The following is a 288,358-nucleotide window of genomic DNA, read 5'->3' on the forward strand; positions in this document are numbered from 1 at the left end:
GATAAGATATTTAATAATATCCAATTTTGGACTAAAGTTTGTAGAATAGTGATTCACCTCACCCTCTCAGTATTTCCTATTTCAAAAAATTGGTATCACAGTACAATGACTCAAAAGAGGCTTAATAACTTGAGTAAGATCCCTATGGATATGGAACAGTTACAAAAGAACCTAGAAGAATCTCTTGAGTAGATTGACATTCTCACTGAAGAAAGAGATAACTTGAAAGAAAGATATGAAGATGCAAAAGAATACATTGGGAAGTTAAAAGTCAAGATTGATGATCTCAAATCAAGAAAGGACTTTAAAGGTCAAATTAAGGAAAGTGATGAAGTTTCATGATTGAAGAAAGAAAATGAGATCCTAAAACATGAATTAAAGATCACTAAACTAAAATTGAGGTTAAAGAAAGACCTTGGTAAAATTAAGTTAGATATGAAAGTAGAGAATGCTGATCTAAGATCCCATCTTACAAAAGTTACATCTAAACTTGAATCCACCAAGTTAGATTATGCAAAACTTGAGAAGTACAACACTATTGTGAAAGGAGAGTTAACCCAGACTAAGCAACAATTACAAAAGCTATATTCCAATAGTGAGAAAATTGATGAGTAAATATATTTTCAAAGACCTTCTTATGATAAGATTGGTCTTAGATATTTTATTGGATAAAAATCAGCCAAGAAATATGAAGCTAGAAAGGAAAATAGTCCTAGAATTCATTGACCTATACAAGAGAAAGAAGATCTAAACAAAGTTGAGTCAAATGCACCTAAGGAGATTGAACAAGTTGATCCACCTAAAAAACTTGAGCAAACTGAATCATCCAAGGAAGTAAGGTGTGAATTCAAAGGTAGATGCTTTTCATGAAATAAAATTGGTCATATGAAAAGGGAATGCATAGGTAATCCATTTAAACATGTTACTTATTTTTATTGTTATAATTGGTATGGTTTTGGCCATAGAGTAGTTAATTGTAAGAAATCTAAATTTGATAATAATAGTAGCAATAGTAGAATGTTTAGAGGTACTAACCCTACAAGAGAAAGAAGGATATCTACTAAAGGAACTAATATATCAAGGAACAACATTGTGCATTACAAATGTAACAAATTTGGACAAAAAGCTAGAAATTGTAGAGCACCTGTAAACCAACTTAGACCCATATTTGGAAATAGTGCACCAATATGTCAGTTATGAAATACATTTGGTCATATAGAAATATTTTGAAGAAAAGACATGAGAAAAATCAACAAGAATCCAAATTTCAAAAGGAAAACAAGAAAAAATGTCTGAAGGAATGATAGCAACAATGACAGCACCTGTAAACCAACTTAGACCCATATTTGGAAATAGTGCACCAATATGTCAGTTATGCAATACATTTGGTCATATAGCAATATTTTGAAGAAAAGACATGAGAAACATCAACAAGAATCCAAATTTCAAAAGGAAAACAAGAAAAAATGTTTGAAGGAATGATAGCAACAATGACAGCCAAAAAGAGAGCTTAAAGGAACATATAGAGGAATTCAAAGAAGTATTTGTCAAATCCAAAGATCCATCCAGTTCACATGTAGAATTACAAGAACAACCATTTGATGCACCTAAAGGAAGATTAAAGTCAGTAATTGTATTTGATTCATCTTACTTGAATTAAGTACTTTAGGTAACAGATCGAGAACTAGAAAGGTAAAGGAAAGGATAGGGAGAAAGTTAAGTTTTGCATAGTTAGTATGAGTTACAACACAATGATGTGAAGTTATGGTTAAGAGTGCAAATAATTTAAAGATCGTATGTGAGTGCGAAAAAGAAATTAAGTTGTCTAATAACCAAAAACAACTTTTTGGTGATTGCGTACTTGCACAATTAAGGCAACAATAAATTGGAAGTGATTTAAGCATTGTGAATTTGATTTGTGTAGTATTTGATTGAATGAGAAGTTAAGGAGAATCTTAGAGAAAATTGAAGGTGAATTGAAAGATTTATTTCAAGTGTGAAGTGAAGAAAGCACTAGTCATGTGTAAACAAGGCATTTATTATCTGCGTAACTAAAATTCTAAGGTTTAATCTAAATAATGGTAGTAGCCACAGTCTTTTATGTTAATGAATGCCCTAGATACAAGTTTAAGAAAAATCCTTAGGTGTCTCTAGAAGATGTCCCATTAGGAACATTTTCCCAAGTTCCCATGAATGTATTACACATAGAAGACATTAGAGATTACATTCACTATAAATTTGAGAGCATTGGAGATAGTGGCATTCACAAGGATGTAGACCTAGTGTAAATTAATGACTTATCTCTTAAACAAGGGTTTGAACACCTTGGTGAGATGAACATTAAAAGGCACATGTTCTACACTAAATTTGACAATCTTGAGTGGACTAGAATAATTCTAAGTTGAATCCATGAAGATATGTTTTGGGTAGGAGATATTCCTAAAATGATTGACAATGACATGATTCACAAGCTTATTGGTCTAAGTAATGAAGGTTCTAAACCTGTCAATGAGAAGAATGTGAAGAAAATAGTGGAAACCACCCTAAAAACTAAATTAGATGGTAGAAATATGGGATTAGATCTTATCAAGGAAACTGATGTTAGATTGTTAAGTAAAATCATTGGTTACAAGATGAATTAGGATTCTAGATTGAACTCTATGCCTACTGGATTCATCCATGTAGCCTATTTGATGGAAGTAAAGAAAGAAAAGATAAATATGTGTGAAATTGTGAAATAATAGTTACTAGACAACATTGAAAATTTGAAGAAAAATAAGAATGTAATACTTAGATTTGAGGCCTTATTGACACATTTATTCTTTCAAGTCATGAGGAAGTTTCCTAGTATGCCTAAATATGAGTGGAATGTAAACAAATGTGCCATGAATCTAATAACCCACCATTATAGAAGATATTTAGAGGAGAGGATAACAGAAGATATCGCAAGGATGATGAGAAACTTTCAAACTAACATGAAACAAAGGTACAAAATTCCACCATCATTAGTTGAAAAATACAAAAATGATATTTTCTTCATTGTAGAAATAGATGTTACTTGTACAAATATTATTTGGGAATTTGATAGAAATGAGGGATGTCCTAGATGGAGGACATATCATGAGAAGATGAGGGAAGTCCAAAGGGAACTATATAGCAAAGACATCAAGAAGAAAGTGGACAAGAAGATTGAAACAATTCTAAAAGAAACTAATATGACTAAGGAAGAATTCAAAGAAGTAGTGGGAATTTCTAGGTAAATGGGGAAAAGTGTAAAATCATACATCTTTATTGCCACACCACTAGCAATAGGAGGAATAGCTGAAGGTGTGACAATTGTAGGACCATCTTCATAGATTCCTAGCACACCCTATGCTATAGTTTCCCAAGTACAACCTACTATTGTATGAACCATAAAAAAGAAGGATGATGAGGAAGATGTGAACATTGTAAAAGTGTGATTAGCCACTCCTGGCACCATAAATTCTATAAGACTTATAGAAGTTAAGAAGGAGAAAATAGATCCTTCTAAACAACAGAAGAGAGTCAAACAAATGACTAGTGGCCTGAAAAGAGAAGAAAGAATCCTACTCCCAAAAGGAAGACACAGATAGTTGAATCTCAATAAGAGTCATCAAGAGAAGAAATAGAGGTGAATGAAGTTGAAGAGAAGAAAATAGAGACTAAAACACCTACTGGAAGGAAGGCATGGAAGCCAAAAATTGAAATTCTCAATGATGCCATCATAAACAAAGGAAAGTTTGGACAACTAAATAAATTTTATGATTTGTATAACAGTTTTTAAATATGTGTTAGAAAATGTAGTAATAAGACATTTGATTCTCAATGATAAGATGTTTGTAGATATAAAAGGTCGTAGATAGAAACTAGAGAGTTTTGGAAGAAGATAAAAAGATAGGAAAAAATCACCTTAGAAAACTCTACAAAGTAACAAGTGAAGATCACTTGCAAATTCTATTGAGAAACCTTGCACCCTATCTAATAAAAAAGACAAAATCCATACTCATAATGGGAGGAAACTATGAAGAGGTGGGAAAGAAGATAGAAGTAGCTATTGTAAAAATAATGGCAGATTGAAAGAAATCTAGTTAGCAAGGAGAAGTAAAGGATACAAAAGCACCCACTACAGTTGATACAGTTATGAAAGAGGTATCTCTTACTCTGTAAATAACCATCTAAATAGATACAATTCATATTGATAGTACTAAAATAACTTTTGATGATAAAGAAGATACTTTTGAAGATTATGGTCCAAACATTATTGAAAATTTGGTCAACTATTATAGTTCTGATGATGAAAAGGAAGAAGAAAATAAGAAAAAGAAGGCAGAAAAAGATAAGAAGAAGAAAGAAATAGAAGAGAAGAAGAGTAAGAAAGAGGAAGAAATATTAAAAGTAGAAAAGAAAAAGAAACTTGAAGTAGATGAGAAGAACAAAAAGATTGAAGAGGATAGGAAGAAAAGGGAGGAAGAATGTGTTGACAATTGGCTAATGGAGATATGTAGTTGTTGTCATTTATAGAAACACATGATGCACATGCTTACAGGAATCCTTGGAAATAAAGATACTTAGCTTTTGGTATTCAAAAAATTGTCTAAGTATGGAATTTGATATACAACAAAATATTGTTTTCTTTACAACTAGTTGCTGACATCATATTATGACTAGAAAAGTTAGATGGAGATTGTATACATTTTATGATGACATGTATAACCTCAGAAGTTAGTATGGACTGTACAAAAAAATAGATAATCATGTTTTAGCAAAACAGGACAACAAAATTGAAGGAAAGAATTATTTTATTTACAAAATAATTACTTGTCCAATTAGGGCCAACATCTTAGATGTTTACTCTAAGTTGAAAATTTGTATTTTGGTCTTAGTCGACCTAGCAGCAATTTGTGTAAAGGCATGGTATTTATGGAAAGGACATCTTGTGGATTCAAGTGTAATTGTGTTATCTTGAAGAAGTTATGTTGATCAATTGTATGTGAAATTTTGTGAAAGTGATATATGTGAAGTTATTTCAAGATCTGAGATTGAACTAAGAAAGTTTCTATATTCTAGAAGTCTAATTACTTGTTTGGGCAGTGCGCTCTTCTTGTAATTAGAAGTGCATGTTTGGATAGTAGGCTCATCTTGCATTTACTATACTACAACTCTTAACAGGGTTGGAATCTCCTAATAGGGATTCAAAGTCTCCTAATAGGGACTCCTTATACTGAATTTTCTCATTGACTCCTAACAGGGTCCATCCTCTAACAAGGAACTTATATATTAGTATATTATCTAGTGGGTATCATCCCAACTAGGGTTTTCCCTTGGTCAGGGAGGGTTTCCCTAGTTGACAAAATATGGTGCTATGAGTTATCTTTGTACATGGTTATTATTACTATTCAGCATTACTTTATTACTTTGTTATGTATGGTTTAAAGTAAGGAATAATATCCAGTTGGTAACTAAAGTTTGTAGATTACTGATTCACACCCCCCCCCCCCCCCCCAATAGTAATCCCTATTTCTAACAGTTGGTATCAAAGCACAGTTACTTTGAAGAGGCTTAACAGCTTGAGTAAGATCCCTATGGATATGGAATAGTTGATGATGAATCTTGAAGAGGTACTTAAACAAATTGATCTCCTTACTGAAGAAAGAGATAAGTTGAAAGAAAAATATGAAGACTCCAAAGTGTACATTGGACAATTGAAGGAAAAGATTGAACATCTCAAATCCAAGCCTAAATCTACTAAATCTAGAAATAATGATGATGATTATTCAAAGCTAAAGATAGAGTACAAGATCTTGAAGCATGAATTAAAGATTACAAATCTAAAGTTGACTTTGAGAAATGGTCCTAGAAAAGCTGAGTTTGATTTGAAAACTAAAAATACAGATCTGAGAGAAAGTCTAGCAAAGAGGACATCTGAGTTTGAAACATTAAAAGAAGATCATGAAGAACCCCATAAGTACAATACTATCATGAAAGGTGAATTAACTCAGTGCAAGCAACAACTTGAGAATCTTTATTCTAGTAGAGAAAAGCTTGATGATTCAATGTCAATACAGAGACCTACCTATGATAAGACTGGTCTTGGCTATTAAATTAACATGTCTATGAAGAAACCTAAGATTAGATTAGATCTAAAAGAAAAAGGTAAAATTGATGATAAGATTGAATCTAGTCAATCTTCGAATAAACCTAAAGAAGTTGGACAAGACAAGGAAGTTGAAATTTTGGATTATCCAAAGAAAGTGAAATCTCCTAAGGAAACCAGGTATGAATTTAGAGGTAAGTCTTTTTCATTTGAATTTAGAGGTAAGTGTTTTTCATGTAATGAAATGGGTCATATGAAAATAGATTATACTAATAAGTCATTTAATCATGCTAAGTATTTTTATTGTCATAATTGTCATTGTATGGGTCATAAAGCAATTGATTCTAGGAAACCTAAGTATGATAATGATCGAAGGAATAGTAGAATATCTAGAAATACTAACCCTGCAGATAGAAGAAGATCTAATGAAAGGGCATCAAGAGAAGGAAGACCTTATGAAGAAAAAAGACAGATCATGTGTTATAAGTGTAACAACTTAGGACACATTGCTCAGAATTTCCATGCACCTAATCATCAATAGAATCCTAGAAGTAGATAACCAATATGTCAGTTATGCAACAACTTCAAACATACAACAAAGTATTGCAGAATGGATAGAAACTTCAAAGATAGAAGGAACAATGGAAGAAACAAAAGAAACAAAAGAAATGATAGAAATAACATTGGAAATAATAGAAGGAATCATGAAAGGGACTTCAGAACTAACAAAGACAATGAGGAAAAAAGAAATGTAATCAATGCACTTCGAAAAAAACTCAATGAGGCATTTGTAAAAGGATTAGACATCTCAAAAGAAAAGCTAGATGATGATGAGATAGGAAGATTGAAGTTAGTTGTTGAGTTTGGTTCAATTCAGTTGAATTAAGCTTGCTTACAACACTAGAATTTGAGAACCTCATTCAAAAATTGAATTAGAGGAAGTGAAGTTGGGAAAGGTGTATCAAGTTAAGTTTAGATGGTACTTAAGCTCGCTTGTAATTTGGAGCTTATCTAAACAGCTAGTTATGAAGTAATTCAAAGTTACTATTATTATAGAAAAAGTTAATTTTGTAAGCAGAAGATGAAAAACTATGTTTTTACAAAGAATTTATTGAAGCAAAGTTTAGTAGAGCTTTTTCGTGATGGAAAATAGCTATGACAAACCTCAGGTGGAATCTGAAGATTAAATAGATGATCTTGTGCATTCATTTGATTACAGAATGTAATTGACAATTTTTTTGTGTTTGTAAAGTACACAATTAATACAAGCTCAAGCTGATGGAATAAATGGAGTACATAATTAATTTTCACTTCATTATGAATACATCTAAAGAAAAAAGCACTCAAAAGCAACTTGTTAGAGTGATTTCAAAGAAAACCCTATTTTCGAAAAGAGGTATTTTATCAATTTTTTGCAAATTTATTTGGTAAAATTTCATATTTGATAGAATCATGGATATGTAAGTAGTGCACAATGTTGAGAAGGAGGATAGACTAAAGTTTAAGGTTGTTTCCATAAAACCTACTAAAGGAAACCCTAACTCAGTGTTATCCATCACTTTGAACAATGTAGTATATCTTGAAGATGTAGGAAGTTATCTTAATAGTAAATTTGAATCTATTGGGAGTGAATACATGAACAAGGATATGGAATTAATTTTCAATCACAACATGACCGTTACGCCTAGATTTGAACATTTAAAGGAACTAGACCTGTTCAGATATCATTTCTATTGTGAATTGGACATAGATGAATGGACACAAATCATATTGAGTGGGATACATAATGGGAAACTATGGATGCAAGATAATATGGTTGATATTTCTGCCAACCTTATTCATGAGCTAACTGGTCTTAGTAAACAAGGTAGTGTACCTACAGGTGAGAAAATGGTCAAGAAGAAAGTTGAGAGTTATACCAAAGTAGTGTGTAATGGAAAGGCCATGGTGATCAACACCATTAAGAAAGATGATGTAAGATTCCTAAGTAGAATCATTTCCTATTTTGTATGTGCAAGCTCAAAGATTAATGAACTATTAGCCAAACTCATCTATGCAACATATAAATATGTGTTGAGAAGGAACAAGTAAATCTTAGTGAAATTCTAAGGATGCAACTCCTAGAGAACCTAGAAAAAATCAAGAGGACTAAGAATAGTGTGTTTAGATTTCAACCATTGATCAATCACATATTCTTTCATGTACTTAAAAGATTTCCATATTTATCATTCATTGAGATAATAAGTAGTGATAGATGTACAATGGAGAAGATCATAGAAGTATGTAGAAGGCATCTTGCAGATAAGATATTGGATAGTGGGAACCTAATACTAAGGACATTTCAAAATGAAATGAGATAGATATTCAGAATTGCACCTACAATTGTAGATAGATTTAAAGGTGACATTTGTGTTATGGTTGATACATATTATACTCATATACAACTAGTAGAACCTTGGGAAACATTTCTTAATCCCTTGGGTTATGAATTAAATAATGATATAGTAGTTGGTTACATTTATTTATGATTAAAATTAGAGAAGGATAAAGTAGAATATAGATTTGGAACCTATGATGAGATTAACCAATCAACTCATTAGACATCCCTAGAGAACGCTTCTCACAAGAAGATAGAGTCTATTACGAAGAAAGCTTTGTCAAAGGTCTGTATGACTGAGAGTGAGTCTAAGGTAGTTAGGAAAACTATGAAGCAAGGTATACTGAATATACAACCCTTGTCAATATCTATTACAAAGACATCTTCAGAACATAGCATTTTGTATGCACCAGTGTCTGATGTACAACCTAGTGAACCAATGAAAAATTTTGAGAGATTGGTGGAAGTTGTGACCACAAAGACCAAAAGGGTCAAGTAACAAGCCACTGGACTAGAAAAAATGAAAAGGACATTATTGACAATTATAAAATCTAGTGGTGAAGAGGAAGAAGACCAAAAAGATAAGCAAGCAGAGAAGGTGACAACGTCAAAGCAATCAACAAGAAAAGCTCAGCAACCCTAGAAGTTGAAGATAGAAATGATTGATTTAGATATTGCTATTAAAGGTAACTTTGTTCAAATGAACAAATTTTATGATTTTTATAACAATTTTGAGAAAGATCAGATTGATATCTCTACTATGAGATACATTATAGAAAATAATCTAAAATTGAAGGATACTGAGGGCATAGAAAACTAGAAAGCCTATGATAGAATTATTCAGAAGAAGGCTCCGACAAGATAAGAAGATCTAGAACTTTGGAAGTCTATGCTAAGAATTATTTGCAAGACTGATGATGAAGAAGAGATTAAGAGATTACTCAATAATCTTGCACCTTACTTGAAAAATAAAGTAAGATCATTTTTGTTTATGGTGTGTGAGAAAGATAAGTTAAGAAGTGAGACTGTAGCAACAATAAGTCAGATGTTGATAGAATCTAAGGCAACATCTCCTCCAGCATCCAAAACCTTAGAAGTGTCAGTGAGCAATAACACTATACAAATAGATCAAACCAATGTTACCATTAACATTGATGATACTGATCCATTTGAAGGTTTTGAATAGAATGAACCTAATACCAAGGATATTGAAGACAAACTAAGACAAATTGAAAAGGAAAAAAGGTTACTTGAAGAAGAAAAGAAGAAAATAGAAGAGGCCAAGTAGAAATTTCTCTTAGGATGAGAAGAAAAGAAAGGAAGAGGAGGAAAAGGAAAGAATAGCAGAAGAAAAAATAAGAAAGAAAAAAAAGGAAGACAAAAAGAAGAGATTGGAAGAGGAAGAGAAGCGATAAAATGAAAGAAAAGAAAAAGAAAAGAAAGAAGAAGAAGAGAGAAAAATAAAAGAAGTAGCCAAGAAGCAAAGGGAGTATGATGTTAAAACCTCTAGTTCATCTACTCTATTTTCACTTGCCAGCTTAACAACTAATGATGATGATAAAACTCATTTGATCTCATTCTTATCAAAGCTTATTTAGAGGAATAGAATAGTAAAGAGCCTATAGAAAACCTTGATGGAGGTTACAGACAGATTACATAGTACTCTAGCAGTGCAGCACATAGAAGCAAATCTAGAACAAAGGGTACAAGTAGTGCTGAAGTCATTTGGTGAAGAATTTACTAACTTTTTGAATGTTGCAAAAGCAAAGGCACAAATCTCACATGATGCTAACTTGTTTAGCACCGTTTTCCAAAATATTAAGAATGATTTGATAAGTCTTGATACTTGTATTAAGGAACTTTAGAAGTGTTAATAGGATGGTAAGATATTGTACATTAAGTGTACTCTATCATACAAACTGACTAAGGACATTGATAGTTAGATTAGAGGAAAGATGAGTGAGCTAGAGGCTCTATCCAACCAGATACAACATCCATCTTGTAAAGTTGATGATTTTGAAGGACAATTGGCCAGTATTCACAATGAAATTAGGAAACTAGAACTTCAAAAGGAACATATTTTGAAGAGGATGTCAAATTTCAGAGAGTCTATTGCTCTAATAATGTCTTTTTGTTGAGAAACATTTGGAGGAATCTGTCAAGGACAAGGACACTTATTCTAAATTTTTGTATTCAGATCTTAATGCAGTTGAGATTGCATCATATGCTTGATGTGAAATTCTCACCTCAGCTAAATCCACCAAGGAAACATGGGCTAAAGGTATGGATAGTCTGAAAGTAAATTTTGATGACTGCATGAAGATCCTATCAACTTAAGGAAGGACAATATTTTTTATAGTTTTTGGACAGTTTTTTTTGACATTTTGACCTTTGTCATTGATGTCAAAGGGGAAGAAGTACACATGAGAATTGTTAAGGATAGAATTACATTTAAGGGTAGATAAATATTGTAAAGTATATTGTAAGGGGGAGCATATGTAAAGATGGACATGTAATAACCCCAATAGGTTATAACTTCTTCAAACACCAAAAACCTTTATACTTCAATTGTTTGACATTTCGTCAAACACTTTGCAAGCAAGCTCTGATACCACTGTAATGACCCTCCTCAAATATGCTCTCAAAAAAATGCTGATGAAAGCTCAAGGAATTTCATCAAACAATTCACATGCAAGGGACGTATGACTGATATAGTATTTCAGCTAGCTTTAAATGACTCTTTTTCAATTTGCATCAATGAGAATCTTGTGCTAGAAGACTCCAAATAGACTACACAATGACCTAACGTGAGTGTGCTACTAATTTTGACAATATTCAGTGTATATATATGATCTAAGCATGAGAAATGAACACCTACAGCCAACTGGCATTTTTACAAACAGATGGTATGCAAACTAACTAGCTGATAAATAATGATATTGAATTGCTTAAATGACACCAGCAACTATTATCTTCTTAATTTGCAGTGAAATTTCTAATACAATGCTCATGAAATATGGCCAAGACTTTTGGCATTTACATGGATTACAAAATGATAATCCTAGTATAATGCACACTTACAGCTGAAACTTATAACACCCTAAAAAACAATACTAACAAAGGAACCTGGTTGAAGATGGCTATAATAATTTCCTTCAATGCTACCCCTTCTACTTTGCTTTTCCGATTTGCTTTTTCGAACTGCTTTTTTGGACTACTTTTTTGGACTGCTTTTTCAATTTCGCTTTTTCGAACTGCTTTTTCGATTCCGCTTTTTCGAACTGCTTTTTCATATCTGCTTTTTCAGACTATTACCTTGTTGAATCTCAAGACCATATCTTTCAATGGCGTCAAGATTTCCAGCTTGAAGGGATTTCGTCCTTCAAACTATTGAGACATAATCTCCAAAAAATTTCCCAATTTCTTTGATATTCCCAACATGCTTAAAAGAAGCTCTTCTATTTCTTTTATAGTGTTCTCACAAGAGCTCCATCCTTCGTTTTCTCAATGTGGGATAAAACATAACTCCCTTTATGTAACTTATGTCTCCAATGTGTTATAAAATAAAGGGGACTCTTTTTAATTTAAATATTTTTCACAAACTATAGTCTATGCATTAATAAAGTTAAATATTTAAATTTGACTTTATAAAATAACTTTATCAATGCATAACAAATCTTATCAGTGATAAACAAGTCTTCTTGTCGATTTTAAACAATTACCATCGACATACCGCTGCCCCTGGATGTCCGACCATGTCCAAGATGACTTACTATAAATAGTAAGTATGCCCAAAGTTGCCTCAAAACCCCTCAAAAAGACCTGCAACTGAAACTATCTAGGCCAAATGGCCTCTAAGTCCCTTTAATGTCCTCTTTAGCCTATGAGATCATGGGGAAATAGGCTAATGACAACATCATACTATAAATTCTAAAAAGGGGACATTACAGTCCGCCCTTCCCAAAATTTCTTATCCCCAAGCAATGGTCGAACAACAACCCAATCAATCCACCTAGATCCCAAATGTAGTCATGAACTATACTGCTGTCAATCAACATAGGCTCCTACAACAACCTCTAAAAATTAACCAAGAGGAATCCATAATCAAATTGGTGAATACAACTCACCCAAACTCCAAAGTCAGGAACCCATGAGAAACAAGCTCTTGAAATATCAGAACCCAAGTAGAGTAGATAACCCAAACTACCAACATAGTAAATACCATCAACACATCCCACTAGCCTATGTGGAATGTACAATACAATTCTGCAACAACGATGAATACTCCCACATGAAACTGCACCAAATACAGAGAATCCACACACTGCACACCTACTGCAATTATCACAACTCTGCGGATCACCGGTCACTATCTCATAACCATAACACCCATGCATTGCTGATGGTGAATAGTCATTACATGGTAGATAGCAAAAATGAGAGCCTAGACCAAACATGTCTACCATCAACTCCTCAACACATGGATCAAAAGCAAACCGATGAACATATCCTACATTATAATGTCGGTTAAAAGAACCAATCCCAATCAAAGACTCATCCTGCAGATGTGATACAACCAACTGTGACTGATCATCAGCTAAGTCAGAGGATGATATAGCCAAGAGTGTAGAATCAACAACAACATCACTAGTCTTTGTTCCCTCCAAGTCAAACATACCACAATGCTCAGCTGCAGTGCCCAACTCAGCTGAACCTGCCTCTAGTGGAAACGGACCAAATATGCCAATACTAGCGTCATGGATAGATATATCCTCATCTCCACTACCTCTATCAACCTCAACCATGGACATCCTCGGATCACCAAACACCATGGTCAGTGACTGTACAGAATTGGTAAAGACTGAAGTTGTTCCAACTCCACGGTCACCTCATCTAAATGAAACTGTGACTCCTCGAAAGCAAACTATGTACTCTCAAGAAACTCAGAAGTCACCTCAAGTTGTTGAGTAAGCTTACTCACCTCATCTTCCTTGACCAATAATGCATCATATGCTATACTGCCCCACTCCATAAGATAATCTCTATCGGCTACCAACTGCATATAATTCTGTCTCAAAATCTGAATAGCCTCCCATAAAGAATGGTCTCTGTCAAGGAAAGATAACTGCCTCCCTGCTCATCACTAGCAGGAGAACCCCATCCATAAACTACTAACAACTGACGAGCAGCATCGAAATGCTCGCAAGCGATAGAAATGTCTCACTCGCAAACTCTCAACTGACTAGACACATGATTGTGCCGACTGGTCGCACTCCTATACTCTATCCCTCGTACACTGTCCAAAGGAGTAACCTTAGAATAGCTATCATCTATAATGCTCAGATCCTGGGACTCTTTTATAAACTCTGTCATATCTGAGAGATCATTAACCCATTCCAACAAGAATGGTCGACTGGATATATGAACAATGCCCAACACAGGTGTGTAAAAACTAAATCCAGCATCAAACAAGTTGTTGGCATGGATGAGAACTACACCTAGAAAGCTACTAATCAAGTCCATGATGGTGCAATAGATACTACTACCAAAGAATGATAAATATCTCTGGTCAAAACGATCCCAAGTCCTAAGATAAGGATCCCAACATCTAATCCATGAATGGAAACCAACTGGAAATTCAAGTAAACTTCTCACCTGAGTAATGTGAACAATACCAACTGACTTCATGCACCTGTCTACAGTCTCTGAATTCGGAGTGTGAATGCTAGACGTACTCATATCATCATCAATATGTGACCCGACTGTAAAAGGAAACTGAGTCCCTGCTATATGCGCTAACTCCCAAACTGAACTCACCTCAAGATAATGCCCGTCCACATGTCTTTCAAAATCCTGGAGAGCCAACTGAGTACACAACAAGGAATTATGAGTATCCTCCAGCTCATGAAAAAATTGATCAACCTCCTTCTCCTCCTTCTTCACTGCATCTAAATATATCCTTGCAAGATTAAGGATATGATTGCGATCTGAAAGTAGGTGTATGTAACTTAACTTCATTGCCTCCATGCCTTCCTTGATCTATTGTAAGTCGTCACAAGAAGAACCTATTGTGACTCCTTTTTGTCTCTCCTACAGTTGAATCATCCAAATGTGATTCTCAATCAATCCATGTATCCTATCATGATGAGATAAAGTCGTTTGTCCCTTGTCTTCAGCTGGCGTGCCAAACCAAGTAAAGAGCTACTAGCCTCTATCTCATGTGAAGAAGCATCCAACTGTGCCTAATACTCACTTTCTACAAAGTCTTGAATGCTCACTTTCGGATCAACTGTACTATCCTCAAACATGATAGTATTCTCAACTACTGTAACTTCATCCAGCCCAACTGTACTGGAATCACTATCTGTGTCAATCGCACAATCCGGTGTGCCTATGATATCACCTTCTGGCTCATCCGGCACAAATTCTGTAACCCCTTCTACTTGTGAAGATGATGCAAATAAACCATTACCTGAAGATGTGTTAATGTCTCCCTGTATCGAATCAACATGTCTGTTAAAATCCTCATACAAGTTTTTGCCTGTCATAGGGAAGGTATGATCCTTAGGCCTATCAAAACGTTCAATCAGTCTATCCTTAAACTCCACATATGAGGTAATGTGTGCATGACCCATAGTGACCATACCATGATGCCACCACTTGTGTGCTAACCCATCTAGGTGAATTGTTACATACTTAATAGCTTCTTCCTTGGGCATAGGGTTCATTTGAAAGTATGTGTCAAGCCTTTGAACCCAAGCTCTTGCTGTAGACTTCCCCGAGCCGTCATAATATGGTAACTGAAGTTTCCCTACTTTCTTCCGTAGCTCATAGCTCTGGTTCTTGTCATGTCCACGTGGCAAATGCTTCATCCACACATCTATATACTCCCTAAAGGTAATTGCAGCAGTAAAATCTAGACCTTCGGCTTCCCAATCTCTCCTCAGCTGGTCCTTTATATTAGTGATCTGGGGCTCTGGTACAGGCTACTCTGGAACTCTAGGAGGAAATGTGGGAATAATGGGCCTCGAACTCACTATCCTAGATTGCTGGGGTACATGACCGAAATTGTTCCCAACTTGTTCACCTCCATTATGTGTCCCATCCTGATTATTCCCATTCTGATTGTTACCATTCTGATTATTACCATTTTGATTATTTCCTCCATCTACATTAGCATTCAACCCTATTTGACGAGCCATCATCTACATCATAAGCTCCAATCTCTGACTCTATTCCTGTGCTCTCTGCTTTGCTGATCGCTGTCCCTATGCTAAGGTGTCTAATAACTATAAGAATCTTTCCTTTCCCTGATCTGGACTGGCATTCATTTTGTCAAACATTTTTCTCTCTATCTAGCTAATCCAAATTCCCAATAAGACCTCCACAGGATGGCAGGAAACCGCTCTGATACCACTGTAATAACCCCAATAGGTTATAACTTCTTCAAACACCAAAAATCTTTATACTTCAGTTGTTTGACATTTCATCAAACACTTTGCAAGCAATCTCTGATACCACTGTAATGACCCTCCTCAAATATGCTCTCAAAAAAATGCTGATGAAAGCTCGAGGAATTTCATCAAACAATTCACATGCAAAGGACGTATGACTGATATAGTATTTCAGCTAGCTTTAAATGACTCTTTTTCAATTTGCATCAATGAGAATCTTGTGCTAGAAGACTCCAAATGGACTACACAATGACCTAACGTGAGTGTGCTACTAATTTTCACAATATTCAATGTATATATATGATCTAAGCATGAGAAATGAACACCTACAGCCAACTGGCATTTTTACAAACAAATGGCAGCAAACTAACTTTTTTGGACTGCTTTTTCAATTCCGCTTTTTCGGACTGCTTTTTCGATTCCACTTTTTCGGACTGCTTTTTCATATTTGCTTTTTCAAACTATTACCCTGTTGAATCTCATGACCATATCTTTCAATGGCGTCAAGATTTCCAGCTTGAAGGGATTTTGTCCTTCAAACTATTGAGACATAATCTCTAGAAAATTTTCCAAATTTTTTGATATTTTCAAGCATGCTTAAAAAAAGCTCTTCTATTTCTTTTATAGTGTTCTCACAAGAGCTCCATCCTTCGTTTTCTCAATGTGGGATAAAACATAACTTCCTTTATGTAACTTATGTCTCCAATGTGTTATAAAATAAAGGGAACTCTTTTTAATTTAAATATTTCCCACAAACTATAGTCTATGCATTAATAAAGTTAAATATTTAAATTTAACTTTATAAAATAGCTTTATCAATGCATAACAAATCTTATCAGTGATAAACAAGTCTTCTTGTCAATTTTAAATAATTACCATCGACATACCGCTGCCCTTGGATGTCTGACCATGTCCAAGATGACTTACTATAAATAGTAAGTATGCCCAAAGTTGCCTCAAAACCCCTCAGAAAGACCTGCAACTGAAACTATCTAGGCCAAATGGCCTCTAAGTCCCTTTAATGTCCTGTTTAGCCTACGAGACCGTGGGGAAATAGGCTAATGACAACATCATGCTATGAATGCTAAAAATGAGACATTATAGGACAAATTGTAATAGTTGTAATATGAATGTATTCTTGTTAAAGTTTTTTTCACTTAGCTAATTTTCCCTATTTTAATACCATCAATGCCAAAGTGGGAGATTGTTAAAAATTAGCTAATGGAGATATGTAATTGTTGTCATTTATGGCAACACAAAATGTACATGCTTATAGGAATCCTCAGAAATAGAGATACTTATCTTTTGGTAATCAAAAAATTGTCTAAGTATGGAATTTGGTATACAGTAGTGTATTGTTTTATTTACAACTTGTTGCTATAATCATATTATGACTACCAAAGTTAGATGGATATTTTATACATGTTTATAATGATGTGTATAACCTTAGAAGTTAGTATAGATTGTATGGAAAAGAGATAATAATATTTTAGTGAAATAGGATAGTTGAATTCAAGGAAAGGATTATTTTGTTTACAAAATAATTACTTGTCCAATCAGGTCCAACATCCTAGATGTTTACTTTAATTTGGAAAAGTGTAATTTGGTCTTAGCTAACCTAGCAAAAATTTGTGTAAAGGCATGGTATTTATGAAAAGGACATCTTGCAGATTCAAGTGTAATTATGCTATCTTGAAGATGTTATGTTGAGCAATTGTATGCGAACTTTGGTGAAAGTGATATATGTGAAGTTTGTGAAGCTATTTCAAGATCTAAGATCAAATTGAGAAAGTTTCTATATTCCAAAATTCTAATTACTTGTTTGGGCAATGAGCTCTTCTTGTAATTAGAAGTGCATGTTTGGGCAGTGGGCTCATCTTGCATTTATTGTACTATAACTCCTAACAGGGTTGGAATCTCCTAATAGCAATTCAAAGTCTCCTAACAGGGACTCCTTTTACTAAATTTTCTCATGTACTCCTAATAGGGTCCATCCTCTAACAAGGAACTTATATATCAGTATATTATCTAGTGGGTATCATCCCCACCGGAGTTTTCCCTTGGCCAGGGTTTCCCTAGTTAACAAAATATGGTGTTATGAGTTATCTTTGTGCATTGTTACTATTATTATTCAACATTACTTTATTATGAATGGTTTAAAGTAAGGAATAATATCCAGTTGATGACTAAAATTTGTAGATTATTGCTTCACCCACCCCCCCCACCCCCCCCAACCCCCGCCCCAAGTAATCCCTATTTCTAATAGAACACAAGAGAATGGAGGAAGAGAAGAAGAAAATTGAGGAGGAAAGGAAGATATTAGAAGAGGAACAAAAGAAAAGGGAAGAGGAAGAGAAAAGGAAAGGAAAGAAGAAGATAAGAAAAGATATGAAGAGGTAGAGAGAAAAGAAGAAGAAGAAAAGAAAAATGAGGAAGAAGAGAAAAGAAAAGAAGAAGAAGAAAAGAAAAGGGAGGAAGAAGAGAAAAGGAAAGAAGAAGAAAGAGAAAGAAGAAGACGAAGTGAGAGGACAAGACAAAGTAATAGAAATTTCAAAAGATGATGATGACGATCAAAAAGGCCTCATATCATCATTAAGTAAGCTACTAGAGAAGAACAAGAAAGTGCAGAATTTGGAGAAGACTCTACCAGAAGTGCTTGAAAAGATGCAAAGCATAGTTATAGTCAAGGTGACAGAGAAAGATTTACAATTAAGAGCTAATGAATTAGTGAAATCCTTTGATGTGAGGTTCATCAAACTATCAAAAATAGCATCTACACAAGCTTGAACCCAACATGATGCATAAATTTTTGACACTATTTTTCAAAACATCAGAAATGACTTGGGAGCTCTTGATTCTTTCATAAAAGAGCTAAGAAAATGTGAACATGAAGGAAATGCATATACGTCAAATGAGTTGCACGCTATCTTCCAAGTTCACGAAAGACATTGATGAGGAATTGAGGAAGAAGCATGAAGAACTCCAAGATCTACTAAATCAACTTCAACATCCACATCAAAAGGTAGAAGATATAAAGGCAAAATTTGCAAAGACTTGTGATGAGATAAGTCTAATTGAGATAAATAAGGAAAGAATTGTGAAAATATTCTCACTTCTTAGAGAACACCTATCACTGAAGTTCAACACCCTCGAACAAAAAGTGGAAGAATGTCTACAAGTCAAGACATCCTTTGTAAATTTTGTCTATTTAGATTTGAATTTAGTAGAGATAGCATCTTATGGGCTATGTGCACTTCTTAGTATATCAGAAGGAGTCAGAGAGTCATGGGAGAAGAACTCTAAGAGTCTGAAGACAAGTTTTGATGACTAAATTGCATGTCTATCAACTTGATTCAGAGGCAAAGGACCAAATTTTGAAATGTACATAAATTTTGGCACCTTTGTCATTGATGTCAATGGTGGAGTAATACAAGAATATTGTATCATCTATATAGAAAGGGGGAGTAATAGTAATATAAATTATTATAATTGTATGATAGTATATATATGTATGAAAGATAAATTAGTCGAAGGGGGAGCAATATTGTAGAAGGAAATATAAGGAAAGATGGTATAAGAATATGATGATCCACAAGTTTTGAATTTTTGTAAATTTTTGGTAAGGCCAAGTTTTGTGAAGTTTTTAGTCAACATTTTGGGACTTAGTCAATTTTCCCATATGTTGACATCTATACCAAAGGGGGAGATTGCTAGAAATTTAGCTAGGTAGATAAGTTTTTGTTGTCATTTATGGAAACATATATCTTGTATGAAGAGGGCATAATGTAAAGTCAAATACACAACTATACTTAGAAAATTATCTAAGTATCAATTAGTTTATCTAGTAGAATAGATATAGTTTTGGTATGCACAATTGATAGAGATAGTATTGGCACATACATAGTTACGTAAAAAAAGGAAAAAGTATCAAAATGATGTATGCTAGAGTGCAAGTCAATACAGATAGTATGAAATAAGTTATGAGAAAATTATGAGTTATGATAGAGAAATTGCAGAACAGAACATGACAAGAAATATATAATTATGGATTAAGGAATGAAAATTCTAAAGTGTGATTAAAAGAATATGAATATTGTGATGAGCAGAAAATAAAATATTAGATATTAAAGATATTAGCAACATCAAAAGATATTATTATATCTATCTCTTTGTATCAAGAAAATACATTGTATATTGGATGTTTGGGCAGTGGGCTCTTCTTGCATACATTTTGTCTTTGTATAAAAAAAAATCCTAATGGTATTGAGGATTCTAACAAGGCATAAGTCCTCTAACAAGAACCAAGACACTAAGTAGATGTAATAGACTTCTAACGTGGTCAATATCTTTAACCAGATACTTTTGATTAATGGATCATTTTATGAATACCATCCCCACTAGGGTTTCCCCTTGGCTAGGGTTTCCCTAGTTAACAAAATATGGTGTTATGAGTTCTCTTATTGCATGGTTATGTTTATTATTTAGCATAACTAGTTTAATTTCATATACAAGTTATAAGGTAATTAATAATATCTAGTTTTTGGAAAAAGTTTCTAGAATACTTATTCACCCCCCCACCCCCCCCCCACCCCACCCCATCTTAGCCCCCATCTTAGTATTCCCTATTTCTAACAAATGTTAGATGGCTCATGCTTATGGTCTCACTTTTCTCTCAACAACATAAGTAGCCTATATGGAATATCTCATGTTTATGTGATGGATCACCATCTTTCGGGCTCTATGTAGACAACTGTCTATCTAAGGACAAATATGAATTATCATGTTTGTGACAAAATCACTCGTTGTCATCAAATTGCATCAAGTATATTGCTTCCATAGCAGCATAAACATGCTTCTCCTATGGGACAAAGTTCTTTGTGGATGGGATGGCTCCTCTATCTCAATTTTCTTAGTTAATGAAGATAAATAAATTATTTCTTCACTAGACCCCCCCACCCCCCCCCCCCGCCATAGGTCTAATTTTGTTTCTCCCCAAAACTCTTCTTCATTCCTCGAGTCTTGAAATCCTTCCTAGCCAAGAAATATCCACCTAGTGAGGGATGATCCTTTATTTTATCAGATATCTTCTATAGAGCTAGGATTTGACTTTCTAGTTCATGTATCCTCTAGGATATGAGTATTATTATCATCTCCTTCATGGCTAGTTCTTCCTAAAATCTCCCTTGTTGGGCTTTATTTCACTTTCATTGGATTACCCCCATGAACACCCATCAAACCCCAAAGGCCTACACAACCCTAAGGCACTCTAGCTCTTGAACCCCATCATTATGGAATAGAGTTTTCTCACACCATTGGGTGATGTTGAGACTAGTACAGGAGGTACAAAGGTGTGTGGGGTATATCTTTCCCATGGGCTATGGCCAAAATGGGGTTGAGGATAGAACTATGCAAAAGAGATTTTATAACATAGAGGAAACAAGACATACTTCCACAAGGGCGATTCAATAACAATGGCTTTGCAAAACTAGCAAGACTTCACCCAGCAATATTCAAGTTGCTTGAATTAGTTAGTGTATTATGAAGCATAGTGTTAGCTACCACCAAAGGTGCTAGAAGACAAAATTATTCATAGATAGATTTGACTCATTAGAGCAGAACAGATCTATGGGAAGAAGTGATGGTGGTGAGGACTTGATTGCATACCTGATGTAGGAATATCTTGGGTGTAACAACAATCTTGCATCACCCAAAAATATTTTCTTTTGTCTTTTCTATTTCAATAAGGACTAGTAGACAAGGTGGTTACTATTTATGGGAACTTGCTATTTTTAGTAAGTTTGTCATACAAGCTTGGAATATTCTCATTTTCTACATGAAGGTTCATTTTAGACTAATAATCCTACCATAAAAATCTCAGTACTCTAGCTTAAGTATTAGAGAAGTTATTACAAATTTTCAGAGGAAAAATTTGTAGAAAAATATTTAGGCTCACCGTTGGAGGCCTTAGAGTGCCTAGATGAGGTCCAAAAACTCGATGGAAGGACAATTACACAATTCTAAGCCTATAGTTCATGAGCTGGCATTTCCAAAAAGTGGTTATAATAGCCAATCGAAGCAACAGTTTGTGAGTTATGGTCTTTCAAAGTTGGGCTACCCAAAATATCTAAAATAATTGTCAAAGATGTATTTGGTCAACTCTATATGTATTGTTACTATCTATTGGCCCTAGGTATTAAGTTTGAGCATCTAGAACCTTCTTGGCCAACATAATATTGCCTATTCAAGAAAGGCCTAAAAATTATCTAAAATAGCTCTGGGTGGTAGTTCATAGCTTAGTCTTGTAGATTATTGTAATGAAGGCACCCATGTGGGTTAGCATATTGTACTTGTGAATTCTATAATTATGCATTTGCAACATAAATAAGAATTCCATATGTTATTCTTACATTTGATGTTGTTTCTTTGTTTATGTTATGAGTTTATGGTTTTAAGGGGAGCACCCCTCATCAAGTGGTATCAGATCTAGGTTTCTTGAGTGTGTGGATAGATCGCCAACTATGAGGCAGTTCACACCAAGACTTTGATTTTTCCTGAACTATAGAAAGATCGTCGATTGTGGGTTTTAGTGGAAGTGCAAAAATGCCTCCATGAAGAGAGCATGGCAGAAGAGTTGTAGGTGTTACACTTGAGGGATTTAGAGCCCTCCAAAGACAAATGTAAGCATTGGAAGAACAAATGCATAGAGGAATAAATCTCCCCATAAGAGATGAAAGTGAGGATGAGGACAGAGTAGAAGAAAATTTTGAACCAAAGAAATTTCTAAATCTAGAGGAAGAGAGGCCTTTTAGGGTCATCTCAAAGATTGGAAAAAGACTTAAGTTTGAAGTTCCCACATTTTTGGAAAATCTTAAACCAAAGGAATTGATCAATTGGATCAATGAATTGGAGTGCTTTGAGTATGAAGATATTGATGATTCTAATAGGGTCAAGTTTTTGAAGGCTAAACTAAAGGGATATGCAAAGATCTAATAGCAAGATGTTCAATTGGAGTGAAATAGAAAGAAAAAGGACAAAATCACCAAATGGGATCGAATGATAGCTAAACTCAAGCAATAACTCATTCCCATGGATTATGAGCTTGATCTCTTAAAGAAAATGCAACAATTGAAGCAAGTGAGAAAATCTATTCAAGAGTATGTTGAAGAGTTCTAATGAGTTCTCATTAGAACTAGCCATGCAAAAGCTGATAAGGAGAAAGTGGCATGTTATCTTAATGGGTTAAGGTTGAGTATTCAGGATGAGTTGAGTCTAGATTGAATGAACAATATTAAGGAAGCATACCAATTTTTCCTAAGAGTTTAGGAGAAATCGAGCAACAAGTTTGACAACAAGACTAGCAGAAGAGGTCACAGTGGAAGATCTAGTAGATGATATTATGGAGGCTGTAATGATGATCAAAAGAACAAGGATAAGGCTAGGAGTAGTAGTCATAACCATAGGGGAAAAAATTCTAATTATTTCCATGATCATAACCATAGAGATCAGAGAGGAAGAGGCAGAGGACAAGGATCTAGAAGAGGAGGCTACTATGGGAAATGTTCTTACTATGGAGAAGAAGGGCATAGAGCATTTGAATATTCCCAACACCAAGGAAGGATGGATCAAAGAACAAAAGGCTAGGCCAGAGTTGCACATGTTGATGAAGATATCAGATCCTCACATTTTAATGAAGATGTTGAAAGAGGAAAAGTCCTAGAGTCCTACTAAGTGGTGAGAATGAACCTGATCAAAGGAGCTTATTCCACACAAGGTGAAAATGTGAAGATAAGTGTTGCGATGTGATCATTGATGGTGGAAGTACTAAACAAACTAGTGTCGGAAATGATGGTCACAAAGTTGAAGCTGAAGAGACAAAAACAACTACATCCATACCATATTGCTTGGGTGCAAGATGACCACAAGGTCATGGTCAATGAGTAGTGCTTAGTGAATTTCAAGATTGGAAGCTACTAGGATGAGGTACTATGTGATATCATACCTATGGACATATGTCATATGTTGCTAGGCAAGCCATGGTAGTTTGACAGGCATGTTGTACACATTGGGTGAGCAAAATACCTATACTCTAACCAAGGATGGAGTGAAGCATAAGTTGAAGTTGTTGAAGGATAAAGAAGAAAAGGTATGTGGTGCTACTAGAATATTTTTTAATGATGGAAAAGAGTTCCTCAAAGGTATGAAGCATGATAATATGTGTTTTGCTATAATTCCAAAAGATGGTAAAGAAGAAGTAGAGGAGGTACTTACAGAAGTTACAAATATGTTGAGAGGGTTTTCTGCTATTGTATTAGATAATATACCTAATGGATTGCCCCCAATGAGGAAGATTGGTCACCAAATGTATTTGGTTCTAGGAGCTAGTTTTCCAAACAAGGCAATGCTCAAAATGACACTAGTAGAAAGTGAAGAGCTGAACAGACAAGTTCATGAGTTATTGTAGAAGGGGTTGATTTTAGAGATTCTAAGTCCATGTGTTGTACTAGCCGTATTAGCACCAAAGAAGAATGGAGATTGGAGGATGTGCATAGATTCTCATGCTATCAACAAGATCACAATCAAGTACAGATTTCCATTGCCAAGGATTGATAATATTATGGATTTCTTAAGTGGAGCTGAGTATTTCACAAAGATAGATCTGAAGAGTGTGTACCATGAAATTTGTATCAGAGAAGGTGATGACTGAAAGACTACTTTCAAGACAATGGAAGGACTATACGAGTGGTTAGTCATGCCTTTTGGGCTAACCAATATACCAAGCACTTTTATGAGGCACTAAAGGAGTTTCTGGATAAGTTTTTCATTGTTTACCTAAATGATATTTTGATCTTTAGTAAGACAATGGAGGAGCATTTGATCCATATTTGCAAGATGTTTGATAAGTTGAGGGGAGAAAAGTTGTTGATAAACCTGAAGAAGTGTAGTTTTTTAAAGAAGGATTTGGTGTACCTGAGATTTGTAGTCTCAACAGAAGGTCTAAAAATGGACCCAGAGAAAGTGATGGCTATCCTTGAATGGCCTATACCAAAGAGTGTGATAGAGGAAAGAACTTTTCATGGACTAGCTAGTTTTTACATAAAGTTCATAAGAGGTTTTAGCAATATTTGTGGACCCTTGACTGAAATAATGAGAGGGGATAGGAAAGAATTTAAGTGGACTATAGGAGCAAATAAGAGTTTTAATCTGTTCAAATAGAAAATTAATGAGCAACCTGTTTTAGCACTTCCTAATTTTAACAATGTGTTTCAAGTAGACTATTATGCTATTGGTCCTATAATAGGAGCTATTTTGAGCCAAGAAGGTAGACCTGTTGCTTAATTTAGTGAGAAGTGGAATGATGCAAAAAGAAAATATTTCATTTATGATCAGGAATTTTATGTTATAGTTCAAGCATTAAAAAAGTGGATACACTATCTTCTTCCTAAGGAGTTTGTTTTTTATACTGATCATCAAGCTTTGCAATATTTAAATGGTCAAAGAAAATTGAACCAAAGGAATTTGAAGTGGGTTGAGTTTTTGCAGAGTTATACATTTGTTTTGAAACATAGGAGTAGGAAGTCTAACAAATTTGTAGATGCTCTTAGTAGAAGACAAATTTTGTTGACGAAAATGTTGATTGAGGTGGTTAGGTTCAAGGAACTTAGTACTTTGTATCCAGATGATCTTGATTTAGGTGAAGCATTGAAGGTTTGTACAGAACTTGTTACACTTGATAGGACAAATTGGTTGGATTTCATGATATAGGATAATATGTTGTTCAAAGGAAGCTAGTTCTACATTCCTAGAAGTTCTATGCAGGAGAATCTCATCAAGGAGAAGTGTAGTGGAGGATTTGATGGACATTTTGGTAGAGATAAAACCATAGCTTTGGTTGCTAAGAATTATTACTGGTCATAGTTGCATCAAGATGTGAAGAATTTTTTATAGAGTTGCAAAGTATGTAAGATAGTGAAAGGAGCGAAGAAGAATATAGGGTTGTATTAACCATTACCTATACCAGAGAAGTCGTGGGAGGATGTTAGCATGGATTTTATTCTTGGATTATTGAGGAAACAATGTGGGCATGATTCTATTTTTGTGGTGGTTGACATGTTTTCAAATATGGCACATTATATTCCTTGCAAGAAGACTAGTGATGTTGTTCATGTGGCAGAGTTGTTTTTTAGAGAAGTGGTGAGACTACATGGTCTGCCAAAGAGTATAGTTTTAGATCGAGATACCAAATTTTTGGGGTATTTCTGGCATATACCATGGAAGAAGTTGAAGATGGAGTTAAATTTTAGTTCATCACATCATCCATAGACTGATAGATAGACATAAGTTGTGAATCAGAGTTTGGGAAATTCGATAAGATGTTTGGTTGGAGACAAGCCTAAAGGATGGGATCTGATTTTACCACAGGCAGAATTTGCATATAATAATTATGTCAATGAGAATACTAGTAAATCATCATTCTAGATTATGTATGGGAGTAGTCCCAGAAATTCTTTTGAATTAAGGTAGTTGAATAAAGGAGAGATAAGTAGTGCTGAAGTAGAAGATTTTGTTGAACATTTGAAGAACATCCATGAGGAGGTGAGGAAGCACATCATAAAGATGAATACACAGTATAAGGCTAAGGAAGATGTGAAAAAGAGGTATAACGAATTTCATATTAGGATGAATTCATGGTTTATTTGATGAAGGAGCATTTTCCAGTGGGTACATATAATATAAGCTAAAGATGAAGAAGTTTGGACCATGCAAGATAGTGAAAAGGCATGATTCTAGAAATGCTTATGAAGTGGAGATGTTTGCTGAGTGGAATATTTCACCAATATTTAAAATTTTATATTTGATAGAGTATTATAAAGGAGGGGGTGCAGATGAAGTTACAGTTCGTGTAGTGGAGTATTCCAGTAGCTAGTTCAACTACAAAGGAGATTGAGAAGATACTAGATAGTCATGTTGGCAAAAGTACAAGGACTAGAATTTATGAGGAATATCTGGTCAAATGGAAAGGGAGGCTAGTAGAGGATTCATCATGGATAGCAAGGGAGGAGGTTAACCATCTTGGTTTTCCTCTGAGCACCTTAGACATGATGGAGTCATTTCTCAAATTACCCCCGGTGTCTGATGTAGGAGCATCCTAGGTGTAACAACAATCTTGCATCACCCAAAATATTTCCTTTTTGGTCTTTTCTATTTCAATAAGTACTAGTAGACAGGGTGGTTACTATTTATGGAAACTTGCAATTTTTGGTAAGCTTGTCATACGAGCTCAGAATGTTCACATTTTCTATATGAAGGTTCATTTTAGACTTGTAAGCCTAGCATAAAATTTCATTGCTCCAGCCTAAGTATTAGAGAAGTTATTATGGATTTTCAGCAGAAAAATTTGCAAAAGTATCTTCAGGCTCACCATTGAAGGCCTTAGAGTGCTCGGATGAGGTCTAAAAACTCAATGGAAGGGGCTCTTACGCAATTTTTGAATCTATAGTTTAGGAGCTGGCATTTCCAAAAAGTGGTTATAATAGCCAATCAGAGCAACAGTTTGTGAGTTATGGTCTTTCAAAGTTGGGCTACCCAAAATATCTAAAATAATTGTCAAAGATGTAATTGGCCAACTCTATATGTATTTTTAGGATTTTTTAGCCCTTTGTATCTAGAATCTTCCAAGCAGCATAAACTTGCTTATTTAAGAAATGCATAAACATTTTCTAGAACAACTTTGGGTGGTAGTTTGTAACTTAGTCTTGTAGATTATTGTAATGAAGGCACCCATGTGGGTTACCATATTGTACTTGTGAATTCTATAATTCCACATTTGCGTCACAAATAAGAATTCCATATTTTGCTCTCACATTTGTTGTTGTTTCTTTGTTTCTATTATGAGTTTATGGTTTTAAGGGGAGCACCCGTCATCAATACCACTTTGTAACCTCCAAGATTTTAGAAGATGACTCTTCATGCTTAGGGTAGTGAAAAGAATGAAAAAGATGAAATCACAAGAGTTGATACACTTAAATTAGAGACACTCCAAAAAATTGAAGCACACGTGATTCTAGAGTGGAAATCATTAGGTTTATGCAAATAAACCATCTTGAATACCAATATGCTTACAAATAACCAATATTACTCTTGGAATTATTTAGAATAACTGAGTGGGGGGGTGAATCAATTACCTAAGGTCCAAATGTACAAATAAAAAATTTCAAAGCTTAGTAGACCCATATCCATAAAACCTTATCATGCATGCATACATTAGATCATAAAATACTTAAACTTTGTAGGTTACTATCCTAGGTCAAAAAAACTTTGCAGAAATGTAAACATGAAACAACATAAGAACATTCATAGTATTTGACACAAGGATTTTATGTAGAAAACCAATTTGAGAAAAACCACCAGTAACATGCTACTAATTCTCACTCTTTTGAAGTGATACCCTGCGAAAGGCCAACCCTGTTGAAGGTTACAATACACATTGTTAAATATAAACTGATTAAAGGATTTATAAAGAACTATTAGGTCAACCTTAATCCAAAGGATTTACCCTAGTTGATATAATGATAAGAAAGTACTAGTAAGGTTTGATCTGTTAACAAATTACAACTCACTTGCAAATTATAGATCTTTGTTTCAGTCGTCCATCCTGCTTGGCATTCACACACTTTAGCTCTAATAGCTTGTTCACCCTTCAAGAATTCATACTCTTAAGCCTTCTCTCTTTGCATGCCAACTATAGTCACTTCTATTTGGCCACTGAATGAAGCAATACCTTGGACTCCTTGTCTTCCTTAGGTTCTTGCACATGACAACCTTTTCTTCTGACCATCTATCTCTATAAATAGAGAATTCATATATTTTGTCACTTAACCACAATCATCCATTTTAGGGTTAGGTAGGACTAGGTAGGATACAATGAATCTACCCACTTTTCCATTTGATTTATCTAGAAACTTCTTCTACAATCTTATTTGAATTTGGCTCAAAATGATTTACCTTGAATTTTGTGCCACTAGCTCATCATAGTTATCTTCCACATGCTCCACACAATTCAAGAAAACAAAATAGTCAGCTCAGATTTGTCAAATCCTCAATTTAACACTGTTTGTTGTCACTCAAAATCTATATTGTTATGTTACTCATCCTGATGGGACTCAAAATTGCATTTCATTTTGAGTACCATTCTATGATTTGAGCCCCTATAAAAGCTTTTTGTGCATATGTACCCGGTTGTTGTTTTGAGGCCTATGAGGTGTTTTATTGTTCTAACACCTTTCTTTTAGCATTTCCATGCATCCTATGATGATAAATTTCCATTCTAAGTCATTCTGTGAAATTTCATTTTAAGCATTGTTCAGATCTGCATTTTTACTCAAATGTTAAACAACGACAGGAACCTTAGTTTGCAATTGAATATCTTGCACCCAGTGATGTTTCATGACTCACCATTATGGGATTATTTAGTATGCATATCAAAGAACCTATGTTTCAGTTTTCATGTCATTTCAATGTGTGTAGACGAGGTTCTAAATCCCTAAAAGTTGGTTGTTTACTATTGTCATGCTAATGCATATTTCTCAAAATTCTAGGAAGCTCTATTAGACCAGTTATAACTTTGACCCAATTGACCGAAATTAGAAAATCCCTTTTGCATTGTATTCTAGAGGTTGAGCACTTTCTATGTTTTAGATTTGAGACTATGATGAATCTGTTTGACTAGTTTTAAATTGTGATTCCAAATACAATGTGTAAAGTTTCACTAGTGTCTAAAAGTGCAGATTGATTAGTACCCCTATTCAAGATGTTGTAACTTTGAACCTGTGATAGATGAGGCCAAATGGATTGTACCACTATGTTCCTCTCTAATAAATCTTTAAGTGTGCCAATTTTTTAGTCTTGATCAATCCATTTGCACACTTTCTGAGGTCCATTCCGTTTGTGAAAAACATTATTTTACCATTGTTTCTAGTCCTGTAATTCTGAGTACCCCACTTTGACCACTAGCAAAATGTGCCCAGTTATTCGTCATGCACCCAAATCAAAGATTTATAATCTCCTCCTGACATTGAACTAGTGCCACAATTTTCAAGTCCTCAAGTGTTTGTTTGACCTATTTTTGAAGCCAAAACCAAATGCATTTTATGGTTTTCTAACATGTTTGTTTGTAGGCAGTTTAAAGAAGGCAACTTTGATGGTCAATATCTTTTGACCTAGGTTTCATCATGGCACAAAATCTGACAGGGTATAAGAATATGGAACAGAGAATTAGTATGTCAAATATCAAAGCTCGGTTCTCGATTTTGGTTAGTTCTTAAAGTCATCCTATAAGCCTCCCTGTCATAAAATTTCAGTTTGTAGATAAGTGGTAAGATGAGTTTTAAATGATGATTCAGTGGTTGAATTCAATTTTAGCCAGTACCAAATGATCAACTATTCAGTTTAAAGGGTTAGATGTTTCAGTTCATTTTTTTTAAAGCCTGACCCACTTTGGGGCCCGACTAGTACCATCAAATTGTTGAAATATTGATTGGGAAAAATAGAGGATGTTTGGGTAATAATAAGCTATTTTAATTGCCACATTATCTTAGTATGAAATCCAAGTATTTTAGATCAAATGAATCGTGTAGAACCTTAATAGGCAATGATTGTTCAAGGAAGGGACTAAACATATTACACCTTAAAGACCTTAGTTGTGTGATTTTTGCCAGAGTGAGAGAGCTTCTATTTTTATTGATCTTACCCAATCTTCTCATGCAAATAGACATTGTTTGCATTGATCTTTTGACCAAATTGTGGCTGAGGAAATTCTTATGAGTACTCTGCCCTTATTTTTCTATGGGTTTGATTATGAACTAATCATTATAATAAGAATCATTGTATGGGGCAAACAATTTCTTTCTTTGTCCTTAATCATTTCTAAATAGCTTCCCAATGCAAGGGTATCAATTGTTAGGCCTAGGGAAAACTAAACGAGTTGGAATGATTATAATTATGGAATGCCCTTTTATTCTACTAAAAATGCTATGTTACACCAAGAAGAGGGAAGTACAAATCAGTGAGATATTAGTTCATCTCTTTCCACTCATTGACTGTAGTTAAAGGCTAAAGCATTGACCCATTGTGGGAATTGGTTTAAAAGCCTATGATTAGAGATGAGCATACAAATGTGTGACCTTGCTAGACTTGATCTACGAAAGAGGGGAGATGATGTACTATTCGGTTGCACAAGTGTTGAAAGAGTCAACAAACCCAAGTGGTGTGGAAAGGAAGTTGAATGTCCTTGCATGACTAAGGAAAGAATGGAAGGGCAACCCCCCTCTCCACATCTATGTTGAGTTGTGTAACCCGTATGCCCAACACTCACATTGATATTACAACATGTATGTAGTGCATAATGTATGATTGAGTGCACGATCCAAAATCAAGCAAATGCATCTGCCTTGCATTAGAGAAGGGAATGAGATATGTTTCACAAGGAGAAGACTATGGTCTATGTATAAAATAATGGTATAGGTTGGAGCACCTATGGCCGGTTTAGGAAGTTAGAGGCATTCAAGGCACCACCAGGTGGCCCCTATGATTGTATTTATTTCCTCTCTCACTTTTTTTTATGCACACTAGAGAAGAACATCATATGACATGAAGACCTATTAGGAGTCCCCTCATACTGATGTTTTCATCATTCAATTTCCAAATAGAGTAGCAGCTTTAGCTTACTATTGAAGATCATCAGCAATGGGACCATAGCATATTATAAAAGCCATGATGAGAGATGAAAACTCAGGAAGAAGGGTAGCCTTATGTGTGGGCATGGCATTCCTGAACCAACATCCATCTATATCTTGGAATCGTGGGGTACAAGATACTACCTTCATTTGGGAAAAGGCTAACATTCGAATGAATTGAACCTACATGAAATGCTAACCAGGTTATAATAATATAAAGAATTCATGTCTTGAATTAGGCGATTTGTCTACCCATTCCATGGTGATTTCTTCTCTCTCCGCGAATGAAAATGCTAATGACTCCAGTGCAAGGGAGACATGGCAGTTAATGTGAAAACACACCCAAGAGCTTAGTCCCATATTCATTGTGGGAGGCAAAACAAATAAATTTTTATATTTGATCATGTTATAGATAGTTTTCTTAAGAAAGAACCATATAGAAAAATGTGAAGCTCACGTGAGGAGCCCAGATAGTGACAACACATGATACAATTTTGAGTGCTCAAGTAAAGAAAGAGATTGTGTGGCGCATATAAAGGCCAATTTTAAGCTTGTAAAGGTAAGGATTTGAGTTTAAGATGATATGACAAAGTGTATGATCAAAAGTTGAAGTTTGAAGAGCTACGAACTTACAATGGTGTATGATCAGAGATGAAGAAAGGGGAGTTAAGATGATACGACATGGCGTGTGATCAAGAGAAGGTAATTTTCAAGTTAAGATGCTACGAATTTGTCATGAGATCGGGAATAGCTAAACATTGAGTTATGATGTTACAAGTTTTTGGGTGGTTAGGAGGTTGAGAACATAAAGTTATGATCTCATGAAGCGTATAGTCGAAAGTGTAAAGGTGAGAGGGTTATGATCTCATGGGAATTATAGGTTCAGAGAAGAGAAATACAAGTGTTAAGATGTTACAATTGTGAGATGGTAAGGCTTGAAATAGGAGTTAAGAAGGTATGCCTAGTGCATAAGATCAGAGGATCATATGGTCGGGTGGCCAAAAGACTCCAAGGTTTTGAACATATGCTTGAGAAGATGTGGGTCCCACTCGGGTAGAATTTGACCAATGGAAAGTTGACATGTGGCTTAAGAAATTGGAGAAATAAGGTAAAATGATAAAATCAAATACTAAAATCAAATGATTCCATGGATGAGCACTCACATTCATATTTGAAAATTTTAAATAAAGTTGATTATATAGATTTTAAAATTTTCAATTTAGATGTCTAGTTCATGGTCTAGGGTTTGATTTTTCAAATGCACACTAAGGGCACTATTTCTATCCAAAATATGGAGTATAATATACTATCAGAACTAGCAGAAGTTGAGTTTTCCATTTTCATAGTCAGATTCTGCACAGGTCTTCATTAGTAGAAGTTATAGGCAATTTTGTAAATCTGGGGCATTCTCAGCAATAATGAGGATTTGATTTTTTAGATAGAATAAAATTAGAATTAGATGAAATCAGATTCACTGATGGCCATCAAGAATAAAATGAATGTTTTGAAAGTAGTTGGAAGTGATAAGGCTCTATTTTCAAGAGGTAGTTGAAGATTTCCACAACTGAGGGCAGTAGAAGACAAACAGAGTTAAATTGAAAAATCCTACACATTTTGGATGTGCATCTAATATTGCATTAGAGGAGGGTTTTTCTCATTATTTTAAGGGGATATTTTGGCAAGTCTATTGTCTGTTAGTGATGAGATTTGATTTTCAATTGAGGAGAAAAGAGATGTGTTCTACAACAGCAGGATGAAGAGTTTCATGTGGACACTTGGCAGTATCAAATCAGATCTGGGATGTTTCTTCTTGTCTATACATTTCTCTTATTTTCTCATTGTAAGGATTTCAATTTTTGTTGAAAATGGTTTTAACTGTTGTGATACCACATGTCAGTTCTAATCTTTTACCATGATATCACAAGGATGATTCCAATTTTAGTACCATGATACCACCCTCAACATTTTCTCTTTTATTAACAACATTTGTGATTTTGTTTTGAGAATTTAGTTACTACAGTCGTTTGTTGTGTATTTTTTGATTTTGTTGCATACATTTGATGTATTGGTTTTAAGGAAATGAATACAAAGCTTTATTGAAAGTTCCAATATGAACCTTATCTCTTATTTGTGGGTTTGCGTTTTCTATGATATATGTACAAGGTGCATATTGTCCAATTATAGCTTGACTTTGAAGTTGTATGTCATTGTGTGTCTTGTTGTTGGGTCAAAGACTTGAGTAATTTCTTGATATGCATTGATAGAATTGCAAGGATCATGGGAGGATTTGATAAGTATGAGTTTCATTTTGAAGATAGACGTATGTTTGCAAGGTAAATAGATAGATCTTATATCTAGGTGTATGAGTATGTCTTAGATATTCTTGTGTATGTTCTGATTATTTAATGCCCAATGGATAAGGGACTGATCAACTTGGATATTGCATGTTTATTGTTATTGCATATGTGGGATTATGTTGATTCAAATCTTTAATCAAATATCATTCCCCTTTATGTCTAGGAGTTGTAAAGAGTTTTCCTCACTTAGCTTATCAAATTCATGAGTTATGTTATTAGCCATTTCATATTCATGATTTTTTGCATAAGCATGGAAGATTCAAGGGTTTTTATCTATTATGTATAGATTCAGTTGTATGCTTTGAATCTAGTACCATATAAAAGAATATGAGGTTCACCCACCTAGGTCTTGCAGAGCCTAAAGAAGAAGGGCTATAGCCTTATAATTGGCCCCAGTGTCTAAATAGGTGCATTGAACATGGGAATCAACTTCCCCTAGGTATATGTGTTCCTATCATTGGGTTATTCAAAAACTATTAATTCAGGAGCCAACATGACCAACACTAGTTTACTCAGCAAACACTAAAGTTTACTGATGCTTAGCACCAACTAAACTTTACTCAGCATATACTAACAATCACTCTGATTGCACTATTTTTCATCTATTCTTGGCACCTCTTGATTTTCACTTCGCTTCCACTAATTTTTGCTAGGCTTGCACTGACTACTTGGCAAGGCTTGGCAGACACTTTTTTTAATTGATCTTCTTCCAATCTTAACTTGATTAATCTTTCATCTCAAAATTTAAGTAGATAAAATATTACACTATAGTATCAATGTATTACTTGGTCTTAGTGCTTCTTTTACATACCAAATAAATTAGCCTTTCTCTATGTGCTATTGTTATCTCCTCTTTTCAAATCCTCTTCATCAATCAACTAAATAATAGCTTTTAGACAAAAAAGAAATTGTCTCACTAGCATGTAGTAGGTTTGACATCATTGATGAAATAATGATTGTTCCAATATAGGTTCTTCACTTCAAAATAATTTTATATCAACAACCTCCCTCTTTGGCAGTGATGGCAAACCACTACCAACAACAATACCAAAAAGAAAATAAATCTTTGAAATTTCTCCCTCTATCAGTGTAGTATATGTCCTTCCTCTATGTAGGGTAATGTGAGCTTTGTCAAGTTCCTTTACTGCTCCCTCTTTCTTATATCTCCCTCTTTAGAGTGGCTCTTCCTCTTTTTGATATTCAAGTATCTATCTCTACTTATATCTCCCTTATATCTCCCTATTTAGAGTAGCTCTTCTTCTTTCTGATATTCAAGTATCTATCTCTACTTATATCTCCCTTATATCTCCCTATACTTATTTTCTCCCTTAGTACCTATATCTCCCTCTTTGACAATAATGCCAAAGACTTATCATCTTTGTATGTAGATATAATGAATTCATATTCTCCCTCTGCCACCTTGCATGTGACTGTAAATCTTCTAATTTAGCTCCTTCATTACTTTAGGCAAATCCTAAAGTAATATCCACTACATCAAGTTGTAGGATACATCATTCATTTCAATTGATGCAGGGCACTACTTGTTCTTTTTAAGTAGCTTTGGAAAGGGGTATCATCCCTAGTTTACCTCTTAGATACTCATGAATATCCTTAGGTAAAAATTTTCTGAATATATCAGCTATCTATTCTTTTGTATTCATATGTTCCATCCTTACTTCTTTGTCTTGAACTAACTCTCTCAAGCAATGACACTTGATTGCAATGTGCTTAATCTTTGTGTGCATCACAAGGTTCTTTGATATGTTTATAGCACTTGTATTATCATAATAAAGTATCGCATGTTCAATGATTTCCTCCTTCATACCTTTATGTATCTATTTGACCATACCACATTTGTACAATTTACTACAACAACCACATATTCAGCTTTAGTAGTAGATTGAGATATGCAATTTTGTTTCTTGCTGGTCCAGGTGACCAATCTCTTTCCTAAGAAAAATGCTCCACCACTTGTGCTTTTTCTATCATCAATTTTTCCAGCCCAATCAGCATCTATATAGGCTCTCACCTCAAATTTTTCATTTTTCTTGTAGTATAGACCATTATCTTCTGTTCCTTTCAAATATCTCATAATTCTCTTAATATCCATCAAATAATTCTCCTTAGGATTTGTATAGAATCTTGCAACAATCCCAACAAATAATGTAATGTAAAGTCTACTATGTACTACATATTGCAATTTTCCAATCATAGGCTTGTATAATGTTTGATTCACATCAGCAGAATCATCATTCTTTGATAGTTTGTGTCCTGTCACAACAGGTGTGCTAACTAGTTTTGAATCCTCTAAACAAAATTTTTGCAGTATTTCCATCACATACTTAGACTAAGTGATGTATATACCATACTTCATCTAATATACTTGCAAAAAAACAAAGAACTTGATCTCTCCAAATATAGGCATCTCAAATTCTTTCTTCATTTCATTTGAAAATGCCTTACATAATGTATCTTGATCTCCAAATATGATATCATCAACAAAATTTTCAGCTAGTAAAATACCTTTACCTCCTTTTTTCTTAAAGTATAGATTGTTGTTATCATCAGTCTTCTCAAAACCAATCTTCACAAGATAATTGTGAAGCCTTTCATACCATGCTCTTGGGGATTGCTTAAAACCATATAAAGCTTTGTGTATTCTATATACCATGTTCTTGTTGTTATCATCAACAAATCCTTCTGGATGTTCTATGTAAACCTCTTCTTCTATTATGCCATTCAAAAATGCTAACTTCACATCCATTTGATAAACTTTGAAACCTTTGTATGCAGAGTAAGCAAGCAGAGTTCTTACTCCTTCCAATATTGTAACAGGGGAAAATGTTTCTCCATAGTTCATTCCTTTTTCTTGTGCATACCCATTGAAAAATAATCTTTCTTTATTCCTTGTGACTTCACCATTTTCATCTAATTTGTTTTTATACACCTACTTTGTTCCAATCACATTCTTGTCCTCTAGTCTAGGAACTAGAGTCCATGTCTTGTTCTTCTCAAACTATTCAATCTCTTCTCTCATGGCTTTACTCCAATCCTCATTTTCTAAGGCATCTTTCATTTTCTTAGGCTCATGCATGCTTAAGAAATATGTATCACTTCTCATCTTGTTCCTTGTCATTGGTCTAGCTTCTTTATCCCCAATAATTTGTTTAGCAATGTGATGCCTTTTGACATACTTTGGCAATCTTGGTTATGCTCTTTTTTCCTCATTGGGTCTCTCAACTTTAGAATCACTGTGTAATTCTCTATCAGGTAACTTAGCATCTCTTTCATGTACACTTATCTCAAAATCAGAATGTGCCTCAGCTTCTGTCTGCAACTCAGCTCTTGACTGCAACTCAATTCCTAAATATAACTTAGCATTCATTATACGTGACTCAACAGTCATAGAAACATTCTATTGATTTACAACATCTTCATCAGCAAGCATACCTTTATAAAAGTATACAAATCATTTGTACTCTTTAGGTTCCTTCATAGGTTCTGCTTCATTTACCTTTGTATATTTGTCAAACTTCACGTTTTCACTTTCCACAACTTTGTTAGTGTTAGTATTTAAACACTTATTAGCTTTACTTCTTGTGGAATAGCCAAGGAATATACCTTCTTCACTTATAGCATCTAATTTACCATTCTTGAAATCCTTAAGAATGTAGCACTTGCTTCCAAATACCTTAAAATATTTTGCATTAAGTGAGTATCCATACCATAGTTTAAAAAGCATTGAATGAGTACCTTTCTTGACTTGTACATGGTTCAAGGTATAGACTATTGTACTTACAACTTCTCTCCAGTATTTCAAAGAAACATTCTTCTCCATCATGAGTGTCCTAGCATAGTCCATTACAAATCTATTCCTCCCTTCAACATTACATTTCGTGGAGGGATTCTAGATGCAAAAGTCTATCTTTTGATTCCTCTATCATTACAGAACATCTCAAACTCATTTCATATAAGTTCACCTCTGTCACATCTCATACATTTCAAGCTTTTACCTATCTCCTTTTCAACTCTAGCTAAGTACCACTTAAACATTTGGAAAGCATCATATTTCTGTTTCAAAAACATAACTGTGATCATCCTAGAATAATCATCAACAAATAGGATAATGTACTTGTCACCTTTGTAGCTTTTCACATGAATTGGTCCACACAAATTAGTACGAACAATTTCTAGAATTTCTTTATAGGTGCGAGTCTTACTTTTAAAAGTAGATTTTGTCATCTTTCCTAACTGACATTGTTTGCATATCATATTGTTAGGTTTCTTTAGTTTAGGCAAACCTCTGACTCTTTTCATGTTATTGATATTCACTAAGTTATCAAAGTTAACATGACGTAACCTCTTGTGCCATAACCACACATCATAAAATTCTACAAGACAAGTAGAATCATTCATATCAAGATAAAAAAGATTACCTCTAGTCTAATCACCTTTCCCAATTAGTTTCCCATCAGTGTCATAGATCTTTGTTATCTTGTTCTCAAAATCAACTTTGGAACCTAGATTATTGAGTTGTGACACACAACAAGTCATAGTTAAGCCCTTCTACATAATAAGCATTGTCACACATGATCTTTTCTATGAGTTTGATTGATACTTTTCCTTTTATCAGATAGGGTGCATCATTACCAAACCTTACACTATTTCCATAATAATAATCAAGGATAAAGAACTTACTTTTATCTCTAGTCATGTGATGTGAACACCCACTATCAATGATTCATCTATCACTCTTGCTCACATAAGACACTAGTGCAGTTGCTTCATCAGAATTAGAATCATCCTTCATTACAACATAAATCGCTTCATCATCATGGTCGTCAGATCCATCTTTGGTTTCCTCTTCTGCAATGTAGCAAGATTTCTTGTCTTTATGTTTGTAATCTTTATCATCCTCATCTCTTTTACTTCTATATTTGTCTCCACTTTTTTTGTTCTTCTTCTCTGAACATCTAGCAGCAATATGACCAGCCTCATTATAATTAAAGCATATGATAGGTAGCTTACCTTTGAATTTGTATTTACCTCTCTGAAATCTCCTTGCCAACAATGTCCAAGCTATTCTACATACTCCTCATCTATATCACTATCACTAGAGACACATTTTACCTTTTTCTTTTTCTCTTTAGGTTCCTTAAATGACATTTTAGCTTTGAAAGAAGATTCAACATTCTCAAATTTGAAATTATCAAAATTAGAGAGTTCAAAGGCAATGAGCCTACCTAGAAAACCTTCAAGAGATAGATTAGTACCAGGTATACATCTTAGTTCTTGTATGGCAAAGACTCTAATAGCATAGATGGGCAGTAGTGTCCTCAATACTTTGCTCAAAATAGTATCATAATTAATGATACCATTAGCTTCTCTAATAAAATTAACAACATCTTTTATTCTAGAGCAATATTGAACAATGTTCTCACCTTCTTGCATCCTCATGTCATTGAACTTACCTCTAAGACTTTTAATTTTGGCTCTCAAAACATTTTTATCTCCTTCGTTAATGGTGTGAGGAGCATCCCACATCTTCTTTGCACTATCAAAATCCTTTATGTCATCAAATTTAGAGTAACATAGGATAGACACAATCTCCAATATTGCCTAGTTGTGTTCTTTCTTCTTTGGGGCTCCAACAGGGTCAACATGCTCAGTGGTGATGGTAGATTGTACATGGTCTCCAAGACCTCCTAGGTGAAGTTTCATCAAACTTTTCCATGCAAGGAAATTATCCTTGTTAAGCTTGGGCTCCTCTCTTGTGGACATCTTGATATTTTCCTCCTAGTACCTTCAAACGAGTCCTCTCAAGCACTATGGCTCTAATACTAATTGTTGGAATTCTTTAGAATAACTGAGAGGAGGGTGAATCAATTATCCAAGGTCTAGAAGTACAAATAAAACTTTTCAATTCTTAGTAGACCCATATCCATAAAACTTTATCATACATGCATCCATTAGATCATACAATACTTAAACTTTGTATGTTATTGTCCGAGGTCATAACAACTTTGCAGAAATGTAAACATGAAATAGCATAAGAACATTCACACAATTTGACACAAAGATTTTATGTGGAAACCCAATTTGGGAAAAAATACCAGTAACATGCTACTAATTCTCACTCTTCTGAAGTGATGCCCTGTGAAAGGCCAACCCTGCTAAAGGTTACAATACACACTGTTAAATGTGACCTGGTTAAAGGATTTAAATCACCCTATTATGAGTGAGCCTTGTTAAAGGACTGTAGACCATTCCATCACCCAGTTAAAGGATTTACAAATGACTATTAAGTCAACTTTAATCCAAAGAATTTACCCTAGATCAATACAATGATAAGAAAGCAATAGTAAGGCTTGACCTGACAATGCATTGCAACTCACTTGAATATTAAAAATCTCTATTGTAGTCCTCCATTTCACTTGGCATTCACACACTTTAGCTCTAATAGCTTGTTCACCCTTCAAGCATTCATACTCTTAAGTCTTCTTGCTTTGCATGCCAACTACAGTCACTTCTATCTAGCCACTGAATAAAGTAATACCATAGACTCCTTGTCCTCATTAGGTTCTCACACATAAAAACCTTTGCTTCTAACCAACTATCTCTATAAATAGAGAATTTGGATCTTTTTCCACTTAACCCCAATCGTCCATTTTAGGGTTGGGTAGGATTAGGTAGGTTACAATGAATCTACCCACTTTTCCATTTGGTTCCTCTAGAAACTTCTTCTACAATCTTCCTTGTATTTGCCTCAAAATGGTTTACCTTGAATTCTATGCCAGTAGCTCATCATAGTTATCTTTCACATGCTTCACATAATTCAAGAAAACAAAATAGTCAGCTCAGATTGATCAAATCTTCGATTTAACATTGTTTGTTGTCACTCGACATCTATACTATTATGTCACTCAGCCAACACTAGTTTACTCAACAAATACTAAAGTTTATTGATGCTCGACACCAACTACACTTTGCTTGACACATACTACCAATCACTTGGCTTGTAGTATTTTTCATCTTTGCTTGATACCTCTTGATTTCTGCTCAACTTCCACTGCTTTTTGCTTGGCTTGGACTAACTACTCAACAAGGCTTGGCAAACACTTTTCTTACTTGATCTTGTTCCAATCTTAACTTGAATAATCTTTCATTTCAAACTTTAAGTATATAAACAATACACTATAGTATCAATATCTTACTTGGTCTTAGTGCTTCTTTTGCATACCAAATAACTCAATCTTTCTCTCGGTGCTATTGTTATCTCCTCTTTTCAAATCCTCTTCATCAATCAACTAAATGATAGCTTTTAGACCGAAAATCAATTGTCTCACCAGCATGTAGTAGGTTTGACATCATTGACAAAATAATGATTGTTCCAATATAGGTTCTTTACTTCAAAACAATCCTATATCAACAATTACAATATAAAGTAAACCATGGAATGATGACTTTGAGAATGGAGAAGCAAATATGGCATAATCCATCAAGAAATAGGCATTCCAAAAGCTAGACTAAAGTTTCACTAGTGCATAAACTATAAAAAGTGAAATGAACCATAGAATAAATCAAAGGGTCAAGTTCATAGTAAATTATATTCATGATTTTGGGACATAGTTATAGCATAAGGTGCAATAATAGTCTTCATGATTACAAGTATACACAAATGATTGCATTAACTTGTAACTCTAGGAAAGAATTTCTATGGGAGAAGAAGTCTTGATCCTTTGATGATACATCTTATAGATATTCAACCTTCTTGCATTGTTTACAAAAAACATATATAGCCTAGAGGGGAGAAACATTTGTGGACTTGAAAATGACCCTTGCTCATCAAAACAGTGTCGCCATTTTGGCAAGAATGAGAATTCAATTTCTTTTGTTAACTCATAAGGGGAGGATGCATACATCATTATGTCTTGCACTAAGGGGTCAGACTCCATTTCTATATTTGGCGACTGTGGTTTCCAAATGAACATGATCTCTACCTGAAGAAACATTATGCTTTGTCATTGATGCATCATGAACATCGATGATATGAGAATATACCCTAAAAGTGGTTGTTTCTTGGAGACATGCATAAAACAAGGATATGTGTTGGATTTGAAAATAGGTTGTGTTTATGATGGTGCAATCCTTTTAGGCCTAGGTGGGAAGAGTTCATGTTGCAAGAAGATGGACACATTGTGAGAAAATAAATGAGATGTGAAGGACCACTTTCCTTCCCCAGGAACCTTTTGTGAGATTAACACACGACTAGGTCGACTAAGATTGTGTTTTGTCAACGAGATCTGGAAATAAACGAGAACACATAGTGACTCGACAAAGAAGGTTGAGAAGAAAGGAAAGGGTGTGTGAAAAAAATCTATCATATGATATCTTTTGTTAACAAAGGTCCTACAAAGAAAGTTAGAGAGAAAAGCGGATACCTTCACGAAGGTGTAAATTAATGCTTACAAGCACTATGTACATTTGGTGGCTAGCAAGGAATAAACAAAGGATCATTTTAAAATAATTGTGTATCTCAACATATTTGTAATGTAATTTAGCCAATATTTTGGAGCTAACAACGTAATGATAATGAAGTGATGGAAAAATATGGAAGCTTGTAACATATTTACAATAATTGTAGATATATGTCAGGTATAACATGGATAAGTGCTAAACATTTTATACATGCAAAACACACCTTTAGAGAATGCATCCTTGGAAGCAATAAATAAATAAAACAAATATCAAACTTCCACTTCTACTTAATCTTCTTTTTTTTTTATCATTTGTCAAGGTGCTTCCTACCAAGTACTAAAATGATTCATTGAGATAAGTTTGATTGTCTTACATCCTTTAGGGGAAGCTATAGCCATTGATAATTTTAAAAAACATGTTTTAGGCATAATTTTTGCAACTTTCATAACATTATTATGCGAAGGATCTGATGAGAACAAATCCATAGATCCAGTAGAACACATGCATGCAAGAACTTATCACAAAGAATAAAAAGACAAGTGAAGGTAAGGGTCTGGCTCTAAAAATATGCAATAATATATTATTAGACTAAAAGAATGAATGAAAATACAATAGATCAATCCTAATAAAGGAGATCATAAAACCCTAAAAGGGAAACCCTCAGAGGTAAATGACATTTAATAATTAATTATTAATTATTAAATGGAAACACATGTGCATAAAGTGAAATATTAAGTAGGGAGTAAAGGTAACTTAATAAATAAAATAAAATTAATCCTTTACTTTAACACCCTCCTTAAGATGAGCAAGAATGCAGCTACAAAAAATAAATGAGAAGGAAAGGAAACTACAATGCTGAAAGAATAAATGGGTCCCAAGAACATGGCCTGATGAGGTACCTAGCACAATCAAATCTTTGAAAAATGGAGGAATAGGAAAAACCATGCGGGAAAAACCCTAATCCAAAAAGAGATAGAAGAAGCTAAAAAACAAAAAAGAAGAAAGGAAGGACTCATCACTGAGACCCTCCAAGGACAGATTCCTTCACCCCAAGCATAGAACACAGTTGAAGATATTGCTAGGATGCAAAAGGTTTATTGAAGATGTCTACAACCTTCTCAACAATGGGAATGTACTCCAAGCTAAGAGAGACATCCTAAATCAAATGTCTGATGAAGTGCATATGAAGTTCAATGTGCTTGGTCCTCTGATGCTCAACTAGGTTTCTCGAAATGTGTATAGTACTATGATTGTCACACCAAGGAAAGGTGGAACTATCAAAAGGAAATCAAAACTCTGTCATTAACTGTCGAAGCCATAAAACTACTTGACTAGCTAGCACAACTGTCTTATATTCTAAGTCTGCAGATGATAATGTGTGATCATGCTACTTCTTGCAAGACCATGTGATAGGACTAGAACTAGGACATAAAACAAAGCTAGAAGTAAACTGTTGATCATCAATATAACTAGCCCAATCTGAGTCTATATAACCACCAATGTGAGGATCCACTGATGTGTAGCAAATGTTATAACATGTAGAACCCTATATGTACCACAAGTTACATTTGGAATCTTTCTACGGACAAGTCCAACTGCAAAGGATATATTAGGATGTGTGTGTGTTAGGTACAAAAAACTACCCACAAGTTTTCTTTATAAAATGGAATCCACTATAGGAGCAACACAAGTGGTAGATAAAACAACACCCGACTGAAAAAGGTGTGGGAGCAATCTTGCAATCAAGCATGTTGAATCTCTAAAACATATCAAGAGCATACTTTTTTTGGAGTATGGCTATCCCATTCGAAGACTGAATAACCTATAGGAACTACTGTCTCAAAGTTTGTTGAGCGACGAGCTACCTATAATAATGAGATCATCAACATATAGTAAAAGTATCAATAAATCATCCCCATGATGTTGAATGTACACTATAAGATCATAATGACAATGAGTCAATTGTGAAGCAAGAAAGCAGGAGTCCATCTTCTCATACCAAGCCTGAGGGGCTTGTTTGAGACCATATAAAGACCTCAGAAGTCTATGTACCATGGAAGAGTCCTGCACAAAACCATGAGGCTATTCCATATAGATCTCCTCATGTAGGTCTCCATGCAAAAAGGCACTATTCACATCCATTTGAAATACTCTCCATCCCTAAGAAGTTGCAAGAGAGAGTACAAAGCGAATAGAATTCATCTTGGTGATAGGAGTAAAGGTCTTAGAGTAATCAATACCCTTGACCTGTGAAAATACCTTCACAACAAGATGCACCTTGTACCTATCAATAGAACCATTTGCAACATACTTGGTATGATACACCCACTGGTACCAAACCAACTTTCTTCCTTTCGGAAGAGGACAATGATCCCAAGTGTGATTTTTCATCAAAGAAGAGTACTCCTTGTCCATAGCTCTATCCCACTCTAAGTGTCCTATCGCTTGTGAAAAACTATGTGGATCATCTGAAATGGCATGACTCCATAGTCCAGTACCAAATTTTTGAGCACAAGTGCACAAGAATTGGAAGGATCTCTTGCCATAGGCCCGATTGCATCAACAGTATCACGAGCCCATTTGGGAACTCTCTAAAAATTTGGAGGAGGTGGTGAAGGGGGATCAACATCAAGATCTTCCTCAGAGGATACATAATCCTATAGAGGAGAAGAAGAAGTACTAGGTAGTGAGGGAGTAGCTAGTGATCGAGGCTCCATCTGAGGATAACACTTATCAAACTAGACATCTCGCTGAAATAAGACCTCTCTGGAATCAGGATCAAACAACATGTATGCCTTTACATCCTCACAGTAGCTAGCAAAGATGAATGGTCATCTCTTCCTCTCCACGGATTTCCTCTGAGCATCTAGAATAAATGCCTAAGCCTCACTAGAAAAATTGCAAAATGTAGAAACATTAGGCTTGACATGAGTCCTTGAGAGGCATCCAATTCTGAATAGTTGGCACAATTGATAGCCTCAACCCAAAATGAAGAACTTGTAACTCAAGATTGTATCATACAATTGACTATCTCTCGTAATGTCTTGTTCTTTCTCTTAGCAACCCCATTTTGCTAAGGGGTATGGGGAACTATGAACTAATGTTGTAAACCATGCTCATTTCAAAGAACTCTAAAAGAGTGATTCACATATTCCTTGACATTGTCAATGCATATAGGCCTAACAGAAAGACCAGACTGCTTCTCCATAAATGTCTTAAAGATTTGAAATGAATTAAAGACATCAAACTTGTACTTCAAAAAGTACACCCATGTACATCTAGAGAAATCATCTATGAAGGTAAGCACATATCGAGCATCTAAACAAGATGGAGTGGTGAATGGCATAAGCTCATTGTGTATCAACTCCAATGGTGCCTTAGCATGTGTGGATCTACCTATTAGAAATGGATCTTTGGGATGTTTTCCAAGTGCACAACCTTGACAAACATTGTCAATACAAGAGATCTGAGGTAGCCCAATCACTAGCTCCTATGTACTCATTTGTTGTAAATATCAGTAGTTGACATTGCCAAAATGCTCATGCCAAAGCTTGCTCATTGTGTTTGCATGAGAAATCAGAGAAATACCTATAGAATCAGAGCTCTTAAAGCCATCAAACCGATATAAGTGAGATAATAAATCAACACTCCCAGTAGAAACAACCAAGCTAGGATCATGGAGATCTCAAAGAACCACATCATGTGGTGAGAACTCAGATATCTTACCAAAGCCAAAATGACAAATCTGAAAGATAGACAAGAGGCTCGTAGAAATGGCCAGAACCAAGAGAAAATCCTGTAGGGAACCACCCTCTAAAGAGATAGTTCTTAAACTTGAAATTGAAAGTTGTGTGGAGTGATCAACTATAATCTACGTAGTAACACTCTGAGAAAGTGAGGTAACCAAATCAGTTGATTGTGTTATATGGTGGGAAGCACTTGAATCAATAATCCAAGTAGCTAATGAAGACAATACTCATACAAAAAGAGCATGTCCTTTCCCTAAAGGAGGAGATGGTGGCTTCAAAGAAGCAATACTATGTTGTTACATGGCCTCCTCTAAAGCCTCAAGACGTTTCCAACACCTAGAAACTAGATGCCCTTCCTTGCCACAAAAATTGCAAGGATCACTTGTAAACTTTTTAGTCGTGGAGGAAGACTCACCAAACTTCAAAGCTTTTCCCGTTAGAGTGGATTCCTAAGAATCTAATCTAGGAGATGGCTTGGAGGAACTCTCACTTGGAAGTCTCGGTGCTTCACCCTTGTGAGCATCACCTAGATCCAATGAGTGCTAAGTGTTTCATTTATTCTTATGAGAGATGGATTCATGTTGAATCACTACTCATGAAACATGGGTCAATGAGTTTGACTCAAAATCACATAGTTAAATCCTGATAGCAATATCACAATTTGACTTATTATGGAAATTATCTCCTACTTATCAACTAAATCTATTTTAGGCTTTGATTTCTACTTTAGATTCCTTGTAGATGTCTGAGCAATCAATGTTTGGTTCTTTGATCTTGTTAGAGAGTCCAACTATGTAAGTTTGGCCTTCTCTCTAGTCAAACGATCATAGAATACCTCAAATATGGGCATAGTAAATTTGGGTCCCAAAGCATCCATAGTGGAACGAAAGGTAGAAGAGAAAATCTAAAAGTTTCCTCAAAGCTTTGACAAAATCATATCAATGTACTCCTTATCAATCTTTACTTTCCCACAACCATGAAACAAAGTTCTATGCTATTTAAATTTCATTAGAAATTCCTCAATTGAGAGAAAAGTATCAGGTAGAAGTGACGTAAGCTCTACCTTAATCTAAAGTTCCCTGAACTCATTCATTGTACCAAATAAGCCCTCTAACTTAGTCCACATATCTGAAGGAGTAGTGCACCCATCAAGATGAAACTGCAAACTGTCAAATACTTGCAAAACAATCATCTACATGGCCCCATCCATCTTATTCCTATCCCACATGACCTCAAAGGCCCTTTGTAAAACTAGTTGCACATCATCTAAACAAGACTACAATCCTTTTGAATGAAGAAGTTGTGTCATCAGGGTTTTTCATGTGTGATAGTTATGAGGGGTTAGAAGTGCTAGACAAGAAGAGATCTCAATTGTTTGTTTAGAAGGTGTGTATTTTGATATAGTTATGGTTTACTGAAGTAAATAACTGAAACAAGCATATTAAACACCCCCCACAATGCAAAAAATGAAACCCAACAACTAGTAGGAAAGCTTATAAAAGTAAAGAGCAAAAAAGATTCAATTTGAGAATCACATGTACCTTTGAAAAATACTAATGAAATAATAGAGAATCTAGAAAGTGGTCGAGAAGAGCTCTCCAATGCTTATTTTGAATAGAAAAGTGGAGCTAAAATGAGAAAGTTATGTCCACCAAAATGCAAAAAGGATCATTAGACTTTGATAAAACAAACAGGTACCAAACTGGGATTTTTTTTTTAAATACCTTCACCATCACGTCTGTCTTGGAATCAACTTTTTGATGATATCTTGTTTTCCCAAAAATGCCTACGTATGCTCAAGTTATCACAAAAAAATGATAGGTGCCCTGTTATGCCAAAAACAATTGCAAATGCCCCTTAGGACCCAAAAATTAGCCCCCATGGGCATTGATATGACCGCGGGCTAGGCAGTGGGGGCTAAAGGGGTTGTGAGTGACACTGTTGGTGGCGGCGGAGTGCAGGTTAGTGGCAGTGGAGCGGCAGTGGCTATGGGGCAGAGGGCTGGCGACAGACGGGTGAAGCGCGATCGGAGCGCGACTCAGTAGTGGCTCTATTGTGGCGCTGTTATGGCGTGGCTGCTCCACGATGGAGCACGTAGTAAAATATAATTATTTATTTATTTATTTAATAAAATAATCGCATTAGAATACATGTCAAGGGTCGTATGACCGTGGTAGGAAAATTTTGTTTGCCTCAAAATGCAATGTGGACCAAAATAGGTGTGTTTTATATGAAAATAAAAAGTTTTAACGTCCTCTGAATCTAACAGTGAGGTTTGTTTGGCCTAAAAGTGCTCCAAATTTTAGAGACCCCCTATTTCCACAAAAATAGTTGAAAAAAGCTAGATCTGTTTTGTCAAACCCTCATTCCTCTTGTTCTCCAAATAAGAACAAGCTACAACAAATCTAACTTTGATACCATGAAGAATTTGATGAGAACAAATCCCTAGATCCAGTAAAACATCTGTGTGCAAGAGCTTGTCATAGAGAAGGAAAAGACAAGAGAAGGCAAGGGTTTGGCTCTGAAAATATGCAAGAATATATTATCAAATGAAAAGAATGAATGAAAATACAATAGATCAATCCTAATAAAGGAGATCGTAAAACTCTAAAAGGGAAACCCTAAGAAGTAAATAAAATTTAATAATTAATATTTAATTATTAAATAGAAATGCATGTGCATAAAGTGAAATCTTAAGTAGGGAGTAAGGGTAATTTAATAAATGAAATGAAATTAATCCTTTACTCTAACATTATGCATACCTTCTTGTAATAGCCACATGAGTTTATTTCCTTAATGCTTCAAATCAAACTACACGATCTATCATCATGACGAAGGGGAAAGGAAGATGATTCATGATACATCGCCATGCTCTCTTCTTCCAAATAATGAATTGTGTAGTTTGATTCAAATACCACCTTGCTCTCTTCTTCCCAATGATAGATTATGCAATTTGATCTAAAATGTCAAAGAAGTATACTCACAATTCTTTTGAGAAAATATTCGCAATAAAAATAAGTTGTTTTTTCTCATTTAAGGAATCCTTCGAACATAAATAGTTAAAACTATTGAAAAAGAAATGCATTAGTAGAAGAGATCTCCTTTATAATCTCTATATATACGAATTGAGTTAAAAATAATATCTCGCCGATAAATAAAATGTCTTTTAAAATTTATATTGAACGTCATATATCCCTAGGATACAGAAATATATTCTTAATAACAAGCAATTACAACCGATAGAAAAGAAAATGTATGAACAATAAGATGATATTATTAAAAAGACAAATACTTATACATAGAATTTGTCCTCGTCATCTTTGTTTCAAACTCTTATCTTGTTTAAATATTAACAATATATCTTTTCACCACCCACCCTATTTTTTTTAAAAACTATTATATACTATTACTTTCAAAGTTAATCAAAGATTATATCAGTTTTTAAAAAAATATTGAATTCCCTAGAAGAGAGCGTCAAAAGCTTTGCTACCGTTAATCACTAGGAAAAAGCCTTATAAAAGGGATGCCCAAAATGCATATCAATTCAATCACCAAGTCCAGTAGTTTCTTGTACCTTCTTCGAGTTTGTCCGTGTTCCTCCCTCCTGACAAGGAATATGAGGTCACTAGAGCAATGGCACCCACATTGTGTGTCGCTTTATTGAATCTTCAACGTAAGCCTAAATTATTGAAGATAAAATGCATGAAAACCAAGCCCAAATAACTGGGAGTAATTACGGTAATTGGCTTGCCTTTGTGTGGCGGAGGAGTTTGTTAAACATTGCTATTGGTACTTTATCCCCAGACCCCGATCTGTGGCTCACAAAGTTCCTGACCATCCATTGCATTATCGTGTAAAATTCAGAAAATAGAAAAAAGAAAGGAAAATGAAGACAGGGATTGGTGGCTTAGATTCATGGGCTTGGAGATTGGGCTCTTGCTTATAAAGAGACTGAAATTCCATCCTTATACATCTCGTGGATGGTCTTCAGTGCTTCGGAGATTGCATTTATCTGCATATAATTCGTAGGTCTGCGCCTCCTGTAAAGGGGAAAACAGGAAAGAGCACACCATGGCTACTTCTGTAGCTGTTGTTGGTTCCATCAATATGACACAGGTTAAGTCCACTACATTTTCTTCTTATATTTGCAGCAAACCAGTATGTATACATGCATTTTGAAGGTTTCCGAGAAGATTTGCTGTAATTGAATTTTTTATTTATTTTTGTTTTTGCCTATAGATTCCTGTTCCATCGACCCAATTCGCTATAATATATCCTTTATAAGCACTTCTTTAGGGATTCTACAGCAACCCAATATGTTTAGATGTGTATTTTTAAGCAATTCAAATTGGTCCTGTTTTAGTGGACCCATGTAACGCGCCAATCTAGTTCTTGCATTTTGAAGCAACCCACTTTACCCTAAATTTTTGAGTAACCTAGTCGATTAAGATATTTCATTTTATATGGCATAATGTACAGGACCCAATTCCTCCCTACTACATGTAGCAAGAACAATTTTAGGTAGGGATCATAATTGTAAAAATATATCTGTAAATCATGTAGCCATATTTCATACTTGAAGCTTAATTATCTTCAATCTGTTTAACCCCCTGTGCAATCACTGTTTCTATATGAAATAAATCCCTGTTCTGTACCAACCTAATTCATCATAGTCTTGGTTAAATAACTATGGAACATCTAGAGATATAGGTGGAAGGAACTTGCTGTGATGCATGTTTTACAGTTCATCACCCAAGCATACAAGGGCGTGCGTGGTCATGAACATTATAGACTAGGCTAGATTCTAACTTATGACAATGGGTGTGCTTGAATTGTAATCTCCCACAGACCCATTCCTATCCTCAGATTTAATTTACTCAATCCCATTAGAGTTCAATTAGTGTGTTGGACTGTAAATTACTTATATGAACCACGAAATTATGAACCTCATCACTTTAAAATGAATTTATTTTGACAATTTTTGTTTCATGGCGCTCTTCACAGACTATGGCATTGTCAAGCAGTGGCCAGGCATCGTACCCAAAGACTCTGGGTTCAAGTTACACCTCGTTCTTTGGTTCTAGTATTAGAAAGTCCTCTTCAAATCCAATGAGACATGGAAAACCGAACAACAACTTTAAAGTTTGTGCTGAGATAGACGAGAAAAAGCAAACTGATAAGGACAAGTGGAAGGGGCTCGCCTATGATACTTCAGACGACCAACAGGATATCACTCGAGGAAAGGGATTGGTTGACACTCTCTTTCAGGCTCCCCAGGGAGATGGTACCCACCATGCTGTTTTGAGCTCCTATGAATATCTCAGCACTGCCCAACGCACGTAAGTTTCCACATGTAAAATCAATTATTTGTGCTTGCATATCAGCTCTGTCACAAAATGTCATGGGGTCAATTTCTTGGTTGGTACATCCTATAATAGTGACTAGGTTAAATTCATAATCTTATAGAGAGTTGGATAGTAATGCTGGATGAATGGACACTAGAACACTGGGAATGTACCCATTCCCATATTTCAGACCCATATTTAGAGGTACTTATTTTGTTATAATCTGAACCGCGAGTTTAATCCTATAAACAGGCTTTTATGGGACAACACCAAAGATGGGTATTACATTGCTCCTGCTTTCATGGATAAGTTGGTCGTTCATATTGCCAAGAACTTTATGAATTTGCCCAGCATAAAGGTAATAGAGATATGAATCATCTTCTTAGAATCCAGAACCATGATTAAATTTTTTTGACAGTCTATTTTATTATTACTGATGATTTATCTCTCTTGTTCATTTCAGATTCCTCTCATTTTGGGTATATGGGGAGGCAAAGGTCAAGGAAAATCGTTCCAATGTGAGCTTGTTTTTGCAAAGCTAGGGATTAAGTGAGTTATCTTTTTCTTCCCCTTGAATCCTTCTGTTTGCACATGCCTTTGTTCATAGTCGTTCTTTATGTGTGGGTTGCATAGAGCCACTTCAATGGAAATTAGCCTTGTGTTGTACTGTTGAGGTTGCTTCTAGGTTTATAATGGATTTTTGCATCTAAAACGGGGATCTTTTCTAGATTTTTCAATTTGAGAGAAAAATTGGGTATTACACACTAGGTATGTAAATCATAAGTTCTGTCCCTGTAAAGGGTAATTTGAGTTTAAATGTGGTATTCTTTTTATGATGTGTATACAGTCCAATCATGATGAGTGCGGGAGAGCTTGAAAGTGGAAATGCAGGAGAGCCTGCAAAGCTAATCAGGCAAAGATACCGTGAAGCAGCGGATATAATTAAGAAAGGGAAGATGTGCGTTCTCTTCATCAATGATCTCGATGCAGGGGCGGGAAGAATGGGAGGCACAACTCAGTATACAGTGAACAATCAAATGGTGAATGCCACACTCATGAACATTGCGGATAATCCCACCAGTGTTCAGCTTCCTGGTATGTACAACAAGGAAGACAATCCCCGTGTTCCCATTGTTGTGACAGGAAATGACTTCTCAACTCTGTATGCCCCATTGATTCGTGATGGTCGTATGGAGAAGTTCTATTGGGCTCCAACCAGGGATGACAGAATTGGAGTCTGCAAGGGAATTTTCCGCACAGACAACATTTCTGATGCTGCCATTGTCAAGATTGTGGATTCTTTCCCTGGCCAGTCAATTGGTAAGTTATAACAATAGTGAGTAGATTTTCATTATCTATCAGATAATTTGAATGCTGCTTATAGATTCGATTGCATGTTTACATCAACACTTCAGATCATATTCTACGATCCATCATTAGAATGACAGAAAGCAGGATTTCTCTATCATCCTGATAATGGATCATGGAGTGCAATCCAAAATGTTGATGAAAAAACACCCACACAATCAAATCCAGAAACAGCATACAAATAATGTTACTCTCTCAAAATCTACAAGCAAACTTTTTCCCCTTTAATGTCTAGTATTGCAAGAAGGACAAATTGACCAAAAATCTTTTCCATGTGTACGTACCCTAGCTCAACCTTATTCTTACTTAAATCCAATGGTAGTTACAGTTATACCGAATATCTGTACAGTGTAGATTTATATGGAAGCGTGAACATGTACTAAGCTTTGAACTGACTGTTGCAGATTTCTTTGGTGCCCTAAGGGCGAGGGTATATGACGATGAGGTGAGAAAGTGGATAGGTGAAGTCGGGGTAGAGGGCATTGGGAAGAAGCTGGTCAACTCAAGGGACGGTCCTCCAACTTTTGAGAAGCCCGCAATGACAGTGGAGAAACTTCTTGAGTATGGAAACATGTTAGTTAAAGAGCAAGAGAATGTCAAACGTGTGCAATTGGCTGATAAGTACATGTCCGAAGCTGCTCTTGGGGAAGCTAATGATGATTCCATTAAAAGTGGTGCCTTTTATGGTCAGTAATTTCATTTTCCGTTTTCCAAGGTTCTGTGATCCAAACATGAATCATTGCTTGTACTAATAGAAGCAACAATTTCAATAAAAAAAGTTGCTCTTTATTGATAAGCTTCAATGACTAAGTTGTTCATGAGATATGGATAGGTTCTATGAATCTATAATAGATTATTCAATCTTTGGAGTATATAATCTATTGTACTTTGATCTTACGGTGAACCCTTGAGAATGTGCCTATGATGCTTTTTTACAATTGCAACAGATGACATCCCTTTACTTCTAGGCTTGTAGGCCAACATCACTTACAACAATATTTTTCTTAAAAGAATTTGCATAGACCTAAAACTTCAGGAGTTGTACAAACGGAGAGTCAGAAACAGATGAACGTTGCTTTTGTTGTGGTAATTGCAGGTAAGGCTGCACAGCAAGTGAACTTACCCGTCCCTGAAGGTTGCACCGACCCAAATGCAGAAAATTTCGACCCAACAGCAAGAAGTGACAATGGAACCTGTGTGTACAACTTCTAGGAGTAACACGAACATGCTTTAGCATTAAGGAGATTGAGAAGTGCCGATGAAGCGACTTATCTACTTGGCATAGATATACCTAATTGTAAAGCATTAGATGCCACTAGCTACCCAAATGATGTCCTCATATCAGATAGTATGTCTAGAAAAGGAGATGTATGTTTGAACTCTTATTTGTTTCCAGCTCTTTTTACAATTTGAGGTTATGAATTCAATGTTTGGGAAGTATCTTCGTAATATTTAATGTTAAAGGTCTAGTTTCTTCTATTGCCAAGTCTGGATGTTATGCTTGACGAATACTTTCATGTATCTTTATGACTTCTGAGAAGTACTTCCATTCTTCTTTTGTTTCGCTCTAGTGCTTCTCTTGAAGGCGATTCCTTCTCCCAAACAATTAATTGAATAAGCGTTTTTCTCAAGCAGAAATATACACGATAAATGACAATTATAGAACGAAAGAGTGGAGCTGAACACTATTAGCAATATAGAGTTCTGGTCAAGCCCAAGTATGTCTTAATACAGTTCTATATTGACAAATAGGACAATCTTTTGTACCTTGTTGTCAAGCCCAAGTATGTCTTAATACAGTTCTATATTGACAAATAGGACAATCTTGTGTACCTTGTTCTTCATCCTTAGCACGTATATATATGCGTGGGTGAAATAAGACTTCCACGAGAGGGTAAGCTCTAGCTTAATGTTTGTAATGCTGAAATCTACACGCCCATGCCAATTCTCACTTATTCTCACTTAGTTTTGGGTAGATTTGATGGCATGTTTATTAGAAAAATAGAACAGTAGAAATAAAGAACAAAAAATAAAGAAATATTATGCTATTCCAACTTGTTATTCTTGAATAATAGATGCAATTTTATACAATAGCTTGACCCACCAACATTTTTAAATGTTTGTTGATTAGATTGACAATAAACTACTTCATGGTTGATAACACACACATAAACTTGACAACTAACTGGAAAGTATGGACACCTAACTCAACCACATCTACAACCAGTTATTGATTCAAATTAAAACTCTATGACTCACACTTGAACTGAACATATGTTGCCAACAACTCAAATAAGTTTTGCCACATGTACAATACTCATTTATTTACTTTTGTTGGAATATTAACTCCAATAACCCCCCACTTAATGTGATAACTAAAGAAAACATTATGTAGAAATTATATTTTGAAAATAGTTCATAGATCAGTAAGACTTCCTCAACTTGCTCCCAACTGCTAGTATAGTCATGCAACTATCATCCAATTTCAAAACACCATTAGACACACAATTTTCGCATGAAATGCCTCATAACCCTTGTAAAGGTATGATGCCAAACTTCAAGATTTTCAGATCTCCTTGAACTATTGGACACCAATCCACATGTGTGTTTCTCTGATCCTATAACACCTTAGACTATTGAACATCTATCTAGCCTCTACTACATCCTTTTCTATTTTCAAAGCATTGACCTTCTTCAAAATAGAATAAAATATTCATCTTCAACGAAATCATCATCGCCACCCAGATCTGGTGGTTCTTCGCTAGGCCTCATCTCCTTGATTGCTTCTTCTCTAACACACAATTTAATCATCTACTTGATTGTTTCTTCTCTAACAAACAATTTAACAAGAAGACGACTTTGATACCATATTAGAAAAAATGAATAGTAGAAATGAAGAAGATAGAACAAATACATAATCTGTTATTCTAGCTTATTATCCTTGAATAATTGATGTAATTTTATACAATTTAGTTTGACCCACCAACATTCCTAAATGATTGCTAGTTAGATTGACAACAAACTACTTCATAATTGACAACACACACATAAACATGTCAACTAACTGGAGCTTATGGACACCTAACTCAAACACATCTACAACTAGTTATTGATTCAAAACAAAAACTCTTAGCTCTATGACTTACACCAAAACTGATCATATGTTGCAAACAACTCAAATAAGGTTTGCCACATGTGTAACGCCCATTTATTTACTATTATTGGAACATTGACTCCAACAATGTCTAGGTACAATCACATATTGATAAATAGTTTTTGAATGCCTTGATAATTACTTATTGACAAAATCACCCTTTTTTTTTGGTAAAGGTGATTTCATTTCCTAATTTCACCCATTCTTCACCTTTATTCTACTTGTCTCTAATGTTACATGTATACATATTTTACTCATTATTGTAAGTATTAGTATAGAATGTTCTATACCATGTAAGATTGGTTGAAGATTATAACCAATCAAGATTAAGGCACTGTATGAGAGCACTTGAAAGGTAAGCAAGGAATGAATACCAACATTCTCTTAAATATGTGAATGATAGATTGATGAAACACAAATAACATGATATGAAAAAGGGTAATTCTTTGGTTGGATAGGCCAAGGTGAGAATAAGATTGCATTACATTATGATGTGTCCTTGTCTTATGACTTAAGCAGCTAACATGATAAATATCACATAACCTAGAAAAAGAGAATTATATGTGATAAAGTAGGATCACATGACAAGTAAGACTTATAGAAGACTCTTGGTTGTACCTTAGGGCCCATTTGGTTCATGGATTTCAACAGGGATTGACATTTGTAATTCCTAAAAAAATTAATCTATTGTTTGGGTGTTCAAAATCACAATTGGAATTGGAAAAAAAAAAAACTAGAATTTGATATCCCTATTTACCCTAAAATCCAGGATTTGGTCTTCTGTCTAAATAGGTGGAATTGCTTAAATTCTCATTCTAATTCTAATTTGACAAAAGTGAGCATTGGGGATAAAATGAAATCAAAATATTTTCAAGTCTGCTTGACATGTTTCCAGACGGAATTGCGGGGGATGCAAACAATGTTTGCAATGATGGCAATGAATTCAAAAGCATAGAAATTGTGGAATCAAAGACAATGCACCCATATTATTTCATAGACCACTGAAGAGGAATAACTCTCATTGAACACCATGATTGCAGAGTTGCGCGATGAGGCACTATTATAAATGATTGTATAGTCACACAATGGTTAGTGGTTGAAACGGTAGAACCATCCCTCATTTGACTCTTGTAGCTTCCAAATCTGACTCCTTGTTGCCTTTTATAGTAGTCGATGAGATATTCATTCTTTTTATCTACATTTCAACTACATAACCAAACAATCATAAACATATGGATCATGTAGTAACCTACTTAAAATCTAATTGTTTAAGTATGAGGAATATCTAAAATAGAGTGTTTCAAAAGCTCTCTCTTACAAGTATTGCTTCCATTCGCTGATGACAACGACCGTGGAAGAGACCAATTTATTGACCTTGACACATTTAGAACATGTTCTTCACCATTAACTTGGTCTCGCATTTCATTACGAGCTTCCTTGGGAATAACAACTCAATGTTTGCCAAGAGCTACAACCAAAATAATCCCATATTATTTCATATAATAAAAATGGATAAAGGAGAAATCAATCCAAAGAGGAAAAAAATGCACATGTATTTAGTATTGACATAACTCACGATTTAGATATGCAAGAGCAAAAGTGCAAAGCACATTATTGAGTATTGTAAACCCCAATAGTGCAACAACGCCAAGCCAATAATCCTACTAGATAGATGCTACGACTCTCCATCACCGCTTGACCTAAAAAAATTTGTATTTTTTGCATTCTGAAAGAGAATATCATTTCTAGAAACTAGTCATTTTTGTGCAAGTTAAATTTCCCTCCAAGCAAATTGGTAACATTTTTTCAACCTTGTCAATTGTAGCTCAATAGCTCCATTCAAACATAATTGATTTTATCCAACAATAGCGAGTTAATTTATTAAAAAGATGGAAGACTTACAATTTTCCATCTAGGAGCGAGCATCTCAGATTTGGAGTCTTTAAAATTTAAAATATGCTTATTTCAATGATATTCCAATTGATGTAAAAAAGGGTATATTTAAGTAAAAAAGACTCCAACTTAAACACAAACATGCCCTACTTAGAGTTACACACAGAAGCAATACATAATATCATAGGAAACAATGGAAGCAAGATTTATATTAGACTAGGCAACTTGCAACCACACTAATGTAATAATTAAAATATATCTGTCAACATGCTTGGCTATGAGACCTTCTAGGTTTTGACCATATCCAAAGGAAATTGTGAAATTAGAGTCCAAGCTCACATCCTATCTTCTTCTTCAATATTTATACCACCCTCCTTTCACCTTCTACATCTTAGTCAAACCTCATATAGTTAGCTAAGCCACAAGTTGATGAGTCAAGCATTTAATGACATTATAGGTCTAACCTAGGAGAGTAAACCCAAAATCATCACCAAAGGAAATTGTGAAATTAGAGTCCAAGCTTGCATCCTATCTTCTTCTTCAATATTTATACCACCCTCCTCTCGCCTTCTACATCTTAATCAAACCTCATATATAGCCAACTAAGCCACAAGTCGGCTAGTCAAGTATTTAATGACATTATTGGTCTAACCTAGGAGAGTAAACCCAAAATCATCACCAAATGAAACATAAGTAAATGCACACTCAAAGGCGGATCCACACATATTCGAAGAGTCGGCTCCTAACTTCGCAACACACTACGTTAACATCAAAAACCATGCCAAATGTATAGCATGCCTTGCAGGAAGAGAAACATAGGAAATAAGGACCACAAAGATTGATTCACAACTTGAGAAATACATACGATCAAGTTTTGCGCAGTTAGGAGGATCAAGGATATTTCCTTATCATCATGTTAATCACGCATAATAGGAAACTGACAACAACAACGACTACCTTGCGAACAATAGATGGGTAAATAAATAAGAGATATTTTTGGTTGACACAATAATCCTCCAAAACCCAATATGTTCTCGCATCAGACACCTTGTGTTAATAAAGAACTAATGTTCACATTAGGCATTGCTCATATTCTGGCCCGAATCATAAAGATCCAACTCAACTTGTGTAATCCATGAACTATCTTCAACTAGTTTGTCCGTCCACTGAACTGGGTATTCCATGTAATCTTATCCTCTTGTACTCATGCTTATTCTACTATTCAAGATTTTCTCAATGTTGTATTTCTTCTTTTTAGGATAATCCAATTTATCTTCCATCTCTTCATCCGACTCAAAGTACTTAAAGTTATCTACAATATTGAATATAGGTGAAATATCCATGTCTTCTGGTAGTTCCACTTCATAAGCATTTCCACTGTCAAATTTCTTCAGAATTTTACAAGGTCCAAACTTCTTCATTTTCAGCTTACTATAGGTACCAACTGGAAGTCTATTCTTCTTCAAATGAATCATAACCTCATCTCCAACCTTAAAATATTTATGTCTCTTTCTCTTAATTGTTTGTTGTTTATATTTTAGATTACTATCTTCCAAATTCCTTTTGACTTCATCATTCAATGTTCTCATGAAAATTGCAAAATCCTCAGCTTCAACACTTCTTATTGTCTCAGTAGGAAAACCTCTCAACTTTGTGGTTCCCTTAGGGTGAAATTCAATAACAATCTCAAATGGTGTCTTCTTATTACTTCCATTCATAGAATTATTATTCACAAACTCTTCTTGTGCCAAAACTAAATCCCAAATTAGCAAGCTTATACCCAACCAAACACCTCAGTAAGTTACCCAAACTTCTATTCACAACTTCAGTTTGTCCATCTGTTTGAGGGTGAAATGTAGAACTAAACTTTAAATCTGTATTCAAATTCTTCCAGAGTGTTTTCCAAAAGTAACCAATAAGTTAGTATCTCCTTAGGCAAACCATATAATCTTACCACTTTCTTGAGAAATAATTCAACTAAATGTAATGCATCATATGTTTCCTTGCAAGGTACGAAATGAGCCATCTTTGAAAATCTATCAACCAGTACCAAAATAGAATCATTACTTCTCTGAATTCTAGGCAACCCAAGAAAAAAGTCCATACTCACATCTTCCCAAGGCTTATCAGGTACAGGAAAATGTGAATATAATCCCAAATTCTAACTAATTCCTTTTGTTGTTTGACAAATTCTACAACCTCTAGCCATTCTTTCTACATCCTTATAAATCTATGGCAAAAGTATCTATCTGAAATTAGTATTACGGTTTTATCAATCCCAAAATGTCCAACAAGTCCACCACTATGTTTCTCCTTCATTATGTTCTCTCTCATAGATCCTTTAGGTATGCATAACTAAATTCCCTTAAACAACATATCTACTTGAATGAAATAATCAGTCCACTTATCACTCACTATTTGTTTCTTACAAGCTTTCCAAGGTTCAACAAAATTAGAACTAGTTTTGTTTAAACACTTTAAGTCATCAAAACCAAGTACCTCAACTCTCATCTTTGTTGGCAAATTTCTTCTTCATCTCAATGCATCAATAGCTTTATTTAGCTGTCCACTTTTATGCTTCAATGAAAAAAAAATTATGTAAGAACTCAACCCACTTCATATGTCTCTAATTCAACTTATTCTGACTTCCCAAATACTGCAAAGCTATATGGTCAATAAACAACACAAAATCCTTAGGCAACAAATAATGTCTCTATTTTTTCAAGGCTTGAACAATGGCAAAAAATTCTTGATCATAAACTGAATATTTTCTCTTAGTATCATTCAATTTATCACTAAAGAAAGCTACAAATCTTTCTTCTTGGTTCAAAACAACTCCAATTGCACTTCCACTAGCATCACATTCAACTTGAAAAACTTTACTAAAATCAGGTAAGGCAAGCGTAGGCAATTCTGCAATCTTTTTTTTCAATGTTTCAAAACTCCTTTGTGCTCCATGTATCCATTTGAAATCCCTTTTATCTCATCTCATAGTTTCATTCATGGCATTTCGAATAGAACTGAAATTTTTGATAAACTTCCTATAAAAACTTGCCAATCCATGAAATGGTCTTACCTCTCCAACATTCTCTAGTGTAGGCTAATCAAGAATAACTCTTACAGCCAAAATCACAAAAACAAGGTACACAATTTCTTGTTTCATGATTGAACATTTACTCAAATTAATCAACAAATGTTCTTCCTTTAATCTCTGCAATACTTGTCTGATATGTTCAAGGTGTTCTTCCTTACTCTTACTGAATATTAAAATGTCATCAATGTATACAATCACAAATTTAGTCAAGAAATTCTTCAAAACTTCATTCATCAACCTCATGAAAGTACTGGTGCATTAGTTAGACCAAAGGGCATAACCAATCATTCGTACAAACCTTCATTAGTCTTAAAAGCAGTTTTCCATTCACCTCATTCTCTGATTCTAATATGGTGATATCAACTTTTCAAATCAATCTTTTTAAAATATTTTGCTCCACTCAAAATATTTATTATGTCATCCATCCTAGGCAAAGGAAATATGTACTTCACTAATATCTTGTTTATAGTTCTAGAATCAATGCACATTCTCCATTTTTCATTCTTCTTAGGTGCTAACACAATAGGTACTACACAAGGACTCACATTTTCTCTAATCAAACCCTTCTTAAGAAATTCTTGTACTTGTCTATTCAGCTCAATCTTTTCATCAGGTGTTAACCCATGTGGTGCTTTATTAGACAAACTAGCTCTAGGTATCAAATTAATACAATGACTTATACTTTTCATAGCAGGCAAACCATTAGGTACATTATCAGAAATGATGTCATGAAATTTTGTCAGCAAAGGTTCAATCTCAAGAACATGCTCTAACTCATCTTGTTTCTCAATCTTTCTAGGAATTAAAGCACAACAAATATTATGTTCTTTCATTTCTCTCGCAAACTTATTACCCTTAACCAAGCATACTTTGACTGTAGTATAGTGACTTTCATTAAAATTTCCACCAAGACAACAATATTTGTTTCTTTCTATTTACCCAAATAGTATATTGATTCAATCTACCATTATGCAAAGCTTGTCTATCATACTACCAAGGTTTACCCAAAAGAATATGAGAACAATCTATAGGCATAATATCACGCAAGATTTCATCATGATAATTCTCAATTTTGAACTTGACAAGGCATTGTTCACTTACAAGTAGTTTGTGCTCCTTTTGGATCCAAGCAACATGGTAAGGCTTAGATTGTATCAATATTTGTAGCTGCAATTTTTTAACCAGCTCTTCAAGTGCCAAATTATCTAAACTTCCACTATCAATGATTACTTCGAAACATTTTTCAGCGATCTCATATCTAGTCTTGAACAAACTATTCCTCAAAATAGGTTCTTCATCAGCTTCCTCATTCCACAAGATCCTTCTTAACACTATATTCTCACCATTCTCAGGTTCATTAGGTGTTTTATCAATTTGTTCACAAACCAAAGTATTTCTACTATTACCTCCAATCTTCTTTCTAGAGTTAGTACATTCAAAAGCTCCATGTCCTTCTCCACATTAGTAGTAAGTTCCTTTGGACCAAGATTTTTTTTCCCTCTTTCCACCCTTATTTTTCTAAGAGTAACCAATATAACTACCTCTAGAGTAATTACCTCTTTTACCTATAGGTTCATTTTTCCATTCTTTATCTTGTACTACATTTTTAGATCTGCTACTTTCTCCATAGGTTCTGCCTCTACTTCTTTAAAATCTGCCACCTCTTCCTCCTTGTCTTTGTTCGTGTCTTTTTGTTAATCATTCTTCAGCCTTCAAAGAAAATTTATATGCTTCTTCCACACTATCCATATTAACATAGTTGATCTCATCTTGAATTGATGTTCTCAGGCCATTCAAGTATCTAGCCACTTTCTCAACCTCATCATCTACATGTCTAGATTTGATATCTAACTTGTAAAATTTCTCAATATATTCTTTCATAGTCATATCCTTCTGTCTCAAATTTGGCATCTTTCTCAACAAACTAACCCGGTAGTCTGTTGGGAGAAGCTTCTTATTCATCTTTCCTAGCATCTTTTTTCCATGTCTTGATCTTTTCCTTTCCTCTCTTCAGTCTCTTTGTTTGCAAATGATTCCACGAAAGAGATGAATGACACTTCAACTTCATGATTTCTATCATAACCTTCTTGTTATCAAGAGTACCTTCATACTCAAAATATTTATCTATCTCAAAGATCCTATCCAATACCACATCAGTCTCAAGTCTTCCATCATAGAAAACAAATTCAATAATGGTTCTAGAGTTAGCCCTAGACAAAACTCTCAAAAATCTTTTCTCATCTTGTTCAATTTTAGGTTCAAGATTTGGATTAGGTACTACCTCTTCCTCATCACAAACATCTTCAAGATGTACACCTCTTCTCTAGGTTGTTTCTTCATCTTCAAGCCTAGTAGCAATCGTCCTCAACATACCAGTTATAACATTATCAACATATCCTCCACCACGAACCATCTTGACAATAGTTCTTGCAGGATCATAAACTTTTGCAAGCTATAGGTCAAAATTTCTGATCTGCCACCCTACCACCAATCCAGTAAGGTTCTCCACGATCCAATCCACAAGAAAGAAATTTGTTTTGAACCACCTAATGTAGGGAAAGGGTATATTTAGGAAGAAAAGGCTCCAAATTAAACATACAAGCATTCCCTAGTTAGAGTTACACATGGAAGCAATATATAATATCACAAGAAACAATGCAAGCAAGATTTACACAAAACTAGACAAATGGCAATGACACTGATGTAATAATTAAAAGAAATCTATCAACATGCCCGCCTATGAGGCCTTCTTGGTTTTGGCCATATACAAAGGAAATTATGAAATTAGAGTCCAATCTCACATCTTATCTTCTTCTTCAATATTTCACATCACCCTCCTCTCACCTTCTACATCTTAATCAAACCTCGTATATAACCAGCTAGTCAAGCATTTAATTACATTATAGGTCCAACCTAGGAGAGTAAACCCAAAATCATCACCAAATGAAACATAAATAAATACGCACTCAAAGGTAGATCCACATATTTTTGAGGAATTGGCTACTTCACAACATGCTATGTTAATATTAGAAATTGTGCCAAAAGAAACAACACGCCTCGCAGGAAGAGAAACATAGGAAACATGGATTGCAAAGAATGGTTCACAACTCAAGAAATACAAATAGTCAAGGTTTGTACACTTAGGAGGAGGATCAAGGATAGGTCCTCATCATCATGTTAATTGTGCATAATACGAAACCAGTAACAACAACAACTATCTCATGAACAATAGATTGATACATAAACAAGAGATATTTTTGGTTGATGCAAGATTGCTCCAAGACCCAAGATGCTCCTACATCACCAATTCTAGATATGTGCAACCAAATGGAGGAAAATTCTTTTGGAATTATCAATCCTTGATGAACCAAATGGTCCCAATTCAAATTATCAAAATTTTAATCTAGATTTCAAGTTCCAGAATCCCAAATCCAAGATTCTGAATGCCAATTTTCAAATCATATTTGAGCAACCAAATGGGCCCTTAAGTAAACTTAAAATGTGTGATTAGGACCTAGGTGGTGAACTAGCATAGCTCTTTCCCACCATAAATTACATTTATCATTGCCTTTTTATCTAGGCATTCATTTCTTGCTTTAAGATTTAGATTTCTATGTTTTGGGTTGATTTTGCAACATATGACCTCATCTTGAAGTATATAGAATTTGACCCAACATTCAAATTTTACAAATATAGAACTAGCTCTCACCTATTTACTAGCCATTATGAGTTGACTTGGTGCATGTTTTACATAAGTAATTATTATGTCTTGGTGTTTGAAGGCATTCATTGTGTATTAATTCTTAATTTATAATTGTTTGAAAAGTCAAACTCATTGAAGAGAAGAATCATTATTAGAACTATTAATTTGGAATATTGAAAAATACACAACTTTTCATCACATTGAGCATAGGACATCACCATACTTCATTTTTATCTCTCAACATTTGCTTAATACTATAAAGAAACTAAAATAAGGGGTTAATTGAGAAGGAATGTAAACTCCTATTATTCAATAATTTCCCCAAGTCAATTATAAATACCATTATTCCTTAATTTATGGTAGAAATTATATTGGAGCATAAATGCATGGTTCTCTATGTTAGATCCATTGGTTACATAGTAAACTTATGTTGTACAAAATTGATTCAAAGCCAAAAATCCAACACAAAGTATTTAATGATAATTCTAGTATCAAGACACTTTCCAAACAAAGGGCATCAACTTCCAATACTAATGCAATTGATTTTAGTATTCCATCAAACTTATTTCTACATTCTAGTTCCTACAAATAAGTGCTCTATCCATTCATGTTTAATTTCAAAAAAGAAATATGTACTACCAAATTATCAATCCCTAGTTGTCACCATTAATATACATTAATTTGTACCTTTTTTTCTCTCGCACCATTCAAGGGACAACTATACTCATACCATTTTTAGGATTTTATATTTGTAATTTGTAATCTCTAACTACAATACCATTTTCTAAATATACTAAGGCTTTATGCCCATCCTTAATGTCAGTTCATTTATCTATCTTTTTTGGGGGGTCTAAAACTTATGTTTAAACTTGATATGACAAATGTTTACCTACCATTATTAGGATATAGGTTTTTAGATTATGTTATGAAGGAAAAGAGATCTAAGACTAATGAATGCATCAATGTAGATAAATCCAAGTTCTCTAATATTATATTGAAGGAAAGTGAATTACTTTAGATATTATCCTTAAGGAAGAGCCAAGTTGTTTAGATTTACACTTAATTGTGTATTATATGTTACTAAGGATTATTGAGTGTGTGAAATTAATTATGCAAATGATGTCTAAATTAAAAAATTTAGTAAATAGATCTAATATAGAATAGAAATACAAAATCAGAAGATAGATTAGTATGTGGAACAAGATGGTAGATAACAAAGTGGACACTAACCTAAAAAATTAAAAAGTAAAAGTAATACATCTAGGTTATTTGAAAATTTAAATTATTTGAATGTGTTGTGAGTCAAAAATCCAAGCCTTAATGTTTTCAAGTTTTCACAAATAAAACTTATTGTGTTAAAATAATAAAAAATGTGATCATTGTTAAATAATAATTAATTGTTCATATTTTTATGATTATACATTTCTTTAAAGATGCTTCACTAGGTACTTCTAACACATGACCAACACCAAAGAAATAATGAAGATTACAAAAAACCAAAGGAAACCCAATTATATTGGTGTTGCTATCAACCACATCAAGATGCCACAATATTGAAGAGGAAATCACACCAGTTTTCACAAACTAATTGCAAAAAAATTTAGGCCTTACAAATTTTCTTGATCTGTTCTAGGGCAACAAGAACATTCATGAAAATAGGGAAGTCCCAATTAACATTATGAACATAAGTCATCCCAACACAACTGCATAAATTGATAAGATAGTTGAACACAATGGAATTAATTTCCTTGGTGATATGACTATATATAATTGCCTAGACAATAAACTTGGAAATCATTGAGTTATGTAGCATTGAATATTATAAGAATTATTACAAGTATAATATATATATATATATATATATATATATATATATATATATATATATATATATATATATATATATATATATATATATTAAAAAAGATGATAGGTATCAACATAAGCCATAATGTGCAATTTGAATCCACAGAAAAAATATTTTATCCCTTATCCACAATAAACATATGCATACCCTCTTCATCAAATTCCTCCATTCGTTCCCCACTAATAGAGAATGTGCTAATATCATGTAATCATACAATATATTTTCTCAACTACATTTGTAGATGAATTATATTTCATCATTCTATCAACTAAGTTTCCTTGTGATTAGTTTCCCCATTCCTTTCCCACTAGTCAAATCTCACTTTCCATTTGTTGGAGCATCAACTTAATTTTGGTTTCTTTTTTAGGGAATCACTATGACAATGTTTGAAAAAGGAGGATTCAAAATCTCTAACCAATACTACTCATCATATTTCTAAGAATTGGTTTGTACAATTAAAATCATTGGAAGAACAGTGTTGGGAAACTATGAAAAAAGAAAAATAGAATGGAAAACATATATATAGATGGGGTTGTGGCTGTGTGTGTGTGTGTGTGTGTGTGTGTGTGTGTGTGTGTGTGTGTGTGTGTGTGTGTGTGTGTGTGTGAGAGAGAGAGAGAGAGAGAGAGAGAGAGAGAGAGAGAGAGAGAGAGAGAGATCTTTGACATTTTTTTGAATCAAAGAGGACCAAATTGGAGTGAGGAGAAAGAGACAACATAAAAGTGTCCCTTCATTTCATTGATGAGTCATGTTGGAGAAGACAAAAGATCAAAAACACAATTTAGGGAATGTCATCAATCTTATTCAAGTCATGAAGTTAGACAACTATAGTCAATCTTATAGATATATATGAATGAATATGTGCATATGAATATGTATGTACATATATGCATACATACATATACATGTTATATATGTATGTACGTACATACATATATAACATGTATATGTATGTATGCATATATGTACATACATATACATATGCACATATTCATTCATATATATCTATAAGATTGACTATAGTTGTCTAACTTCATGACTTGAATAAGATTGATGACATTCCCTAAATTGTGTTTTCGATCTTTTGTCTTCTCCAACATGACTCATCAATGAAATGATATATGTATGTACATACATACATACATACATACATACATACATATACATATATATATATATATATATATATATATATATATATATATATATATATATATATATATATATATATATATATATATATATGTATGTATGTACCTACATATATATATGTACATACTTACGTACGTACGTATGTACCTACATACTTATGTATATATGTATATATATATATATATATATATATATATATATTTATTTATTTATTTATTTATTTATATGTTGAAAATTTTTTCAATGCTCCCCTCGAGATTTGTGACAAGGGATTAACCAACTCCTATGTACTATAAGTTGAGTGGTTGTATCTGGCATTGACACATCAGCTTTTTGGTGCAATAACAACCCCACTCTAACAAGTGGTATCAAATCTTGGTTGCAAGTTTGAATCCTTCGACCCTTGGGTAACACTGAGGGGGAAATTTTTGGAAATTTGTTCAATGCTGCCCTTAAAATTTGTGACAAGGACTTAATCGCATCTTGTGTACTATAAATTGAGTGGTTGTATCGAGTATTGACAAATCAGTCTTTTGGTGCAATGACAAACCCACTCTAACAATATTTATATGTGCATATATATACATATATATGTATATGTATATGTTCCCATATATGTATGTATATACATATACATATACATGTTTATAGGTATGTATATGTATATGTATATGTATATATATTTATGTGTATATATATGATGATGATGATGCCACTTTATCTACACGAAAGAAGGAAACATTAGTAATTTGATGTCAGAAAACCCTAATGGACTCAACCATTACTCGAATTGAGCAAAAACTAGTCAAAACTAACAAAAAGTGAGTAGCCCCCCTTGAAAGTATGTTTTGCACACTAGCGCTCCTAGACATGTATGCTAGTGTGTAGTTGCGCACTTGCACAAGGTTTGCATGTGCACAATTGTGCTTGTGTTATGCCTTGAGGGGGGGAAACTTAGTGTTTATTTTCTTTTCATAAGTGTAGAGGTATGCATCTCTTGAGGGTGCGCACATGACCATGTGCACACCTCCAAGAGGGGTGTTTGTCTTTACCTTGGCAGATGCAAAGTGCAGGAGGTACGAACTGATAGAATTTCACAATTGTAAAGGTGGTGAAGGTGTGAGGTTGTGATAAAGAGAGGAAGGAAGAGATAAGTGAGGAATGGAGGGGATGTTAGGGTCTTTTATAGACCTTGACATAAGTGCAGACCTTGAGAGGGAGTGCAAGTGCACACCTCCAAGGGTGCGCAACTGCGCTCCTCTGAGGGTGCACAAGTGTGCACCTTTGAGGGGTGTGCAACTGTGCTTTTAGCACTTGTGTGAGAACCCCCCCCCCCCCCGCCCCCAAATTAATTAATTAATTAATTAATTAATTAAAAATGATATTTTTACCTCTCTAATCTTCTCAATACTACAGGATTAGAGATCGAGTAATGACCTAGACCCAAGGGAGGGCCTTGAATGACCGAGGCTTTGGATTAGATGCCTCATAGAGAAAATTGAAACCAGTGGGTCCCCATTTTGTGACTCAAATGGGGTGTGCATTGTGGGACCACAATAATACTCACAGAGGTGGAGATTCCTAGAAGGATGACAGAGTCATGTGATCATGTTATACTACTATGATTAGGTACTGAGATAGTTAGAGTTGGAGCCATATGATGATCTATAGTAGTTGGTGTCATCTATAGTGACTTAGAGGAGGGAGAGGATGTTCCAAAGACAATAGAATTATATGTAGGTTGTATGAGGGAATAAATCTGCTACTAGTTTAGACATGGAGTAAGGTCCATCTTTCCACTAGACTATCCCACAAGAAACCCTGGCCACTTCTACAAATTTCAGAGAGTGGTTGGAAGAGAGGAGGACAAGGCCATGGGAGAGAGCGAGGAAATAGAGGACAAGGATTATATCGCACTAGAGATGAGACATGAGGATATCCTTGATCCAGAGGAGAGACAAAAACCTCTAGTAGAGGAGGATATTGTAGAGGAGATGCCCCTACTAGATCACGTGATGGGTGAGGAGCCAAATTTTATTGTGCATGTTATACGATTGTGATCACAATACCTATGGTCCTAAATTGGCACTCCACTCTCACAACCTAGACATCGAGAGCATGGAGGGAGAAATTGCTCCAAATCTGTTGAAATTATTCAATCTACAAAATCTTGCTATATGACCCACAATTTTGCAAATTTGACATGCCATAGCTACACTGAGATCACAAAACATGAGAACACCTAATCCTAGAAGAAACACGAACGACAATGCAAGAAGGAATGAAAATGTAAAAGGAAAGCAAGTAGAAAATATTTGTTAGAGAAGGAACACCTATAAATACTAAAGTGTGGGTTGAAAAGACAAAAGATAATCTAACCATAAGACGAGAATTGTACCAACTATTGAACCCCTTGTATCAACATGAACAATCAATTTTCCAAAAATATTGCACTTATAATACGTTACTCCATTTGTGATAATATTGGTTGCTCCCAAAGGTTTAATATATGTAGGGTTAGTCCTTTCATGCATACTATTATCAAATCTAAGTTCCCTACATTTGTTAAATGTATGACCATAAATAAAGCAAATATAAGAATAATCATAAAAGGGTTTAGAATAATTACTTGTGTAGTCCTTCTTCACGTCTCCAATATAATTACAAGCAAAACATCTTCCATTGAATTGTCTCCTTGTATCATTAGGTTGTTTAGGTCTATTAGACACTTCTTTTCTAAGATCTGCTTGATCAGTAGGTTGTTTGTTCACAAGATTTTGTCCTTCAGTAACTTCAAATCTTTTAGATGATTCTCCTTCAACATATCTAGTCCCTATCACATCTCTACAATTCTTTGTGACATAATTTAATCATCAAGCATTTTAGTGCTTGAATATAACTTCTAAAGATGTTGCTTGGTATTTGTAAGTTATTCTTTAACAATAATGTTGTATTTCTCAAGTTCTACAAACTATAACTTTGTAGTCTCAAGTTCAAATGTCACCTTAGTAAGATCTTAAATATAATTGACTTTTCTTCTCATCTTCCACCGTGGTCATCTTCAAATTTGAAATTTCAAGCTCATGTTTTAGAATTTCATTCCCTTCTCAAGGGTTGAAGTTGATTCACAATCCTTGATTTGATCATGTAACTCCTTTTTTATTCTAGCACTCTTAATTTCTTCTTTCAATTTCATAATAAAATTGTGTGCATTCTTGTGTTACCTCACACTTTACCAAATCTACAAATTAGGTTCTGCTACATGTGGGTTAACATATAGGATGTCATCCTAACCTTGTTAAATAATTATTTTTCATGACAAAATAATTCCTTAACCAAAATACCAATACTATGATGTTTACCTTGTTATGTCCTATCAAGTCTATTTCTGATAAAAAACCCATAACTTATCCAAAACTTAACATTTATTTTTGTGGGCTTACATATGTGCATTATGATGTTTGTGCTGCCATCATCTAAGCTGACAAAACTTCATGTACTTCCAGTGAAGCTTGCAAAATAAAATAAGTTACCTATATCCTATATTCCTACTTTATACTTAGTTAATTTTCTAAGTATACTTTCATAAACTTAACCATAAGTTCTACCATATCAAAATGAGTGATATGTTTCCATAAATGACAACCTTATCAACTATCCTTAGCCAAATTGCCAACAATCTCCCCATCCTCTAGGGAAGAACTTTGTGCTAGAATGATTTAGAATAACCGAGATGGGGGTTGAATCAGTTATACCTAGGTCCAGATGTACCAATTAAACTTTTAATCACTTCAAATAGTCTAGATCTAATCATTAAGTAGCTCGGTCTCTATAGAAAATAATCAGTAACATAAAACTTGCAATCCACTGTCCAAATAGTGACAAACTTGCAGAATGTAAAATATTAATAGTAAAACATCTCAAATGACATCCACACAAGTATGACACCAAGATTTAATGTGGAAAACTAATTTGGGAAAAACCACCACTAACATGCTAAATAAAACTTACTTTACAAATATATATCATCCTAAAGTGAGCTCTTTGAGGAGCCAATCATGTTAAAGGTTACAATACACACTATTAGGTGTGATCCTGGTAAAGGATTTAATCATCTTATTAGGAGTGTCTTGGTTAGAGGGATTTAGAACATTCCATTAGAATGTCACCTTGATTAAAGGTCTTACAAATGACTATTAGGTTAACTTTGATTACAAGATTTTACATTGATACAATAGTTAGAAACTAATAATAGGTTGATATGATAAATACAACTCTCTTTGCAAATCCATATCACAATGTAGCTCATACGTTGATCCACTGACTAAACTCCATTATCATCTTTGTCTCTGATCTACTTGGAAATCCTTCAAGCTATCACACTTCACCTTTTCACAACTCTTTTCAGCCTCCTACTTAAGTTCGCCAGTCAATAGCATCAACAAAATATCTCATCCCACTATGTTAACCTCTTTAGATTAGCCCTTATGCCTCCTTAAATAGGAATCATTAATCTTTCTCCACTTAAACATCACTATAGATCTTAGGGTTTAGTTAAATTCACCATATCCTTCTGCCATTTTGTTCTCCTTCTCCCCTTCTAGATACTTCTTAACTATTCTCTTTGAATATGCCTAGGATTGCACACATACAATTTATCATGCATTAAATACTTCAGATCATCCATCCTTATCTTTAACACATTTTACATATTCCAAGAATGCAACTATGTTAGCTAAAAATTAACACTTCCTCACAAATTGTCAAATGTTGACACTTAGTCATCACTAAATTATGACACTCAATCATCACTAAATCACTCGGTCAGTACTAATTTTCTGTTTGACACACTTTTTGATACTCGATTGATACTGATGCTTGGTCAACACTATATTATGCTTGTCTTGTACTATCACTCAATCAACAATAGCATCACTCAACATATACTTCTAGTTCCTTAATCTTTTTCTCTTTTGCTCATTCAAGCCTGTGCATTTGGTCTTCCTTTGATCATTCCTTCTAGGCTTCAAAACAACTATCTTCTCGGCTTAGTGTTATGATTAAACAATTACATTATCTTGTCAATGTCTAACTAATCAAGTACCCATTGTAGTTTCACATAACTCAACCTTTCATCTAGGTCCTTTCGTTATCTCTTCTTCTCAAATCCTCTTCATCAATCATCTGGATATGGCACTCTACTTAGATAGCAACTGTCTCACCAATAAGGTTTGGTATCAATGATAACATAATAATTGTTCCAATTGTAGTTCCAAGACTTTGGAGGGTTAATAGATTTTTGCGAGTAGTATTTTGGGCTTTAGAGTCAAGGGTTTTCATAAGTTGAGGATTCCATTCAAGAATGGGTACTCTTCATACCCAAAGTCATTATGATTTGCAGAATCAACGAGGTGCTCCTTTCTCGACAGGAGGCCTTCCCAACCAATACCAATCTCTTGGTCCTTGTTTTGAGAATAAATTCTCTCCTTCTTTAGTTCCTTAGAAGGAGAGGCCTTACAATCATAAATCACATGTCCATACTTAGCTCAGTGTTGACAATATAGACAAACATTCTTATATATAATAGCTTGAGCCCACTTCTCCAACTTGGATTTAAGGGAAATAATATTAGGGAGATACTTGTTAACAACCACATTTACATAGAGCCAAACATATACTAACTTGGATTTGGTAACAATTGCGTTTGCATAGAGATAGCGACCAAATGCATTTCCAATCCATTTGAAAATATGGTCATCCTAGAGCTCCAATAGGAGACTTGGTAAACAAATACAAACTAGAGCCAAACAATTAAGATCCATATTGGGGTTAAGGTTTCCATTTAGATAGTTCCATAAAGTGTTTACCATAAGTGTAGGTGCTAGAGATGGCAAAAGTGAGGTCTTCTTTAATAGAAAACTTGAACAAGAATCGTCAACTAGGCATAGTCAAAAAGCTAACACTCCCCTTAACCTTCCACCTCACATTCGCCCAATGAAAAACTATATCAATGGTTAGCCTAAAAGCAAGGAACCTCCTGACCAAAGCTAACTTAAGGAGAAATCAATCTTATCCATAACTACATTTGGTAAGTTTATTATTGGGCCATCCTCTGCTTGTAAAACCTAATGGGAGATGAACTCTAGAATATTAGTAGGTTGGCCTACTCACTATTCTTAGCCTTAGTACCCTTGTTCTCCAAACTAGCATTAGGGATTCTATCATGGGAGGTCGAAAGATTTGATACCCACCCCTGAGCAACACTATTTTGCAAAGTGACAATTTGTCTCTTTGTAGAGTTAGAAGCAACTTTATGACAAACTGTATCATTGTTTTGAGTCTTATTAATCTCCACTACAGGAGTGACAATTGAATCTAAGAAGGGGAATACACAATTGACCCCAAACCTGTCCACCAAGTCTGGACAAATAGGTTCCTACACAACAAGTGGGGGATTAAAGTCAAGGAGGATTGAACCCTAAAAAACCCTATCCATTTGAGGTTGAATCAATAGAAATTTTTAAAAAAACTTTAAATAGAAGAAAGGGAGTTGCACAAAGCTTGTAAAAAATTAACGTAACATTTAGTGAATTGTTGCTACATTATAAATTCATAAGATCACTATTTTAAAATATAATAAATATTGCAAATCCTATAATTTTTTTTTAACAATAAATATTTGTAATAGAAACTAACCATACTAAACATAAAAAATTCAACACAATTTATTTTAGAAAATATTTTATTTAAATATATCAACCATCATAACTTACTCTCAAAATTATATTAAATCATTCATAATATATATAACTCAAACAAATTATTAAATTGTAAAAATGTTTAACCCAAAAATTTGATTTCATTAAATTTCTTTGTTAAAACACAAGTTTTACGAAATCTTTCTCCACATGATAAACCCATGTTTATGGCACCAAAACAACAAATTCCTAAGGAACTCTAAGTAATTCTATTCATCTAAATATTCAAATTCAAAGTGTGTCTACTCCCTTCAACCCTTGGCAGACACTAGAAACTACGTGCAACACTCTTGATTCCCAATTCTATGTAACGTTCAGTTGATTTTGCTTCTTCTTTTTTACATTCCAACAATTGAATCTTTCTATGTTCTTTATCAACTTTTAATGAACATTCCAACGACTCTTTCTCTGTTCTTTATGGTTTTGATTTTTGTGGTCTTGGTTTTTAAGTCTAATGTTCCTGGTTGCACACCACAATTAATTTTTATCATTAAAGGTAGAGAACTTATAAAGTTCAAAAAAAACTTTATTTTTAAATTAATTTTTTATCAGAAAGTCCAATTATTTGATTGGTTACCAACAACTTTGGTAGGGATAAATTTGATTTTTTGACTTAGAAAATTAGCAAAAATAATCTCTAGAATCCTAGTCCACGGGCCCCAGCCGATGCAACATCTGTTTGCTGGAGTGTAGACAAAAATCTCGAGATCTTTCTTTCTATTTTACCTTCTCCCAAAAAGTTGCACAAGAATTTTAGAGTTGCAAGTTTGTTTTGTCGCTGCATTTAACTAAGCCTTTTTTTCCTCCTCCTGACAATCTTAGTTGCATGTGCTGGAAGATAGCAATTTTTTGGAGCAACTTTAATAAACGTAACCACTCCAAAAAGAACATCACAAGAAGGAAAACAGATTTGAGAATAAATAAAATAATAAAATACTTTTCAATTAAAATGAATTAAAGCCATTGTTACAAGGGACATGAGTGAATATATTATAAGGGGTGTCAACATCTTTATTATTTTCTATGCACTCTTTATATCAAATATTAAAACTATCTTCATATTGTGTTTTATTTTGATTATTTTTAATCAATCTTCCAGCAAGATTATAAAGAACAAAAGTTACAAGTAGTTAAAATAGAATTATTTTGTAGATTTGAAATATTTCATGATTGACCACAACTTTTATTTTTATTTTTAAAATTATATTTATATTACAAATTATTAATATTCATAATCTTCTTTAAAAATGAGTGTCCAATATTTGTTCTCTCCTCTAGCTACTTAATCTTAAGATTTATTCCCTCTAATGACATCGTAATTGTCAAACTCATATATAGGCAGGGAACTAATGTTCCCGGTTGCACATCATAGTTAATTTTTATGATTAAAGGTAGAGAACTTATAAAGTTTTAAAAGCACTTTATTTTTTAATTATTTTTTTATCAGCAAGTCCAATTTTTTGATTGGTTACCAACAATTTTGGTAGGGATAAATTTGATTTTTTAACTAAGAAAATTAGCAAAAATAATCTCTAGAATCCTCCACGGGCCCTAGCCGATGCAACATTTGTTTGCTAGAGTGTAGACAAAAATCTTAAGATCTTTCTTTCTATTTTACCTTGTCCCAAAAAACTACACAAGAATTTTAGAGTTGCAGGTCTGTTTTGTCACTACATTTAACTAAGCCTTTTTTCCTCCTCTTGACAAACTCAGTTGCGTGTGCTAGAAGATAGCAGTTTTTTGGAGTAACTTTAGATTTCAATGTGACAACTTTATCTAACTCTTCACTTAGCATTTTTTTTTAGCAACTTTAATAAATGTAAGCACTCTAGAAAGAACATCACAATAAGGAAAAAAGATTTGAGAATAAATAAAATAATAAAATACTTTTCAATTAAAACAAATGAAAGCCATTGTTACAAGGAACGTGAGTGAATATATTATAAGGGGTGTCATCATCTTTATTATTTTCTATGCACTCTTTATATCAAATATTACAACTATCTTCTTATTGTGTTTTATTTTGATTATTTTTAATCAATATTCAAGGAAGATTATAAAGAACAAAAGTTACAAGTAGTTAAAATAGAATTATTTTGTAGATTTGAAATATTTCATGACTAACCACAACTTTTATTTTTATTTTTAAAATTATATTTATATCACAAATTATTCATATTTATAATCTTCTTTAAAAATGAGTGTCCAATATTTGTTCTCTCCTCTAGCTACTTAATCTTAAAATTTATTCCCTCTAATGACATTGTAATAAATAACAAGATACTATTATTGAAAATAATAATAATATATCAAGTCAAACTCATTGATCTATATTTAATTCTTATATATTTATAAACAAAATATTCAAACTAGAAATACTTGCAAACTATATATAATAATAATAATATTATTATTTTATAAATTATCATCCACCACTACACCTTCGAAATCTTATTGTCAAAATTGATATATTGAAAAAAAAATTCATTGTTTATCACTAGAAAGTTGTAGTTATTGCCCACAAATCAATCATTAGTAATTACGTCAAGAGGCGTTCTATACCATGGCAGCACAAATGCCCAGCACAAGAATATGCCAAGATTCCTTGTCAATAAAAAAGAAAAGGGAGCAGTTACAAACTTCTAAATTAAATATTAAATTATTAAATTATAAAATAAAAAAGCATTCCTGAAATAATAGCTGACCGAAATAATAAGAAGCCAAATGGAGGCTGAAATAATAGGCTCGAAAAAGTAGGACCCAAAAAATGTGCCCCTAAAAAAAAGGGCCCAAAAAATAGGGCCAAAATAATTTCAATATGATTTTTTTTTAGCTAAATATAATTTTGCATGCACATTCATGCTTATTTTTTGTGGGGAGTGGGGGAATTTGAAACAAATCCATAGAATGTGAAGAGACGTCCATTGGGAGATATGAGAAGCCTCTCACAAGTTATAAAACAAATGCTCCTTATTTCGTTTTCATTTTAAGTTTTTGTAGGAAGGAAGAGGTGGAGATTATTGGAGGATTAGATTGGAGTTTTTGAACAAGAGTAGATTGAAGTTTTGGAGTAATTTTTTTGCAAGTGAGATTTCTATTTTTTATTTAGATTTTCATTTAGACTTAGAATTATATTCATAACTATTTAGGCTTGCATTTAATAGTTTAGTCTTGTATGTTTGATTTAGATTTAGATTTGTATTCAAAATCTATTTGATTTATATATTTTATAATACTTTTCATTTACATATTTTAAAAGTGCATGTTTCAAATTAGTTTTATATTTGTATGTTTCATATTAGTTTTAGATTTGCATATTTCAAAATAGTTTTGGTTTGCATGTTTTAGATTTGAATATTTCATAATAGTTTTACATTTGCATCTTTCAAAGTATTTATATTTTCATATTTTAAAGTATAATTTTATCATTAATCTGGATGAGAATGTCACCATATCAATACAATTTGTATTTTATTAAAGTTAATGATTTATTTAAAGTAAATGAATCATATATTTTATCATTATTGAATTATAAAATAAAAACCATTCTCGAAATAATTGCTGGCCAAGATAATATTAAGCCAAATGGATGCTAAAATAATAGGGCCCGAAAAAATAAGGCCAAAAAAATAGAGTTGAAATAATTTTATTATTTTTAAATATAAAACATTTTCTTTTTGTTAAATATATTTTTGCATGCACATTCATACTTATTTTTTGTGGGGAGTGGGGGTATTTGAAACAAATTCGTGGAATGTCAAAAGACATCTATTGGGGGATATGAGGAGTCTCTCATAGGTTATAAAACAAATGCTCCTCATTTCATTTTCATTTTGTGTTTTTACAGAAAAGAAGAGGTGGAGATTATTGGAGTAGGTTAGAGTTTTTGAAGAGCAGTAGATTAAAGTTTTGGAGTAATTTTTTGCATGTGAGATTTTTATTTTTATTTTTTACTTTTATTTTAGTTTTGTATTTAGATTAAGATTTAGCTATGTATTTAGATTTAAATGTAGATTTAATTTCAAAATTAGTTATAATATTCTCCTTTGATTTAGATTTCAATTTCAATAAGTTTCATATAGTTTAACCTTGTATGGTTGATTTAGAATTAAAATTCAAATTGATTCAAAATCTATTTGATAATACATTTCATTTGTAGATTTTTTATGTGCATGTTCAATTTAGTTTTACATTTCCATGTTTTATATTAATTTTAGATTTGCATATTTTAAAATACTTTTGGTTTGAATATTTTAGATTTGTATGTTTCATAATAGTTTTATATTTACATGTTCCAAAATATTTATATTTTTAATGTTTCATAGTTAAACTTAATCATTAATGTAGACAACGAGGTCGCCTTCAATAAAATTTGTATTTTATTAAAGTTAATGATTAATTTAAAATAAACGAATCATATATAGTTTATATTTTGTCATTATTTATTTAGATTATGTGTGTTTTATTTAAACATTTTTCATAGTATATATAGATTTTTATTAATATTTATGTTTGTAATGTTTGAAAAGTGGAAGGCAATGCCACCATATTTCAAACATTACAATCTAACTATTTCATTTGAAATAGTTTTGATTTTTATTTATGTTATTTTGAACATTATTCATTTGAAAGAATTTATGTTAACTATTAATACTTTTTTATTATGATTATTTCTATATGTTGATGTTTGTTTATAAGTTTGTAGGTTACTATTTGAGTTATGGATACCTCGAACAAAGAATCAAACATTATTTGATACTAGCCTGATTGCTTCAATGACCTCATATGATTTCTTTGAGATCAAGTTTGAAAAATGCCTACAAATAATTAAAGAGACGTGCACAACTATAATTAAAATTGTGGAAAACACAATATTTCCAATTGACTATGTTGAGGAAATGGAAGTAATGCATACGGAAGATGCATAAAAAATTATGTGTGACACATCTACAAAAGTGGATGGGTTTCCCTCAATGATGAAAGAAGTATTTCACAATCATTGTTCAAATAAATGTCGCAAAAGAATCCTAATCATTGAAGAATGTGACATGTATTTACACCATTACAAACATATTTTTTTGTATATAGTTTATTCTTGTCTCTGATTTCAAAACTTTACTTCTAATTAGTTGTATTAGCAGTTTTGTTTCCCCTTTGTTCTATGTAACTTTCATAAAGAAGAGAACAAGACGAAATAAATTTATTGTTGTACAAAGAATTTCTTCAATGGACATGGCTACTAAATATGTTAATTAAGAAAGAAAATCATAAGTCTAAATAGATTCCTTAATGATAGGCATATTTATTTATTACAATTCTTAATCATTGCAATAAAAATTGCACCAGCATTATTAAAAATTCAACAATATATAATGTTCTCACATCATCATGGAGAAATAATTTCCATAAAATTGATTCTTATATATTCTTTCACACTTTTTACATTATCTAAATTGTTGTGTTGGGACTTATAATTTCCCTTTCACGAATTAAAATTTTTCCACTATTCGAGTCATTTGTATAATATATATCCCAAATTTGACCATAGTTGTACTCTAAATATTCCAACACTATACCTAAATCTCATACTTCCCTCAACCATGTCCCTTATTTTAGTGTAACATTTAACCACTTATTAACCCTAACCATAACATTGAGTGTCATACAAATGAAGTTGTAAACCTTGGATCCTAACTCTAACTCTTACTGTATATATGACTGTACTAATCATTTAGTAAATTATATACCTTGACCTAACCCTATATATACTAGTAACTAGAAATAATATTATATTTTTTTATAAATGAGAATATATACATACAGAGAGAGAGAGAGAGAGAGAGAGAGAGAGAGAGAGAGAGAGAGAGAGAGAGAGAGGTTAGGGGTGTATGTAGAGAGCATAGAGGGAGAGAGAGATTAGGAGTATTTAGAGAGTAGGGTGAGAGAGATAAGTGGATGTATTTAGAGATTAGAGAGAGGGATTAGGGGGCATATCTAGAGACTAGAGAGAGAGAGAGAGAGAGAGAGAGAGAGAGAGAGAGAGAGAGAGAGAGAGAGAGAGAGGGGAAGGGATTACATTATTAAAAAGATTAATAACTTGTATCACAATAGCACTAATCATGGGCACTATAATAGAACTAACCCACGTTAAAATTTAACCTGTCAGTTATCCTAACACCAAGGTAAAGTATAATAATAGCACTAACATCAGCTATAATATGATTAGTGACCTAAAAATAACCTTGACCGCAATAATAACACAGACCTTAAATCTAACTCTAACTCTAACTCTAATTATAACCCTAATCCTAATTCTAATTCTAACCCTAACCCTAACCCTAACCCTAACCATAACCATAAGCCTAACTCTAACTCTAACTCTAACTCTAACTCTAACTTTAATTCTCCCCTAACTCAAACCTTAACCCTTTATAACCCTAACTCTAATGCCAATTCTAACCCTAACCCTAATTCTAGCCCTAACCCTAAGCCTTACTATAACTCTAATTCTAACTCTAAAGCTAATTCTAATCGTAAATCTAACCCTAATTTTAACCCATATTCTAACTCTTACCCTAACTATAATTATAACTCTAACCCTAACACTAACCCTAATGCTAACCCTACCCCTAATCCTAATCCTAACACTATATATAACACTAATCCCAACCCTAACACTATATGTAACTCTAACTCTAACCCTAACCCTGACCCTAATTCTAATCCTAACTATACTTCTAACTACAACCCTAATTCTAACCCTAACTCTAACTCTAACCCTAAATCTAACCCTAACTCCAACCTTAACCCTAAATCTAACCCTAACCCCAACTCTACCTCCAACTTTAACTCTAATTCTAACTTGATCCCTAACTCTAACTCTAATTCAAACCCTAACCCTAACCCTAGCCTCAATTCTAGCCCTAACACTAACACTAATTATAACACTAACTCTAACCCTAACTCTAACTGTAACCCTAACCCTAACCCTAATTCTAACCCTAACTCTAACTCTAACTATTATTCTAACTCTAATCCTAAGTCTAACTCTAGCTCAAATCCTAACCCTAATTCTAACCCTAACTATATTTGTAACCCTAATTCTAGCACTAACCCTAATTCTTACCCTTACCCTAACCTTAACTCTAACTCAATATATAACCCTAATTATATTTGTAACCCTAATTCTAACACTAACACTAATCCTAACTCTAACTCTAATTGTATCTCTAATTCTACCCTTAATCTTAACCCTAACCTATATAACCCTAACTCTAACCCTAATTCTAACCCTAACCCCAATTCTAGCTCTAGCCCTAACCTAATTCTAACCCTAACTATAACTCTAATCCTAACTCTAACCCTAACTATAACTCTTAACTTTAAGTCTCACCCTAACCCTAACCCTGACACTAATGCTAACCCTAACTCTAAATCTAATGCTAATTCTAATCCTAACCTTAATTCTTACCCTAAGTCTAAGTCTAAGTCTAGCTCTATCCCTAACTTTAGCTTCATCTCTAATTCTAACCCTAGCCCTAATTCTAACCCTAACTCTAACTCTAACTCTAATTGTAACCCTAACCCTAACATTAACCCTAACCCTAGCTCTGACTATAAACCTACCCCTAATCTTAACCCTAACACTATATATAACTCTAACTCTAACCCTAACCCTAATTCTAATCCTAATCCCAACCTTAACTCTTCCCCTAAATCTAATCAGGTAACTTTAACCCTAACCCTAAATCTAACCCTAACACCAACTCTATCCCTAACTTTAACTCTAACTTTAACTTGAACCCTAACTCTAACTCTAATTCTAATGCTAACACTAACACAAATTCTACCCCTAGTTGTAACCTTAACTCTAACTCTAATTCTAACTCTAACTCTTATACTAACACTAACACTAACACTAACATTAACACTACACTATCTCTAATTTTAACTCTAACTCTAATTGTAACTCTAACCCTAATGCTAACCCTAACCCTAACCCTAACATTAACCATAACCCTAACTCTAACCCTAATTCTAATCCTAACTTTAATTCTAACCCTAAATATAACTCTAACTCTAACTCTAACTCTAACCCTTATTCTAACTCAAATTCTAACTCTAACTCTTATTCTAACCCTAACCCTAACTGTATTTGTAACTCTAATTCTAACCCTCACCTTAATTCTTACTCTTACTCTAACCCTAACTCTAACTCTAATCCTAACTATATTTGTAACCCTAATTCTAACCCTAACCCTAATCCTAACTCTAACTCCAATTCTAAACCTAACTCGAACCCTAACTATAACTCTAACCTTGACCCTTACTCTAGCTCTAATTGTAAACCTAACCCTAACAATAACCCTAACTCTAATTCAAACCCTATCCCTCACCCTAATTTTCATCCTAATGCTAACCCTAACTCTAACTCTAACCCTAACCCTAACCCTAACCTTAACACTAACCCTAACCCTAATTCTAACCTGAACCCTGACCTTAACTCCAACACTAACCCTAACCTTAACACTAATCTTAACCATAAACATAAATCTACCCCTAACTTTAACCCTAAATCTAACTCTACCATAATTGGACTCTAACCATAACCCTAACTCTAACTTTAATTTTGGCTCAAAACCTGACCCTAACTGTAACTCCAACCTTAACTCTTACTCAAACCCTAACCCTCACCCTAACCCTAACCTTAGCCCTACTATAACCCTAACCCTAACCATAACCATAATCATAACCATAATTGTAACCTTACCTTAACCTTAACCATGAGCATAATTCTGACCCTAACCTTAACCATAAACATAACTCTATCCCTAACTCTAACCCTAAATCTAACTCTACCATAATTAGACTCTAACCCTAACCCTAACCCTAACTTTAACCCTGACTCAAACCCTAACGCTAATCCTAGCTCTAACCTTAACCTTGACTCAAACCTTAATCCTATCCCTAACCCTAGTCCTACAATAACCCTAACCATAACTCTAACTCTAATCCTAACTATGAGCATAACTCTTATCCTAACCTTAACCATAAACATAACTCTACCCTTAACTCTAACCGTAAATCTAACTCTACCATAATTGGACTCTAAGCCTAAGCCTAACCCTAACTTTAATCCTGACTCAAACCTTAACCCTAACTCTAACCTTAACTCTAACTCAAACCCTAACTCTACCTTACTATAACCCTAACCCTAACCATGACCATAACTCTAACCCTAACCTTAACCATAAACATTAACTCTAATCCAAACCTTAACCATAATCGTAACAATAACCAAAAACATAACTCTAACCCTAACCTTAACCACAACTCAAACCCTAACCCTATCTCTAACCTTAATCCTAATATTAACCCTAACCCTTATTCTATCCCTAAAGTTAACATTAATTGTAATGGTAACTTTGTCCCTAACCATATATCTATGTTTGACTATAACATTTCACATTACAATATCCAACAAATAAAACTACTTTTTTTAATCTAAATTAAACTCCATATATTAAATTTAAATAAATGTTTTGAAGCATAATTTTATAGTAACTTTATACAACTCTAATTAAAATTTAATTAACCATTTTATAATAATCTTATCAAAATATAAATAAAAAGTAAATGTTTTTCCTATTGCGTTGCAACTGCCACTGGCTTATATATACTCTTATATATATTACACTGAGAGTAATCGTTCTCGAGACACCTATTTTTATTTTTATTTTTATAAATCTCAACTGTGATTAAAATAACCTTGAGATTAAATAAAAATATGTGCCTCGAAAACGATTACTCTCAGTGTATAATTAATATATATATATATATATATATATATATATATATATATATATATATATATATATATATATATATAAGCTAGTTATTTAATTTCTTCCTACTTATCAGAATAGGCATAGGCAGGGATTCCAGCGCACCAAGAGCCCTTGTCTGACATATTTTTTGTTTTAAGGTCGAGGGAGGTTTCGGCGGTGTAAAAATTTAAATTAGTTCAATGGCAGCCTACAGAAAATTAGTTCGCTACAGCACAGTAGGTGCAGGCGCAGCTGCCCTTACGTTTGCCTTCTCGCAAACCAACTACACACAAGATATTTTGGGCAATTCCAATGTGGGTCGGATTTTAAATGCCCCACTCGAGGCTTCCCACGCTGCTTGGCAAGGAATTGTTCGCTCGTCTCGTGCAATATATACAGTGAGTATATCCATTCTCCAACACATATGTATGCATCTTGTGTCAGAATTGCCCAATATTAGTTCCATTTGTTTGAAGAGGAAGAGTTGTCAGGTTTGATGCTGATTCAGTGGCTCAGGATTATGATAGTGGATTATGTACTGTATACAGTGGGTAGACTTTTTTGTTTTCAATGCATATGCATTATAAATAATTGTTTGAATTTAGGTGTTTTCTCAAAGAGCACGTTTTATGGATTTTGTAATTTGATACAGTATTATACTGTGTATTGAGTTATGATATTGGATCTTTAACTTTACAAAGTGAAAATGCCTTACCTCTAACATGTATACATTAGATTGTTGTAGTTAAGTTAATTCTATGAAGTCATGATAGTGGACTTCATTCTATACATGGTGAGCATGCCATCATTCAGACATGTGCCTAATGTGTGTATGATTGTCTTAATTCAATTATATCTAGTTAGTTTAGTATAAGCTTCTGGATTTGATTGTGTGCCAATTTTGAACAGTAGCATTTCCAATCACCCTCTGTGATCTATCATCAGGATGCAATAAAGTGCAAGAATAAGGATGATATATGTAGTTATTTTTTTTCCTCCTTGTTTTCCTTCGATGATTGAGAGAATTAGCTAGACCTTGACTACCATGGTGTGTGGATTCAATTCAAAAAGCACTTCTAGAAAACCTTTTTGATAATCCTTGGTTGACGATCTGCCCCTCGTCGGTGGAGTGGCTGTGGTGCAGAAGCACCCAAATAAAGAATGTACATATGTCAATCAGTCACTACTGAGCGTCAGTTCTGCGTGAGCCGACTGGAGGAGTTTATCTTGGGATTTGTACAGGTCCTTGTGGGGTCAGTTTACCCTATTCTATATTGTTTTGGAACAATTTATAAGCCGTTTTGGCAAGAGAAGGATCTAGATCTTTCTGTAAGCCGTTTTGGTCTCGTAGGGTCAGTTTTCCAATGTAATAATCTAGAATGTTCCCTAGACCGTTTTAGCTTGTATAAATGGAGGCTTCGGGTTTAGAGTTGGATAGGTTTTTTTGAGTGAAGTTGCTTTGGATAAAGTTTTTGGATACGAAGGAGAAGAAATCTGTAGGAGAACAAGTGTATATACTATTCATTTGATGAATGAATTATTATTATCTATCTCTTTTTGGTGTTGGTTCCTTTTGTTTTTTGCTTCTGTTGAGTTTATCTCTGCATCATTTTTGGTATCAGAGCTTGGGGAAAGCTTCTAAGGTGCTTGGGAAAAGCTTTCAGCTTCTAAGGCGAATTGGATTTTGTGACAGGTTGAGGAAAGAACCTGTAAGTGTGGCCAAAAGACTAGGTTGAGTGGAGAGAACCTAAATAGGAGACAATGGTCACAAGAGGAGATTTGTCTCATGATCAGAAGATACTATTTGATGCATGGGTTTCATATTGGGATTTTCAAAACAAGAAGAAGGAAGAAGCAAGGAAAAGAGCGGAAGAGAAAAGGAAGAAAAGAGAAGAGGAAGCCAGAATAGATCAAGAGATAAAAGAACGAATGGAATGCCTAACGCAGGAATTGAGAAAGCACGAAGAAAATTCAATGCGACCAAAAGAGGAATTGCAGAAAAATATGGAAAAAGAAAATACAGATCTGGAGCATCAACCAATTCAGATTACAGAAGCCTGTACTGAGACATTGGAAGAGAAGAGTTGTCCATTGAAAGAACAACCTGATCACATTAATGCTGATATACCAGATGAACAGATCAATGCTGACATACCAAATGAACACAGTGATGCAGATATATAGGGTGAGCAACAACATGTTTTTGATGAAACTTATGATACAAAAGTTCTTCAAGATAGAAAAGAGGTTGAAATGGTTGATGAGCATTGTGATGAAACGGTTCATAAACAACTGGATGTGATGGTCCTTAATACAACCAAGAAATGGCATTTGAAGTTAAGAAAGAAGGTCGTCTGGCCTATCAAAAGGATACTAGCAGCAAGGAAGAAGATTTGTGATGAAGCTAAGAGGATAGAGGAGGCTTCAATAGTGATGAATTTGTCTCCAAGCATGGAGATATTGTAGCATAAAGACATAACAAAGGATGCAGCAGTTCCTACAGTAACCCAAATTGGTGAAGTCATATTTAAAGAGGTTCCATCTAATCCATTCATGGTAGGTTTGTAGGAGTTCCATTTGGATGTGGCAAAAGTTTATGCACATATGACAATTGATTTCGACACTGGTCAAGAGTACAAACAGCAAATACCAAAGAATTGGAAGGCACGAAAGAAAAAGGCCAATCCAAGGGACTTGGATTCTATTGTCCTTGGGAGTATGGTGCAAAAGCACCCAAATAAAGAATGTACATATGTCAATCAGTCACTACTGAGCATTAGTTCTGTGCGAGCTGATTGGAGGAGTTTATCTTGGGATTTGTATAGGTCCTTGTGTAGTCGGTTTACCCTATGCTATATTGTTTTGGAACAATCTATAAGCCGTTTTGGCAAGAGATAAGGATCTAGATCTTTCAGTAAGCTGTTTTGGTCTCGTAGGGTCAGTTTTCCTATGTAATAATCTAGAATGTTCCCTAGACCGTTTGAGCTTGTATAAATGGAGTCTTCAGGTTTAGAGTTGGACAGGTTTTTTTGAGTGAAGTTGCTTTGGATAAAGTTTTTGGATATAAAGGAGAAGAAATCTGTAGGAGAACAAGTGTATATATTGTTCATTTGATGAATGAATTAGAAGAATATTATTATCTATCTCTTTCTGGTGCTGGTTCCTTTTTTTTTTGCTTCCGTTGAGTTTATCTCTGCATCAGGCTGGGGTTTGAACACTTACCAATGTCTGTTGTCCAGCAACATTACTTCTGGGCATTTTTAGGGTTTCTATTGACATAGTGTTTTAGGTACTAGATTTGGCAGTATATAATGCGAGCATGCAAAGTGAGTATTGCGTGTATAACGTATAATTTAAGTCTATTCTTGAGGACAAGAAGTTATTACATTTGCTTTCAATTCACTGTTTTTGAACTCAGGATATTGAGATTTGCAACAGTTTCTGCGAGGCTAACAGCATCCAAGCACCGTGTATATAACATCAAAATTTATGTCTATTTAAAGAAGACAATTTATTATATCTGCTTTTATTTTATAACATACAAACTGAAGTCTATTCTTATAGACACGAAGTTATTAGATGTGCTTTTGAGCCATTGTTTTTGAGATCAGGATATTGGGTTTTGTTGTATATTCCGTAAGTGTAATATTATCCAAGCATGTGTGCATTGTGCAAATAACACCCAAATTTAGGTTTAGTAAAAGAGGACAACTTATTATATATTTTAAATATATCTATTATCCTTAGAATTATGATATTGTGAAATAGACAGTGAATATAACACCATAAACATATATAAATTTTTTAATAATTTATAGATCAAGTCTATTTTCAAAGAAAGCAAGTGATTAGATTGGCTGCTGATTATAATATCTTTGGAATTTTGATGTTGGAGATGCAGTTCACTATAAATAGTCTTGACTACAAGTATTCGTTGCGAGGTTATGACCATAAATCAGAAGAGTACTATCAAGTCCAATCTCAGGTAAGATCTACTTATTTTTTATTTTCTTGCATTTTATGGCATTGGGTATTTAATATCTACTATTTATGTGTAAAGATCCCTTCCAATATGAACCAAATTTCCCTGCTCACAAGCTGATTTCTAACTGTCCATGCAAGTTGTTTGCTAATTGTTTGTTCCCGAATCTATTGCTGTTGGTGTAATAATTTGAAGAGATCTTGCATACTTAAAAAATGCATAGAAAACAGAGACATCTCAGATAATTGTACGGTTTTTTTTCTTCTGATAACTGTCCATGCAAGTTGTTTGCTAATTTTTTGTTCCCGATCCTATTGCTTTTGGTGTAATAATTTGAAGAGATATTGCATACTTAAAAAATGCATAGAAAACAGAGATATCTCAGATAACAGGAATGTAGAAAGAGAAACTTTGGATCTGGCTTTTTTTTCCGGGTGAAATTCAAATAGCAGATTTATATTAATAATCAAAGGTCGTACAGGAAATCTTCAGCACTAGTATTGGAAAGTGCTAGTGCAAGTAATTCAGAAAAAAAGAGAGTACAATTTAGCTTCTTGTCTTCGACTAGCAAAGATGTTCCACACCATTTCCATGCAGTATAGAGAGTATACAGACAGAGCTGGAAATCTGCGTCAAGGTGTACAATGTGCCGATGATAACTCTACATGCCCAATCCAATAATCAGCAGTCGACCATCTTTAAAGCAGTCTGCTGGTTCATAAATTCACACCATGTCTTGTTATGGTGATCCATGCCAAGAATGAAACCATATCCTAAATATATAATCCCATATGAGTTGGTTGCACAGGAATCTAAAGTGACGCCTGACACTACACTTCAGTGCCCAGAGATAATCCATGTTATGGTAGGGAGTAGGAAGTCAATATAGTCAACCCTCTTTACATTGTTAACCAGAAATTCATGCCTTTATTAAAGCATTCTACATGCTCAGAGATTAGTTTAGTGCTTTGAAACCAAGATTCATGCACACCAATAAACCCAGAGAGTTTTCACATCCCCTGAAGTCTTGACTCATGCCTATGAGCCCATGGATTATTTATATCAAATGGATGCCAAAATAAGATTTGCCTTTCTGTGAGGAAATAAATACAATAGACAATTTCTTAAAGTTCACCAAGGGCATTCATATAAAAATACCTCATTTCATCCTGATATAATCATTGACCATAATTGTTGGTTCAACCAGGCAACCAATCCACACTCTTTAACTGTTGACTTAACTAGGCAACCAAGCTGCATTCCTTAATCATCAACTCAACCAGGTAAACAAGCTACTCTCACACTATCAAAATAGCAGTACACTCCAATCTCTGCAAAGTTGTCTCAGAACGAGATTTTACAAAATCAGTCCTAATGTGGTTTTTGCCCCAAGTCTACCTCAAGAGTCGATTTGGGTCTCTGTCCAATCGAACAAAACACCAAAGATTCTCATTTTCGCAATTGTGAAGACAAGCTTCCTCTCACAATCCAGTATTTGGCATGCCCTTTTTTCTCGAATTATTCCATTTTGTAGAAATTAAATTGATCTTCTAGAATTTGTCATTTGCAACCAAAATTAACTATTGACTTAACTAGGCAACCAAGCTGCATTCCTTAATCATCAACTCAACCAGGGAACCAAGCTACTCTCATCTATCAAACTAGCAATACACTCCAATCTCTGCAAAGTTGTCTCAGAATGAGACTTCACAAAATTTGCCTTAATGTGATTTTTGCCCCAAGTCCACCTCAAGAGTCGATTTGTGTTTCTGTCCAATTGACCAAGACACCACATATTTTCGTTGCACAATAGTGAAGACAAGCTTCCTCTCACAATCCAGCATTTGGCATGTTCCTTTCTCTCAAAGTATACCATTTTGTAGAAATTTAATGAATCTACTAGAATTTGTCATTTGCAACCAAATTTGGAATATTCTAGAAAATACATTATATATATATATATATATATATTTTTATGTGATAAGTTTCACTCAAATCACTTTTGAATTAATTAACAATTATTAAATATTAGTTGCAAATTGAACTTTAGACAACATAATAGAATAAAAATATTTAATCTTCTCAAGCTTATCAAAAATGGGACATCACATCATTGTCTAGAAAATATTGACATGCACCATTTAGATCTCTGTCAATAATAAAGATCAGGGACCTGGGATATGAATACTGGTAATGAATTATGAACCATAAATGTAGGTGGGGTTCAGACTAATGGCTTTGGGTGGAAAAGAAATTGATTATACATGTACTTTTTACCCATGTGATTAGCTAATTGTTTAGAATCATAGAGGCCAGATTATTTTTGCTACCTATTTAACATAGCAGAGTTTGGTAGCCCGTCTCAGGAGCTAAATTTTGGATCCTTTTTGAATGATTCAGTGGTTCACAAGCTTCTGTGGCATCAAAAACCCTTATAGTTGAGAAGTTGCGATTCAAAAGTGTTTGGATAATTTCAAAGATGAAATGCATTGTGGGTTAGTGACTAAGCAGAGTCAGATAAAGAAGAGATGAAACCTAGTAAGGAAAAACTGTAGATACAGTCTTGATTTAAGCTGAACTCATTCAACATATCTGTCCACATACAAACTCATCATGATGGAAAATCAGCACACTTGACTGTCTTGGATGTCAATGAGTTTTTGCCATTCAAAACAAAAGACTTATTTGGGGATTTTACATGGAAGATGCTCCTTTGTCTATTGTTAGCTCATATATTTGTCCTCTAGCATAAATATACCCTTTTTGGTTGATCTAAGACACCTATTGGAGATCTTTGGAAAAAATTGAGTTCTTTAACAAGATATACTTTGGTGATAGTACATATAAAAGTTCACTTGAAAATGCAATGCAGTAATGCTAGTCTTTGGGTTATTGGCAGTTGAAGGTAAGAAGTCCATTGCTCTTTTTGAGATTGTGTGATTGTATGAATTTACTAAGTGAAAGTGGTGTTCTTAGTGACCTTTGTGAGGAGAGCAGCTTATAAGGCTAATTTTGATAGTGGATTCTCGCTCGAATTTTCACTCAAGTGGATTTTTCCATAGTAAGTCTCTTTCTTTTTTAAGCCTATGTCGATTTTACGCTAGCACAAGCTTGTTTTTATTAGTGTATTTCTAGAGTAAAAAGATGTGAGTATGTTCTATTTTCCAATAAATAGTGTGATGTTTTGGAAATCACTCATATAAGTATAATAACATCATAATTCACATCCTTTTATGCTGTGCAATAGAGAGTTGACAACAAGACTATAAATGAAATGTTTCTATTGGTGAATCAATGCAATGGCCTATCTGTGCTGTTTTATGGATCAGTAGCAACAGCAAAAGTATCCGATAAAATTAGAAGACTTCTATGAAGTACCATTCTGTATGTTTGCATCCCCTTCTATTTTCAACTTTATATTATGTTCATCGATATTTTTTTAAATCAAACATGTCAAATAGAATAGAATAGAATTGTATCGATTAAGGATCTCATAGTTGAGATCATAGTTGGCATAATCACTGAAATATCAGTGAGTTTCTACTAATTGCTGAGTTTTTGGGACCGACGAGTTTTTCCCAGATTTAATTGTGTCTTGGGTAGAGAAAAAATCGCAGAGTTTTTGTGAAAAAATCACCAATTAGTTGTTGAGTTTTTGCAAAAAATGGGCGAGTTTTTCAGAAAAACTTAAAATTTTATTTATTTATTTATTTATTATTATTATTTTTGTTAAAAACAAAAGGCAAAAAACCTATATAAATTATATAAAGCAGATAATTACAGTATGCTAGTAGAGTTGGGAAGAGGAAGATGTGATTGTAATGATGTATTTACTTCTAGTTTGACACAAACTATTTACTATTATGCTTCCCGCCATCAGCATTCCGCATGAGAATGCGATTTTGTACCCACTATGTGATTTTTTTTATATATATATATATCTAAACTTTGCTTGTTTCTTTTATGTTCTCTTTAATTAACTCATTACATGCATCTTCTCATTGATTTTTTGCAAAAACAATGTATTTTTAATTAAATTTAAGTGATTTTTTATGTTCCTGAGTTTTTTTTGAAAAACTGGCCGATTTTTTCGAATAAACTTTTTGGGGCTTGGTGAGTTGCTGCCGAGTGAGTTTTCCCACTATGGAACTTGAGATCATCTCATTATGCCATCAATCGTATTTGGGTGCATGTTAATAATTGAAAATAAAGATCAAATTAATGAATCTGTATGCATGGCTTAATTTTCCCCCAACCACCAGGTGTTGGATGCCAATTTTGGCACCCAAGGTTAGTTTTCAACAGTATGACGAGTAAGAACATCAGATTGCTTGGAAAATCTAGAAAAGGACCATTATACAACTGTAAGTGCAATATTTTGCACATGAATCATAGGCTCTAGTAGACTTACAAGAAAAATTACACTCCCTATCAATTCAATGGGATAGCAAAGGTAGATTATTACCCTCTAGGTGGAGGACACTACTTCTGAGTTGGTTTCTATTTGCAGTTCCATGGTCAATGCAAAGTTGCAAACACATTTCTGCAATCCAGTTAGGTGCAAAAACTAATATCCTCCGATGTGGTTACTCTTTCAAAACTGCTAGCCATGAATTCAGGAAAATCGTCTTTTACTAGGCTTAATACAAATAGCCATATGCTACTTATCCTTCACATGCATGTCTCTTGCACTGTTAACAATCTGTAAACTCTACAAAACCAAATTATTCCTTTTGTTCTCTCATTGATCTTGGTCTCGTTCTCCTTTGAATGCAACCCTACCCATGACTTTGGCCAATCTAGTGAGAAGAGTCCTTGCCACAAACACTTGCTAACTTTCCTCACTAAAATCTAGTGTTTTTTCTTCAAAAAAAAAAGCAAGGGCCCATATAGGAAATATGAATGATTTTCCTCGAGGTATATTGAATTTGATAGAAGCCAAGAAATGAAAATTGCTCCTTTCAACAATTGATCTCCCTTCTCTTTGGGTACAGCTAAGAGCAAAAGTTCTATGTTACATCAAGTTTTAAGAAAGCGAAGGATGAGGGGACACATTTTTGGTATAATTTTCCTACAACTTCCTACAACTGTCTGACAATTGTAATTACATTGCCACAACAACCCAAAACATAAAGTATAATCAACGACTAAACTATAGCTAACAGTGATTATTTTTTGGGGTGGTAGGAGATGACTTTTAAAAGTAGAGGAAATTAAAAAATATTAGAAATTACAAACATTTATATGATAACATGGATAAGCATTCACCATATATAAGAAAAGACCATTATGAATTTGTAGAGATATTATGCCTTGTTACTGTGTGGTGGTGGAATAGGGAGTGTAAGGACCCAGTAGGCTGAAGTAGGAATCAAGCCTATTCACATGCAACCACATTGAAGGATAAAAACAATTGGCTCAATATTAAATCTACTGAAAAGAGCTGGGCAAACATTGGGTGGGAGTTATCCTTCTTTTGTGTGGATTGAAATGAATTGATTGATACAACAAGAGCTTGGTAAAAGGTGTGAAATTGCACTCTCATCAACATAAGCAGAGAGCTACAGGTCTGATTAATCAGTACTGGATATGGAAAGTAAGATCAGAGAGAAACCTGTCAGTAAAATTCAGGCTCAAAATGGTAGGATTAGCGCAGTAGGTGACACAGTCGTAGTGAAGTCTAAAGATGATATGCTCTTACGGATCTTGAATCAGGAAGTTGCTTTAATGCTTCCTTTGAAAAATCTCAAAAAAAATGTTGGACTGATTGACTAACTGGAGACTATGTCAATAATTGACAGTGTCCCAGTCACTTTTTCAACATTTGAATCTTGTCTTAGTCTGCACTTCACTCTTGGATCTGGATCTACAGCACTTCACTCTTGTATCCGAGAAACTGTACACAGGAGGGACAAAATTGGCGTTTGTGTTTTATAGGGGATTGCCTAAGTCAAGCACTGGGGATTCAACCTTCCCTACAACATGATGATTAGGAGATAAGCTTAATCTGGAGTACAATGCTGAATATCACAAGATTATACCTCAAGCTCGATGATGTTGATGAATTTTAATGCTCTTCGAGTAAGATCTTTAAATGTTGATGCAACAACATGACACCTTCAAACAAGATCAACCATAAAATCTCCTTGACGTGTTGCTTAGTGCGACTTGCTGCTCATGACTGCTCAGATCTGAAGAAATCTGCTAACGACGCTTGCTCTAGCAAGTGCTTAGAATGCTTGAGGATGTACACGAAATCGAATGAGGAAAGGATTCTATTATATAGGGTTCCCAAGGTATTTCTCAAATTAGGCCAACCTCCAATGGTCATATTCAAATAGTGAGATTAACTATGAATTGACAAGAACCAACATATTATCATATTCAAGTTGTGGCCGAATTTGGAGGGAGCACCATAGTGTACCCAGAAAGGGCTGGATGAGTGGCAAATGGAACATTCATGGCTGAGGACATAGGATTTATCTCCTTACTAGCATACAACAGTTTGGCAGGTAAGGGGCTAGAAATAGGCTTGGAAAGAGCAATGAGGAGACACACTAAGGCAAGGGCACAAAGGGTTCAACTTACAGCTATTTGACAGAGAGAGAGAGAGAGAGAGAGAGAGATAACCATGTGGGCCAACCTTCACTTCAGATGCTATAATGGAAATGTATCTATTCTGTTAAAATCGTTCAGTTCAGATGCTATAATCAAAATGTATCTAGTCTGTTAAAATCGTTCACCTACTTCACACCCAGACCTCGATGCAGTTTACCACTTAAAAGAACATTCAAAGTGATGAGGAGATGACCAGTTGACTTAATTCAGACTAGTCGTATATGTTTTATCAATTGTCTATTTTGGCTTACTATTTCTGAGAGAGAGAGAGAGAGAGAGAGAGAGAGAGAGAGATGGTCCCCTTTTCTAACCATGCGGTCCAACCTTCAGTTCAGATGCTATAATGAAAATGTATCTATTCTGTTAAAATTGTTGACCTACTTCCCAGAGCTGGATGCAGTTTACCACTTAAAGAGCAATCAAAGTGATGAGGAGACGAGCAGTTCACTTAATTCAGACTAGTCGTATATGTTTTATCAATTGTTTATTTTTGCTTAGTATCAATTCTGAAGATTTATTTCCTTGTTTTAAGATGATCAAATATCTGTTTAAATGGAAGAACCTCTATGCTGCACATATTGATATTGTCAGATTGAAGTACCTTCCTTCCTGGCATATACTAGAGCTGATATTTGTTTCCAGGTTCATCTTCGTGCAGCTAAGAGACTTTTAAAGCTTTGTGAGGCAAATAAAGGTTTCTACCTCAAAGCTGGCCAGTTTGTTGCATCCATGCAACATGTGCCCAAAGAATATACTTCAACACTTTCAACATTACAGGACCAGGTATCAGGGCTAAGTTTCTGCATATTTCTCTATCTCTTCTTATATTTTATTCTTTCGTGGTTCATGCTTGAGATAAAAGTAAATATATCGCATTATATGCTGTCATCTAATTGCAATTTTTGTTCCATAGGCAATACCCTGTCAAATAGAAGCCATAAAGCATGTATTTGTTGATAATTTTGGCAAAGATCTCTCTGAAATGTAAGCTCCTCTTTTTTAGCTATTTTTGACTTATGAATTCCTTGGTAAGAAAGAGACATACTTGTATTGCCTGTTGTATAATTTCCATGTTGTATAGAGTGTTTCTTGGTGAAAGAAATGAGGAAAGGTAAATAGAAATTGCAGATTTATTTTCAGATAACAAAAAGTAAATTTAGTTTTCAGTGGCAACCTTGGAAATATTTTGCATTTTGCTCTTTTCTAGATAATTCTTTATTTCAGGCACTTTCACAATGATATTAACTATGTTTATAAACATAAGAAGATTCCAATACATTACAAATTGTTTGAAATTTATGTTCAACAGTTCCAACTTTTTAAATGAATGATGTAGGAGCATCCTTAAGAGACCAAAATCATCCTTCAGATTGACGTGCAGACAGAAGGATGGTTTTTTATAGTATAGATTAGATTGAATAAATGCATAATATGCAACTGTCCTTTCGTAGTTTATGGTTTTGCTATATGAGCAGGTTCATGCAAAATCATTATGTATTAACCCTCTTCAAATCTGCCCTCAAAAATGCTGATGAAAGCTCAAGGAATTTCATCAAACAATTCACATGCAAGGGACGTATGACTGATATAGTATTTCAGCTAGCTTCAAATGACCTTTTTACAATTTGCATCAATGAAAATTTTGTGCTAGAAGATTACAATGGACTACACAAATGACCTAATATGAGTGTGCTACTAAATTTGACAATATTCAGTGCATATATATGATCTAAGCATGAGAAATGAACACCTACAACCAACTGACATTTTTACAAACAGTTGGTATGCAGACTAACTAGCTGATAAATAATGATATTAAATTGCTTAAATGACACCAACAACTATTATCTTCTTAATTGCAATGAAAATTACAATGCTCATGAAATATGGCCAAGACTTTGGCATTTACATGGATTACAAAATGATAATGTTGGTATAATGCACACTTACAGCTGAAAGCTTATAACACCCTAAAAACAATACTAACAAAAGAACCTGGTTGTAGATGGTTGAAAATAATTTCCTTCTATGCTGCCCCTTCTGCTTTGCTTTTTTCGAACTGCTTTTTTGGCCTGCTTTTTCGTACTTGCTTTTTCAGCCTGCTTTTTCGGTTCTGCTTTTTGAACTGCTTTTACGGATTGCTTTTTCCGCCTACTTTTTCGGTTCTGCTTTTTTTGGGCTGCTTTTTCGTATCTGCTTTTTTCAGACTGCTACCATGTTGAATCTCAAGACCATATCTTTCAATGGCGTCAAGATTTCCAGCTTGAAGGGATTTTGTCTTTCAAACTATTGAGATATAATCTCCAGAAAATTCTCCAATTTCTTTGATATTTCCAAGTCTGAATAAATGAGAGCTATCCTCTTCCTTTTAATCCCTTCCTCACTTGCTCCACGCTTCCGTCTTGCCAATGTGGGATAATACATGACTTTTAATATTACTTCTTTTTTTCTTTTTACAAAGTCCATGTATGTACTCAAAAGGGGGACTCTTGATTTTTATAAAGTGACTTTATGAAACATTATAATATTTAATTTAAATAGTCACTTTACCGTTGTAACTTCAAACATTAAAATAATATACCAAATAAACTCGAAATCCCACATATAATAGCTCATTAGAAAGAGCCCAACAAAACGCATCTCATCCTGTCACTGAAAATTGAAGGCACTGCATCCCCCTATTGGCTTACTAAAAATAGTAAGTCTTCCTGACAACCCAATAAATGAACTCCGTTTGGCCTGTAATTAAATTTGACTAGGCCAAATAACCTCAGGATCCCTTTTGAAGTCTTGGTTAGCCCTCGGGACCATACAAGAATGGGCTAACGACAACATACCTCCAAACTGGCTAAGTGGGGGACATTACACATTAGGCATGAGAGTAATGGAACTTGAGGGACTTCTGGTTCAAGAGATTGAATAATAAGGTTAGCCCATATGCCAATGAGAATAAAGGAAGTATGTATTTACAAATACCTTTGGAACTTAGACCAATAAGCTAGCTGAGGTGTTTTATATTTGAAATACATGTGTGAGGTGGTCTGCACTAGTCGAAAGCATGAGAATCATAGGACAATTGGGGAAGATAAACAAAGTATTTGGAAAGGAATTTTTGTGCGCCTTTCTGCTTTATGCTGACTTTTGCATTCAACTTGCTGTTCTCCATTGTTATGACATGCTGTGGCTGACAGGAAAGCACAGATATATTAGATTGGTGAGTGAGGATGAATTAAGGACAAAGTAGAAGAACAATTGAATTATATAGGAAGATCAAAAAAATGAACAGAAGGCAGAAAGGCCCAGCATTTGACAAACAGGATTGAGAGGTTTGCTAATTTGCTGAATCTTGAATGCAGTGCCTTTAGTTCCAGGCGGCCTGAGATCTAAAACCCTTCTTGCAGCTAATTTAGGATGAAGGCAATCTGGTGGAAAGTCCCAACAAAAACTATACAGTACAACTACCTGGTGTTTACAAAGCCTCCTTCTTGCATTCGCAAAATAAAACACCTTTTCTTTATAAGGAAGATTAATTCTTTGATTTTTCTATAGCATCTTCTTTTATTTTTCCTATCTTTCTTTACTTTAATTTCCCTTGTGTCTTTTATAATTCTTTCCAACATTAGCTTTTAGACCAATCAATTTTTTCTTTTTCTTTTTCCATTTCTTTTCTTCTTCATTTCAATCCTTTTGACTTTTAATTTTTTAAATTCCCTGATTTTTTATTTTTCAAAATGGCATAACTTTCAGCTTTTCTTTTTCTTGTGGCCCCTTGCATCCTTGTTCCACCGTTGTATATTTCCCTTTAAATTTTTCATTTCTCCGCATATCTTTTTTCTTAATTTTTATAGCCTGTCTTCTTTCTTCCCTTCTCCAACTTTTTGCTTCTTCCAAGATTCTTCATTTTATCCCTTTTTCTTCATTGCTGCCGACCTTGACTTTAGATGCATACTGCCATATGCAGGCTCTTGGAGGCATCTTGTAACACTTGTTTTTGCAGCATTCAAGGTCGAATATTATGTCGATTAAGAGTGCTCATCCCATACCCTTATAACTGCTGTCCACATATCAGTCACTATACTTTTGGCACCATACCACTTTGTCTCCATTCACCAATGGGGGGCTGGCTGGATTTGGTATTACTTTCCATAGTGCATTGGAGGTGGGACGGTACACGGCTTCTCTCTCTTTGACAGCACACTTTTGGAGGATGTGATCAATTTGTCCATCCCCTTCTGTGATGCATAGGTCATCTGTTTTTATAACTGTATTTAGGTGTGGTCCGAGATTGGCACCTTATTTTTCAAGGTCAATTTCCTCCTTCAGATCTCCCTCTCGAACTTCTCCCTTTTCTGCTTGTTCCATCTTGCATTTTTCTTTGTCCTCCTTATCAATATCATAGGTCACATATCCTTCTCCTCTTCCCTTGTAGGGTGTCGTCCACTTCCAGTAGCCATTTATTCTCACCCATAATGCTAGTGGGCCAAATAGGGCATTTGTGAGATGTTTATGTACGCAGGGGATGACAACACCTTTGATATGTTTCCTCGCTAGTTACTCCTTGGGTACCATCATGGGTTTGGCCTAGTTTAGGTTTGGTTTGTATGGCTTCTCTGTGATAATTGGATCTTCTTCAATCTCTTCATTGCATCCAATTGTCCAATCTCCTTTGGTTGCATACCCCAGTATATTAATTGTTGTTTTTGGCCTCTCTTTCTCTCTCTCTCTCTATATATATATAGTTTGAGTTTTGAGTTGTTCAATGGATCTTTGATAGGATTGTCATCCAATGTTCATAGCTCAACTGCACCATTCAATCCCACTTCCCTGACTTTATATGGTCCCTACTAACAAACTCGAGACTTCCTAGGTTGAAGTTTGTTACAACTGTTGTACTTGAGTACTATCTTGGTCAAAAGTTCATCTACTGAAGATGCTCCTCGGGTACCATCGTCGGTTTAGGACTGTTCTGTATGAATCCTTTGTGATAATTGGATCTTCTTCAATATCTTCATTGTGTCCAATTGTCTTGTCTCCATTGCATACCCCAGTATATTAATTTCTATTTCTGGCATTTCTCTCTCTTTCTTTCTTTATATATTTTGAGTTTTGAGTTGTTCACTGGATCTCTGATAGGATTTTCATCCAATCTTAATAGTTTAACTGACATCTACTGAAGATGCTCCTTGGGTACCATCATCGGTTTAGGACTGGTCTGTATGGATCCTTTGTGATAGTTGGATCTTCTTCAATATCTTCATTGTGTCCAATTGTCCTGTCTCCGTTGCATACCCCAGTATATTAATTTCTATTTCTCGCCTTTCTGTCTCTTTCTCTCTTTATATATTTTGAGTTTCGAGTTGTTCACTGAATCGCTGATAGGATTATCATCCAATGTCAATAGTTTAACTGAACCATTCATTCTCATTTCCCTGACTTTATATGGTCCCTGCTAACAAACTCAGAACTTCTAGGTCAAAGTTCATGATGGCTGTTGTAGTATACTAATTGTCTTGATGAAAAGTTCATTTGTTGGAGATGCTTGTTGTGCCAAAGCTTCCTTCTCTGCTGGGCCATCTCCATTGCATTGTGCCATCATACACTTTTCAACTGACTTCATGAGAGTAAACAAACGCTCCTTTAAGCTCTTAACGTCCTCGAGCTGGTTTTCTATTGCGATTCTCAGGCTTGGTATTGTTAAACAGGCTGAATAACTAGAAGGGGGAGGGGGTGAATCAGTTATTCACAAACACTTTCTTAAATTTTTTCTTAACAGGTAAATACTTAGTGCAATTAGAAACATATAACAGATATAAACATGAAAGCACAAAATCATCAACACAATGAACACTAGAGTTTATGTGGAAACCCAACTAGAAAAAGCCATAGAGAAGCTAAGTCTCATGAAATGAAAGGTGACATTAGTTAGGGTGATTTTTTACAAGAGCTTCTGTTGGTTTTGCTCACAACAGGTTGGCTCACTGTCAATTGGACTAACTACCCTTAGACAAAAGATGTATTACAAAATGTTTCACTGACAAATTGTGAAGTGATAGAATTGTATCTGACTATGCATGAAACAATTCCAGCTGATAGCACATTGATCACCAACAACAGGGAGCTGATACAAACCTGTCAACATATACCAAAACTCTTCAAAACAGTATATTAGACCTTTTCTCTGAACCACAACAATTTGTTGTTTCACTTTATTCTGCTTACACATTGCTGCCAGATATACCAAAACAAACTCGAACCACATCACATACAATTTGCTGTTTCTAGTGTGCACATACATTCGCGTGCTTCATGAAATCATACATCAGACACACAAAGGAACTCTTTGTTTATATCTACATTTGATAAGGTAGCTACCCATGCTGGCCAAGCCATAGTATATGTCGGCCACACAACAAAAGATATTACAATTATATTTAACACACTACCAACGAACCTAAATCTGGGACCTACTTGAGAGTTCTTTACAACATGCTACTACAAAACTTAAATATAGGCCACACTTGAGATACATATGCTTCATGTCGCATTTGCCCAAATATAAGGGAATTGTCGGAACACCGCAACCAAGTCCATGACTTGATTAACAAAATATCTGAATCAACTAATAGATAAAACTCTATGTTGCCGGATTTGTCCCCTGCTGCCCGGATTCGGCTCCAGGTCCGCACGGGTCCGGATTCATCCCTGGGTTCGCTGCAGGTCCAGGCAGGGTCCTTAGTTTTGACTGTGGATTCGTCCGGGTCCTTGCTGGAGCGAACCCAGACGAACCCACAGCGAACCTGGGGCTAAAACAACTTTAAAGAGTGTTTTTTTAATTGTTTTCTTATGTAACTCTCAAAGGAACTTAATAAAAAACATTTCACTTATCTAATCCCTTATGTCAAGGAGGAGGATGATGATATAGCAGCATATGGGACTAGTGGAACCAGTTTGCGTTCCAATGATGAAGAGCTAGATATAGTTTCAGTTGGGGATGAAGCCATTGATCCCTCATTTTATGATGATCCATTTGACCCTTGAAGGGCATTCGATACTATGATTATTGATAAACTACTAAACATTTGTCGTCTATCATTATGTTTCAAACTTTATTATTTGATGAGCTAGTCTTTGTTTTGCAATTTAGTAATTCAATGTATTATTTGATGAACTAGTCTATGTTTTGCAATTTAGTAATTCAATGTATAATTTTCTTTACAATCATGAAGAAAGATTAATGAGTGAGTATTTAATGTTTTTAGATTCAGGTAAAAATAGGTTTTGAAGGGACCTGAAACCCTTTGGCATTTGGCATTGATCAATGATCAAGCAACAATTGATCATATTGTGAAATGACTTTGTTTTGCAACTATGCATGTTTCTCTTCTATATATATATATATATATATATATATATATATATATATATATATACACACTCACGAACCCACCCACGAACCCAAATGGGGAAATTTTTTTTTGCCCGAACCCAAACCCAAACCTGTCTCCGAACCCGAATCAGCAACTTAGATAAAACTAGATGAGTTTGGAACAAGATATAACCTCTTTACCAAAACTTGTGATAAACTACTAGAATGTCTAGTTAGTAGGAATGCCTAGACGAACTTTGTGAGCACAAGATTCAATAGGTACCAACAAAAATTGCACTCACCAAAACATGCAAATGTGCTAGAAGATGTATTCCATTTGTAGAAGCAAGTACATCTGACACCATACATCAAAACTGCATGTCCAAAATCTATTCTATGAACAAAACCGAAATCTTGATGTCATACTGACAATTTGCAATCCTTCAGCAAATACCACCAACAATCGACCGATGTCCCCTGTAATGTGCCGTGCTAGCAATACACGATGAGCAAATTGTTTGGTACTAATAGCAGTTTGTGTTCTTGAATGGGGTCCATACGGTACGGAGTGAAGGCCGTATAATGGCAGGATGAGGGATGTCGTATGGTGAGGTTATGATAGTGGGGTGTGAAGGTACAGTGGCAACAATTTGGAGGCCGTACAATGTCCATGGGGAGGCCCTACGGTGTGAATAGGGAGGGCCATATGGTGGCTTAAAGAGGGCCGTACGGTGGTCTATGATGGCGTATGGTGGTGAGGGAGGTTTGGTGTATGAGTATGGTAAGCCGTACAACAGACAGATGAAGGATGGGAGGGGAAGTACAGTGGTGTGGGTAGATGGTAAGAATGACGGTCATACAAGCAATGAGGAATCTGTACGGAAATGTCGGGAAGCCACATGATTAAGTATCTGCGCCACACGGTGAATGCAATTTTGTTCCTACATAAATAGATCTAGACACAATAATAGAAAACTTGAATACAAATAATCCTTCAATTGATATAAGCCAAAAGATGATGTTTTAGTTTGCTAGATCCAGTGAAGTATTACAGGCAACAGAATAGGGTGAGGGTTGAATCCCACTGAAATCGTAAATAACCAAGTAGGGAAGTTCTTCCACTTTTGAAATGGTGAACAACAAAGAATCCCAACAGGAATTCACAGTACAAAGAAATAATCCGAATTGCATGCCTAAGGACTACCTACAAGCCATACTTAAATACCTGTCGGGAAAACTTTCGGAGGGTGTACAAAGATTGTCGACAACGACACAAATTACGGAAATAAAATAAAATTGGGTCCGATATATATTAAATCAATCGGCCCATTAACAATAGTTTGATAAATGATTTATTTTATAATGGGAACGTTACATCGCCAACAACCAATTGATACTACTAATTAACCAATATGGAAGTTTTGAAATCAATGACAATAATGCCAGCATCTCAATATGTCTAACAAGTACCGTGTACTCTGTTTGTACCATGATCTCTTGCCTGTGCATTAGCTAGAAGGGTGTGTACCCTATTGCCACCTTGTATATGGTATGGTATGCCCATTGCACCATAGAGGGCCTCTCTTCCCAATCGACACTAGTGCTTTGTTTGTTGACTCAGCTTGCTAACTCGCCCTCTGGTAGTATGGTCTTGATATGCTGTGGAATATCCCAAACTCTGTTGTCATTATTTGGATTACTAGGTTCACAAAATGTACCTCTTAGTTGCTTGTGATTTGAATTGGATGACAATTTGTTCGTACAAGGATCTCACTACATTGAGTGCAGTGTTGTCTAGCAGTAGCCTTGCCTCTGCCCATTTCATGAGGTACTCCATGACCACCATTATGTACCAGTAGTGGTGCATGTTGCTTACCTTTGGTGGCACCACAAAATCAAGACTCTCCATCTCTTGAATGATTCATGTAGTTGTGAGGGGATCAAAGGCATGTAATCCTATTTTAATGGTTTGCCAATTCTCTACCCAATATCCACTCTTAGGCATTCATTTGCAAGCTCAGCCACTATAGTCTTGCCAATAGTACCTTGTGTGTTGTGGCATCCAACTCCATGTGGTGTTCGACTAATCCTTCGTGCAACTTTAGCACCCTAGTTGTTTCTTCCTAGATTACACATCTTCAAAGGACTTGGTCGGCATCTTAACAACAATCAATTGATGAGTTGAAAGGTCTAGCTTTTTAGGGTTAATTTCCTCCTTTCACTTGGTGACATTTCTTGAGGGAATGTGGAAGTGGATTGGTATTGGTCGATGTTTTTTGTACCAGGAAGTTAGAGCTGCAACTTGGGATAGGTGGGCATCTGAGAAGTGCTCATTTACTCTTGGTGACTCACTTGATGTGATACTCGGGAGTTTGTCTGTGATAACATGGCTCTTCCCTGGCCATGCCACAATATTGAAGGTGGGCTCTTGGAGTAAAAATAGCCACCTAGTCACCCTTCCCTGCACTATTGGTTTGCTTACTAGGTACATCAATGCTTGATGGTCCATATAAAATGTGAGGGTGTGGTGAGTGGGTAATGCCAAAACTTTTGTATGCAGTATACCACGCCAAGTGCTTCACTCTCTATTGTGCTATAATTTCTCTTGGCCCTCAAAAGCAACTAGCTGGCAAAGAATATGGGATGATCAATTTGCCTTGCATTAACTTGTGCTAGTGTGGCGCCAACGACATAGTTCGAAGTGACCACGTATGGATAGAGTCCTAGTCTGGACCTTAGATCCTCTTGTTTTGCTCCCTACATGAATAGTTTGCCCTTCCTTGTCAGCCTGCCTAATGAAATTGATATTTGGGCAAACCCTTTGATGAGCTGTCGACAATAGTCCACATGTCCAAGGAGGGATTTTGCCCCAATCACATCCTCGAGACTTTCATTCTGGTTGATGACCCCTATCTTGTCTTGGTCAGTCTTCAATCCCTCCTTGCATACTATATGACCCAACAACTTACTGTGTACTACCATAAACCAACACTTTCCTGGGTCGAGTGCTAACCATGCCCTTTGACATCCTTCAATACTCTCCTTTAGTGTCGTGAGATGAATCTCCTTCCCACTGTATGTGGACCAATCCTCGAGGAAGTCTTTGAAGTTCCCAACTGACATTTTGTCAAATATATGCAGTATTATTCTTTGAAATGTGGCAGGGGCATTGCATGGCTTGAAGGGCATCTTGTTGTACATGTACACTCCATCTTCAACCACAAACGTGGTTTTTTAATTTTTCCTCAATACTGATTTGATTGTAGCCCAAGAACCCATTCATGAATGGGTACATCTCATGTCCTACCAACTCCTCCAATATGCTGTAAGTGAAGGGAATGGGAAAAGGGTCCTTAATGATAGTTCCTCATTATGACATCGAAAATCCACACAAATTCCAAATTTGATTTGCTTCTTTCTTTAGGGAAATGACAATAGATGACACCCATTGACTTGTTTTTACCTTAAAATGATGGTTGCCTTTAACATCTTTTCTAATTCCTCCTGTACATTGATGCCATAGTTTTTGTTCATATGGTAGGACCTCTTTTATACATTTAGTTGTATGCACACATGACATCTTCAACCACAAATGTCATCGTCATCTAATCTTATTTGGCGATTTTTTTTTGGTAACATGATAATCTATCCTTTATTTTTTGGCCAACCACTTCTACAAGGATAGAGTTTGTGAATGGGTCTTTAGTGGTTATTGAATTCAAGCTTTGAATGCCCACAATTTTTTTATTTAGGTTTTGACTATTTTCAATCCAATCACAATTGGTGAAAGCCACTGTCTTGTTTATACTTTAAAAATTATGCATGTGTCCAACTTTCTCAATTTATTCATGTACATTGGCATAATTCTTATTCATCCTATAAGGTCTTTTTTTTATAGGGTTTGAACTACGCACTTGAGGGATTTTGTGTATGTAGATATCTAGTGTTATACCGGTAAGGTTTGTCTCTATCTAGGAAAATGTCTTTATACTCCATGAATATCTTGAATGCAATAGCCATTACTATGGGGTCCCAAACATCATTGACTAAGATGACCTTTAGGTTGTTTACGTCACCTAGAATTAGCTTCTTCATACTTAGCTCCTTGTATTTAATATCTTGTCTCTTTTAAAGTGATAAGTCAATAGATCTTCTACTTATTCCACTCCCTCTTTGTACTCTTTGTGCTAAAGAAGAAATGCATTTCCCACTGTACCTTGGTCACCTTCTTCGATTTCCCCAATCTATAGCGTGTTGCATTTATGGTGGAAGACTTTATAGCCTTCCATTTCCCTATGGAACAATCCATTCAAGGAACTCGTCTCATCTTTAGAACAATTTTATTAGATTGAGCACCCTTTCATTGTTTGGTTCCATGCATTTCTTTTCTTTGTCCATTCTTGACTTTCTTTCTTCAAACTCTGATTAGGAGGATGCTAGTTCTTTGTGTAGCACCTAATTTCTTAGGTCGATGGCATACTTACTTTATCTTGATTACTACTTCCAATTCCACTTGGGAAGCAATCAACCATCCCCTCTCGAGTAGTGCACATATGTCTTCTTCTGCAATTGGATGTCTCAACTCCCAATCACTACTTTCTACATCATTAATCTTCCTAGTGACTTGATATTGTGGTGGTCACAACCGATCAAATGAAATGTCGATGGTCTTTTGAGGGATATCCGAGTTTCTTTTTTGTTGTACATTAACTCCCAGGCTTCCATTGGTGACAGTGGCTCTCAAGTTCTTCCTCCTAATTTCCATCTCAACAACAATCATCTTTCTTTTGATGCTTATCATGAAGAACATGGTTTTAGTAGTCTTGTTAAATTCATTCGATATTTTCATTGCCTTTTTTTCTTGTGGCTTGTATTGATTATGGGCAATTGTGTTGTCATTGACTATATTAGTAGGTGGTACTTTTGGTTGTGGCATGGTTTGCATAACTTTTGTACCTTTCCAGGCATTGTTGTTTGTATTGATGTTAGTTTTGCGAGTTTGCAAATGTTCTATTACCTTATCCTGGTATAGTTGCCCAATGTCTAGTTAAAAATACTAAGTATTCAATCCTCTCTTGAACAAGGAGTCCCCAAATGCTAAACACCATAATGATTGTATGATCAAGTGAAATGACCCCTAGGTGTACAATGCTTACTTGCAACTTTTTGTTACCTTTCTTGGTATTGTCACCCAACATCTAGGATAAAATGCTAATTATTCAATCAGCTCTTGAACAACGAAGCCCAAATGTTAAACAGCATAATAATTGTGTGATCAATTGAAATGACCCCAAGGTTTACAATGCTTACTTGAGACTTTCTATTGGACAAAACTCAATTTTATGACGTGATTTGTTGCTAATTACAAAGGGGGACTTCCACTATTCATTCTTGGACATCAATTGAATTTTCAAATAATGAATGATTTGGCAATTTGAATCATGGACATCAATCGACTTCTCAAATGATGAATGATTTGGCAATCTGAACTCAACTACATGTAATGAGAATTTTGAAATAGAATGCAAAACGGATATGGGTTCAAAAATCTAAGCCAACTCTCTCTAACTCTACTGTGATGTTCCCAATTTTTTTCATGTAATAACTTAATTAAATTAAATAATTAATTAGTCACATACTTTAAATATTATAATATATGGACCTTTAATTAATAAATGTGGGGGCCCAAATTGATAAAATAAAGATATTTGTATTTGGGGTTGCGATTGATTTATGTATATATCGGGCCCAACTTTTACTTTTGCCATAGGTGTTTGTTGTTGTGTTGGCACTTGTTGTGCACCTCTAGAGTTTCCCTCTGATGGGGTATTTATGACCATTGTGGAGGATGTTGTTGGTATGCGACTTGAATCATTTTATTATACTGCACATTCTAGTTGGAGTTTTGCTTTGTTTTCCATTTCAAAAGGGAAAGATCTTCCCTATTTGGCTATGTACTTTCGGTGGGATTCATCCCTCACCTTATTCTGCTTTGCTTGTTTGACTTTAGATCTGGCAAATCTGAGGCGATATATTTGTATGCAACAGATAAATATGATTTTGGCACTAATACAATTGGTGGCATGAAGCATCAAAGCTTGAAGGTTGTGAATGCTCATCAATCTGTACGCTTCCCCTATTTCTCGCCATACACCCCACTGTATGTGGTCATCCTACTGCCGTACAACTACCAACTACCTCCTACACCTTCCCACCTTTCGTCTTGCCTTTGTCTGGACTTAGTACGTCCGTACTGTACTACTCTACATCTAGGATGCCTTTACCTTGTAGATTCTCACTGTACAAACTTGTTTAGTTCTTGCACTATATGGGCTAACTCTATTGTATGACATCCACTCATACCACCAGATGTACAACATAGACCCCCATACAGACACATTTGGACTATTTGAGACACTGTACTAGAAAGTGGTGTACTACAAACTTTTCTCACTGTATGGACAATCAGATGATGCCGTATGGACTATAGAGGTCTCATTAGGTTTATGGTAAACATTCATGGACACACCTCCTTTGCATATACAACTGTGAAGCATTGTTGCTAATCATCATTACAGAGGTATAAGTCAATGACTCCCTTGAGACATTACCATCGTATTAGAGCTAGAGATCTTGCCATCCTATTGGGATGATTGAGAGATTTTGTGATATGGATCACACTATGGCACCTAATAACAATGGACAGTGGTGGTTAAATGTGCTACACAAGATTGGCAAAGAGCTCAACAATGGTGTTGATCTTCCATTGGATATATTGGAGCATGTTTGTGTAAGGTGGATCAATCACCTTCAAGATTTATATAAACAATCCTTTCTCCCATTAAGGATGTCTTAAATCAACTCAAGTTATTGAGACACCATGACAAGGAAATTAAGTTGGAATCTACAACATGTCTAAGAGCTCAACGATGGTGTTGATCTGCCATTAGATATATTGGAGCATGTTTGTGTAAGGTGGATCAATCACCTTCAAATTATACAAACAATCCTTTCTCCCGTTAAGGATGTCTTAAGTCAACTCGAGTTATTGAGACACCATGACAAGGAAATCAAGTTGGAATCTACAACATGTCTAAATGAGAACTTGAGGATTTTGGCTTCTAGAGCGCCGTTTGATGATAAAGATATGATAGACATATTGCATTTGATCATTGACAACTTTTAGAGCCTTGATGACATCAGTGGTGATCCTTTTGGAAGGAGATCTACAATATTGGAGAATTGTGCAAATGTCAAAGTAAGTAACCTCTTCTTAGATCTAGAGTTGTAAGATTTGATCCATGATATATTTCTTTATTTCTTGGTCACAATTGAGTGTCATGATAGTAACGTTTTGGTTGCTATGGAGAGCCTTATGATTTCACGCATTGTAGAGATGGATGAAATATCCCAACCTATCATATCTATGCTATGGGTTGTTCTCAATCTAAATGTGTTCCTTCTATTGCTGCTTGTAGATTGGTCAATACCTTTTTCAAGCATTGTGAAGAGAAGAGAAACTAATGTCTCATTTGCACAAGTGGGAGAAGGTAGGTGAAGGCAATAAGAATGATGTACCACATGTGGGAGATGAAGGCACAATCACAGGATCATTCCAGTCGCATGAGGATTTACTAGATTTTGCTACTGCACAAACACGTGGAGTATGATGGAGCCCAATTTTTGGCAAAAATCAAAGCCTCCATTATGCTATTGAAGACATAAAATTGCTAATTCAGTCAAGAGGTGATCTAAATTGTGTAGATGTTGATGGCAGAAGACCTGCAGATGTGGTGGTTGTTTCTGAGAAACTAACTCATGTCAAGATCGACTTGGAAGAAATGCTGAACTCAGCTGGTATGTTTTCAAGTTCACTAATATTGGTGCCGAATTGGAATATAAACTCCATCATCAGGATCACCACAATTAGCAACATCTTCACTAAAGTATTTGGAGGCAATGAAGATGTTTGTTGATGGTAATAAGAAAAAAGAGTATTCAGTGGATCCATCGATACCAGACAAAGATAGTGACTATGCCTTATACAACTAATAGCCGAGTTCAGTAATATCTAATAATCAATTCTGGAAATGAAGGAGGTAGTTACATGAAGCCTATTCATTCTGAACACAATTGTTTTTGAGATATCTTTGATGGTTTCGAAAAATTTGTTTGAAGATCTTTCATTCATGACTTTGGTCAAGTCAAGAAATGATTCTGAGCAGCAACGTAGTCATATTGAAATTTAGCCGAAAAGTAATGGTGAACTGAGTGTACATGCAGAGATGACTTATGGGACACATGAAAAGTTTTGTTAATGTATAGATTAGTTGAAGATTTATTTATAAATCTTCTGTTGATATTTATGTTATTCTATATGTTTAAGATATTTAAATATACTCATATATATACTACAAAACATATATGAATAAACTAATTTAGTTATCGACTGCCTTACTAATCATATTGCTCCTGTTGGTATATTGAAAGGATTATCGATATTTGACAAGGTTGATATGTGGGAAGTGACTAATGAGTCACGCCCGATAGACGTGACCCAAGTATGAGTCACGGCTATCAGTCATGACTTATAGTCAAACCGCCCACATATTAATATATCCTCTTCGCTGATTGTATTGCATATAGAACACATAAAATATACAGTCTTCCAGCATATATATATCAGCGCATATAACATTATTGTTATTCTATTTTTCTTGATCGTCTTACAGTCTTATATTAAATTCTTATCTTGGAAAACAATCAAAATAATGTTACACATTCAATCTGGTACACTAACATGGTATCAGAGCAGGTTTGAAGAAGCGATCAAATATCATACTTTAGTCATATATTATTCTAAAATGGTGAACGGCATGAGGCTAGAAGACAGATTAGAAGGTGATTCAGATTTTGCAGGCTGGAAACTACGACTAAAACTCATACTGAAAGAACATGGCCTAAATAAGTTCATTGAAAATTCTGACCCACCACCCAAAGGAAATGATGAACTGGAAAAATGGGAGAATGACAACAATAAAGCCATGAAGTTTATTGTGGATGGTGTTAAAAGCCATCTACTTCCTGTAATCTCAGAACTAGACACTGCACATGAGATGTACAATGCTCTTGGAAATATGTTTGAGATAAATAATGCTGTTCGGATTATCACATTAAAGGACAGAATGTCAAATATTAAAATGAATAAGGGAGAGAAAATTTCCTTATACTTTGTGAGAATAATTGAACTTCGAAATCAACTCTCTTCAATAGGACACATCTATGATGAAAAGAAGTTAACAATAATGGCTCTAAAAGGCCTTCCATCATCATGGGATACCTTTAGACAAGGGGTATGCTCTCATTCTAAACTTCCCAAATTTGAAAAACTTAAAGCTGACTGTATACGAGGAGAGTGTATGCAAGTAGCCCGAGGCTAAAATGTCTCCTCCTCTAAAGGAGATTTACAAGTTCTCTCTACTCAAGTAAATAAGAAGAAAAGAAAATTCAAAAGAAAGAGAAAGCAACCTGACTTCTCCAAAATGTGATATTTTAGATATGATAAAATTGGACATCCGACATCTAGATGTCCTGATAGAATTAAGCAACAAGCTTCATTTGCAACCACTCAAAACTCAAATGGAAATTTTGAACATAATGCTTTCTATTCAGCTCTCTCCAGTGAAGCATCAACCAGATCAAGTACTTGGGTAATTGATAGCGGAGCCTCTTGACATATTACAGGTTTTAAAGAACAATAGGACTCTATCAAGGAAGACTATGTCGATGAAGTAACCATTGGAGATGATACAAGCTATCCCATAATGGGAATAGGAACATGTACTATTCCTCTGAAATCAGGAAAAACAATTGAACTTACTAAGGTACTATATGTACTTGGTATAAAAAGAAACTTGCTTTCCATCTCTGCTCTTGAAGATGAAGGATTTTGAATTACATTTATGGAAGGAAAGGTCTTAGCTTGGCCTAAGAATTCTAACATAAAAAATGCATACAAGATTGGCTCCAAACGTGGATGTCTTTATCAAATTAACTCTCAAAATCATTCAGCTCTACTTCATGATTCTTTCAAAGAAAATGAAATTTGGCACAGGAGACTAGGTCATCTTCATTTTCGAGGATTACCTTCTCTAGGAAAAATGGTAGCGAGTCTACCTAAACTTCATCCATACCATGAAGGAACTTGTAAAGGTTGTGCTCTGGGGAAGAATATTAAAACTACATTGCAAAAGAGTCAAAGCAAATCCAAAGAAATTCTAGAACTTATTCACTTAGATTTATGTGGTCCTATGTTAGTTCCTTCACGAGGAGGTTTTCTATACTATATCATATTTGTGGATGATTTCTCTATGAAGACTTTGATATATTTAAATAGTTTAAAGCCCTTATAGAAAATCACTCTGGAAAGAAAATAAAAGTTTTGAGAACAAACAATGGTAAAGAATACATTTTTGAGATCTTTATAAATTATTGTAAAACTGTTGGGATCAAGAGGGAGTGTTTTGTTCCCTATAATCTTCAACAGAACGGAATAGCTGAGAGAAAGAATAAAACCATAGTTGAAGCTGCTAAAGCAATGCTTCATGATCAAAATTTTGAAACTTTTCTTTGGGGAGAAGCCTCAAATATTGCTGTTTTCCTTCAAAATAGATGTCTACACTCTCATCTTGAATAAGACCCCTGAAGTGGCATTTTCTGGAAAGAAATGTGATCTTAAATATCTAAATTTTTTTGGTTGCCCTGTCTATATGCACATCCCTAAGGAGAAGAGAACTAAATTAGAACCCTTAGGAAAGAAGGGAATCTTTGTAGGATACAGTGAAACTTCGAAAGCTTATTGTATCTATATCCCTGGACAAAGAAATATTGAACTAAGTAGAGATGTAATATTTGATGAAGACTTGGCTTTCAAAAGATCTAAAGATGAAAATGCATCAAATTTAGAAGAAACTCTAGAAGAACATAACTTTGATAATGAGAGGGAATTTCTAATGGAGGAAAATAACTCAATTGAACGTATTGATATTACTCACATTTTTGAGGAAAAGAAAAGACCACTATGGGCCAGAAAGCTAATTGAAGAGAACAATTCCATTCCCTCAGATTTCATTAGGGAAAGAAAACGTCCTAACATATACTCTAGTTACATTGCATTAATGAGTGAAATCTCCAAATTTGAACCATTTGATGTAAAAGAAGCAATAAAACATCAAAATTGGAAAGATGCCATGACAGAAGAATATAATTCCTTACTTAAAAATGATGTTTGGGATATGGTTCCTACACCCAAAAATAAATCAGTTGTCTCCTCAAAATGGCTATTTTAAATTAAACATGCTGTAGATGGAAGTATTGATAAGTAGAAAGCAAGGTTTGTAGCAAGAGGATTTTCACAAAAAGAAGGAATAGACTATGAGGAAACTTTTGCTCCAGTAGCCAAATATACCTCTGTCAGAACCGTTTTAGCCATTGCTGCATCCAAGGGATGGAAAATTCATCAAATGGCTGTAAAGATTGCATTTTTAAATGGTGTTATAGAAGAGGAAGTTTATCTTGAACAACTTGAAGGATTTGAAGTACACAATAAACAATCTCATGTATGCAAATTAAGAAAGGCTTTATATGGATTGAAACAAGCTTCCGAGCTTGGTATGAATGGATAGATCTTCACCTAACTAAACTTGGTTTCTCTAAAAACATTGCAGATCCTAATCTATATTACAAGGTCATACAGGGGGATATGTTGATTATGGTTTTATATGTTGATGATCTTTTCATTACGGGAGAAGATCATCTTATTAACAAATGTAAACAAGATCTTATATCTGAATTTGAAATGAAGAACTTAGGAATACTGCACTATTTCTTGGGACTAGAAGTATGGCAGCATTCAAATGGAATCTTTTTAAATCAAGGGAAGTATACTCTGGATTTACTCAAAAGATTTGGCATGTTGAACAGCAAGGCAATGAAGACTCCTATGAAAACAAACCTCAAGAAACTAAAAGAAGCAACAAAAGATTTTGAAAATGTTGATCCTACTCTATATCGAGAGAAAATTGGTTCTTTAATGTATTTGGTAAACACAAAACCTGACATCTGTTATGCTGTAAATGTTCTTAGTCAGTTCATGTGTGAACCTAAACAAACTCATTTAGTAGCAGCAAAACACATTCTTAGGTATCTCGGTATATGGTCTCAAATGCACTAATACTGAACTAAATTTAAGCGGATTTACAGATTCTGACTGGGCATGAAATTTAGAGAATCATAAGAGCACTTCAGGGTGTTTTACCTTGGGTTCAACAACGATATCTTGGTTTAATTGGAAGAAGTCTTTAGTAGCACAAAGTTCTATAGAAGCCGAGTACATAGCTACATCTATGGGAGCAAGAGAAGCTGTATGGTTGAGAAAGCTTCTGTTTGGATTATTTGGGAAGCCACTTCCACCTACTACTATTTATTGTGATAACCAGAGCTGCATTAAGCTATCTCTTAATCTAGTGTTTCATAGCAGATCAAAACACATCGAGATACCATACCACTATGTTCAAGATATGGTTGAGAAGGATGTAATCAGGTTGAAATATATTAGTATAGAGGATCAAATTGCAGACACTCATATCAAACCACTTGCTAAGACAAAGGTGGAAAATTTGAGGAAATGTCTTAGAGAAATTGATTATTTTACATTATATATGGCATTAGAAGGATTGGTTGGTTCTGTTTTGGATAAATCATTCATATTTGTTGTATAACTAGAGAATCTTTTAGGTCTTTTGCTTTCTCTGATTGTTCCAAAAGGTGCAACAAAGTCTTGAGCTGCCCAACTGTTTTAATGTCCCAAAGTGGTATTTTCTTTGAATTTTGAGTTTCTTCAAGATTTATATTTTGAATTTCATCTTCAATTTCTTCTAAGTTCTCCCATTGGGACCTAGATTCACTATTTCTTTCAGAACTAGGTAAAGGAGAAGGTTTTTTAGAACTTAGGGCTCTTTTGAATGTTAGATTTTCTTCAAAAATTACATCCTTACTAAGTTCAATACTTTTTTGTCTAGGTATAAAAATCCTATATGCCTTAGATGTTTCACTATACCCTACAAAAATACCTTTCTTCCCAGAGGGTTCTAGTTTAGTTCTCTTTTCTTTTAGAACATGGATATATATGGGACACCCAAAAATCCTAAGATGACTTATATTAGGTTTGACTTTAGTAAATACTTCTTCAGGGGTTTTATCTCTAAGGTAAGAATGCGGGCTTCTATTTTGGATATAGACAGTGGTACAAGAGGCTTCTGCCCAAAGATAATATTCTAGATTTTGATCAAAAATCATAGCGCTAGTAACTTCTATAATTGTTCTATTCTTTCTTTTTGCTACCCTATTTTGTTTTGGATTATAAGAAACAATGTACTCCCTCTTAATCTTTGATTCTTCACAAAATTTTTTAAACAAATATGAGGTGTATTCCCCCCTGTTATCAGTTTTAAGGGTTTTAATTTCATGTCCTGATAAGTTTTCAGTTAATGTTTTGAATTCTTCAAAGCTCTTTAGGATTTCTTCTGATTCTTTACATTTTAAGAAATAAATCCATGTTTTCTTAGAGAAGTCATCTATGAACAAAATATAAATACCAGAATCCTCCAAGAAAAGGAACATACATAGGTCCACATAGATCTGAATGAATTAATTCCAAAACGTTATTTGTTTTTCTAGTGCTATCATGAAATGGACTTTTGGTGTTCTTACCCAGAACGCATCCTTTGCATATGCTTGAGTGGTGTTTATTTAGTTTAGGTAACCTAGTAACCATCTTCTCCATAGTTGATAAGGTTTTGAAATTTAGATGCTCTAATCTTTTCTTCATTTTTCATTTATGTTTGTAGCTTCATGAATTAAGGCTTGAATAGGTTGACTAGATTCTGTATTCAATTCATACAAATATCCTTTTTTCTGACCAATCAACTTTGCTTTCTTGATTGAGGAATTCTTTGCCCTAGTTATTACTTTGCCGTCCATGAATGCAACATTATGCCCATCATCTTCTAGTGCTGTAATTGAGATTAGATTTCTTTTAATTCCTGATACGTAGAGTATGCCTTTGAGAAGAAGAGAATTTTTAGATTTTAGCTTCAAGGTGCAATTTCCGATTCCTTTGACAGAATGTGCTGAATTATCACCAATGGTAACTTCGCCATTAACCTTTTCTGATAAAGAGTCTAGTGCTTCTTTGTATCCCGTTATATGTCTAGAAGATCCACTATCAATTACCCATGCTTTATTTGAGATTTCATTTGATAGTGATGAATACAATACACGATTCTCAGGATGATAGGTATCTTCTTCCCTAGTAACATTTGTACAGTTTGCTTGTTGTTTAGCAATCTCAGGACAACTAGATCTGCAGTGTCCAAACTTTTCACATCTGAAACATTTTATCTTTGATAGATCTTTCTTGGGTTTCCCATTCTTTTGATTTCCCTTTTTCTTCTTGAAATGCTTCTTCTTGCCCTTATAGGAGTTTGTATTAAAGACACATAGTTCTTCATCTTTTGTTTTCAGTTTCTCTCATTTCTTTAGTTTTTTGGATTCTTCTTGAAGACAATCGTTCTTAAGTCTGTTGAAGTCAAGAAGATTATCTCTGGCACTTATTCCTTGTGCAAAAGTCTCCCATGAATCTGGTAATCCATCTACAACCAATTAGTGTTAATTCCGTGTCACTAATAATGGTTCCTATACTTGGCTGTTCATCTCTAATGTCGACAACCCTTAGGAAGTAAGAATTCATTGATTCTCCTTTCTTTATCTGAATGTGATTTAGTTGCCTTTTTAGTGCGAGAACCCTGGTTGCATTGTTGACCTCATATGCATTTCGTAATGCTTTCATCATATCAAATGCTGTTTGATGTTTTGTAAGCATGGGTACGATATCATTTTTTACTCCATCTAATATGATTTGAATGGCTTTTCTATTTCCTCTGCTCTAGATAGATTCATTAGGTTCAACTGGAGGTTGTTTGGATGCTCTATCAACAAATTGTTTTACATCATTCTCTTCAAGAATCATCATGATTCTGAATTTCCAAGCATCAAAGTGTTTTTTCCCATCAAACCTGTCCTCGGGTCTAATTGTGTATGCCATTTGAAGATAGGAGATAGTTGCTAGATATATATGAAGTCTGATTACTGAATTTTGTGGAGCCTAGTGTAGAGAGCAATTACTACTAGAAGTTACAAAATATCATACAATTATTACTGTCAGACTCACCAATATACCATACCATAATATTGTCCTAATGGAGGTGAGGAACAGTTTTATTTTATTAATATTACCAAAAACATGAATGTACAATGTCCAAGTATCAATCTGCTTATAAAGGGGTCGGTTGGTTAGAAACCAACCGACACACTCTCTGCTTCCTAGCTACCCACTAACACAAGTATTAAATACTTAAATCACTGAATGCCGACTACAAACCAATTGTTGACTATATATACCCCCCCCAAAAAAAAGAGTCGTCTTCCAGACGATGACTAAAACAACTGAGAAATGTTTCAAGAAGAAGGATTGGAGGACATCCCTAGACTCGGAGTGGCTCGCAAGCATTGCAGCTCCCGCTCTGCCATTTTTTGTTTATTATGAACGCCTTGAAGTACCTGCAAAGTATCCATCTTTTTAGCTTCAGCCGTTGCCAACTTGCCTTCCAACTCAGCTCGCCTCAACTGCCAACTTGCTAGCAGAGCAACCTTTTCTGCCTACACTTGCTTATGAAGATGTTTGTCCTGCTAGGCTTCCAAAAAAGCACCCCGGAAAGCAGTCTCCATAGCAGCCAAAGAGGCCATGAGAGGAGAGGAAGCAACCTGGGTCTGAGAAATGATAGAATGACTGGTCCAAGTAGTGGCAATATCTTCTTGACTGTATTTACTCTGTTCTAAGAGACCCCAGTCTGTGTAGCAGTTAGCTCGCATGAATTTGGCTAATGCTGCAGCCGCGGTGAGTACACCCTCCAAGTTATAAGATTGCGCATGCCGAAGGAGTTCCCAGGTAGAATGCTCCATAACTCGTAACTCCGTAAGAAATCCTTCAGCTTGAGCTGCAAAAGAAGCTGGAACCAAAGGTTCCTCATGCCCACTCTATATCTCAACTAGTTCCTCAAGCCGCGAGGGCACAGGGGACGACATCAACCCCTCTTCTTTCAGCAACTTGTCAGCCTCTTCTAAAACAGTATTTGCTTCTGCCATTGTCACCTGAGTACTGGGAGAAAAAGGGTCCTTCGATTGCTCTCCCACAACCGACTTAATGAGAGCCACAGGTTGGAGCACCTCTGGCCCGAGAGGTGTCTGTAGTGGTACCTTGTGTCCATAGTGAACTTGTCCTTTTAAATCAATCACCTTGGTGCAAGTATGCTAGTCTGGTGAGAGAAGGAGCTTGATTCCTAGAATAGATAGCTTAGAAGCCCTCCATGTTGGAAAGTGTCCTGAGCCACTTGCTGCTTTTAAGCTGGCATCTTCGGTAGAAGAAACTGGTGGTACCACAACATTACTAGGTGGAGAAGCCGACTGAGGAACCTCAGTGACCCCCGTAGGAGGGGGCCTTGTTGTAGGTGGTAGAAACACTACTTCACTTGGGGTGCCCTGTAAGTGACTTAGGCAAATCTCGGCTGCTTGGGAATCAGAAGAGGAATCTGTATCACCCACTGTGTCCTCAGAACTAACTTGGTCCTCATCCTCTTCCACTACTACGGCTTGTTGTGCTTTCTTTTTGGTGGGTTCACCACAACCCTAGGAGCCCACACCCAAGGTGTCTAGATGTAGCCAATAAGTCATCGCTAGTCGGTATGGTTCCACTCTACTTGCTGGTGCTAATGCCCCACGATGTTCACTACCAACTTGAAGCCGAACTGCCTCCAAGAACAAAGCCACTGTATGATGGGGCATGTAGAAAGCCTTATGCTGCAACTCCAAAAATTCCCGCAGTCTACCGGAAAGGAGTTGAGCCCATTTGTAAATTTGTCCTTGGGATAGGCCATCCACCACTGGCAACAACCAAAGAGCAATATCAAAGGTGTGATTGCTAATTGTGAGCTTACTTTTTACCAAATCTACCATGCAACACCATTCCTCATTCGCAATGAAAACCTTTTTCAACCCTTGACTATTCTTTAGAATACCTTCCCATTCCTCATTGGTAAGATCCTGGCAGCACAAGAGTTTTAGCCATTTCCGCTTGTCTTCTCTTGTCATAGGGGCTTTGCTCAACTCCTGTCCTCGATTAGGGATTCCAAAAACCCCACTAAGTACTTTGAAAGAATAAGAAACTACCACCTGGTGCTGGTCATACTGTAGGACAGATTGATGACCTGCTCCATCATACCTCGTAATCAAATCTCGAAGGATAGGTTCAAATTCGTGTAAATCAAAGATCGGCATAAAGATAATCTTGTCCACCTCTGCTGCGACCAACGCCTTCCAGAGAGGATGATCTGCATCTAATTTTTACCACCATGCCCTACACTCACTGCCGAGCACACTTTCAAAACTGATGTTGGAAGTAGTGATCTTCTGTGATAGTTTAGTTTTGCCCTGTGCCATGATTGACTTTTGAGTTTTTGCCTGTAAGGCAGCAGCTTTAGTACCTTTGGAATCAACAATGTGGTCTTGGTTGGGATTTCCCATACTTAACTTCACCATGTCAGAGGAATATGTCCAATCTACAATCTGCTAGCATGTGTTAAGATATCTCCAATGACCACCCCAAAGAACTGGTGGCCACGTGCTAAAACAATAACCATATAATTCAAGTAGAATGGTAATTTGTAAAGAATATGTTTGATCGGACCATACATTGATATGTTGTCATACGACAGCCGTACACAGCTTAATCTTCTGCAGGTTCGTACGGAAATCTCCCGTATGACCAATGCTCTGTACATTGCCCCTCGTACGGCCAATCCTTCCTAGATGCCAATCCTCCGTACACTGGGTTCCGTACGGTACACCAAGTCCACCAAGTCTGCCCAACGTACGCTACCAAAACCTTGTCCTCCGTACGTTGGATTCCATACGGGTATATTAGAAATTTGTCCGTACGAGGATAAGCTGAGTGAGGATTCCATATGCTGCCCTCCGTACGACTGATCCCACGTACGGTTGTAACCCTGCCCCCTTTGTACAGTTTGATAGGCCGTACGTTGCCTTGCTCCAATGTCCAGACATGTCGTACGTCCACAATCCCTTGCACTGTACTTGCACTCACCTTCCTCTGCTCGCTTGGTCAAGAAGAAATGACTTTGGTTAAAGTCTTGGGGGTTTATAAAGTAGGCAGGAACTTTTCGCTCTTTATATATTTTCAATTTGGACCCATTCACGAGATCTTTAATTGGTTGATTATCAAGAGTAGCTAACTTTATCGCTCCATTTGCTTTTAGTTCCATTATTTTGTAAGGCCCCAACCAACGAATTTTAAACTTACCTAGCTTAATTTGATTCTTCCCGTTGTACCGAAGTACAAGTTGCCCTGGGTGAAAATCCATTATTTTCAGATGTTTATCGTGCCAAAATTTTCATCGCTTCTGAGCCACCTCTATACACCATTGGGCAAATATTTTTTTTTCTTCCAATTGGAGTAAGTGATATAGGCACTCCTTGAGACTTTCCTTGTCACTTAATCTGCTCTGAATGGCTATCCTTAAGCTCGGAACCACATACTCTATTGGCATCACTGCTTCCTGCCCATACATGAGCTGAAATGGGGTATGTCCCGTAGTACCTTTATAAGTTGTCCTATAGGTCCAGACTCCATACTATTGCTGGAATTTGCTCTTCCTAGTCCTGCCCTTCAACACCACAAGTTTTGTAGAGAATAGCAACCAATATTTTGTTCGTGGCTTCTGCCTGACCATTCGCCCTTGGATAGTAGGGACTAGAAAAAAAAATGAAATATTTTATATTTAATGGTCATCATTCGGATAATGTAATTCACGAGATGCACTCCTCGATCACTAGTGAGCTGCAGAGGGATCCTGAATCGGGTGACTATCTGTTCATAGAGGAATCTGGTAGTACTAAGGGCTGTATTGTCTGGCAATTCACATACCTCTATCCATTTAGTCAGGTATTCCGTGGCCACCACTATGTATTTGCATTGATGAGTTTTACTGGTTAGTAGAGGACCCACAATGTCCAGTCCCCACCTTTCAAATAATTCCTGTGGTTGAGATGGAAACAATGGCATGAAGTCCCTTTTGAGCGGCTTGCCTACTCGTTGGCATGTGTCACAACTCACTACCCATTTCTTGGCATCACCATACAATGTGGGCCACCATAGTCCTGCCAAGAGCACTTTTCGTGCAGTGGTGTCTGGTCCCATATGGCCTCCTGCCACTCCTTCATGGGATTCTTTGAGAATCCCTGGGATCTCTTCCTCCATTACACATTGTCTGAGGATTACATCTGGTCCAAGTTTGTACAACCCTTCAATTAATTGAAATGTACAGCTTTTTAAGGCAATTTTTCTTTGTTCGGCTGGGGGCATGTCGTGAGAAAATATAGCTGTGGACAAGTACTGGCCAATTTGTTCGTACCATGCAAGTAACATTGCAATCTGAAAAAGGTGAGTATCCGGAAAATCCTCATTTATCCCACCACCAAAGGCTTCTCCTGACTTGATGCGAGACAATTGAACCACAATTACATGATTTTTTTTCGGTTTTACTATAATTTTGAATGTAAATTCTTGTAACAAAATTAGCCACCGACTTACTCTCCCTTGAATCACTGGCTTGTTCACTAAATACATTAATGCTTGGTGGTCAACAAAAAATGTAAAAGGTGTAGCAAGTAGATAGTTCCTGAATTTTTGAACTGCATAGAACATACCAAGTGCTTCCCTCTCCGTGGTGCTGTAGTTCCGTTCCGCTTTTTACAAAAGCGTGCTAACGAAATATACAGGGTGATCCAACCCTTCCTTCCTTGTTTGGGCCAAGGTAACACCTATAGCATAGTTGGATGCATCTACATGAACTCAAAATTCCTTGTCCCAATCAGGATAGATAAGGATAGGTGCTTCCACAAGTTTTTTTTAAAGTTCTTGAAAGGTGTCTTCTTGTTCCTCCTTCCATTCAAACCGTTCCCCTTTCTTAGTTAACTTTTCAAGCGGAAGTGATACTTCAGCCAATCCTTTGATGAATCGTCGATAATACCCAACATGCCCTAGAAAAGATTTAATACCTGTCACATTATCGGGAGCCTCCATTCCCAAAATTACCTTTATTTTGTGTGGATTTGTCTTTAAGCCCTCTTTACATACTATATGTCCTAGAAGTCTGCCGTGTGGGACCATGAATCGACATTTCTTAGGATTGAGTGCCAATCTCGCTCTCCGACATTTCTCGAGGCATTCTCCAATAATTTTAAGGTGGTGTTCCTTTCTATTGTAAACCTACTAATCATCAAGGAATGCTTTAAAATTTCCTACTGACATACCATGAAAAATGTGTAGTATAATCCGCTAGAAGGTCGCTAGTGCATTGCATAGTCTGAAGGGCATCCTATTATAAGCATATACCCCATCTTCTACTACAAATGTAGTTTTCAGCTTATCCTCCTTTGCAATACTAATCTGGTTATACCGAGAAAATCCGTCCATGAAAGAGTATATCTCATGGCCAGCTACTTCTTCCAAAATGCTGTTTGTAAATGGAATGGGAAATGGGTCTTTTATGGTCACCACATTTAAACTTCTGAAATCTACACATCCGAATTTGAGTACCATCCTTCTTGAGTGATATTACAATAGGAGAAACCCATTCGCTTGTCTGAACTTTAAATATTATCCCTGCATCCAACATCTTTGTGATTTCCTCTCCTACTTGCTCCACATAGTTTCTATTCATTCTATAAGGCTGTTTTTGCACTGGTCTTGCTCCAGGTATGAGTGGAATCTGATGGACACACACCTCAGGTGGTACTCTTTTTAAGTCCTTGTACGTCCATGCAAAAACGTCTTTGTATTTCATAAAGATTCTGAGGGTTGTCACTTTCAGCACTAGATCCCAATCATCACCTATAAAAATTTATTTGGTTTTCCCTACTTCTCCTAGGTTTAGGGCCTGGAGACTAGCCTCTTTGTATTCCACTTTTTGGTCAAAAATGTGGGTAGGTGTTGTGTTTAGGGCAATTACACCTTTGTACTTTGTATACCCTTCCGGGTATCGTTCCTCCGATTCTTGTATTTGTAACATGTTGCAATCTGCTTAGAGGACTTCATAATCTCCCATCTGCCAGTGGAATAAACCCTTAAAGGAGTTTGTGTCATTTTCCAAGTATTCTCCTAACTTGAGTACTCCCTCCTCATCAGGTTCCATCCCTTCATATTCTTCTTCTTTAGAGTCAGATGCCAAGTCCTGACTTATTGATTGGTTTTTGAGATCTATAGTGTACTTCCTACCCTTCAATTCAATAGAGAGGGTGTTTCGTTTCCAGTGGTGATTGGCCTTTGCTACTACTAGCCATCCCCTCCCTAATAAAGCATCATATCCTTTCTTCACCAAGGTAATAACCACAAGATCTAAAACAAATTGTTGGGTTCCTATTATTACCTTTTGCCCTATCAAGGTGCCAATCGGTTTGATGCCATGCTGATCTGCCCCTACGAGTTGAAATTTGGGCGGCCACAAGGTAGGTTTCCCGATCGCCTTCTAAGTATCTTCCGCTAGAACATTCACCCCGGAGCCTCCATCAATTATCGTGTTTGAGAGTTTGTACCCCATGATTTCCATCTCTACCACTACTGGCGCTCTCCCTAGACCTGTTGTAAATAAGGTATTTTCTTCCTTTTCCATTGAAGTTTCTTCTTTTTTTACCCAGTCTACTGCTTCTGGTTCCACTTGTTCTACTGTTTCTAGTTCCCCTTGGGGATCCTGCTTAGTTGGCCGCATTCCTTGTGTTAATGCGACTTGTAATTGTGGTAGCGTATCCAGTAATTCCCCAATGGAGACCGGAATGGTAGTTTCTAATACTTTCCTTATGATGTTAGGTACCCCCTTGCCCCTAGGGGTCTTGGCTAGCTTAGCTGTTGTTTTCCCTCTCAACTCATTTTGGATGTTCTGCTTTGCCTCCTCAAATCTTGCTTTTTCCACAGTCACCTCCGAGTATATGGCTTTCTTGGCTTGCATCCTTGTTATTGCAAGTACCTCCTTTTCTGATCCTTCAACATCCAACATGTTCACACCTTTTTGCCTTGGGCAATTGGCGTCCTCATGGTTGCCTGGCCTACACCATTTGTAGAGCATTCCTCCATTCTATCCCCCTTCGTTTTGACATTCTTGAGCAAAATGGCCCCATTCGTTGCATGTTCGGCATTGGATCATGGGCCATCCTCGAGAATCATATTGGATTGCCTGTCAAGGTGTGTTCGTGTTGCTATTGTTGTTACTACTATTGGCATTGCCTCTTCGGTTATTTCTGTACCCCCTTGGTGAAGCTTCTGTATTATTGTTCTTTGGGGGAGTTGCTGGTGGTGTACACTGTTCTCTAGTAAACAGTATTTGGGCGTTCCTTGTTTTTAGGTTATAAGGGTAGTCTTTGATTGCATGACCCCCTATCTGGCAAATCTCGCAAAACATCTTTCTCGGGCATGCTCCTTTGGTATGACCCTCTTTTTTGCAGTCTGTACACCATAGTCTTTACCTTCTTCTCATCCTTAGTTCCGGCTACTTCTTTCATTAGCCGTTTGAGGTCCTTCCTCAAGGCTTGGATCGTTTTTGACTCTTCCTCACTCTCCTCCGAACTCTCACTAGAGCTTCGATGGCGTCTCCTCTTCGAGGTTTTATTTTCACTTTCAATGTCCATGGCACGCGTACAAGCATCTCCAAAAGTAGATGGTGGGACCATCTTCATTTTTTTCTTAAGGACGGGGTGAGTCCTTCAATAAACCATCTTTTCTTTAACTCGTCCGTAGGCTTATTGTCCAATTTGCTGATGGGTTCCTTTAGTCACTTGGTATAAGCCTTCATCGATTCCTTCTTGTCTTGCTTGGTGTTATAGATATTTGTGACAATTTCATTATCATTTCTTAACAATTTGAATTCCTCCTCAAATGCTCCATGCAGGTTATCCCAAGTGTTCTTCTTGCCAGCATCCAAGTTTGCATACCAATCTATGGCGATCCCTCTTAATGTGGCAGGAAATGCCTTCAACCATTCATTACTATCATTCTCCCTGTTCGCTTGCCATATAATTATATACAGGTTTTGCAATAGCGAGCAGGGTCCTCTGATCTATCCCTTGGCAATTTTTATTTATTGACTGCCGTTTTCTTTCCTTGTTGCCGCCTTCCCAATGGAACCCCTCCCGATGGAATAAACTCCACTTCCAGATGGAACACCACTTTCAGATGGAACACCCCTGCCGGATGGAACCCTACTTCCCGTTGGAACACCCCTTCCAGATGGAACACCACTTCCCAATGGAACTCCACTTCTTGATGGAAGTTTACCTCCCGATGGAACACCGCTTCTTGATGGGCTAGACTCCTGACTCCTTATCTCCTCTTGACGGAGTTCTTGCCATTTAGGGGTTTTTGGTTTCTGGCACCCGAACTGCCTTTCCGGTGTTTCCGAAACAACCAAATTGGCTAGTTCCTCAATAGTATGTTCAATCCACCCTTCCTGACTTTGATGGGAATTCTCTTGTGTTCTCCAGTTATGCGGTCTTTCTTCTTGCTGCTGGAGATGTAAGGTTCTTAGGGCAACTTCCTTCTTAGTTTTGTCCTCTGGTGCTTTCCTCCGATATTTATTTGGAATTAGGGGCATGAAGTAGTTCAGTGCTTATCTCTTTATCTTGGCTTATTGGTTTCCTCTCCTTTGGGATTCTGCACCCTCTTAGTAAACCGTTGAGGAACTTGTTGCCTTCTTGTTTCCCTCTTGATTTGTGCTCTTTCGTCCTCAATATGTATAAGGTTCCTTGCCAAAAGCCGAAGAATTTGTCCTAGGAGATAATGCACCATCGGTGGCGCGAAGAGTTCGTCGCTTACCGTGCTCTTAGGAACTGTCCTCTCACGGGCTTTCCTTTGCACGTATTGCTCGACCACAACTTCTTACGCTATGACCAGGTTAGGTGTCAATTGATCCTCCCTAGTTATTTCCTCCTCCTCTCCGTCGCTATTAGTAATTTGGATGCAAGGTATAAATGGTCTTCCTATTAGTCCATCCTGTCTAGCACAATACCTCCAGATCCGAACTTAGGCAACGATGCCAAAAATGTAGAGAGCAAATACTACCAGAAGTTACAGAATATCATACAATTATTACTGTCAGACTCACCAATATACCATACCACAATGTTGTCCTAATGGAGGCGAGGAATAGTTTTATTTTATTAATATTACCAAAAACATGAATGTATAATGTCCAAGTATCAATTTGCTTATAAAGGGGTCGCTTGGTTAGAAACCAACCGACACACTCCCCGCTTCCTAACTACCCACTAACATAAGTATTAAATACTTAAATCATCGAATGCCGACTACACCTAGGTTCGACAACCTGGCTTTGATACCATGAAAAGTTTCTGCAAATTCTGTGCCTTTGATCAGACTTGTAAATCTATCCTTTATTGTTGAAGAATGAACTTCTTAAATTTTGAAGTATGAAGTAGTTGTCAATCTTTATTCTGATCTGAAAGTAGTTTTATCTCTGCAATAAATTGATTGGATATTGTTACTTGAGGGAGCAGACTTAAATGTATTTGTGTGTCCTCAAAACTACAACAATAACCTTCCTAAATATCATGACTAAAGGGCATGTCCTTCAAAGGGACATGTCCCTTTCTAAGTCGGCATATATAATGTCTCCCAGAAATTGGCGATCTGCAAGATAATTAAACATTAATCACTAACACAATGTGTTAGATTAGTATTGAATATCAAACAACCCTTTAAGAAGTCGCCGCCTCACAAGAGGAGTATAGGAGTATACTTAATGCCATACATATGATATTTAAGATGAGAAGATCAAGTGCGGTCTGCACATTCAGACCTGTAGATTATTTCATTACAAACTTAACATCATGGGCTATTATAGCCGCCTCAATTGTTTCTCGACTAGGAACAAAATCCCCTTGTTCTATCGATATAATTTTTGGAATAATCAGCTTAAGTTGCAAATAAATAGCCTTTGTGATAATCTTATACATAGTGTTGCATAAAGAAATAGGACGGAAATCAGCAAAAGAATAGGGATCATTAACCTTTGGGATGAGAGAAATATTGGTGGTATTAAAGTTCTTCAAAATGGAAACATTTTTCCTGGATTCTTCAAGAACCTCAAGCAATTCAAAACAAATGACATCCCAACATTTTTGAAAAAATAATGTAGTGAATCCATCAGGTCTTGGTGCCTTATCAGCAGGCATAGAAAAGACTACACCATGAATCTCAGAAAGAGTAAATGGGGCCATAAGAATCAGATTGTCTTGTTGTGTAATCAAAGAAGGAATGGAATTCAAGATCTCATCCACAAGGTGAGAAGAGGGGGGATCCTGCGGTGGAGGGGAAAGTAGATTAGAGAACAACCGTACACTCTCAGTTTGAATGCCCTTAGTGTTAGAAATCAAATTTCCTAGATGGTCATGAATTGTAAAGATTGTGTTATTAGCCTTATTTTGTTTGGTAGATGCGTGAAAAAACTTAGTATTCTGGTCCCCTTGTTGAAGCCACATTTCTCTAGACTTTTGTCTCCAATACTTTTCTTCTTGCTTACATAATTCAGATCACTCCTCTTGCAAATTCTTCTCTCTTGAATGCATATCGGCATTTAAACCATGAAATAAAATATGTTCATTAATCTAAGCTAGTTTTTCTTCTACCACCTTTTTCTCCTAAAAGATATTTTTAAAAACATGTTTAGTCCAAATCTTGATAAGCCCTTTGACATACTGCATTTTCTTGTGAAACTGAAACATTTTGGTTCCTAGCTCTAGTGGAGCATCCTTCCACCATTGTTTTAAGAGGCCATCAAAGTGGGGATGACGATACCATACACTTTCAAACTTAAAAGATGGTCTAGATAAACTAGTAAGAAGAGAATCTGATGGAAGGATGGACAATTGAATAGGGAAATGGTCAGATTCTGAATATGGTAGCATATCCGATTGGATAGTATAATTCGCCAATTTCCAACATTGTGAACACAAAAATCTATCCAATCTAACTGCAATCCGGTGGAACCCAACTCTTCTATTAGTCCAAGTGAAAGATCTAGCTTGTGGGGGAACATCAAATACAACGTTATTGTTAACAAAGTCATTAAAGTCCTGGGTAGCTCTAGGAGGGGAAATAATACCTCCATACTTATCCTTGGGATGCAGAATGGCATTACAGTCACTGGCAATAATAAATTTGGCACCTACTGATTGCTGGATAAAACTTGTGAGAGTAAGCCATAAACTTTGTTTATCTGACATAGGGGTAGGGCCAGAAACATTAATCAAATAGAATGAAAGTTCATAGTGTTGAATGGATAACATTTGTCAATTAGTTCCTTGATGAAGATGTTGAGCCTTGATAGTCTTAGGATTCCATAATACAGCAAGGCCCCTAGAAGCACCTAAGCTAGGAACATGTGAGGAATTCCATGTTGACCAACATCCAATAGATTTTTGAAAGTTACTTGTTGATAGCTTAGTCTCTTGAAGCAAGACTAGATCACATTGGATAGAATCAAGACATTGCTTGATCCTATTACGTTTGTGATGTAATAGATGGTGGTGGGAAGAAGGTCCAAACAGCAAGAGTAAGGAATACACAAGATTCACAATGTTCCAATGTAATGTAATGACTTACAAGCCTCCAATACCTAAGATGATGAACCAAGACCTATGCCCTTTTCCAAGGTGATTGAATGGTCTTAAAACATCAAACGTAAGATGATTAAACTGGTTTTACCTTTCCCCAAACTTGCTTTGGTCACAAACTGAACAATGCATATTCTAGGCCTAGTAGCCCTGCTGATTAGGTCTCCAGCAGCCTTCAAAATTGAATAACTCTTCAAACTTCCAAAACACCAAGGAAACAAATTACATTTTTAGATACCATTTATTGAGTACTTCAACCTACTAAAAGGGCAGGTACGGTTCCTTTGAAGAATATTCCTTATTCCAATGTTTGATCAGCAATTTATGCTTGCAAAAAGGTGTTTTTCCAAAGCAACTTTGTCTTAAACTTACTCCCAGGCTCCAGGACTCTCAACAGTCTCACAAAATGGATCCAATTAGAAGAATCTACAACCAATTTCAATGTATAGTCTCAGCAAACACAAAAACCGCAAATCATGCCCTCAAACCCTCAAAATCTAGGGCTTTGTCAATCTCTGCTCTCCCAACGCCTTCTTCAAGAAGTAAAGGTTGTAACACCTTGTCTTTGACATGTATGGATGAAATCCAACACAAAAACAGCCCCTCCTTAAGGCCAAACTCCTGCTGCAGCATACCAAGAAAATTCAATGCAAAATGCTTCCAAACAGCATGGTGATCACCAAGAATCTATCTCCTTCCTCCACAACAGCATGTTAATGGGCTAATCAGATATGATACAGATAAAATTAGTGTCATTCCATGAGAACCAGGCATACATTCATGGAACGACCATTTCTTTAAGAGTTTTGTCTAGACTTCTTGAGGAAAATCTGAAAATGGTGTTACAATTGGCACTAAAGAATGCAAGAACACTGGAGAGCCTTCAAATCAAGTGTGAGATGGAGTGTGGAAACATAAAACAAGGTCCTTGAATCATCCAAGGCCAATGGACCTTCAAACAATACACAAAGCAAAGAATGAATTTATGAAAATGGAGATTTTTCTTATCAAATCTGTGTGCAATCCGTATGACCACTTCCCTGTCCGTACAAGTGACTTCTCCACAATATATAATATTCCATATAACCTTCCTAACCACCTTTGGTCAGTATAGGAATGATTAAGAGCCTAAAACATAAAGAAAACAATTTTCCCTCCTAAATCCAGCTAACCGTTGTAATTCAAAAATTTGAATTTACAACATTATAAATTTTGGATTTTGAAAGCATTTAAACTATCTAACCTTGCCAAATGACTTAGATAGTCTTATTAAGCATTCCTAAATACTAACCTATCCCATTATGATCCCTTTTACATCCTTTGACCATTTAGTCTCTTTCTGAGCCTTCAGGACCTAGGATTTACATATTTTGCAATTTTATGCCATGATAGGCTTTAAAACTTCCCAATTGATTCCACCATGATATAAGTGGTTTGTCTTCATGCTTGGAGCCCTCTGGTTGGCCTTGTTTCCTTGGAGTGCCTCTGAACCAATTTTTTAGGGGCATTAATGCCCTTGACACTCCATGAGAGGATCTTCATAATTGACAAGTAGCACTCTTGGCACTCCTTGTTGATCGTTTAGAGGTAGGAAAATTACCGTCCAAAGTTGATTGGATCCCTGCATCAACTTTTTTTTTAGCTTTTGATGCTTTTGATGGCCTACCCCTAGGCTTAGAAGATTTCTTAGTTATAGGAGATGATGAGAGGGGGGTTTGCAGCATAGACAATTTTTGGGAGAAATCAAAATTAACATTAGTAAGAGGTGGATCAACAAAATGGGACCTAGTTTGACTAGAACTATCTGTTTGAGCAGTAAACTTTTTGATTGCTAAGCCAAGATCTAAAACATTCATAAAGCCCTCCATACTAGGTGAAGGGGGATCCAATTTACAGTGTACATTGTGCTCAGGTAGGTCATGGAGCATGTTATCTTCATCAAAGAATTTGGGAGGAATTGGTACACTACACTCTACTGCTAAAATTTGGGCATATTCAGAAGACAATGAATGTCCTTGGGAAATTGATGCAGCTTCTAATCTAGACAAGAAAGAAAGAGTTTGATCATTAAAAATGAGCTCATTAACAACAACATCCATCTGAGAGGGATAAATAACATCTTCTTCATTGGTAGCCGGATATGTAATTGCAAGTGTAGAAGATGTCGATGATGTAAAAAGAGACTGATCTAGACTTATATACTTATCTCGATGAGTATCCCATTTAGAGAGAAGATGGGTCAAAAACAACATAAAGTTTTTAGCAAAATCAGAGGAAAAAGACCCTGAATTGGGAAAAGCCATAAGAGAAAAAGAATTCCCCGAAACGAACACTGGGAGTTATTAGGACCTGAACAATCTTTGTGGGATTGATCTTTTTGTGTTTAACAATGATCCTTTGGCAACTGGATTTACAAATGAGAAATGATATGGGTCACTTGACAGTTTAGCTTGAGATACACAATCATTAGGGTTAGAAGGAACGGATTGCATCCTAAAAGTGCACTTCAGCGGGTTAGAGTTATGGTTACTACAAACTATTAGATTAGAGCAACTTGGTTCTTGACATTGATTAGTAAAATGACCCAACCAACTTGCCATCTTAACCATAGTCTGTGCGTCCTGAATAATAATTGTTTGGTTCCAATGTCCATATTTAGATGACATAATTAAGGAAGAAGGTAATGGTTTATTCAGATTTAGCAAGGCACAAAACCTTATAGAAAGAGATGGTTCATCAAAAGGCACTAGATCATGTCGGATGAATACCCTAATTTTATTTGCTATTAATTCAATCATTTGTAGATTTATATATTCTATTGGTAAAGCAGGAAGCTCAATCCAAAATGGCATAAAATCATAGGCTGTATGACTAGGTTTAAAGTTTGGAGACCAAGTGTTTGTATATATTCCCAACCCTTTACAAGACCAACTCTTAATTCAATGAACATTATTTGGAGCAAGCTTAGAATCAAATATAGCAATAAAAAAGAAAGACACATGAACAATGTAGAATAAATCAGTAACACCATACTAGTAATGCTTCGCCCAAGAAAGAAGATCTGCAGCCTAGAGGAAGGACCAAATCTTACCGATGATTGCTGTATCAAGCATGTAAGAGATTTGTGGTTTGAGAAGTCCATCTTCAATCACAAGAAGCTGGGCATCATCATCTATGAGTGTGGCATTTGAACTATCCAGATTATTATTGGGACCAGTTGATCTTACGGAAGATGTAGACCCCAATTTTTCCTTCCAAACTTTGACAGGCTGATTTCCCATAGATTTTTTACCTCCAAGTGAAATATTATTGGGATAAGACAAATTTTTTGGATTGGTAATGGAGACGTTATTTGGCCATGACACATAAGGAGGGAGTTGGTATTTGAAATGTTCAATCTCCTCACCAGTTTTAGAAAAAATAGGTGTGGGCTGCTGAAGTGGCCCATGACAAATGTCAAAAATCGGTAAGATTTGGGGTTTGGTAGCCTTGAGACCATGCTTTTTCTTCTTTGCACCATGTCCACCATGGCTAGAGCCATATGATATGTTGAAATCCCTTACATCTATTTTTGCACCATGATGACAAAGAAGAGGAAGATGAGCTTGGTTTGAAGACCTCCCATGCACATCAAGAGCTCTAGTCCTTCTACCTCACTCATGCTCAATAGAAAACTCAACCAATTCCCCTTTTGCTAGAGATCTAAATTCATTATAGTGAATCGATGTCTTGTGAACGAAAATATCTTTGCTGCCATCATCAGGGGTAATGAATCCATAACCCTTTTGCGAATCGAACCACTTGACCTTTCCGGTCCTTTTCCCATTTTGCGCCATATTTGTGTTTCAATAATCCTATTACAAACCTTAGTAAATGTATACAAAATCATAGATCTGGATTTGCTGAAGGTCATAGGTCCTGATTTCCTCTCATGTAAATATAGTAGCAAATTAATGATTGACGGAAGTCACAATTCGGTATCCTAGGCTGCAAATCTGATTCTAACTTTCCTTGATCCAACTTGACTTTCTGATGCGACTTTTCAAAAGTTGATATCCAATGCAAGAAATGGTTTGATCTAGTTGTAATTTTATCCAATTGAAATCAATGTTTATTTTGCACCTCTGACTCCGCTTCCTAATCTTGAACTGTGAAAAGCTGTTGAATCCTTTCTGAAACCTGCTTCTGAATCATGTGTTGCTGAAAATGGAGGTCATCGCGAATTGGAAATGAATTGGAGGCATTTTGTTGAAAAATTGTTGTTGTTGCTGGAGTTCGTTGCCGCTGCTAGAGTTCGCTGTTGTGGAGGAGGAATGGGTACTCTGTTATATCTTTGTCAAACCCTCCAGAAACTTTGTCAAATTCTCAATATCTTCTTTGGTTCTCTGAATCGTGCACCAAAACCAACGAATCGAAGGAGATTGCGTAGATCGTATTCCTCAATCTGAGTTCTGTACTCCAACTGTTGCGAAAATAAAACAAACAAATCTGCCGCGCTTCTTGTCGCCGTCTAGATTCGAACCCTTTAAGAGATCTCTGAACAAACGCAAAACCCTTTGAAAGAAATATTGTTCTTCACATTGCTGCAAAGGAAGGGCATTTATGGATTCTTCAAAATGTGAAATGCCTCTATGGAGCTCGCAATGCTGATCTGAATGTGCCATTGCATTCTCTTCTGATGTTTTTTCCGACTTAATAAATAATTATCTAGCCCTTGGCAGAGACAGCTCTACTCCTGATTTGTTTCTGTTGTTTCGAATCGCCAAATCAATAAATTAATAAAGTTTAGCCCTTGGCAGAGACGACTTTGCTCCCGAAAATACCAACAAGCTAGCTCGACTTTGCCCTGAGAATGCCTCTGACTAACAACCAGATTCACTCCTGTTGGATATCGATTCCACCCTCACCTTTGCATGTACCGTGCATCGATCAAACCTTGAAATCGGACCAGGACTGTGATGGTTAATTGACCAATGAGCTCAACTCATAGGTTCACCTCTTTGCTAGTGCTTGAAACTAGCTTTCAAACCTATGTGGTATAAATGTTGCAAGATCATTTTTTGAAATTTCAAAAAGGAATATATTTGTACAAAACTATTAGCTCGATGCCATAAGGTGGTGGTAATAAGGTTGATCGAGCAAAATTAAATAAATACCATGCTCACGCCAAAGGAAAGATTATAAAAGCAAGGTGCAAAAGTTATATGTAAACATATCTTGGTATAAGAATATTACCTTCCATATATTCATGCTTGCCTGAGTCCTATGATATATATATGCATACATCCATATATATGTTTACACTAATGATTATTTCGCACATACACACAACGATATATATTATATATATGTGTGTGTGTGTGTACATACGTCCTTATTTCATACCCACACATGTATGAGTATAGACGAGATATTTTTATACCAAGGTATGTTGGCTTGCACAGAGCAAGGAAATGATAAAGGTATTATTCTTACCTAAGTTACCTTTAATGCTTCTTTTTAATTGTTTTAACCCAATAGCTCATGGTCATCCTTTGTTCTTCTTGCTTGTCTAGTCGTTTCGTCCTTGGTCATGGTAGTTTAGGATTCCCACCTATTTGCTCAATGGTAGGTGATGCCCCCCATACCCAACTCCTTTTTGACAATGCTTCCCCCCCTTCGATGTGCTCCTGTAGGAAAAAACTTCTCCATGAAAATGTCATATTCCTCAATATAACCATAATTACCATAATAGTTATTATGCGCAAACCATCATAACGACTAACCACCATTTCACTTTCCATGAATTCATGATGAATAACCAACTTTCCAAGAAAACATTAAATGATCATAATAATGGTTAACTAACATGCCAACTTCATATGAAATTATAATGATTAACCATCTTACCATTTCACATGATCGTAATTAGTTTTACTTGTCTACTAACTTCACATGAAACCTCAATTGGCTATATGAACATTTTTAAATTGAGCCAAAATTTGGGATGTGACAGTTATCATACACATGCTTGGTTACGAGCAAGATGAAGAAAGGTGGCTTCAAAATGAGTGATGTTCAAGAGCCATTAAGAGAGCCGATAATACATGTGACTATTTCAACAATATCAAACAAGCTGTTGGAAGTTATAAGGGCCTGATGAAGAATATTAAAAAAATATGGCCGTTGGAAATATAGAGGGCCGATGAATCAAAATAATAATATTAAAACATTGCTGAAAGGTGGAATTATTAATTTTCTTTTCAATGTGTTAATGTAAAGACACCATCTTGTATCTACCTTACTTTTATATGCATGTACACATAAACGTATATATACGTAATATTCTAATATATGTATCTTGTGTATACTTCATATTTTAAGTAGGAATTTATGCATAATGTATATATGTATATACATGTACAAGTACATATAGGTACCATGATATCATTATATTAAGACGTGTTCGTTATAATGGGAAGCTCTAAGATCATCCCAATATATAAAGGTAATAATTTGTTCTAGTTTAATTATTATATTATCTTATTAAGTGTGTTGACCTAATCAGCTCATGGTGATCACTTGGTATACCCTTGCTTGCCTAGTCCATTTTTCCCTTGACCAAGGTGGTTTAGGACCCATACCTATTAGTTCAATGGTAGGTGGTGCCATCATGCCCTTTCTTTTTCTGGCAATGCTTCCACCCTTTGTCGTGTTCTTGCAAAAGAAGTTTATTAAGGTAATAACAAATATCCAAATTGTTTAATTAAAAAAAATCAAATAATCATATTAGCTAAACCACTTGACATTCATATAACATTCAATTCCTCATGAAACATAACGATTAACCAACTCTTTAATTTCACATGTAACCATAATGAATAGCTAACACTTCTTCTTCCCATGTAATCAGAACTAATAACAATTTAACCAACCAACTCAATTTTGTTTGAAGTTTCGATGGCTATAATAACATTTTAATTTAAGCAAAATTTTGGGATGTAACATAGAGGCCCAACTAAGATCGATTAAAAATTCTTGGGTTCAAACAAGTGTATCTATTGTTTCTAGTGGATGGAGAGATTGCAAAATCCGTTCATTGTTTAATGTTATTGCAATTTTCTCGAAGGGGGCAATATTTCTGAGGGCGAATAAATGTGGAGGGGAAGTGAAAGATGCAAAGTTCATTTCCAGATTCTCAGAGACTCCATAGAGAGGGTGGGCCATGGTAATGCTGTCCAAGTAATTAGGGACAATGCAAAAGATTTCAGGGATGCAGTTGTTTTGGTATAGGCTAGATATGAGCACATCTTTTGGACACCATGTATCATACACTCACTCAATTTGGTGATGCAAGCAATCGACACCCAAATAAAGTGTGTGGAAGAAATATACCAAGAGGTTGAGGGGATCCAAATGTTTGTGACAAACCACCAAATGTCGTTGGCAATTTTCAGAAGTTTTTCAAAATTGGAATTATTGAAGGCGAATCTTAATTTATTTAGTTTCATTTATGTCACGTTTTACACAATTGAAACTTACTATTAGCACGTTCTTAGGATGTTGAGACCCGATTTGTATCCCACACAATTGTTTTGAGACGTGTCAAGGTGAAAGAGGCATTGGGTCAGAGGGTTATTAGCAACCAGTGGGGTATTCGGAAGTAATTAAATGTAGAGAGGTCCAAAAGGTAAAGGCATTGATCTTGGATGATGATTGGTGGGTTTTTGTAGAATATGTATTAGAATTCACCGAACCTATCATCTCCATGCTTTAGTTTGTTGATACGATACCATGAACACAATGTTAGAGAAAATGAAACTTGTAATACAAAGGAGAGAGAATGATCCTGAAGACACCTTTTACAAAAGGGGTGGATGCCATTATTCTACTTCATTGGAACATGATGACCACATTGTTGCACCTCCTTACATATGCTCTGTCTCCTCGGTACTATAGCTCACAAGTACTTGCTATCCTAGGCAGAGTTCCACTATATAGAGACTTTGAAGTTGCTATTCGGTACAAGAGGGCATTTAGTAGATTCTTTAGTGATCTAGAGGTTGAGTCAAGTGTTAGGAAAGAATTTGGATTGTTTGTCTCAGGAGAAAACCTTTCCCCTTATGCTGTCAATGACCAATGCAAAATGGATGCTATTACATGACAGTACCTCTACAATCAATATTATATGTACTTCCAACCAATTGCAATCAAGATCCTCTCACAAGCAAGTTATTTTGTGGCCATTTGTATAGTAGAATTTAACACTTTAGATTATTGAATTTATCTTGCAATTCTTATTTTTAATTTTTTTGGTTTTCTCTCTAGGTTGAATGCTCTTATGTCGTTGAAAGAAATTGGAGTACATACTCCTTTATCCACTCTATGAAGCATGATCGGTTGACTGCAAAAAAAAAAGAGCTTAAGACTTAATGTATATTCATACCAATTTGTGCCTTTTGCCACATAACAATTCCCAATACACAAAGGTGGTGAGGAAGCCTTGGAATGTAGCACCGGAGTTTGCCGACTTCGATGCAACTATTTAGGATCTTGCTAGAGCCACTATGGTTGATGTGAATGATGATGATGATGACATACCACATGGTGCATCTAGTGCTACTCTAACCATTTTGGGTTTTAATGATGATCATGACCTACTTGCAGCTGCTGAAAATTGCATAGATGATAATTTTTTCGACAATCCTTGTGATGATTAATGAATTATCAATCATGTTTCGTGAACTACATGTTCATTTTGTAATTCGATAGTTCAATGTATTCATTTTCATTAGAATCGTGAACATAGATCAATGATCGAGTATTTAAAATTTTAATGTTTATCTTTGGCATTTAGCGTTTATCAGTGATCAAGCATCATATTATTAAATGATATAGATTTTCAACTTTGTATATTACTCTTATTTTTCTGTATATATAATGTGTGTGTATATATACATACATACATACATACATACATACATACATACACACACACACACACACACACACATGTATGCATGTGTATATATATGTATAGATAGACAGATAATAGATAGATATATATCGACACATATGTATCCAAACCTCAAATAATTTTCACGTACCCCTGTATTGGGTTCTCATAGCCGCACCCGTCCCCGAACCGAAATTGGTATCTTCGATTTTTGTTGGTATCAATAATGGATTCCACAACCATCTTCCTCAGAGGAGTTGTTTGGTTTCCACCTTTGAGTAGAAATCCTTTTACAGACTAGTAAATTTTTCACAAGTGCATAAAAATGGTGGGAATATGTTGAACTGATATAGGAGCATGAGGTTACTTATATGCTCGGTTGGCACCAACTTGTTTGGGTTGATATAGAGATGCTCATTCAATTCAATCAATCAAGGATAATACTAACTCATAGAGGTTCACTATATATGGATTCAACTTGCGTGCTCCATGTTTTTGCTCTTCCTTGAGTCTATATCTTGGTTGTTGTCTTAGTTATGAGGGTTTTCTCTGAAGGGACTGACAATTAATGTCGTAAGGCTCATGGAGGTACTGACAAGGAATCAAAGGCTTTGTTGCAAGTGTTAAAGTAGCTGGGGAAAAACTTCTTTGGTTCAATACTGTTGTATCCAAATTTGCCTAGCATGCAGAATATAATGGAGTATATGATTAACAAAACATGGATGAAAGCTTTCATGATGCATTGTTGTATAGGAAACCAGTGTAAGAATTGACTTTTGTGTTATGCTGTTTTAATATTGTAATTGCACATCAATCTATTTCAGTATTTATGTTCATACTCACAGTAATCAGGCATTCCTTATGTCTTATATTGTTTTGGTCGCTTGAGTGACATGATATGTTTTCTAGATTCTGTCCTAGAAAGAACCAAAGTTTCAGTAATTGGCCACTTTTTACTGTGGTATTCAGATTTGTGACATTTGATGAACAACCAATAGCTGCAGCCTCAATTGCTCAAGTGCATCGTGCAACATTGGCTGATGGTCAGGAAGTGGCTGTTAAGGTTAGAACTTATCTTGAGCAAATTGCAGTTTTTAAATCCACGGATCATTTTTCTTTGTGGTTTCCAGCCTTATTCATCTTTCCTAATAATTTGGTGAATAGCACTGTTTAGGTAAGTATAATTTTCTGATTTCGGTTGGATCATAACTTTCTTAAGCAACCAGCCAGAACTCCACTGACGTTTGCAGGCATGTGTCAAGAACTGCATGGTAAAATGGGAGAAGAACATGCTTTATCTTTGATTTTCTCTATATGACTGCATGAGCTGATACATTTTGTTGTGTTATTTGTGTGAGAGTAAACCCACTACATACAGACATATATGCATCTGTGAGTATTTGTATGACATGTACAAAAAAAAATTCTTCTGTAAGTCTTGCAATTTTTATGTATATATGCAATTTATACAGAACTGGTTGGAGCATTGTCTTCGGGAGGTTAAACTGTAATGCTTGTGATATCTGGTTTAAGACTAATACTTGAATACTTATTATTTACCAGACTAACTTTGTCTAATAATTTTTAACATCACCCTTCGAATTCATCACAGTTAATACATAATTGTATGTCAACAGAAGCATACCCATAGTTCGACAAACTTACAAATAATAGTGAGAACGGCCTCACTACAGTTCTTTCATGGGAATTCCCTCACTGATTTAACACACATGGACTGGGCCAAATCTAAATTCTAGTCTATAGTATATATACTCTCCTCTGTTAAAAAAAATACAACTGTCCACAACACAATCAATTGTATGAACAGGGAAACATATTTGTAAGACATACAAGGTGGGACCAGATGGTCAAGTTGCTCCTCAGATGGGATTGTCCTCACCTGAATAGTGAATAGCATTATTAATGTTTTGCAGCAGAATCTTGATCTTCAACATCATACTGGTGGTCACCTTCTTTGTATATGTAGTCTTTGGGCTCTTTTGGAGGTTAAACTGTAGTGCCTGTTATATCTGGTTTAAGATGAATATTTTAATGTTTATTTACCAAACTAACTTTGTGTGATTCCTTTTATACACGAGCCTCCATAATGCACCAGAGTTCATACATATTTGTATGTGAACAGAAGCATACCCATAGTCTGACAAACTTAACAAATAATAGTGAGAATGGCCTCTCTAGAGTTCTTTCATGGGAATGTCCTTTATAAATAAATTCCAATCCATAGTTAAATTTATTTTAATTTTATAACTAATATCCCGATTTGGAGACATTACAATTCGTTTGTGAGAAACCTTGTCAAAGTTGATGACTCTTGTTAATGAACTTGGCTCAGTGACTTTATTTTAACCACATTTGATTGCTCACAATATGATTGGGCAGTACTTTCAGAGTGTAGGGTTTTTCCCTCAAAACAGTTTTCCCCACATACAACTTTGTTATGGTTTGTTGTTGTTTTGTATGACTATTTACATTACCTGAATGCGCATCTAATAATTGTAACTAATAAGGGTTTAAAGGAAATTTGGCATTCCCTCCACGTCGATTGGGGTGAAGCAACTGTTTCCGATATAAAAATGTTTTATTATTTTTTTGAAGTCATGGATAACAAAGGCTGCAAATATGAATTTATTTATTTACATTACCTGAATATGCATCTAATAATTGTAACTAATAAGGGTTTAAAGGAAATTTGGCATCTCCTCCACATCGATTGGGGTGAAGCAGCTGTTTCCAATATAAAAATGTTTTATTATTTTTTCGAAGTCATGGATAACAAAGGCTGCAAATATGAATTTATTTATGGCTTTTATATGTTTTTATGTAAAGATGGACCCAAAAGAAAGGCAGCTCTGTATCTTTTTGGCATACTGGCATGCCTGATCCCCAGCACCTGTACTTGAAGCTGGATCCAAACCAGTAACTTAGTAAAAGAGTATTCATGCTTGAAGTGATTCCAAAACGTGTTGATTTAGATTGTTTTTTTCCTCCCTTTCAATCATTTTTTTTCCTGCTCAGTAAATTGCTGAAGCAGGGAATTTGTATTAATCGAAAAAAAGATGATTACATTGCCTTGACATCTTATCCAGCAGGTGAAAACTATCACCAGAACTAGCATTTTCCCTTTCATTCTTATTGTATAAGTACTACCAACATTCCTACAATTTGCATGGTTTTGTAAGTATTGAATAACATATCATGATATAACTTATGTCATTAGCTTTTTTTGTTGTAGTCAATGTGGTTTTGATAGTATTGAATAGCATATCATGACATAAGTCATGTAACTAGCTTTCTTTTTGTTTTAGTCAATGTGGTTTTGATAGGATCAAATATTGAGCAGACTGTGTGGGGAAAAGGAAATATCTTTTTCCAAGACAGTCGTATTTGTTCTCTTTTCTAAAGAGTATCAGTGAGTAAGTATTGTGTGAAGTTCATATATGTTCACCCAGTATCTATAGACTATATCCATATTTTAGGTTGTGTAGTGGTGCAGCACCAAGTATCGATACACACTAATACATGATTAAGGATGAAAGTAGATGAAAGACACATAAGAAATATACAGATTTTTCAAACTCACCGACTTTCCATTCATCAACCCTCCCTTTTTTGGCAGATTTTTGACAACTTTCAAAATTTGCCATTATTGGTAACCTTCCAAAACAACTTCGAGAAAGCTGAAAATTAAACTCTACTTTTCTTAAACTATGTCAAGTAAAATTGCTAACTAATCTTCTAATTTGGAAACACCCATTCAAAGTTATTACAAGAATCAAAACTGATAAAAACAGAAAAAATACGGAAAGCTAATTTTAGGGGTTCAAACGGATTTTCTGGCTCTTGAAAATAATTTTTTCTGGTCACCAATAGAAAATATTTTTTCCTGGCCACTAATAGAGCAGAGTTGAATTGGAAAACCACCTAAGTCTTTCTAACAAAACCACCCTACAAATTCCAGAAAAACCCCACATCTGAGTCAAAAGTTATGACCTCCAGAAGTCCTTGCATCATTCTCCCCTTGTTGAAAGAAACACAGCTCTTGCAAGTGATTGTTTGTGAATTGATACAACTTTGTTGGGTCCAACTGCATCACTGCCCACTCAGATAACCATGTTCTCTTTGTTTCTCGTAACCTGTCCTACTATATCAAATATCCGTTGCACTGACCATGCCTTGTGGATGTAGTCTGTTTGTCTAGAATTCTGACAATCTTTTCCTTCTTATTGGAAAGGTGATGTTGCCAATCCACTGCTTGTCCATCGTTTGTCTCATGAACATGTGCATGGAATGCATACAAATCGACAACATCAAACATAGGAGAGATGTCTAGATTGTCTAGTAAGCTAACCTCATAAGCATTATCATTAATCTTCTTGATGATTTTGCAAGGGCCAACCTTTTTGTACTTCAACTTATGATATGTCCTAGTAGGGAACCTCTCACGTCTCAAGTAAACCATCACCAAGTTACCTTCAGTAAAGATTTGCTGTCTTCTACTAGCATCTGTAGCAATCTTGTAGTTCTTGTTACTCTCCTGTAACTTCTGTCTTATAGCTTGTTGGAGTTGAAGGTGTTTAGCAAAAGCTACCCCATCATCTCTAATTTTGTCTTCCAATGGTAGTGGCATGAGATCTAAAACACCTTGAGGGTTCCTATCATAGACAAGCTGAAAAGGAGATTTTCCTATTGATCTATTAACAAAACTATTATAAGCAAATTCTGCTTGGGGCAGTACCAAGTACCGTTGTTTGGGCCACTCGCCAACAATGCATTGTAACAAATTTCCCAAACTTCAATTGACTACCTCTGATTTCCCATTTGTTTGAGGATGATAGGCACTACTAAATTGTATCCCTAATTTCCTCCACAAAGTCGTCCAGAAATGACTCAAGAACTTAGTGTAACAACCAGTTTTCCCGGGTCTTAATTAACAACTAACATACTCAAAGAAATACAGCTATTACTTCATTTTTATAGGAAGACAGTTAAATCAGTTTCGTTCATATGAATGAGATTTACGGTTAAAATCAGGTAAACGAAATTTCTTAACTAAGAATTTAAAACACTATCAATGAATTTATTATAGAAATTAAAATCCACATACCATAGAATTTGAGATCGAAATCAAACTAGGGACGCTTTTGCAACCACCCAAGTTAGTTCACAAATACCATTATAATAATATCAAATGACGACTACCATTCAATACTGCTATATCAAAATCAAATGACGATTACCATTAAATACCACTATCTCAATTAGGGCATCACAAACCACTATATCAATTAGCGCTTCGATTACCATTGGATCAATTAGGGCTTCAGATACCACTATATCAATTAGGGCTTCAGATACTACTGTATCATTCCTATCCTTCCGATTGCTTAACTGTGGCAATAACATAAGATTAGAAGATATGCTCATATTCAATATTCATATGAAAGATTGAAATAACAATCCATCAGATAGTCTATCTCTCGCCACTAAGTGTAAAATAACTTCAATGATGATATAACTGAATTAATCTTACCTTCTTCTTGCATATACTTCATAAAAGTAAAAATATCAGTTTCCAACAATTAATTGAATGTATAGCTTATCTTTGTTTGTTGTACGTTCGACAACTTTGGGAGAGTTGAAACATTGTCAGGGGCTTAACCACCCAACCTTGGACCAAAACTTATCCCCACACAATTTCTAATGAGAAAGACCCTCCCTACCCGGAATAGATAGGGAACATCTTATCATCCACTGAGCATCTTGGTGTCTAATCACACCACTCAATTTGATAGCAGGGAAATACAATAAACATGACCATGCATGAGGTATTAATGTTTCCTTCAAAATAATAAACATTGTTATATCACATCTGATTTTTTGTTTTCTTGTTATTGCAAATCTCTTTCTCTCACCTCTTCACCCTTTCCTTCACTATATAGCCGGGTGAGTCCTAGGTGTTTGAATTCTCAGAACAACCGATTCTTTCTGTTGATTCTCAATTGTTTCATAATTAACATTTATTCCAGTTTATCTCAATCTGTGATTTGAGAGATTATATTCTTTAAAGACTTTAGAATTGATTGTTTAATTCTAATATCCAATGGCATAATGATTTATGAATCCATAATTTGGTTACTTGGTTATCACTTGCCATGAACAAGGCTAAATTAAAGAAGTTCAATCTATAAATTCAAACAAGATATCAAACAAGATATCATCATGATAAATACTGAAACTTGCTGCAATCTGCTCTAGGCATAGATTTGTTACTTAGTATGCTTATCACAATTGTGACCAGAAAGATTATGTTCTCAAGACTACTTGGAAAATATCATTGGATAGTATATTTCATTCCAAACTTCAATCCATTTGGAAAAATGCTTCCATAAAGATTGTATCTAATTTATTATGAAAGTTTAAAGAAGAGGAATGATAACAAAGGACATGGAGTATGCAGCAAAACTCATATCGTAACTTGAAATAAATCTGGGAGAAAAAGAGTTTTATGAGCCTAACTGGCTGTTTTGGAAAACAATAAAATAATACTGAAATGTCGTAACATGACCTGATGTACGCACAGTATATATTTGAATCCTTACAATCCGAATTGGGATCTACTCTCCTTTTGGCATTGCAGACGTATCAGTGCAGAATACTTCAATGCTTGAGTTCATATGACAGAGTCACTATTTGAAATGGATGCTTAGACTGGAAGTAGATATGGGACTTTGGCTCACGGGATCATATGGATTTGGGTGTTGGAGATAACAAAGGAACAAAGAACGTAGTAAAAAATGAAAGGTTAGTAGTATGCGGATGCTAATATTGAATGTCCTTTCACGGCAAGGCAGACAAGCATATATAAAAGGTGCCAGACTTCATACACGGCTTCAGTTTAAAAGGAAAGCCGTGCTTTCTTGGCTTCCATCGGTTCAAAGATTATATGCAAACTTATATTGCCAAGTGTTAAATTGATTTTTAAAGAAAAGGGAAAAGGAAAAGGTTGGAAGAAAGAGTTGGAAAGATTTATAATTTCAACTATTATTATAATATATACTTGCATATGTTCATGTAAGTATATCAATGGGATGAAATCATTATATTAAGTTATTATAATATAATGGTGCCATTTCATTTTTATATTTGTATGCATGTATATTAATATATATTATAATAATATGATGAAAGATTAATTAAAATCCCTTGAGGTATGTTTTATAATTCAATTAAATTATTTTACATTTTAAATTATTTATTTAATAGCTCATGCAGTTTCATCGATTGTATCCTAATATTCAAGTCACTAGGTCCTCTTGATGTTCAAGTCGTTAGGTACTCAACCTTTTTGCTCGGTAATGGTGATGCTTCTATGCCTAATTCTTTTCTAACAATACTTCCACCCCTTCGACGTGCTTCCACAAAGAAATTCTCTACAGTTAAATCATATTATCATAATAAGTTATTTAATCATAAATAATCATAACGGCTAACCACCTATTCAATTCCATGAATTCGTGATAAATAATTATAACGACTGACCATCTTACCATTTCGCAGGATTATAACAATTTTAACTGTCAATTGACTTCATGTGAACCACAACCACTATATTTTAATTTAGGTCAAAAATTTGGATGTAACACTTAGTATCTCTATTAGATGTAATTGTTTTTGGAAAACCATGTAAATGAACAAACTTTTGAGAAGAATAGTCCTGCTATCCTAGTTGCATCATTGGTTTTTTATACAGGCAATAAAATGAACCATCTTGGGAAACCGATCAACAACTACAAAAATAGAATCATTACCTCGCTGAGTGTGTGGAAGATCCAACACAAAATCCATACTCAAATCTATCATGTCCCCATTTTAAAATATAATTTTAATAATAATTAAACAAATAATGATAAGAAAATCATATTCAAGTATAGAATAAGAAATAAAAATTACATTTATAATATATTATCAATAAAATGATATTTAGAATAATTAATCTGTTCTGCAAAATGGCGAACATTGCGAATTGCCCAAAGAAACCCTCATCCAAACAAATTCAGAAGAATAATATCGCTTCTTTCCACCAGGCAAATCGGTATCAAAAAAAGGAAAGCAGCCTATTACAAACAAGGAACCAATTTGAAGCCCTCTTATCTACTCAGCAAAATCTCCGAACTTGCAAAGTCAAAACTAACAACTTCGATAAGCTTGTCCAGCAACATGCGGAACAAAATGCAGTCATCCAAGAGAACCAGCAAAGCAAAATTGAGGATGGATGACAAATTGTCCAAAAAAAGAAAAGGCAAAAACGGCGATCATTACCACAAAGCAAAAAAGATGACATTGAACTAAGATTGCGGATTCAAAGAAATTTCTTTACCCAAATGAAATACTCAATTTCGAAGGATCAAATCCCTAGCTTGGAGAAGATCATCCGCAAACAACAACCGGATCGGCCTAAAGCAATTTCAGAGCCCAACAATATTCCTATAGGCCCTCCTCTGAATAGTATTTGGGCATGAACCAAAGTGTATGACTCTCAAGCAATTAAGCTCAAAAACAGCATAGGGAAGGAACCAATCCATCCAATAAAGGGGAAATACATCCCACCGCATCGGAAGAAAAATCAAGAAGAAATTAACCTAAGCAAGGGAGGAAGCCCTAATCTAGGACATTCACCCGAAATCAAGAACAGCGGCACTATAATCATCAGCAATGCACACAACGAAGCTAGATGGATGGAATGTGCTGAGAAAGACATTTATGCGCACTAGAATGGGCCAACAAAATTCAGAAGTAAGTTGCAATGCAATCTAGCCAAGAAATGGGGCAAAAAGGTAAGTAAAATAACCCCTTATTTTGACAAACATTGGTTTATACAATGCCTGAACATAGAAATTAAATAGGAAATTTTAAGTTTGTCAAATTGCTTTTGTAAGGGGCATCACATTAATTTCATAGAATGGCAACCTAACTTCAATGAAAACCTCAATAAAAGTAAACAATCAATTAAATGGATGGAATGTATAGACATACCATCGGAGTTAATGGAGAATAATATCACTAGTATAGGCGAATCTCTAGGTTCTCTCATAGGAATTGAAGCCAGTAAAATAAAAACCAACAAAATTAGAGTCCTGGTGAAAACAAACCTAAACAATGCAATAAACGGGACAATTATAACCAACAGATTGATCTACAATTTAACCTTCAGAGAATATTTAGGAGAAATAGGAAAAATCAAGGATCCAAACTTCACCAATATGCATATCAAGAATAGTTTTAAAGAAAGTCCAAAGATAAGGCATGAAACAAACAAGGAAAAGGGGAAAATTATATCAGAAAAATCAATAGAAGAGGATATCAAAGACAACCAAAGAGTAGCAGAAAAGACTGCAAATCAAAGTATGGGAATTATAGAGACAGTAGAGGAGCACCAACATGGGAACTCGAAAAGAGAAGGCAAGGAGGAAAATGAATGGATGACAAACACGAACTACCAATACTCGCTAGACAAATTCAAAAAATGCAAGGACTGCCAGATGGAAAAAGAGGTAATAGAAGAAATGGAACTCAACATCAAAAAGATGAATATGCTATCACATGAGATACTATTACTATGGAACGATCTTAGATCAAAGCGTAATAGCAGAAGCCGTCCACTCAAAGCACAAAGGCAAAAGGATATTATCACCAAAAATAGAGGAGATACCAAAAAGCAGTAATAGCCAGACAAAAGGTCTAGAAGAAGGGACATCAGAAGACCAAACTGAAAAACTAGGTATTAAACAAATGGAACAAGAGAACTCTAAAGAAAAGGAATCAGAACAAGACAGGAATCTAGAAGAAGTCCATAAATCGGTGATTCCAGAACAAGAACTTAACTATCCCACTGGCAGATTCAGCTCAATGGAGCAACATCACTATCACGAAAAAAGCAAAAAAGAAGAGCTACAAATTTTGGCAGACTCCCAACAACGGAAAGGATATGTTCGACCCAAACAGAGAAGGAAAAGAAGCAGAAGCAGAAGCAAGGAAAACAACCCTAGAGATAGAGCGAATAAATTTGCAAAATGAAGAGCAAGGAATATGGAATGAGTTAGGAGTTTCAGGGGACATCCCTAGCAAAGGAAAGGATATTAAAGATTCAGGATTAGAAGAAAAAGAGCAAAATTTTGAAGCAGAAGATTATCAAGTAAATAAAATGCTACTCAAAGAAATACTATCAAAACACACTCAGGCAAGAGAAGTTTTAGATATAGCTGAAAAAGTGTTAAAGGAACAAAACTTGGAAAAGATAGGTCTTTCAATATATTAGGAAGGTCTAAGGACACCTAATTGCAGAAAACCCAAGCAGAAGCAAGGAAGAAAATTACTAAAAGAATTGAGGGAAGCAGCAGGACAGGTAAAGGAACAAACTAAGATCTCTGAAATTCTACAAGGTGGGAAGGGGAAGAGCCTTCTCAAGGATCAATGAAAATTACCACTTCGAATGCTAGGGGCCTTAATACTTCCAACAAGAAACACTTATTAAAGCGTAATATCACACTGTTTGACTCAGATATTATATTAATTCAAGTCAGAAATTGGGAAAATGGAAATCAGAGTTTAAACAATCACAGTGTGCTTCTGGTGGACTAGGAATCATATGGAATAATTAGAAAGTCAATATAGAAGATATATCTACCCACACCAACTAGATGAGAAGTAGAGTCATAAGCACAAAATCAAACATAAAGACGACTGTAATAAATGTCTACGGGCCCACTCCATCGACAGAGAAACTAGTAGTTTGGAACGAAATCAGTTCATTCATTATATACAAAACCAAATGAGGTCATCATTATAGGAGGAGACTTTGATGTTATATTAAAAAAAAAAGAAAAATATGGTGGGATTAGAACAATAACTAGAGCGATGGAAGATTTTAGGGAATGGATTGGAAGAACACTCTTATAGACATCCCTACCAAAAATGGCTTATATACTTGGAACAATAGAAGGATAGGCTTTTGTTATATTGTAGAAAGACTAGACAGATTTTTCCTAAAATGAGAGCTTAGTACCCTGGATAAAGAGATCAATGCAGAAATACTACCAATGGCAGGCTCAGATCATTTCCCCATGATAATGGAAATCAAAGAGCAGATCAAACCAAGCAGGAACCCGTTTAAATGTGAAAAGATGTGGTTTATGGACAAAACATTCATTGAACAAATAAAAGGATGGTCGCAGGTAGAACATTTCCAATGTTTAGAAATGTTTTGTTTTGTTTCAAAGTTAAAATGCATAAAAGAAAAGATTCTAAAATGGAACAAAGCACATTTTAAAAACATCTTTGAAGAAAAACTAGATATTGAAGAAAAATTAGATAAATTAAATACGAAAATTATTATAAAGGGAATGAATAATGAAACTTATCTATTAGAAAAAGAATACCTCTTAAAACAAGAAGAGATACTAGCAAAAGAGGAGATATATTGGAAGCAAAAATCCAGAGAGAAGTGGCTATCAGAAGGAGATCGCAATACAAAATTCTTCCATAGCAACACTCTTCACAACAGGTCACATAATAATATAATAAAAATTAAAAATCTGCAAGACGAGCAAACAGAAAATCCAGAAAAAATAACAGAGATCTTTGTTGACTACTTCAAAGAAATCCTCAATAATTACGACAAATCAAACAGAATAGAACAAGAGGAAATGCTTAAATGTATTCCTAAGTTGATTATAGAAGAAGACAATAGAACTTTAAATAAGCCCTTCTCTCTCCAAGAAGTCAAAGAGGCTCTTTTTAATATGAACCTAGATAAATCCCTTGGACCTGACGGATTTCAAGCATTCTTCTTCCAAAAATATTGGGACATCTTAGGCGAAGACTTATGGAAAGCCTTGGAAGCTTCCAGGAATGGAGGATCCCTCTTATCAGAAGTCAACCATACCTTCCTAGCGCTAACCCCCAAAAAAAGCATGAGTATAGAACCAAGAGATTTCATACCCATTGCTCTATGTAATACTATTTATAAAGTATTCTCAAAAGTTTTAACTAATCGTCTTAAAAGATTTCTACCTAAACTCATATTAGAAGAACAAACAGGGTTTTTTCTAAGGAGATCCATCCTTGATGGTATCTCTATCATCCAAGAAACAATCTATTCAGCAAACAAAAATAACGAAGCATGTATGCTATTAAAACTAGACATCCAAAAAGCCTATGATAAGGTAGACTAGAGATTTCTTTGCAAAACTCTGGAAGCTTTTGGGTTTTCAAATCAATGGATTAACATCATCTTTCAATGCATATCCACCCCAAAAATTTCCCTCCTCATCAATGGTACAACGGAAGGCTTCTTCAATATTTCTAGGGGGATCCGACAAGGAGATACTATCTCCCCGTTTCTCTTTATCATTATGGCAGAATCATTTGGAAGAGCAATCAAATCGGCGCAACTCCACAACAGAATTAAAGGAATAAGAGTAACCAATAATGGGGAAAACACGACGCATTAGTAGTTTGCTGATGACACAATCTTAGCAGGAATTAGCACCATAGATGAGGCTGAACACATGCAAAATATTCTAGAAACATATACGAAAGCCTCGGGTCAAAGAATTAATGCAGGAAAATTAGAGATCTTCTTCTTAAATACACCTAGGGAAAGAGAAGATCAAATATGCAACAAATTAGGGTTTAAAAAGAGTACCCTACCTTTTAAATACCTAGGAATATTCTTAGACAAAGGTAGCAAGACCAACCCAGAATGGGATCACATCCTTAGGAAAATTGATAACCAGACTGAGACATGGAAAGGAAGATGGTTGACCAAAGCTAGGAGAGCAACAAAATTTAAAGCCGTTTTATCAGCCATTCCCACCTATCAGCTCTCATGCTCACAAATACCTAAGTACATAAACCAAAAAATTGAAAAGAAATTATAAGATTTCTTTTGGAATGGATTAGAGCATAAAAAGAAGGTAGCACTAATCAGCTGGGATAAAATATGCAAATCGAAAGAGGCAGGTAGTCTAGGAATTAAAAATCTAGAATGGAAAAATGAAGCGTTAGGAGCTAAACAAGTCTGGAAAATGTATCAAGAGTGAGACAGCAAGTGGGCCAGAAGCCTATATAACAAATACCTCAATGCATCAGACAATACCTATTTATTTAGAACCAGAAAGCCCCCGAAGGGCTCTGTAGCTTGGAACTTCCTAGTAAATTGGCGGCATCTGATAACCAAATACCTAACATGGGACATTGGCACAGGTGAAGAAGCAATGTTTTGGGAAGATTCATGGAATGGGCATCCCCCTAAAGATCTCTCAGGAGTCACTCAAGACGCTAAAACTCACCTTAAGTCAATTTGGGGTGCAAAAGTGAAAGACTATATACAAATAACTTACTCTGAGTCAAAAATGTGTTGGAAATGGAAACCTCTTGATAACTGTGGGCTAAACCAAGCAGATCAACAGATTTTAGAAAACATCCTTAAAAATTGTCCAATTTCAGTTAAAAACAGAGAGGATAGACTGATTTGGGCAGCCCCAAAGGATGGGATATACAAAGTCAAAGAAGGGTATAGACTAATTACTAATTTTCAAAGATGGGCAGCTAGCACTCTCTCAATGAATCTATGCTGGGACTCAGCTAGGCTCCCTAAAGCAGGCATATTTCTATGGGCTGCCATCCAAAAGAGAATCCTAACAGCAGACAGGATCCAAAAAATGGGAATCGAAGGACCTTCAAGATGCACTCTCTGTAAAGAAAGTGCAGAAACCGTAGAACATCTATACCTTTGTAAATACACACAGGAATGCTAGAGGTGGCTCAAAAGCAAACTCAACTGGACAGCCCCCCTAGTAGGTAATTGGCAAGATCAATTAATTGGTTGGCCAAAAGACCCAACCAATAAAGTATATGGGAAACTTTGGAATATCACCCCAGCCATCTTAACCTAGGAAATTTGGAAAGAAAGAAATAGACACATTTTTCAAGATCAAGAACTTAACCCCCAAGCTATTTGCACGAAAATCAAAGTCGCTATTACGGAAGTCATGAATAGTGACTTAAGGAAAAGATCGACAGAAGAAGGATCATTCATAGAATGGGATGCAAAGATTAAAAAACTATGGCCTCACCTTATTAACCCTCCCCTTACATACAAGAAGAAAAATTATATAGCCAGGAAAGAATGTAAATGGAAACCCCCACCGAGTGGATGGAAAAAACTGAACTTCGACAGAGCCTCTAGAGGCAACCCAGGTAAGGTAGGAATAGGATGTATAATTAGGGAAGAAACAGGAAACTGGCTAGCAAAAAAGGCTAAGCCACTGGACATAACAACTAATAACATGGCAGAACTAGAAGCAGTAGAAGAAGATCTAAAAATTTGTAGTAACCTTAGCATTAAAATGATTATAATCGAAGGAGACTCACAGATTATATTAAACGCTCTTAGGAAAGGGGAAACTCCAAACTGGATCATAAACTCCAGACTAGAAGCAACCTTAAAATTATTAGAAAAATTCAAAGAGGTAAGATTCTTGCATATATAAAGAGAAGGTAACTTTGAAGCAGACAGCCTAGCAAACCTAGGAACAAATGGAGAAAATCAGTTATTATATAATCAAAGCAAGCTAGGATAACTTTATCAGGCCCCCTTTTAATTTTCACCCCTAACTATACTATGTATTCATGTTTTTCCTAATCATCATTAAATCGGGCCTGGTACCAGAATTTGATGTGTATCTTTCTCTCGTGCCTTAAGTGTCCGCTTAATCATGAGATCAAGTGATTTAATCTAACCCTTGTGGGTGACAGTGTCATCATTTCGGGTTCTAGATCCTTCCCCCTGAGTCTATATTAAGTGGTTTTTTGATCTACAATTCATACCTTCCACTGTAGATCTCAAGTTTGTCACATTGTACAATGGTTTTCTGCGGTTTGGTAAAACAAGAAAGATGGAATAAGATTTTCAGGCCGATAGATGATATGAGTCGTATTGTTGTTAGTAGAGCATTAGGAGAGGGGTCTTTAATTATGATTATTTGTGGAGAACTAATAGTGATATCTTGGGGCTATGGGTAGGCTGCCTTGCTAGGGCAGGGGTTGAGAATGGGGACATCGTTAGGCTTAGCTACAACCTGTTCGATCCTTGCTGGCTAGTAGGGCTAGAGATAGCTGTAGCCAACATTGATGAAAGGATGAGAATCCCCCTGCCCGAAGCTTATATGGAACATAAATTGGGAAGCCCAGAGTTAGCAAGTAGCCCTAGGCGTCTGTGTTTAGTTATCAGAGACAATATTCTCTTTTTTAGAGAGTGGCCGAGAATGGAAGCAAGTATCCAGTTCTTACTGAGGTGGAGGGGAATCATTGAGGACCCCGACAAAGACTGGTTGATGAATTACTTGTGGGCTTTTGATGCATACATCCACTCGGATGCGGACCTCTCAAATTTGGAAGAAGTGGAATTTTGCCTTCCAAACTATGACAAATCTAGCAGAGGAAGGATTGCCTACGAATTTCCGTTGGGCTTGAAGGCCAAAAACCTCCATGAAGTTTCAGTAGTCATCATGGTGTTTAAAAAATAGAATTATTAATAACAGTAGAGGTATAGGGTCAATTTTGATGTATAGTAATGACCCAGTTTCGTATCGGGTTTACACTCTGTATTTGATCAAGCTTACTTAATTTAGCCGGGCTGCTTTTTCCCTTAAGCAGTAGTATTAAATACATTAAATGTATATTGTAAGGCTGCATTTTATAAGCAGTCCTTTAGCGGTTAGTATAAACTCCTTTTCAATACTAGAGATCATTGATGTAAAAATCGCCTGAGGAGATTAATCGCCTAGGCCTGAAAAAGTTTAATCGGGAAAAATCGGGGAAAAAATCGGGAACTAAAAAACCACTAAATTTTAATAAAAAAATGCGTTTTTTTTACAGAATTCAATGTTTTTTTGCATCTAATGACTTAATTACTAACAATACATAAGAAACAATCATGTTTAGATATATATCAATGCAAAAAGAGTTATTAATTGCTAAATTACTAACAAGTAAGTAGTGACAAGTTGTAAATTACTAACAACTAACAAGTTCACAACACATGAGAAGTATTCTCATAAATAAAGTGTCAAATGTAAAGAGTTCAAATAAGCACATCAACATGACTACAAATAAGTACAAATGTCAAATACAGGACTACATCTTCCTCTTCCCAGTCACTTTACTAGTGAGTGCGGGAGAGGGTAAAGCTCTAGAACTAGAACCCCGCAGGGTTTGTGCCTGTGTCTGTGTCTGTGCCAATGCAGGAGATGGTGTAGCTATAGAACTAGATGTCGGTATCTCCACATTCGCTGCGCGCAAGATGTCAAGGTCCTCTGCAGTAAGCTCAATGTCATCATCCTCATCATCACCCTCCTCGATGTCATCCAAATCGATGTCATATCCAGTTCCACCCCCTTCCTCCTCTGCAGCCTCCTCCGCGGCCTCCCTCTCCAAATTGGAGATGTCCTCCTGTGTAAATAAGGGAGCCTGCTCCTGTGCCGTCCAATCATAATAAGGATCTATCTCATCCAAATCGATTGGCCCAGGAGGATCTTGTTGCGCCTTTTTCATGCGCAATTTAAGATTATATTGCACATAGACCATGTCATTCATCCTCTTTTGGGACAACCTGTTTCTCTTTTTTGTGTGGATGGCCTCAAACAAACTCCAGTTGCGCTCACAATGTGATGCGCTACAAGGCTGTGATAGGACTCTGAGAGCAAATTTTGCAAGATTTGGAGTGCTTGCACCCCAAGTGGTCCACCAAGCCACTGCATCACAAAAATTGTACAAGTTAGAAAATACTAATAGACAACAAAAAATGAAACATAAATATTAATTTAGCATTTGAGATTCAGAAGTTTGCAAATGTATTACCTGGGGTTTGTGTAAGCCTTGCTCTCTTGCAGAGAGAAGTGGAGAACACCTTGCCTCCTGCTGAAGTGAAGAGCTCCTGCTCAGCGATGATTTTATCTCTTGTTTCCTCGCTGGTTACCATCTTTTTGACGCACTTACTTAGGCCTCTGATGACCTCTCCATCAGGATCTGCATATGTACCATCAGCCCTAAAACCAAAAACCAAAAACAAATAAGTCTTCCAATTTTAGTACACACCCAACACCCTACGAAAGAAAAATGAACTCAAGTCTTCGTTAACTTAAATTTGAGTAAGAATGAGCTTACAGTATACCTAAAACGTGGGTTGAGGAAATATCCTGCTGCATGAATGGGTTGGTGAAGCTGATTATTCCACCTATCAATGATCTGCCAAATGGGTTCATATTTGATGCTTTCCCCCTTGTAGTAATTTTTGACAGATTCTTTGGCCTTGTCCATGGCCTCATATAGTTCACCCATTGGCGTTTGGTCTCCATCAACCAAACGCAAAACTCCGACTAAAGGCTCAGACACTTGCAATATAAATTTGAAATTAGTTGACAAGTTACAAAATTATTATTTACTTGAGTTACAAACTTAGTATGTTATAAAGTTGTAAAGTGTAAACTAAAACTTAAAGTACCTTTACTATTTCATCAGCCTTATCTTCAAAATATTTATCAAACACAATCCGCACAACATTCTCTCCTTCACTCTTCTTTGAAAATGTGGAAGCAAGCCATTTTTTGGAAACAAACATTTACTTCAAAGAAGCCAAATTATCGAGAATGCTTTGCAATGTCAAAAAAATCGATGCAAACCTTGTGACGGCAGGCCTGACAATTTCTTTGCCATCAGTGTGCTCTCTCATCAGGCTAAGGACCCATGGGTGATTGTATATGTATTTTGTCACCCGCCTTGCATCCTCCACAATTGGAGTGACCCACTCAAGTTTGCCCATGTCCTCCAAAAGAAGGTCAAGGACATGTGCTACACACGGGGTCCAAGAGAGAGTGGGGTGCCTCTGCTGTAGGAGTTTTCTTGCCAATTGTAAAAGCAAATACTAATTAGTTTCCAACTTTTCAAATATATCAAACTATTAAAAATTCTTGTTGTGAAATTCACAATGCACATGCAACATAAAATTACGGTTTACCTGCTGATACATATGCAGCAACATTGTCTGTGATGATTTGCACCACATTTTCAATGCCAATCTCTAAGACCATGTTCTCCAACATCAATGCTAATGTCTGAGCATTTTTTACCTTGTTGGAGGCATCGATTGATTTCAGGAACACCACATTATCATTACAGCAGGCCAAAAAATTAATTATGGTCCTGCTCTTCCCATCCGTCCACTCGTCAGAAAGAATGGTGCAACCAAATTTTGTCCATTCTTGTTTCTGTTCCTCAACAAATGCTTTGGCCCTCTCAATAGCATTTCCAATAAGCCTACAAAAACAAAATTTAGTTGTCTTAGATTCTTAGTAATTTAAAATTGATTTAGACTTTAGTAATCAACATTCTAATTTTTAGATAAATTAATTAAAATTTACAACTAAGTAAAAAGTTAAAAATTAAAAGGAAATCGACTGTAATAAAATTATTCGCTTACCTGCCACCCAACACAAAACGAGAAGGGGACTTGTACCCCTTTCCTGCAACTGTCAACCCTGTGGCCAAAGCCTCCCAATAGGGACTGTCAACAACACTAATAGGAAGGTTGTTGAAAACCCAGAAATCTGCTAGTGCATTGTCCAATTGGTCATGGACCTCCTTATTCCATCTAGTGGCCTCTAATGAAGGCTGTGCACCAAGTGTGTGCCTCGGCACAAAATAGCTCCCTATCCCAGAAGCACCTGCTGATCCTGATGGTGCGGAAGTGCTAGGAGGTGTAGGAGTGGGAGTGGGAGTGGAACTCGTGAAAGAAAAAACACCCTGTTTGTGGACACGCGGCCCACGATAAGAGCCAGCCATGCTCTCAATGGCTGCCTCCTCCTCTTGAACATCAACAAAACTGCCCTGGGTCTCTGCTATGGCTGCCCTGACATGCAATTTATTCCACTCTCTTTGCAATTTTGTTTGCTCTCCAGCTGCGAGCAAGGCATTTGCAAACCTTTTTATTTCTTCTGTTGTATTCTCACAAGGATTCGTATCATGTTTTGAGATCCCTGTGATGTGATATTTGAACCGGTAAATGCCCCCAGATATTACTTTTTCACATCGAATGCAAATCACTTTGGTTGGTTCATCGGGTGCTTCATAGGCATATTTCCATCCTTGATCTCTTGCATTCTTTGGCCTGGTGCCAATGTAGCCTGAGGGGCATGGAGTCAATGGCCATTTGTCTGCCATTTAAAACTGCTGCGGGCTGCCTACACATACAAATTTTAAAAAAAAACTATAAATAAATTATAACAAGATCAAAGTTAACAGTTAAACAAAGAATTCAAGCAACATTCCAATAACAGCACCAATAAATTGAAATCCAAATAACATTCAAACAAACTAGCTGCTAGGGTTTCAATTTTTTTTTAAAAGAGCAAATTTTTAGCATAAATTCGATCTAGAATGGAAAAAAATGCAAATGAATGCATTTAATCTTGCTTACATTCATCAAATGCATTCCTAACTAATTAGGAATGTATTTTTATCCATTTACATGCAAGAAAAAAAAAATACAATCTCTTGCAAAAACAAAAAACAAAGATTCAAATCACTTACCTAGTAACGAAGAAATCGAATCAAAAGGCCTCCAAATGCACTTGATTCTGCCTATTTCTTGCCAAGAACTCCTTCTCTATCCTCTCCTCTCCAAAACACCCTAAGCTATGTAAAAACATAATGAAAAAAACGTGTTTTTTCGTCACTTTATGTGACTGCCGGGCGCGGGCGAGTTTTTTACAAAAAATCGCGATTTTTAGGCAATTTTTTAGGCGATTAATCTTGCCATTTTTTGGAAAAAATCTGCAAAAAAAAATCGCGATTTTTGGGGCGACTAAATCGCCGGCCCCAAAAAATCGCGATTTTATCTCGTATCGCCGATTAATCGGCGATACTCACATCTATGCTACAGATTATCAACTTGCTTTGTAGAAATCGCTATATGGAATATATACTCTTTCTCCCTTGTTAATTTGTTTCTTTATCACTTGCGGGATTAGCTTTGTTGGTCTCTGTGAACTTGATCTGCGACTCCGTTGCTAGCTTTTCCTTTGGGTTTGGCCTTGTTTTATGAGTATCCCTTGTTCTTTTTTCAAAGCAATATTTGGTACGCGCAGGCTCTTAATATCTAGTTGTTAGATCTTGAAGTCAGATTGTAATAAGGACATTATAATAAATTTTTTTTTTCACACTTAGATCTATCATTGGTTTTCTCCCACTAAAGTAATTGACATTCATCACCTTAACGTGGCATACTTTCTAAATTTATCTTTAGAATATAATTATCAGAGTGATCCGCTTCCTCCTTTGTTTGATTGTTCTTTACTAAGTATCATTGTTTGCTCCTTTCGGGTTTTAATGATCTAACCCTTTATGTATAAATGTGAAGGATTTGATTTACTCTAACCTCTAATGCTTTTGGTGGCAAGTGTGTGATGTTCTATAGTAACCAGGTTGATAATTAATCTAAAATTGCATTAATGGGAGCTCTGGTGGATTATAAAGATCAATGTTAAAGAGCATAACAATTTGTAGACAATCATGTAATTTTTTGATTAATTCCTACTTGGGTATGCCCCTTTTATTTATGTATAAGAATAGGACTTCGATCTCGATCTAGACTGGAGGTTTTCTTACTCCATTCTTTCCTACTAGTGCTCGTTAGAATGGAAAAATTCTTGTAATCATTTCAAATTTATCAATATAATAGAAGGCTTCGGCCATTTACTGATAAAAAATAATAATTTAAAATAATTAAATAATAATAAATTTAATATGAATAAATAAATAAATAAAATTAAATAGAAAAGAATATTGTAGAAAGTATGTTATCTTTCTAAATACGATTTAATAATAAATGGTAAAAAATACAAAAAAGATAAGTAAGAAATAATATAATATAAATTAACTAAGTCTAATAAAAAGTCAAGAGATGTGATAAAAAGATGCAACTTTTTAAAATTAAGGTATAACTGGGAGGAGAGTTCATTTTAAAGAGTAAGGAAGAAGAGAAGAATAGAAAAATTAAAGAAGGATTATTAGAAGAGGAATGAGAAGAAAACAAGTGACTTTTCTTTCAAATATTTTCAATGATGAAAGGATGTGACTCTTTGAAAGGGTTGTAATTATGAATGGTTGTGACTCTTTAAAAATATTTTAAGTATGAAAAGTTGTGAATTTTCAAAATGATTATGATTATGAAAGGTTTCGACTTTTTGATAGTATTGTGATTATGAAGTGATGTAACTCTTTTGTAGTACTATGATTATGAAGTGTTGTGTCTTTTCAAGGGATTTTGATTATGAAGTGTCATGACCTAAGTTGCCGATTCGGGTTCGGGGACGGGTTTGGTTTCGGGGTTCGGTTCGTGGATTCGGACAATTTTTTATTTCCCCATTTGGGTTCGTGAGTATATATATATATATATATATATATACACACACACACACACACACACACACACAAGAGAAACATGCATAGTTGTAAAACAAATTCATTTCACAATATGAACAATTGTTGCTTGATCATTGATCAATGCCAAATGCCAAAGGTTTTCGGGTCCTTTCAAAACCTGTTTTTACCTGAATCTAAAAGCATTAAATACTCGCTCATTAATCTATCTTCATGATTGTAAAGAAAATTATACATTGAATTACTAAATTGCAAAACATAGACTAGTTCATCAAATAATACATTGAATTACTAAATTGCAAAAGAAAGACTAGTTCATCAAGTAATAAAGATTGAAACATGATGATAGATGACAAGTTTTTAGTAGTTTATCAATAATCATAGTATCAAATGCCCTTCAAGGGTCAAATGGATCATCACAAAATGAGGATTCAATGGCTTCATCCCCAACTGCAACTATATCTAGATCTTCATCATTGGAACCCAAACTGGTTCCACTAGTCCCATATGCTGCTATATCATCGTCGTCCTCCTTAACATAAGGGATTAGATGATTGAAATGTTTTTTATTAAGTTCCTTTGAGAGTTGCATAAGAAAACAATTAAAAAAAACACTCTTTAATGTTGTTTTAGCCTTGGGTTCGTTGTGGGTTCATCTGGGTTCGCTTCAGCAAGGACAGTCAAAACTAAGGACCCTGCCCGGACCCGAACCGAACCCAGGGACGAATCCGGACCTGTACGGACCCGAACCTGAATCCGGGCAGCAGGGGATGAATCCGGCAACATAGGTCATGATGGTTTCAAAGGATTGTGATTATGAAGTGTTGTGACTTTTCAAAAGGATTGTGATTATAAAGGTTTGCAACTCTTTGAGAAGGACACATATGATAAATAAAATATGGGAGGATTAAAAAACAATTATACCTAAGAGAGTTGAGCTACAAAACAATCAAAGTAGAGAAAGTAAAGAAACTTAGCTAATATATATTGTGTTAGTAAACAAATTTGTCCTTTGAAAAGAATTGCAAAATATGACTCAAAATGCCCAAATGGAAGAACAAAAAAGCTACTAACAGTTGCACGAGTTATTATTGATTGATAACTCTCATCTGAATTAAGTGGTACAACTCCCTCATGAAAATATATTCAATGAATTAAATATGTTGATTATGCCTTTAACTTGAATACATGAAGGTTTACTAACATCCACCCATGAACGAGGAATGAATGCGATTACGAGGTTTAAGAATAAAGAGAGAAAGGATAGAAAATAGCCATACGACCAATCATTCAATTCTTTTTACATCATAGAGAAATGGAGAAAAACATTATTTTATTATGCAACTATAAATAACCACAAGACTGGATTCAAAACATGAAAGAAGTGACTATACGATCAACAACGATCCAAGAATATCATCTTCAGACCTCAAGATCTGATAAACATAACCTATCTCTATTATGAACATACAACAAAAAACCATACGATAACTTGTCCCTGCAATTACAAACAGAGTACAGAAAATAAAGCAGAACTCCCCCTTCCCTGTTACAATCAAAACTTAAAATATTTCCTCTCAGGTAGTCTCAGGACTGCTGAAAAGAAGAACCCTGTTACCATTTCTCTGTTACAGCTTTAACACTTGCCACTTCCCATAAGATTTCAGTTACCCACATAACTGATTCTTGAAAAGATCTTTACTTGCCTTCCTCAATATTTTTTTCTCTTCTCGATCACATTTTACGTCATGTCTTTTCAACATAAGGTTATTTGCAAGTGTTAAACTATAGTATTGTAAATGTAGCATTATAATAAAATAGTTCTGGTGGTAATTGATAAATTCAAATAGCTTTCTGGGTCTTGATTTCAAAACTCTTTACAAAATGAATTTTCATATTTAATCTTTTCCTCAGAAATTTCTGGATAGACCTATAATCAGATATCAGTAACTTTTCAACCTGATCTTATTTAGCAATCGCTCCGGTGAAATTGTGCGCAACTTTCCTCACAACAACGTATCAAAAATTGAGCAAAATCCAATGGTGGAATAATTAATTATGGCCCCTGCCCTGAGACCCATTTTTCTGCTTTCTAAAAAATCATTTTTACAGGTTGCATTAGAAACTATAAACAATATACCTGCAAATATCCACACCTGGATCACCATGTTGAGCTTCTCTTAGCACCATGAGGGAATTCAAATTATAAGAATATTAGTATTCTCAATTACCATATATGGAATAACATGCTTTTGGATTACAACAATAGAGACACTCATGCCACTAACAAGATCAACAGTACACCAAATATTTTCCTCTGAATTATCCAACTTCTCTGCTATGCAATCTACTGGATTTGATTTATGATTGTTGTGATTTTTTATTTAACATGCACTTTAGATGGGCTGAAAAATGCTGATGTGATGCATCCATAAAATATTTTGTAGTGAGCAAAACTGATGAAACCATGAATGATACTTAAGGAATATATGCATTTTTATCGACATAGTGTCAAGTTTCTATTTACTAATAGAACATGACATAATACCCCCAATAGCTAAAGTGAAAGAGCCAAGGTAGAGCCTTTTGGATCTTGAATCAATCCTTTGAATGGTTCCTTTGAACTTTGCACTTTGAGAATTTGAAACTGCCCTTTTGAGCCCATGAGCTTGAACTGCTGAACTCGAACTTTGAATTTGAACCTAAACCTTGAATCATGCATCTGAACCTTTGAACCTTGAACTTAACTTTGAATCTCGACTCTTTGAATTTGCAAACCTTGAACTTTGAACTTGCACCTCTGAACTTCAAGGTTCATAGTTCAAGTTCAATATTACCTCAGAACACTGCCTTCTTCAAAAATCATAGTCTACAGAATCATCATTAGTAATAACAACCAACCAAAGTACTAGGACAATGTTAATTTGTTTAGTTTTTAACTTGGGTACCAAAAGTGGGTTTATATATTGAATGTTGGCAATTGAAGTAATATATATTCTATGAAGGATCATAAAATGAAAAACTAAAGGGAACTAGAGGTGTGTTCATTTGATATGTTCATTTCATAAATAAATAAGAATCATTTGGTAGATAAAATTATCAAAATCAAGGATTGAGATGAGAACTTTATAGTTCTCAAAGAGATCAAGTGAGAAGTTGGCAGAGGTCATTCATTAGAATGTTGAGTTTCTTTAAAGAAAACTCAAAGATTAGAGGGCATTCTTGATTGAATGTCGGAATTCCGATTTGGAACCCAAAGAGAGATTTGTAGAGAATCTCTTTGAGACAATATATATTGTAGTGGTTAACCATATGCATATGTTAGAGACAAGAGGCTTGGTTAGAGGTGGAATCTCTACCAAGTATGTAATGTTAATGAGTTCACTTATTAATAGAGATCCCAAAGGCCTTAGAAGGTGCTCTTAACATGATGGTTTCCTAACTAAGAGTTATTCTCATTAGAGGGTTAGGTAAATCTGAGTAGAGCCTCCTTCAAAGGATTATGTGGGTTTAGTATGGAATTAGTATTTAGACGACTTAATAATATTCATCTTGTTAATTTCTAATAATTTTTTTATACTGGTATATGTTTATGTTGTCTTTTCTATCCACTAACATTTTTTTATTGATTTTAAGCATCAAATACTCAAGATAGGAGAGGAGACATTACAGTGGTATTAGAACACGATTTTGCCATCTTGTAGGGTAAAAGAGGAGGAAAATAATTCATATGAAAGACTAATATAGAAAGCCAATGAAAATTGGAATAATGTCAATCATGTCAATGAAGACAACCTAAAAGGCATACATCTTTCAAATCAATAGAAAAAACTATGTAATTGCTTGAGGACAAGCAATTTGAGGAAGGGTGGACCGTCACGTCCCTATTTTTAAATATAACTTTAATAATAATTAAATAAATAATGATAAGAAAATCATATTCAAGTATGAAGTAAGAAATAAAAATTTCATATATTATATATTATCAATAAAATAATACTTATTATAATATTTAAAATAATTAAATAATAATAAATTTAATATGAAAAAATAAATAAATAAAATAAAAATAAAAAAGAATATTGTAGAAAGTATGTTATCTTTCTAAATAAGATTTAATAATAAATGATAATAAATTCAAAATAGATAAATAAGAAATAATATAGTATAAATTAACTAAATCTAATAAAAAGTCAAGAGATGTAATAAAAAGATACGACTCTTTAAAATTAAGGTATAAAAGGGAGGAGAGTTCATTTTAAAGAGTAAGGAAGAAGAGAAGAAGATAATATTTAGAGAAGGATTATTAGAAGAGGAATGAGAAGAAAACAAGTGACTTTTTTTTTCAAATATTCTCAATGATGAAAGGATGTGACTCTTTGAAAGGGTTGTAATTATGAATGGTTGTGACTCTTCAAAAATATTTTAACTATGAAAAGTTTTGAGTTTTCGAAATGATTCTGACTATGAAAGGTTGTGACTTTTTTATAGTATTGTGATTATGAAGTATTTTAACTTTTTTGTTGTAATGTGATTATGAAGTGTTGTGACTTTTCAAGGGATTTTGATTATGAAGTGTTATGACTTTTTCAAAGGATTGTGATTATGAAGGGTTGTGACTTTGCAAAAGGATTGTGATTATGAAAGTTTGCAACTCTTTGAAAAGGACACAAATGATAAATACAATATGGGAGGATTAAAAAATAATTATACCTAAGAGAGTTGAACTACAAAACCATCGGAGTAGAAAAAGTAAAGAAACTTAACTAATATATATTTAATGTTGGGAATTGAAGTAATATATATTCTATGAAGGATTTTAAAATGAAAAACTGAAGGGAACTAGAGGTGTGTTCATTTGATATGTTTATTTCATAAATAATATGAATCATTTGGTAGATAACATTATCAAGATCAAGGATTGAGATGAGAACTTTATAGTTCTCAAAGAGCTCAAGTAAGAACCCGGTAGAGGGCATTCATTAGAATGTCAAGTTTCTTATAAGAGAACTCAAAGATTAAAGGACATTCTTGATTGAATTTTGGGATTTTGAATTGAAACCTAGAGAGAGATTGGTAGAGAATCTCTTAGAGACAATATATATTGTAGTGGTTAATCATATGCATATGTTATAGACAAGAGGCTTGGTTAGAGGTGGGATCTCTACCAAGTATGTATGGTTAATGAGTTCGCTCATTATTTATATACCAGAGGCCTTAGAAGGTGCTCTTAACATGATGGTTTTTTAACTTCGAGTTATTCTCATTAGAGGGTTAGGTAAATCTGAGTAGAGCCTCCTTCAAAGGATTAGGTGGGTTTAGTATGGGAATTAGTACTTAGATGATTTAATAATATTCATCTTGTTAATTTTTAATAATTCTTTTATACTCATATATGTTTATGTTTTCTTTTCCATCTACTAACATTTTTTTACAGATTTTAAGCATCAAATACTCAAGATAGGAGAAGGGATATTACAAAATCAATCCATGGTTCAGTAGGTACTATTAAGGGCATGTACAAGCCTGTATTCAGTGAATGTCCTTTAGCCGCTTGAAAAATTCTACACCTTGCCACATTTTTAGTGATGTCCTTCTTCATATTTGACCAATAATACTTATTTGAAACTATGTTTATTGTCTTGTCCTTTCGAAAGTGCCCTGTCAATGCACCATTGTGAAATTCCCTAATAATATTTTCCCACATAGGGCTAACTAGTATCACAGTTGTTTCCCTTTAAAAAGATAACCATCTTGAATAAAATAGTCACCTTTCACATGATCTTGTATACTAAAAGATGAAGCCATTAGCTGTTCTACAATTTCCCAAAATTCATCATCATTCTCATATAAAGTCTTAATAGCATCATAATTAATGACTTCAGTTTTGTGGTTAATAGTGTAGCACATCTGCTCAAAGCATCAACAACCTGGTTTTATTTTCCAGACTTACGCTTCAGAACAAATGTATATCTCTATAAGAAAGAGACATACTTGGCATGCCTACTATTCAACTTCTTTTGTGTGTTGAGGTATTTTAGAGAAATATGATCGGTAAATAATAATAACTCTTGTGGGACCAGATAGTGTCTCTAGTGCCTTAATGCTTAAACAATTGCATAGGATTCGAGATCATAGGTAGAATAGTCCTTCCATACTTCATTCAAATTTTACTAAAGAAAGCTAAAGCTTTACTTGTCTGACTAAGAACAACACTGTTGATGTCAGTTTTGTACAACTACATAACATACAACAATCGAACACTTGATATGGAATATCAAATCCTCAATTCCTCTCTTGAAAAGTTAATACTCATGAAGACATAAGAAAAACTCCAATGTTCCTTACACCTGTGGATACTAACTCAGTATATCAATGTGATTTGCTGGTAATCACGTAGGCGGCTTTACGCTATTTGTTTGAGGACAACTTGGACTTTTGGTGGGATGATGGTGGTGATGGTTTTGTATGAGTTTCAGATCATGTTGATGGAGATGGTGATGGTGATGGAGGGTGAATGTTCTTATGACTTACGCCTTCCTAACTTTCTTCTTCAAAACTACAACTACTAAACTACTTGCTATTCTACTCCTACTCCTATGAATGGAAAGATTAGCCAATGGATGGGGATCGAATCTAATGAAAGCTAACTAGTAGCTCCACTTCCATAGATGCAATGATTCAAGGGAAAGGAACTAGTTTACCATGCAAGGCTTCCCAACAAGCTATTAGGATGCTAGTGGCCTAGTTATAAATCCCTATCAAACATCCACTAATACTACCATGCAACTATCCATCTACTTCTCTCTCTACTTAACAACCTTCTTGAAATGAAATCTACTTTAGCAACTTCAAAGAAAATCTTATTCTAACTAGTGGAAGTAGAAACCATGCAACAATACCAAAAGTTCTTAATCACCACGCAAGTCACAACAATGAGAAAGAAAAGCAATTTTGGCATTATCTTAGCAACAATTTTCTCCGACCCTTTACAAATGAGAGCAAATGGTCTTATATAGAGGCCAAAATTTACAACCGATGGTAGAGATGAAGAGGCAAAACCAACGATCTAGATTGGATCCTAGAAACCCTAATTATGGTTGCCACCCCATTGGCCAATGAGAAGACGACACCTCATCAATGGACCAATGAAAAAAAAGAAGTGGCAACCAATGAGAAGGCACCAAAATGGTAGGCAATTAGAATTAGACACTTGTCCTATCCAAGAAGAAAGAGAAATTGCTACTTGGGCTTACATCAAATGATCTTCTAATATAGTTTTACCCTTTTCTTTCATCCTTTTAGCCAAAGTAATGAACTTGGCTAGCTTGTCGTCAACTTCTTTCATGGGAGGACAAGGTGTGCGTTTCATCTTGAGCTTAGCTGAATTCATCATGCTACTTGCTGCTTGCAGTGTCTTCTCATGGTCCTTCTCATACTCTTTTGCATATCCGATAAAGGCAATAAGGGAGGCAAGGGTGCCCAAGTGTTTCTTCTTGATGACAACCTTCCCCAACTTATCCAATCTCGATTTGAAATTTGTCTCGTTGATGTTCTCCTCTTTGATATCTTTAAAATCAAGCGCAGCCCCAACGTCGCTCATCATGGTTGAAATGGAAGTGAATGCCTGGGCTGTGCTGTGCAATCTCGCTCTGTATCTCTTCAAGTATTCTCAATCTGATAGTCAAGGCAACAAACCAAGACTCTACCGTACTCAATCCTCCTTCATCAATCAACTTGGCCCTTTCCAAATATTTCTTTGGTAGCTCAATGAATGCCTGTAGTCTGGGAATAGCTAAATCCGTGACTGGAAGGAAATCCTTCCATTCACCTTCAAATGTTCTGAATTTATCTCTAATAGCCACTAATGCCTGAATGTCAAGACAAAGGAAGGCAAGAAATTTCGCTCATCTTGGATTGTATCATGGATCCAATCCTTGACTTCACGTAGCCGAGCCGATATCTCTTTTGTGTTGCTCCAGCTGTCTTGGAAGGGCTGCCTGATGCAACTATTGGATAGGTTGGCAATTTCTCCAATACTTGTTCTTGGCCTCCAACTTAATGATCTTTTCATTTACCTTACTCAACCTTTCTCTGATTGAAACTATGCCTTCTTGGATCTCCTCACATTCCATGTCATCTGTGTTTCTTCCTAAGTTATGCTCTACTATCTCGTATTCTTGAGTTGCAATCTCATCCAATGCCTTGTTAACCATTGGTATCGCAATCTAAACTTTTACGTGACCATCATTGTCGCTCTTGGTTACCTTTGCCATCGTTTCTCCAATTTGTTTTTGGTTTTTCGCTATCACCCTTTTCTACTAAACCTTAGATGTCTTCAACTGTTTGGACAGTCACTACCTCGCCTCTTGGCATAAGCATTTGCCTTAACCATAGTGGTGCGGTGCATCTCCCCAAATCTGGATTTGGTTCAATTAGCCGATCATCACCAATGACCATGGGCGCTTGGCTTACTTCCTTTATATCAATTGGCCCATCTTCTTCTCCACTAGTAATTGCCATGTCATCTCCACGTTGATTCTCTAAAAGAGGAGAGTACTCGGTGCTATTGCTGTAACCACTTGATTTTGAATCAGAGCTCACCTCTACCATGGCCCCTTGTCCAATTGTATTACCTTCTTGGCTCTTAGCCTCAATTATGCTCTCTCTTGATGGCGTTGTATTTTGTCTCTTTGCCGAAGGTTCCTGATGTTCTTTACCCTTTTCAACCCCCAAACCTCTCTTCTTGCTTCTAACTGTTCCTTGCTACTGGCTACTTCCTTTGCAGCTCTGTTCGACTGACTCCGCTGGACCTTCCTTTGGCTTCATCTTCTCATAAGTAAGGTGTATTCTTTGGCTTTGTAATTTCCTTAGCTTTCCATTGTACCATGACTCGGTGTGCAGATCAACTGCCCTTGTAACTGCCTCCAAGGAAGGATCCAGATGACTGTTCCAATCCACTTGATTCAACTCTGTTCTTTCTCTCCACTGTATTATAATCTTCTCTCAACACATTTTCATCATCCTCTAGTTGATTGGGAATATCGAGGCCTCTCCATTTGATTGTCCTTATCATGTTCACTGACAATCTTGAGAAAGCTAGCTTTCTCATGTGGAAGTCATCTCGTGCATTGGCGTAGAAATCCTCTATAGTAGGAACATGTTTAAATATACCTCAGTGAGATGCCTTGATAAGACCATTACGATCAAATCCTTGCCTTTCTCTATACCATGCTAGATGATACCATTCCAATTCTTCTCCGCAACTGCAAAGGCGACAGAATTGGGACAACTATCATTGCCAATTCCAAATGAGAAGGTAATGCCTATCTCACCTTTGAGTTTCATCATTCTGTCATAATGCTCAAGTTGCCTAGCCAATTCCACCAAAACTATCTTGTTGGGTGGGTGACTTGGAAGTCTCTTGGGACAAACCGTACTTCTTGCTATTCTAATATATGTGAATTACGGAAATTGGATGAACCAACTCCCATACTTCTTAACTTTTGCTTCTGCTTCCACTGAGAGTCTCTTAGTAGGTGTCCTTTGCAATATCCTTACCGTTTTCATGGCAAAGGCATCATAAAACATCTTATAGTCTTTGTTGTTGTGCAAATGAAGCTGTGGATAGCATTGATGCAACAAACATTGCCCGGCCCATTGTTAATTACTCTTAAGGCCTTAAGTCTAGGATTTTCATACAATCTTGAGCTAGGCCCATGATCTGGCTGAGAAGCAAGACGAGGTCACCATACTCAGATTTGAAGTCTGACATGGTGAGCCTTGATGATCTGGTAACTCCTTTCTTGCCTTCATGTAGCCAATCTTGCTTTAGATGAATGAAATAAGCCTTTTGGTTATCCTGAAATGACTTGGCCGCCTGATCCATCATTGCTATTGTCATGCTTTTGTACTGAGGGATGTTAAATGCTTCTTCGATCACTTGTTCGCCGATGTTGGCCAACACTCTCTTCCCTTTATCAAAAATGATGGATTTACTAACCAAATCAAACTTGGTTGCACATTCCATGACCAATTCTGGACAAGGCAAGGTAGGAGCGAAGGCTGCCACGTGTACAATTCTAGTTTTTTAAATCTTCTTTGCCATGGGGGATTGTCCTTCCTTCAGTTTGTCCTTTAGCTATATCATGTTCATTGTACCGATATTGGTATCGGTTATTCGCCTCACTTTCGAGAAAAAGATGGTCTTAGGCATCATGTCTTCCTTGTCTTTTTTAGTATTCGTTCCCTTAGGGTTCTTGCTTGCACTAACATCTACCATCCTAAACACTTATTTTTGCCCCCTCGTTCTAAGTGATATGACCTACCCTTATCGATCTCCAACCTTCTTCCTATCGATGGAATCTAGCTTATTTTTGCCTCACCAAGTCCTATCACTACACTTATCAATCTCCAATCTTCAACCTAGGGGTGGGACTACCACTTATTTCTGCCTCTTCATTACCTTAGGATGGATTGCACATATCTCCCTACTTCAACTTAGGATGGTCTAGCTTATTTCTGCTTTGCCAAATGTCTTATCATGGAATCCACACTTATTTCTCCAAACTTCAACCTATAGATGGGATGATGAAGTGGTGGATGATGAATGCAAGAAGAACATAAGGGAAACAAAACTGAGCAAGAACAAGGAGTGGAATCCACCTTTAAACCAACCTTCAGCTCTAAAATGAATTGAATTTTACCTTTACCAATAGTCGGGCTTTCTTTGAATTCGGATCAGACCTTAGGAAATCAAGCCTCTTGCAAAAAACTCAGAATTTTAATCTCTTTGAAACAGCCCACCCAAAAATCAGACTTTTGATCACATATCCTCCGCCAAATAAAATTACCCAGATATGGTGCAAAATTTGTAGCCCTTATAGAGAAAATCAAGCCTCCACAAAATCGCCCAAGCAAGAAAAAAATCTGAATTTGCTCCATAAAATTGCCCAGGGCAGAAAATATTCAGATTTGCTCTCTTTTGGAAAATCGCCAAACACTTGAAATTTTTCCAAAAAATCGCTAAGCACCAAAATTTGCCCTTGCAAAATCACCAAAGCATAGAAAATCTGCTCCTTTAAGATAAAATTGCCAAGCACTTGAAATCTGCTCCAAGGGAAAAAATTGCCAAAGAGAAGAAGGTTGTGATGGAATGGAGAAATGGGAGAGGGAGGAGCCCTCTTATACCACATTTCATTCACTCCTCCAAGTTGGCCGACTAGCACCTATAAGAGACAAAGATTAAATTAGCATTTCATTAATGGTCCCAAACTAAATGCCAAGCCAAAATTAATATTGTCTATAGTGAAATTTGCACATTTAATTGCCGATCAGGACCAAAATTGCAAAATAAAATTAAGAAAGCCTTGGAGATGTTAAAAAAAAAAAATTCATTTAATAATGTTTTAGTAATTAAAATATCATTTAAAATCGGGTTTAGCAAGCTAAAATTGATTTTTCAATTTTAATTTACCAATCATTTTTAATATTTTAAAAAAATCTTCAAGGTAATTTTTCTAATTTAATGCAAAATTTTGCAATTTAATCCATTTTCGATTTTGCAATGCAATTTTAATTTTATTTTCAAAATAAACTATTTTTCTGGCATTAAAAATCGATTTTTCAAGTTTAATTTCACTATCACAAAATTTTCTTTTTCACCAAAAATTTCAAGATTTTCCAAAACAATTAAATCTAAAAAATTTCATTTTGAAAATGCTCAAGATTATATAATTACATCCAATTTTCAAAATAAAATCGTCTAAGTCCAAAATTAAAATTGTAAATTTTATCCCACCAAGTATGGTTCTAACCATAAAAAAAAATCGTCTTTTAAATTTGTTCGGCCTAAGGATAAAATTACAAGATCCGGAAAATCAAGTTAAGACCGGGTGAAAAAACAAATCTAATCGCATCTCTGTTAGCCCGAAGGTGTCCAAGGCGTAAAATGTTTGGACAACTTCAACAAAAAAATTTGCCAAGGCGATCAAAAAAAGGGGGTCCTCAAAATTTTTGGGGCGATGATGTGAAAACTTCACAACAAACACCTATTGAAGCATCGCATTCTACTTCAAATACTTTGTCAAAATTTGGAAGTGCAAATATAGGAGCCTAAGTTACCTTCTTCAAAAGCTTGAAACTTTCCTCAGCATTTTCTGTCCATGCAAATTCCCTTCCTTTGGTGCAGTTTGTTAAGGGTGCTACAATGTTACTAAAATTTCTAATTAACTTTGGATAGAAAGTTATGTTGGTGGGACTAGGCCGTTCTAGAATTGCCTTTACCTTCTTTGGGTCTATTTGAACACCATCTTCAAAAATCACAAAGCCTAAAAAGGTCAAACTATTATGCATGAATCTACAGTTCTTTAAATTTGCATAGAGCTTCTCTGTTCTTAGCACAGCCAAGATAACCCTTAGGCGCTCTAGGTGTTCTTTGTTTTTGCTGAAAACCAAGATGTCATCAAAATAAACAATCACAAACTTACCAATGTAAGGTCACAACACAGTATTTGTTAAGAATATTAACTAGATAACCTATAGGTTTGATAGTATAGACCGTACTTCCTCTTCTTATTATAATATATCTCTAAACTGGCATTATATTATATATCACTCTTCCTATAGGAGCCGTCAACTTCTTATGAAAGAACAGTATAATGCTTAACTAAACTAACACATAGTTAGTTAGGTGTTATTAAATTTATCTTCCCAGATCGCCGACTTAGAGGGAGTTTAGTTAGTGCTAGTTTAGGAAGGGTTATGTCCCTTTGAGGGTCATATCCTTTAGGAAGGATATATAGGGAGGTTATCGATGCAAATTGAGGACACACAGTTACAACAAAGTCTGCTCCTCTAAGCATCTATATCCTGTGAATTATATCAGAGATACTTCCGCACAATCGAAGGTCGATTATTCATTATTGGATCTACATCAAGATAGGTGTTAACTTCATTAATATTCAAAATTCTTAGAAGACCATTCTCAACATTTAAAGACTGAATTAAAAGTCTGATTTAGAAATAAGAGATTAGAAGAAACTTTACATGGTACCAGAGCTTTGGTAATCAAACCTAGGCTCTGCAAAATTTCAGTAATTAGACTTTGTATGCATCAAGCAACAATCTCCTATCTTCTATGGCATACACAACCAGACCCGAGGATAGGTTTGATGGGAAGGAACATTTTGATGCCTGAAAATTCAGAATCATGATGATTCTTGAAGAGAACGATGTAAAACAATTTGTTGATGGAGCATCCAAACAACCTCCAGTTGAACCTCACAAATCTATCTAGAGCAGAGGAAATAGATTATTCAAATCATCTTGGATAGAGTAAAAAATGATATCGTACCTATGTTTACAAAACATCAAATTGCCTTTGATATGATGAATGCATTACGAAATGCATATGAAGTAAACAATGCAACTAGGGTTCTCATACTAAAAAGGCAACTAAATCACATTCAGATAAAGAAAGGAGAATTGATAAATTCTGACTTCCTAAAAGTTGCCGGCATTAGAGATGAACTATCAAGCATAAGAACCACCATTAGTGACGCAAAATTAACGCTTATGGCTATAGATGGATTGCCAGATTCATGGGAGACATTTGCACAAGGAGTAAGTGCCAAAGATAATCTTCTCGACTTTAACAGACTTGAACGATTGTCTTCCAAAGGAATCCAAAAAACTAAAGAAAGGAGGGAAACCAAAAGAAAAAGATGAAGAACTTCATGTTCTTCATACAAACTCCTATAAGGGAAAGAAGAAGCATTTTAAGAAGAAAAAGGGAAATCAAAAGAATGGAAAACTCAAGAAAGATCTATCTAAAATAAAGTGTTTTAAATGTGAAAAATTTGGACATTATAGATCTAATTGTCTTGAATATTCCAAACAACAAGCAAATTGTACAAATGTTATTAGAGAAGATACTTATGATCCTAAGAACCATGTTTTGTATTCCTCTCTATCAAATGAAATTTCAAATAAAGCATGCGTAATTGATAGTGGATCTTCTTGACATATAACGAGATACAAATAAACTCTAGATTCTTTATCAGAGAAGGTTAACGGTGAAGTTACCATTAGTGATAATTCATCACACTCCGTTGAAGGAATTGGAAATTGTACTTTAAAACTAAAATCAGGAAATACTCTTCTTCTTAAAGGTGTACTCTATATACTAGGAATTAAAAGAAACCTAATCTCAATTACAACACTTGAAGATGATGGGCACAATGTTGCATTCGTGGATGGCTAAGTATTAACTTGGGCTAAGAACTCCTCTATCAAGAAAGCAAAGTTAATTGGTCAAAGAAAAGGATATTTGTATGAATTGAATACAAAACCTAGTTGATCTAATCAAGCCCTAGTTAATGAAGCTGTAGATACAAATAAAATATGGCATAGAAGATTAAGGCATCTAAATTTCAAAACTTTATCTACTATGGAGAAGATGGTTACTGCATTACCTAAACTAAATAAAGACCACCCAAGTATTTGCAAAGGGTGTGCTCTGGGTAAGAACACCCGAAGTACCTTTCATGATAGTACTAGGAAAACAAATAATGTACTAGAATGAATTCATTCAGATTTATGTGGACCCATGTCTGTTCCTTCTCTTGGAGGATTCTGGTATTATATCTTGTTCATAGATGACTTCTCTTGGAAAACATGGATTTTTTTAAAAAAATGCAAGGAATCAAAAGAAATCTTACAAAGGTTTAAAGAATTCAAAACATTAATTGAAAACTTTTCAAGGCATAAAATTAAAACCCTTAGCACTAATAATGGAGGAGAATATACCTCAGATTTATTTAAAAGGTTTTGTAAAGAATCAGGGATTAAGAGGGAGTACACTCTTCCTTATAATTCGAATCAAAACGGGGTAGCAGAAAGAAAGAATAGGACAAATATAGAAGTTGCTAGAGCTATGATTTTTAATCAAAATCTAGAATATTATCTTTGAGCAAAAGCCTCTTGTACTACTGTATATATTCAAAATTGAAGCCCTCACTTCTATCTTAAAGATAAAACCCCTGAAGAAGTATTTACTAAAGTAAAACCCAATATAAGTCATCTTAGAATTTTTAGATGTCCATTATATATCCATGTTCCAAAAGAAAAGAGAACCAAGTGAGAACCCTCTGGGAGGAAAGGTATTTTTGTAGGGTATAGTGAAACATCTAAGGCATATAGGATTTTCATACTTGGATAGAAAAATATTGAACTTAGCAAAGATGTAATCTTTGAAGAGGATTTTGCTTTCAAAAGAGCCATAAGTTTTGATGAACCTTCTCCTTTATCTAGTTCTGAAAGAAATAGTGAATCTCGGTCCTGGAGGGAGAACTTGGAAGAAATTGAAGATGAAATTCAAAATATGAACTTTGAAGAAAATTCAAAGAAAAGACCACTTTGGGCCATTAAAACAGTTGAAGTAGCTCAAGACTTTGCTGCACCTTCCGGAACAGTCAGAGAAAGCAAAAGACCTAAAAGATTCCCTAGTTATACAACAAACATGAGTGATTTATCCAAAATAGAGCCAACCAATCCTTTTGATGCTATTAAACATACAGCTTGGAAAGAGGCTATGGCAGAAGAATACCAATTTATTATGAAAAATGATGTTTGGGAAATTGTTCCAAGACCTAAAGGAAAATCTATGGTTTCTTCCAAGTGGATATTTAAAATAAAGCATGCTGCTGACGGTAGTATTGAGAAGTATAAAGCTAGATTTGTAGTCGGAGGATTTTCTCAGAAAGAAGGGATTGATTATGAAGAAACCTTTGCTCTTGTTGCCAGATATACCTCCGTAAGAGCAGTCTTAGCAATTGCCGCATCAAAGGGATGGAAGGTACATCAAATGGATGTGAAAACAACATTCCTAAATGGAAAGAAATTAGAAGAAGTATATTTGGAGCAACCTGAAAGATTTGAAACTCATGATCCTAACGCTTTTGTTTGTAGGCTCAAGAAAGCTCTCTATGGGCTTAAATGGGCTCCCAAGGCCTGATATGAAAGAATAGATAAATATCTCACCAGCTTAGGATTCTCCAAGAATGAAGCTAATCCAAATTTATATTATAAAAGAGATAAAGATGATATGGTAATTCTGATATTGTATGTCGATGATTTACTAATAACAGGTGATGATCATCTCATAGATCAGTGCAAGAAAGATCTAACTAGAGAATTTGAAATGAAAGATTTGAGACTCCTACATTACTTCCTAGGATTGGAAGTACGAAAAAATTCTGATAATATCATACTTAATCAAGGAAATTATACATCTGACATTTTGAAGAGATTTGGAGTGTGGAATTGTAAATCTATGTCTTCTCCAATGGAGACTAATCTACATAAACTTAAGAAAGCAGCAACAGAATCGCCTTCAATAGATTCTACTCTCTACAGACAGATGATTGGGTCCCTTATGTACTTAGTAAATACAAGACTGGATATTTGTTATGCAGTTAATGCCTTAAGTCAGTTTATGTGTGAACCAAAGGAGATTCACCTAGTTGCGGTTAAACACATTATGAGATACTTACAAGGCACTCTTAATTTTGGACTCAAATATGAGAAAGTTGCTTTAGACTTACATGGATTCACCGATTTAGATTGGGGTGGAAGTGTTAAAGACAGGAAAAGTATTTCAGGATGCTGTTTCAGTTTAGGATCAGCAATGATATCTTGGATATGTAGAAAGCAGTCTTTAGTAGCATAGAGTTCCATAGAAGCCGAATACATTGCAGCAGCGATGGCCTCTCGAGAAGTAGTCTGGCTGAGGAAGTTACGAATACATTGCAGCAGCGATGGCCTCTCGAGAAGTAGTCTGGCTGAGGAAGTTACTAGTGGGATTATTTGGGCAAACTATGAATCCCATGATTATTCATTGTGATAATCAAAGTTCCATCAAGCTCTTAGTGAATCCCGTTTTCCATGACAAGTCCAAGCATATTGAGATTCCTTACCATTATGTAAGAGAAATGGTAGATAAGAATTTTGTAAAATTGGAATACATTTGCATTGCAGATTAGACAGCAGACATACTCACCAAACCTCTATCTAGAGTGAAGATAGAACATTTTAGGAGGAGACTTGGTATGTTTGAGTTGTAATCCATTTGTACTCTATTGATTATTAATAAAATAATTTTATTTTGTTAGGCTATTGATTGTTATGGGCTCCACCATGCGTATTCATTATTTAAAGAGGTGACAATCTCTGAAATAATGAACACTTATATAAAAGGCCTTATGAGAGATGACGATCTCTTAGATAATGTACTAAACAGTGTATTTTACTGTAAGATCTAGATGAGTTTTAGATCATATTGTGATGTTGACATTGCTATGTTCATGAGTCACAAATTGGATAAAGGAAGAATCTTAGCATTCTCCAAGTTTATCCTGTATTTTGGTAGATCTTTAAACTCAAGATCTTGTTGTGATATAGAAATACCAGTTTCTATGAAATCACAACTTGGATAAATGAAGATATTACTCTTCAAATTTATCCTATATATGTATAATATCACTAGTAGTAGTGATTTTTCATATCACAGGTTTAGTAATATGACTTTGTATCATGTGTTCTATGATACCACATACTAAGAAGAATCAGACAGATATAGAGTATTAATTCTTTCTTATTCATCTATATTGGTGTTGCTAGATATAATATCTCTATGTAGGATTATCAGGTTAAGAGGGAGTGTTAAGAATATTAACCAGATAACCTACATGTTTGATAGTGCAGACCGTACTTGCTCTTCTTATTATAATATATGTCTAAACTGGCATTATATTACATATAACTCTTCCTATAGGCGCCGGCGACTTCTCATGAAGCAACAGTATAATGCTTAACTAAACTAACACATAGTTAGTTAGGTGTTATTAAATTTGTCTTCCCAAATCGTCAACTTAGAGGGAGTTTAGTTAGTGCTAGTTTAGGAAGGGTTATGTCCCTTTGAGAGGCATACGCTTTAGGAAGGATATATAGGGAGGTTATCGATGTAGATTGAGGACACACAGTTACAACAAAGTCTGCTCCTATAAGCATCTATATCTTGTGAATTATATCAGAGATACTCCCTCACATTCAAAGGTCGATTATTCATTATTGGATCTACATCAAGATAGGTGTTAACTTCATCAATATTCAGAATTCTTAGAAGACCATTCTCAGCATTTACAGACTGAATTAAAAGTCTGATTTAGAGATAAGAAATTAGATGAAACTTTACAATATTCATCAACCGCATGAATGTACTAGGTGCATTGGAAACCTCGAATGGCATAGCCATCCATTCATACAAACCATCCCTTGTCTTAAAAGTTGTCTTCCATTCATCCCCTTCTCGTATGCAAATCTATAGCCACTTCGTAGATCAATCTTGCTGAAGTACTTAGCCCCTACTAGCTCATCCAACATGTGCTCTATGTGAGGAATAAGAAACCGGTTCTTAATAATAATCTTATTAATTGCTCTTGTATTAGTGCACATCCTCCATGTGCCATCCTTCTTTGGAGTCAATGATGCAGGTACTGCGTATAGGCTAATGCCTTCTCCAACCAAACCTTTTTGCATTAGTTCTATTACTTGTCTGTTCAACTATGCATGTTGTGTTGGATTTAAATGATAAGCTGCTTGATTGGGAAGACTTGCTTCTGGGATGAGATCAATATGATTTTGGATATCTCTTTTTGGTGGGAGATCATCAGGTAACTCTTTTGGAATAACATCAAAAAATTCTTCCAATATTATAGTTGCCTCTTGTGGTATTGATAAGTCTTTTTCCCCTTTTCTTACTACCAATGCATGACACCATCTCTTATCTACTATAACTTCATTTTCCTTTTTAAACCATGCAATACGATAGGGACGAGGATGCTTCCCACACTTCAAATTTAACTTATCCACCATCTCTTTAGAGACCATATACTCACAGCTACCACCATATACAATTACTTGACATACCTTTCCACCTGAAGTACATCTTGTGTGAACTATGTTGGGTCTGAGCCACGAGTTTTCAGGGCCTTTTTCCAGTACCTTCTCATTTGCTGGAATCACCATCATTCTTCTCATTATGAGGCTTTCTCCAACATTTGAACGCACTTCATGCTCTGCTCCTTCATTCTTAGGTTGAACTAGTATCACTCGAGGTGGTCCTCAATTCCCATCTTGCAGGATATAATCAGAACAGTCAAATGCTTGGTGGCCCTCTTCTCCACATCTAAAACAAGTAAATGGCCTTCTCTGACCTTCCCATCCTTTGCCACTACCATAACCTATACTTTGCTGAAATCCTCACCCTCTCTGTGGATTTGATAAATTCTGGCGGGTATCTTCTTGTTTTTCTATTCCTTGTGATGAATCTCCCCAGACCTAACTTGAACCACCACAAGAGGGGGGTGATGTATCTCTCCTTGTTTCTCTATTCGTTTGGAAATATTGGTGGCTTTACTTTTGTTCTGCTTTCAAGGCAAGCTGGTATGCCTCTTTCATGCTAGTGATTCGATGCATGCTCAACTCAACCTGAAGAGAAAACATCAATTGATTAACTTACCTCACAGCCATTTGTTTGTCCATTTCATTAGGATCTACCCGAATGGATAGCTTGTAGAATTCGTTTGTATAGTCTTCTACAGTAGATAGACTTTGCCTTCAACTCTGAAAATTTCAGAAAAGGGTCTATGTATAATCTAAAGCAAGGAATTTCCCTCTTAGTTTCTTCTCCATCTTTTTCCATGTCCTTATTTCCTCCTTTCCTTTTTGGGTTCTCTTTTCTTGCAAGTGATCCCACCAGATCATTGCATGCTCTTTCAACTTTGCATGGACAATTTTTACCTTCTTTCCATCTTCCATATGCTTCCATTCAAAGAATTCCCAATGCTATTCAACTAATTCATTAACTCATGTGGTTAAAGACTTCCTACATAATCAGGTACCTCAATCTCGACACTTTCATTTCTTGACTTTTTGATGCTCTGATCACTCTTTCTTCAAAAGAAAGTTCATTTTCTTGTTCTCCCTCTTCTTCATTTTCTGCATGTTGGTGAGATTCTCCTTCCTGGTTTGCTTCTTCATCTAAATTATGTCCTCTTTGTCTCAGCCCTTGATGAGTAAGAAGTTCTGTAGTTACTGCAGCTTGCCTTTGGAGGGTCTGCATGTCCCTCAGCAACTTTGTATTACCTATTCCATGTCTTCTCCCTACTTTCTTGCCGCTCTGATACTAAATGATGCAGCATCAAGTATCAATACACACTAATACAAGATTAAGAATGAAAGAAGACACAAAAGATATATACAGATTACTGACTTTTCCTTCATCAACCCTCCCTCTAGAAAGTTCGGTAGCTCCTTAAATAACTAAAAACCCTCTAAGCTAGAAAAACAGGAAATTACCCTTTTCGACAGATTTTTCTAACTTTTGAAATTTGCCATTTTGGTAACCTTCCAAAACAACTCCTAGAATGCTGAAAACTAAACTGAATTTTCCTTAAAGTACGACAAGTAAAACTGCCAACTAATCTTTGAATTTGCAAACACCTATTCAAAGTTATTACAAGAAACAAAACAAAAAAAAAAAAAAACAGAAAAAATATGTAAAGCTAATTTTAGGGATCTAAACAGATTTCCTGGCTCTTGAAAACAATTTTTTCTGGCCACCAATAGAGTAGAGCTGAATTGATGAACCACCTAACTCCTCCTAATGAAGCCACCCTAAAAATTTCAGCAAAAACTCACATTCGAGTCAAAAGTTATGACCCCAAAAAGCCCTTGCATCATAGAGTCGGCTTATTCTTTACATATGTTGGTCTTAGTTTGTATTTATTTTTTAATCTCTTTGTTGGATGCACACAAAGGAGTGGTAGAAGGGGAAGGGGAAAGAGCATAAGAATTAGCAGAAGGGAAAGGTGGGTGAAATGCAATGCAAGGTTAAATGAAGATAAAATCTCTTGAGATAATTGATCCAAAATGATGAAGCTGCAATAGCTTATGATTAGAATATTATCTGTCTACTGCTTTTGGATTTATCTGTAGGCTTTTGTGCTTATACATTTTTATGAACTAACTATTCTCTGGCACCCATGTTTTACAATATTTGAATATCAGGTACAGTATCCTGGACTGCAGCAGAAGCTGAGGGTAGACATCACAACCATGGCATTTCTTTCACATGCGATAACATGGGTAGCAATTTTTATCTGTTATGGACAACTGAATCAGGTCTCTTAATTTTGGTAAAGATTGTGACTTGTATCTAGAACCTGAATTAAAAGCGTTTTTTCAGTTATTGTGCTTCAACACAGGACTCACAATATACAGTTCGTTTTTGGCTCCTTTTTACTGCATAGACCTCATTAAAATTAGATCTTGTTTTTCTTTTTGGGTTCCTCAAGTTATATTTCTTTATTGAAAACATTTTAGTTTTTATTTTCAATGTCATGTTATGTGCCATAATTTTGATGTAATAGAATTGAAGGGTACTATGGCGTCAACTGAATCTCCATGAGTTTTGTGATATATAGGTTCAGCTGTTATACTGGTTTCTTTAATAATCATTGGCTTCAGACCACAGTATATTGATGATTTTCATAATTATTTTCGGTGATGTAATAAATACTAGCATAGTTTATCATTTTTTCAAATCATATTCTATGGCAGTGAGCTATATATCAGTCACTAAATGTTCAGATAGGTTAGAAATTGTCAATAATGGAAGTACAGTTTGATTTTATATGTTTTAAGTTTGTGAAACCCTTTCATGGTCCTTATCCATAGTTTGAAAGTTTGTGACTTGGCAAAACTTGGCAGACTCAAAGTTGACCCAGCGACTTGGCAGAAACTCATAAAACGTTACCAAATTTCTAAGCTTAAGAAAATTCATATATTTACGAAATAATTCTGAAAATGTGCATAGCACTAAATTTAGAGATCTGATAAGTAGTTTTTCACTCATTTGTAATTGAAAACAAGTTCAATATACATTATAGTTTCATATGATCAGGAATTACAGTATACATCGTATTATATAATGTTTTCCCATGAACAGAACTTTTAAGCTATGCTACCTGGTACTGGTGGTAAAGCCCCCGTATGTATACCGGTATGGTCCTGGTATGGTTATCATCTAGGTACAGCCCTGGATACACCCAATGTACAACAGCGAACGTGGTTGTCTAGACAGTACCGGGGTCATAACCACACACAGTTTGATACATTAAAACATTAGTTTCACTCTTCATCACTTTGGGTATTCCATTTCCTTTATCATCCAATCCCAGTTGTATCAAAACTTTGTAACATAATTTAATATCAGAATATACCAACTAACAAGCAATTAAATATCGTTTCAATAGAATTTGTGAGCTATTTTGTATTGTCATCAGCATTAATGAGATTAGTTTCAGTTGATTGATATTATGCATAGGTTTGCCAAGGAGCACATTGAAGAGCTGAAACAAGTAGAACATATGTGGAAGCTGTCTGTTTAAGTTTTCTGAATCACTTTCCTTGTATTGTCAATGATTTTATTTCTAAAATGAAATTGATCCAGCTTCCGCACTTTACATAGTTAGCGGGGGGTTGGCAATCTGATTGATTGTGGTTCAATTAAATTTGAACTAAATGTTGTTGACTTTTAGGCCCATGATGTAGAAACTGAATATTAAATATCGATTGTAATTTGAATTTTCAACGTGCACTGACATTTTGAGATATATACATTTTTGCATCCATAACAAGGATTTTTTTATAGCCGTACTATTGTATCAAGGAACAGTTCCCATACCCAAACTGGCAGTTTAGTAATTGGCTGTGTGGGTGCCCTCACAGTGGCTAGAAATGATTCTGCTTGAGGAAGAATATCGTGGGCATATTATGGGCATTTGCATCCATTGAAGCTCCGATTGTTGTATCAGCCTCACCTCACCTTACATAGCCTTTTTCCTTCTCTCATACTGCTACATCTGCCGCTTCTCTCTCATAAAAAACAATCTCATCCTTGGAAAAGAGGGGCTACATAAAATCATTGATCCATTTTGAATGTTGATATATGTCATCAAGATCAATGACTTCGTATGTTCCCCTTCCCTCTACCATTTTGGTGTATAGATGAGGGTTGTGCTGTATAAAAACATGGTCATTCATAATGGCCCTATTTTTTTGTTCTCTTGTAGGGGAGTTGGTGTTGGTCTTCTAGGTTGGTGTCAATAAGATCATAGTGTTGGCAAGTTGGCTGAGGTAAGTTAATGTAAGTTGTCATTAATGGAAACATTATGATATAGTAAGTTTGCTGGAAAAGAAACTTAAGTTGGATATTTCATGATGTAAAAAATTGTCTGAGTACCAAGCAGAATTACACTGCACAGTCAGAGAGGCTGTTTCAGTGAGCTTCACAGGGATCAGATATAAGGCTTAAAATTGGAGGGATGACAGTTTGAACAGCGTAGAAGATATATTTAAGGCCGCTAAACTTAATGTTATGATTTGTATGAGTTTTGGTTGGATATTATAATAACAATTTTCCACAATGCAGAAACAGAGCACTTGACAGAATATTGGAAAATCGGTCAAGAAATTGATTTGACTTGTCAAATCAAGAACTTAACAAGATAGGTATGACATCCTAGATGTTAACCCTCAGCAAACAAAATGGGATATTTAATTTTGGTAACGTGTGACTAAGTGCAAGGCCGATAGATCAAAGAAATTAGTATAAAGGAAGGAATTTTTGTTTAGCAAAGTTGCCAATTTTATTGTAATGATATGATTTCTATATGTGCACTTTACTGATGTTGTTTAGATACGAATATGATAGTCAGAGAAAAGCATAAGGTTATATGTATGATTGGATGTGAGGAACTTCAAAGGACTGATCAGAGATTGAATATCAACACAATCAAGGTTTTTGGTATTACTCTATACGACTTCTAAAGGTGTCTATGATTGTAAGAGTTGTGAGTGAACCTACTTTTGCAATTACAAATCCTAACAGGGTCGAGGCATCTAAGAAGGTCTAGTCCTCTACCAAGGACAAATGCACTATATTTATGTAATAGACTCCTAATAGGCTCAACACCTTTCACAAGGTACTTTTTATTAGTGGATCATTTTATGGGTACCATCCCCACTGGGGTTTTCCCTTGGCCAGGGTTTCCCTAGTTAAAAAAAAATGGTGTTATGAGTTTCTTTGTGGTATGCTTATTATTGCTTTCCAGATTAATCATTTATGCAAGTTTAAGGTTTATATCTGATATCCATAGTTGGGCCAAAAGTTGTAGAATACTGATTCACCTACCCCTCTCAGTATTCTCTATTTCTAACACAAAGGGGTATTTCAGTTTTGCTAGCGTGTTCATATGGATTAATGGAGATGGGTGATACTTTCTGGAGTGATTTCTAACTTGTTCAAAAACTAACTATTTTTATTGTTAGTTGGGAGTTTTGGTCAACTTATCATTTTTAGTTGTTGCTACGTTTAGCAATTACTATAAATAGGAACCTCTATTTTTGGCAAATGGTCATATCTTCAACCTCTGCTTAGCTTTGATGAGCAATGTCTTCATATTCAAGACTTATGAGGAACATTTCTATTGGTAGTATATTGCTATTTTAGTAAGTGCTAAAATTTGATAGGCTCCAATCATAGTTCCCCTTAACTTCAGAGAGTAGTATTTTAGTTTCGAGGTTTGGATGGCTTGACTGTTTTTAGCATATTACTATTTATAATAAATGTTAATTTTGGAAGCTAGTCTTAGTCTCATTTTTTCTTCAGCTTCAAAGTGCAATGTCTTCAATTTCAAGTTCTACTTAAGGCTGGGAAATATTTTTATATTACTTCACAAATATTATAGAAAGTGGCTTTCTGATTCAAGTGAAATAAAGTATTCAACAAACTCCTCTTAGGCCTCAACTAGACTTTGACAAAGTTAGCTAAAATCTAAAAGGGGTTAAGTTTATTATTTGATTATTTGAGTTGTCTTACCCATAGTTACAAAACTTGTACTCGATAATCTTTTGCGAAGGGCCCAAAAAAGGGGGCAAAAAATTTGTGTGATTACTCGGCAACTTATTGGCAAAAAAGTCTACAACATAAAAAATGCTCAAATTTAATTAGAAATGCATTTTTTGCAAATTCAATGAGGAGATGCATCTAATGAGTCAGTAAATGAGTAAACAATAAAAACAAGCTAAGTCTAGATGTATTTAAATTCAAATGGGGTACGAAATGGCATCCCCATGCAGAATGTTGATGGTTAGTAGCTTGATAGTCTGAAGCAAAATTAAAATAGCAAATTGTGTTTGTAAAGCTATAAGTAAATAAAAATACAAGTACAACATCAATATAGTCTACATCTTCCTCTTCCCTTCCCAACAACTCTAGTAAAAACTACGGGAGGGGTAGGGGTCTAGTCCTCGAAGTCCATTGTGGTTGTGTCTCCTCCCTCTACACAACTGGTTGTGACTCAACTTCCATATTGGATGTAGATGATGCTAGCTGTGGTAATGACTCCTCATTATCCTCAACCTCCTCATCCTTAGCAATGTAATTAAATCTGCACTGTGAATCCACTCTCCTCCATAGCTTGCCTCTCCAAATCGTAGATTCATCCTCTGTAAACAATGGGGGCTGAACTTGTGATGTCCAATTGAAGTAAGGAACAATGTCATCCAAATCAAGTGGACCAATTGGTGTTTGTTCTACCTTATTTGTGCACAACTATAGTTTATATTGCACAATGACAAGGTTATTGAGGCATTGTTTGCATACCTTGTTGGTCTTCTTTGTGTGGATAGCCTTGAACAAGCTTCAATTGCGCTCACAACTAGATGAACTACAAGGCTGGCTAAGATCAGAAGTCAAGTCTTTGCAAATTTGGGACATTTCCTTTTATCAATTTATCATGGATGTGAAAGACTCCAAAATCCCAAATATTATACTTGGGGTTTGAGTGCTTCATCCTCTCTTCGCTATATTATACTAGCTGAACTACAAGGCTGGCTAAGATCAAAGGTCAAGTATTTGCAAATTTGGGACATTTCAACCCCAATTTTGCCATCAAGCATCTGCAAAATAAAATATTGAAGAGTTAGAAAGCAAGGTGAAAATATATTTTAATTTTTATCTATTTATCATGCATGTGAAAGACTCCAAAGTTCCAAATATTATAGTTGGGGTTTGAGTGCTTCATCCTCTCTTCACCATGTCTTAAGAGAATAACTTCGCCCTTGCGTCCTCATACATGTCCAACTTGGAATCAATGAGGTTTCTCACCTGAACCTTGGGTTTCATTGTCTACATGCATTTAATGTAGCCTTCCATGACCTCTACATTGAGATTTGAGTAGGATGACGCGAAGTGAAAACAAGGGTAGAGGAATTACCGTCCAACATGTAAGGGTGGAGGAATTACCCTGGGCCAATTCCAGGGTTTGTGAGTGCCTCACTAGGGTTGAGGAATTACGCTCCAACATGTAAGGGTGGAGCTGATTGTGAGTGCCTCCATCCCCCTTGTAGAAATTTTTTATAGACTACTTGGCCCTATCCATGGCCTCATAGAGATAATTCATTGGGGTTTGATCCCCATAACTAACAAAGGGCTCTAACAACTACAATTGAAAATTACAAAAAGATTAATCATTAAATATTTAGGTTTCGAAGTTAACTTCACAATCTTTTTAGCTCTTTCTGAAAATTGGTTGTCGAAGAACATAGATGCAACACTTTCTCCATCAAGCTTTCTCAAATAACTTGAGTCTAGCCATGGTTGACCCTCAAACATTTGCTTAAAAAAAGTCTAAGAAGCAAGAATACTTTGTAAAATTAAGAAAATTGTTGCGAACCTTGTGACTCCCTCTCTTACCAACTCATTGCGTTGGGTGTGTTCTCCCATTAAGCAAAGAACCAAAGGGTGACTATAGATGTATTTTGTGATCTTTCTTGCATCCTCTACAACAGTTCCCACTCAATCTAGTTTTCCTATGAAGGTCAAAAACATGCGTTGCACAAGGGGTCCAAAAATGTGTACTATATTTGTCTTTGATTATCCTACCTGTTTCCATATATGCCACTACATTATCAATTATGAATTGCACCACATTATCAATGCCCACCTCCATTACAACTTTCTATAACAATAGAGACAAGGTTTCAATGGATTTCAAAAACACCACATTATCCTTGCAAGAATTTTTTTATAATAATGGTATAGTTTTTGCCATCCGTCGATCCATTTGAAAGAATGGTGCAGGCACATTGTTTCTATTTTAGTTTTATTTATTGCACCACTTCTTTTGCCCTAGAAATTGCATCTATGAGCAACATACAAAGACAATTAATGTTAACCTCAATTACACAATTTTGATTTAAAAATAACGTACATTAAATAAAAATAAGTAATTACCATATCTAAAGCAAGAACACAAATTTATAGACTAAAAATCAAAATTCAACGCAACTTATAAAGATTCAAAACTTACTTAAAACATTTAAAAGAAGTGAACCAACCTTCCACTCAAGTCTTCACAAGAAGGCACCTTGCAGCCTTTTTCCAGCACAATCATTCCACTAATTAAATTTAAATATAGATTTTTTGCAACATTGAAAGGGATCTTGTTGAAGTACTAGAAATTGGAACAAGCAATGTCTACTTGCTGATGCACATTCCTATTCAACCCAATTCCCTCCATTATTCAACCCAATTCCCTCCATTGATGGCTTTTCTCTAGGTGTGTTTCTGTGCATAGAAAATCTATTTTTAGAAGATGATTGCGGTACCGATTATGGTACTCTACTAGAAGTAGCAGGTTCTGTGGTTGAGGGGATGCTGGATTTTCAAATATGTGGGCCACAAGGAGAGCCCACTATGTCCTCAAGTATTGCTTCTTCATTAAGATTGAGTGAAACACGTTGAGACTTGACAATGGATGCTCTCATAGCTAATTTTGCCTCTTGGGCAGTAAGCAAGGCATTTGTTTCTATTTTTATTTCTTCTATTGTGTTCTTGCAAACCCTTGTATCATGCTTCATGATGGCCACAAGGTGGTATTTCAAGCAATATATACAATTCACTAATTAATTTTACACATTTTATCCAAATTAAGGAACTAGGTTCAGGTTCGTCAAAGGCATACTTCCGAGCTATATCTCTAGCCCCTTTAGGATGCGTGCCTACATATCCAAATGGATGCATGTCTGTTGAGGCACTCACAAACCTTGGAGCTGACCTAGTTTTGGAAGAATCTCTATAATACCCCCATGTGCAATCTCTTAATATGATGGGGCTATTTACCTAAATTTTAATTGCCCTAGACTTCTTTCTGATTAAAATCTTTACTTTTAAATACAAAATGAAATCCTTTTCAAATATTAGATTGTTGATACCACTTGTATTAAAATGATAAACTTAATCAATATAAACTATAAGAAGGATCTAATTTACGCTACCCCAATGAATCTCAAACCATACAATATTTAAATATTATATCGATGCAATAGTTACTCTCATATTATACTTTGTTTAGAGATAATCTTATATGATTCTGGTAGAATAATGATGTATTATATTAATGATTCCCTGGATTATCATAATCACTTATCTCATATTCGTCTTTTAAGATGGCAATATGCTACTAGCTGTCTAATTTACTATCTTCTGTGTCTAATATAGATCTAGCAATACAAAAAGATGACTTGAATAGTCTGATAAGACTTGTTGATATGTAAGATTCCTTGCCTTATAGGCTTGATTATAACCACAATTCTATAAGGCCTTATGATCTGAATGCTTATCTAATATGTTTGATGATATTAACAATTCAATGTGGCACTGTGTTTGATTTGTAGCACTTGTAATTAGGCATCCAAAGGCATTGAGCTAGTCCACAAAGGATATGAAGCAGGAATAAAAAAGGCATCCTTTCATGATTACTTTCCTCGTCTAATCCTTATTATGTATCCTCTTATTATGAATAAGACATATCTCTTCGTGAGAGTTGGTGTGTAGAAAAACACAATTACCACAATGCCAACATTACCACGACAATTCTTGTCGGATGCAAGTACATGATATATATAAAAGGTTTAGGGGTGCGAATGCCGGTCGTCGCAACCATTTCCAACTACCTACCCCTCGACCATACTAACAAATATTAACAACACAATTTACTTGACAACAATTTCCAAACCTTTCAGGAATATGATAATATAATGATAAATATTTCTCTGCAATTCCACGAGCTAACCAAGATATATATATATATAAAGATCTAATGCGTGTGTGCTCATGTTACATAGTGCCACCATTTGTCCATGTCTTTAGATATCTAAACTCACTGTAGACACATATGTGTAGTCGTTTACTATTTTATGACTATACATATGCATGTATAGATGTAGTCCTTATCATTTGTCTTTATCTAAGTTGCCATTTAGATTCCAGTACAAATGTAGGTTGGAGCTTTGGATTATATATATATATATATATATATATATATATATATATATATATATATGCAGCAAATAAGTTTATATGCAAATGGAGGGTAGAAGTTTTCTTTTGATTGACAAATGCACAAATGACCCATGAAACAATGCTTTTGGTGCTTTTAGTGGTCATTTTTAGGGTTAGTGTCAAATAGACCTAAGTTGGCAAAAAATCTTTATAAAAAAGTCAATAAAAATGACCTTTTCAATCAAATTTGCCCCAAATTTGATTTAGGTTCCTTTGTCCAAATTAAAATTCTTTCAAATTCGTTCAAAATTCTTCTAGGGTCCCAAGAGAATTTCGAGTGAATTTACTTGATTGGGGTGGAATTTTGAGTAAATTACAACCGAATCCAACTTTTCCACAAACTGAACTTTGATTTCCACCTTCCAGGAGCAAATCTGATAACTTAGGTCTTTATGTGCCATGAGCAACGGAGACTAAGGTTAACAACCCTAATCTATTGACCTAATGAGCAAGATACTTAGCTACGAGTTCTTGCTCCAATGGCATTCCAACCCTTCACCACATATCTGCACCTTCTCTCTTAATGATACTCTCCCACCCTTCATGAGGGTGAGCTTGTCCTAGATCTGCTAACATTAGCCATACATTTATTTCATTACATTTTTGAACTTAAAAATCAACTAGATTATCATCAAGTCGTTAGTACTACAATATTCATCCCTAATATTACTTTCTTAAAGAAATATCTAATATTGTATGTCAATAATCCTTGTAGTTTACTTACTTCCCATGAAATAGTTATTATAGTTATTTGAAAGGCCTTCAAGGAGGGTATGTAACACGGACAACAATATTAAACTCAGTTCAATACCACTTTCCAATGCTTAAATAAGAGCCTTAACATTTCCTTAGCATAATTATTTCAGTTCTTTACCAAATATGACATAAGGTCACTCAAAAGATACCATCCATCAAAGAGTAACACTTAAAAGTAATTCCCAGAATGATAGCAAGTCTGATCACTGTAGTATGAGCCAAAGTTTGATTCAAAACTACTCAACAAAAGAACATCGACACTCAAAAAATGCATCTAATCATTACCAAAGTTAAACAACACTCCAAAAAGACACCGCACCAAAACTAAGAAACGACATTAGAAACATAAGAATATCTCAATCTTTCTCAAATCCCAAAACTTCCACAAAGCCAAAATTGCTGAAAGTCCTGAACCAAGATCACCAGCCAGCTAGGGTGGATATCTCACCACTAAAATAAGACGGGAAAGAGGATTTTGGTCCACAACCAGAAAAAGAATGACTCCTTGAGCTCATTTTTGCAATATAGAATCATCTTCACAATATTTAACATATGAAGAATGAGAGCCAAATCTCTATTTTATAGATTATGAATGAGAAGTTAGGACCATAGATGCGAATATCACTGACTTATCTGTGATAAGACAACTTATTTTGATAAGCTTTGACAAGCAATAAACTGTCACAATTGCCGATAATTTAGCAAAATGTTGGTGATTTTTTGCCTACTTATTGCCAATAAATCAGCTTAAGTGCTTTAAGTATCACCCAGTGCTGCATACTTAGTTTGGATGTCTTCTGATCTGTTTTGTTGTCTGTGCTAAAAAAGCCTTCCAATGATTCAAAAGGTGATTTGCAAGGATTTAGATCATTTTTTAGTGGATTTGAAGAGGTTTTTGAAGCAAAATCAGTTTCACAGGCCAGGTTTCAAATTTCTTTTTCTATTTTTTGTTAAATCATTTTATCTTCTCTAGATTTACAGAAACTCTATAACAACATTTTCTAAGCACTCTAAATTGTTTTAGAGTTAAATGAACAAGATTTAACACCAATCTTGAACAATTGTTTAGATTTTTTCATTGTTTTCACAAAAATCTCATCTTTTCTTAAATATTTCAAACGTTAACACTTTTTCTTTATTTCTTTTAATGTTTCAACAATGTTTAAAATTATTTAGACTAATTTAATTTGTTTACTAATTATTTTATTAAAATATAATAGTTGTGGTTTCAATTTGTATGTTTAGGTTGAAATTTGATTGTGACTACACATAAATCTTATCTGAAATAGGATGGACCTGTTTAAGCCTTGTGAATCATCTTTTTCAATTTCTTGAAACGAGGCCGCGTTTGTTGTATAAATTTGAGACAATACAGAAGAGGGGATGTCAAGGACTCAATAATGCTGATAACTATGGTCATGCTGCATCTGCAGTAAACATTAAATACACATACATGAAAGATATATGACAGCTGTGTGAAGCAAACAATGGTAATTTTTGTCATAGAAAGTGTTTAGTTAAAATCCCATGAGAAATATTGAATGTTTCATTCCAAATCTTTCTTGAATAAGAAAGAGAAATTCAATAGCTTCCTTTGTCATGGCAGCAAGGTTTGTTCCATGCAGTATGGTGAATTGACTTGTTCAAGAGTGTTGTTAAAGGTAGAAAAACTGAAATTGGTAACAACAGATATTTATATTTTGGAATCAGAGTATGTTCAAGCATTTGTATTGATTCGATTCAGGAAGGCTTATCTTGGGTCTATAACTTGCCATTATTTCTCCTGGCTATGCTCTTTCTGATTGTGGTTCTCTATTGGGGATTGACATTAATTGCCTGTGGGATTGTTCAAAAGTGGAAGGAGGAAGAATTGCTATAGAAGACTACTGGTATGACACAGAAATATTATATGATATTAATAGGATGGACCTGTTTAAGCCATATGAATCATCTTTTTCAGTTTCTTGAAATGAGGCTGCGTTTGTTAAATAAATTTGAGACAATACAGGAGGGTTGTCAAGGACTGAATAATGCCGATAACTATGGTCATGCTGCATCTGCACTAAACATTATATACATGTACATCAAAGATATATGACAGATATGTGTGAAAGAAACAATGGAAAATTGTGTCATACAAAGCGTTTGATTAAAATCCCATGAGAAATATTTCAATATTTCATTCCAAACCTTTCTAGAATAACAAAGAGAAATTCAATGGCTTGCTTTGCCTTTGATGGAAATACTTGTTCCACACGGTATGGTGAATTGACTTGTTCAAGAGTGATATTAAAGGTAGGGAAACTGAAATGGGGAACAGCAGATATTTATATTTTGGAATTGGGGTATGTTCAAGCATTGTATAGTTTTGATTCATGAAGGCTTATGCCGGGTCTATAACTTGTCGTTATTTCCCCTGGCTATGATTTTTCTGATTGTGGCTTCTTTGTTGGGGATCAACGAGATTGCCATGTTGTTAACTTGTCGTTGTTTCCCATTTGGATGTCCTCTTCAACAAATATATTAGACATAGATAGATAAATAATAATAAACAACAATAATAATTCAAATGTAACTAAATAAATTAAAAATAAATCTATTAATAGTACAAAACTATGATAGACTATATATCATTAATATAATAAATATGATAAATAGAATAACATCAGCTATAATTGACCTATGATTACTTTAATAATATAACATATAATCAATATTATAACAAAATAGTATTTAAATAGTTAAATAAAATAAATGAACAAATTGAATTATAATATCAATATGATATATAAATTTAGCATAATATTATATATATAAATGAATATAATAATATTAAAAAATATATATAATAAATGATAATCAAAGGCTACCATTACTGTAAGTAGAATATATTCTAAATTAAGAATCAACTTATTACAATAGTTATTAGACGATGTCCAAAATGAATCAGTGACGGAGCCTGTCAAATATACACCTCCGAGAAATTTCAAAACAATACCAAGGATGCTGACTGGTCAATCTTAGACAGCGAATGGGATCTGACAGACATCAAGACCATTGAACACGAAGAGTAGAGGAAAAACAAGGATCAGAGAATGCACTCATGATTCACGGCAGCCCTGTTCTTGGCACCACAAATCATATTGTTATGGAGAACAGGCAATAATGGAAGTGAAATCTGCAATGCAGAAACAACAAATTATGGGATATAACGGGAAGACAATATGACAAGCCAATAAATCATGATGCTTGATGCTCAAGGCAGCATACTAGGAAAGCAGTATAATAAGTCTCCATAAAGAACATATACATTTTGGCCTGACTGTCATATGTTAGCAAGAATGGGATGATAGAGGATGATACACTGCAATCTGTATCAGGGATACAAAATGTTCAAAAAGGTATATTCAATGACAGAGGGAAAGACTTCAATTAAGGAAATAGTTATGATTTCAGACCTGCCAGCATGTATTAGTAAAGCTATTAAGCATAATTAGTTGTGATATTATTTAATAAATACAAGTCTTAAGACATCAGATTCTTATTCCTTAAACCAAGGGATTATGGGAAATCATATTTATTATATCAAATGGTGTGTTTTAGCAAAAAGAAGAGACACCAACTCTCACGAAGAGATATTTGTCATTCATAAGAGGATATATATAAAGGATTGGAAGAGGAAAGTAATCATGACAGGATACCCTTTTTAATTCTGCTTCATATCCTTTGTGGACTAGTTCAAGTCAAGCAGCAGCCTCTTTGGCTTTGGATGCCTAATTACTAGTGCTAAAAATCAGACACAGTGCCATATTGAATTACTCATCAGACATATCAAGTAACCATTCAGATCATAAGGCCTCAAGAATTTCTGTTATAATCAAGCATATAGGGCAAGGGTTCATACAGATTGACAAGTCTTATCAGACCACCACAAGTCATCTTTCCAAATTGGTAGATCTATATTAGACACAGAAGATAATAGATCATCCAGCGAGTAGTATATTGCTGTCTTACAAGAAGAATATGAGATAAGTGATCAGAATAATCCAGTGGGTCATTTATATCATACACCATCATTCCACCACCATCACATAAGATTATATCTGAACGGAGTATAATATCAGAAATAATCATTGCATCAATATAAATTTGTAATACTTAAAAGTATGGTTCGAGATTCTTAGGGATAACGTAATTCAGATACTCTAATAGTACATATCGATTAAGTTTGTCATCTTAGTACAATTGTTATCAACGATTCAATATTTGGAAAGGATCTCATTTTATTTAGTAACTGGAGATTTTAATCAGAAAATGGTCTGGTGCAATTGAAATCTAATTAAAAAGCCGCATCATATTAAGAGATTGCACATGGGGAAATTACAGATTCTTCCATTATATAAATATTAACAACCAAAAATACTAAGTCAGCCAAAACTGAAAACTCCCATGTAAGCAATCAGTGTCCAAACTGACTGTTACCAAAAATAGTAAGTCTCAGACAAGTTGTCCAAAATCTCTCTAGAAAGTGTAGATTATCTCTATTAATTTGTTTAGCACACTAGCAATACTGAAAATCCCATCTGATCATGCCAACACCAACCACACTAGAAGAGAACCCTGAATAATGGGAATATTGCACTCCCATCCTGGCCTAGGAAATAAAGTTAGGCTAGATGACCCCGCTTGAAGATCACTTAGGAAAATAAGACATTACAAAATCCAATCTTAGCCAAAAGGGTTTTCATTCTTCGACAGAACATGAAGATATGTTTGATCATGATTCTCAAGAGAAAGAGAGTTTGAGTTTGTAAATTAGTAACCTTATGTAGGGAGTTAAGGGAATTACAGTTAGATATTATATTGCTTTTCCCTTTTCCTCATTTTGTTTTTATGCATTGACAATGTTTTAATTAAACTTAGCATTTGAACCCCATTCCTATTGCTACTTTTAATAATGCTCTTTTTAAAAAAGAACTCTTTTTAAATATCCAAACATAAGTTTGCCTTTTAATGAACACAGCATAAAGTTATTTGGACAACTTAGTTATATTATTGATTATCTTCTTATTGCAAAAGGGGACATGCTAATCTCAGCAATATTTCTTTTTTGTTTGTACAGATATTTCCTGAGTATCAGTTTGAATGGATCGTGCCAGAATTTGAAAAGACACTGTCTAGGGAACTTGGTAAGGATTTTAATCTCTTGTTAAGTTTATTATTTAGGGGCAGTTTCATACATGCATGGAATGTGCCTGATTTAAAAAGCTAATTGCAGAGTCTAATAATTTACTTTGGTATATATTTTTATATACATATTTCTTACAGTGGCTAATTTTACAGTTGTTTAACCAGACTTTGTCCAGGAGGCAGAAAATGCAGAAAGAACAAGAAGGAATTTTAGAAAAAATAATGCGGTTAAGGTTCCCGATATCTTCTGGGTATAAAGCTAATTATATCTTAGTCCTAGATGTTTGTTTATTGTAAACAGCTCAATTCCCACGATTTTGTTTCTTTATGGTTTGTAACTTACTGTGGCATAACATTATTATCATTTCAGATAATTGTATTATATCTTCACTCGCTAGTTATACATGTTTCATTTTGGTAGATATGTGTATCCATTCGCGTTTCTGCACAAAGAGCGTTGTATCCAATTGCAATGCTCTACACTAACATGATTGCTTTAATGCTAATTCTCAGGATTTGACTAGAACACAAGTTCTCACAATGGAATTTATGCATGGTTGCAAGGTATGAGAATTTTTCTTTCAACAAAGGCAAAAGTCAATAGTTAGATCTTAATCTCCAAACTCAATGCAATATTTGTTGTGGTTAAAATCAAAGTAGTCTGACTTCTATTTGTGAATAGAATTGATAATTGACATTTTTATGAAATTGCTGAATCAATCCAGTTTACTTTCATCTTTTTCTCAGATAAAATTGACTTCTTATTTTCCCAATATTCTATTCTCACCCATTTATATGGATTTGTTTTCAGTTTATTTTATAAATGTTTAATCATGCATAACTCATGACTATTGTATTCTCTATACAGATTGATAATTTGGAATGCTTAGTGAGAGCAGGTTTAAATCCAAGAAAGGTTGGTGACCTCAACCAATGAAATTTTATGTCAAGACACAATGTCTAATGAAATGTGGGGATTTATGTTGTATCAAATTTATAGAATAAGGTACTAATGGATTGTAGGAAATTGTGTAGGAAGAGAAATTCAGTTCAGGTTTTTAATAAGTACAGTAAAAATAATTTGATTTAAAAAAATAAGTTCGAGATCATCATATCAAATATTGGGCAATGCTTTTATAATTTTCTTGTAATGGTGGCTTTACTTTTAAAGCTTGATTAAAAAATAATCATCTTGTAATAGTTGACATTTTGTAGCAAAAATCTTCTTAGAATTGACTTGACAAACCAAAAGAAAATTATTTTTGTCAATTAGTTGGGATCAAGAAAAATTGGGAAATTAAAGAATGCTGCAAAATTCATAAAATCAAAGAAAAATATTGGTTTTTTTATTTCATCCGTAATTAAGAAAAAAATGGTTCTTTCCATCCAATGCATCTGTAATATTTCTATCTATTACTATTCAAAATCCAAGTAGGGTTTCGGTGTTAGTCGGCATAAGGTCAAGGGGTGCCCTAGTTGTCGTGATTCAAGGCAGGGTAATGGTTAGAGGCTCTACCACAAAGACTAAAAGGTGATGATGGATCAAACAGCGTGATTTGAAACGTTGATGATTATAAAAAAATTCACACAATCTAATCTTGCATTACAAATTAAGGTTTGAGGCCACACCCTCATGGAACATGCAAATTTTTAAAATGTTCATCACTTATAACCATGACCCAATCTCTAAAAAAATGTCATTTTAGAGGTCATAAAGCATTGATTAAGCCACATTTCAATGCAAGTGGAATGGATATTTGCTAAAGAATGAATACCCTTGAGTGCACCCTAATTGATCCTAATGTTTGGTTTGTTGTTGAGAATAATTATAATGTCATCAAGTATGTTGCTAAGTTGTTAAGTATGTCGTTGGGTTGTTAGCATACCCGAGGGGCAGGCAGTTATGGGTCGTGACTGTTCACCTCGCACCCTCTCGGGGTTTATATATGCACTTTGTTGGATGGAATAGATCATGATCATTGTGTATGAAGTCATGGTGTCTTGTGGACTCTAAACACCTAGATGTAAACTTATTTGACATTAATGAAGAAACTGGTAGTTCTTTGATATTGCTTTGTTTTATGTTGTCTTACATTCCTTGCTATTTTATTATGTATTAATTCACTTACCCATAGCATTAAACAATTGGCGTCGTTGTCGATACAAACTCGGGAAGTGATGGAGTGTTGATGGTGAAGGGAAAATCATGTGGCAGCCAACAGACTACGGTGGAAGTAGTAGCCAAGAGCACAAGGAAGAAAACCTAAAGCTCTTTGAAGGTGAATGTGCATTGACATCAGACTTTGTTGCGTTCTACAATTGTTGATTGAAACTCATTAGGAGGGAAGCCGCATGAGAAGAGGTGCGGGAAGTGTTGTGTGGTATGCCCTCGGAGCGAGCCCCATAGTCGATAGGTTGATTTGTCATCTCCCTCGATTGTTGGCGCAAACCTTCCTTGCTCTCCAAAAGCATCACGAGGCGTTGCTTGGCGAAGACTTGCAACTCATAGAGCTACAGATGAAGATAGAGATAATGGAGACAGAGGCACAAAGGGTAGAGCCTATGGGGAATGATGTGCTACTAGTGGCTAAGACAACAACGGTAGATTCTTTTTTAAATGAGTATAACATGATAGTGATGGCGCCAGTTGGGACCACCTCACCTCCCCATAATGCACATTACCTACTGCTCATGAGATAGAAGATCTTGATGGAGAGTTCATCGGTTAGATCGATGCACATGGAGTTGTGTTGATGTCAGTTTTGTATCACTACTTAACATATAGGAATTGAATACTTGATACTGAATACCAAACACACAACCCTCTAGAAAAGTAAATACTCATGAGGAACATGAGAAAAACTCCAAGGTTCCTTACACTTGTGGATATTAACTCAGTTATATCAATGTGATTTGCTGGTTAATCACATAGGCGGGCTTACGTTATTCATTCAAGGATGTTGGAATTTTGCTGTGATGGTGATGAATCTAGCTTTGCAATGTATACTAGCACCAAATGATGTTGATGGTGATGATGGAGGGAATGTCTACCAACGATGCTTCTGCTTTTCTAACTTTCTAAGAATGAACTCCAACTACTCAATTACTTGTTGGTTTACTTCTACTCCTATGAATGGAAAGATTAGCAGATGGACAGGGATCAAATCTGATGAAAGCTTACTAGTGGCTCTACCTCAATAGATGCAATAATTCAAGGGAAAAAGACTAGATTACTAGGCAAGGCTTCCTAACAAGCCGCTAGGATGCTAGTGGCCTAGTTTATAGATCCCTATCAAACATCCACTAATATCACCATACAACAATCCATCTATTCTTACTCTTGTTTATCAACATTCTTGAAATAAAATCCACTTTAACAACTTCAATGAAATTTAATTCTAACTATTGGAAGTAGAAACCATGTAATAAAACCAAGTGTCCCTAATCACCATGCAAGTTACAACAATGATAAAGAGAAGCAATTTTGGTATTATCTTAAGCAACAATTTTCTTCAACCTTTTACAAATGAGAGCAAATGGCCTTATATAGGGGCCAAAATTACAACCAATAGTAGAGATTAAGAGGCAAAATCAATGATCCATATTAGATCCCAGAAACCCTAATTAGGATTGCCACCCCATTGGCTAATGAGAAGACACCATCTCATCAATGGACCAATAAAAAAAAAGAAAAGTGGCAACCAATGAGAAGGCACGAAAATGGTAGCGAATTAGAATCAAACACCTATCCTACCCAAGAGGAAGGAGAATTCGCTACTTGGGCTTACATCAAATGATCCTCTAATATAATTCTACTCTTTTCTTTCATCTTTTTAGCCAAGGCAATGAGCTTGGCTAGCTTGTCATTGACTTCCTTCATGGGAGGGCAAAGCATGTGCTTCATCGTGAGCTCAGCTAAATTCGTCATATTGCTTGTTGCTTGTAGTGTCTTCTCATGATCCTGCTCATATTCTTTCTCATATCTGATAAAGGCATTGAGAGAGGCAAGGGTGCCCAATGCTTCTTCTTGATGGCAACCTTCCCCAACTCATCCAATCTTGATCCAAATTCTGTCTCACTGACGTTCTCCTCTCTAATATCTTCAAAGCCAAGTGCAACCCCAACATCGCCCAATATGGTTGAAATGGAAGTGTCAACGCTTGGGCTATGCTGTGCAATCTCATTCCATATCTCTTCAAGTATCCTCAATCTGATGTTCATGGCAACATACCAAGACTCCATTGTATTCATTCATCCATCCACCAACTTGGCTCTTTCCAAATATTTCTCCTGTAGCCCAATAAATGCCCGTAGCCTAGGAATGGCTAAGTCCTTGACTGGAAGGAAATCCTTCCACTCCCCTTCAAATGTTTTGAATTTGTCTCTAATAGCCACTAGTGACCTGAATGTTGAGATAAAGGAAGGCAAGAAATTTTGCCCATCTTGGATTATATCATTGATCCAATCTTTGATTTCGTGTAGTTGAGCCGATATCTCTTTTATGTTGCTCCTGCTATCTTGCGGAAAGGCTGCCTGATGCAACTGTTGGATAGGCTGGCAATTTCTCTAGTACTTGTTTTCGGCCTCCAACTTTACTATCCTCTCATTTGCCTTCCTCAACCTTTCTCTAATTGAAACCATGCCTTCTAGATCTCCTCACACTCCATGTCATCCGTGATTCTTCCCAAGTTATGCTCTACTATCTCATAATCCTAGGCTACAATCTCATCCATTGCCTTGCTAACCTTTGGTATAGCAATCTGAACTTTTCGGTGACCCTCATCATCACTCCTGATTACCTTTGCCACTGTTTTTGCAATTTTTTTATGGTTCTTGCTATCTTCCTTTTCCACTAACCCTTGAATATCTTCAACTGTTTAGTCAGTTACCACCTCACCTCTTGGCATAAGCATTTGCCTTAACCATAGTGGTACAATGCATCTCCCCAAATCTGGATTCGGTTCAACTAGCACAGCATCACCAACAACCTCAAGCGCTTGGCTTATTTTCTCAACATGAATTGGCCTATCCTCCTCTTCACTAGTGACTGTCATATCATCTCCATGTTGGTTCTTCGAGAGAGAAGAGTACTTGGTATTGTCACTATAACCACTTGATTCCGAATCAAAGCTCACCTCTACCGTGACCCCTTGTTCACTTGTATTATCCCCTTGGCTTCTAGCCTCAATTATGCTCTCCCTTGACAGTGCTGCATTTTGTCTCTTTGTTCGAGACTCTTGGTGTTCTTTACTTTTCTCAACCTCTAAATTTCTCTTCTTGCCCTTAACTACTCTTGGTTGTTGGCACTGCCTCCACCTTTTTGTTTGACTGACTCCACTAGACCTTCTTCCTCCAGTTTCATCCTCTCATAAGTAAGGCGTACCTTTCGACTTTGTAATTGCCTTAACTTCTCATTGTACCATGACTTAGTGTGTAGATCAACTGTCTTTGTAACTGCCTCTAAGGAAGGATCCTAATGATCATCCCAATTCACTGGACCCAACTCTGTTCCATCCACTGTATCATAATCTTCTCTTAGCACATTTTCATGATCTTCCAGTTGATCGGGAATATCAAGGCCTCTCCATCTAATTGCCCTCATGATGTTCACTGACAACATTGAGAACGCTAGCTTTCTCACATGAAAGTCATCTTGTGCATTGGCCCAAAAATCTTCTATAGTAGGAATATGTTTGAATATGTTTTTGTGGGATGCCTTGATAAGACCATTATGATCGAATCCCTGTCTTGCTTTATACCATCCTAGATGATATCGCTCTAACTCTTTCTCCGCAGCTGCAAAGACAACAAGATTGGGGCAAGTGTCATTGGCTATTCCAAATGAGAAGGTAGTCCCTGTCTCATCCTTAAGTTTCATCATCTTGTCATAGTGCTCAAGTTGCCTAGCCAACTCCATCAAAACTATCTTGTCGGGTGGGTACCTTGGAAGTCTCTTGGGGCAAACTGTACTTCGTGCTACTCTAATATATGTGAATTGCGGAAATCGGATGAACCAACTCCCATACTTCTTAACTTTTACTTTCGCTTCCGTTGAGAGCCTTCTAGCAATTGTCCCTTGTAATATCCTTACTGTCCTCATGGAAAAGGCATCCTAAAACATCTTATAATCTTTGGTGTTGTGCAAATGAAGTTGTGGATAGCACTCATGCACCAAACATTGCCTTGGCCCATTGCCGATCAATTCTAAGGTCTTAAGTGCATGATTTTCATATAGTCTCGCAATTAGATAAAAAAGATAGGATCCCATATAGAATTGCTTTTGATTTTGCATTGTCCTAAGTTGCAAATCTAGATTTTCACTTATGATCCTAGCCCAATCAAAATTTCTCTTTCCATTTTCAATTTCATCAATAAAGTTGTACATCCAACTCTCGAATTGCATACTTTGAGCCACGCCCACGATTCGGCTAAGAAGCACGATAAGGTCACCATACTTCGGTTTGAAATTTGACTCGGTGACTCCCTTATTGCCTTCGTGTAACCAATTTTGCTTTAGATGAATGAAGTAGGCCTCCTGGTTACCCTGAAAGAACTTGGTTGTTTGATCCATCATTACCATTGTCATGCCTCTATGCTGGGGAATATTGAATACTTCTTCGACCACTTGTCCACTGATGTTAGCCAACACTTTCTTCCCTTCATAAAAAATGATGGACTTGGTCACAATATCAAATCGGGATGCACATTGCATTATCGATTCCAGACAAGGCAAGGTAGGAGGGAAAGCCGCCACATGTACAATCCTGCTCTTGTAGATCTTCTTTTCCATGGGGGATCATCCTCCCTTCAATCTATCCTTCAACTGTACCATGTTCACCGTGCCGATATTGGTATCACTTATTCGCCTCACTTTCAAGAAGAAGTTGGTATTAGGCATCATGTCTTCCTTGTCTTTTTTGGTATTCGTTCCCTTTGGCTTCTTGCTTGTACTAGCATCTACCATTCTAAACAATTATTTTTGCCTCTTCGTTCTAAATGATATGGACTACACTTATCAATCTCCAACCTTCTTTCTATCGATGAAATCTAGCTTATTTCTGCCTCTCCAAGTCCTATCTCTACACTTATCAATCTCCAAACGTCTTACATAGGGATGGGACTACCACTTATTTCTACCTTTTCGTTACCTTAGGATGGACTACATTTATCAATCTCCAAACTTCAATCCTAGGGTGGTCTAGCTTATTTTTGCCTCTTCAAGTGTCCTATCATGAAATCTACACTTATATCTCCCAACTTCAGCCTATCAATGGAAATGTTGAAGTGGTGGATGAAAAGTGCAAGAAGAAGATAAGGGAAACGACCAAGCCAGAACAAGGAATATAATCTGCCTTTACCAATAACTGGGTGTCTTCACATTCAGATTAGATCTCGGAAATTTCAATCCTCCAAAACATGATGCCCTAGCAAATGAATTGCTTGCAAAATCTGCTCATGCCACTAAATTTTGACCTTAAATTGCCTTGCCAATTCACCAAATAAAATCGCCAAGCTGGAAAAAGAAATTCCTGCCAAAGAAAAAAAAAAAACTTCAAAATTGTTGTTAATCTCGCAAAAATCAGGCCTCTTCACCACAAATCGCCCTAGGGCAGAAATCGCCCAGCTTGAAGGGAAAAATTGCTGCCAATCAATGGAAAAATCAGACTTCAAAATTGTCCTAGCTGGAAATTCACCCAACTTGAAGAAGAAATTCGCATATCCAAGGAGGAAAAAATGAATGAGGAAATAAGAGGAGGGGAAGCCCCTCTTATACCAAACTTTTGCCTCCAGAGTGGGCCGACCTGCCTCGAGGGAAACAAAACTAAGTTAATCCCTCAATTAATGGCCCAAATTTAAATGCAATATTAAAATTACTTAGTCCTATAGTGAAAGTAGCCCATTCAATTGCTAGTTTAATCTGAATTTGCAAAATAGAAACAAGGTAAGCCTAGGAGATGTCAAAATTTTCATTTAACAATGCTTTGGTAATTAAAATATTATTAAAATTAAATCTAGGAAGCCAAAATCGATTTTCAACTCAAAATTACCAATTTCCTTTAAAATTTCTAAAATCCTCTAAACAAAATTTCAACCAAATCAATACGATTTTGCAATTTAATTCAATTTCAATCTTGCAATGCAATTTCAATTTTTTTAACAAAATAAATCCTTTTCCGGGCAGTCAAAATTCAAACTCCAATTTCAATTTCACTATAAAAAATTTCCTTTTCACCAAAAATATTTGAGATTTTCCAAAATGACTAAATCTTAAAAATTCATTTTGAAAATGTTCAAGCTTATACAATTATTTCAAATTTTCAAAAAAAAATCCATCTAAGTCCAAAATATGCAAATTTATCCTGCTAGATATCGTTTAATTATCGGAAAAAATGTTGTCGTTTGAATTTTGTTTGGCCTAAGAACAAAATTACATGTTCTAAAAAAATCAAGTTTTGCACTGGCTGATAAATAAACCGAATCCCCTCCTAGCCTGAAGGCGTCCAAAGTGTAAAAATCGTCAATTAAAAAAACCTTTGGACAACTCCAAATTTTGCTAAGGCAATCGAAAAATTCCCAACAATCTACGAAAATTGCTAAGGCTTGCCTGGAAAAGGTGTCCTCAAAATTTTTTGGGGTGATTATGTGAAAACCTCACAAAAAGTTGTAGCAGATAGACTTTGAGCATCCTTGAGAGCCAGAGACTTTAATAGAGATAGAAGAAGCATACCCTCGATAGAGACATTATTCCTACAATAGAGAGTTTGGAGCATGGACATCTCCAGGAGTCACAGAGGGAGTTTTGAGCAGTACTTGCAAGAGGTGGCCGCAAGAGATTGGCGAGTGATAGCCTCAGCTCAGCCACAGGCCTAGGAAGGGGTGATCCAGGAGTTAGGGAGGCTATTGACTTTTATCTGAGGGGGATGTGTCTAGGCATTCGAAGAGTGCTATGAGTCTTGGGATGGCCGGCTATAGAGTCCCTTTCTATGATGGTGATAGAGCTCAAAATTATAAAATTAGAATCTCCATTTATGTATAATTTTTAAGCCATATCACTATCAATTTTGTCTTTTAGATCATTAGCTTTGTGGCTAGTAGGATAGATTCTTTCCTTGCATATTTCCAAGTTACATTTCCAAGCTTCACACACCATTTGTCTTATGCAAATCCGACTCTAAAAAGATCAGCCTTTTCACATGAAGTCTTATACAATTTCGCTCAATCATGTAATTCTACATCACATCAAAGTTTATAAACTATTCATCCATGGTATTCTCCTGCCAATAGTACTTGGATCTACAATCAAAAAGATTCCTCTTGCTACTTTTCACATATCTATAGAAATTGTATGACATGCATTTCTAAGATATACCTGGACCTATGGAATAAACAATTGTTTAAAAATCATAATGACAATAGTGTTGGAGTCTAGAATATGTATAGTTTGGTAATGCTATAGTAGTGATGTGAAATTTTTTGATCCTATCAACAGAATCATAGGAAAATATAAATATATATATGTCCATAGTTATTTCTCAGGCAACAATAAATACCATTTTTGAAGTCAACTTGTCAAGTCATGCACTGTGACTTGTGTGATAGCTGTGTAACATTTGTAGACACACAATATGGATAAATTACACATCGTGACAGGAGGAGCTCTGGAACTAATAAAGAGGTGGAATCTTGAGATTCAAGTTGCCATAAATCTTGAGAAGCCAAACATCTGCAGTAAGGTTTCTAAACTTTCCTAGAAAGAATAGTGTTCCCCCACTGAAGCCAAAGCCTAGTGATGTCCTATAATCATAAACAATTTGAAGATATGGAGCAGCAGCCCAAACACCTGGAGATGATGGAATGGTATTTGCCCACAAAACCAAAAATAATAAATATTTGATCTATTACTAATACAATAGTATATATGATGTGTGCGTAGAAAAAACACATTTAGCGGTTGAAAAACTTGGAAGGAGGAAAGGCCAGTGAAACCCAGAAATCATGATAAGAAAAAGGACCCACCAAGTGTTTTTAAATTGACGACAAATATACATTCATCTTTTCCAAATTCAATCAGGAATGAATAGAAAGCAAGTATAAATCGTAGACAGTGACGAATCTAATGAATTTGTGCTTTTGGAAAGCACCCCCGCTAACTTTTAGGACAACCATGTATGAAGGTGCCGCAAGGGATCAAATTTGGATAGATAATTAATGATCAAAAGTGTTTTTGTAGGCGATATTGTTTCACACGGAGATGCCAAGACCATTATAGCGAGATGCAGTTCAAAATTTATAGTGATTCACGAGCATCAATCACTCTAGATAGACATCAGTCCACACGCTTGACATATATGGATATTGTTAATAAAAAGATTCATCGCAAGAATTGAAGATGAAGAAATGCCGCTAGTTTAATTATTATGGCTAGTGATATGTAAAAACATATATGGTGAGGATAAAATCATTGATTTGTTCTAAAGTTGATCATTTGTGAAATGAAGATAATGTGAAAGGGTATGATATGTGGAAGCACAAAGTAATGTTTTAAGAAATATTAAAATTAGAATTATTAAGAATAAATGATTAACAACTAAAGAGAAATGACTTTTTATTTTGAAAGGTTACGTCCTCCCTCCCATATGATATTGTAAGAATTTGGGATAGCTCTGATACCATGTAAGAATTTGGTATATCTCTGATACCCTGTAAGAATTTGCCTGAGGCAATAATTCAACACCAAGATCAAGAAGCTCAATAGATAGCACAAGAGAGACTAATGATGATCAAATGAGAATTGATTGATTAGATAATTGGATGTGAGATGAATATAAACTAGAAGTGCCTTGTATATAAAGGCAACTAGAATGACTAGGAGTCAGCAAAGAGATGAACATCACAACTAAGGACATGTCCACCAAGAGTGGATTATCCTCCATTGAGCACAGGAGTTTTTGCGATGATGAGAGGATAAGTTTACATAGGTGTATCTCATAAAGAGATGTTGTAGACACCATGTGCTCAAATAAGTTGCTAATTCCTGTGTTGTCAACAAGACAACTCATATGACTATGCATATTCCTAAGTGTCTACATGACAACTAATATAAAAATGCATTATCCTAAGTAAACTTAAGTAAAGTGTAATAATAATTAATTATTTACACTAATAGATATATATAAAAAGGGGACATAAGAGAGGATATTGTAAGACATATTTGGAAAAACATTCATATTCAGGAGAAATTATTTTATATTACTTGTACGAAGGGATAAGGAGTTCAATATGACTTTGTAATATAAATTCTATTATTTTATTTTTATAATAAAATAAAATGTTCTTTGTTTATTTTTAAATGGCATGGAGATTTAAACTGTAGATGAATCGTCCTTTGTAATTTTTTTGGAATCCTGTATACAATTTTAATGTCGGATAAGTGGACACAATCATTTAGCATTTTAAATTTGATCATCACAGATATTGTGAAATATTAAATCATTTTCATATTTGTGTCCAGTTTGTCTCCCTACCAGAGGAGTTAAAGCTCAATTTGGACTAATTTAAGATTGTGTAATATTTGGTTTGTCGCATCTTGATGATTTAATTGTTAGCAGTATAAGTGCGTAAGAACTTTATGAAGTTGTATATGAAAATTCACTGAAGTTGACTCTATTGCCCAAATGAGTAGAGGGACTGGTCTTTTTATTATTGAAGTCATAAAATATATATCTTCCTTCCTACAAGCATCAAATCCATTATTTACAAATATTTTACAAAACATTCAATTCAAATACTCAGCATCCAGTTCTCATTTTAATCGAGTTCGAGGACCTTGCCAGCCAAAGAACTCCAAAGTTTAGATTCGCTTTAGAAAAGCTCTGAACTAGGTGATCAGGTTCGAGGAGAAAGTCTAACCGCCTAGGTGTAGTGAGCCTGAAGTGCAGGGAACTCGAACCGCACTGTTTAGTTCTGTTAAGTTGGCCTTAACCGGTTGGATATCCCAGCATCGAGCAGGCAAGGCTCGTAGGATTCCAATTTGCGGTTTTGGGAACCAATAGATGGAAAATTGGGTTCTTTGGGAGAGAGTAGAGGAGAGATGGGTGCATACCTTGATGAGGGAGATCAAGCGGGCTTTTAGAGAGGGCTGTTATACTCTATCGTATAGAGAACCTCTCTACCACTCATGAGGTAGCATGAAGGGAGTTAGCTACTTAGTTGGAGACAATTTAGGGAGAGATGGCTTAGCTCCGGAAAGATGTGGTTCGAGAGCTGGAGGCATGGGAAACTAAGAAGAGAACCATGCACACCAAGAGAGATGCTTTGTTGACACATTTGGAGGAGTTCTAGGAAGAGAGACCTACGTCGGAGTCTTGCTTAGCAAGTTCCATGGAGACGGTGGACGCAAAAGAGAAGCTAGTGGAGGTACACATGATGGTCAAGCGTACTATGTTGCGAAAATTGGTAGCTAATAAGGATTTACAGCTCAGGAATGTAATCACCTATTTTTGGTCTAGTAAACTATAAGCCCCCTTTCTAAGTTTTCTATAAATCTATATGCTAGACCACATTATGGTTAATCAACTTTGCATAATTATTCAATCATTAATCCTTGATCAAATCATCAATTAATTATTTACTCAATTTTATCCTATAGTTGACCACTTTTGTTAGTTTTCAAGATCACTGCAAATGTAATGGGACTATATATGTTTTTTATGTGTTTTTCTAAGTGCAGGTCCAAATGCATATATATAGGAGTAGAAGAGAATGTCTCTATGTTAATCAATATTGGTTATTGTAAATTAATTTCCGTTAGACATTATTAACAATTATATATATATATAGATGTCTAATTGATGATTAATCAAATGCATCAGTGTTTAACCAATAGCCATAGGGGATTAACTCTAGATCAATTCAATCCGATTGAAGCTGCAAAATTAACACTCCCTCTTAGTTAGGGAGGATTGTTATAGAACACATTATGCTTTCAAGCATATAGAGAGATAACATGTCAATATGATAATTCTTGACAAAACATATTTAAGGATATCAACATACATCCATCAAAATAGATGTTATCTTTTAATATCATCCGAAGTATATTTCAACAAGGAATATCAACCATATGACATTCATCATACTTATATTCTCTTGGTATGTGCATTGGCATCATGTCCATGATGTGTACCAAGAGAAAGTCATATCGTAGAAGGATATGGGTTATTTAATCTCCGACACACTTCGAGATAGTAATTGAAGGTAGTCTATCAAATAATAGTCATGATCTCAAGGACACCAACTTAATGTAGTCCATCATGACTAGTATCACGATCTTCAACATATTCCGGGACAACAACTTAATGTAGTCTATCATGATACGTTCGTTATCATGATCTCCTACACATTCTAGGACAACAACTTAATGTAGTCCATCATGATAATAGGTCAAGCCGTTGTTGAGATCGTCAATTTACAATATTAACCTCACAAACTCATCAATGAAAGACTATCACCTTTTGTGACATTATCCACATATGCAAAATAGTAACGCACACGATATCCATCATGAACCATGTCAAAGTGTGGATCCACCATAGCTGCTCCTAGAGGGTGGAACAAAGGCTTCAACCTCAAACTTCTCTCTTACAGAGAAGAATTCATTTCAAGGAATTTCACCTCAAACTTCTTCCTCATTAAGAAGATCTCAATCTGTTGAATTTTACATCTAGGTTTCTTGTTGGACTCTCTATGAAAAAAAATGTCCAAGATCCTTTGATGTCAATTGAAGTAGATCCTCTAGTTACTCACTCTTGAACTATTGTTATAAGATCATTTAAACGACCAATCTTGATCGTAGAACGAAATTCCATCACAGTATGATCCCTTTCGATGAAAGAGGTCCTTGTCTTGTCTTTGTTTCATAGTCTCATATATTATCACCCAACAACATTCCTAATGCATCATTCTTCTTTTCCTAGAAGAATATTCCTTTGCATATCAACATTTGTAATACAAGTTGCTCCAATGAAGGCCCATATGCATCAAATCAAAAGATGATTCAAATTTGAAACTCTAATGATGTCCCTTCCCTTACATCTCCCTTTTAAAGATGGTTCAATTGGGAATGGAACATTGGTTATTATTCCCCCCCATAGTGTAAAATTATCACTCTTATATCATTGAACAATTATGGAAAACACACAACAAAGAAAGTCTTCATGTAAATTATCTACTCTAGAGCTACCACCAATGAAGTTATCATCTTGATCTTAGTTCAATTTGTAATTCATCTCATATAGCTACACCAAAACTTGGAATCCTTATCAACATAGAATTCAAGCAGCAATAGAAATTTCAAATCTAATTTCTCAATCTCTAGCTATAGAAGCATCAGAAAAACCTTCCTTCAAATCCATGCATCAAGCTTTCTTGTCATTGTTATCATCCAACAACATTCCTAATGCATCATTCTTCTTTCCCTAGAAGAATATTCCTCTACACATCAACATCCTTAATATAAGTTGCTCCAATGAAGGCCCATATGCATCAAATCAAAAGATGATTCAGATTTGAAACTCTAATGATGTCCCTTCCCTTACATCTCCCTTTTAAAGATGGTTCAAGTGGGAATGGAACATTGGTAATTATTCCCCTCCACAATGTAAAATTCTCATTCTTATATCATTGAACAATTTTACATCAACTATGGGAAAAGCACAACAAAGAATGTCTTCATGCAAATTATCTACTCAAGAGCTACCACTAGTGAATTTATCATCTTGATCTTAGTTCAATTTGGAATTCACCTAATATGGTTACGCCAAAACTTGGAATCCTTATCAACATAGAATTCGCGCAGCAACAAAAAGTTCAAATCTAATTGTTGAATCTCCTTCAAATCCACACAGAAAGCTTCCTTGTTAGTGTATGCTTAACAAATTGCCATTGGCAGAAACAATTGCTTTCAAGAAATTGCCAAGACTAAGGATGAGTGACCAATTCTAGCGGAGGATGTTGAATATAAAGTTAGTATTGAGGAATACAAAGTGAACATCTGTAATTATTCAGTAATCATGTCGTAATTCTCAACGATTATAGAAACCAATGTAATATTTTAATTTATCAAATTCTTCAACGGTTCAATATGTCAAGAGTTTGATGGTGGCTTATTTTGACAGTCAGCTCATGATATACAAGTGAATAATTACCGCAAATACGAGTGATAATCATTTGGAAGTTGTCACTTCCTCATGATGTACACAAGGGTTGGGCCTATGAAAATCATACAGTCACACATACAAACTTTCAAATTGCCGCTGAATATCAATCATCTAAGCTCCTCATCCAAAGTTGCCTTTGAAGAAGTATCAGACTCCCCCTAAACTTGAGATCAATCTTCCTTTTTCTTGCAAGTACATTCTCAAAGGAAATGATCAGGGCACATAGCTCTTATAGTATATATACAAATAAGAAAGAGACTAACCCAAGGATAACAATAATATTAGGAATATTCAGTTATTCATAATAATCATAATAGTGTAATATTTTCCTTTAGGATAACATAATTACTCTATTTAAAATGACATTCTTATTCATTACTAATTTTATTCAATGTTTATAATTTTATTTCATATTTCAATCTATCCAATATTCCTTAATAACAATATTGGAGATTCACTTGTTTTAATGTATTAATACGTACCTTACTATGAAGCATACCTCGTTGCTGACTTAGAAGAGCCCGAATTTTAATTTCATTCGTAGTTGACGCCACTCTTATACAACCGTCCACCTCAATTTTATACATTTATTTGTTAATGAATATTTTTATTCATATAACTATTAGCATTAATTTGGTCGGTCAACTAAGTGTCACCTTTTAAACATATATTTGATCTAACTTCGGTTCTCTGTGGGTCCTCCTTCCTATGTGGCAAATGAGCTGTTGGGATCAGAATTTCGAACAGTTATGTAGAACTTATATTTTAAGTGACATCTCGATTAACCTTTGTAGGCCACCATTCTTTGCATTATATATTTTACCTTCTTATTACACAGTGAACACTTAAATATTTTACCTTCCCCATATCTTCGTTTATACCTTACACATGGTGACCACTTGTGATCTGTCCAATATATGTATTGAGTTTCGAAGTTTCATGTTGTAGTCTATGAATCATTATTTTTTATCTTCTCAAAACATTGCAAAATCTTGATGATGGAATATTGTAGTCTATGAATCATCATTATTTTTAATCTCCTCAAACATTGCAAAATCTTGATGATTGATTATAAAATATGATCTACACATCAAAGAGTTCTTGCTTTGTGTGTGACATCTGCAAATGGTCTCCGATAGAAGAAAGAGTGCCTGGTAGAACAGATAATGAAATCAAGAACTACTGGGACTGTCATTTGAGCAAGAAACACTGTCACAATGTCATCTTTGAGACTTCAAGCCATAACACTCCGTCTTCTTCTCCCTTGGACCAGTTGCACAATGAAGTCTTGTACAGGTATGACCATAGCTACCTGATTATAAAATAGATAGTCAACAGTAAGGAGATCAATTGAAGAGCAATAATTTTGATGCTAGCAACATTACAGACAACCAAATTCATTAATCACGTCATATGGCTTGTACATTTCAGTGGCCTCCTCATTCCAAAGTAGAAGACACCAGCACAAGATTTTCCCCATATCTATTTATGAACCATGATGTGGATCTTTCTTCAGACGCTTGGCTGGAACAACGACTGCCACCATCAAACCATTTTTATGAGAGAAATGGGCATGTATTCCACTGAATTGTGGCCATGCAGCCATAGTATTGTTCATCCTCGCCACTTTTTATTGGTGGTTGTTGTGATTATAAATGGGATCTAAATGATTTGGGTAGTGATTTGTGGTGGTTTTGATGAGATATGTGTTTACAATTATATGGGATGTAGAGAGCTACAAGGCCCTCCTCAGCTAGCCTTGGATTATGAGTGCTTGTCCATTGACTCTAACAAGTTTGATGCACAAATGGTTTTTATATTGAAGACAAACTGGACCAGTTTCCCCAACACATTGATAATAATCTTCTCCTATGCGGTCCATGGCTGATTTACTGACTGCAAGTCTGGTTATTATCTGGTAAGTCTCTAAACTTGAATCTATCTATCATGCATTTAATTAATGTTCTTATATTTGTAGTTGGCTTTGATACCATGTTAGTTTTCAAGATCACTGCAAATGTAATGGCACTATATATGTTTTTTATGTATTTTCCAAGTGCAGATCTGAATGCATATATACAAGAGTAGAAGAGACATGTCTCTATGTTAATCAATATTGGTTGTTATAAGTTAATTTCCATTATACTTTTTAACAATAATATGTGTATGTGTGTGTGTGTGTGTGTGTGTGTGTGTGTGTCTAATTGATGATTAATCAAATGCAATAGTGTTTAACCAAGAACCATAAGGAATTAACTCTAGATCAATTCAATCCAACTGAAGCTACCACATTAACAACTTTATCCTAAGTTTTATTTAATTGAAAGAAGATGTCCCCTTTTAATTAAATAAAATTCCCTTTATTCTATGTGCACATGAAAAGACATTTTCTAATTTAAAAATAAAAAGAAAAAGAAATTGTCTAAAACTTAAATGCACACTTTCCAAGTGAGTGGAATTTCCTGACTTTTTAAAAGGGCTTTTGCCTCTTTATCTCCACCACTCATTCTTTTGCCTCTTAATCTCATCCACTCCTTTTGCCTCTTGAGAATCTTGAGTGCATGTATCAATGAAAGAACAAATCTCCACCATTGCCTTTTGCCTCTTAATCTTGACTATCCAAATCTCTTTAAAAGGAGGCTCTCTCCTTACTCTCTCATACCTTAGGTCTTCATGCTAATGTTATGCTGTCATTTTGATTCTTGAATTATTGAGCACTTGAGCACTTTGCACTCTCATACTTGCATTCTAGCTTAGTATTTCCTTGCATTGCACTTAGATTAGCATATCTAGCTTAACTAGGAGGAAGTAATCTTTCATCTTGTTAGCTTGGTTTACTTTCTTGTACTTGCCTTATTGTAGTAGCTTAATCTTGCATTTCATTGAATTTACTTTATATTGCATACTCACTTGAGATCTTAGATACTAGCAGTCCTATTGCTTGTACTCTTTGAATGTCTCATTCTATGGTGCACCTTGCAAGGGTCTCTAATCCTTAGGTTCATTTCATGGCCACTATCATATCATTTGGTTCCTTGTACGTCATGGATAGAGAGCTACAAGACGCCTCTCAAACTTCCTAATCCATGGGATTCTTTGAGAATAATGGTTTATAAAAGTGTGCTCGCTTTTTAGCATACATTTTTGGCACCCACCATGGGGCTAGAACAAAGTTTCTAGCTCCATTTTGCATCATTTTTGGATTTTCTTTGTGCAAGTTTGTCATTTTTATTTTCCAGCATGAAATATTGTACGACAGAGTTCTATTCTGTGTGCGATAAACTTCAGGTCTGTAGGCGATATTCTATCGTATAGTTCTGTCACCTGCATGTTAACTAGAATATCATCCTAATTCTAATGCTACACCTTTTTGGTCAAACTTAGTCAAACTGGGGCATATTCTCATCCCTAGGTGGCCAAAACTTGGTTCTATGCTGTCTTAATCGCTTATCAACCATCGTGAACCATACCTTAACTCGATTTGATCAAATCTATCTCATTTTTGCATCTCCTCTATATCATTTCGATTTCAATCCTAGGGGGCAGAAATAATCTATCATTGATCTTTCAAAGTTGCAAATTTATTATGTTGTTCTATCATCACTAGGGCATCTTAGTTTCATTTCTTTACATCAAGTTGAGATCCTTCAAACCTTTTTGCTTGGGGCAGATGCTTGATCTATCAACTTTGCTCTTGGACATATCAGTTCTGGTATTGTCTTGTCAGCCTAGTCCTAATGTTCAGTTTCATCACTTCACATCAAACTGTGCATTCAGGATTATCAACCTTGCTAATCTTCATTTGACCAGGTTTGGGCCAGATCTCTTATCAATTTCTTGACATCATCATCATTCTTTGACTCAGTGTGCTTATTCAGGTCGCTCACTCATTGAGTCAAAGAGGGCCAAATGCAATTACCTAATTTTGTTCTAGTAAACAATAAGCCCCGTTTATGAGTATTTTTTAATTGTATATGCTAGACCACATTATGCTTAATCAATTTTGCATAATTATTCAATCATTAATCTTTGATCAAATCATCAATTAATTATTTATTTGATTTTATCCTATGGTTTGACTACTTTATCACAAGTTTTATTTAATTGAAAGAACATGTACCCATTTAATCAAGTAAAAATCCCCTTTATTCTATGTGCACATGAAAAAGACATTTTTTAATTTAAAAATAAAATAAAAGATACTGTCTACAACTTAAATGCACACTTTCCAAGGTGAGTGGAATGTCTTGAGTTTTTTAAAGGGCTTTTGCCTCTTTATCTCCACCATTAATTGTTTTGGTTCGTAATCTCATCCACTTCTTTTGCCTCTTGAGAATCTTGAGCACAGGGATCAACTAAAGAACAAATCTCCACCATTGCTTTTTGCCTCTTAATCTTGACAGTCCAAATCTCTCTAAAACGATACTCTCTCCTCATTCTCTCATACCTTATGTCTTCATGCTAATGTTATGCTGTCATTTTGATTCCTGATTTCTTGAGCACTTGAGCACTTTGCACTCTCATACTTGCATTCTAACTTAGTATTTCTTTTCATTGCACATAGATTAGCACGTCTAGCTTAACTAGGAGGAAGTAATCTTTCATCTTGTTAGCTTAGTTTACTTATTTGTGCTTGCATTATCATAGTAGCCTAATCTTGCATTTCATTTACTTTACTTTGCTTTGTATATTCACTTGGGATCTTAGATACTAGCATTCTTATTGCTTGTACTCTTTGAATCTCTCATTCTATGGTGGACCTTGCAAGGGTCTCCAATCCTTAGTTTCATTTGAGAGCCACTATCACATTATTTGGTTCCTTGCACATCATGGATAGAGAGCTATAAGTCGTCTCTCAAGCTTCCTAATCCATGGGATTATTTGAGAATAATGGTTTATAGAACTGTGCTCACTTTTTAGTATACAAGGAGATAATACATGTATGAGTCACGGGCTTTGTTGGCAACAGTCACACCACCATCCAAGGCTACATCACCAAGGACACACTCTCAGCCTTCTACATCTTGATTTCTTTTTATCTCTTGTACAGTTGTCAGTTGGGCATCATTCCATTTTGTTGTGCGTCGTTCAGAGACAACTTTTTTCTTTGTTTTTTTTGGGGGGGGGGGGGGTGATGTTGCCAGGAATAATTACAATGTTATCAAGTATGTTGTTAAGTTGTTAAATATGTCGTTGGGTTGTTAGCATATCTGATTGGTGGTCAGTTATGGGTTGCAACAGTTGACCTCGCACCCCCTCAGGATTTATATATGTACTCTTTCAGATGGAATATCATAATCATTGTGTATGAAGTCATAGTGTCTTGTGGAGTCTGAACACTTCGGATGTAAACTTATTTGGCATTAATGAAGAAGTTGGCAATTCTCTGATGTTGCATTGTTTTTTGTTGTATTACATTCCTTGCTATCTTTATTATGTATTAGTTCACTTACCTGTAGCATTAAACATAGTTATTTTGCAAAAGACATATTTTCCTATGTAAAAATGTGGTTTTGATAGAAATTACAGAAAACAAGTATTTTACTGGTAAATAAAATGAGCAGACAGAAAAATTGTTGTTTATTTGTTGTCCAACTGGCTTAAAAAATTGTGCCAGCAATCAAAAGAGACTCTGACTCTGTCAAAATTGTGTTAGTGATCCAAATGAAAAATCACTAATATGATTTTTATGGAGTTCTCTATAGTTGAGACCACTCACTGATGTTACTTTACTTTTTGCACATCTGGTAGTTGGTAATAAAGATATATCTTATGATATGTTGGAAGGGAATTAAATTTTTATGCTCTGTAAATCTACACTTCTGTTTACTCTGTAAATCTAGACATCCTCTCTATGCATGTGTGGATGTTGTCGATATTGTCCGACTTAGCCCTAGGAATCAAAAGAAAAGCTCGGGATTTATTAATAGGCTGCTGCATGTATGTAGTAGAGGCTGCTGATTTTGTTTCTTCTCAGTCACCGTTTGGTGCTTCTGGTTTGGCCAGCTCTTCTGTTTGTATGCTCAGTCCCATAAACCTTGTTGGTTTTTCGTGGACATTAATATTATTATCTTATCTATCTTATCTTATCTCTACTCACATGATGCAGATTCTACTTGTACACCTCTTGTGTAGGGTGAGTATGACACTTCTTCACATCCTCCAACCTATTCTACTTACTAGGACATCTTTGTGTTCTTGAAGGCACACTTCTCCAAAAAATCATCTAGAAGGCACATTTAAAATTATCAGACATGTTGGGTTTCGCAAAGCACTTGCCATGCTCCAACGACATCTGTGTTTGTGTAATGGCCATCCCCAGGTTCGGGTTTTTTGTAATTCTGATTTTTGCCTACAGACTGATTTTTTTGTTCTTTTCTGATTTCTGATTTTTACAATATATATTGAAGTCTGAAGTTTTTTCCAGCAGCTGCTGTAGGCTGACATCCAGCTATGAAAGATTTGGGATCTGACGCTGGGCTGTATGACTGAAGATAGCTTAGTTTCTTTTTTTGCAACTCACTGATTTTGATCCTCTGCAGACTGAGATTGTTGATGTCATCCTAAGCTTACAATTTTTTTATTCTGATCTGCTGTAGTTATTCTTTACACCAAGCTGGGATTGCTTTTGAATGTTTCCTGAAGCCGTACGTCTAGGGCTGAGTTCTTAGAATGTGATAATTGTGATTTTATCACAATGTCCACTTCCAAGTGGTCAGATTAGTGAGATATGTTTGTCCAAACATAGAAAGACATCCTCACATATCTCCTAGTGTGTTAATGGGAAGATCCTAGTTGGCAAGGGTTTGGGGTACTTGGTGGAGTCTTGGAAACAAAGGACTTCAGAAGGGAGTGAGATCTCTTGAGGAAAGTGGATTGTCTTAAGCGGATTCACCATTGAAGAGTGGTCAAGGGACAAGTCCAAAATAACCTCAGGGGTCAAGCAAAAGTTAAAGCAAATGATCCCACGTTTACAATCATAGATAAGTATAACAAGAACAAATATCTAAGAGAAGAGTAACAGGAAATTGATGTGGCTATGGACACTCACAACTACAGTCTCCAGCTAGTTCTTGATATTCCAGATCTTAAGTGGCCACATTTCACATCAAGGTCAGGGACTATGCAGAAAAAGAATGAGAAGTGAGAGCGACAATTGACCCTATTTTACATGCTGAAATAATATTCGTTCCAAAGATGGCCTTTCCGACAGACAAAATGTAATATTGTAATGCCAGGAAGCAATCATTTAGTCTTGTAGGTAATGTGGGTGCAGATGTCCTGTCTAGTAATGGAAGTTGGTGCAGGTATTTTGTGCTCTTGTGGTGGTAGGTGTAGGATAATCTTTTAAATCCTATAAGGCTTCTAGATGGTAAATCTTAGCCCTTGAAGAGGATTAATTGTGACTATTGATTTGACATATAAAAACTGTAAAAAGTCATGGCTTCTTGTCATTTTGTAAGAATGGTTTTGAGAATTGTTGTTGTTATGCTGCCAAAATGAATGAAAACTTCTCATTGGTTTGGTGATAACTGTGTCTTTTTTGTGAGTTTCATGGTTCTACCTTCTCCAATTTTATTTCAGTTTAGGCTTAGTTAGATGCATGGATGTTATTTGGTTTTAATGTGTTGTATTTATTGTGTTCATACCATTTGTGGCTTGCTGATGTGGGTCACAATGCATGGTTAGTCTGAACTTTTTTATGAAATCTAGTTCGATTGTTAAGTTGTTTGTTCTTTCTGCATGCATATGAGTGTAACAAAAGCTTAATGATATTAAAAAAAAAACTTATGACCCTAGAAGATGGCAGTTGTTATGTGTAGCTGTGTTTACTCGGTGAAGCATATCCAGTTTGGGACTGCAACTGTCATACATTATGGTTTTTATTAGGAATAGATAGGAGTAGACCTCTGTAAACCTTTATCCTTTTTCAATTTATTTCCAGAAGGGAAGTTAGAATACGAAGCCTTGGAGAGAGAGAGAACAGTATTTTCTGCCAGAGAACAAATGTGTAAGTCTCCTTAGTGAAGGCCAACAAATCATATCAAAGTACTGAGTATATTCAAGCACAGTTAAGACCCATCAATTAGGAACCTTGGGGATCTCTTGTTTGATCAATTCCAATAGCATCCAAGAATCCTTGTTCAAGAGAGGATAGGACACACCCTCATTGGACTCTTATTCTGCATTGATGGCATCCCCAAAAACCTGATAAACATAGAAAAAACAAGATTACCAAAAACTTTACCATTTAAAAGATCAATTCTAATCCATTTGCGTACTTATATATCCTTACATAGCGCACAACATATTTGAAGTTTTTGGTTTGAAATAGACCTTTCATGACTGCACACTCATTTTTTGTCTTACCTAAGCGCTTCTATCAGCCCAATTAAGCTGCATGTGTACAAGTTCATTCCAAAAGTTATACATTGCAACATTTCCTTGTCTTTAGATAGTAAAATGGATTGTCTAGTAATGCTGTGTTGTGGATTGAGTTTTAGTCTTTGCTGTAAGCAATGATATTTTTATTTGGTCTATCAAATTGTGCCCAGACAGAGTTGAAATTTCTAGTTTCCTTGTAACATAACTTTTGGGCATGCTATGGTTTTAGTAATTTTCATGGATGTTCGTTGAGAACCCTTTTGTTCACAAAAGTTTGTTAGAATTATTCTCAGTATTGCTCCACAATCTTTTGGATTATGACAAAATTCAGCAAATTGTAACTTAAGAAGTTCAAAAATGTTGACTATTGCTCCACGGCTCCATCTTTCAGAGCTTGAATTCTCTTTGACACATTGCTTTTATGAGTTTCATTGATATTTTGAAAGTCAGATTGTCAACAATATGAAATGAAGTCATTATTTGGAATACATAATTTTGCCAAAAAGGTAAGAAAGGGTACATGCCCATGCTAGTCAGTGTATAATGCCTATTGTTATGTTTTGATAATTATGTTTATCTGTCAATGTATTAATTGTCGTCAATGCATTAATTGTTTTTTGGTTGTCACTCTCAGTTGTAAGTGTTGGTTGGTTGATGGTTGTGTCTCTCTTAGCAGCCATCGGGTCCTTAAAATATATGGTGTACCGCCAAGGAAGGGAATAGGTCATAGTTGGATGAATTGTAATCCAAGATATATTTTACTCCTATATCTAGTACACGCTAGCATCTGTATTATTATTTCATGTATGCATTTTACCAGTTATAGTAGTAAACACCCACGTACTAATGTGCACTCCCACACACTATTGCACATAATCATTGCAAGCTTAGTCACTGCCTCATATTGAATTACTGGATTGACAAACATACTTATTCATTCCTAGATGTAACTTTCATAAGCCTAGTTGGTGCTTTCATATTTGAACTATCATCTTGCACTAGTCTTCTTATTGCCTATAAACTTGGTCTAATGCAATTCAAAGTTAAAAAGGGAAACTGAGTCAAATATCTGGCATAATTGAAATTGTAGGTTGCTCAAGCCTTAGTGGAGGTGTTTGCAGAAATGATATTTGTCCATGGTTATGTCCATGGAGATCCACATCCTGGGAACATATTAGTTTTTCCACACTCTAGCAAAAATGCTAAATTTGACATTGGTATGTGGTTATTTGTGGTTCTTCTGTTAATTCCTTTTTGTCAAATGAAATGTTTAACGCATTTATTATCCATTTTACTTTTGAATTTGTAAGAATGTTTAGATGTCTTGCTGGATTTTAATGGCTTTTGTGTGTGAATGGGAATTCCCAGTTCTTTTAGATCATGGCATTTACAGGGAGTTGGATGAAAGCTTCAGAATGGACTTTTGCCGCTTGTGGAAAGCTCTGATCCTTTTAGACCCACATGAAATGAAACAAATGGGAGAGCGCATTGGTGCTGGAAAATATTACCGATATTTACCTGTAATTTTTACAGGCCGCACAATTGACAGGTATATTTTTTAAATTAGGAAAATGCCCTGAACGCACTCATGAAATTTAAAGATTTAATACTTTGTTTTAATTGTGTTTGATAATTGTTTTAGCAGATCTCAAAATTATAAATGTTGAAAGTAATTTGCAAAACCTTGCTACTGAATGCAAGTACAAGAGACAATCTATTTGGAACTGACTTGCTTTCTTGTAACGTATCTTTACTGTTGCATCAATAATTAGCATTCATTAAGTCGATCATTTTTTTTAAAGACTGATTTTCTCAGGGAAGATGTCTATAGAGAAGTGAGCATAAGCTCTGTCCCAGAGACGTGATAGAGAACTTCTTTCTTCTAAATATATCCTTTCCCATTGTAAGTGCTGGCAATCTCTCTTAGATTTGCTGGCCTGCTTGATATCAAATGATGGACTTCCTCATAACCTGTTCATTGGTTAAGATGACTACTGATTTATTGCATCTTAGAATGCGAGATCTTGATTCTTGCTAACCTACTACCTTAATGTGTTAACTCGTGAGAATGTATAGTCTATGTGAGTTTTTTCAAAGAATTTTTACTGAGTAGTAAGAGAATATTGCCAACTATTTTCAATCATCTGGCTTGTTGGATAGCTTGTGGCTTATGCTTGTTTTTCCTTTCAACAACCTCTAAATATAAGAAAACCTTATTCTAAGCTTTACCTCAATCAGGTTAATGAACTAACGAGCTTTGTCTTGGAACCCTACCTAACATAATTAATGATTTTAGTCACTGAAAAGACAAAACTTAACAGTCCTACCATAAAGTTCATGCTTCAGACTTAAACTTTTGGATGAGTTGAAATCTGTTTCACTAAAATACCTATAAGTGATATTTAATGCAATTCAACTTAGATATTTCATGATGGCTGGATTTCTCATATATATATATATATATATTTCGGCAATTGAAGACTAAACAATTCATGTATTGGTTGGTTAGGAGAGTCAATACTATGCATTTGACACAGGTTCAATTTGACTAGATGTTATCTTGAGTTGATAAGTATAATAATATCATGCCATAAATGATAAAATCATAGTGTTAACAGTTAAGTGATGTTGTGAATGATATCTTTGTGATGTCTTCATTTTCTGTTTCACGAGTTGGAAACTACTACTAGTTTATGCGCTGAGGTTATCTTCCATGATGTTTAAATTGTGGTGCTCAATATCATGGTTGAGTGAAAAGCTAGTCTAGGTGAACAAGATCCCTCCCACCCTCCAAGCAGAAATTTATTGTTCAATGACTACGATTACTTAAGCACATATCAAGATTTTCAATGTTACGTTCTATTCTTTGTTCGCGCTTTGTCCATTAAGTATATATATTTTTGTTTGATTCTCCACTTGATACTATACTCTAATTTTATTAGAGTATATATATTTTAGAATTTTTATTAGATCATGTGCATTTGAATATTTTTCTGCATCAACATGCGATGGAAAGAAATTTCTGTCTTGATACTATACTCTAATTTGGATGATATGCCTGTAATTTATTTGCTAATTGATTGATTTTCTCTAATGTTCTTTGGGGTTGTAGTATTATAATTAATGTCATATCATAATGAATAATAAGTTGTTTGCATTAACTCTGTCCCCTGTCCCCAAGGTGTCTTGCTAATAGGTGCTTCCCTTCCCTAACCATGCCTCCCTCATAAGTATTTTACTCATCACAAATGACTGTTAGGAAGCTCGTAGTGGGGTCCTCGACTCGATAAGTCTAAGTCCAAGAGTGAAAATCATCCCCCTGACTTTACTTAGAGATCAGCCCTTTACCCTCTTACCTAGTCTTCCTCACCCCAACTATGATGAGGTGTATAAATAATTCATCATTAGATTTGATTTGTGATTAAGAAACTAAAAATATGACTGTCTTATCTAATCATTCCTATAACTATTGGGTAATTGATTAATAAGTTTATTCAAGTAGTGTATTAAATTTGAGATTGAGTACCCATATATCCATTGCTGGTTACTTTATTAATCCTTTCTTAATCATCATGTTCAATACTGAGTGCCTGTCCTTATATTCTTTATTCCTTGGGGTGACGAATTTTCTATTCTTAGATGCTGGTCCATATTCCTTGTTTCATCTTTACCCTTCAGGATGGCAAGATCATGCTCTGATACACTGTAATGGCCCCTTATGGGATCTCTTAAGGATTGTGTGACTTTATACATAGATTTCAATTGCAAGAGAATTCTTTCTAGTTCAGTCTTTACTTATCAGACAGAATATGGTGTTGATACTTTGCAAGAATTATGTGGTTGATGGCCCTTGTGTAAAAACGATCATCTTTGACCCAATCAATAGTCTTTAACTTTTAACTGGTATATATAATCGCACAATCTGAATTGCACTAGTACTATGAATCTTTTATCATGTATTATTCAAAGATTATATCAATACAATAGAGTAAAGTCTATCTGATATATAATATAAGACCCTAATTGGCTTAATAATCCCATTGTTTCAGATATAGATTATGGCAATGATATAATAGTGCTGGTCCCCAATAGCTCTTTAGAAGTGTGCAATGGTGCTGTGGGTTTGGTCTGATCAGACGTCCCATTTCAAGGTGACTGTTTTTCTGATACTGATTATAATGGCGATGTTTCTTGGTGCTTTTCTTGATTGACAGTTTTTAACATATGTAGCCGACTATGTTAAGAAGGCTACTGTTGAACTCAAACCACCGAAGTGTGAATGAAATAAGAAATAGAAAGTGTTCAATGATGATCTTGATAAAAGGGTTCTGAATCCCTTCTTATATCTGCTCTCTTGGTTTGGAAGATCAAGACTCCTGGCATATGTAGTCATCAATTATTGTAGTTGTTGCATTTACGTGTTTCTTCTTACCCAATTTTGGGAAATGATGACTCATGTGATATGCCTTTATTTAATTGCATCCTTTCAGTTTTCAAGTACTAACTATTAACCAACAGTTTTGTGCTGGTATCATTATATTAATCTGTATTGCTAACATTGACTCCATATATCTGATGTGATATAGTCCCAACGATTATATTGCTCATGGAAGATTCTGTCGATGTTGCAACCAAGTGATGGGATGGTGGTATATCATCTGACCTTGGTCAACTTCCCTAGTCTAAGGCCCTTGTTGCTCCCTTTTTCTATTTGCATAGTGTTCAAATGTTTCCTCCTGTAATAACCCCTAATAGACTTAGTTTCCTATAATGCAATTATAAAGCTAGTTGTGGAGGAAAGTATCATTAACAATAGAGTTTACTTTTGATGGCCTTATAGAAATCCTTATCCTCTATAGGTTCTAGTCACTGTTTGATTTATTTCACTGCTTATATTTTCCTCCCTTTAATGATTTATACTCACACCAATTGGTTTATTCCCCCTTTATGACACATTTATTTTTCACCCTCGAATTGTTGCTTTACCTCAGTAACTAAGTGATCCCCTTTCAATTTATGCTTGGCTTATTTTAGTCCCTATATCTGAATTATCCTTTAGATATAAAATAAATATTTAATAGTAACTAAGGTGATACCCTCATCTTATTCTTCTTTCACCTTTATCCCTTTCTTTTAATTATCTGTTCCACTTACGTCTTTGTCACTGCCTTGTATGCCCTACACCTGATCCTCCTTAGGTTTTCAATTAAATCATATATTCCATAGGATCATTGTCTTTTAATTCTTCCCCATTTTTTTTGGCTGCAACAGTATTCAAAGTATTCTTGAATCAGTCAGGTACGTCTCAAGTCACTTTGCCTCCTTTTTTATCTTGTACATTTAATCAATATCTTTACATGTGATTTTCAACTCAATTAATCCACTTATTGTGACCGGCTTATTCAAAATGCCTTTTTCAGACTGTGTCCTCGATGCCAATAAAGTTGGGTACACTGTCCACGATCCAATGATTTTTCCCTAACTGTTTTTCCCCTTATAAAAAATGTTCTTTTCCTCAGAGACAAGATTATATGTGCTACCACCAACAATAATGACATTGCAAACCTTACCATTACATTTGCACCTAGTGCATAACACATTCTTCCATTGTTCGGGTTCATTCTCATCACTCAGCAAGGCTCTCCTGATAACTAGGACTTCTCCTCTTTCAGCATCTTCAGAATTTGATGATTTGACATCTTCATCTACATGTGTAGCTCGTGTATTGCCTTCTGACCTTCTATTGGTTCTCCCTTGATGTTGAAGACACTCATCAGCCCTATGACCTTTTTCTGCCATGAAAACATGTTCCACCAAAACATCCTCTTCCTGGAGCTTGCCCTCTTCCTCTTCCTCTTTCTCTCTGATTCCTGTTATTCTAATCTTGGGATCAATTGAAATTTTTTCCCCTCTGATTTTGACTGTTGCTTGCCTAATCATTCTTTTTCTGATCTTCATTTCAGCCTCCATAAGACTGTCCACTAGATCTGCCACCACAACCTCTTCTACCTTGCTTGCTTTCAAACTTTTTGTTCAATTTTTCTTCCAGCCTTAAGGTAAACTAGTATGGCTCTTCAATACTGGTCATTCTAACCAAACTCAACTCCTATTGAATACTTGGCCTCAACCCATTAAAGTAACAAACAATTTTCTCTTTGTCAGCTCTATATGATCTGTTCTGATGAGAATTCGATAGAATTCTTTCGTATACTCCTGAACATATCTTCCTGCTTGCTTCAACCCTTGTATTATCTTCAACAAATCAAGCTCATAATTGAGAGAAATGAATGGTCTCTTCAACTTCTCCACCATCCGATTCCATCTTGTGATTTTATCCTTTCCTTTTCTATTTTGCTCCAATTGAATCTCCTGTCACTAAATTTTTGCATGACCCTTTAGTTTGGCCTTCTCGAATTTGACTCTCTCAGGATCTTTGATGTCTTCATACTCCAAGTATTCTTCTAGATCATTAATCCAATCGATCAATTCCTCTGGGTTAAGATTTCCCGAAAATGTGGGGACTTAAATCTTAGGCCTCTTTCCAATCCTAGAAATGGCCCTCAAAAGCCTAGCCTCTTTTGGATTTACTTTTGGCACTTCTTGTTCTATATGCCATTTTTCTTCAAATTCCTACTCACTTTCATTTCTTTCCGCAATATTATTCCTCTACGAATCTCCTCTTGCAATGCCTCGACTTATCTTTGGAGGGCTCTAAAACCTTCTTCTGTCACACCTCTGACTCTTCTGCCACAGTTTCTTTGCGGAGGCATTTTCGTACTTATCACTCAAACACACAACTAGTCCTGGTGCAAATTGTCTCACGTTTGGCGATTTGCCTACACAGAAACTTTTTCTCTAATACCACTTGATGAAGAATACTCCCCTTATTAACACAAACATGCACACCGGAATAGAGAAATAACAACAATTTGCAAGAACATGCGCTTTTTAGTATCTCCAATAAAATTGAATTACAATATTCAGAAATAGAACATGCAAAACATGGACACTTTCCTTACAATATTTTGTAGGCCAAAGACACCATACCATGCCCAAAATTGTCCTAGAGAACCCTACGGGCCTTCTTTTAATAGGCAAAATTTCACCGCCCAAGAAGGTTCTAGAAATTTGAGCCCTAAACTTTGAGGCCGACCAACCCTAAGATTTTGTTATTCATATTTTATTACATTAGAGCTGGCCCCAACAACTTTCATAACTCAAAAGGAATTTCATTTTCTTTGATTTCAAGTAGCATAACTTCCAAAGGCTGGAGGGCATAACTCATTGCTAGTTGCTTTGATTGGCTATTATGACTCCATTTTAGAAATGCCACGATCTCTTTTACATGGCTTGTTTACCGCAAGCTCTAGTCAGCCGAGGTTTGACCCCTTTTCAAACCTCTAAAGCCTTCAAAACTAAGTTCAATATTTTTATACTTTGCTACCAATACTAAATTTTTTCAATAACTTCACAAATAGACTTGATCTTGGAATGAAACTATATCGGTAGACTGATATATCTAAAATGAACCTCCGGGGAAGAAATCGGAACATTCTAAGGTCAAACAAACAACTTACTAAAAATAGTAAGATTCCAAAAATAACAACTTTGTGCTGAGATAGCCCTTATTAAAAAAGGAAAAATTGAAATACTTTTGGGTGATACAAGATTGCCCTTACACCTAGGATGCTCCTGCATCATCCTTGATGCCCTAAATGCAAGTATAATGCTGCCCCATTGTGATCAGTGGAAGATTTTGCTCTTCCTCTGTGCTGGTTGCAAACCTATGGACTTGTATTTTTCTTCCTATCTCACAATTATCTTCTCAGCTCAATACCATGAAATAAGATATCTTTTACGGCTGCAAGGAAGAAATAAGACAAAAAAAATGTAAATGTTTTTTAGTTTTTTATGCTTTTCCTGTTGGCAAACTTGCCATGTTGCCCGAGTGAGTCAAGCGGCTTGAATTCGGCGAGGCAGCACGTGACTCGCAATTTGGCGAGTAATGGCAAGTCACATTCCTGACTTGTTGAAGTCCGAGTCAGTGTCATTTTTACTTGACAACCCTGACTTATTTCCAGACTTGCCAAGACTCTGTGAGTCGTGGCAACTCTAGGAACTCATTTTAATACCGAAGAAGGAAACATTACATTCTAGGAGATGTATAGAGACTTAAAAAACTTATTGGGAAGTCTTTTAATATTTCAAGCAGATGAGCTGGACAGAGTGACTTGTTTTCAATATGCAAGTAACAAAGGTGAACCTACGAGTCTTCAGATTATTGTGTCCAAACAATATATGGTTAACTAAATTTCCCATCTACGTGTAGTATCCAACATGCATCCAAAAACTAATGCATTCCCGATAGAGCTCAATTGTCAAGAGGGGCATGTTTGCTGATTTACAAATCTATATATTTATGAAATAAACAAATGATAAACTAAATTTTTATCCTTCCATGTTTTTAGATGTTCAATGAATGTGGAGCACTACCCTCTCTAGCAAAAACATATACATGTGTGTTATATGTACGTTTTCATGTACACATAGATGCACATTATGCATTCATATCAATCCTTGTCTCTGTGATCTATAACTTTTGACATTTTACAAATTTTGCACATGAGGTCATCAAAGTGTTGAAACTAAGCTCCATATATGTGCATGTGTATGTGCAAATTATCATCAGGGTCCTTAGTTGCTTTATCCAGAATATCCAAAAGATAAACTGAGGTCATGTACTGATCAGATGCTTAAGGAGTAGGCAAGGTGAGACATTTATAGCCATGATAAACCATATTGTGTTTTATATAAGCTTTCCTTACAATCTGTTGCATCCTTACAGAAATTCAATATAGAAGTTTCAGTGGACAGTACTCCTAATCATCTGACACTCATGCTTTGAAGATTTCCAATAGTGGAAAACATCTCACAACACCTTTTTAAATTTTAGTCAATACTATTTTCTTATGCTTTTTATATTGGACATAAAATTGGAGAATTAGTATTCCCTAATCATCTGAAACTCCTGCTTTGAAGATTTCCAATAGTGGAAAACGTCTCACAACACATTTTTGAATTTTAGTCAATACTATTTTCTTATGCTTTTTATATTGGACATGAAATTGGAGAATTACCTATATGCCATGCGAGTTTCTTACCTATCATGTTCTAGAGGACTGCTAAGATGGTGCATGCTACAGTGCATGGTATATGCCAAAGCTCAATATCTAATCTATAGAAGCTTGATGAATGAAGAATTTAATGAAGCCAATTAATAATATGGAGAGTATATTCAAGAAAATATTTAAATTCATTACAGGAACCACAATGATAAACAAAAGAACTTTGAAAATAAATATTGTTGTGATATTTAGTGTGATAATCAGGTGCAATGTTTCTCTCACTTTTAATTGGCAGATACTGATCACATTATTTGATTTCAGTAAATCTGGTCTAGGAGAAAGTATGCCAACTGAAGACAGAAAGCGTTTAAGTCAAGAATCAAGGAATTTCACAATGGGTGACATTTCCGAATTCATGGAAGGTTTGCCTCGTGATATGCTGACAGTACTTAGAACTGATGGACTGTTAAGATCTATAATTAATAAACTAGGTGCTTCACAACGTATCAGATTATTAGCTAATGCTAAGTATGCTGTGGCTGGTCTTACGCCGAAGTCAAAATTTGAATCAGGTAACGCCTTTTATAGCTGACAAATTAAAAGGTGAAGACACTATGAAAAGGGGTCTTTTCCTCTTGGGAGAATTGTCATATTTTCTCATGGAAGGGCTGGGTTTCTAATCTGTTTTTCATTAATGGAGCTTTTCCCCCCACCAAATGCAGGCCTTGGTCTGATGTCACGTGCTAAAGCTACAATAGATTTTGTTTATCTTATGATTTGTCTAGGTAAGTCTCTCAAATTTAATAGCTACCTGATTTTCTAGAATAAAATAGTTATTTTCCTATTTAGGTTACCAAGTGTAGTGAGCTTTTGCTGACATATTTTTATCCCAGAGATGCTGCAACTACATTACAAAATGGGGAGCGTCTATGAATCACTATTGAAGAAATTCAAATACTGGCTATCAAAGATTGCTGGTGTAATTCTAATTCCAAATATGATTTTGTAAAGATAATTATTTTTCATGCAATGACTACTGCAAATTTGATTTTGTAAAAGAAATTCAATCTTTTGCAATATGATAACATGAGAGATTTGACGCGGCAGACTTGTAATATGGTAATCGTTTTTATATGTATCTTCCAGTTTTTTGGAAAATGCTTTATAGACATCAATAAAATGTGTATTATTGATTTTTTTATTAAATTTGAATTACAGACATCAATTCTTTAAATTGAATATTAAATTGGGAATCACTGAAATCTGTTTGCTGCTCCTTGGCTTCCTGAAGCCTAGTTATTTTGTTAACAAATCTTTTATATCTTATAGGTCTATCACAATGGCTCCGTACTTAAAATATAAAATGTTAAAATTATAATGCAGTTATCATGCTATTTCCTTTTGAATGCTAGAGATTATTTACTATAATAAGACAAGAGCTCTGTTTGAGCTCGAGTCCCTGCCTTTTGAAGAGTGTAATGCATACTTTGAAAGGAGAATTTTTTAAAAAGGGGAATGGATAAGAGATTATTGTCACCGCAAATAAATTAATAATTAACAAGTCCTTAAATTCATAATTTAATTGCTGAATAGTCTTAACTTTATATCTGAAATCTCACTAGTATGCATAATGTTTTCAAAATATTAAGTGAAAATAATTGCAGAAGTGTCATAAATAAAATTATTTAATATGTATTGACTTGAATATATGTTAGGATTGAAAACTTATGGTAAATAGTATATTATCTTTTTTTTAAGGAAATTCTTAAAATTAGTAATTTTTTTTCAAAATTTAATTAATTTTAATCAATATTAGATTTATCATATATTTTTTTCTAGATTGATTATAATTTTGAAATTTAAGTAAATGTTTTAGTTGGCTAAATACACATAAAATAAATCAATACAACTAAGTAACATAGGCATTGTAGATAATTGTAGAGTTGTACTTATTTCCATTTAGTCAAATGAATTTGAACATAACAATATTTTTATTTATTTTCAAATTCTTAACAAATATCTGCCTAAAAAATCATTGAGTTAGTAGTGTTGTCTTAGGCCGGAGTTTCAATAGTTCAATTTTTTTCTGAATTTATTTGTTCTATCGTGGCGTACCATTGAAACTCATAATTTCACCTAGTACAGATTGGTTCATCTAATTTTGTGTTTTCTAATTTATTTTTTCTATCGTGGTTTGCCATTGAAACTCATAATTTCCCCTTATATAGCATTGTGATAGTCTCGTTTTTTTGCGAAAATTGCACCCAAACCTAATTTTGACATCCTAGATCCATTTTTAGGATCAAAATCGAAATCAAAATTCATCTTGATTGTCAAAATTGTGATATAAATTTCCCTTTTTCTATGCACAATCGACTACCCTTTTTTAGGAAAATCTTTTGACTCTTTTGAGGCAATAATCATTTTTCCATTTCGTCATCATTTCATTTCATTTCATCATTCTTCTTGGTTTGATTTGATTCTCACAATTTATCTTTCTAGTCAAAATTAGCCAGATAGGGGGACATTCTCAACACTTGGTGGTCAATCTTTGCTCTTAATCTCTTATCTGTCATCTTGGACTTTATTTTATCTCAATCTGATCATATCTATATCATTTTTGCATCTTTGAGCTAGATCATTTCAATTTCAATCTTGAGGGGGAAAGAATACCACAATCTATATGCAAATTGATTCTTCTATCTATATGCTTTTTGCTTCACTTGGGGTAGACCCTTGACCTATCTATTTGATGTATCAATTCTTGTCTTATCATTATGGGTTATGATTCATCTTGATCTTATCTATCTATTTTGATGTATCAGTTCTCATCTTATTGTTATTGGATCAGATTCATTTTGATCTATCTATCTTGGGCATATCGATTCTTATCTTATTGTTATGGGTTCTGATTCCTCCTATCTATCTCTTTGTACTCTGTTCGATCAAGTTTAGAGTCAAATCTATCTATCAGTTTGACATCATCATTCTTTGACTTAATGTATTCAAATGTATTCTTAGATTTATCACACATCAGTAAAAGAGGAGCAAATGTAATCACCCAAAAATGATCATCTAGAACATAAGCCCCCTTTCTATGATCACATCCTATGCTTAATCGATCTCACATAATTCTTTTCATCTATTATCTTTGATCAAATTGTAATTTTAATATTTATTTAATTATAACCTATGGTTTGACCAACTTATCCTAAGTCTTTATTTTATTAGAAGAACTTTCTCCCTTTTAATTAAATAAAAACCCCTTTACGATTTATGTGCACATGAAAAATGAGTTTTCTAATTTAAAAATAAAAGAAAAGACACTTTTGTCTACACATTGAAAGCACACTTTCCAAGGCAATGGAATATCTTTTGCCTCTGGAGATTATTTTGCATCGAAGTCAACATGAGGATTATTCTTAACCATAGATTTTGCCTCTTAATCTCTATCGTCCATTTTTCTTTATAAGGAATCTCTCTCCTCACTCTTATATCTCATGTTCATTATAGTGTTATGCTGCCATTTTGTCTATTTGCATTCTTGAGCACTTGAACACTTGTCTTGCACTTGCACACTAGTTTAGTGTTTCTTTTACTTGCATTTAGCTTAGCAAATCCAACTTAACTAGTGGTATTGTAATATTCATCTTTGTGATATTAACTTCTTCTACTTTTATTTACATCTAGTTTAGTTCTTGCACTCTCATTCTAGTTTATCTTTCCATTACACTTAAATTGGAATCTTTCATTCTATGGTGCACCTTGCAAGGGTCCCTATTGGGTTCATTTGAGAGCCACAATCTATACCCCTTTGATTCTTGCACGTCATAGATAGGAAGCTCTAAGTTGCCATTCAAGGTTCCTAATCCATTGAATAAAATTTCTTAGAGAAGTGTGTGTCACATTCTACGCATACACTATAAGATTATGAGCTTGATGACCTTCCTGACATGAGCTCTAAACACCTATCCCAAAAACATAAATAGGGCGAGAATGTTGTAGTAGTGTTTTTCCACCCTACCACAAAGTTGTTAAGCTTCCCCAAAATATTTTCTAACATGAAAGCGCAAACCAACACCAAGAAACACTAACCAAGAAAAACTAAGAAGTAATTGAACATTATGACAAATAATGTCTAGGATACACAAGGTGTTAGTCCCCAAGATGCATATGAAGAATCATATTCTATTGCACATGTGAATGTACAAAGTTTTAACACATACTAGATGCATCATAAAATAACTATATCTATGATTACAAAGATCATATCTTAATCAAATAATTTCTTTCACCATGATTTTATGAAGTTTCATGAATCCTCACATAACAAAATATCTCTTGAATAGATGAAAGAAAATTCGATTAAGCCACAATATGAAGACAAAAATTATCTTTTCTAATCAACATGAAATGAAAACATACAATAAATGTTAAATATTACTTCATTCCAAAGAAAAGGAAATATCACTAAGGTGAAACAAAACATCAAAGGCTAAATGAGAGAGCTAACTGTAATTATTTTTTTTAGTTTTGGTCAAATTGGCCATTTGTTTAGATCACTCAATATGTAGAGACAACATAGGTTCATAGTCATTAGTAGACTGGGCAATCAAACCCCGACCTACACATAGGATTGGGTTTTACAATCCAAATTACTCAAATTGGGTTATTTTCATGTCAGAGAATACCATATCAGTGGAATAACAAATTTCCCTAGTCACAATCTACATCACAAATTGACTAGTGTATTATCCTATATTGGCTAGTAAGCATGAGCGGTGAATGAGCATTCTGGCATGAAAATTCCCATAGTAATTCATTAGGAGAATGCATCAATAATCTCACACGTATATTAAGTATTATCAATCACAGCTAAAATTAAAAAGACTCTTAAGATCTTTGGACAAATAAACTTTCTAAAATGGCAACAATGACCAGAAACCTTTAGATAAATGCCACCAATAAAAAAAGCAATTAATAAAATATTGTCATTCCTCTAGAGAAATGAAGCTTATACAAAACCCAAGATCGGAAACTTGTTAAAACATGCATACACTAGTACATTTGGGCTCGAATTGCAACGATAGGCTGTCGCAGTTGTGACGACCACTTGTCACCCAAGCAACAGTACCACAAATTGGCTCTTATCGGACGGGCATCAGACTTTTGTTGTGGCAAATTGTGACGGCAAAGTCGTCTGTTGCAATTGCGCTGGACGAAGTTGTCTTAACTTGGAATAGGCAAGGGCAAGAGTTCATCTTCTTGCCATCCCAATTGCGATAGTAGACCATCGTAGTTGCACTGGTCTAAGCTTTCAGTCTTTTGTTGGATCGACGCCTAGTCGTGAGAGCTATCCCTTGCAAGTGTGACAGGTATGCGATAGCCATGCTATGGGAGCAATGACTATCTGTCAAAATATTCCATTGCAATTATGACGGGTATTTGACAACAATGTTGTAAGTGTGACTACTAGCTGTCGGAACAAGGCATCGCAATTGTGACGGCTTGTTGAATTATTAAAAATAATAAATTGGTAGCAAAAAGAATAAGTATTCCCAGATTCCCCATGAGGACATCACAAAGACACTCAAAGTCATCTATGATACTCTAAGGAAGCAAGAGAAGGAGATGTTCTTGGATGCAACATGTTTCTTCATTGGAGAAAGAAGTGGTGCGACCATTGCAGCATGGGATGTTGAATTTTATAGAACACATGGTTGGGGAACTCTTTTCAATAGATGTCTTGTTGAGATGGATGAAAATGTGTCGGATAAGAATGCACGATCACTTGAGGTACATGGGTAGGGACATTGCAAATGGATAACCACCATATTACCTTTGGTCTCCAAAGCATGATATTGAGGTGAAGTTGGATGAATTGCCATATTCTTTTAAGAAGCTAACACTCCTAAAGTATCATAGTTTAGAAGGGTTTCATAACTGTTAGAAACTAATCTAATACAAGGGACAGAGATTTAACATGTCTTACAAATGTTTGTAAATGGCTATTTGTAATCATTTGTTATTTGAACTATGCTATCCTTCTGCATTGCCAGAAACCAATAGATTCACACAGTTAGTTGTCATGCAATCATAGGTTAATGTTGGGCTTCACTTGGTTTCGAGAATAGTTTAATATTCTCTACTGATCAGGGCCAACCACATGAAGGTTTCCAAAAGCTCATTTGCACCCCCAACATCTAAATTCCTTGTTAACATATAAAATCTTTAAGAAATGATCAATCTTTAAAGTAAAAAAAAAGGTTCCAAACTTGCAAAAGTGACATCATTTTCCCATCTTCTAGTGCATGTAATTTTTTCGGCACATCCAAAATAAGATTCTGCCAGTCTGAATTGAGAATGCACATGCAATTGCGTTCTATATGCATGGACAATAGGCACAACTAGAAGAAAAAGCATGATTACATTTGTTTAATAGGTCTATTAAGTTTTTAAAATTATAGACCATCATTAACATTAGAACTCTAGCTGCTATGACCAAGAGAATGTCCTCAGCAAGCCAACACATAGAAAGTCTTGATTTGCTTGCATGCTAAGGACATTACCCTTACTTATAAGAGCCAAAGTTACAATGTTCATGATCCAATATTACAACATGCCCCCTAAGAAATAATAGTTCAAGTGAAATAAACACACAAAAAATGAGAGAGAAAAAGAGGAATATAATTACCAATATACATTTCCATCACATCTATGGCCATGCTATCTCATGAGTGAGTTTTATTATTTTATGTTGTGCCAAGATCTTTTTGTTTATATACATACATACATACATAGACACACACATGTGTATGTATGTATATACATGCATACATACATACATATATCTATACACACACACACACACACACACACGTACACATATACATATGTATACACATACATACATACATACATACATACATACATCCTTTGCATGGTTTAGAGGTAATGCCATTGTGGTAGAGCTTCTGCAAGGGAATGAGCCTCATGATTATGACATTAACACAGAAGCAAAAATTTCTTCTTAAACTCCTTACACTCAACTCTTCATTGAAGTTATTCTTCCAACAGTGAGAATACCCACTACAAATTCTTGGGAGCCAAGAGACCCTGAACCTATGCTATGTTTTCTGGAGACATGGGAGAAGTTACTATTGGCTTTATTACTTCATAACATTCTGGATCATATAGTGATTCCCAAATTAACAACATCAATAGATACTTGGGATCCTCGTAGGGAGAGCATGCCAATACATGCATGGTTACATCCTCAGCTTCCATTGTTGGGCCAGCATATGGAGCCTTTATATCCAACCATTCGTTATAAATTGGGGAATGCACTTCATGTCACTCTTACTCCTTTCAATCTTGCAACAAGGGAAAATGTTTCCCCATTGTTAATTCCTTCTTGTGCATACCCCTTGTAAACTAATTTTTCTTTATTCCTTGTGACTTCACCATTTTCATCTAACTTGTTTCTGTACACTCACATTCTTGTCCTCTCATCTGGGAACTAGAGTCCATGTCTTGTTCTTCTCAATCTGCTCAATCTCTTCTTTTATGGCTTTACTCTAGTCCTCATTTTGTAAGACATCTTTCACTATATTAGGTTTGTGCATGCTCAACAAACATGTATCACTTTTTAACCTATTTCTTGTCATTGGTCTATCATCTTTATCTCCAATGATTTGTGTAGTAAGGTGATGTATTTTAACATACTTTGACAATCTTGGTTTTTCTCTTCTTTCTTCATTAGGTCTATCAACTTTAGAATCACTATGTACCTCTCTATCAAGTAATTCAAAGTCTCTTTCATGTACACTTATCTCAAAATCAAAATGTGATTCAACTTCTATCTACAATTATGCTCTTGACTCTAACTCGGTTCTTGAATGTGCCTCACCTTCTTGCATCCTCATTCATCAAACTTACCTCTAAGACTTTCATATTTGGTTCTCACAACATTTGTGTCTCCTCCATAAATGGTGTGAAGAGCATCCCACATCTTCTTTGTAGTATCACAACATTTGATGTCATCAAACTCAGAATAACTTAGGGCAGAGGCAATCTCCAACATTGCCTGATTACATTCTTTCTTCCTTTTTAGATCATCAACAGTTAGGGCTCTAGTAGGGTTAACATGCTCAGTGGTGATGGTAGATTGTGCATGGTCTCCAAGACCTCCTAGGTGTAGCTTAATTGGACTTTTCCATGCATGGAAGTTCTCCTTGTTAAGCTTGGGTACCTATCTTTTTGAAATCTTGATCTTCTGCTTCTAATACTTTCAAACTAGTCCACTTAAACACTATGGCACTTTGTTGTATAAATTATCTAAGGTCCAGATGTGAATCAATTATCTAAGGTCCAGATGTACAAATAAAACTTTTCAATGCTTAGTAGACCCATATCCATAAAACCTTATCAGGCATGCATCCATTAGACCATACAATACTTAAACTTTGAAGGTTACTATCCTATGTTAGAACAACTTTATAGAAATGTAAACATGAAACATAACAAATTCAATAACACATTTGACATAAGAATTTTATGTGTAAATCCAATTTGGGAAAAACCACTAGTAACATGCTACTAATTCTCATTCTTCTGAAGTGATGTCATATGAAAGGCCAACCTTGTTAAATGGTACAATACACACTATTAAATGTGACCTGGTTAAAGGATTTCAATCACCCTGTTAGAAGTGAGCTTGTTAGAGGACTTTAGACTATTCCATTAGAATGTCACCCAGTTAAAGGATTTACAAATGACTATTAGGTCAACCTTAATCCAAACAATATACCTTGATACAATGATTAGAAAGTAACAATAAGGTTTGATCTGATAACAAATTACAACTCACTTGCAGAGTGTAGATCTCTTTTTTAGTCCACCATTCTTCTTGCCATTCACACACTTTAGCTTTGATAGCTTGTTCACACTTCAAGGATTCATACTCTTAAGCCATCTTTTTTTCCATGCCAATTGCAGTCACTTTTGTTTGGCCACTGAATGAAGCAATACCTTAGACTCCTTGTCTTCCTTAGCTTCTCACACATGACAACCTTTGCTTCTGACCAACTATCTCTATAAATAGAGAATTAAGGTCTTTTGCATCTTAACCATCGCCATCCATTTTAGGGTTAGGTAGGATACAAGGAATCTAGCCACTTTTCCATTTGGTTCCTCGAGAAACTTCTTCTACAATTCTCCTTGAATTCACCTCAACATTGTTTACCTTGAATTTTGTGCCACTAGCTCGTCAAAGTTATCTTCCACACACTTCACACAATTCAAGAAAATAAAAGATTCAACTCAAATTCATCAAATCTTTGATTTAACATATTTACTGGCACTCAACATCAATATGTTGTCACTTGGCTTCTCTGCAGTTCTTTCACTCAACCCATACTAGTTTACTTGGCCAACACTAAAGTTTACTGATGCTCAACACCAACTAAACTTTACTTGGCATATATTGATAATCAGTCAACTTGCACTATTTTACATCTTTGCTTGGCACCACTCGTTTTTCACTTGACTTCCACTAATTTCTTCTCGGCTTGCATTGACTACTCAACAAGGCTTAGGAGACACCTTTCTTACTTGATCTTCTTCTAGTCTTAACTTAAGTAATCTTTCATTTTTGACTTTAAGTAGATAAACAATACACTATAGTATCAATGTCTTACTTAGTCTTAGTGCTTCTTTTACATACCGAATAACTCAATTTTTTCTAGGTTCTATTGTTGTCTCCTCTATTCAAATCCTCTTCATCAATCAACTAAATGATAGCTTTCAGACCAAAAAGCAATTGTCTCACCAACAGATAGCAGGTTTGAAATCATTGACAAAATAATGACTAGTCCATTACAAGTTCTTCACATCAAAAATCTTATATCAGCAAAAAGGACATCTAAATCTAACTACCAAAATGAAAATAATATAATGTATAAATATGGTCCTAAATACCAAATAATGTTGGTGTAAATAATTATTTACTTATTACACTTACTTAAGTTTACTTAGGTTTATGCATTATTTTATTATTTTGCATCATTTTATTATTTTTATTTGTGAGACACTAAGTAGTTTGCCCACCTTTTTGAGTTGTCATGTTGAGAACACAGGAATACACAACTCTATTTTAGCACATGGTGTCTACAACACTGTTTTGCGTGTCACACCCTTGTAGGCTTATCCTCACATCATCGCACATACTTTTGTGGTTAATGGAGGATAACTCATATCTGGTGGACATGTGCTTGGTTGTATGACATATCATGGTGCTGATTACGAGACATTCTAGATGTATCTCAGAGGCCTTTATATACAAGCACTCCTAGTGTACTTTTACATTGTACATTGCATTACATTGCATGGCATATTGAATACATTATCATTCTGATCATACTCTCTCTCTCTCTCTCTTTGGTCTACTGTGTGCTTGTGTTTGAGTTCTTAGTTCTTGGGTGATTTTTTTCCTTAGGCAAATTCTTACATGGTATCAGAGCAACTTGGAGATTTTCTCATCACAAGCCATTCAAGACCTCTTGCTTGCTTCAACACCTTAGCTTGAATCTAGAGTACTGCAAAAATTGGGAGCATCCAACACTAGATTTGACCTCGCCATTGTGTTCGAAATGCTGAACTGGTGAAAATCGACTACAAACTTGGCTACCTTGGCCCAAAGTCGACCATGAGGCAATTTTTTTTGCAAATCAAAACTCGAAGGCCCGATTTGCAGTATGGGTATGGTCTTTTTTGTAGATCTAATTGATTAATTTCGGATATGCAATTTTTCATTTCTTTGTATTTATTTTCCGTTAGTTTATTAGCGGACATTTAGAGAAATTTTTTTCACAGACTCGGGCTATGACACCCTGGATCTGCCATTTTTGGAAGGGTTATTGTATTTAATCTCAGGATTACTAAACTGGCAGGCATATTACAAGTGGATCTGCATTAAATACGACGTACAAGGATATATCCTACAAAGTCGATTAAATACATAGGCCGAACCAATCTGGCCTAGCCATCTCTTAAGCGTCTAGTGGCTAAGTCTACATAATCACCAGCAACCTTAATTCTTTTTGAGCTTCGTGACCCTTTCCTTTTAAACAAAGTTTGCATATTAAATAGGGTTGATGTGGGATTATTAAATCTTGACATCTTGCTTCCCTGCGTGATTTTTTAGCAGTGTTTTTGAGAACTCTCCCGCTGCTACTTTCCCAGCCTCAGATCTTTCTTTTCAGCGAGCACAAAATAATTAAAAATCTGACACAGTCCAAACTCAGTAAGTCTAAAGATCCGACGTCGGCATCGTGGCAGTCTCTGGCAGTGGTAAAACATTTTTGACATGCATGACAGGTGTTGAGGATCTTGACGTAGCAGCCTGCATTCATTTTCTGGTGACGCATTCTGCATTCAGGCGCAGTCGGTACCTGACTTCGGCATCTGCAACAAGGACTTCCCGACGATGTCAAAGTCCCGTGCATCTACGGTATTCTAGCCTCAACTTTTGAGATTTTGACACGACGTTCAAATCTCTGACAGAACATGCTTCATTTCGACAATGAAAAGTTTTAGTGCGGGTTTAAACACACTCGCCCACAAGCGCTGCCACGTGGCCTTTTCTAAGTAGTTAAGTCTGCACTTCCTCCCATGTTCACCTTGACCCAGCTGCCACATAGCACCACATCAGTAGTGAAAAATGGACTGCCATGTCACCCGTGGAATCATATAGCGCTACCACACCAGCAAAGTTTCGTACAGTACAAAAATCAGAGTCAGCAACCCCGTCATCACAGGGCGAGGAATTTTGTGCTGACATCATCTTTCCTGAGATTTTATTTGACACCTGTTTGATCATCAAAATTAGGTGTTTTATAACTACATTGATGGCTATTGACCGTCAAATTTAGTCTCGCAGTTTCTACCTCAGACCTCTCTTTAGATTGCTTTTCAGTTTGGCAGCCTGACTTTGCGAGCTCGTATCTCTGACATTCGGACTCCGATTTAGGTGCAATTTTTTTAAAAATTGGGTAAACTTTCTTGAATTTTCTAGTAGTGGTGTTTTTTTCTAGTTTTGGTGCATAGATTTTGCAGAAATTGAATTTTTTGGCGATTGTACCTACATAATCTTGCGTTTTGCAACTTTAGAAGCTCCGTACGGGCACATCTGGTCACTTTTTCAAGTTTTTTTTTTTTGAAAGTGTGTATTTTTTCATCTACTTTCCAAATTTGAAGTCAGATTCTAGGGTTGTGTGGACCAATTTCTCACTTTCAGAATTAGGCCTTCTTTGGCATTGTAAAGCTTTGATTCTTTTTCAAAATTGTTGTAAAACTAAGCTATAGGGCTTAAGTGATAGATTCCAACCTCATAAGGTAGTCTTAAAATCAAAATCAGAAAGTCCACTTTGTTCATTTTGACAAGTGGCCCATTGTAAATGCACTACTTATAAAATGCCAACAATGTCTTTTTTGGGGGGATCTTTTGATTGAGTTAAAAGGGGGGTTGTGTACTATGTTTTTTGTGTCTCTATTTTGTGCTCTTTTCATTTCTGCATCATTGGTTTTAAATATCCTCCTCTAACTTCACGCAACTATTCTACATGGAAAGATATTGCATGGAGTAGATTAATGGAAAAAGGATATAGTCTATATGTTGATGGTTCAATTACCAAACCTACTGATGCTAAAGAACTCATTGATTGGAAAAATCAAGACTGACAGGCTTTAGGTGTTATCAGGAGTTGTGTACATGGGGATCTTCTCTTTCACATTAAAAATTGTTCAAAATCTAAAGAAGCTTGGGACAAACTTGAACAGTTGTATGGTAAAGTGGATGAAGAAAAGGGATTTCAGATTGAAGATGATCTACTTCTCTTGGATCCTAAGAATTATGACACAATTCAGGATTACATCATTAAATTCAATGAGTATAGGGCACTTCTAAAAGATTGTGGAAATCCCATGAAGAATGATATGTTGATTCAACACATCCTAAAGAGGCTACCTTTTGAGTACACCAACTTTGTTTCGAGTTTTAATACTCATAGGTTGACCATGGGATCTGCTTACCAGAAGCCTTCCTTTGATGGATTTGCAGACATGTTGATTGTTGAACAATCTCACTTGGTAGATTTTGGACTTCTCAAGTCATCAAAGACCAAAGCCTTGGTGGCTAGTGATGATCACAAATCTAGTCAAGGGGGAAAAAGCAACAAGAACAAGAAGTAGTGGAAGCAAAAAACACAATCTGAGACACAACAATCCTCCTCTCAACAAGGCAGTTCTTCTTCAAACAAGAAAGGAAGTAATGAAAAGAAGGACAAAATCTTTTGTGCATACTGCAAAAAGCCAAATCATGATGAGCATCATTGCAAGAAAAAAAGAATCGATGAGTTAGAAAATCTACTCAAGAAGAACAATATTCAAGTGCCAGGTACTTTCAAGGATTCAACTCCAACCTCTTCGAAGGGTAAAGGTCAAGCACTTATGGAAAACACAAGTTATTTGAAATGGATACTTGACTCAGGTGCCTCTTACCACATAGGTTCTTCAAAGGAAATCTTTTCTTCATTGAAGCAATCAAAGGTACCACACATCTTCATGGGAGATGAGACTAAAATGGCAGTTGAAGGGACAGGACATGTCGAAATGGAAGATGGGGAATTCAAAGATGTTCTCTACATTCCAAATCTAAGCTCCAATCTCCTATCACTTTACCAAATCACTCACCTTGGAGATGGTCATAAGGTTGAGTTCCTTCCAGATTTAGTAATGGTGCGTAGTCTCAAAGATGATTCATTGGTAGCAGTGGGGAAAGTCAATGATGAAAAGATGCTTTATTCCTTCTCCCACTTTGTTCCTAAGACTCCTTCCCAAGCCTTATTAACGCACTCTACTTCAAACATCAACTTATGGCATGAGTGGTTTGGTCACCTTGTCTTCTGCTCTCTTCAGCAACTTTTCTCAAAACACATGGTCAAAGGTCTACCTAATATCAACTTCTCTAAGGGAGAGTGCTCATCTTGTTTAGTGGATATGAATCTCAAGGAGAAGTATGATAAAGGGAAGTCTTCTCGAGCTCTAGTTGTTCTTTAGCTAGTTCACATGGTGTTAGTAGGACCCTTTTCCGTGACTTCAGTCAGCCAAGGTCGCTACATACTCACATTTGTTGATGACTTTTCAAGATTCACTTGGGTCTTCTTCCTTCATCATAAAAATGAATTGGTTCATAAGCTTCAAGACTTCAAGACTCATGTTGAACACAAGTCAAGAAAAGCCATCAAGGTACTAAGAGTGGACAATGAGAATAGATATGTAGACAGAAGACTTAAGAAATTTTGCATAATTGAGGGCATTGATCTTCAAAACTCACCAACATTCAATCTACACAAGACAAATGTTGCAGCTATGAGGATTAGGACTCTTAAGACCATGGCAAGTTCCATGATTAAGGCCAAGTCTCTTGATCCTACACTTGAAGTTGAAGCCATTAGCAGTGCTACTCACATACTTAATAGGTCTCCTCATCCAACCTTAGATGGCAAGACTCCTTTTGAGGCATGGTTTCAACTAAAAACTAGTTGTGAGTCACCTTAGAGTCTTTGGTTGTCCACCATGGGCAAACCTTTCTTTCAGGAGTTGCAAGGCACTGACACCTAGGCCTTGTACCTTTATCGATTATGAAGACAATGTGAAGGCTTACGGACTTATGGATTCAGAGAGACATGAGATCTTTGTGGAGAAGGATGTTCATTTTGAGGAAAGTTCACCCAGCTTATCCTCTACTCCTCTCCGCACATCATACATAGTAGAAACTGATAGTGACACCAGCGATAATGCTTCCATAGGTTGAGACACGTGGGGTTCTATCGACAGTTGCAGTGAGAGGTCACATCAGTCCAATCCACATGCTTACATTGCCACAATGAAAGGTCCACCACAACATGGTATATCTTGTCTTCTAGCTCCAGCTTCACTTGACTTGGGAGACAAACTTGAGAACTTACATCTTCTCATTGATGATGATTCTTCTACAGTTGTTGCGAGGGCTCACTCTGACCGTCATGTCCATTCTCTACATGATCAACCTTTATAGGTTGGCGTGATTGTGGATCCTTATGAACAAAAATTAGTGGAGGTCTCTTTGTCAGTAGAGGAGACAGATGGTTTAGTGGAATAGGTTCAACAGACATCCTTGCCCGATCTGCATTCATTCTTTTTAGCACAATTGGAAGGGGTGAACTTCAGCATCAGTACAGGGATACTTGAGTAGGTTTTAGGGCCACCATACATCTTCAGGACTATACCTTTGCCGTTGTTTCTTCCTAAGGGGAGGAACATCATTATGCATTCATGGACTAGCTTCTTCATTGGAGTAGCTTTCACTTGTCGGCATTCTTCTTTTGGGGGGGGACCCTATTCTGTCTCTCTTCCTTCTCTCATTCTCTTATGTATATACTAGATGTATGTCGTAATGCGAGGGGTCTTGATTACTCCATCCATCAATACATCCTTACTTATCTCTCTTTTTGGGGGAGGGTTTCTCCCATAAGGTTTTCCTTCTTTCCTCGCTTTATGAGAAATTTGCATCTTTATTATGTACATGGGTACCTAACATGGCCTAGTAGCTAGGACCCATTATGCATTTTCATCTTAGTTTTGTAAGCTTAAGGGAATTCCCCTAAGTTGCACTTAAGGGGGGGTGTTGGTGTAAATAAGTATTTACTTATTACACTTAATTTTACTTAGGTTTATGCATTATTTTATTATTTTGCATCATTTTATTAGTTTTATTTGTGAGACACTAAGGAGTTTGCGCACCTTTTTGAGTTGTCATGTTGACAAAATAGGAATACGCAACTCTATTTTAGCACATGGTGTTTACAACACTATTTTGCATGTCACACCCTTGTAGGCTTATCCTCACATCATCGCACATACTTTCGTGCTTAATGGAGGATAACCATATCTGGTGGACATGTGCTTGGTTGTATGACATATCATGGTGCTGATTATGAGACATTTTAGATGTATCTCAGAGGCCTTTATATACAGGCACTCCTAGATTACTTTTACATTGTACATTGCATTAAATTACATTTCATTGCATGGCATATTGAATACATTGTCATTCTGATCATACTCTCTCTCTCTCTCTTTGGTCTACTATGTGCTTGTGTTTGAGTTCTTAGTTCTTGGGTGAATTTTTCCCTTAGGCAAATTTTTACAAATAAGTTTTGAGAATGTTAGCTTAAATGTATATTTAGATGCATGCAATTCAACAAAAAGTATTATGTAAATATTTCCTATTGAAATATATTCAAAGGAGATCATCCAAAGAGAATTTGACCACCAATATCATAAGTATATAAGAAAATCTTGGTTCACCAAAATGTACAATATATGAACCTATAAGAACATAAATGGAATATAACACCAAAATCAAAAGAGGAAATGTTATAAATCATGTTCACCAGAATTTGCAACAGGTGAACCTATAAGCACATAATTAAAATCTAATACCAAAACCAAAAGAGGAAATATTATAAGATAGGTTAACCAAAATGTACAAAAAGAAATAGGGAACAATGGGATAAATCGATATATGTTTATAATTATTTCCCGCATTCATGAATTGCACATTAGGAATGTTGGAATTATAGAGACAAAAATAACAATTACATGCAAATATAACCAATATCACAAAGGAATAAAGTACACATAAGTGAATAGATGACACAAAGATTTAATGTGGTTCACTCAATCCCTAGGCTATGACAACCTAATAGAAAGTCCAATGTTATCATCCAATGATTTCAAGTTGTTTACAATTTATAATCCTTCGCAACTTAATACTACCACAAGAAGCTACTAAATCATCATACATCATTAAATCCCTATCCCTAAGGAATTTTATACAAGACTTGTGAGATTATAAAAGTAGGGATATAATATATCATCCAATGGAAAATAAACTCTTGGTGCATTTTAGAAAACTAAATTTATTTTTGGCCTCCGAGGTGCAACCCCTAGGCCCCACCCTATATTGTGACAGGGAGTGCACCTCGAGCATGACCTCAAGAGCCTAGAAGTGTTTTTTCCCATTGATCCATCTTATGGGGGTTCTTCCCCCAAACCCCTATAGAATAAATATGGTGGGAAACCTCACTGAAAGAAGTGGGAAAATTTAACCTATTAGTTCGATTAGTCTCCAAGTAAAAGGGGTATTTCCTTCAATAAATAATATAATTGAATTAAATTATAATTATTATATAATTTGAATGATCTATTAGAAAATTCACTAAAAATTGATTAAAAAAATATGTCAATACAAATAGATAATGAGCAAAAATATGTTGAAATGAAAACTATAAGTCATATCTAACTTATGAAAGAATTATGAGCTTAAAATTGTAGGTACTTTATGGAAATGGTATCATATTATCAATACATGACAACATTAGTGTTGTGTTCCTTTGTGTTTTCTCCTATGATTTTCACATAACCTAGAATTTTACTTTGTCTATCAAAATTTGGTCTAATGACTTTGCAATTTGTTCCTAGACATAAAAAATAGGGAAAAGGTTATATAAAGGGGTTTCCTTTGGTCAAATACTTGTAAAGGGAACTCACCTTGAAATATAAAATAAAATATTATGAAGAAAAGTAAATACAAAGGAAAATAATAGATATATCTTGCATAAAATATCATGAACAAATGTAAAAATCACATATACCTATGAAGATGCATGTATGGACTTGGAATATAAAGATTTGACCTCGGGATGTGATGTGTAATTAAGGATTCCATCACAAATGTATATATCTATGATTGCCACTGCTAGATATTAAATGTATATATGCTTGATAACCACTTGCAAAGACAACGAGAGAAGATGAATGAATTAATGAATCTTCTTGCTTGATTTTTGAATTCTTCTAAATAATCTTTTTGGGATAGAAAATTAGATCAAACAGAGAATATTTTTCTTAAATTTGTATTATTTTGAAGAATCAAAGACTTGGAGATCTTGATCTTGGATACTTGTCATCAAATCTTGAACCTATTTGCTCTTTCTTGTTTGCAAAATTAATAGCTTGATTTCAAAGATGCTTTCTTATGATTGTTGGATGTAAGCTTAAACTTGATATGGAATTAAAAATGAGGATTAATAAAGGGTTCTTATAATAAATTTGTCATTTTGTGATTCAAGTTTGATCCAAGCCAATTAAAAATGAAAATCTTGGAATATGACCTTCACATTGAGCTCTAGGGGAGATTTGTGCCTCAAGAACTAGGGTCATGTTGCCATAGTGACATGTCCCATGAAACATGGGCTTAAATTTTATGGGACTTTATGAAGAGTGAATATGTATCGGTGGATACAAGTTTTTAGGATCAAACATAAGGGACATTTAGACCTCAAAATCATTGAAATGGAGTTTAATAGATCCTTAAGCATTCAATTATGGGTGCTAACATTTTGGGAATATGCACAGGTTATTTATATCAAATTTAATAGAAATTAGAGTATAAGGAGTTACCTTTCTATCATGGTTTTAAGTAGAAGAATAAAAAAGTCTTACAAGTGCAAAATGAATCAAGTGTATAATATAATTCCTCCAAAACCCAAGTAGAAGCCTTGGAAGAAAAACCAAAACAAGAACACTCATAGGTGTTGGTATCTCTAACTATTGTTGTCTATTAGTGTCAAACACTTAGTCATGTACTAGGCAGAGTTAGTCGGTCAACACTGCAACAAAGCTACTCTATACAGGCCAAGTCATTGATAGAATTGTACATAAACATGAATGTACCAAGATTTATAAGAGTGGAGAAAGTATGTGGTCATTGATTAATTTCTATGCAAGCCAAGTTCAACACCTACCAAGAAGTTCAAGCATATAAGTGTTGAGCATAGTATAGACTGAGTATAAGAGACAATGAATGTCGAGTATCAAAGACAGTAAGTGTCAAGTAATGCAGAGTTTACATACAAGTCAAAAATGATACAAATTTTGAGGTAAAACATTTTCAAGCCAGCCTGGAAAGAACATTTAATGTTTTTAGAGGTTGTTATGGAAGAGATGAAGAGGCAAAATAAGGAAACATATAGAAAACTATATACAAAAATCTTTAAATAGAAAATATTTTAACCTAAATTAGAAAGAGAGAGATGTGCAAACAATACAGAGAACTACGGTATGACAAATGATATGAAGAGAGGAGTAATATGTGAATGCTGAAGTCAAGGATCAAGATCAAATCAAAAGTTAAGTAGAAGTGTTGTATTATCTCCTAGAAGAACAAGTGACCTAATTAGTGCACTAAAGGGGAAGAAAAGCTTTATCAGATTAGAAGAGAGGATCAATTTGCAAACAAAAGACTCAAAATCAGCTTAAAGAGCAACTTGAGAGTCAAGTATTGAATCAGTTCTAGTCAACTTGGATAAGGGAAAATCTCTCAATAGAGTGGTCTTAACAGATCTATGTAAATTTCCTAATAGAGTCCTTACTTTATTGTAAGTGTTCAATCCTCTAATAGGGCGAGACCTAACAATCTCAAAAGATTTTAACAGGGTAGACCCCTCACATGGTAGATCATATATTATGGTCAAACATTGTAACCCTAATAGGTTAACTTTATTAATATAGTAGTGAAGATTTTTGGGTGTCATCCCTGCCCCAGTTATATCTTCACCTTGGAGGGTTTCTAGGTAACACAATATTGTGTTATGTGTTTATTTTCATGCATGTGATAGATTAGATCTACATGTTGCAACAAGTTTACTTTTATAATTTTTACATGCATAAGAGAACTGGTGAATGTGTTTATCAAGAATTGGTATTAGAGCATTGGTTCTCTTAGAGAAGCTTAATTGCTTGGCCAAATTGATTAGATCTTGGAGATGGAGGCTTATAAAGTGGACAAGGCTATTGGAAATTAGGTGATTTGCATCTAACTCATATTGCAAAAAAATGAGAAAGCAAGACAAGAAAAGAAGAAAGGAATTGGCTATCCAGAATAAACAATTTTCCTTTGAAGAAGTTGAGCCTGAAGGATTGCCTAAACCAATAAATCCAAATGAAAACATATGTAGATCTACTTGAAAATAAAAAACTCTTGAATGAAGAAATAAGAGGACTAAGAAGGCAACATGAAATCCAATCAGTAAGACTATGTGAAGTGACTAAGCAAAAAAAGAAAGTTGAAGAAGACAAGGCTATGGCCAAGGAAGACAAAAAGTTAATCAGTACCAGACTTGAAGAAAGGATATTAGATGTGCAAAATCTCACAAACACTCAACTTGAAATTATGGATCAATAATGAATCAATTGATCCTTGCGTATTAGGAACTAAACCAAAAGGATGTGGAAATAGAAAATCTCAGATCATGGGACATACTAAAGAATGAACTAAAAATTGAGAAAGAACTTATGGAAAGATTCAAAAAACCAAATGAGACAATGAAATACATTGAAGAACTTATGAAGTCATTTGACAACACTATTGGATCAGGACATTCATGTACTGAGCAAGGAGAATCATCCAGAAATGGAGAACTGAGGAATGCAAAGTCAAAGGGAAAACCAACATGTTATCACTATGGAAAACTTGGTCATAGAAAAAAAATCTTCTGAAGTAAACATGGTATGTAAAATCCTAAACCTAAATTATTTAGTTATTATTTTTACCACAAGAAACAAGGACATCAAATACATGAGTGTAGGTGAAGAATGAGGAATGTATCTACTATACCTAGATTTGAAAGATATTGCTATAACTATCATAAATATGGGCATAGAGAATATGAGTACAGATCACAAACAAAACCCTATTAGACAAGTTAGAGGCAGAGCTATGCACCTAACAATGCATGTTCCAAATGTGACAAGTTTGGACATTTAAAAAAGAATTGTAGGACTCAAGTACCATAAGAAAATCACATCAAATAAAAAGGTAAAGGTAAAGTGGGCATTTAATAAGTAAAGAAGGAGATGAATAAAACATGAAAAAACAAAGAAAAAGATGGAAATAGTGGAGCAAATGGTGTTTAGGTCACCCAATCCAATGGATAAGGTGATCATGTCATCTCAAACTAAGCAAGAGAGGTATGTATGGAACTGTATATTTAAGTGATATATCATACATAAGTTCCTAACATGAAATGTGCCAAAGTTCATATTTGCATATGTAAACATTCATGAGAACATATTTGTGAAAGGATTAGTACAAAAGAGTCATTTATACAGTCAGTGTTGAACATCAGTAAAATTGTCTATGTTGATCGAGCATTGTAACATGGATCGAGTGCTTCAGAAGTAAATTGATGTATAGGCTAAGTCAAATAGAAGAGATCAATCTATATAGTGGAGACCTAGTTTCAAGGCACCAATGTCGATCGAGACAGCTGGCTTCCACCTACCTGAGTATGAAACATTAATGGAGACCCTAAATTGGCCAAAATAAGATATATATAAAAATTTGAACACATTATTTCATACCTTGCATACAGATTTCAAATAGAACAAAGAAATTTGGCAATTTGAGTGACTAACAAAGAAATTTAAGGCAATTTGGAGAAAATCTAAGATGAGAAGGTTGATAGAGTGAAGAACTAAGTTGTGTTGAGTAATTCAGAGGAAAGAAAACTTTTTGAACCCTAAAAAAGAGAAAATGGTGGCTTCATCCACAGATGGAATGATCCAAAAGGTTAGTAAAATTCAATTGGCGAAGAGTGATGCTTGTTGCCCACTAAATTTTCATGCTATTCTAGAAATTGCAATAAAAAGAAATTCAATGGGTGCACTATCCTTGATACCACCCAAGGTTATTATGATTCATGATGTAAGGAGTTTTTATATGTGTAAAATTAGAGAAGTAGGAGATTATGAAATAAGAGTAGCATATGAAAAGTTACGTAAGGAAAGAATCTTGAAGGATGAATTCAAAGTTGTTGAAAGGAAAGGGTTAACTCATGTCCTAGAGTTCCCAAGGAATTTCAAGATTGAATGGATCAAAATTTATTGGAGCAGGATCCATGATATGAAGTTTTGGTTACTGAATAGACCTATAGAGATCACAAAGAAAATGATTCACAAGGTTACAAGCTATCCAACCCTAGAAAAGAAGAAAACCGTGTGATGCCTGAATTGAGAGGAAATTGAGGAAAACAAAAATGCTAAGTGGAATGGATGGGGTTTGTCCATTACAAACATTTTTGATCCATTAATCAAATTTGTTGTGAGGGTTATAGCTCACAAATTTTACCAATCAAGCAAACTGAAAAATGTGTCATGTATGGTAATGGATCAAGCATGGTAAATAGTGATGAAAGCTCATGAATATGATCTTGTCTAGCTTCAAAGACTACAATTGGTATAAAATATAGAATCCATCAGGAAAGCAAAGAATTGAATGTGTAAGTTTGGATCCCTCGTTATGTGTATTTTCTTTTTTATACATAAATATTTTCCTGGTATTGGTGATATTTTTTTCAAACAATAATAAACCAATTACAAGAAAAATAAGTGAATACATGACTCAATTAGGAGAAAATTTTGAGAATGTCATGGATACTTATTTTAAGGAATTCAAGCAAAGAATGAAGATGAGGATGACAATACCTAAATAAGTGGTAACTAGGTATTAAAATGATAAATGTTTTCTTGTAGATACAAATAATACATTTGTACAAGTAGTAATATAGTGCCTCTCATCTTTGTAGTTTATACTCATCTATTTTTGATTCGAGAGATACTTGATACTCTTATTTTGTACCTTATGACGACTTGAGGATTGGATGTTATACTTTGACTCAGTAGGATAGATGCTATACTGTTATGCTATTCAGTTTATCATTTTGCACGTCAATGCTATTTTGAGATGACAGTAGATCTATGATGATATCTATTTATATGGTTTATTTGGACATATTGTTGGTTATGTTATGTGATGGATTTTATGCTATGATGATTTACTTCATTCTTGTTCTTTACATTTCCTGCAAACATGAGTGATGTAAATGGATTAATTAGTTAATTAATGTTTTAATTACTTCGGCTACTATATTATATGCAATTGCACTTGATCGTGTGTTTTAGTGTGCAAGAATTATATCCTTGGCAGTGGCCTATGGAGTTAGTGATTCAGCTGTTCATATTTTACCAATGTCATCCCTGTATGGTTGATGTACCCTTATTTTAGTTGTTTTAAATTAAAACCTTTCGGTGATTAGTAAATTTCAACTCATTTGCATTATTTGATTAGACTGGTGAACGTGTTTGTGCATTTAAAGGTTCGCTCTATCGCGAAAGTGTTAAGTGATTTTCTATGATTTTGGGTTTTTGGGTTTTATATCTTTTCAGATTTAATTTCTAGCAGCTTTGCCATAGGTGAAATTCTATTATGGATAATAACCTATTTTTGTTTGGATTGATTCGAAGTTTAACTACTCTAGCTGGCTATTTTCCATAGTCGATTATTCACTCAAAAATAAATAAGTATTGGAAAAGTGATTTTTATTATTCACTTCTCACATTTTAGAAATAGAATTTGAGAGAAAATTTGAGAAAACCTCTTCTAAAGGATTGGCTTTTTGTTTGTTCTAGGAGCTATGAGCATGGGAATTTTGCTTGATTAGTCTCATTGGATCTGTCTCGGGAAGACCTTGCTTTGCCGTCACTTTCGATAGATTCACTAGGGTATTTGTTTTATGTGGCTATTTTTAGTATTTGGCCCTTTGTTGGCAGGTAGGGCTTTTCCATTTTATTTCTTTTACTCTGTTTTAGCTTTTGTTTCTTTAGTAGTATGTTAGGAGGTTGAGAAGTAGTGTTCCCCTTTGTTTCTATTTGCTAGTTCTACCTAGTTGGTCAGGTATGAATGTTTTTCCTATTTTTGAAATGGGGGTTTGGGTTTTTGAGCCGTTATGTTGGCCATTTTTGAATACGATGTTTGATTTCAATTATTTTTAGATTTTCGAGGTTTTTGCACCCAAAGGCCAAATGGGTTTTAAATTCAATTTTTTTTCTAAAATTTGGAGTTTTTGCCTCGTTTTGCATGCTACCCTATTTTCTCAGGTTTTTTCATCAGAATGTGAGTAGTGGACTTGGATGATCTATTTGGATATTCATTAGACCACTTTGGCAATTTATGTTGCATTGGGATGCATGTAGCATCTGTCATCCCGATTATGTTTTCGGTTGATTGACCTTCTGTTTGGGTTCTCATCTAGTCCTTGTGTTGATCTTTAGGATGGTGGTGTGCCACACACGAGTACATCTATTGGGTGACCTATGGGGCTTGATCTTCTATGGTACTTCTACAAGTTGTGATCTTTTGGGATGGGTTGGAAATTTTCATGCCTATGACACTCATCGTTGGATGAGCATGGGTAGGGTAGGGTAGCATATGGAGGGGGTTTCTACCTCGCAGCTTGGTGATCATTGTGCCTAGAGGGTTGGCGAAGGAAGCTTTAAGTAAGTGAAAATTAAATAAAGTACTGGGTGGTAATAAACTTAAGATAATAAAATATTTGGGGTGCTAGAGCCTTTTCGTTGAGGGATGTCAAATTTGCACAAGTCCTAGCTTGGGCTTTTTGATGCCAAGCCACTCTCCATGATGTTAGTCCCTACATAGTAGCCCATTGAGATGTCTGACTAGGACCTGTAGTTTATGCATTGTTTATGTTTTGGATTCAATCATCATATTGCTTGGTGTGTGTGTTAGCCATGAATGTGTTTTGCATGTTTGTGGTTGAATCATTATCTCTGTTAGCACGGTGGGTGTGGACCTATGGGTTCCACGTGGTTGGGAGGCATAGCTACCATTACCACTGCTAGGGACCGGTGTATAGAGATGGTCTATTGTCCTAGTGTGACCATTGCTGGATGTGTTCACTTGGTACTTCGGGTTCTGGAGTACACTTTCTTGTGATTTATTCTTTCATTGGGATGTTTGTTTATCATGTTAGATGATCTTAGTTTTGATGCATTCCTTATTATGATGTTTAGCATATGATAGATGATGCATCTACTAGTAGGATTATCTTATGCTCTTTTACTAGCATGCTAGATTTCCTTTGCTTTTGTAGCATGTTTAGTAGTGATATTTCTATTATGATAGTACCATTGATCCGATTGGTAGCTTGGGAATATTATGCACGAGGGGATGGCTAGGGCCCACAATGGTTTGATGATGCTATTATGGTTGGGAGGAACCGCGTACTTAGTTTGTTATTTATGTTTAAATGTAATATTGTTGTCAATTTACTATGATGTTTCTTTCTATTTATGTCAAGTGTTATTGCTTTGAAATGTGGATCCGGTACTTCCCAGTTGGAAGGAATTTGTTTCATAGTTTTCATAGATTTTTTTTGTGTTTTGTGTTTGCGTGCTAATTTAAGATCTCACATGAGATTGCACTTTCTTGTGCGAGAATGCAAGTCTTCGTGTAACACAGTGTGTTTCTTCCTGCAACTTTGCACTTCTTCGCACAAAATTTGGCATCAATTTATGTTGTTGGAATGCACTTCCTTGTGTGGAAATGCACTTCTTTGTGTGGCACTATGCATTTCTTCACGTGAGAATCTGCTATTGTTTGCCTTTGTGCAAAAAATAGGGGCTATCTAGGGTTGTTGGGAAAAAAAGTTTGGAAATTGGTTTTGGATACCCTTTTAGGTTTTACACCTTCCTAGTTCAAAACAAATTTCCTAGGGGTTTAAAATATATTGTTTAAGTATAAGTTCTTATACTTAAGATATATTTTAATATATGCGACGATTCATTTGAGATAGGTTCTAGATCTCTACGGGCTAAGATAAAGATTCTAGGAAATTTTAGGGCTTCAGAAATTCAGACTTAGCCAAATTTTAGGGCTTTAGGATTTTACCCTTAGCCAATTTTTAGGAATCCACTTTTGTCTTTTAGATTGGTTGATCTCTTATGTTTTATTGGTTATGTTTCAGTCAATGGTGACATATGGAGATCCGTTGGTGTTGGATATTTGTTAGTCTTCTGTTGCAGGCCTTTTGATCTGTGTAGGTTGTTACCATGTACACTTGCACTTGGTTTAAAAAAAAAATATTCTTGCTATATTTCATCCTTGTTCCAAGGATCTCCGAGTGGGGCATTACAAGTAAAGCCGAGGAAAGCTTGGTTACAAGGTTTTGATTATGAAATTTACAGTGACTTAGTGAACGCAAACATTGTTGTATTATTGAAAGAAGAAATAGACACAAAGGCTAAACCTTTTGGAAAGTATGAAAGAGAATGATTAAAGACCTAGAGGTAAAAATAGGCACCCTAGGAAAAGGAAAAGAACCACTGTAGATTACATAAGGTCTTGGAGAAGATGAAGAAAAGGTTAGTAGTGATGAGGAAGAGGAAGAAGAAGGAGACAAGGGTGAAGCCCTAGTTGCTACCACTCCACCTAGTAAGAAGGCTAGAAGAACTGAAAATAAGTCATTGGTGAAACTCCTCTCTCATCCACCACCTACCAAACCAAGGACCATGGTAGCTGCTAGTGCCAATTATATTGAAAAATAGAGAGCAGTAAAGACTACGAATCCTAGTCTATCTATTGATGAGGTATGTGCCAACCTTAGAAGATCTTCAAGATTATCTGATTTTAGATTTGTGAAATATGACACATTGAATAATACTAATAAAAAAAAAATGTTGAGGAGGCTATGATAGATATGATTGAAAATCATAAGTTAGCTCCAAAAAAAGTAGAAAACAAGATACCTATAGATTTGTATGGAAGACTTCAAAAAAGGTGGCAATAGGAAGAAGTAGAAGAGAAAAAGATAAGAATTGACACTTTAGTCAAGGTTATGCCTGATCTATTCCAAGATCAGAAGGAAACATTTTTGGAGAGATGCATGAATAGATTTGTTCCTAAGTATATGATTTTTATGATATTACAAAATAAAATAGATGATGTAATTCAATAGAATAAGTTACTCTAGAAGAGTGTATTTGGTCTCACAACATAGGTAAAAGATACTGAGACAATTTCCATTCAAGATAATGAAAGTGATGAGATGATTTTAGGTGTGTCGAGTCTGCAAGGAAGCATGCCACTAGTACATGTTGACGTGCTTGAGACTCTAGCGGGTAAGAAATCAAGGCTCACAAAGATAGTTAAAGAGGCAGAGACACAAATAAAGGACACAAGTGTACAAAGTAAAATTGTATCAATGCATCACATTGAGGTAAATAAAGAGGTGAGTAAAGATGATTTGAGTGCAACTATTGTTTCCTCAAGCACCAATGCACCAACATGATTGAGTGGTGAAACTCCCTCACCAACTCGCAAAGTAGTGCCAAGTTGCAACACTCCACCCTGTAAAGATAAATCAATAAAAGACACCTCACCAGTTATTGAAGTTAGTCTGGATGAATTAATTGAAATGCCAAAATTAGATTTGGAAAAACTTACATTGGAGCAAATAATTTTGGCAAAGAAGAAGAAGCAAGAAGAACTAAGGATGGAGCATAAACAAAAGAAGGTGCTACATGATGTTAAAAACATTTTTCGTTGAAGCTTTTGATATTCAAAATTTTGATGGAAAAGCCCCAATTATTACCCAGCTTGTAAATATTGTTGAACAAATAAATACTGGAGATATTGAATCCAATGAGAAATTAATGGATTAGTCAGCAAGAAAATTTTAAAATAAGGTTGTTGATAAAGTTTCTACAACGATTTTTGAGTAGAAAGTTCAGTTACAAGAACATGTACAGAATATGACATAACTTATATAGAGGGTACATCATTTGTACAAAATTTTGTCAGATGTGCCATGATTTAAAAGTGGCATTCAGGCACAAATTCAACAGATTCAAGATGATATGTAGAGACCCAATAACATTATTTTGCAATCAACAAAATTGAGTATTGAACACTACAATAAGTTATTGAATTCTCAAGGAAAATTGGATGAGCTTCAGGCACAACATGAGATCCATATTGACATCCATTCAAGAAATGTTAATACCTCATTTGGAGTTCATGCAAAGGGAAATTCAATCAACACAAGATCTTATTAAATAAGATCATAATCTTTCAATGGTTGATAGCATAATTGATTTAGCAGTGCGGTTGCAGTTGCATAACCACACTTTGGAGGTAGCAAGAACCACTTGGGATCATACACTTCCCACGATCACCCGAGTTCATCAAAAATTCATTGATAAATATGGTTTTCTTCCACCCATTCAACCCCAATAGTCGTGACATATGTTAGAGTGGGGTTGTCATTGCACCAAAAGACCAATCTTTCAATTCCCAATACAACCATTGAACCTATAGTACATAGGAGGTAGTTAAGTCCTTGTCATGAATCCTAAGGAGAGTGCTAAAAAATTCTCCAACAATCTCCCCTTAGTGTTACTTGAGAGTCTATGGATTCAAACTTGTGACCAAGCTTTGATACCACTTGTTAGAGTGGGGTTGTCATTGCACCAAAAAACTGATATTTCAATGTTCGATACAACCACTCAAATTATAGTACACAAGAGGCGGTTAAGCCCTTGTCACCAATCCCAAGGGGAGTGATAAACATATTTCTAACAACATAAGTGTCAAAAATAATGGGGAATGATTGTCATGCAGTAGAGAAGTTAATAATGGAGGAATTGACAAATGAATGGGCAATAAAGTTCAGAATTCAGCAAGAAATTTCAACAGGAAAATAAGGTATGACACTATGATATTAGACTACATAGAGTCATGTGTATAAGTATTCATTTATACATTGTTTATTCATTATTCATTTGGAATAAGTCACAATTTTGAAGTTTTACATTGAACTAAGTCATAAGACATGGGGGGGGTACTCATATCAGATTATGTTTGTAACGATGTAATCATGAAAATAACTAATGTCAAAGGGGGAGATTGTTGGTATCTCTATCTATTTTTGTCTATTAGTGTCAAACACTTTATTTATTAGGTAGAGTCAAACGGTCATCACTATGACCAGGCTACTCTATATAGGCCAAATCATTGATAGAATTGAACATAAACATGTATGTACTGAACTATATAGGAGTCGAGAAAGTATGTGGTTGTTGAGTACCTATCCAAGCCCATTCAACACCTACTAAGAAATTTAAGCATATAAGTGTTGAGCACAATACATACCAAGCATCAGAGATAGTGAATGTCAAGTTTTAGAGATAGTAAGTGTCGAGCAATGTAGAGTTTACATACAATTCAGAAATGATACAAACTTTGAGGTAAACCATTTTCAAGCTAAATAGAAAGAACATTTACTGCTAGTAGAGGTTTTCATAGAAGAGATTACACATTTTATGATGTGGATCATAGATCCCTATGTAATGTGATTAATGACTCATATGAAGAGGCAAAATAAGGAAGCATCTAGAAAACTCTTTATGGAACTCTTTAGATAAAGAATATTTTAACCTAAATTAAAAAGAGAGAGACATGTGAAAACAATATAGAGAAGTACAATATGACATATGATAAAAGAGAGGAGTAATATGTGAATGGTGAAGTGAAGGATCAAGATCAGATCACAATTTAGGTAGAAGTATTCTATTATTTCTCAGTAGAAAAAGTGACCTGATAAGTGCAGTGAAGGGGAAGAAAATATTTATCAGATCAAAAGAGAGGATTAGCTTGCAAAGAGAAGACACAAAATTAGTTTATAGTGCAAACTAAGAGTTAGGTGCTGAATTAATTCTGGTCAACTTGAATTAGGGTAAATCATTTAATATAGTGGTCTTATCAAATCTATGTAAATATCCTAATGGAGTCCTTACTTTATTGTAAGTGTTAAATCCTCTAATAGGGTGAGACCTTACAGTATCAAAGTATTTTAACAAGGAAGACCCCTCATAGGATAAATCATATATTATGGTCAAACATTCATTATAACCCTAATAGGTTAACTTTATTACTACAATAGTGAAGATGTGTGAGTGTCATCCCCCACCCCAGTTTTACCTTCACCTTGGAGGGTTTCTAGGTAATCAAATATTGTGTTATATGTTTATTTTAATGCACGTGATAGATGTGATTAACATCTTACAACAAGTTTACTTTTACAAGTTTTACATGCACAAGACAACTAGTGAATGTATGAATGAATTGTTGAAAAGTGAAAGTGTATAAGATCTTGATTCACCCCACCCTCCCCCCTCTCAATATCTTGTTGTCCAATTTACACTTCCTTAAATCAACACATAGGAAGGTAGTTTACATAATTCAAACTCTCATTCTTGGTACTAATAAAGATTCCTACATGATTAAAAAAATTAGTGGCCACCAAAATCCTTATTGGTATCTTCCATGCAAGAGGAAACAACCAAAAAGTAATTTTTAGTAGCTAGAATTATCTTCATATCCTCCTCAAGGTTCCAAACTCATGCCCTAGAATCTAAGAATAGCTAGGAGAGACAAATTCTAATATAATCTTTACCTTCCATGATGTAATCTTGTTCTTACCTTCTCTTGTTCTTTCCTCCTAAATGAAATTCCAGCATGTGAGAGATGCCTCCTTCATTCTTGATTGTTCTAGCCTCACTTTCTTTCCCTTTGTTGTCCAATGACATTTAAAGTGACTCTCAAGAGCCTCCATCCAATCCATTATAGCATCAAGATCCATCTTCCCTCCAAAAATAGGAGTGTTAATCGATTCTCTCCCAAAAGATTCTAGGGCTTTTATGAAGTTTTCTTGGTATGCAGATATTTTTCATACTCATTATCCAAATATTATTCCTCCTCTTCAATCTCTCCTTCCACCTTATTGATATCTTCCTTAATATTCTATGTAGTCTTCTTTACTACCCCAACCTTGTTTTCCAACTGTTTAAGCCACTTTTTCAATAGGTTTTTCTCATCTTTCTATTATTGTAACTCCTTTTCCAACTCTACATTTGTTACCATCTTGTCCTTCTGTGATGTAGAACACTGATCAAGTGTAAAAACCCAATCCTCAAGCTCCAAATTGAGCTCTGATAGCACTTATGATATAAGTAATGGGTGTAATTAACCAAATATTCTTTTTATCTTTCCTTAAGATTCTCCTAAGCTCTACCAATACTTCCTCGAGTCCCTTAGGACCTACCCATGACTAGAGAGGTGGTGAATGGTCTCTGTAACACTTCACCTTTACCCTTCAAATCCATCACTACCTTCTAGGTATATGTTGTCACAAAAGTTTACACCCTTTCCTAAAGTTTTTACCTAAAGGAAACCTTGTGAAATATGGAAACAATCTCCAAGTTTTGGAACTTGAACAATGAGATTGAGTCTCTAGAGAAGGTTGGCTTTCTTACTATCAGGGTGCACCTAACTAATTCTTGAGAGGAAAAGGGAGAAGGAATGCATGAAAATAAACTACCTAATGTAATCTAGAGGGGTGATATACCAAAATAGTTTGTTCAGCCTTATCTCTACCTAACAATGCACTATTCATCAATATAATCTTAAAATACACTGATTCAACCTTTGTCTTAACTCAACAATCACATGCAAATCAGGAACCAAATGAAATGCTACAAGGAAGAAACTTCACCCTATAACATTCAAGGCAAGAGTAGATACTATCATGTATATTGAAGAATGAAAGAAATTCACTAACAAAGACAAGAAGGTTTGCACTACTATTAATGGGAGAATGAGATACAATAGAGAATTATATTCATTCATAGGAAAAATGAAATTATAGTAAGAAAGCACATAATGCTACTACTATAGAATTAGAGAAAAAAATGACCCTAAGAAGGGTTACAAAACCTACTTTTATAGCTCAAGCATAACTAAGAAAGCTTCCCCCCTAAGGCAAGATCAATCACTATCATTTAAGATTGCAGAGAACAATCACAACAAAATCTGGGGAAGATTTAATTGAGGTACACATCTAGATGCAAGAAAATCATATTTTTCACCAAATAGAGCCCTGAGAAGATATAAACAGTGGCCATTATCATTTTGATTGGGTAGATGGATAAATCAGGTGACAATGGAGTGTCCCTCTTCATTTACTAGGTATGGATAATGTTTAGAAGTGGTTGCAAATGATCAAAAGGATTTGATTCATAATTAAAGAGTTTCTTTCTTCATTCTCAACATGCTAAGTCAGATAAATCAGAAAGTCAACAATATTAAACCTTCATCATGTACCTTTCCTACATTTTCATTGGTCTAGGGCACCTCTATCATTTCCATCTTGGACAAGAAAAACACCTTTTTAGTCAACTCAGGGACCTATGATCTTACGATCGTCAATATATCTCATAGTCAAAAGTGTTGACTCCTGATTTAACAGTTTTGAAAATAATCAAAAAACCAGACCAATGCATCTAAGGCTAGCAAATTCCTATTATAGATACATCTAATTCCAATCTTAGGCCAACTATAAGGTATTACTCCTTCTTCACTTTAGGCTCTACAAGACCTAGGCGGGTTAACCTTGAGGTTCTAAGATATGGTACCAATGCATTTAAAACATAAATCTAAACCTAATTACTGCAGATGAAAACCCCTTATATCTCCTAATAAATCATGCAATAACATAGATATACAGTAGCTAAATGCAAATCTATGAATCAAATAAGTTGAGTGAGGGTTAATCCTTTAAATCCTTCAACATGAAAGGGTAAAACATGTTTGATTAATAATGTTGATTTTAGAAAACCCCTAATATGTAGCAATAAGACCTAATGATCTTGTAACCAATTAGTGTCTTAACCATTGGGAAAATCCATGAATCACAAACATACATATGAATATCTGAGACATATGTGTATCTTCAGATATTTGATCTATCTATTCAACTTGTAAATAGACATCAATGTTCAATTTAAATCTCATTCTTACAGTATATCCCCATCAGTAACCTCACAACCCTATTGATTTCCCTGAATCATTTACATAACCCTTTGAGTCACATGCAACAATGAAATAACATACAACCTTAAGGGATTGCAACTACAACCTAAGCTCTATGTCAAAGATTATAAAATATTGAAGATTACTGATAAAGAAGACAAGATTCAACTAAAACTCAATCATCTGCTGCTCTTTGTATTATTTCTTTGAAATTATACAGTCATATGCATGAAATGAAAAACATGAAACAACCTAACATATCTGAACTATCTGTATTAATCTTCTCAATGTTGTTCGTATAAGAGAGAAAGTGCTCAAAGAAAATGGTTTCACAGTAAAACATTGGAACCCTACTAGTATTACCCAAAGAAAATTGCCAACAACCTTGCAAAAGAGAAGAAGGAAGAAAGATATAGGAAGGAAGCAATTCTCAGATTGAATCTACAACTGACAAGTGTCCCTTTAGAATTCCTTCTCAAGAAGATGGAAAAGCCTCTCTCTACCTTCTCTCTATAACTGCATATCAGATCCCCATCATTCTGGCTCTTAAAGGCATAAAGAATCTCAGAAATTTGGTAGAAAAGATAATTGATTTCTGATATCAAATTGAACTTAAAGTAAAAAGTAAAAATTAGTTAACTGTCTTTTAGAATGCAAGATAATCTTTTCCAGCTTACTTTTACCACAATCAGGCTTCAAAAAGTTTTCAAACCCACTAACAAATTCTGCTGCTCAATGATCAAATCTGCCTGTTCTACTGCCAATGCCTCGGGAAACACAAACTAGCCTATAACAAAAACCAATGAAGACCTGTACACAAACTAACCTTAGATTTGGAAAGTTCATCTTGTTTTGGTTGTGGTGGTATATTGGAGTGCCCATTTTTCACAAAAATAACCCCTGTTATGCCCTTCTGAAGATTATACCTCTGTTCATGGCTTCATGGCAATATTGTACAAATATTTAAACCTTTTATAAAGTTTGGACTATAAAAAAATTTCAAACTTTATTAAAATTCCCCGCATGTGAGTTTGAGGGAAAAATAATTAAAATATTTAAAATTTGCAATTTCCCAAATTTCCCACCATTTTCTATCTGGGTCAAACCTGTTGACTAACCCCATGACATGTGTTATCTTCTGATTGGTTCATTCCTATCTTGGTCATTCGTCTTTGCCACCTAGGTGCCACATCATCACCATCTCATCACAACACATCAGTGTCACCATGTCGCTATGCTATCTTCCTTGTAACTTTCCTATAGCGAGTTAAAGACAGCCGTTGGATTTGCCACGTGGCTCGATCTGGTGATCTTTGAGATTTTCTTGCCACATCATTGCTTGGTTATTCTATCCACTACCACTTGGCACTACTCGATTTGTTGTTGGATTAGAAGTAGGACCCACATTGCTTTATTTACCCCTCGCTAAATTTTGAAGTTTTTTTGCTAGTCGCTATGTCGCTAGCCAAAAATCCTTGGATTTTCTGACTAGTGACATAGCAACTAGCTGGATTTTTACTTTTTCGGCACTTGCTTTCTCTACTTTTTTGGTCAAAATTTGTCTTTGACTATGTCCTTGTCCAACTAGCCATCCACGACAGGCCCACCATGCAGTCACTTGGCTTACAAAAGCCCATTCTTAAAAACACAACGGTTAGTGTAAATATTGTATTTAAACATTAAAAGATCTCCACGCCTGCTCCATGTGGGATATATAACTGAATATTTTCTTTCTCTACCTACCACTGGTCTTTTTATAAACCACAAGTTCATGAGGTATTGCCTTCAATACTTACTGGTCTAGTGCCTTCTTGTCTAGTCTGCGCGAGCTCTTCTCTGTATGCAAATCTTTAAAATACTTTTAATCCTTTTTGCAAGCTGCTTTACCCTTATCATGTGTATTTTGCTAAGGGCTCTTTACTATTTTGGGCTTATCTTTTGACTACGTGATATTCTTCATCATTGCCGGCCTATTATATGATGACCTCCCATTTCATTCATAGCGTGATCTTCATTTTATACTGTTGGATGCTCTTGCCATGTGCATGAGTTCCCTTTGATTGTGGATTCCTACCTTTAATTCGTGGGTTCTCCTTTTCTAACGCCGAGGAAGCTCCTTTTTGTGTGGCCAGTGCTCATTAACATGCCTGTTACCTTATTTGCATGGGGCTTCTCCCTTTCCACTGTCGCTTTCAAAAGTTTTCCTCCTCGTGCATCTTCGTGGCATGGGCTCTATCTTCAAGGGAATTTCTCTCACGCATGGATACTTCCTTCACTTTCAATGGCTTCAATTGGCTGCTTGGGCCTCTTATTTTGGTATGACTTATTTGGTGGCTGCCTCTCATCCCATACGTTGCTCTGCTCTCTGCGTGTGGGTTCTCTAACCAAAGGCTCCTTTATATCTGCTCCCCTGCATGCCCTATCCTTTGAGTAGCTGTCATTTTTTCTTTCAAGCAGCTTCCTTTTCTTTGGACATGGATTGCAGATGGAGGCTGCCCTATCACTAGTGTAGATTGTTCTTTGCCTTGAGATTTGATTGGATTTTGAAACTCCTAGCTGTGGGTGAATGGACAATGGCATTACTTCTCAAAAATTGGCCCATAAGGTGTCTCAAATATAATCAAGTGACTATTTCAGAGGTAGAGCTTTTGCTTGAAAAGGATCAAGAACTCCCTATCATGATTTATCCAATCCCATTCCTTTACGATTAACCCATATTAACCATCATCTTTGAAGCAATTCCTCGAGTGTGTTGTTCCCATTTTGCAAATGTTACAGTTTCACTTTGTTGTTTTGCTCCTATTTCATCAAGGTTATTAAAACTTATTGCATGTGAACTTGAATTAGAATCTTCAAGTTCCTCCTCATCATCACTACTCGTAGATCCATTATCACTGACATCTATATAGTGAAATCAACATTTAGAGCCAACTGCAAGTGGGGACATATCTATAGGTTCTGCTTTGTCCATTAGTTTTGATGGCACAACTTTGGCTACTTCAAATTCCAAAGTGGAGCCAACTGCTTTCATATCTCTCATACTGCCATCTTCTCGAAGGAGGCATGCATGCTTCAAGTGGAGAAAACCTTCCTCTGCAGCCTTGAGAGCAACAACAAACTCCTCTCGCACTTTCAAGTGGGATGGTAATATGTGTGCTACAACAAATTCTTTCATTACTTAGTCAGAACAAGTTTACCCTCCTACCTCAATCATATCAACATGGTCTTTATGGACCAAACTTTTAATAATCAACATTTTATCATCATATTCATTTGCAACTTTGATCATGTTTCTTGCTACTCCCCTTAATTTCATCAAGTACCCTGTTTTGGCTGATTGTTATATTCAAATAGCAGGCCCTCATAACACTCTTTAATTGATTCCAGGAACATGAAGAATGTTTAACTTCCTTCAGTATCCGCCTGACTTCACATGACAATATGCATTCATCAAGACCTTATAAAGTTGATGTCATTATAATGATTTGTTTTGAAACATCCTTAATCCTCACAAATGTCATAAACCTGATGAATTTAGCCAGGCCCCAAAGTGGGTCCGGCTAATTTTTTTTTCCATTTTCGAGCACCTAAATCTTCAAATTGATCTATTGAGATCTTCAAATTGACTGGAATCAAAATTGAGCATTGAATTATTCTTAAAAACATATCTTTACCCCTTTTTGCAACCTATGACTTTTGCGCTAAGAGGTCCGTTGATTGGCCTTAAAAACTGATCCAAACCTTTGACCGAGCTTTGAAAACTGGCACACTGAATCTCTATTCCGCATACTTTCACCTTGTCAGATCTCATCTCATGATGAATTCGAGGTCAAAAGATATTGACTGTCAAAGTTATCTTCTCAAAATTGCTTGCAAGAAAACAAGTCAAAAAATAATAAATTGGGTTCGGATTTGGCTTCAAAAACTAGGCATATGAGCACATGGGGAAACAAAAACTAGGACGTTGGTTCTTTTTCATGAGGACATAATGGATCTACGATTTGGGCTCATGACGAATAATAGAACACATTTTGTGAGTGGTCAAAGTGAGCTACTTGGATTTGCTGACTGGAAAGACTGACAAGAAATTAATTTTTGCAAATGGAAATGACCTGGAAAAGTGAGCAAATGGATTCATCATGATTTAAAAACTGTCACACTTGGAGTATTTTCAAAGGACAACACAGGGGTACAATCCATTCAATCTTACCAATCATAGATCTCAAGTTATGACATCACGAATAGGGGTACCAAACAATCTGCGTTTGCTGACACCAGTAAAAAGATAGAAATTGCATTTGGAATCACGTTTGAAAACTGATCAAACAGATTTTTCATGAGCTGAAACTTAAAACATAACAAGTCTCTGACATCTACAATGTAACACAAAAGAACTTTCACCATTTTGGTCAACTGGGTCAAAATTTCAACACGTCAAATAGGGCTTCCCAAAATTATGTGCAAAGTGCATAAGCATGAAAATAGTAAAGTACCAACTTTGAGGGGTTCAAAACCTAGTCAAATAGACTCGAATCGACTTGAAATCTGAAACATACGTTCTTGGGTATGGACACTAAACACTCCTAAAGCAGTCAGTCTTGAAACATTTTTGGGTACAATATATTCAATTGCAAACATGGCCTCCTATCACTATTTGACACTTAGGGTAAAAATGCATATTTGACAAATGCTCGAAATGGGACTTCACGAACTCGCTCAGAATGGCAATTTAACATCATGGATCATGTAGATATGCTGAATGGAAGGTGTTAGAAACATTAAACACCTTAGGGGCCTCAAAGGTACATCCGGGTACAACCTCATCAAGATGCATTTATAGCCCTGATTTTCGCAAAATTGCTCAAAATTTGGGCTACAATTTTGAGTGCCAACAAAAAGCACCCCTTATAACCTCTATGATCCCATGATAACCATCCTAGCATAGTATTGGTAGTGAGAAAAAATAAACCTTTGATCCCTTGATCATCCTCTTGTCATGTCATTGGAGCTCCCTATTTCCTTGTGATCTTGTGATCTTACGACCACACGACACCCATTACTTGTCATAGCTTTTGGAGCTCAGGAAATCACCATTAAGACCTTATGATAATCACCTTGTCGTAACGTCAGGACACTGATCTTCAACCCTTTTGTTCTTACAATACTATGATCACCCAATGCCATGACAACATGATGTCCTAACAACACTTCCTCGTATGGTCGTAGCCCTCAACATTTGCCTTTACAATCTCATGATAACAACACATCATAACACTAGAGAACTCTTATAATCTTCATGTGACCATATGTCTCTACAATGCTATGACAACCGATTATCGTAACATCAAGAGACCTAAAAAATTTCTTCATAATCCTCTGCCTCATCATAAGGTCAAGACCTTCAATCCTTGTTATAACATCATAGAACAGAAAGTGCAACCATGAAACACTTATGCTATCACAACAATAGGGATATAATCATATTGTAAAACCTAAAAAATCCTTCCACAATGCTATGATGAACATGGTTTGATTGAGTTGTTGACCATTGCAAGATCACAAAATTAACCTATGAAGCTTTCCAAAAGAATGCATCAATTGAAAGAAAAAACCCTCACCTGATGAAACCTCTTTACCCCTTGCGACAATGCGAATAGTAGATTCTTGTAAACCTGGCCCACCATGACACAACAACTTGTCATATTTACATAATGCCTAAAGTTCAGGCATCTTGAAATTGTGGGAATATGCCGACCATTGATCTCTCTAGATATGATGGTCATAATAAAAATGAAGCCCTTATGCATATTCAACATTCCTGACTAATTAGGTATGCTACTTTATCAACCCTTCTAACACATTTCAACCTATTATTTTATGATCATTCCCTTTCATAGCATCTCAAATCTATTCAGCTTGCCTAACAATCCCTCAATATAACTTCTTGTTGTAACATTGCCTAGTTGCATGCCCTTGATTTGCTTCATATGATCACCCATCTCTATGATACCATGACAACTGACTATCGTAACATCAAGAGACCTAGAAATTGGCTTTACGATCCTCTGGCTACTGTAAGATCATAACCCATAGTCTTTACTATAGCATCATAACTCCTTAGCCCTTCTACAATCTTATGATCACTTCTTTATTGTAGCATCTTTAGCTAGAAGATTGGCCCTTACGATCTTACGATCGCTTGTTTGTCGTAACATTAACAAACCACCTTTGAAAATTACACTCATGTTTCTATGACAACTAGATTTGACTAATTTGTGCTTGACTTTCATATGATCACAACTAAAAACTATGAAGCCCATCAATTGAATTTCAATTGTTTCATCTGATTAACAACTCCTTTGAAACTAACCTTTGTGATGATGTGATGAAGGAGCACTCAAATGAGCCTGGCCCACCTTGAGACATGGTAGCTACTTAGTTCCTCACTTTGAATAAACATCATGCATCTTCAGAAAGTGTGCATATGATGAGCATTGATCTGGTTTCATCCAATGGATAGGAAGATGTGGGCACTCTAAGGTGTTTTTCATTGCAAACTTGACTATGTAACCTTGTGACCAAGGATAAATCACAAACTCATCATGTGGAACTGAAAGCTAACATAAAATCTTATGAAGCTATGCTAACCATGAACCTAACTGCTATCACACCATCATGACTTGATCTCTTAACCCTGATGTTAACCCTATGATGATGCACTTTATATGTATCACTACTTCATAGCCTTAACCAAGGTTTTCACTTGACTCCATGCGAACATACAAACAATAGGGATTGCCACTCTGTAGCTCATTTTTCTTAACTCAACATTAACCTCAATGATTGTGTGATGAAGGCATTCTCACCATTGACATCCTAACCTTAGATTGACCTTAACCCTTTGCGAGGATGCGACGACCCTTAGAATTTAACTACAGACGCTCTTTGTGGCTTCACAACTTGAAGGTGAGTGTAATATGAAATGCATGCAACCTTGTGATGGAGGTAGTCACATGATCACAACTTAAATCTTTATAAGAATATATACATTTTATGAAAGATTCAAGACCTAGGGATAAAAGAAATGCCAAGGTTTTATGGATCCCTATATGCACAGATAATAATTTAATTTTGAATAAGTCATACTTGACTGTTGGACATGATGTCACCCTAAAATTCAAACTTGGTGGGGGGCAAAAATAGCTAACACTTTTGGTGACATAGAGGGGATGCTATCCTAGTAAGCATAGATCAATGGCCTTAGGAATCCATTGGGCTATGGAGTCACAAAAATGAACCCTATACATATTTTGAAATCTAAAGAATTTGCCTCCTCTACAACTTCAAAAATTTTCTATCTCCTCAAGAGAATTCAGTGCTCATGTACTTCTTTGGAAAACAAGTCACAAAAATGAACCCTGTACATATTTTGAAATCTAAAGAATTTGCCTCCTCTGCAACTTCAAAAATTTTCTATCTCCTCAAGAGAAGTCAGTGCTCATGTACTTCTTTGGAAAACAAGAAACTACTCTAATATGTATAAGAAACCATAAATCTCTCTAGAATTAGTGATTAAGGTGAATTTCATTAACTAGAATTGGTGGAATATCATGACTAGGTCTAGATAGCTAGAAAACATTGGCCTTCTTACAATTGGTGATAACATAAGGGCCACTCCACGTGGCATCAAATTTGGAGTGCTTGCTTGGTTTAGCTTTGTCTACATCCCATTTGAGGACAAGATCCCCTTATTTGAAAACTATGGTTGTTGCCTTCTTGTCAAAACTTCTTTTGACCTATTGCTGATGAGCCTCAAATGTATGCATGGCCTATTGTCTCTTTTCTTCCAACTCAATTAGCTCTGCCAGCCTAATTGCCATGGGATCATTCTCTTCTAGCTCCAATTGATGAGCCAACTCAAGAGAGGGGAACTCCAATGAAATAGGAAGCCTAGCCTCCCTTCCATATACTAGCATGAAAGGTGAATTATTGCTCCCTTAGGTGTGATCCTATAAGCCCAAAGGACATTCTTCATCTTGGCATGTTAGATCCTCTGATTATCCTAAATTATCCTCTTCATGATTTTGATCAGGTTCTTATTGGAGGAATCAACCAAGCCATTGCCTTAGGGATAGTAATTTGAGGAAGTGCTCAAATATATCCCATATTCTAGAGCTCAAGAGAATATATGAGCTCCAACAAAAGATTTGGCATTATCAGATATGATAGTTGATGAAACACCAAATCTAGTTATAATTCCATCAAGGAATTCAACCATTGAGGTTTCTATTACATCCTTCAAAGTCACTGCCTTTTTGCATCTCGTGAAGTAATCTGTGGCTACCAAAATTCATTTGTGACCAACACAAGAGGCTGGGTTTATTGGACTAATAAAATCCAAACCCCATTGAGAAAAGGGTCGGTCAACTTGGATGGGATGGAGAGGAAGGGAAGCCAATATTTTCTTTCCTAAGAAAAAAGAACATTTCTCACATTTTCTCACCCACTTATGGCAGTCATTAAATAGGGTTGGCCATTAATAACCAACCCTCATTATCTTTATTGCAGTAACTCTGGCTGAGAAATGGCCACTAATAGGGCCATCATGAAAGTCTTTTAGCCACCTACTGATATGATCATTTTGTATACATCTCAATAATACTCCATTAGAATTCTTTTTGAATAGCATTCCATTCACCAAGACATAAGGAATAACCTGCAATATAAAGTGCCTTCTCTTGGTTCTGCCTAGATCTTGGGGATATTTTCCTTCTATCAAGGAGGTAGTCATGTTATGCAACTAATCAATCTGATCTTCATTCTCCACTAGTTTCTCACCCTAAATTAAAAGGACAATGTCCTCATGTCTCTCAAGAGATGAAGCCATCTGCTCAAATAGTCCTTTGCCTTCGACAAGATTTGTGGTCTTAATATTGACATCATACTCCATGACCTTAGTGATCCATCTAGTTCTCTTTTCATTGATATCCTTATTCAATAAGAACTCCTTCACATTGGCATGTGGAACCAAAAGCCAGATCTTGTTATGAGATAGAAGATGTCTAAACTTTTTTAGAGCCCTTACAATAGCAAGGACTTGCTTCTCTATGTAACTACATCTTCCCTCATAATCATTAAGGCCTTTACTAAAGAAAGAAATAGGCTGCTCTAGATTCTCATCAATCAACTGTGTTAGGACAATTGAAATGCTTGAGTCTCCTCTAAGAGAATAGAGGATGAAATCTCTATCAAACCTAAGGTTGACAAGAGTGGGGGATGATGCAATTGATCTCTTGATTTATTCAAAGTTGGCCTTCCCCTCTTTCATCCAAGTGAATATCAATTCCTTCTTTAGCATGGACATGAGGTGCTTCACCATAGATGCAAGATTAGGGATGAACCTCCTTACAAAGTTGATCTTGCCAAGAAAGCTCTATAATTATTTCTTTTGTCTGGGAAGTGGGAGAGCGATAATTTCTTCTACTCTCTCTAGATCTATTGTTAGCCCATATTTTGATACAACGTGTCTTAGGAGACTTCTTTGGTCAGTAGAAAACATAGATTTTTTGTTGAAGTTGATGAAAGATCAACCCCACATTTCCCAAGACTCACCTGCATGCAAACACCTATCACAGAAAGATAGAAGAAAAAGTATGGAGGCTAAAATTTCCAGATCGATAGATAGACATTCTTAATGAGAAAAAAGAGAAATTACTATTATCAAAAGTGAATGAATAAAATTACAAAGAGATCAATCCTTATAAAAGGAGATCAAAACCCTAATAGGGTAACACCTAGGTTGTATGATAATAATTAATAAAAGAATTAATTATTTTATTCCTAAAGTTTAGCTTAAGTAAATTAGAGATAATAAGTCCCTTAATAATTAAATGAAAATGATTTAATTAATAAGGCCCTTAACATAAACTTAGGGAGTAGCTAAAAAGCTAGAAACTACTGCTGAAAGTAAATTGAGTCCGGACAGCAAGGGCTAATGAGATACCCAAGCACAACCAAATCTCATAAAGAGGAGAAATAGAGAAAACCACATTGGGAAAACCCTACTCCAGAAAGAGATAGAAATAATGTTCCAAAATATAGGAACAAAAGATGATCATGAAGAGCACTACTAAAGCATGAAGCTGCAAACACTGCCAAACTACTGATCTAAAGAACCTCCACTGTATAGAATATGACCAAGTAGAGAAGACTAAGTCTAAAGAGATGATCAACCAAAAATGAAAGGTATCTTCATGGCCTCCAAAAATAGAATTGAAATAATGTCTATATGTTAATGATCCATCTCACCGAAATGCATAGGTATCCGACCACTGCAATCACCTAGTACATAGGATCAAATACTGAATACATAGCTCACTCCATCAAACCAAGAGAGAAATAGAACCAACATAAACCCATTCTAATGCTAAGAGGTAAGACATGAACAATGAAATTGAATGCAATATCTCTTGTAGAAAGAAGAACTAGGAACATCGAGAGTGCAAAAGAAGTACAAACACATATAGTGGCATGTGTCATTGACACATCATGAGGCTAATGTCATGGAAGGAACACTCACTTGACAAAGGAAGATGATGAATATAGCCAACATGAAACCCCCCAAGGCACTTTATAATGTAGTGCAAGTACAAAAAAACACAAAGATGTCCAAGATCCCAAAATGTAGTAGAGTGATACTTAATCTCAGTGCATTTGTAAAAATACTATAAAAGGATGTCAAGAAAGATCAAAAGGAGACATAAGGCTGATAAAATAGATTGTACAACCCATGAAAAATTATTTGAAAAAACATAATTGATCCCTAGACCTAAAACAATCAAGATATCCATTAAAATGCAAAGAGACAAAAAAGCTAAATGGGATGTGCCTAGAGTAGAATCTGGAAAATAGAATGTCTCAAGATATGTCTCTGGGAGTGAAAAATAGAACTTTTGAGTTTGATAGTGAAAACTAGGCTACCAACCAGCATCTAAAATCCAAATAAACTACATCATCATGATAGGCTCAAAATCAACTTTTTGACGCTTCTTTCGAATAAAAAAATGGAGCATGGATGAGCAAGTTCTGGCTAGAAAACCAAATGTAGGTGAAAAAAGTGCTAGAAAAGCAAAAAAACAAAAGTTACTACATCAAGATTTGTGCCAACATATCTTGAAAATTGTACTCAAATAGTATCAAAATTGCCTTAGGAAATGTGTTAGTTCTATACCAAAACTATCTTGATTTGTGTGCCCCAAAATCTTGATTTTTGTGCAAAAAATCTCAATTTTTGTGTCAAAAATCACAAAATCTCTACCTCATGAAACATGCAAAAAATCTTGATTTGTGCACAAAATTTAGAAAATTTCCACCTTGATAAATGTGCTAAAAAATTTAGAAAATCATCACCTTGGGAAACATGTCCAATTTGGGAGCAAAATATTTAGCCTCAAATTCCAACAGTGTCCAAATTGGACAAATTTTATATGAAAATAGGGGTTTTGGGTGCTCTGAGCTTAGCGGTGATGTCTGTTTGGGCTCAAAGTGCATCGAAAAATGGTGAGCCCAGATATAATACAAAAAAACTCTAAAAAATGAAACCCTCTAAACAAAAAGTACAGACCTAAAAGTTGGGACAAACTTTTCATAAACAGAATAGGGGCATGAAGATCTGGAGCTCTGACCATGTTGAAGTTGATGAAATACCAACCCCACAAGTTTCTCGAATCATCTACATGCAAATACCTATCACAGAAAGAGAGAAGAAAAAACTGTGGAGGTTGAAATCGCCAGATCTATAGATGAGACATTCTTGATGGGCAAAAAGAAAAATTTCTATTATCAAAAGTGAACGAATAAAATTACAAAGAGATCAATCCTTATAAAAGGAGATCAAAACCCTAATAGGGTGAAACCTAGGTTGTATGATAATAATTAATAAAAGAATTAATTATTATATGTCTAAAGTTTAGCTTAAGTAAACTAGAGATAAGAAGTCACTTAATAATTAAATCAAAATGATTTAATTAATAAGGCAATATCTTATTACTCTAACATTTTTTGGGGTTTAGGGACACACCATACTCTCTACACCTTTCATATACCTATCTCAAATGATCAAAATGATCTACTATATGTTTTGAGAAGATAGTTATATCATCAAGATACACTAGCACAAAATCTTCCAACCACCTTTGAAGACCATCTCCATTGCCTTCTAAAACATGAAACCTGTATTGGTTAGTCCAAATGACATTTTACAATAAGCATAGGTACCCCACTTGGTAATGAATGTTGTCTTATATCTATCTCACTCCTCAACTAACATCTAATTATAACCAAAAAAATCATCTAAGAAAGAAAATCTTTCTGAACCACTAACCTTGAATAAAATTTGTTCCATGGAAGGAAGGGTGATCTTTAAGAGAAGCCTTATTAAGGCCCCTAAAATCTACACATAGTCTAATTTCCCCATTTTTCTTCCTAACAGGAACAAGATTTTCCACCCATGAAGAATGCTTGATAAGAAAAATAATGTTATCTTCTATGAGTTTTCATAGTTCCTTTCTCATTAATGACTCAATTTTGGGATAAATTGGCCTTTGTTTCTACCTAGTAGGTTTAGCATCATGGTTTAAATCTATGGTATGCTAGAATAAACTTGGGTCAAAACCCTTTAAGTCTTCATATGCCCAAGCAATAACATAATTAAATTCTTGACATAATTCAATGAAGACTTCTTGTTCACTATTGGTGTATACCTTTCCCAAGTTGAGAGTCATTCCATCAACAATAGTAATAGGTGTGTAGTCATCCTTCTTTGTAGTCAAGTTTGAAACTTTGTCTCTGGCTTGATCGTCAGAGTTGAAAATGCCCTCCAAGGTGACTAATCCTTTAGGCAATCTGTTGGAGTTTAGATTCATGATCTGGTCCCCATATTGGCTTTGCAACTTGGACTGATTTCTAGTAGAGAACTCTACTTCATTTTGTAAGAAATTGATAATTTGCACATCAAAATATGATGTAGGGAGGAATGAATGAAAAACTAGGGCCAAAGGCACACCCTAGCTATCCAAACCACCTTGTAAGAGTTAAAATAGTGGAAACACAACACAAAGAACAACAACCAAAGGATGAAGAAGAGAAAACACTTATTGATTCATCAAATAATCAGCATACATGCCTAGTTGTAAGGCCTTCTGAGTTACGGTGAGATATAAAATACATTCAAATCCATGATCCAGCTTCAAATTTAGATTTTTAGAAACAGATGCTTCTAAATTTTACATGCTCTATGTTCTGCCTCTAAAACTCAATCCTAGACCTCCTTAAATACTTGTGTGGCCATAGGTTGACCTATCAAAAAATTAAACCTTACATTAAATGCATGCATAGCCACAAGTTGACTCACATCAAATATTAAGTACCAATATTGAAATTAAATACGTGCAAGGTTGACCTAAACATGAACCAAACACAGACAACTTGGTCAAAGAAGGACCAAGACAAATACTGGCACTCAACACCAATAGATTCACTCAGCACATGAAGGAACACTCAGTCAATACTAGATTTATACAATAACTTGACATCCACTAGAGCTGCAATAACTCTACATTCACTAGAGCTACAGTAACTCAACATCCATTAGAGCTATAGTAACTCAGCATCCAATAGAGCTATAGCAACTCAACATCCATTGAACATCATGACAGCAATAGAAGATTGGAAACCACTAGAACTTGGCTCCAACATGTAGAATTAACAAATATGAGTAGGATAACAACACAACCTAGGATGCTCTTGCATTAGACAACTAGGGTTTAAAGAAATGATTCTCCTATATCATTGAGATGTCATAACCTGAGTTGAATCCAACTCAGATTGAGAAATCCATGAAGCATCTTCAATAGGTTTGTTCTTCCACTTCACCAAATATTGGTAGTAATCTTTTCCTCTTGTGCTTTTGCGAACTTCCTGATCCAATATATGTTCATCTTCTTCAATCTGCTTCTTAGGATAATCTTTTGATACAAAAACTTCATCATCTGACTCATGATACTTATATAAATTAGCAATATTAAACATAGGAGATATATCCCTGTCATCAGGTAGCTCAACTTCATAAGCATTACCACTCTCAAACTTCTTCAAGATTTTACAAGATCCAAACTTCTTCATCTTCAACTTACTATATGTTCCAATAGGAAATCTTCCTTTCTTCAAATGAACCATCACCTCATCACCAACTTCAAAATCATGATGTCTTCTAGACTTATTAGAATTCTCCTTATAGTTTTGATTACTTTGTTCCATCCTCAACTTCACTTCCTTATGCAAAGATTCCATAAAATCAACAAATTCTTCCCCTGCAACACTTCTCTTTTCTTCACTAGCAATATCTATCAAATTTGATATACCTCTAGGTTACATTCCAATAACAATCTCAAAAGGTGTTTTCCCTGTACTCCTATTCACATAATTATTATATGCAAACTTAGCTTGTGCCAACACTACTTCCCAATTAGTTAGCTTGTCTCACACTAAAAATCTTAGAAAATTACCCAAGCTTCTATTCACAACCTTTGTCCATCCATCTATCTATGGATGGAATGTAGAACTAAAATTTAACTTAGTACCCATCTTCTTCCACAAAGTCTTCCAAAAATACCAAAAAACTTAATGTCTCTATCAGAAATAATACTTCTTGGTAATCCATGCAATCTCACAATCTCTTTAAAAAAAAGTTTAGCAACATGCTCAACATTTGATGTCTTTTTACATGGTATGAAATGAGCCATCTTAAAAAATCTATCGACCACAACAAATATAGAGTCATACCCCTTCAATGTCTTAGGCAATTCAAGAAAAAATCCATATTGATGTCACTCCAAGGTTTCTCAGGAACAATAATAGGTGTATACAAACTAGTATTTTGACTTAGTCCTTTTGCAACTTGAAAAAATCCACAACTCTTTACAAATTTCTAAACATCCTTATACATTTGTGGCCAATAATACTTATCCTTCAGCAAAGTCAATGTCTTATCAACTCCAAAATGTCTAGCCAATCCACCACTATAATTTTCCTTAATCAAATTCAACCTCATAAAACTTCTAAGAATACACAACTAAATACCTTTAAAAAACATACTTTCTTGAATAAAATACTTAGCATACTTATGTGATTTGTTAGATTTTGTGGTCTACACTCTCTCCACACCTCAAAAAAATAAGGTCAATATCATACAACTTTGTCATGTCTTCAAAACTAAGAACTTCAACCTTCATCTCAGTCAATAACGAACATCTTCAGCTTAATGGATTAGCAATGCTGTTAGTAACTCCACTCTTATGCTTAATGACAAATGTGAAACCCTACAAGTACTCAACCCACTTCATATGTCTCTGATTCAATTTATGTCGACTTCTCAAGTATTGTAAAGCTTTATGATTAGTATACAACACAAACTCCTTAGGGATCAAATAATGCTTCCGCTTCTTCAATGCTTGAACAATAACATAAAACTATTGATCATACATAGAATACTTCCTTTGAACATCATTCAACTTTTCACTAAAGAAAGCAATAGGTTTACTTGCTTGACTTAATAAAGCTCCTATTGCACTACAACTTGCATCACATTCAACTTGAAATACTTTATGGAGATTAGGCAAAAGCCAATATAGATAACTCAACAACCTTTTATTTGAAAGTCTCAAAACTCTTATCAGCTCCATGTGTACACTTAAATTCATTTTTATCTCCTCTCATTCTCTCAGTCATAGCATTATAAATAAAATTGAAATTTCTTATGAACTTTCTGTAGAAACTAGCCAAACCATGAAATGATCTTACCTCACCCACATTCTCAGGTGTAGGCCATTCTAAAATTGTTTTTACATTCTTAGGATCCATCTTCAAACCATTAGCTAAAATTAGAAATCCCAAATACACAATTTCCTCTTGCATAAAAAAACACTTCTTCAAATTAATCATCAACTTCTCCTCGTTCAATCTCTACAATACTTGTCTAACATGCTCAAGATATTCTTCCTTAGTCTTATACAATATCAGAATGTCATCCAAATAAACAATCACAAACTTGCCCAAAAATCTTTTTAGAACTTTATTCATCAACCTCATGAAAGTACTAGGTGCATTAGTCAAACCAAAAGGCATAACCAACCATTCATACAAACCATTTTTTTTCTTGAAAGCAGTGTTCCATTCATCACCTTCTCTAATTTTGATATGATGATAACCACTCTTCAAATCAATCTTTGTAAAATAATTTTCTCCACTCAAAAAATCTATTATGTCATCCATACTTAGCATAGGAAACTTATATTTCACTATGATCTTGTTAATAGCTCTGGAATTAGTACACATTCTCAATTCTCCATTCTTTTTAGGTGCTAATAAAATAGGTACAACACATGGACTCAAGCTTTCTCTAATCAAACCTTTCTACAAGAACTCATGCACTTGTCAATTAAGTTCTTCATTCTCTAAAGGTATCAATCTATATGGTGCTTTGTTCAGAAAATTAGCTCTAGGAATCATATCCATACAATGACTTATACTTCTCATTGGAGGTAAACCATCAAGTATATCCTCTACAACAATATCTTTATAAATTTGCAATTTCTTCTGGTACTCAGTCAATACTACTAGCTGTCAGTTGATCACTACTGATTCAAGCTCGGTTAACACTTTTTTTTGGCACTTGGTTATTATTGACATAACTCGGTCTCCTTGGAATTATAGCAAAACAAACTCGATTCTTTTTCATTTCCTTTTAAAATTGTTTCCCATTAACCAAGTAAATTTTTATAGTAGTACAATTAACCTCATTTGGACTTTCAATCAAAGGCAACGATATTTGTTTCTTCCCATTCATGCAAAGAGTATATGGATTCAGTCTTCCATCATGTATAACATATCTATCATATTGCCAAGGTCTACCCAATAGAATATGACAAAAATCCATAGGAATAATATCACACAAAAATTCATCAAAGTAATGTTCAATCTTGAACTTCACAAGGCATTGCTCACTTACCAATATCTTATGCTCATCTTTGATCCATGAAACATGATAGAGTTTAGGATACTTTAGCCTTTGTAATCACAAATGTTTAACTAGCTCTTCTGATGCCAAATTTGTAGAACTTCCATTGTCAATGATCACTTTGCAACATTTTCCATCCATCTTACATCTTGTCTTGAAAAGACTTCTCCTTAAAATAGGTTCCTCATCACTTCCCTTATTATATAAGGTTCTTCTCACCATTAGATTTTCTCTAGCGTCAGGTCCACTTGGTGAACCCTCATCATCTCCTTGAATCACATCATTTTTGTTACCTTGCCCACTTTCAAAGGATCCATGTCCTTCTTTACCACATCTAAAACAATTACCATGAAAACCACTTCTAGAATAAGAATTACCTCTTCCTTGGTAAGAATTAGTACCTCCTCAATAAGGATTACCACCATTCTATTTGGTCTTTCCTTTGTCATCATTCTTCTATTCAAATTTGCCCTTATCTTGTATAGAATTATCAGATCTTCTACCTTCACCATAAGATCTACCTCTGCCTTTCTAGAATCTACCACCTCTACCTCTTTGTCTTTGTTCATGCTTCTTTGTCAAGATCTCCTTAGCCTTCAAGGCATATTGGTATGCCTCTTCCACAATTTCCAACTTTGCAAAACTTATTTCATCTTGAATTCTAGATCTCAATCCATTTATCTAACTTCCAATTTTCTCAACATCATCATCCACATGTCTAGATTTGATGTCCAACCTATAGAGGTCCTTAATATACTTCTTCACACTCATGTCTCTTTGCCTCAAATTTTGTATCTTTCTGAATAAGCTAACTTGGTAATTAGCGGGAAGGAATTTTTTCTTCACTTTGTTTACCATCTTTGGCCAAGTGTTGATCTTTTACTTTCCTCTCCTTTGCCCATCAGTTTGCAAATGCTCCCACCATAGTGAAGCATGACCTTTCAACCTTGTAACTACAATTTTCACCATCTTATTATTGGAAGTGTTTTCATACTCAAATAACTTCTCCATATCAGAGATCCAATCTAGCACAACATTGGTATCCAGTTTTCATAAGGAATAAATTCTACAATAGGCTTTCAATTTTCCTAAGACAACAGTCTCAACAACCTTGCTTCATCTTGATCTTATTTAGATTATAAATTAGGTTTTGGTGCTATTGCTTCATCATCAAGATGTGCTCCTCTCCTCTAGTCTATCTCTACAACATCTAATTTGGCTTCAATGTATCTCAATGTATCTAATATTGCATTATCAACATTTCATCTACCTTGAACCATCTTTACAAATCAAGTTCCTACAAGATCATAACCGTCTACAAGCTATAGTCAAATCTATAGACTTGCAACCCTTTAACCAAATTCACTTAGGGTTCTACACAATCCAAACTTCATAAGGACAAACCTCTACTCTAATACCACCTGACATAGGGAGGAATGAAAAACTAGTGCCAAAGGCATACCTAGCTATCCAAACCACTTTGCAAGAGTTAACATAGTGGAAACACAACACAAAGAACAACAACCAAAGGAGGAAGAAGATAAAACACTTACTAATTCATCAAATAATCAACATACATGCCCAGTTGTAAGGCCTTCTCAATTATGGCCCAAATACAAAATACATTCAAATCCATGATCCATCTTCAAATTTGATTTCTAGACACATATGCTTTCAACTTTTACATCCTCTAAGTTTTGCCTCTAAAACTCTATCCTAGACCTCCTTAAATACTTGTATGGCCATAGGTTAGCCTATCAAAAAATTAAACCTTATATTAAATGCATGCACAGTCACAAGTTATCTCACATCAAATATTAACTACCAACATCAAAATTAAATGCATGTAAGCTTGGCCCAAACTAGAACTAGACATAGACAACTCGATCAAAGAAGGAGCAAGAAACATACTGGCACTTGACACTAGCAGGAACACTCAACACCAACAATAAGATTCACTTGGCACATGAAGGTACACTTGGTCAACACTAGATTACTAAAATAACTCAACATCCACTAGAGCTACAATAACTAGACATCCACTAGAGCTACAGTAACTTGACATCCATTAGAGCTACAGTAGCTTGACATCCACTAGAGCTACAGTAACTCAACATCCACTAGAGCTACAATTGTAGAACCAGAATCAGTGTGCAAAGAACATTAACAAATAAAGTAAACATTCACAAACCAAAAACTAAATTCACATATATGCTTAGACAAAGAAAGCAAACAAGAAGTGCAAACCTCACAAGAGAAAACAATCCATGCTTTCTTGATTCTGTAGATGTGTCCGTTTGCTGTGGATGTATGCTCAAGATGCTCAAAAGTTGCTTCAATGGAGATGGGTAATGGAAAATTGGTAGCTTTGTGAGCTCTCAATTTGGCATTATAAGGGTAATATTGATGGCTTTGGTTCTCAAAATAGCATGGTAACTTTAGCTCAAAGATTGTTGATGAAATGGCTTGGGATGGGATTCAATTTATAGGCTAAGGGGTAGAGGGATGGAGGGCTTAGATGCAAGGATGGATGAAGGCTTAAGGAGGGCTAAGATGCACTCAAAGGGGAGCACATGGATTGTGCTTGTTTAGCACCAATGGGAAGGTGACACTTGTCACAAGGAGGATGAGTGTGAGAGGGTAGGGTTAAGGGTTGGTTAAGGGCATGATGAGTGGGGTTGAGTATGTAAGAGGGATGTAAGAGGAATGAGTGTGGAAGAGGGAAGAGTGTGGAAGATGGGTGTAAGAGTCATGAGTGGGCTTGTAAGAGTCTTTATGTTTTGTAAGAGCACTCATGACTTAGTGGTTGGGTTTTTTTGAGGGGAGAATTTGGTTTGGATTAGGAAAGTCTTAAACTTGTTTAAGGAATGTGACAACATTAGGGGGTGGATTAGGCTTGGGTTTAGGATTAGATTAGGGATGTTAGAGATGTGCAAGTGGATGGCATTAATGAGGGTGGGTGAGTTAGTGGCTAAGCTTGGTTAGTATGGGTGGATGGGGTGGATTAGGCTAAATGGAGGATTAGAGATAGGTTAGGGGTTTTTGAATTTGAGGATTTCATTTATCAAATAGATTTATTTAATAAATGGGGATTTTTGGAATTAGATAGAAGAATAGGATTTAATTGATAAATAATAGATTATTTGATTTATCAATTAGGACTATAGATGATTAATTAAATTAATCAACTAGGGGATGACAAAGGATTAATTAAATAGAAATTTAATTAATAATGCCTTTTTAGATAACTAAATAGGATTACTAAAATAGTGTAATCAAATTTAGGTGTCTACATTTTGCCCCTCCTTGATATAGTGTTGAGACAACACTATTTCAAAGAAGTTTGAATGAAGACGACATGAGGAAGATGTTTTAGCAACAAGGTTGCCCCAGTCTTGGATAAGAAGAGGAGAGACTAGACTTAGATGATGCCCCCTCAAGAAGGCGACGTGGAGAGAAATGAGGCTCGACGACTTCTTGAAAAGTACAAGAAATTGAGGCGAGCTAAGACGCAGGTTGGCAAAGAGAAGGGGCTGAATTAGCTCAAACTCTCACTACGGGAGAATGATAAAGGGAAATCAGAGGCACAATAGTAAAGCAAGCTTAAGACTTTCCAGGATTGGGGGGGGGGGAGATGGAGGAGCGGAGCACTATAAAAGGAATCCATGGTAGGGAGATGGATGATAGAATGATAAAGCTGATGCAACAAGATTTCAAAGAGTCAGATTGGCGGAAGATGGGTTTCAAGGATCCCTAGGACTAGGATTGTGGATCTCGAAAGATGAGGCTTGGTGGATTGATTTGATTGGTGGATCCCTAAAGCTAAGCGTGAGGAGTGTGATGTAACACCCCAACCTTGCTTCCAAACCCCAAGCTCTCTCTCAGGGCTACCTTAGCTCATTCACTAGACCCACTAGGGCTTCTTCACACCCTATATTTACTAGGACCTTGCTCAAGAGATCCTAATCCTTCAGTTGGGGGTACACCAACAAAGTAACATCAAATTTCTTACTAGCCGGCTCCAGTCCGCTATTAACCCTCAAGTCCATCTATAGCTCCAAGGGTACCAGTTCTTCATCTAGGGTTTTTTTAGACTCCTTCTAACATCCATGACCCTAAACAATGCTGATTTCATAGGCGCATTCAATCTACTAGGGAAGATACACCAAATTGCTCCAAAAAGGCTACTAGGAATTAGCCCTCCTAAATAGCTGGAAACAAGATTTCTTGAAAAACTTCTTAACAACCCTACAAAAAAATTATATTTTTGGATACCCTTTTTAGAATACTTCAAGATTCTGTAATTTTCTAGCCTCCAAACTTTTCGTACAATGAAAGTACAGTTTTAGGCCAAAAATGAGGATTTCAAGTGCTTTATCGCTGTTGTGATGGAAAACCACCTTAGACACCTTTCCAAGACCTATCCTTTGGACTGGAGCAAGGTTAGACCTTCTCATTACTCACTGTGCAGCCAGATTAAGGTATTTGTACACTCAATCCTCTCCATAACTCATTTTCCAACTGTGATTCCTAGCCAAGTTGCATTTGGCTTGCCTAGGGCATCACCTTAAAAATGCTTTCTGATGCTTTCAAGGGCCCTCCTTCTTGATACATAATGTACATGGATCCTAGTTCCAAATCCCAAAATACCAGAGGTTTCCAATGGTGGGAAGTGGCCCTAAGATCCCATTTTCTAAGTGCAGCCCTTTTCAGATCAGCAACTTGCCAAGAACAAAAAGATTTTTCTACACTAATGCAAATGAATTAAAATGATCAAACCAACACTAAAAAAAGATTAAAAACAATATTTCAGAACTTTTCCAACACAAAAATCAGGCCATTCAATCCTCCTCTATTAAAAATGCCTTCAAATGCATAAAACCGACCACAAAATACTTGCTCAATTCGTACAAAAATGCAAAACCAACTTGTCCAACCCCCTGAAAATGGCTGTCCTCACATTTTTACAGGCTCCTCCATCAGTTCCATAACTGTTCTAAATAGTTAGGACGTTCTAAACACACAAATGCCAAAAAGTTGCTTTTTGCAAGAAAATGTTGTCATGACAACATGACAACATTTCAGCAACTTTTGTTCTACATGGAGTTAGACCTCCAAATTTGGCACAAAACAAAGTAGACATATAATATGCATAAAATGACTTCAAATAAACAATTCAAAGCCATTGGAACCTTTCTAGACCATTTTAGCCTTTTTCGGACCTAAGTCACCTAATTGACAATAGTCGGCAACTTCTAGCAACTTGGTCACTTTGGGTCTTGCCAAGTCTCCTAAACACACCTAAGGACCACATAGGACCTATTATTAGAATAGTGATGTGGCTAGCATCACTACAAGCCAAAAATAAAGAAATACCTAGATTTCACACTTAGCCTACCTAGGTGCTCCTGCACCAGAGTGATTCAAAGAGATACTGATGCATAAGCTGGGGTAGGAGCGACAGATGTAGGATATGGATGGGGGGATAATGAAGATGAAGGGAATCCATTGAAGCTTTTTGAGCGGGGGGATACTTCAAAGAGAAGTACCACCATGTAGTTGAGCACTAGATTTGCTATAAGACTGTTGGTTAATTGCCAGGGTTACCAAGAACATCAAGGCCTTTTTACCAACCGTCTAGAGGACTGACAAACTAACTCAAAATAAACACACAAGGATTGCCCCAGTATCACACATGAATCCCAGAGGAAGCAGCGTGGAAATGACACTAGGTAACCCACACGCAGAAAAAGAAAACAAGCAAAAGACCTGATCAAGACCTTACGCTCTAATTGCCCCATTCGCAGCATACCATGATATGGAAGATCATGGCAACCTTGAGGAGGGAACAAGGAGATTGCTTGGAAAAGATATTTCAAGACCCAAAAGGGAAGATCCCAAATCAAAAGAAAGTGAAAATCCAAAAGAGAACTGTTTGCCAACGAGATGGGTAGGACGAGGTACTAACGGACCAAGATTAGACATGAGGAAAGCTATATCTTGCAAGGACCTTTCAGAGAGCACCTAAGCTGATGGATCGGGATGAGTGATGCGTCTGGCAAGCTAAACTAAGAAGGATAACACTTTGGTGATAGGAGATCTAGCTAAAGGATGCATTGGAATATCTAACCAAGGTGTGCGATGTGTGCAAGATGTTGACCAAGGATGAACTAACACGAAAGCCGAATAGATACAATGATACTAAGCTAAAGAGGATGTACAAGATGACAGACCAAGATATGTTACAAATGTACAAGTTTGTTCATGTTTTGGTTTTTTGTGAGATGGAAATGTTTGTGAAGGATGGGGTGTCTATAATAGTTGATAGGTGGATAGGTAGATGGTTTGTGAAAAGCTTAAGGAAAATGGGATTCTGTGTGTGCATGTGATAGGATACAAGCTAGGATACAAGATCATTTACAAGATGGAATATGGTACAAGCTTTGGACAAGATTTGAATATATACAAGGTATGGTACAAGATTTACAAGGTATAATACAAGCTTTGGTACAAGATTTACAAGTTGTACAGGAGGTATTGACAAGCTCCATCAGATTTTGGATATTTGATTGGAACACCAAGGGAACAAGTAGGTGTTTTATGGGATGGTGGGTGGATGGATGAGGGATAGGATAGTGATAGATAATGGATTAGTCTTTAGCACACAAGGCGCCTGAATTACCAGGTTTTCACCAAGGTACCTATCCAAGGCGCTTGAATTGCCAAGTTTTCACCATTGGACGCTTATTTCTCTTTACTATTTTTTTTTTTTTGTATTTTTTCAAAAGCTGGGTATACCAAGGATCTTCAAGCATAGAACTTCTTGAGATGAATGATGTTAGTGGGATCATTCAAGAGTTCTCCTTCTGGTGTAGATAATTGATAGGCTCCGGAGCCAAAGGAGGTAGTAACCACATAGGGACCAAGCCATGTATGTTCAAACTTTCCTTTCTTTTCTCGATCTGCTTGGACTTTCATATTTTCTTTGAGGACCATGTCACCTGGCTGAAAGTGTCGTGGGAGCACCTTCTTGTTGAAATTCCTTTTGAGATGAGTTTGATAGACTGTGAGATGGTCATAGGCTTGTTGTCTCTTCTCGTCTAAGAGATCTAGCTGGGTGAGTCGAGCTACTCTGTATTCTTCATTTGAGATTTGCCCTCGCAAAGATATGTGTAGTGAGGGAAGTTCAACTTCTATAGGTAATACCGCTTCGGCACCATAGACTAGGGAGTATGGAGTTGTGCCTGTGGATGTACGAAAGGAAGTTCGATAGGCCCATAGAGCCGGATTTATTTGAAGGTGCCAATCACGGCCGAAATCATTGACAACTTTCTTTAGGATTTTGAGGAGGGTTTTATTAGTTGCCTCTGCCTGGCCGTTACCTTGTGGGAAATATGGGCTATAAAAGCGGTGATGGATGCGGAGGGAAGTACATAATTCTTCCATGTTGAGATTTTCAAAGTTACCTCCGTGGTCAGTGAAGATGGTGGATGGGATGCCGAAGTAGCAAACAATGTGGTAAAAGATGAACTTGGAGACTTGAACTCCTGTAGCTGAGACTAGGGGGACTACTTCCACCCACTTAGTGAAATAGTCTGTAGCTATTATTATCCATTTATGTCCATCAGATGAGAGAGGGGTGATAGTTTCAACTAGATCAAGGCCCCAACAAGCGAAAGGCCAAGGTGGTGCAATAGGCTGTAGATCCTGTGCTGGAGCGTGCACAAGATTTGCATGCTACTGACATGGGAGACACTTTCTGACAAAGTCACAAGAGTCTTCTTCAATGGTAGGCCAATAGTAGCCTGCTCTAAGGATTTGTCGTTCTAGGACAATACCACTCGTGTGGGCACCGCAAAGTCTGAAATGTACTTCTTTTAATGCCATCGCGGCCTCATTTTCATCTAAACATCGAGAGAGAGTATCGTGATAACCCCGATGATATAGGGTATTGGCTATGATAACATAGCGGGATGATTTTCGAATGAGGTTCTGGCATTGGGTACGTGTGAGGTGAGGGGATATGATACCATCGTTAAGGTAAGTGTGAATTTCATGGTACCAAGGGGATTGGGGACCAACCAAGATACAAACACGGTTTGAATCCTCATTCGCATAGGTAGGTGTGAGGAGCTGCTCAACTAAAAACTCATACTACGTAGCTTCTTGGGGAATTTCCAAGAGCGAGCCGATAGTGGCCATGGCATCTGCTGCCTTGTTCTGCATTCGAGGCACTTGTGTAAACTGAAGCTTTGTAAAATGCTGGGTCAGCTGATCAACTAGCTCTTTGTAGGGTAATAGCTTTTCATCTTTGGTTTGATATTCATTTAAGACTTGTTTGATGATGAGTTGGGAATCACCAAAGACTTGTAACTCAGTGATATTCCATTCTGCAGCTATCTTTAATCCTGCTACAAGAGCTTCATATTCTGCTATATTGTTGGTGCTAGGGAATTGTAGCTTGAATGCTTTTGGAATGTAATCTCCTTGAGGTGTAACTAATAATATTCCTGCCCCTGATCCATGAGAGGTGTATGAGCCATCAAAATAAAGCTTCCATGGGGGCTGTTCTTCAATTAGGTAGATATGCTCATCTGGAAATTCTGTGAGCAAAGGATATGCATCTACTAGAGGTGCATCAGCTAGGTGATCTGCTATAGCTTGCCCTTTGATTGCCTTTCTGTCCACATACTGGACGTCAAACTCACTTAGTAGCATAACCCATTTGGCCAAACGGCCTATAAGTGTTGTTCTGGAGAGCATATACTTGAGAGGGTCAATCTTGGAGACTAGTTGGATGGTATGACTTAGCATGTAGTGGCGAAGCTTTTGAGTTGAGAAAACAACTGCCAAACAATCTTTTTCCATAGGAGTGTAATTGAGTTCATAACCAACTAGGGTTCTACTGATATAGTATATGACTCTCTCTCTGCTATAATCATCATGTTGTGCTAGAAGTGCCCCTAGAGCAGTAGGTGTTGCTGATATATACAAGATCAAAGGACGACCAGGAACTGGTGGAACCAAGATAGGGGGATTGGTGAGATACTGCTTGAGCTAATCGAAGCTGCGCTGACATAAAAGATCCCACTTGAAGTTCTTATTCTTCTTTAGCAAGTGTGAAAATAGTGTACACTTATCTGCAAGTTGGGAGATGAAGCGCCGGACAGATTGAAGTTTTCCCTGAAGAGAGCGAAGCTGTCGCAGTGTCTGGGGAGGAGGCATGTCTAAGATAGCCTTGACCTTTTTGGGGTCGATCTCTATACCCCGTTTAGAAACTATGAAGCCTAGAAGCTTGCCAGATGTGACCCCAAAGACACACTTCTTAGGATTTAGCATGAGATAATATTGGGCCAACCTATCAAAGACTTTTTCCAAGTTAGCAAGATGATCCATGAAGGTGTGAGATTTGACCAGGATATCGTCCACATAATCTTCCAAAATGCTATGGATAAGATCATGGAAAATGGCTGTCATAGCTCTTTGATAGGTAGCCCCAACATTCTTTAGGCCAAAAGGCATCATGGTGTAGCAAAAGGTTCCCCAGGGGGTAGTGAATGCTGTCTTATGCTGATCCTCTTCTGCAATCTTGATCTGATTATACCCAGAAAATCCATCCATAAGGGACAGGATTTCATGTCTAGCTGTAAGATCTACAATCATATCTATGTTGGGCAAGGGAAAATCATCCTTTGGACAAGCTTTGTTAAGATCTCTAAAATCAGTACAGATTCTGATGTCACCGGAAGGCTTAGTGACAGGGACCATGTTGGAGATCCATTCTGAGTAGTCGATAGGTCGGATAACCTTAGCAGCTAACATTCTTTCTAGTTCAGCTTTGACTAGTAATGCCACCTTGGGGTGCATTTTCCTAATCTTTTATCTGACGGGCTTGATCTTTGTATTGACTGCAAGATGATGAACTACAAGCTTTGGATCGAGTCCTGGCATGTCCTGATATGACCATGCAAATCGGCCAATGTTCTCTCGTAAAACCTCAAAGAGGAGGTCAGCTTGGTCTTGTGATAGGGATGCAGCAATGTGAACAATTCTAGGGATCTCTGAAGAACCAATGTTGACTTCTCTAGTATCCTCTATTAGAATAGAAGACACCTCTGGTCGATTATGTTGAGGAGGCAATACTAAATCCTCATGTTCTGCTTGTGGCTCTGGATTTTCTTGCTGAGGGGTTCTCTTCGCTGCCTTAGCTAGTCCCAGATTTACCTTAGTTCCAGTTTTGGGTGTATCGAAACTAGGTTGAGGATTTTCTCCAAAATACCCCTTGGGATCTAGCTTGTAGATGTAGGTAGAATCTGGCTTTGTCTTCTTATGAGGAGTTTCAGCTCCCATGAATCTTAGAAGTGCTTCCTCTGATGTGAACTCATCAATATGTATGACACTTGGTTGGTCCCAATCTATGAGTTGTGGATGAGAAAGTGGTAGGTCAATGAGATGGATGGATAGTTCTCAGAGAACA

General features: G+C 35.4%; 3 protein-coding genes across 5 annotated transcripts; 2 read left to right on the forward strand and 1 right to left on the reverse strand.

The window, feature by feature from the left end:
- Positions 1-50,232: 50,232 nt before the first annotated feature.
- Positions 50,233-54,460, forward strand: RCA (rubisco activase). The gene is made up of 7 exons (XM_089796711.1): positions 50,233-50,377; positions 51,266-51,600; positions 51,859-51,964; positions 52,070-52,155; positions 52,454-52,926; positions 53,379-53,660; positions 54,071-54,460. Exons 1-7 carry the CDS (start codon positions 50,333-50,335, stop codon positions 54,184-54,186), a joined length of 1,443 nt encoding a protein of 480 aa, XP_089652837.1. The 5' UTR covers positions 50,233-50,332; the 3' UTR covers positions 54,187-54,460.
- Positions 54,461-84,504: 30,044 nt separating this feature from the next.
- On the forward strand, positions 84,505-229,126 carry LOC149541455 (Protein kinase superfamily protein). Of its 3 annotated transcripts, none has more exons than XM_089796712.1 (15): positions 84,505-84,820; positions 88,324-88,407; positions 95,665-95,805; positions 95,936-96,006; positions 139,167-139,260; positions 180,846-180,959; positions 195,125-195,191; positions 195,358-195,443; positions 195,706-195,756; positions 196,061-196,108; positions 219,886-220,012; positions 220,164-220,344; positions 228,242-228,492; positions 228,643-228,705; positions 228,814-229,126. In XM_089796712.1, the coding sequence occupies exons 1-15, from the start codon at positions 84,623-84,625 to the stop codon at positions 228,927-228,929; spliced, it is 1,692 nt and encodes a 563-aa protein (XP_089652838.1). In that variant the 5' UTR covers positions 84,505-84,622; the 3' UTR covers positions 228,930-229,126. The 3 variants fall into 3 exon arrangements, with proteins under 3 accessions (XP_089652838.1, XP_089652839.1, XP_089652840.1); XM_089796713.1 differs by having other exon boundaries at positions 180,846-180,923; XM_089796714.1 differs by having other exon boundaries at positions 84,784-84,820; positions 95,681-95,805.
- Positions 155,521-157,647, reverse strand: LOC149541456 (uncharacterized). The gene is made up of 2 exons (XM_089796070.1): positions 155,960-157,647; positions 155,521-155,671 (listed from the first exon to the last, which is right to left on the reverse strand). Exon 1 carries the CDS (start codon positions 157,494-157,496, stop codon positions 156,753-156,755), a length of 744 nt encoding a protein of 247 aa, XP_089652196.1. The 5' UTR covers positions 157,497-157,647; the 3' UTR covers positions 155,521-155,671; positions 155,960-156,752.
- Positions 229,127-288,358: the final 59,232 nt, after the last annotated feature.

The sequence above is a fragment of the Cupressus sempervirens genome, chromosome 8, assembly GCF_028749045.1.
Source record: "Cupressus sempervirens isolate cs-2001-9-10 chromosome 8, ASM2874904v1, whole genome shotgun sequence".
Classification (NCBI taxonomy): domain Eukaryota; kingdom Viridiplantae; phylum Streptophyta; class Pinopsida; order Cupressales; family Cupressaceae; genus Cupressus; species Cupressus sempervirens.

Excerpts from the sequence above, each read along its gene's own strand:
- RCA (XM_089796711.1), top strand. The coding sequence starts at position 50,333 with ATGGCTACTTCTGTAGCTGTTGTTGGTTCCATCAATATGACACAG. Across the intron at positions 51,965-52,069 it reads TGAATTTGCCCAGCATAAAG|ATTCCTCTCATTTTGGGTAT; the intron begins GTAATAGAGATA and ends TGTTCATTTCAG. Across the intron at positions 52,927-53,378 it reads TTTCCCTGGCCAGTCAATTG|ATTTCTTTGGTGCCCTAAGG; the intron begins GTAAGTTATAAC and ends TGACTGTTGCAG.
- LOC149541455 (XM_089796712.1), top strand. The coding sequence starts at position 84,623 with ATGGCAGCCTACAGAAAATTAGTTCGCTACAGCACAGTAGGTGCAGGC. Across the intron at positions 84,821-88,323 it reads CGTCTCGTGCAATATATACA|TTCACTATAAATAGTCTTGA; the intron begins GTGAGTATATCC and ends TTGGAGATGCAG. Across the intron at positions 139,261-180,845 it reads GTCAGGAAGTGGCTGTTAAG|GTACAGTATCCTGGACTGCA; the intron begins GTTAGAACTTAT and ends TTTGAATATCAG.
- LOC149541456 (XM_089796070.1), bottom strand. The coding sequence starts at position 157,496 with ATGGCAGACAAATGGCCATTGACTCCATGCCCCTCAGGCTACATTGGC.